The sequence below is a fragment of the Sus scrofa genome, chromosome 4 (assembly GCF_000003025.6).
Source record: "Sus scrofa isolate TJ Tabasco breed Duroc chromosome 4, Sscrofa11.1, whole genome shotgun sequence".
Lineage (NCBI taxonomy): Eukaryota > Metazoa > Chordata > Mammalia > Artiodactyla > Suidae > Sus > Sus scrofa.
Window position 1 is genome coordinate 72,992,662 of NC_010446.5, and position 288,358 is coordinate 73,281,019.

A 288,358-nucleotide genomic window follows, 5' to 3' on the forward strand; every position below is an offset into this window, starting at 1 on the left:
GAGAAGCTTTGGCTCGACCCAGGCTTCACGGACGGCAGCTGCGAGGGCTGTGGGTGTGAAGGAGGATTGCAGACAGGCCCCCAAAGATGCTCCCTGCTAAGCAAAGGAGAGTCAGCCCTTTATTCCCAGGCTCTGGGGAGCCATTGAAGAATTCTGAGCGGGGGTGTGATACCCAATCAGTCCTTTACAAAAGTGAATTTGGTGGCCGTGGGGAGGATGGTCTGGGGGAGATGGTGGAGGGTGTTACAAAGCTACTGAAGCTATTGCCTTGGCTCCAGCAGCAAGGACTGGGGAACTCAACTAGGAACAGGACCAGGGATGGAGAGACGGGCACGTAGGTGGCACACGCTGCAGATGCAGTGTCATCAGGATGAAGTAATTGGATGGCATTGGCATGTGGCAATGAGGAGGAAGAAGAAAAGGTGCAACCAAGGTTATGAGCCTGAGCAACTGCAAGAAAGGTGGATCCTGTAAACAGAGTCAGGAGCAGAGGAAGAGCCGGTCTGGGAGTTGAGCTACTTGACAGGAATGGTATAGGCACCGTAGATAGAGCTTCACAAACATTTTGGTTATTTTTATTTATTCATGTTTTGCTTTTTAGGGCCACACCTGTGGCATATGGAGGTTCCCAGGCTAGGGGTTGAATTGGAGCTGCAGCTGCAGGCCTGTGCGATGCCGGATCTGAGCCACATCTGCGACCAGATCCTAAACCCACTGAACCAGGCCAGGGATCAAATGTGCATCATCATGAATACTAGGTGGGTTCTTAACCTCTGAGCCACAACAGGAACTCCTGCTTCACAAACATTTCAGACAAGAATGATGACGATGAGGACAGCAAAAGCTGGCAAAGTTTTGAACCCGAACCTGGAAAGAGGAGAGGTTTCAAAGGTTGCAGAGAGTTGGGAAGAATGATTTAGAAGAAAATGCTCACCTTGTCACATTTGGAAGGAAGCTTGGTTTTTAAAAACCCTCTCCATCTATTTGGCTCAGGTGGGTAACCGTCTTCCTAGAAAATCTCTCAGGAAATTGTGTTTATAGCTCCTTACATAATCATTAAATATTTACTCTCTGGCAAGGATTTCCATGCCCAATAAAGAGGCTCCCTTGTGTTTACTGTCACAACGAAGTAAAAATAGATGCCAAACAAGGTAGTTCCTAATGTTTTTTTAAAAAAATTTACACCGAAGCACTCTTTACTGAGTCCTGTTGAGGAGTTTTATTGAGGAAATAGCCCTATTTCCTCCTGAGTAAGGGTTAATTATTTCTATCAGGGTAGTTTTTATGGTAAAACAGTTAATTTGCTCCCCCTCCCAGGTCTCCCAAAGGTTTTAATTATAACTCATCAAACCTGCTACAGAAAATAAATACCTTGTGTGAACTGTTTTAAGTGCATTCAGAAAAAATCATGGCAAAAAAAATTGTACAGGTTTATCAGGTAAAGTCAACAGTAGGTTTTTTTGTAATCGTCTTTCTAGACTATGTGGGAATATGCATAATATATGCCTAACACCTTAACAGAGGCTTCAAATATTTTACAAAAGCAGGGTTTTCTTCCAGCACATACTTGGTATATATGCGCTAAATGCCTGGCATGAACTACTTCATGTATCTCTACAACAGCTTGCTGAAGCAGGTACTATTATGGTCATTGATCTTTACAATTTGAAGCTTCTATATTTGCAAATTCACCTACTTGCTAAAATTTACTTGTGACCCTACCTGGATGCCTGACACACTTTGGTGGTCATTTGTGGACAGGCACCTGCACAGAGTAGGCAAAAACCTGACTTGTTTGTTGCACATGCTCCCAGACGAGGTGCAACAAGGCCATACTCTGCCTTTTTGTTTCGGCCTCAGACTGTAAACAAGTGCCTTTTGGGGGGGGTCCCTGTGGTGCTGTTTTTGCATTTTTGTGCTTTGTGTTGGTGATTTCATTGTTTAAAATGACCCCTAAGCACAGTGCTAACGAGTTTTCCTAATAGCATGGAAATTCCTTAAAAAAAAAAACAAAAACAAAACAGAGCTACCATTTGATCCAGCAATCCCATTCCTGGGCACCTATCCAAAACAGATGAAAACTCTAATTTGAAAAGATACATGCACCCCAATGTTCATAGCAACACTATTTACAATAGTCAAGTCATGGACCTCTTTAATGTTAATTCACAGATGAATGGATAAAGAGGATGTGGTATATACACAACGGAATATTACTCAGCCATAAAAAAGAATGAAATAATCCATTTGCAGCAACATGGATAGATCTAGAGATTATCATACTAAGTGAAGTAAGTCAGACAGAGAAAGACAAATATCACATGATATCAGTTATATGTGGAATCTAAAAACATGATACAAAGGAGCATATTTACAAAACAGCAACAAACAGACAGAAAACTTACGGTTACCAAAGAGGAAAGGGGTGCAGGGATAAATTAGAAGTATGTTTAACAGATACACACTATTAAATACAAAATAGGTAGACCACAGGATCTACTATAGAACACAGGGAACTGTATTTTATACTTTGTAGTAATCTACAATGGAAAGGAATCTGAAAAAGAATATATATGTGTGTGTGTATATGTGTGTATATATATTATATATGTGCTGTACATATATCACTTTGCTGTACACCTGAAACTAACACAACATTGCAAATAAACTATACTTCAATTAAAAAAACTGTTTGTTTTGGATAAAAACAAACAAAAACCCACAAACCAAACAAAGATAGTTAAGAACAAGAAGGCCATGATGTGTCCCCATGGGGAGACTGGGTGCGTCAGAGAAGTTTCGTGTAGGCACAAGTCCCAGAGTTTGTCAACAAGTCAACAATGATGTATATTAAATAAGGTGCCTTTAAGCAAAACATACATAAAACAAGGTTGGGTACTGATGGGTTGCTGAGAGTATTGTGACCAGAGACTCACAGCAAACTAATCCTGTGTTTCTTGTAGGGTTGATGGTTCCAGGCCCGCAACTTCAGTGTGGCAGCTACTTCATAGAACATAACTACCATGAATGTGAGAATCAAGCGGTATCTCCAGTTTGTGGTCGAGGAAGCTGAGGTCTGGGCCACATGTCTGAAGGTGCTCTGTATGTCAGTGGTGGGGCTGGGATTTGGTGCAAAGGCTTTGATGCTCTGCTGGCTCCAAAAACCAAGAATCAAATGGTTCTTTGGTTCTTCCCAGAGTCTCCTGCTGTTTATATGTTCTTCTCCAGCCATCTGCATTCTGAGGAACCTGTCTTTCTCTTAGAGTTTAAAATGTCTCATTTCCTGTCTGCACGGGTGTGCAGGGATTAGTGCTGGCCCTTGGAAACAGACCAGCCCTGGGTATTCTGGACGGCTCTGCTGCCATGTCACCCACTGTCCTGAGTCCACAGGGCATGAATGTCCCTGGAACCTGGTGGTGTGGGCCATGGCGTGTTGGAACAGAAGGAAAGTCAGTCCATGTCTATGGTCAAAGGAATTGTCAACCTTAGTTTTCATGCCCAGGATTTCTGAGCACAGCACCTGCAGGAAATGGTTATTGCCTGCAGATTGCTCCTTGGCTAACATTTTATTCCTTGGCTGTTTGCTTCGACCCACCAGCCACATTAAATACTCATCCAAAACATCCTGGAAAAACGTATTTGCCTTTAACCACTTCAGGAATTTGTGAACACAGACGTAGCAATGGCACGTATTTCTGTTTAATACAATACAAAGTCAACACACACCTTAATCTGCAAACTTTTGTTCTCAAAGAGCTCATAGCTTCCAACCACTGACATCTATGCTCCCCAATTTACTTTATTGTTGTGGAAATTACTTTTTCTGAGTAGGAAACTAATACCTATTTATTTCGGATTATTTGGAAAATACAGAAAAGCAGAGAAAAGACTATAGAAAACATTTCCTAGTTCCAATACTCATAAATAATTCCTTTTAGAGTCGAGTGTGTGTTCTTTCAGTTTTTTCTCCCTGATGGTTTATATGGTACAAAATGTTGCCTTCCAAGCCTTTCCACTGAATGCTACACTATATTTTCCTATTTGTTTAGAGATAGTTATTACTGTTAAATGATAGCAAAATATTCTAATGCATACACATGCACACAAATTATTTAAAGATTTTATACAGCTGTATGCTCAGGTGGTTGGCTTATTTTCTTATATTATAAAATAACTCTTGAATAAGAACCCTTGTAGCTAAATCCTTGCACAAATCTCTAGTTATTTTCTTTGGAAAAATTATTAGAAATGAAATTAGTAGATCAACAATATGCACATTTTTGAGGCCTTTGAAAGACTCGCACCCAGCTGCAGTGTAAGCATTGGTTAGCATCCAAACGTCTTTTACTTTTTAACTGAATTTCCTGCATGCCAGCAAACATATTAGTGGTATGGTGGACAGGCAGGGTGAGGCTTAGAGAAATAAACTTCAAGGGTAATGTTTTGGAGTAAAAATCATTACCTTTTAAATCTTCAAAGTATTGATGGCAGAAAGATATGGACAAGCTAGAACCAGATGGAATGTGTGTATGAGAGTCTCTGTTTAGCAGCTGTCATAAAGGGCCCATTTTTTTTTTTTTTTTTTTTTTTTTTTTTTGGTCCTCACAGCAAGTTATAGACTATCCTGACCTAGGGTGTATACTTGAACTTGCCTGGAATAGCTGTTATAATGGGGTCATGACTTTTGAACACTTTATACTCAGAACCTGCCACCTCTCCTTTCACTGGCCACATTCCCAAATAATACTCATCTAGAGCTTGGAACACTTGAAAATAAAGCAACTTTTGCAGGTGTAGTTGCTGCAGGGTAGAGCTCCACTGGGTAAGTTCTCCATGGTGATGAAATAGAGTTATTTAGTACAGAAAGTCTGTATCTACAGCTGTGCGAATCTATTTTCATCTCTTGGAAAGCCAGTCACTGTGTCATCCATGTACGATATCATTGGCTACCTCGTGGCTGTTATGTCTAGAGAAAACCACCACCACCACATCAGTCTCCTCTGCTTAGGGAGTAACTGAGGCTCCATTCTTGGGCCAGGATAGGTATTGTTTGCATCTAGCAATAAAGAAATAACCACAAATTCCCATAAGGTGAAATGAATTAGATCCATTAGACCAGAGCCCCTGGTTTATAGGTCAGGTCAAAATTTCTTTTTGGGAAAAAACAATTTCTTTTTTGGGACCTGAACCCATTAGATGGCAGAGAGTCACCGCCTTCATCCTTTTCACCAAGGAAACTTTTATTGTGCTTGGTTTCCATTGATGCATGCCCAGATTTGTCACAAAGACAAGAATTTGGTCCTTCCTTTGTCTGTGTAGCTGGTGGTGGCAATGAAAGGTAATTTTGCTGGAACTGTGCTTGCACTGAGGCTCTCTTGGGCGCTGGCGAGCAATGCAAGTGCTGGGTGTCGGGGCTGGAGAAAGTGTGTGGTGGGCTGCTTGTCTTTGAGGTTCCTCCCTCCACTTCTTGAATATCCCACTTCCTCTCTTGTAGCTTGGGTCGCAGAGAAGAAAGATCCGATAGACAAATTTTCAATATGGTGACCACTCCCCACGCATGTTACTCCTCCTAGGAGTACTGTGATGTTAAAGTAGGTTCACAAGGACCTTAATCAAAAAGTCATTAATTTCCAGCGTGCCCTTCACTGCCTTTTCCATGTGTAATGTACATGTTTATGGAGACAGAAGGTATTTATTTTGGTTGGAAGAGGATAAGGAATGCTAGAAGAAAGCATAGAAGAATATATATGCTTAGTAATGCAGTGGTTTTTATTTGGCCCAAGAATTGCTGATTAATCTGACAATTTGTTATTGTAAACAGCCATTTGGTTGGTGGACGAGTCACTCCTTTTTCATGTATCATTTCATTCACCCCATCCATCCCCCTACTATTATAGGAGCAGAATTTAGAAGCTATTAGTGATTTGATGGCTATTAAAAATCATTGACTATTTTCTTGCATTGTTAAAAAATTTTCATGGTTCAGCAAATTTCTGCTTGATTATCCTGGAAATGTTTGTATAGCTCATTATTTTCTTTTCGAACTGGGGAAAAAATGTGCTACAATTCCTAATCACTGGCGGAAGCTGTAGGGTTTTAGAAGTGATAAGATAAATGTATCTGGTCCTCTCTGTATACTTCAGTGCCTCCTGTTCTTTTTAGAATTCAAATTTCTTTTTAGATACAAATATTTACTCATAAATGGCAAAGAAAGATTGAAGAGACTGTATTCAAATAAATAGGAGCTTTCTAGTGTAATTTCATGGTACATATCTTTTAAATCATTTTACATGCTTTTATTAAGAAGAAGGTTTTACTTTATCCTTTTGGTAATAGTATACATTAGAATCTATGGGGAACATTATGATTTTTGTCTTTAATTTTGTTTAGATGAGTAAACTCAAAAAAGATAATTTCTTTGGGTCTTTTAGGAGAATTATCAACTACATATTATACAGAAAAAGCTCCATATTTATTTTTTTCATTTTGTTACCTACGTTTTATTGACTTTATTTGCTTTTCAGGGCCACACTCATGGCATATGGAAGTTCCCAGGCTAGGGGTAGAATTGGAAGAACAGCTGCCAGCTTATAACCACAGCCACAGCAACATGGGATCCAAGCTGAGTCTTTCACCTACACCACAGCTCACAGCAACACGGGATCCCTGACCCCACTGAGCAAGGCCAGGGATCAAACGTGCATCCTCATGGATACTAGCTGGATTCGTTTCCCCTGCGCCATGACAGGAACTCCTATTGACTTTATTTCAATGTACCAGGAGCTTCCCTTTGGGTGCATCAAGCGACGAGGGTTCTTCATTGATGTGGGAACATAGTTGAGTGGAACCAATAAGAATGTGCTTTGTAGATTTGTTGAATTGACCCAGCACAGTTCAGAAGCTAAAACCCAGGTAAAGCTAATAAGTATGACACGAGAAGACCAAGACTCTGGTCGGAGGGTCTTTGTTTCTTAGGCTGTCTCTGAAAAAGTCTGTTAATTTCTCAAGTTCCATCAACTGTTGCTCTGAGGTTTTGATTTCTTTGATTTGTTCTCTCCCAACACCAAGAGCGTTCACTCTAAGAAGTTCCGTTACCACGCTGACATTCTGCTGTTTCCACCACCTTTAGAAAGGACATTCACGCCACTACCAGGCCCCCGCCTCTGACATAACAACTTGATTCTGCCTTGAGTTGATATTAAAGACCAGCATCCACGGGGACCCGAACTCGCAGCACTGCAAAAATGGGTCAGGTCAAGCAAATCAATAATTAATTAGCAAAAGAAGTGCTCTGTTGAAATGGATGGGAAATTCATAGAAAATTCTTCCCAGAAAAATTTCCATTTTTTTAAAACCATAGGTAAAAAGCTGTTCTCTGTTTAGAAAAAGTCTGTAAGCGCTGATCAAATGTCAGTCCTTGAGGGATTAAGGTCTTATCTTGTAGCTCCATAAAGGGATTAAGAAGAGTATAGGATGAGATTTCTGGAGAAAGCATATACTATTCCCTTGGTGAGAAAATGAAAGGACTAAATGTTGATATATTAACTTTTTATCTCATGGAACTCAACCAATTCACAGAATTTTCACACCTTGATCCCCAGGATTCATGCACTGATCCATCCAAGAAGTGTACTGTGAGTGCCTGCCACACACTTAGCATTGGGATGACTGTTGGAGATAAAAGGTACATGAAAAAAATCTCAGAAGTTTATAGCCTTGAGGGAAGATGAGACTTCACATAAATAACTATGGAGATGAAAAGGGGCATGAAAATTACTGTGACATCCTGATGGACTAATTCTAGCCTGGGGAGAGTTAGGAAAAGCTTCACAAAAGAGGTGATACTGATGGGAGCTGCGTCTTGAAGAATGGGCAAGGGCGGGTCACAGGTGGAGAAGAAAAGAAGAAAGGCAGGCCAAGAGGCAAAGTGAACAGCTTGCTCGAAGACCTTTAGAAGCATGGGTGGGAGGTACTTTCTCAAAATGCAGATTCCTCACACAGATATATTTGGAATCAGACTCTCTGTGGGTAGGGCTTGATAATTCACATTGGGGCAAGCATTCAAGTGTATTCTCATGTATGCTGCAATGTGACAACCGATGGCAAGAAGGAGAGACAAGAGTTTCCGGAATTTCCCTTGAAAAAAAGCCAGTCTTACAATGGAATGTAGAGATTTGGTAGGAACTTAAGGAAGCAGATGAGTGGTATGGCACTGCCATATTTGTAAAAATTTTTAGGGGTCTGGTGGTCAGGACAGCACCTCAAAAGCAATGTACCTTGCCCTATCTTTCACAAAGAAAGACTCGCAGTGTGTGTTTGGCCTCTTTGGGTTGTAGAAGCAGCAAATTCCACAGCTGGGAATACTGCTCTAGTTCCAACACTAAGTGGACCAAAAGCTACTGACCAGCTCTGAATGCAACCGAGTGGGAAAGGTCCCTGCAGCCGGTGTTGGAGGTGTCAGCAGTGGGAACAGAAGCTGTGTGGAACACATGGCAAGCCCCAGCCAGAGAATCACAAAGCTGGCCCCCAGCGTTCTGGAGTCAAGCTGTTTAAGAGCAGCACAGAATTTCATGCGTTTTGGAAAGCATCTCCTGGTGTGTTATCGGGCTCTGTTACACCCAGTAGCCGTTCAGCTGGGTCTGTCCATCATAAGTAGGGCAGACCTGGTAAATCATAAAGGCTGGTCCAGCAACCATCCTGTATGAGACGAACAGTTGGTCCAGGATTGAGCCCTAGCAGCATTACTGAGCCCAAGCAGACGGCATGAACAGTGGTCCAGATGCCAACGCACTGTAACTTGTTCTGACCCCCTGGTGGTTCATATCCCTGGCTGTCTAGGGGACCCCATGAGAGGAAGAAAAAGCCCACACCTACTTGTAGAGGGTGAGCTTGTTAGGTGGGTGCAAACTGCGAATGGATGGCCACTCTACTGCACGCTCCCTGCAAGGTGGCCTTGGTAGGATGTGGTCAGAGAAAAGCCTCCCAATGGGCAATGCACCTGGTCATCCACTTTATGATGAAAGGGAAGTGGCCCAGAGTCAGAAAATCATGAGAACCATGGGAAACAGTGAATGGCTTGGCCAGCTGGTCAGGCGTCTAGAAGGAAAAAGGTTGGAAGATCGTAGATGCATATGGATGGACAGTGTGATGACCTTTGTGTCACATGTTAACAGGGGAGAGGGTATCCTCTTCCTAAACAACAGAGCACACAGAATGCCCCAGCCTCATTATCAATCACCCAGCTGCCGACTGAATGCAGTGGCTGTGGTGGTGTAAAGACGCAACCTGCCAAGACTCATGTAGCTACTGCTGCCATAGGACATCTGGACAGCCGGCTCAGAGAAGACATCTGAGAGCTTCCATCTTCTCCAGAGACCTGCCCTGGTGCACTTCTGCTCGCTGGCTTCGGTGTCCTCCAAAGGGACTCACTCTTCGAACAGCTTCTAGAAAAATCTGAGAGATTGTTCACTTTGGAAATATTACCATCTTACTTAGAACTCTTAAAACTTTTCACCTGCTGAGCTGCCCAACTGGACAGATCCAGTTTTAGGCCTAGTAGAAATATGAGTTGACTTAACATTCTTTGAGTTGTCTTTAGATAGTTAATAAATGAACATTTGTTGAAGAAATAAGTTTTTTTTAATTTTTTTATTACTCAAATGAATTTATCACATCTGTAGTTATATAATGATCATAACAATCTGATTTCACAGGATTTCCACCCCACAGCTCAAGCACATCCCCCCACCCCCCAAACTGTATCCTCCAGAGACCATAAGTTTTTCAATGTCTGTGAGTCAGCATCTGTTCTGCAAAGAAGTTCCGTCTGTCCTTTTTTCAGATTCCACATGTCAGTGAAAGCATTTGATGTTGGTGTTTCATTGTATGGCTGACTTCATTTAGCATGATAGTTTCTAGGTCCATCCATGTTGCAAAAAATGCTGGTATTTTGTTCTTTTTGATGGCTGAGTAGTGAGTTTTAAGAGCACTAAAGCAGCATCACAGAAATCTCATGCTAGGAAAGGTGGAGGGCTCATGCAAAGGCCATGAGTAAGAGGTTGATCTTCTTTAAAACTCTGCTTCCCTCATCTTTTAAATCAAGTGTATCTCTATTACTGTAGTGAAAACTCAAAAGCATTAATACTACTTTCCACCAATTCGGAGTATCTCATAATAATGGGCTAAAATCTCATAGCATGTACTTTAAAAGATCAATTGTACCTGAGAGAAAACATCAAAGTAATCTTTCACAGAAGCCATTGGTCATATAAAACACCAGTTCCATGGTGAGAAAACATAAGAAATCAAGATGGCGAATATAGGAGTTCCCGTTGTGGCACAGCGGAAACGAATCTGACCAGGAACCATGAGGTTGCGAGTTTGATCCCTGGCCTTGCTCAGTGGGTTAAGGATCTGGCATTGCTGTGAGCTGTGGTGTAGGCTGGCAGCTGTAGCTTTGATTAGACCCCTAGCCTGGGAACCTCCATATGCCACAGGTGCAGCCCTAAAAATCAAAAAAAAAAAAAAAAAAAAAAAAAAAAAAGATGGCAAATATATAAAAGCCTAGCTTTTGACAAATCCATTCTTGGCAGCAGAGCAATTTCAACTTCGAAAAGTAATCTTTGAACCAGTTAAGGGATTGTCTGGAATTTCGGCATCCATATGAAGGATGCTTATTTGGGATAAACCTGTTTTGGGGTTTCAAGATTTGTAAAACTTTGCCCTACCTTGCATTTTGAACTTTACCAAAGCGATGGGCAAGAAAACTCTCTGTTCGATTGTTCTAGAAGAACAGCATCTCACAGTGACCTCTGTGGATGTGATGTCCCTTGAGCACAGGACAAAAGCTTCCCCGGTTTTCAGGGCTAGAAAATGATCCCTTGTAATCCTGTCAGTTTATGGCAGGGGAGGCGTCTACATTCCTTCACCCCAGGCAACTAGACAGAAGAGCGGACTCTTTGAACGCCTGATAAATAATCCAATGGCAAATGGAACATGAAAGCAACAGGCGTTGCTTCAGGCATTTTCCAAAGACTAACTGTGCCTTTGGGATTCCTCTTTTAGAGATTTCGGAAGCAAAATAATCAGTTTCTCATATTGAATTGATGGAGCAAAGGCATATTAAGAATTTACATTTCTGCTTTAGGGAAGGCTCAACTTTGCATTTCCTGGGGTTCCAATACCCTTCTGAAAATCCTGTATACCCACCTCGCCAGTTCTGCCTTTCAGCCCGCTCTCAGCACTCTCACTGTGCTGCTTGCTGTGCCCTACATTCCCCCTGTGTCCAGCTGCTTCCAAGTTTTGCTCTGTTGGAGATCCTCCAGGCACCCTGGCTTGCTGGTATCCCATACATTCTTGAATGTCTAGTTCAAACATCACTGCCTTGACGCTTTCTCTGATGGCCATGACTGGGAGCAGCCTCTCCTTGCTAAGATCACTCATGGCACGCGGAATTCATCACTTCAGTTGTGTTTGCAAAATCTCTTTAGTCCTAGCGTGTCTCCTTCTCCCGTCACAAGCTGACGCCAGGACTGCCTCCCTTTTCCTCCCCTTCCCTCCCCCTCCCTGCTATGCACACAGCTTATGCAGACCTTGACTTTTTGGATGTCGACACTTAACACAGACCCTCCACTGAGGGCTTCATTGTTCTGCTCCCCACCCCACCCGATCCTTCAGCAAGACTGTAAACTTCAGGAAGGGTGGTTGTTCTAGAAGTATCTTGAGAGCTATTGTATCCAGTGTTCAAATCATTTGAGGAGCATATGACTCACAGAGGGCACTGAGCACATACATATCTGTGGTTGCTTTATCCCTCTGCACTTCCTTTTGTAGTGCGTTAAAATTAATACTATTTCTAAATACATTAATTAATAAAGCTTTCCAATCTGTCAAGTGCTTTTGGAAATGAAATAATATCATTGTTGTCTAAGCCTCGCTCAGTTCCTCTAAAGCACAATCCAGGCACTGTTATTAATGACTTAAGAAATGCTTTGGAAGATTACCAGATTGTTGAGAGTGAACTTCTGTAGGCACTTGGCCCTCTCTTAAATCAGCAAAAGCCACAATGTTGGATTAAAAAGGAAGGTACACAAATGAACCCTGGGTACATTTCCACTGTTGTAACTTTTCCTTTAACCAAAGGACCTTTGGAAGCAAATTGTAATCCAATGTGTCTTCCTATAACTTCTCCATGTGTAAAAATCAGGAACTGTAGCAAACTGGAAACTATCACATGTTAAACAAAATACATTAGAAAAAAGCACCATGTATACCTTTGGTTTTCTAATTTTGTAATTGGTAATAAAACTGTCAGGATTTGGTACAAGAGTTGGCAAAATGCTGTAGTCTAAACACTGCGACATCAACCAACTAGCTGTTCTGCAGAGGAAAAGGGAACTTGGGAAAACTTCACCTGAATGGCATGAATGTGGGGAGTTTCTTCTGGGCCACAGTGAAACTCTATTACCCAAGCTTAGAAATTGTTTGCATAAAATAACACTAAATCTTAGAACTTCTCAGATGTTCAAACCCAAGATTAAACAGCAATATACATGACACGACCTGGGGAAAAGGCTGTTGCCCTTTTCTAAAATAAGCCTTTTCATGGAAATAAAATAGGCGATTTTTTTTTTCTGAGTTAAAATTTGGTTCATTTTAATTTAGAGCTGTTGTTTGTTCACCATCTCCCAGCTACACAGTATCCTTGGAATAGTCTTGGAAACCAAAGATCTAGACTTTTTCACTCTAGTGAAAAGATACAAACGCAGAGGAGAGATTTTTGATGCCCAAGCCTATATTTTGAATTCTTTAGGGTGTGAACTTCGGTAGGCACTTGGCCTTGGACTCCTCTTTCCAATTTCTTCTTCTACTCCTTCTTGCTGTAGCTTGATGTAGGATCTCAGGTCCCAGACCAGGGATTGAACCCAAGCCACAGGAGTGAAAGCAATGAATCCTAACCACTGGACCACCAGGGAGCTCTCTCCAATTCCTTCTTTTTTTTTTTTTTTTTTGTCTTTTTGCTATTTCTTGGGCCGCTCCTGCGGAATATGGAGGTTGCCAGGCTAGGGGTCGAATCGGAGCTGTAGCCACCGGCCTATGCCAGAGCCACAGCAACTCGGGATCCGAGCCGAGTCTGCAACCTACACCACAGCTCACGGCGACCCGGATTGTTAACCCACTGAGCAAGGCCAGGGACCGAACCCGCAACCTCATGGTTCCTAGTCGGATTCGTTAACCACTGCGCCACGACGGGAACTCCTCCAATTCCTTCTTAATCACTTACTTGGAATTACATTTGGGGAAAATTCACTCCATATAATTGCCGAGAACGAGAAAACACAGAATATTATGCCTGCTTCCTTCTTTCCTAAACAGTCTCCTCATTGGCTTGCACAGGCTTTTCTAATTTTGTATCTACGTCTTGGCCCATTTCTGCAAACATTCCCATTTTCAACTTTGGAGCCATGATAACTCTTTTGACTCTGATCTTTGAATAATTTTGTTTGTTTGGTTTTTGTCTTTTTTTTTTGCTATTTCTTTGGGCCACTCCCGAGGCATATGGAGGTTCCCAGGCTAGGGGTCTCATCGGAGCTGTAGCTGCCGGCCTACGCCAGAGCCACAGCCACTCGGAATCCGAGCTGCATCTACGACCTACACCACAGCTAGATCTTTAACCCACTGAGCAAGGCCAGGGATCAAACCCGCAACCTCATGGTTTCTAGTCAGATTCATTAACCACTGTGCCACAACAGGAACTCCTAATTTTTTTTTACTCAATGAATTTTATTACATTTGTAGTTGTACAACAATCATCACAACCCAGTTTTATAGCATTTCCATCCCAAACCCCCAGCCTTTCCCCAACCCCTCCAAACTGTCTTTTTTTTTAATTAAAATTTTTTTTATTACTCAATGAATTTATTACATTTATAGTTGTCACAGCATTTCCATCCCAAACCCTCACTGCATTGCCCCACCACCCAAACTGTCTCCTTTGGAAACCATAAGTTTTTCAAAGTCTGTGAGTCAGTATCTGTTCTGCAAAGAAGTTCATTGTGTCCTTTTTTTTTAGATTCCACGTGTAAGTGATAGCACATAGAAGTTGGTATCTCACTATCTAGCTAACTTCGTTTAGCATGATAATTCCTAGATCTATCCTTGTTGTTGCAAATGCCATTATTTCTTTCCTTTCAATGGCTGAGTAATATTCCATTGTGTATATGTACTACCTCTTCTTTATCCACTCCTTTTGTGGATGGACATTTAGGTTGCTTCCATGTCTTGGCTATTGTAAATAGTGCTGCCATGAACACTGGAGTACATGTATCTTTTTGAGTCATGGTTTTCTCTGGATAGATGCCCAGGAGTGGGATTGGTGGCTCAAATGGTAATTGTATTTTTAGTTTTATAAGGCATCTCCACACTGTTTTCCACAGTGGTTGCACCAATTCACATTCCCACAAACAGTGTAAGAGGGTTCCCTTTTCTTCACACCCTCTCCAGCATTTATTGTTTGTAGACTTTTTGATGATGGCCATTCTTGCTGGTATAAGGTGGTACCTCATAGCAGTTTTGATTTGCATTTCTCTAATATTAGTGATGTTGAACATCTTTTCATGTGTTTTTCGGCCATCCATATGTCTTCTTTGGAGAATTGTCTGTTTAGATCTTCTGCCCATTTTTGATTGTTTGTATTTTGGTATTGAGCTGTAGGAGGTGTTTATAAATTTTGGAGATTAATCCCTTGTCAGTTGCTTCATTTGCAAATATTTTCTCTCATTCTGTGGGTTGTCATTTTGTTTTGTTTAGGGTTTCCTTTGCTATGGAGAAACTTTTAAGTTTAATTAGGTCTCATTTGTTTATTTTTGTTTTTATGGTCATTACTCTAGGAGGTGGATCTGAGAAGATGCTGCTGTGGTTTATGTCAGAGAGTGTTTGGCCTATGTTTTCCTCAAAGAGTTTTATAGTATCTGGTCTTATATTTAGGTCTTTAATCCATTTTGAGTTTATTTTTGTGTATGATATGAGGGAGTATTCTAATTTCATTGATTTACACGCCCCTGTCAACTAAGTGTTCTGAAGTCATTCTTTTACATGTAGCTGTCCAGTTTTCCCAGAACCACTTATTGAAGGGACTATCTTTTCTCCATTGTATATTCTTGCCTCCTTTGTCATAGATTAGTTGACTGTAGTTGAGTGGGTTTAATTCTGGGCTTTCTATCCTGTTCCACTGATCTATATTCCTGTCTGATCTTTAAATAATTTTGTGCATATTAAAAATGATCGATTAGGAGTTCCCATTGTGGCTCAGTGGTTAACGAATCCGACTAGGAACCATGAGGTTGCGGGTTCGATCTCTGGCCTTGCTCAGTGGGTTAAGGATCCGGTGTTGCCGTGAGCTGTGGTGTAGGTTGCAGATACAGCTCAGAACCTGAGCTCTAGTGTAGTCCAGTAGACAGCTCCGATTAGACCCCTAGCCTGGGAACCTCCACAGGTGCATCTGTAGAAAAGACCAAAAAAAAAAAAAAAAATGCTCGGCTACATTACAACTTGGGAGATATCTTTCTTGCTATAGTTATTGAATAGCAGTTAAGTGTGGGTTCTGGAGTCAAACTCCATAGGTTCAAGACCTGATCCCACTGTTTGCTGTCTGTGTGACCTGTGGCAAGTTACAGAACTTCTCCAAGCTTCTAGTCATGGAACTAATAATTGAATCTATCTCTTAGGGTCGTTATGAGCATAAATGAGATAATGTTTGTAAACAGCTTAGCAGTGTCTGCTAGACAGTGAGTGCTCAACAAATCAGCTATTGTTTTTATGTGGGTTACCATTACTGAGCAGTCTTCTAATTGTTAAAATTCTCTGAGGACTATCACCTTATTTGGCCTTCATTATAATCATAACTGGGTCATCCTAAGTTATCTCTGCCAAAGAGGTGCTTCAGGCCTCACCTTACAGAGTACTGATATTAATTCATTTCTTTTTAATTTATCAAGGGACTGCCATCAGTTACTAATTTAGCTGAGCCCAGCGTCTCCCAGTGTGTCCTTGAGCAAAGATGTAGGAGATCAAGTATGTGGGGAGGAAAAAAAAAAATGCAAACTGCTTAGCCTTCCAGCTGTTCATCTTTTTATTTTTCAGAATGACCCTTAGCAGCAAGAAGGAGGCAGGAAAAGGTTCTAAGCTGGAACTTCATTTAGTGTGTTCTGGACACAAAACTTTCACTACCAGCCCTGTCAAGCCCCAAATACATGAAATACCATCTGTAAGGTATTCCGGACATGAGGTCAAAGGCAATCGAGCACTAATCTGAGCTTGTTCAAAAGTGGCTCCTGCAGGCTGGCTTTAGAAGGATATGCTTGATGTGACATTTCAGTTTTGGGAGGCAGGAACGGGGAGGTTAATGGTGGCCCCTCTGGAGCAGGAAGAGAAAAGTCTTTCCAGACTCCTTTCTCCATCTCTCTCTCTCTCTTTTTAAAGTATAGTTAATTTACAGTGTTTCTCCCATTTCTGTTGTACAGCAAAGTGACCCAGTCACACATAGTTCCCTGTGCTGTACAGTAGGACTCCATAGCCCATCCACTCCAAATGCAATAGTTTGCATCTATGAACCCCAAACTCCCCGTCCATTCCACTCCCTCCCCTTCTTCTTGGCAATCACAAGCCTGTTCTCCACGTCTGTGAGTCTGTTTCTGTTCTGTAGATAGGATCATTTATGCCATACTTAAGATTCCACATATAAGTGATATCATGCGGTATTTGTCTTTCTCTTTCTGACCTACTTCATTTAGTTTGAGAGTCTTTAATTGCATCCATGTTGCTGCAAATGGCATTATATTGAAGTGGCCGTAGCTGAGGCCATAGGAGCAGTGGTTCCACTAACAGAGGGGACAACTGCAATGCAATCCAGGAACATGACACTCAGCTCAGGAGACAGAGACACCACTGCAGGATCCAGGTCCTGCTTGCTGAAATTGCAAAAAAGGTGTGTGTGTGGGGGGCTACTTTCATTTTATTTGGGGTGGAAATTGTTCCTCTGCCTTGTTTTTCTCAGTTTTGACTTGTTGACTTTTACTACAGTTAAGACTCATCAAGGGGTAAAATCTATAGACTCTGAAAAGATATTCATTACAGAAAGAATAAATTGTCTTTTTCTCCATCGTTATTCAGAAAAAAGTTACACTCAATGTGCTCACATTAAAACAAATTTTTACAGTTGAAATCATAATTCCGATACTAAAGAGTTGTTTTACTTTGGTCCCTTAATATTTCCGGATGTCTGTTTCCTCAGGTAAAAAAAAATGAAGAGTTGGGAAGAGAGGAGTTTATATATCCTGTCAGAGTCTAAAAACTTTATGGTTCTTCTAGAGTTTAATTTATAAAGAAATATATACCCCACCCCAGTCAGTCCCGGATAATGTGCTATTTTTCACAAACATTGCTGATATAGCATCTATTTTCAGTTTCCAATGAAATAGAGAACAATGTGACCCATTTAAAAGACAGCTCATGAGAGAATATTACCCACCAATTATCAGTCCTTCTAGTTAATTTCTTTGATAAGGACAATATGATAGAAACATTTCTTTGCTGCAAAACTAATAGCAGTGTATAGTTGATAATATTATACATGCATGCTGTAGAGCTCTGAAAAATGATTTCCTATTTGTTGCCAATTCAGTTTGCCTGAGTCGAGAAAAAGGAGAAAATTCACTTTTGTGTTCATCTGTCCTGAATGACTAAGCAGTTAAAAAGATATATGGCTTTTCCAGATCATTAGAAGCTATAGCTGTTAATTTCAATGTGGATTGCTTGTGTGTTTACGATCCAGAAATGATTGCTATTAAGATCATAAGACCTTCCTTTTTCAGTTTTAAGAAAATATTCTTCTGTGCACATACCTGCTTTCTTAGGATGAATTGAAGGACGTTTACTAAGAAAGGAAGGAGAATACCTGGATAATGGACAGCAGCATTATTTTAATGAATAACTCAGCTCAAGGAAGTAGTTTCTTAGATTTCATCTGTCTAACAACAATCTGGCTAATGTCTATCCATTGGTGAGAGTTAACAGAGATTGTAAAAATCTGTTTCCTTAGAGAGGGACAAGGCTTGGAGATATTGGGCAAAAGTGGTCCATGGTTCCTCATCTTTATATTCAATTTTAGTAACAAAGTTCCTATTTCTGATTAGGAGTCCATATTTTTAGTGATATGTTAACTAAATGCATAATTAAAAAAATCGCAAGGTGAAGGTTCATTAGCCAACAGACATTCTGCACACAGAGATGCTGAAGAAATGCTTTTGAAACACAAAAACCAAGGAGTTCTTATTGTGGCTCAGTGGGTTAAGAATCCTGGCCTCGGTTTGAACCCTGGCCTTGCTCAGGGTTAAGGATCAGGCGTTGCTGCAAGCTGCTGTGTAGGTTTCAGATGTGGCTAGGATCTGGTGTTGCTGTGGCTGTGATGTAGGCTGGTGGCTGTGGCTCTGATTTGACCCTTAGCCTTGGAACTTCTATATGCCACAGGTGTGGCCCTAAAAAGACAAACAAACTAACAAACAAAACCAAAAGCCAACCCATCAATATCAACATACTTCTTTTAATCCTTTCCTGTCTGGGAACACAACACACACACACACACACACACACACACACACACACACACACACACACACACACACCCTTGAGCTGTTGACGGTGGGGAAGGGGATGACCCTTCAGTGACAGCGGTGGCAGTGCTGAGCAGGGCAGGGAGCATCACGTGTGAGGCTCCCTCATCTCTGAAGGCAGCTGTAGGACCAGATACCCAGGAGAGGGGAGGGGCCACACGAGGTGCAGACCAGGGAGCATCCTCAGCAGGCTGCTCAAGGATGATGCTCTGGTGCCAGCTCACTTTAACGCAGTGATACAGAGAAGAGAGAGTGGAGAGTGAGCGATGGGAGAAGAGAACAGAAGTGAGACAGAGGGTGAAGGAGAATGAATGAGAGAGCATGGATGTGGCCTCAGAGAAGGGTGACCAGGCATCCTGGTTTGCCTGTTGTTCCCATAAAATTAGAAACAGTGCCCCTTCACTCTAGAAGTGTCAAATATGGATGACAAATTATTGCCCTAGATGCATGCCCCAAATGCCAGCAGCGTAATGGATGATAGGTCACCAGTCCCGGGACTGCAAAGGGTCAAGTGGTGCCTGCAGGGAAGGAAAACTGCTGAGGATTCACAGATGACTCGGGCAAAAAGGAAGAGGATGTCATTGCATTCTTCTTGTATATTTCTATGATCTGGCTGATGGGCTTCTTGCAGCTTAACTGTGTAAAGAGGTGCTTCTGTATCAAAAATTATAATTTTAAGGTAAGTCTTTTGATAAGACTTTTCCGTCATAGAACCTCTCCCACGTCTCTACCTTTTGCTGCAAAGACACCCCAGTGGTACACATGCCCTGTGTAATCCCCGCCCCTCCAGTGCGTGCTGGATCTGGGGACATGGGTGATGGAGTGTCTCTTCGAGGTTAAGTTATAAAAAGACCCTCTCTCTCCCAAACTGGCAGCCATGTACTGAGCTGCCCTGTGGAAAGGCCTGCATGCAAAGGAACTGGTGTCTCCAGCCAATAGGGTATCAGAGGCTGAGGCTGCCATGGGAGGGAGTGAGGAAGAAGACCCTTCCCCAGTGGAGTCTCAAGATGAGAGTAGCCCCCACCCACATCTTAACTGCAACCTTGTGAGGGACAGAGGCTGGCAAGAAGTCAAGCCCAGCGTCTTGACCCATGGAAACCATGAGATGATGTTTTTTAAGCCCCCACATTTGGGAATGATTTATTATGCAGCAATAGATAACTCAGATGAGTGCATTTTTGTCCCCTTACAGGGTTCGTGGATTAGCTGCTCTGACCTACTGACCATACTTGACTAAAGCAAATCCTACAACTGGCTGTCATCCAACAGCATTAATAAGATGCCTGCTGCTTAATAGGAGGGTGGGATTCAAGAGTTTATGAGGGAAGTAGTCACATGGAGGGGACATATATGCAGGGTGGGGGCCACCCCTGTGAATTTGCCTGCCACAGACCTTGCCTTATGCCCAAAATCTCTTTCAGTTCCCGTTGTTCCTGTGGAGGCTCCATCTAGACCTTCATATGCAGCCCCTTCCACCTCTTTTTTTTTGGCTGCCCTGAGGCCCATGGAGTTTCCAGGCCACAGATCAGATCTGAGCACCAGTCGCAACCTATGCTGCACTTGTGGCAACACAGGATCCTTAACCCACTGCGCCAGGCAGGGGATGGAACTTGCATCCTTGGCACTGCAGAGACACCACCACTCATGTTGCCACCACAGTGGGGGCTCCCCCTTCCACCTCTCATGGAGCTGCTCATCAGCAGTGGGGCCCCCATCCAAGTTCTCCTCCAGCAACCCCAAACCTTCTTGTCCCTTTCATCTGGGGCCAAGGCCATGGCCAGGGATGTGAACCTCTTGCTCTTACAGTGTTTGAAGAAAGACACCTCTCTTTCCTGCTGCTGACTAGTCAAACTTTTGGCTGACTTGTTCTACATTTAACTTTGCTGCTGTGAGAGCACAGCTGATTTCAGGGGTAAGTGAGGCCCCCATTTCTCTGTGATATCCAGTTTCATTCACTCTTGAGAGGCAACAAAACCTAGTGGTTCAGAGCTTGGCTCTGGATCTCAACTTCCTGGTTTCAGGTTTTGGTCTCATGCTTACCAGCTGTACAACGCTGGGCCATTTGCTTCACCTCTCTGTGCACCCATGTACTCAAGCAAACATCGGCTATTAATAGCTGTGACTGGGCACCAGTGACCATGTAGCTCTTATTTCTAAAGACTAGAAAGGGTCAACTGTTTTCGAGTACTAAACAGTCAGGAACACAGGAAGGGCAGTCCTGCAGGGTGCTGCTCGGGCATGAACAAGTTACCTTGTGCTCCTGGCTCCCAGGGAACGCTCTATGAACCTCAGCTATTAGCGTCCCGGTATCGTCTGGCACAGATATAAAGCAATCATTCTTAAATCAAACTGCTTTCTTGAGCTGGAACTACTTTCTCCAATTTACATTTCTGGAATCTGCCATGAATGGTAAAATAACCCCCTGAGGTTGACTGGATTCTTAGAGAGTAGGTCATGACTCGGATTCTGCAAAAGAAATAAGACCTCCTTCCGCAAAGCCTCTGGAAGTCATTTGTATTCCAAGAGTGGGGGTAAGTCCTGAATTACTTCAAAAAAAGAGAAATTGCCTACTTAATAGGGGAAATGAGAGCCACTGCAGAATCGTTTATGGAACTTTTGAGGAACTGCAGTTTGTAAAATAAATGAGGCATGGAGAGGAAGACAGTTCTGTTAGTCAAAGGAGAATGTGATTGCAGTGTCACTGTTCCTTATCCAGGAGATGAGTCTGGACCCACTGATGATGCACAGATCTTCACAAAAACCTCACGTCATACGTGCTAGTCACAGCAGCAGTTTTCAGTGGACTAAGCAGTATGTATGTATAGAATGCTTCACTTCAAAGGCCTGAAAATGGATTGCATTTTGAATTTAAAACCCAGACAGGGATTATACACACACGTACAATACACATAAACACACACACGTCACAACTTTCACAAGAGGCTTGTGTATCTGCTCCCGGACTTCTCTCTTCCTTCCTGCTTCCCTGGACCTGGCCCCAAGCTCCTGACTTCCTGCCCTCCGTTTCCAGGACCGCCCCGTCATCCCCTCAGCCAGCCCCTCCCTCCATTGAGGACGTCAGGTGCTGGAAGGCACTGAGTGGAGCTGCGAGGATTTATGGTGTGATGAGCACGTGAAGTCTGCATAGAATTTCCCCACAGGCACAGGAGTGGACATAGCGGAAAAAAATCTAGGCAGATTCTAGACTCTTGATGCTCAAGCCTATCAAAAAATGGGCAGAAGATCTAAACAGACAGTTCTCCAAAGAAGACATACAGATGGCCAAGAAGCACATGAAAAGATGTTCAACATCACTCATTATTAGAGAAATGCAAATCAAAACCACTCTGAGGTACCACCTTACACCAGCGAGAATGGCCATTATCCAAAAGTCTACAAACAATAAGTGCTGGAGAGGGTGTGGAGAAAAAGGAACCCTAGTACACTGTTGGTGGGATTGTAAATTGGTGCAACCACTGTGGAAAGCAGTATGGAGATTCCTCAGAAAACTAAACATAGAACTACCATTTGATCCAGCAATCCCACTCCTGGGCATCTACCCAGAGAAAACCATGACTTGCAAAGACACATGTACTCCAATGTTCATTGCAGCACTATTTACAATAGCCAAAACATGGAAACAACCTAAATGTCCATCGACAGAGGAGTGGATCCAGAAGATGTGGTCCATATACGCAATGGAATATTACTCAGCCATTAAAATGAACAAAATACTGGCATTTTTTACAACATGGATGGACCTAGAAACTATCATGCTAAATGAAGTCAGCCATACAATGAGACACCAACATCAAATGCTTTCACTGACATGTGGAATCTGAAAAAAGGACAGACGGAACTTCTTTGCAGAACAGATGCTGACTCACAGACATTGAAAAACTTATGGTCTCCGGAGGAGACAGTTTGGGGGGTGGGGGGATATGCTTGGGTTATGGGATGGAAATCCTGTGAAATCAGATTGTTATGATCATTATACAACTACAGATGTGATAAATTCATTTGAGTAATAAAAAAATAAAAATAAAACATTCACAGATTTTATTAAGCATTTTAAAAAAATAAAAAAGCTGTGTTACATAATCAGAAAGTTCTAGAACTTCTTTAAATAGTAAATTTATGGACTGATTACCAAGGTCTGCTTGACCAGTTTCTCCACACTCTCACTGCTACAGCGGTCCCTAAGTAATTGCAAGGGACTGGTTTCAGGACCCCTTGCAGACACCAAAGTCTCTGGATGCTCAAGTCCCTTCTAGAAATAGACAGTCAGCCCTCTGTACCCACCTGCTCTGTGCCTGTGGACACAGAGGGGTGACTCACTTCCTTACTCCCTTCTCTAGGCTGCCTCTGAGCCCTACCTTTCCATCCACCCTGTGCTCACTGCTCTGCGACCTAGCTCTTTTTTTATTGCTTTGTCTTTGCCACTAGACTCTGAGCCCTTGGAACAAGGACTGCATCCTAGTCTTTCTGGTATCCCAGCCTCCAGAGTCTGGCACAAGTAGCTAATCAACAAATGCTTTTTTTTTCATTTAAAAAAGTTTTTTTGAAATATAGTTGATTTATGAAGTTTGTGATGATTTCTGCTATACAACAAAGTGATTCAGTTATACATGTACACACATTCATTCTTTTTTCAGAGTCTTTTCCCACACAGACCATCACATAATATCGGATAGAGCTCCCTGTTCTATACAGCAGGTTCCTGTTGGCCAGTTATTCCACACACCACAGTGTGCATGTGCTTTTAAAGTGAATGAATGGATGTTTGACTGATGACCTTTTCGCCATCTCTCTTCAAGGCCCAGACGTTTGTTTTTGCCTCATGCATTTTTCTCTTCCTATCATTTTAACATCATCAATTGATATTTATGGAGAACCCATTATATGCAGCTGTATGTATTTCCTGGTTTATGAGATACATTTTTGCAGTATTTATATTATATTCAAAAGCAGTGCCTGATAGTCCTGATAATGCAAAACCCAGAAGGTTTTCTACAACATGGTTAGTCCAAGGAAGACTTTTGGCTCTAAGCAAGTTTGGCTCCTGTATCCTTCACTCATAGCAGCAGGTGACTTCATCTAGTCTCAGCCCCTTAGACACACATTACAGCGTGTATTGTGCACCTGGCTATTTAGGCTTAATTAAGGCATACAACCCTACTGTGAATACTTAACAAAATACTAGCAAACCAAATCCAGCAAATATAAAAATGATTATATACCATGAGCAATTGGGGTTTATTCCAGGAGCATGAGATTGCTTTAACATCAGAAAATCAACTAATGTGTCATATTAACAGTTATTGTATTCTATTAATAGTTATTCTAAGACAAAAACTACACATCATCTCAATAGTCTCAGAAAAAATAACTGACAAAATCTGCCCCTCTTTCATGATAAAAACCCTCACAAGGAGTTCTCCTGTGGGGCAGTGGGTTAAGGACCTGGTGTTGTCACGACAGTGGTGTGGGTCTCTGCTGTGGCATAGGTTTGATCTCTGGCCCAGGAACTTCCACATGCCGTGGGCAGGGCCAAAAAAAATCCCCACAAAACAAAACAACAACAAAAAACCCTCGCCATAACACTCACCAAATTAGGAACAGAAGGAAACTTCCTCAAACTGATAAATATGCCAAAAACTGTCAATAAGATTTATACTAAATTATGCAAGACAATGCTTTACCCTTAAGATTGGGACTCAGGCAAGGATGTCCACTCTACCACTTGTATTTAAAGTCACACTGGAGGGTTTCTGAGGCAGGGGGAATGGGAGTGATCTAATGGGTGTAAAGTTTCTTTTTGAGATGATAAGAATGTTCTCAACTTCGATGATGGTGATGGCTACACATCTAAAAACCACTGAACTGGAGTTCCCATTGTGGCTCAGCAATAACGAACCCAACTGGTATCCAAGAGGATGCGGGTTTGATTCTTGGCCTCCCTCAGTGGGTTAAGGATCCAGTGTTGCTGCGAGCCATGGTGTGGGTTGCAGATGTGGCTTGGATCCTGCATTGCTGTGACTGTGGTGTAGGCGGGCAGCTGTAGCTCCTATTTGATCCCTAGCCTTAGAACTTCCATATACCGCAGGTGCAGCTCTAAAAAGAAAAAAAAAAAATTGAACCGTACACCTTACCCAGGCAAACTTTATGTTATGTATATCATATTTCAATATAAGGGTTAAAAAGTCATTATAATACATAATGACATACATTTTCCTAAGCACTGAATGTGTCCTGGGCAGTGTAGGAAGCCATTTAAATACATTATCTCTACAATCACAAAAGAGGTCAGTGTTGCTATTATATCTTACAGAGTTTTACAGATAGGGAAAGTGAGGCTTAGAAAGTTTAAGCAATCTGCTAGGGTTGCACAGCTGCAAGTGGCAGAGCTGGGGTTTGGTTCTAAATAGTATCAGACTGTGATGTACAGGGGAAGTAAAAGGAAAGAACCTTCAAAATTTTACTGTTATGGGACACCTGCCCTGATCATTCAATATTTATGCCATTGCAATTCTGTGGACTGATAGGAACCTCTTGAAGTGGGGGACTAGCTTGGAAGAGGGGGCTCAGCTGAGCTATAAATGGTGCCAAAAGGGGCCTGAGCTGAAACTCAGACTCCGGCACAGGGGGCTCATGCATGCTTCCATTCACCCTACTGCAATGAGAACAAGAGCCTACCCCAATAATCGTCAGTACATACGTGCACAAAAGTAGGACCCCTCTCTTCCTCCATCTTGGGGGGACAGCACAGAGGTGGAGGGGTAGCATGACATCCTACCTCCCAGAAGTGACCTAGCCCCTGGAGAGTGAGCACCTGAGAAGAAGGGATGGGACTACAGCAGGTGAAAGGGACCATGGAACGAGGTTTTCCCTCAGGTTACTAAGAGACGGGAGACTCAGCGGGCACGAAATCACCCCATCCTCTGCCTTCTTCTTCCCTGAAGGCAAAGGGGACGTTTTTCACCCTCACATACACTCTCTGGCTTCCCTTTTGTGAGTTTTCAGTGTTTTCAGGGCTCTTAACATTTCTTTAAATGAGTTTAAAAATACTGAATTAGAAAGTGAAAATAGGTAGTACAGGGTGAGAAATCTGAGTCCCGCCCGCAAAGTTAAATGAGAACGAACCACCAAAGGAGCTAGGACTTAACTACTGGCCCCCAAGGGCCCTGAATCCACTTCTTTTGAAAATTCCTATTACTATATTCTAATTAAAACAGTAAGACAACTTGTTTTTTTCATAAATTTGATCCTCAGTTGTACTTACCTGTTGATTTCAGAGCCATTTCTCCATCATTTTCACTCTGGGAAAAGTTCAAATAAACTTCAGGATTTGAAAATAGCTATTTATGAGACATCTGAAAGAGAAAACAAAGTTCAGATTAACTTTTTTTTCTTTTTTTTTTGCTTTTTAGGGCCGCAGTTGTGGCACATGGAGATTCCCTACAGCTGCCAGCCTCCGCCAAGCCACAGCAACCGCAGCTCCGAGCTGCATCTGTGACCTACACCACAGCTCATGGAAACACTGGATCCTTAACCCACTGAGCGAGGCCTGGGATTGAACCCGAAACCTCATGGTTCCTAGTCAGATTCATTTCCGCTGCACCATGATGGGAACTCCCAGATTAACTTTTAAATAAATCTAAGAAATAGGTGCATGGAGTCTTGGACATATGTTTTGTAAGAGGTAGGAAGTCGCAGACACGAATGACATAAAACTGTGACTGTGCAGAAAATCAGCTCTACCAGGTACTGAGGACTGGCTCTCTATTAGGTGACGTAGAGCAGACTCACGGGGAAGCCAAGGAATCTTGAGCTCAGGGTCCCTCACTTTCATGGGGTCCCTTGCAAGGCCCCTGAAAGGGCCCTAGCAATTTTATGCTCTTTACATTCTTTTGAGGAGAGTAATTTTTTTTTTTTAAACTGAGAGCTGGTTCTTTTATTTATTTATTTTTATTTTTGTCTTTTCTAGGGCTGCTCCCACGGCATATGGAGGTTCCCAGGCTAGGGGTCTAATCGGAGCTGTTGCTGCTGGCCCACACCACAGCCACAGCAACGCCAGATCCGAGCCGCGTCTGTAACCTACACCACAGCTCATGGCAAAGCTGGATCCTTAACCCACTGAGCGAGGCCAGGGATTGAACCTGCAACCCCATGGTTCCTAGTCAGATTCGTTAACCACTGAGCCATGATGGGAATTCCATTTTTTAATTATTATTATTTTTTTTAAGCTTCTTTTAGGGCCACACCTGCGTCATATGGAAGTTCCCAGGCTACGGGTCAAATCGGAACTGTAGCTGCTGGCCTACGCCATGGCCATAGCAACACCAGATCCAAGCTGCATCTGCAGTCTACATCACAACTCATGGCAATACCAGATCCCTAAACCAATGAGCAAGGCCAGGGATTGAACCCGAGTCATCATGGATATTCCCTTTTTTAACTTTTAAATTGAAGCATAGTTGATTTACAATGTTGCATTAATTTCTGCTGTAAAGTGATTCAGTTATGCATAAGTATACATTCTTTTTTATATTCTTTTCCATTATGGTTCATCACAGGATACTGAATATAGTTCTCTGTACAATACGGTAGGACCTTGTTGTTTATCCATCCTACATATACTAGTTTATATCTGCTAATCCCAAACTCCCAATCTGTACCTCCCCCACTCCTTCTTCCTTGGCAACCACAGTCTATTCTCTATGTCTGTAAGTGTGTTTTCATTTAATATATAGGTTCATTTGTGCCATGTTTTAGATTCCACATATGCATGTTATCATGTGGTATTTGTCTTTCTCTTTCTTACTTGATTCACTTACTATTATAATCTCTAAGTGCAGGCATATTCCTGCAGATGGTATTATTCCATTCTTTTTTATGGCTGAGTAGTGTTCCATTGTATACACATCCCACATCTTCTTTATCCATTCATTTATTGATGGATATATGTGTTGCTTTCATGTCCTGGCCACTGTGAATAGTACTGTTATGGACATAGAGGAATCTTTTTGAATTACAGGTTTTTTCTGGATACATGCCCAGGAGTGGGATTGCTGGATTGTATGGCAACTTTATTTTTAGTTTTTTGAGGACTTCCATGCCATTTTCCATAGTGGTTGCACCAACTTGAGGAGAGTAATTTTACTGAAGTATAACATTACATAAGGAAGAGTGGACAATTGTGCCTCGTTCTTCCTGAAGAGCAGGCCCCACTCTCAGATTGTGTAAGTTTCAGCCTTAAGACACCTGCATCAGCCTCTGCTTGACCTTGTTTCTAGAAAGAGGTCCTTTCCCTCTTCCTCTTTCTCATCCCAATTGTGGAAGCAGGTTTTGCTACCTAAAGCCTCCCTGAGCTTTGAGTGGTTTTTGGCATCCTGTTTGCACATTGGTAAAGACATAAATGACATGACAGTGGTTTCCTCAGGCTGGGATAATGTACTCAAATTCTCAACATTAAATTTAAAAGGTGTTAATAAAATTTCTAGCATTTGAATTTTAAAATAAAAGGTACAGGAGAGAGGAAACTTGGCTGGAGTACCATTTGCATGTCATACTGTGTGCTAGGAATCCTATTTCAGGAGTGTTAAATCATAATTTTCAGAAAGATAAAATCACAAAGACAAAATACTTGTCAAATATTTTATTTAACTCAATTAAAATCCACTTAAAATGAAACTTTGACTTACAGAGATTTATGTTCTCTGCCAGACAAACTTCACTGGCATTGCCATGAACAGGAATCATTTGCATTGCTGTGGGCAAACAACCTTTGCATTGTTATCGATTTCCTCTAACTTTAATTCTGTCCCTGCAGATTTATAAAATAGCCTTGTCAATCAAAGGCAATCAAAATTGCTTGCCCCAGGAGTTCCTGCTGTGGTGCAGTGGAACTGAATTTGACTAGTAACTCTGAGGTTGACGGTTCGATCCCTGGCCTCGCTCAGTGGGTTGGGGATCTGGTGTTGCCATGAGCTGTGGTGTAGGTGGGAGATACGGCTCGGATCCCATGTTGCTGTGGCTGTGGTGTAGGCTGGCAGCTGTAGCTCCCATTTGACCCCTGGCCTGAGAATCTCCATATGCCACTGGTGGAAAAACAAGACAAAACAAAACAAAAACCCCCAAAAGTGCTCATGGAATTAGATCAGCCCAGAAGGTCTGGTCACAATGCCCTGAGCTCCACTGAAATGACACCAGAAATCACTTTGGCCCATTTCCAGTACTTGGACCATCTCTCCCACATGAGAGCTATTATCAAAGAGGAGGATGCTTAGCAGAGAGTAACCATGAAAGGAGAAGCTCTTTTTGGGGGGGTAGGAGGCGCTGCGTCTGTGGCATGAGGTAGTTCCTGGAATCAAACTCACATCACAGCAGCGACCCGAGCCACAGCAGTGAGAGAGCAGAAGCTGCTGAAATCATCCACTATGTGGACAAATGATGGCACAGGAGATATTTTCAGCCTGGCAAACAAAAAGACACATTGTCGACAGTGATTCAAGTTATGAAATACTGAAGAACTGTCATGAAGCCAAGGGTTACCCTTATTCTGTGTCATTCTGGAGGATGGAAGGAGGGTAAAGGAAAAACAAACCAAAAGGAACTTACCTCGGAGCACATCTCACTTCAGTATATGAAAGACCTGTTCAGAAATGAAAGCGCTGATTTGTGGATTCCCTGCCTTTGGCAATGTTCAAGCAGAGTTTATATAATTTTCCAAGGGAATTTTGTGGAGGGGATCATTACATTTTTAAGAAGTTTGGTCTAGGGTAGTGGTGTGCTATGGAAATATAATGCAGCTTATGTATAACTGTAAATTTTCTTACAGGTGGGTTAAAATTTTTTAAAAAACTGATTAGATTGATTTTAACAACATACTTTGTTTAACCTGGTATTTCCAAGTCATCATGACTTCACCATGTAATTAGTATACAAATATTCATGAAATCTTTTGTGGTGTTTCTTTTTTTGCACTATATCTGAAAATCATTGTGAATTTTATACTTACTGGCACATCTCATTTTGGATTAGCCATATTTCAAATGCTTAATGGCAACCTGTAATTATCTTATTTGACAGCATTAGGTCTAAAACCACTGGTTCTCAAACTTTAGCCTGGAGGACTTGTTAGAACATGATAGCTGGTTCACCCATTGAGTTTCTTTCTTTTTTTAATACCTTTTTTAAAAATTAGAGTATAGTTGATTTATAGCACTTTGGCAATTTCTGCTATACAGCAAAGTGACCCAGTTATATATATATATATATATATATATATATATATATATATATACACACACACACACACACACACATTCTTTTTCTCATATTATCCTCCATCATAGTCTATCCCCAGAGACTAGATATAGTTCCAGTTCCCTGTGCTGTATAGTAAGACTTCATTGCTTATTCATTCTAAATGTAATAGTTTGCATGATTGGGTGAGTGTGGAGTCCAGAAATGTGCATTTCTAACAATTTCTTAGGAGAAGCTGATACTGGACCACACTTTAAAAATCACTGGTTGGAGTTCCCGTCGTGGCGCAGTGGTTAACGAATCCGACTAGGAACCATGAGGTTGCGGGTTCGGTCCCTGCCCTTGCTCAGTGGGTTAATGATCCGGCGTTGCCGTGAGCTGTGGTGTAGGTTGCAGACGAGGCTCGGATCCCGCGTTGCTGTGGCTCTGGTGTAGGCCGGTGGCTACAGCTCCGATTCAACCCCTAGCCTGGGAACCTCCATATGCCGAGGGAGCGGCCCAAGAAATAGCAACAACAACAACAACAAAAGACAAAAAAAAAGACAAAGAAAAAAAAAAATCACTGGTTTAACCAAACCTAAGATCTTTACACATAAGGTGAAAAATGGTTCTCTTGACAATGGATTGGGATTTTCAGTATTTGTCATATATTTTTGTGAGCTGATGGTGTTTGTTCAGTGAAATTCATACTTTCAGGGTTGACTCTAAATGATTCTTCCTTTCCCGGGCTTTGTTAACGTTTCCTCTGTTACATCATTACCTCATTCCTGAGCACTTAGTTTTTTATTCTCATTTGTCTTTCAACAGACATTTATAGATTTCACTGAGAATATGTAAACATTAACATAAGAATAAGTGGAAAGTGGAGTTTCAGATTCTTGTATTCTTATAAAAGGAATTCAGTGATGGGACACGATTTCTCACTGTGTTAGACCCCAGAGGCATAAAGAGCCCTGTTTTTCTTTTGTAACACACCCATGGGGTTCTATAGCATTTAACTAAACCTAAGCATTTAACTAAACCTAAGCATTTAACTAAACCTAAGCATTTAACTAAACCTTTCTTGAAACTATAGATTTTTAAAACTATATCATACATTTTCAAAACATTAATTATATAACATGTGGTTCTTATAATTTTTTCCTAAAATTACATCTTTTAATCTCCAAGAGGAGTATTCTTAATTTTATTATTCCAGAAAATGGCAACCACATTTATATCTAATTCATTGATACCACATCATTTCTCAACTGGAATGTATCCAGACATCTCCTTGGGAACTTCAGCTAGAGTTTTACCCATTGGTGCTTATCCAAGGGCTTACCCATCTCTATCCATAAGGAGTTCCTTTTTCAACTTATGCTATCAAAACCCACATTTCTTGCGCAAGCTTTTTGGCTTGGCCCCTTAAAAGTTATTAGTTACTAATACCAAAGCAGTTTATGAAAAGGATAAAAAATAAAGGGAGTTGCATTTCAGTGTATGTGAAAACGACACAAGTCTGGGTACTCTTGGTAGCCAAGAAGACAAAAGTTTCTTCTCAGTAGATACAAAGAAACACAGACCTTTACAGAGAAACAAAAGTTTCTTCTCCTTTAGGACATTCTGGAACATAACAGGGCCATTTTCTCACCCTCATCACAAATACACAAGGTTTCCATCAACTCCAAATATAAATGTGCTTGGATGTGCTCGCTGGTCGGGAACACCAGGTCCCCATCAGGCTTATGTTTTAGAGGGAAACTCATCCAAGCTGGGGCAGTTCCCAAGAAGGACAAAAATCAGTGATTTTAAAAGGCAGAGTGTAGAGACGTTCTAAACATAAATTAAATTTTTATGAAGCTTTCCATAAAAGGGAACTGATTCAGATGTATAGCGGCTCAGAGACAGCATGTCAGAATGGGACTTTGACCTTCAAAGTATGTAGCATATGAAACAATACGGTTCAGTTATTTTTGCCGGGAAATGTTTCGAATCATTCTCTGTAGACCCAGGATTTTTATTTAGAGTCAAATTATGGAGTTCTAAAACATTTGTTCTCAGCTATTTTTAAAATGATTAAAATCTGGTCATGTGAATTAGTCAACAAGCATTTATTTTGACTACCTGCCTCTTACTAGGTCTTGAGAATTCCAAGAGGAATAAAGTGTAGCCACTGTCTTTTGAGAGCTTATACCCACATGCTAGAGAAAGAAATGTAAGCAATGACTATAGGGCAAATGCTTCAAAAAGAGCATCTGCGGAGTTCCCATTGTGGTTCAGTGGTAACGAACCTGGCTAGTAAACAAGAGGATTCAGGTTAGATTTTTTGCTCAGTGAGTTAAGGATCCGGCATCGCCATGAGCTGTGGTGTAGGTCACAGACACGGCTCAGATCTGGCATTGCTGTGGCTGTGATGCAGGCCGACAGCTGCCGCTCCAATTCGACCCCTAGCTTGGGAACTTCCATATGCTGTGGCTGCAGACCTAAAAAGCAAAAAGAAAAGCAAAGGAAAAAGAAGAACATCTGCTTTTGCAAACTGTGGGAGATGAAGAAGGCTACATAGGGAGAAAGCGCTTGAGCAGAGTTTTATAGATGGAGAGGGGCTATGGAGGACCAAGGAGGGGAATGGAAATATGAGCAAGAGTGTTTTCCATTTTGGGTGGAGGAAACAGCACGTTCAATATGAAATACATGGTGTATCTGGGGGCTGGGAAGCATCTGTTGTTCTAGGAGTTATGGAAGAGGTCACCTCTACCCATCTGAGACAGATTCTGTGTGGGGCACATGCATGGGAGTTATAAGAGCACAGAACAGTCAAGATAGAGAGTCTAGAGGGGGGATGGCTAATAGGCAATGCAGGAGTCAGGGACAGAAACAGCGAGGTCTAATTAGCTAACATCCTGATGCTATGTTGTACACATCAGTAGGGTTCTAATACATTTTGAAGGTCAAATACCTTCCTGAAAAACAGATTTTAGCTTGTCAGCAATTGGTCAGCAGGTATTTGCTGGTTGTCCAACGTGGTTTCTTGAGTCACAACACTCTAGAAGTGACAGAAGCCATACCATCTTTAAGCTAGCAGACACGTGCATCTTCCAATTTCACTGCTTATTGTTTCTGACATGTTGGGAAAGTTACCTAAATTCTCAGAACCTCAGTTTCCTTATCTGTGCAATAGTGATAAAACTTACATCACAGAGTTGTCATGAGGATTAAATGAGTAAATAAATCAAATAGTATTTGATTCATACTTGGTGCCCAAAACCATCACTGCCCGTGACCTGACTCCTTCCCCTGCTTTGGTGTGAAGTGTGGTTTTCTCATGTCTGCTTGTAGGCTTAACAGTGATTGGATTTATTTAAATAACATGTGGAATTTTTGGCATCTCTGGGAAAACTGGAGCTACTTGTGGGCTGGTTTAGTTGAGGCTGGCTCCAGCCCAGTCATGCTTAGCCTTGTTATATATTGATATTACTTGGTGGAGCTTCTAAAAATGATGATTCTTGGTACCTCCATACTGTTCTCCATAGTGGCTGTACCAGCTTACATTCCCACCACCAGTGCAGGAGGGTTCCCTTTTCTCCACACCCTCTCCAGCACTTGTTATTTATGGACTTATTAATGATGGCCATTCTTACTGGTGTGAGGTGATATCTCATGGTTGTTTTGATTTGCATTTCTCTAATAATCAGGGATGTTGAGCATTTTTTTCATGTGCTTGTTGGCCATCTGTATATCTTCCTTGGAGAAATGTCTATTTAGGTCTTTTGCCCATTTTTCCATTGGGTTGTTGGCTTTTTTGCTGTTGAGTTGTGTGAGTTGCTTGTATCTTCTAGAGATTAAGCCCTAGTCAGTTGCACTGAGAGCTATGTCTAGATACTTACTGTGCAGCACGACAATGGGAGAAAAAATTATGTATACATGTTTGTGTAACTGGGTCCCCATGCTGTACAGTGGAAAAAAAAATGATTCTTGGTTCTCACCCTCTCTCACAGCTTAGAACCAATGCTGTTAATTCATTTAGAAGAATTCTGGGGTCCTGGGACAAGATGGCGGAGGAGTAGGGGGACACGCTCGCCCTCTCCCACAAACACAACAAAAAAAGCACATCTACAGAAGAAATGACTTGCACAGAACAGCAACCAATCGCTGGCAGAGGAACCTAAACTCCAATAATGGCAAGAAGTTCGTGACATTATTGGGCAGAACGGGAGAAAAGAGGAGAGTGAGAGAAGGTGAATCCGAGCGGGACGGGCGCTCCCGAAAGGGAACTGCGGAGGAGAAAGAGATCCTGCACCCTGGAAAGTCTCCTACCGGGCGAAAGATCAAATGAACCGGAGGAATCCCCAGATGCAGAGAAGAGTGTAGCAGTAAGTCGGAGTACGGAAAAACGGATCAAGAACCCAACGGACCATCTGAACTACGGGCACAGTCACCAAAAATTGAGACGCCTGGGTGGGGGCTTGGCACCGAATCCTCGGCTCCAGAGGTTAGTCCCCGGAAAGGGCCGGGGGACGCCTGGGTGGGGGCTGGGCACCGAGACCTCGCCTCTGAAGGTTGGTCCCCGAGAGGGGGCCGGGGGATGCCTGGGTGGGGGCTGGGCACCGAGACCTCGGCTCCAGAGATTAGTCCCCGGGCTAGGGGGGCGGGGAAGAGCGGAAACTGCTTGGGAGGTCTCTAAACCATTTGACGGGGCAGAGACTGCCTGGGAGACTAGAAAACAAAGCTGTCGCAGAGGAAGGGAGCAATACTCTAGGGACGGGGAAGTGGAAAGCCGCCTCAGAGGGAACCTGGGAGAAGAGCCTGGTCTGCGCCCGTGCTGGGGAGCGGAGAGAAGAAGGGGTGGGTTCCCATTGAATACCCCCCACGCCACAGCAAGCTTACAGGCCCGCTAGCTAGCAGAAAGCTGTGCTTCCCAGTGCATTCCCTCCCCCCACCCCCGCCACCCCCTACGCTCTCGCGGAACCTGGGGCTGCCTGCCATCCAGGAGGGCTGGCCTCAACAATTGCCTGAAGCCTACCACCGCAGGGGCTCTCCCTGCACAGGCCTGCTTGCCCTTTGGAGGGGCTACACTTCCACAGAGCAGCACCAAACACCACCAGCCCCCTAGAAAAGGCCTGCAGCACAGAAAAGCTAGAACAAGCCTAGCCAGGCCGTGAATAGATCGACCTAATTCTCCGACGGTTTTTTCTGAGACGGGCTCCCCTGGGGAGGAGCCTCTTGGGTCTCCAAGGGCCTTGCTACCCGCCCAAGACCCCAGGGGGGTGCTAAGACCTAGTGGACCAGCTGCATAGGACTGCCAGCTCCAGGCAGGACCCCCTGCAGCCCAGAAAAGCTGCAACAAGCCTGGCCGACTTAGGAAAAGATCTCCGACGGTCTTTCTGAGTCGGGCTGCCCTGGGGAGGAGCCTCTTGAGTCTCCAAGGGCCCTGCTACCCGCCCAAGACCCCAAGGGGTGCTGAGACCTAGTGGACCAGCTGCATAGGACTGCCAGCTCCAGGCAGGACCCCCTGCAGCCCAGAAAAGCTGCAACAAGCCTGGCCGAATCGGGAAAAGATCTCAGACGGTCTTTCTGAATCGGGCTGCCCTGGGGAGGAGCCTCTTGAGTCTCCAAGGGCCCTGCTACCCGCCCAAGACCCCAAGGGGTGCTGAGACCTAGTGGACCAGCTGCATAGGACTGCCAGCTCCAGGCAGGACCCCCTGCAGCCCAGAAAAGCTGCAACAAGCCTGGCCGAGTCGGGAAAAGATCTCAGACGGTCTTTCTGAGTCGGGCTGCCCTGGGGAGGAGCCTCTTGAGTCTCCAAGGGCCCTGCTACCTGCCCAAGCCCCCAGGGAATGCTGAGACCTAGTGGACCAGCTGCATAGGACTGCCAGCTCCAGGCAGGACCCCCTGCAGCCCAGAAAAGCTGCAACAAGCCTGGCCGAATCGGGAAAAGATCTCAGACGGTCTTTCTGAATCGGGCTGCCCTGGGGAGGAGCCTCTTGAGTCTCCAAGGGCCCTGCTACCTGCCCAAGACCCCAGGGGGTGCTGAGAACCAAGTGAAATCTGCTACCATCGTGGGGTGGACCTCCCAGTCCTGTCTGCCCTCAGGAAGTCCTCCTTTGCTTCAAAGAAACACTGTTAGTTCCATCGACACTCCAGAAAAGCCACACTGCCTCAAAAAAGATTGACCAACAACGACAACCCTCAGGAAATATTCCACGGCAGTGACAAGGCAAACACTACCCGATAACGGAGAGTACAACTCCCTCAGGAGAAAGAAGACAACAAGCAAGATGAAGAAGCTGAGAAACCACCCCCAGTCAAACCAACAGGAGAACTCACCTAAAACAGTCAACAATGAAACAGATCTCTGCAGTCAGACAGACCTAGAATTCAAAAGAGAAATACTGAAAATACTGAAGGAATTAAGAGAAGATATGAACAGTAATGCAGATACCCTCAGAAAGGAGCTAGAAAATATAAGGAGGAGCCAAGAAAAACTAGAACATTCATTTGCAGAGATGCAAACTGAACTAGGGGCAGTAAAAACCAGAATGAATAATGCAGAAGAACGAATCAGTGATGTGGAAGATAGAATAATGGAAATCACTCAATCTGGTCAACAGACAGAAAACCGAATCAAAAAACTGGAAAGCAATATAAGAGACCTATGGGATAATATAAAGCGGGCCAATCTACGCATAATAGGAATTCCAGAAGGAGTAGAAAAAGATAAGGGAATGGAAAATATATTTGAAGAAATTATCGATGGAAACTTCCCAAATCTAAAGGATACTGGATTCAAGATACAAGAAGCACAGAGGGCCCCAAACAAACTGAACCCAAACAGACCCACACCAAGACACATCATAATAAAAATGGCAAAAGTTAGTGATAAAGAGAGGATCCTAAAGGCAGCAAGAGAAAAACAGAATGTTACCTACAAGGGAACCCCCATAAGAATATCAGCTGATTTCTCTACAGAAACACTACAGGCCAGGAGGGAATGGCAAGAGATATTTAAAGTGCTCAAAGGAAAAAATATGCAACCTAGAATACTTTATCCAGCAAGAATATCATTTAAAATAGAAGGGGAAATAAAAATTTTTTCCAACAAACAAAAACTTAAAGAATACAGCAACACAAAACCCAGGTTAAAGGAAATATTGAAAGGGCTTCTCTAAACCAAAAAGAAAGGAAGGAAAGGGAAGAAAAAAGAAAAGAAAAAAAAAAAAAAAAGAAGAAGAAGAAGAGGAAGAACTAGGACTGAGGAAACCGTAATCAGAGAGCAGTCACTCAAATAAGCCAGCATACAGATTTAATCATGAACATGCTTCAAACAAAATAAAATTAAAAAGAAAAAAATAAAAGAGTCATCAAAACCATAAAATGTGGGCAAGGGATGTTAGGAGGTAAATAATCCTTTTTGTTTGTATGTATGTCTCTCTTCTTAATTTTAATATAATAATGAAGTGTTTGAACTTACAGGACCATCAGGCTAAAACACACAATTATGGGAAGGGGTTAGCATACTTAAAAAACAGGGCAACCACAAGCCAAAACCAAATATTGCATTTGCAAAAAATGAAAAAAAAAATACACTCAAGCAGATAATAACAGGAGACCATCCAACCAAAAAAAAAAAAAAAAAAAAAAAAAAGAAGAAGAATGGAGAACCATAGAATCAACTGGAACACGAGGATCAAATGGCAATAAATAATCATCTATCAATTATCACCTTAAATGTCAATGGACTGAATGCCCCAATCAAAAGACACAGAGTGGCTGAGTGGATAAAAAGGCAAAAACCTTCAATATGCTGCCTACAAGAAACTCACCTTAGGACAAAAGATACATATAGATTGAAAGTGAAAGGCTGGGGAAAAGTATTTCATGCCAATAGACATGACAGAAAAGCAGGAGTTGCAACGCTCATATCAGACAAAATAGACTTTAAAACAAAAGACATAAAGAAAGACAAAGAAGGACACTATTTAATGATTAAGGGATCCATCCAAGGAGAGGATGTTACTATCATCAACATATATGCCCCAAACATAGGAGCACCCAGATACATACAACAAATATTAACAGACATAAAGGGAGATATTGATGAGAATACAATCATAGTAGGAGACCTAAATACCCCCCTCACATCAATGGACAGATCCTCCAGACAGAAAACCAATAAAGCAACAGAGATCCTAAAGGAAACAATAGAAAAGTTAGACTTAATTCATATCTTCAGGACACTACATCCAAAAAAAGCAGAATACACATTCTTCTCAAATGCTCATGGAACATTCTCAAGAATCGACCACATATTGGGACACAAAGTGAATCTCAATAAATTTAGGAGCGTAGAAATTATCTCAATGCCATGAAATTAGAAATCAACCATGGGAAAAGCAAAGAGAAAAAACCTACTCCATGGAGACTAAACAACATGCTACTAAAAAACCAATGGGTCAATGAGGAAATCAAGAAGGAAATTAAAAACTACCTTGAAACAAATGATAATGAAGACACAACCTCTCAAAATCTATGGGATGCTGCGAAAGCAGTGCTCAGAGGGAAATTTATAGCAATCCAGGCCTTTCTCAAAAAAGAAGAAAGATCCCAAATGGACAACTTAACCCTCCACCTAAACGAATTAGAAAAAGAAGAACAAAAAAGTCCTAAAGTCAGCAGAAGGAAGGAAATTATAAAGATCAAAGAAGAAATCAATAAAATAGAGACTCAAAAAACAATAGAGAAAATTAATAAAACCAAGAGCTGGTTCTTTGAAAAGGTGAACAAAATTGATAAACCCCTGGCCAGACTCACTAAAAAGAGGAGAGAAAGAACCCAAATCACCAAAATTATAAATGAAAAAGGAGAAATCACAACGGATACAGCAGAAATACAAAAAACCATAAGAGAATACTATGAACAACTATATGGCAATAAGTTTGACAATCTGGAAGAAATGGACAATTTTCTAGAATCTTACAGCCTGCCAAAACTGAATCAAGCAGAAACAGACCAACTGAACAGACCGATCACTAGAAATGAAATTGAAGAGGTCATAAAATCACTCCCTACAAATAAAAGTCCAGGACCAGATGGCTTCACAGGTGAATTCTATCAAACATATAAAGAGGAATTGGTGCCCATCCTCCTTAAACTCTTTCAAAAGGTTGAAGAAGAAGGAATACTCCCAAAGACATTCTATGAGGCCACCATCACCCTCATTCCAAAACCAGGCAGAGATACCACCAAAAAAGAAAACTATCGCCCAATATCATTGATGAATATAGATGCAAAAATTCTCAACAAAATCTTAGCCAACCGAATCCAACAACATATCAAAAAAATTATACACCATGACCAGGTTGGGTTCATCCCAGGTTCACAAGGATGGTTCAACATACGCAAATCAATCAACATCATACACCACATTAACAAAAAAAAAGTCAAAAATCATATGATCATCTCAATAGATGCAGAAAAAGCATTTGACAAAGTTCAACATCCATTCATGATCAAGACCCTCGCCAAAGTGGGTATAGAGGGAACATTCCTGAATATAATCAAAGCCATTTATGATAAACCCACAGCAAATATAATCCTCAATGGGGAAAAACTGAAAGCCTTCTCACTCAAATCTGGAACAAGACAGGGATGCCCACTCTCACCACTGCTCTTCAACATCGTTTTGGAAGTCTTAGCCACAGCAATTAGACAAACAAAAGAAATCAAAGGCAACCACATAGGAAGAGAAGAGATCAAACTGTCACTGTATGCAGATGACATGATTCTATACCTAGAAAACCCTAAGGACTCAACCCCAAAACTCCTTGAACTGATTAATAAATTCAGCAAAGTGGCAGGATATAAGATTAACATTCAGAAGTCAGTTGCATTTCTGTATACCAGCAATGAAACATTAGAAAAGGAATACAAAAATACGATACCTTTTAAAATTGTACCACACAAAATCAAATACCTCGGAATACACCTGACCAAAGAGGTAAAGGACCTATATGCCGAGAACTATAAAACCTTAATCAAAGAAATCAAAGAAGATGTAAAGAAATGGAAAGATATTCCATGTTCCTGGATTGGAAAAATCAATATTGTGAAAATGGCCATCCTACCCAAAGCAATCTACAGATTCAATGCAATCCCTATCAAATTACCCATGACATTGTTCACAGAACTAGAACAAACAATCCATTTATATGGAACAACAAAAGACCCAGAATCGCCAAAGCAATCCTGAGAAACAAAAACCAAGCAGGAGGCATAACTCTCCCAGACTTCAAGAAATACTACAAAGCCACAGTCATCAAAACAGTGTGGTACTGGTATCAAAACAGACAGACAGACCAATGGAACAGAATAGAGAATCCGGAAATTAACCCTGACACCTATGGTCAATTAATCTTTGACAAGGGAGGCAAGAACATAAAATGGGAAAAAGAAAGTCTATTCAGCAAGCATTGCTGGGAAACCTGGACAGCTGCATGCAAAGCAATGAAACTAGAACACACCCTCACACCATGCACAAAAATAAACTCCAAATGGCTGAAAGACTTAAATATACGACAGGACACCATCAAACTCCTAGAAGAAAACATAGGCAAAACACTCTCTGACATCAACATCATGAATATTTTCTCAGGTCAGTCTCCCAAAGCAATAGAAATTAGAGCAAAAATAAACCCATGGGACCTCATCAAACTGAAAAGCTTTTGCACAGCAAAGGAAACCCAAAAGAAAACAAAAAGACAACTTACAGAATGGGAGAAAATAGTTTCAAATGATGCAACTGACAAGGGCTTAATCTCTAGAATATATAAGCAACTTATACAACTCAACAGCAAAAAAGCCAATCAATCAATGGAAAAATGGGCAAAAGACCTGAATAGACATTTCTCCAAAGAAGATATACAGATGGCCAACAAACACATGAAAAAATGCTCCACATCGCTGATTATAAGAGAAATGCAAATCAAAACTACCGTGAGATACCACCTCACACCAGTCAGAATGGCCATCATTAATAAATCCACAAATAACAAGTGCTGGAGGGGCTGTGGAGAAAAGGGAACCCTCCTGCACTGCTGGTGGGAATGTAAACTGGTACAGCCACTATGGAGAACAGTTTGGAGATACCTTAGAAATCTATACATAGACCTTCCATATGACCCTGCAATCCCACTCTTGGGCATCTATCCGGACAAAGCTCTACTTAAAAGAGACACATGCACCCGCATGTTCATTGCAGCACTATTCACAATAGCCAGGACATGGAAACAATCCAAATGTCCATCGACAGAGGATTGGATTCGGAAGATGTGGTATATATACACGATGGAATACTACTCAGCCATAAAAAAGGATGACATCATGCCATTTGCAGCAACATGGATGGAACTAGAGAATCTCATACTGAGTGAAATGAGCCAGAAAGACAAAGACAAATACCATATGATATCACTTATAACTGGAATCTAATATCCAGCACAAATGAACATCTCCTCAGAAAAGAAAATCATGGACTTGGAGAAGAGACTTGTGGTTGCCTGATGGGTGGGGGAGGGAGTGGGAGGGATCGGGAGCTTGGGCTTATCAGTCACAACCTAGAATAGATTTACAAGGAGATCCCGCTGAATAGCATTGAGAACTATGTCTAGATACTCATGTTGCAACAGAAGAAATGGTGGGGGAAAAACTGTAATTGTAATGTATACATGTAAGGATAACCTGACCCCCTTGCTGTACAATGGGAAAATAAAATTTAAAAAAAAAAAAAAAAAAAGAAGAATTCTTATGAAGATCCACCAAATTTGGACCCACCGTCTTACTTTTTCATGCAGAATATAGTCACAACTCTCAGACACTCCAAATTGAGGCTCAGAAAGGTGCACCTTCACAATGCATGTTTAGTCTGCAGAATCATGTCGCTACTTTATAAGTGCATGTATGTCAGCATATGACTGTTCCCAATACCTTTCGCTTATGTCCAGGTTATTTTCTTTTCTCTATCACAAAATGAGCTGAGATTTTTTTTTTCTGGTAGAAATAATCTGCTAAGATTATTTAATTTCATTTACTTGGGACAGCTTTAAGAATTGGTCTACATTAGAAGACTTCTTTATAGTAGGACAAGACTCTGCTCTGTCAAACAAGAGGTTGTTAGAAAAACAGATGGTGAAAGTGCTAGTCATTACTGGCAGTGTTTGGATTTTTCATTGTGATCTAGGAAAAGCGGAATAATTCTACCAGTTGTGAGGGAGCTCCCACGCAGCTCCTATCAAGAGAATCCAAGAAAGTGTGTTGTCATAGAGAAACTTGGAAACCCAGAGAACATCAATTAGAAGAGAAAAGAGAACCTGGCCAGAGTCCCAGGTTGGGAATCCTGAACCGAAGGGAAATGCCCAAAGACTCTATGGAGAGTGGAAAGAATGTCAAGCATCAAAAAGAGACCCGAGACTTGGTTCTGGTCTTGTCTTTCCATCAACTAAGGACGTAAACTTGGGGGAAGCACATGACCTCTCGGAATGCTGCCTTCAAAATTAAGGGACCTTCAATACCTCTGCTGTCAGGAAAAGTAGTGAAAGCCATTTGAATTGGGCAAAATAGATTCTTGGGTGTTCTTTCGGTGGGAATCTGGGTGTTGTCCAAGGGACTCCCCCCAGGAGAGTGATTATTTGGGGCTATAAGCGTTTGATCGTCTTTGATTTTGCAACTCTGTAGAGATAGGAAGGGCACCTTAAAGGCATTAGTTTATAAATTCATTGAGCTGCCACTGTAGGCTGGGAACCTACTAGATCCTAGCAATGCAAAGATAGATGAGATAAGTTTCCAGTCAGTTTCTAGCCTAGAAGAGACACATACACTCACATCTTCTTTTCCCTAGGCCCCTACCATCTCCCCCATCCTCAAGTTCAGGAATAGAAAATGGGTCAAAGAAGGAACATTATGTAAAAAGGTATGATAGGCATGAAAAGAATCTTCAGTATTTTGTAGTTAAATATATAAATATATATATATGTGTGTATGTTTGGGTTCATTATAGAGATTGAATTTAACAGGGTAGATGTTAAGATTTGGTCGGCTTTTTAAGGGCCTTGTAGTCCACCCTAAGGGAAGTGGATTTTATATACTGTATGGGGCAGGAAGTCCGTAGGGATTTTAAAACAGGAAAAAGAGAGGATATTACCTTCTGATACGTAGTAGAGGAGAAAGAAGGGAGACACAGTTATCGAGGTGGAAGCAGACAGATTTTTGAACAATGCAGTAGCTGTGAGGCTGACAAGGAAGGCAGGGGTTGAGAGACGTGTTTTGAAATGGAGTGAATAGGACTGAATTAGAGGAATAATGGAGTTTGTGAGAAGGAAAGTACTGCAGATTGATTCTAAGCTTTCTACCTGGAATTAATGGTGGCTTCCCTGGTTGCAATAAGGAACAAAAGAAAAGTGAGGTGGTGAGAGCAGTTAGGATGAGTTGGAAATGAATTTAGTTTTAGACGTGGTTTGGGAAGCAACTTAACAATCATGACTGTGAAGCTAATTTACATTTGTGTCATTATTTACAATTTTCTAGAACCTTCACATGCATTAACTTTGGTCTTAAATTGTGAGTTGATATTGTTAGAGTATAATACTTTTGCCTTTCACTCAGAAGAGAATGCTGCTTTTGTCAACATCATTAATATATGAACGTGAATGAAGCAAGGTGTTTGTGCTTCTTTCTACACTGAACACACACAAGGTTGCCCTTATATAAAATGGTTTAGTATCTGCACATAACCTACACACATTCTACTTCAAACCTTCTCCTGCATACTTCAAACCATCTCTAAATTACTTGCAATACTTAATACAATGCAAGTGCTATCTAAATAGTTATTGGTGCATGGCAAATACTGGTTTTGCTTGTTGGAACTTTCTGGAATTTTTTTTTTGCCCTGGAGTATTTTTTGATCTGTGGTAGGTTGACTGTATTGACAGGATGCCTGAAAGAACCTTGGGATTGGGTGTTTGTTTGTGTTCTTCTTCTTCTTTTTTTTTTTTCTTTTTAGAGCCATGCCCATGGCATATGGAGGTTTCCAGGCTAGGGGTCAAATCAGAGCTGTAGCTGCCAGCCTACACCAAATTTCGTCTGCAATCTACACCACAGCTCACGGCAACGCCAGATCCTTAACCCACTGAGCAAGGCCAGGGGTTGAACTGGGTCCTCATGGATAGTAGTCAGATTCGTTTACACTGAGTCATGATGGGAACTGCTGGTGTTTCCTTGAGGGTGGTGACTTAGGCTTTCGAAAGTGCACAAGAAGGAGGAGAGAAAGAGTGCCAAAAGCACATCTCAAACGATCTTCTTGCCTTCCTCCCTCAATCTGAGCTTCTCTTGTGAACTTGTAACATCACCTGCTATCTGTGAGATCACTGGTTAAAGAGGCTCATGGATAACTAGTCCAGAAAACATGTGGGGTCTGAAACCAAACTTTCTTGAAGTCAAATACTTAGAGCCACTTGCTCTTTAGCAGAATGTTCTATTTTTAGCTGTGTCTCAAAGGGATATGGTCAAGTTCATGAGTATGCAATACATTTGAAATCCTTACATGATGGGCTGTTCCATATTGGTTCATGTACTTCGAACAATCTCACAAATGTGCAAATCATAAACACAGTTCCTGAATATGAATACAGTAATAATAATAACAGCAACATGCATAACATTCAAACTAAAGATGTCAATAATCAAATTAACTCAGAGATAAAGTGATCTTAAAAAATATCCAGGTCACATGCATCAAATGTCAGTTTCTATATTTATAACAATTACATTATTTGAGTGTTTATTCATGGCAGGTAGAGTCAGTTTTGCTATAATGTGACACATACGTTCCTAAAAAACACTGTGCAATGCAAAATTGGCAAGAACAGCACAGGGCTTCTGGGAAAAAAATGGGATTAAGGCCACAATGCCCAAACCCTTCATCAGTGACACATTTAAAGAAACCCAAAGGAACCGAATAAAACGGCAGCAGTTTTTTTACACATGTTCAAAGGTTAAGAAATGCATAAATGCTAAAATAAGTGTGGCATTTTAACACGGAAAAGACCTGATGTTTGCCTGTGGAAGTGTTTGCAGCTTGTGACTTATTGTGAAAAGGTGGAAGGAGAATCACCTGAAATCTGATGGAGAGTTGAACCGTTAGATGTAGCTGCGATGTGGGAGGTGTGTGCCCGTGTGCGCATGTGCGTTCCCTCCATGACTCAGTTCAACGGAATGCAGTTTTTTTTCTGCTTCCATCTCGTGTTTTTCACAGAAAACTGTGGCCTGAGCAAACAGGGAAGTCTTGGTGTGCTCAAAGTGTTCCTTGATATATCAATTGCATCGGAACAAATTTGCATTTTCACAACAAGCATTCTAGTAGAACTGACCGTTCTAGTTCAAATGCCTTATCTATATGAACTTAGGTAATCTCAACACTCCTTTTGGTTTGGTACTATTGTTTTCCTCATTTTTAAAAAGTTTCATTGAAGTATAGTTGATTTACAGTGTTGGGGTCATTTCAACTGTACAACAAAGTGATTCAGTTATACACAGACACACATCCATCCTCTTTCAGACTCTTTTCTGTATAGGTGGTTTGATACTATTACTGTCCTCATTTTACTGATGAGGAAATGGAGGCAAAGAAAGCTTAAATGACTTGATTAAGATCAAAACTAATTAAGCAACAAAGCCATTCCACTGTACCACCTGCCAACGTAGCATATTATGCAAGAGATAATAATCCATTTTATAAGATGAGTTTCCATCAGACATTTGAAGTGGACCACTTGTAATAATTCTTAATATCCAGTAATTATTGTGTCTCACTTAAATCTCTCATGCTGTCACTGTAGGCTATTTTTGTTACCTCCTTTGTCAAGGTCAGGAATATCAAGCTACTATGCTGTGTGTTTCTGCTCCTTAAATAATTAAGGCCCAGCTGGAACTAGTGCAGTCGGTCTTGTTTAGTGCCTAGTGTGTACCCAGCACCACGCCAGCCTCTCTCTTCCATCACTGAAAATTATGCTAAAAGTGATAGTCAGTGAAGCCTAATCAATGGGGTTCCCATCAGAGTAAGCGTGCTGTGCTCCACTGGCAGTAGGAATGATTATTGCTTTGTGTGTTTCATTAGTGTCCCTGGTTCCTCCTCATTACACAACTCTTTATAAAATAGAAATATTTAATATAAAACATCTTGAAGGCTTTCTGTTTGTGAGGAGCAGCATGTGAGATGGTTAAGGAGCACTTAATTCATAGCCCATTCAGAGCTGGTTGCAGATATAAATAGATGACTCACTAATGACACTTTGAATGGGATTTGGTACAAGTGTGGCTACAACCTTATACTCTCAGGTGAGAGGTGGAAAGAGGTACGAAAGAGGCAGTTGGCTCTGGAACTGGTTAGATCTGGTTAATTCCTGCACTTGTTAGCTGTGTGAGTATAGGGAAAAGCACTTCATTCTCTGAGTTTCAGTTTCTTCATCTTGAAAAAATACCTTTTGTCATTTCATTACGAATGAATGGGTGAAATCACATGATTCACATAGTACATAATAGGTCATGAGCCCATCGGTAGCCAATGAGAGAGGACCCTGCAGTCCATCAAGAGACATCAAACCTTGGAAATCAGTCAGAGCAGGACAAGCCTGAGGTTGAAGCAGGGGCTAAGCCCAGCAGAAGGACAGAGAGGGGAGGGGTCAGAGGAACAACAGGGATGAATGCATAGCTGCAGGACAGGGCTGATTTAGGAGCCAATCTCTTCAACATGGGATTCCAGACACAGATTCCCTTGTCTACACCTAGGCAGAGTCTTAAAGTTATACACTGAATGCACAACATAAAGAGTGAACCCTATCGGGATTGGCCTATGCACACTGAGGTGTATGGAATGACTGGCCAAGGGAACCTGCTATACAGCACAGAGAACTCTACCCGATATTCTGTGATCATCTATGTGGGAAAAGAATCTGAAAGAGAATGGATGCGTGTACATATATAACTGAATCGCTTTGTTGTACAGCAGAAACTATCACAACCTTGTAAATCACCTATACTTCAACAAAAAAAAAAAATTTTTTTTTTTGTCTTTTCATTGGCATTTCTAGGGCTGCTTCTTCAGCATATGGAGGTTCCCAGGCTAGGGGTCTAATTGGAGCTGTAGCTGCTGGCCTACACCAGAGCCACAGCAACGCGGGATCCGAGCTGCGTCTGCAACCTACACCACAGCTCACGGCAACGCCAGATCCTTAACCCACTGAGCAAGGCCAGGGATTGAACCCAAAACCTCATAGTTCCCAGTCAGATTCGTTAACCACTGAGCCACGACGGGAACTCCAACAAAAATTTTAAAAATGAAAAAAAAGAGTGAACCCTAATGTAAGCTACGGACTTTAGTTAATAATATCATATCATTATTGGCTCATCAATGGGAACAAATGTACCACACGAATGTAAGATGCTAATAACAGGGGAAACTGGGCTGAAGTAAGGGGTAGGTGGCAACTGTCTGTACTTTCTGCTTAATTGTTTTAGAAAGAAAAATCTCTCAGAAAATAAAGTCTATCAATTTAAAAAAGTTTTAGTTTAGTTTTGTACGGCTCTTTCCCCAAATTTCCTTTTTTAGCTTCCTTGACCCTTTATTTATTTATTTATTTTTTGTCTTTTGTCCTTTTAGGGCCACATCTGTGGCATATGGAGGTTCCTAGGCTAGAGGTCGAATCAGAGTTGTAGCCTCCAGCCTAGCAACATGGGATTTGAGCCACGTCTTCCTACACCATAGCTCATGGCAATACCAGATCCTTAACCCACTGAGCGAGGCCAGGGATCGAACCCGAAACCTCATGGTTCCTAGTTGGACTCATTTCTGTTGCACCACGAAGGGAATTCCAACCCTTGCATTTTTGACCCTCCTGACCCACCTGCCAAGATGGGCCAACATACCTCCCAGTTGGCCCAGAGGCTGGAGTGTGCATTTAAATTGCTGCCTGGTTCTCAGCTGTTCTATGACCCACATTCTCCTGGTTGTGGAGACAGAGTGCATTAGCTGAGCTCACCAACTCTGCAGACAGTCAGTTTGGCAGTTCTGAGCACAGATTCTAGAGAGACACACACCTCAGGTCACCACCCACCTCTGTGGTCACAGACAAGCCTGAGTGCTCCTTTTTTCATCTGAATGTGAGATGATATTACTGAAGCTCCTTTGAGACTTAAAGGAAACAATCTATGGGGAATGCTTGGCATTGTATCTGCTACACAGTAGCTGCTTGTTTCAGTTATTTATGCTGCATAATAAACCGCCCCAAAGCTTAGTGACCTAAATGACAATTTACGATTTCTCACAATTCTGTGCATCAGGAAAGAAGGCAGGACTCAGATGGACAATTTCTCTGCTCCATGTGCTGTCAGCTGGGGACACTCACCTGGGTGGCTATGCTGGGCTGGAAGGTCTCACTCACCTGTGCCTCTGGGCTCTTTAACGTGTTGTCACGAGGCTAGTTGGGCTTCCTCATAGAAATGGCGGGCTCAGCGGAATAGAATTTCTCACATGATGATGACTGGTTCCTAAGAGCAAAGGAAGAATTGGCCAGCCTTCTTAGAGGCTAACCCCAAACTGGCCCAGGGTCACTCGATCACAGTCTACTGGACAAAGCAAGTCCTCCCAGTCAGCCCTGATTCAAGGGAAGGGGGAACAGCCTTCCCTCTCATGTACCTACAGGCAGGCAGGAATTCCAGCAGCCATATTCGGAGACAAGTGCAGGCTCACATATTATTTTCCTGTGAACTGGCTTGCTGTTTTGCACAACAGGCATAGTTGCATCTCCTACAGCCAACAGCATGCTGTAAGGCAGAGTGCGGCCTCCTGGTGGCTGTGGAAACTGAAGTGTGACCAGTGGCCAACAGGCTACTCTAACTTGGCCTTGGCATTGTCCTTTAATATCAGGAGACAAAAAATAAATAAATAAATAAATAAATAAATTGGAGTTCCCGTCGTGGCGCAGTGGTTAACGAATCCGACTAGGAACCATGAGGTTGCGGGTTCGGTCCCTGCCCCTTGCTCAGTGGGTTAACGATCCGGCGTTGCCGTGAGCTGTGGTGTAGGTTGCAGACGCGGCTCGGATACTGCGTTGCTGTGGCTCTGGCGTAGGCCGGTGGCTACAGCTCCGATTCAACCCCTAGCCTGGGAACCTCCATATGCCGCGGGAGCGGCCCAAGAAATAGCAACAACAACAACAACAACAACAACAACAAAAAAGACAAAAGACAAAAAAAAAATAATAATAATAATAATATCAGGAGAGCTCAACATATCTTCAGCATTGAAATTGCGTAATTTCAGCAGAAACTGGTACAACATTGTAAATCAACTATACGTTAATAAAAAATCAACTAAACTAACAGTATGTACTCCTCTATCATTTACTTTGTATCTTATTTCATGAGATTATTTAGAGACTTTAAAAAAAATCACGAAAACAGAGACATGTTATTTAAAGGTGTCATTTTTCACCTTGACAAACACTACAGAAACCTTCTGTCAACCTCACAGTCAAAGAAAAGAAACTTGATCAGAAAGGGAACTCAAGCTGGCTTCTCTATTTGAGTTTTGGCTCTTTGTTTTTCCTTTTCACTGGAATGTCCTTCTTACCCTACTTCCTCCTTTCTTCTGTGAGCGAAAGAACACTCCTTTACCTTTTAAGATGCAGCTCACATGTCACATGTCACTCTCAACATACCTGCCACCAAGTAAACTTGAACAATTCCTGTTCATGGCCCCACTGCACCCTGAAAGTGTCCCCTTAGTGATCATAACTTTATGGCACTAATATATTGATAAAGGCGAGTCAGGCAGCAAAGGGGGGCTGATTTCCTAAGTCCTACCATGACGCGGTAGAGAGGGGAATAAGGTGAAAGTCTTGCCTTCCAGGAGCTCAGTGTCTATCAGAGGAGGTCGTGAAACACACACTTCTTTTTTTTTTTTTTGTCTTTTTGCCATTTCTTGGGCCGCTCCTGCGGCATATGGAGGTTCCCAGGCTAGGGGTCTAATTGGAGCTGAGCTGCCAGCCTACACCAGAGCCGCAGCAACGTGGGATCCGAGCCGTGTCTACGACCCACCCACACCACAGCTCACGGCAACGCCGGATTGTTAACCCACTGAGCAAGGCCAGAGATCGAACCCGCAACCTCATGGTTCCTAGTCGGATTTGTTAACCACTGCTCCATGATGGGAACTCCGAAACACACACTTCTAACACCATCTTCACTTCAGGGCTAGAGATGTGCACAGGTTCATTATGAAGGCACTGCGACCACTTGAGGAGGGAGTTTCATTTCGCAGACTATTACGATGGCTTCCTGAAGAAGGTTCTGCTTTGCTATAAAAATAGATTTTACAGTGTGGTGTAGGGCATGATTGGCCAACAGGGACCTGCTGTATAGTATAGGGAACTCTGCCAATAATCTCTGATAAACTATAAGGGAAAACAATCTGAAAAAGAATAGCTATCTATTTATATGTCTGCTGAATCACTTTGCTGTACAGCAGAAATGATCACAACATTGCAAATCAACTCTACTTCAATAAGACTTAAATAGATTTTGGAGCTATCAATGTAAGGATCTTGGACATCTCAAATTCAGCCTCTTTCATTCTGGTGTGGAAGGAGGCATAGGGACCCGGGTATAACTGGTGTGATCCCAGAGGAGTGAAGAGAGCTATGGCCAGGTCTGCTAGAGGAGATGGCGGTGTCCTACTGACAAGCGCCTTCACACTGTGTGGTGAGGTTGCAAGGATTCCAGTCAAGGCCAGGGCTTCTAAGAAGTTTGCAAGGGAGAGATGAGGGCACTGCTTTATTTATTTTTCCTTCATTTTTTAAAGCTTTATTGAAACGTAGTTGATTTGCAATGTTGTGACAATTTCTGCTGTACAACGAAGTGATTCAGTTAGACATATACACATATCCATTCTTTTTCAGATTCTTTTCCCATATAGGTCATCACAGAACATTGGGTAGAGTTCCCTGTGCTGCACAGCAGGTCCCAACTGACCACCTATTCCATATATAATAGTGTGCACATGCCAATCATAAGGGTACGGTTTTAGGCTAATTTCCTCATAGACCAGAGGGATATTTTTACTCGGAATAAAAAGTCAGATGCAAAAAAGTATTTGAGCAAATGAAGATTACCCTTGAACTAAACTTTACTTGATGGACTACTGTAACAGTCAGCTTTTGCTAGGTTATGCTGCTATAACAAACATCCCTGAAATCTCAGCATCTCATCAAACAAAGGTTTATTTCTCACTGACATTACATGTTGACTTCAAGGTGGCTGTGGCTCTGATCTGTGGACATTCTTCGTTCCAGGATCCAGACTGACTAAAGCAGTGGTGCCTTTCTTGGACTGGGTCATTTTTTGGGTGTGGAAGGACAAATACGGGGGTAGAACCACACAAATTCCTAAAGCTTCTATCAGGAAGTGGTGTGGGCATTTCTACTCATGTTTACTTGGTCAAAGCAGAGAGGTACAACCTCACAGAGAGGGGCAGCAAATGATAAGAACAATAACACAACCTACCACAGCCACACGGAACACTAGGACTAAAAGTTGATGGTTCGGAAGACAAGAGACCAAGAAGAGGTCAAGCAGAGTAGGTTGATGTACACAACTTGAAGCAGGTAAAGCATGAGATTAACCCGTTGAAGAAAGAAATATGAAAGAAAGAGCCAGAACTTCTTGCCTTAAAAATAAATCTTGAAACCTTCAGAGATCAAAATGTGTGTAATGAGGAACAATCTGATGTCTTTACTGACAAAACAAAAATCAGACCAACAAAGAAGAGAACCCCGAAGTACACATTTTTTTTTTTGAGTAACATGGGTGGGTTTGGCAGGTCACAGAAGGCACTTAGAGGAGAAAATGGATCTGCAATGGCACTTCCACAATTCAACTCCTGAGGGCAATGCTATTTCCTCACTCATTGCCTGCCAAAATTTCTACTCATCTTTTTGGGTTTGCCTCAAATGGCATCTTTTCACAGAAACCTTCCTCAATCATCCCCATGTGTATCAATCACATCTTCCTTAGAACTGTGAATTCCTTGAGGGCATTCCATTTTGGGGTCTCCCATGGAACCTAGGGTAGAGCAGTGCCCACAAATGCCCACAATTCACATTCACAATGCTGATGTTCAGAAATTGACGATCTGGTTAGAAGCCACGTGGCGTGCACACGTTAGTTCCATCCTTGAGGTGTTCCCGGCCCCTCAGGTGCACACAAGAAGGAGGTAATGATTGTCCATCACAGCTCTAGGGCCCAAACTCACCAATACAGTAAGAAAGCCTTGGGAAAGTATGCAAAGAGAGAGAAAAGCCTGGGAGGAGGGAGTTGTGTAAACATGGGGTGCTGTGAAGAAACCTTAGTATCTGGTTCCTGTGCTGTCTAGATTAGTTTGTTCCTTTTAGGTGTTTCTCTTTCTCTTTCCTTAGTGTTAAACTGTAAATAGTTATGTAGGTCTTAGTTTTCATAAATTGTTCTAGGATGTGGTTTGACTTCAGTTATGCAAACACTAAAAGTGTGCAATAGGAAGTTAATTTAAGGAATCAAATACGATCTTAGGTTGAAATGTATTAAAATTATACAGAGGGATCTGTGGAGTACTTATGTGCATAATACAGAGCGTGAATATTTTTAGATTCTCCAATATTAGATTTAGGTGGGCTTGTTCTATTTTGTAAATCAAAGAATTGGCCTGTATCTTTGATCTGTGTGTTTAGGTTTTCTGGTGACAGCTACCTGATAATAACTAGAAATAGAAATTCCATCTTTAGTGATAATACAGTACAGGGATCTGAGAAGAGAAGGTCTTAAGGTGCTGTTAATTAGCAGAAATCTGAAGCACACAGTCTCAAAGCAATTAAGGCTGTTAATTGAATATTTAGATGCACAGTAGAATGGCTCGTATGTCGCTGGGCAGGGAATCCTAGGCTTGCAGATTGCAGTTACACTACACACCGGATGTTGAAAAATTCACAAAAAAACGAATGTGGGTAAACATATGTTTGTCTAGCAGTTAACTGCATTTATTAATGGGGATACATTGTGGGCTATGGGCAAAACTGTACATTAGCTGCAAAATTCAATATTAATGATTCAACCTTTCAGCCTGTCTGTTGCAAATGCAACACAGCATTTACTCGTGGAAAACTGAGCTTTTCCATGTGATTTTGCTGTCCTCCGGTTTGGGAAACATCTCTATAATTCAGGCGATCCTCTAAATGAAATTGGTGGTCACAAAGTGCTTGCAATTTACCACCTCTGCATGTTTGCGGGCAGAGGGTCATGGGTATTGCTGATGAGCTCAGGGTCTCAAAGTGATTTTGTTATCAAGATCCCTCCTGCATTTGATTAATGGGAGAACATATTTCTAAAAAGAAACTTGATTAAATATTTCAGGACTCTCGGAATTCCCCTTGTGGCTCAGCAAAAACCAATCTGACTAGCATCCATGAGGATCCACGTTCGATCCCTTGCCTCCCTCAGTGGGTTAAAGGATCCAGCTTTGCCGTGAGCTGTGGTGCAGGTCACAGACGTGGCTCATATCTGGTATTGCTGTGGCTGTGGTGTACACAGGCGGCTACAGCTCCAATTCAGCCCTTAGCCCAGGAACCTCTGCATGCCTTGGGTGTGGCCCTAAAAAGCAAAAAAAAAAAAAAAAAAAAAAAAAAAGGTCTTTTTTAGAACTCTGGTGGAAAGTCGTTAAAATCTGGGCAGTGCTTATTTTTAAAGGCTATACCTTGAGGGGGCACCTCTGCTTCTGTCAATCCCAGGTTTACAGAGGCGCAGAGGAGGGAGGGTGTCCACTAAAGAACACCAAAGGACAGTGAGTGAAGAAGGAATTTAGTTTCCCTCAAACTGTGGCTTAGTCCTCTGAATGGTGGACTTTCTGGTCTCTGTGTTAAGGGGAAACAGAAATTACAAGGATGCCCGAAATCCTCAAAGCTAAAACTGACCAATAGTTTTGCCTATTTTGCTAAACATTCCAGAAAGTGGCAGAATTGAGTTCCCCCTTCCCCCTTCAGTCCCTATTAATTTTGGGGGAGAAATTCATAATAGCTTGTGAAGTGACTTTTGAAAAAAATGGGGGGGGGGCTGAGCAGGCAGTAAAAGCGAGGGGCTCGGAACCTAAAAACCTGCTCAGTGAGCAGCTCCATCCTTATGCGAGGAATGAAACGTTCATAAGGATGCTATCATTTAGGAACCTGCTATTCAAACTGCTAACATTCTGATGCATGTACAGAGCTCATAAAAACAAGTCTTAAGGTCCAAATCTGAGCTTATTATACACATACACCTTGTAAAAGTGTGGGTTAACCTGCCTAGGGTTATTGGCTAGAGCTTTTAAAAGACCTTGGAACAAGAGGTTAAAGTCATTAACACGGGACCGAGAAGCATAGTGAAGAGGGAACGCTTTGGATCAGCAAAGTTCCCGTTTGTGATGCAATGTGTGCGTTTCACTATTTACTCGATTTCACCAGGCGACTGGGAGCTGTGTACACAGCAAGCTGCTCCCGCAGCAGCACCCCCGATGTAAAAACCAAACACCCTTTCTTTATTGCCTTTCACTCTTGCCTTCCATTTTCTTTTAAAATGAAAACATTTTCCTAAATTACTTTTCCAGATTAAAACATTTTTTTCTTAAACGTTTTTAGGAACTATAAGTTTCCTGGAAAATATTCCATATTCCTTTCTACTGTCCTCTAGGGTTGAATGAAAAAGTAAAATGTTCAATAATGAAGATGAGGAGAGGGAAATTTTGTTATGTACGAGGTGTCCCAAACCTCTCTTTTATCCGGGGCAAAATAATTTCTCTCCTCCCCGACTCCCTCCTTACTTTGCGGTTGTTCCTGGAGTAAGGACGACAATAAATAAGGGGAGGAAACCCCTGGCCTAGGCCCTGAGCACAGGGGTCCTGAGGGCAGACCCGGGGCTTCTAGAAGGAAGGCACGGCGGGGCGAGCGTGAGAGGGTGGGGAGGCGACCTGGCGTTAAAGGCAGTGGGGGTGTGTGTGTGTGCGTGTGTGTGTGCTAAAGGCAGTGGGTGGGTGGGTGTGTGTGTCGGTGTGGTGTGGCGGGGTTCGCCCTGGCGCCCCGGGCTTTTTCCTGCCGCCCGCAGGGCCCCGGGCCGGAGCGCAGGGGGCGGTCCCTCCCGTGCCAGCCACGCCCCGGCCGGGTTTATAACTCGCCTGCTCAAGCTCCGGGCGCCGCGGCTTCTCTCCGAACTGCAGGGTCTCGGGCCGTGCTCCCAGCGCCAAGGCTCGCCGATTCCCGCCTCACGCCGCCCGCGCTTGTCCGCGCGCTCCCACCCACGCCGCCCTTGACCGCAAGCGCCCCCGCTCGTTCCCGCGCGCATACCCTCGCCCGCGCGCCCCCCACGCGCCCCTACTCGCGCTCCGGGAGCGCTCGCCCTGCAAAGGCGCGGGCACCGAGGGCGAGAGCGCCGAGGGGACCCACGGCCTCCCCATGGCTGACCTGAGCTTCATCGAAGATTCCGTCGCCTTCCCGGAGAAGGAGGAGGATGAGGAGGAGGAGGAAGAGGAGGGTGTGGAGTGGGGCTACGAGGAAGGTAACCGGCCGCGCGTCCGGAGGCTGGTCCCGCGGGATCCTGGCGGCGCTGGCGCTGGCGCGTCCCCCTTCCCACGTGGGTCCTCGAGGTTTTCCCACGGCCCTGGCCCGTTTCGGGGCAGCGGGCGCTGTGCCCGCCGCCTGCGTTCGCGCCGCGGAGCCCGGCCTTTCTGCCAGGCAGCGGTTGGCACCTGCCGCCGTCCGGAGGGCGAGCCTGAAGGCTGCGGCGGTGACATTTCTGTCCCGGGAGTAGCCGAGAAAAGCAGCATTACTTTGTGCTCAACATCTTGAGAGTACGGCGTTAGTGAAACTCTTAAGTTTTTTGCTTTGCCGACGCTTCGGTGGAAAGTATTTTGGCCACTGCTCTTTCGAGGATGCTAACACAGCTCAACTCTCTATGAACAAATACTAAGTTTCAAGCTGAATCAATGGGCCTGGCGAGAAGGGGGCTGGCCTTTTAATAAAATGTTTAGTTTCCTGAATGTATCCCTGGAGATGTAGGGCTTCTAATAGAGCTGACTGCTGGTGCTAATGTTGGCTACATATGCTGAGACAAACGTAGTTTATAACTTTAAATAGAAAAATAAGGGAAGAGTATTAGGACTATCGCATGATATATGGGTATGTGTATCTATGCATATGCCCACTTCAAAATACTGTTTGCATTTCTGATAAGAAGTGTTTATTCCCTAGCATCAGATTTATGGTTTTTGGTTCTTACCAAGTATGCTGAGAGTTACAGGAATTTCCCATACTGCACATAATTAAACTAATGAACAGAAGAAATTTTTGTGGTATAATTTTTTTCCCTAACCACTGAAAGATGATCTAAATTTCCTGGAGCCATAAATTAGCACATCTATGTGGACGAATAGAACAGTTAATCCAGGACTTTGCATGTGGTGTTTGATAACATCATATCGCTTAAAATATGAAGGCAAAAATTCACACACATTATTATTACAGCATTTAATCTGTAAAGAGACAGTAGTCATAACCTTAATAATGGGAAGGATCATAAACCTTGTTTAAATTAGTTTTTCCATGTTAAATTTTGCTGTAACTTATTTTTAAAAAATCGGTTCTAAATTTGCTTCATTTTGTCCTCAGGTGTTGAGTGGGGATTGGTGTTTCCTGATGCTAATGGGGAGTACCAGTCTCCCATTAACTTGAACTCAAGAGAAGCTAGATACGACCCTTCCCTGCTGGATGTCCGCCTCTCCCCAAATTATGTAGTCTGCCGAGACTGTGAGGTCACCAACGATGGACATACCATTCAGGTTATCCTGAAGTCAAAATCAGGTATCCTAGAGGTTTTTGCTTGCTCCTTAAACTAGAAATCATTGCTAAGCTCTTTAGCTTGTATGACCTTAAAGGTAGAACTAACCTAGCTCTGTTGTCAGGATATCTTTATATATTATAAAATGCATTTTTTTTTTTTATCTTTTTAGGGCTGCACCTTCCGCATATGGAGGTTCCCAGACTAGGGGTTGAATCAGAGCTGTAGCCGGTGGCTTATGTCACAGCCATAGCAACATGGGATCTGAGCCGTGTCTTCGACCTACACTGCAGCTCACAGCAAGGCTGGATCCTTAACCCACTGAGTGAGGCCAGGGATTGAACCTGCATCCTAATGGGTATTAGTCAGATTTGTTTCCGATGAACCACGACAGGCACTCCATACAGTGCATTTTGAAGGAATTATTTCCTGAAACATTTTTGGGGGCCACACCCTCAGCATGCGGAAGTTCCCAGGCCAAGGGTCAAACCCACACCACAGCAGAAACCCAAGCCACAGCACCGATAATGCAGGATCCTTAACCCACTAGGCCACCAGGGAACTCATTTAAAAATATTTTATTTTTCTTGAGAAATTTTTGAAAGGATGAAAGGATGGAATTAGGAAGGTGTCAGTTTCGTTGTTCCATGTAATATGATGTTAATTGGAATAACCTTAGTTGGTCAAATCCCAACTCTGTGGAATTTGAGAAAACGTGTATGTAGGTATACAGATCTGCATTTTGTCCTAAATTGATTAGCTTAAATCATTTAGATAATTATAATTCTATATTTTACTGCTTTGTAAAACAAAAGATTAGGATTTATTAACATGATCTGGCATTCAAGATAGACTTTTCAAATTAATTTACTATATTAATATGACAAGACTTTTAACTAATAGCAGTGAACAGCGTCCTCTAAACTCAGCAAGAGTTTTAAATGGCAAACAAGGCTCTCACTTCTATTTATTTTTTCGTTCACTTCCTCCCCTCTGAATCTTTTGAGATAGATCTGAAATTTTTTTAAGAAAAGCTTTTGGGGTATTGCCAAAGATATTGGTTTTTGACTTAAATGTAGAGGAGAAGAGAGCAGAATATTTTTAACAGCATTAATATCTTGCTTTCCACAGTAAATAATAACTTCGTTTCCCTCTTGGGAAGAATATAAAATTAAGGGAACGTTGAAATACTAGGAAGCATTTAAACAGAGACCAACTATACTCACCTCAATTCTGAATCAATAAATTTGATATTTCAAGCCATAAAATCTTTAGATTTATTATTAGGCCGGGCAGGTATTGATTTCCAACTATGGATTTTTTGATGACTATTCCTGGCTTTGCTTTAGAATTTCTGAAGCATTCATAGATTCACGTACACTTCCCTCCAGCTCTGAGTTTAATCAAGGGATGGACACCTCACCAAAACAGACTCTAGATGTTATATGGATGAAGCCAAAGGGACAACTTTTGATGTACATTTGAGCTTAAAATCAGAATTTTTTCTTGGGGGGATGGTTATCTATGATGGAACATTAGTATATGGTAAAATTATTTCATGCTGACTGTCCTGACATAAAAAAAATTTTAAGGTAATATTGGTGTTACAATGTAAGGTACATTAATCTGTTGACATGCCTTTGTGCTTCTGGAAGTAAAACATTTATATATCTGTGCAACTAACGGTTTCACGTCAATCCCCATGGTGATTGAGTGTTGGTTTGCATACAAATGGTTGAGATGGTTCTTGAGGATTCACTTTAGGGAGACCCTAGTCCTTTGTAGGATCCGTGTGACATGGTGAGTGTTATAAAATATCACCAGAGCTCAGAGGAATAATCAGGTCCAAATGCTGTCCATTAAGACAGTGGTTGTCCCTTCCTTCTTGAAGGTCAGATTTACATCATCACATTGAGTTTAACATTTTCTTCTGGTACCTTCTCAAACACTCACCATTTTCCTTGTCCCCCTATGGCACCCCGAACAGAGATGATCAAGCAGTGTTTCGCCTCTCTAACCACAGGCTCCACGCCTGACGGCCAAGGAAGAGAGCTTTCTGTCTTTCTGTCTGGGCCTAATTTGATGCACAGGCTCCAGACCCCTCACTCCCGCCTCCTCGGAGACCTTGCTCCTGGCGATATCTGACTCCTTTCCACCACTCTAATTATTTTGTCATTGTTTCGTCCTCTTCAATATTTCTCCAAACTTAAAAAAAAAAAAAGGAACCAAAAACAAACAAACAAACAAAAACAACAACCCATGTCTGGACCAGTTTATTTATGTATTTTCTAGCCTATGTAAGTTTTTCAAAGGATTGCTCTGCAAGCCCTGAACACCCTGTTATGCATTCATTTAGTTCAAGCTTTATCTTTATCACAATAGAATGTAACTGTAATTTAAAGAGCAGACTAGTACCATATTTCTCTCTGCCCCTGGGTATACCCACCCCTCCTCACCTCAAGTTGTTTGCCCTGGTAACGACCACTTTCAACTCTGAGTTGTTCTCCTGCTGTCACTCTCACAGGTTTTATTAGCACCTTTATACTGTCCTGCTTTGATAGTTAGGGTATCTATGAACTCCCTGCAATGGAAGAGGAGGATTGCTTAACACCCTCCCCCATCAGGGGTTCCCCCCCCCCCCCCCCGCATTGTCCCTGTATATTTAAATTACAATTGATATTTAAATTAGCTCAGAGTTTTTATTATTATGATTCTGTAACTATGCTTCCAACTGAGACTATATTCTGTTTCCTTTATTGAATAACGTGAGGTTCCCCCCTCCCCCGGAGTTAGTGTATTTTTGTTTGTTTGGTGTTTTGTTTATCTGTCATGGTTTCGTTTCCAAGCTCTCTGAAGTAGGCAGGCAGAGCTTCTCCAGGACATTCAGAAGTCCTTCCTTTCCCTCTGCAGACCCCTCTGGGCTGGGCACGCATTGCCTGCACCTGCCTGGGCCTCAGGTCTAGGAAGTCCCTCAGCTTTCTTTGTGTCTGGTTCTGTGTTTCCTGGATGCTGTGACATTCTCTTTTGAGGTTTTCCCCTCACTTCAGGGAGTTTTTGGTGTATTCCCTCCTCTTCTTCATCTTCCAGTAACTTGCTGAGAAGAAGGGCTTGTGAGAGTAAATGTTTGGCTGCCTTGTGTGTCTCTGTGTTGTGTATGTGGTGGACCCTTTCAATTGGGATAATTGTCTTTTATTTCTTAGAAATTTTCTTACATTGTTGCATTGATAACTTTTCTGTTTTATTCCATTTTTTTGCCCCCTTTTTCTATAATTCCTCTTTTTCAAGGCTTTTTCTTCCACTTTCTGGTCGATTTCCTCAATTTATCTCTTTCTATTAAACTTTTAATCTCTGTTCTTATATTTTTTAATTTCTAAAACATTGTGTTTATTCTATGAGTTAAAAATTTAAAAAAAAATGCAGCCACCCGTATTTCTTTCATGAACGTGGGATCTTTCTCCATTCTTTTCTGTATTGCTTTTTCTCTGTTCCCGATGTGCCTCTTTTATTCTGGGATCCTTCGCCTTGATTTGGTTCCTCTCTTTTGTGTTCTTCTCTAACATCCAGCCGTCTGGAGTTCCTGCTGTGGCACACTGGGTTAGGAAAGAGACTGCAGCACTGCAGAGGCAAGGGTTCGATCCCTGGCCTGGGAACTTCTATATGTCCCAGGTGTGACCCCCCCCCCAAAAAAAGTGTCCAGTGATCTTTGGCTCTTTGTTCCTATTTAGGAATGGGTCTAAAAATCAGATTAGAGGATCTATGCATGGGCAGGGATTGCGGTCTGGGGGACATCACAGCCGGGTAATTATGTAGGACCAGGCTGTGTTGCCCGAGGAGCCTTTGTAGGTTCATGGGTTTCTCTGGGGGAAGGGGTGTGTGTGATGGTCTCACCTGTTGACCGCAGGTGAGAGTGTAACCAGTGGTACATCTGTTGCAGGTGATGAACCCACAGTGACACACATCATCGCCTAAAGTCCATAGTTTACACTAGGCTTCACACTTGGTGTTTTACATTCCATGGGCTTGAACAAATGTTTAAGGACATGCGTCTGCCATTGTAATATCACGCACAATGGTTTCACACCCCTAAAAGAGCTCTCTGCTCCTTCTCTTCATCCTTCCCTCTCCCCAACCCTTGGCCATCAGTAATCGTTATGCTGTCTCCATAGTTTTGCATTTTTCAGAATGTCCTACAGTGGGAATCATACATTTTATTGTCTTTCACTTGCTTCTTTCACAGCGTAATAATGAACTTACGTTTCCTTGGATGCTCTTTCTTTAAAAAACAAAAAACAAACAAAGAAAAAACCATAGGGAGTTCCCGTTGTGGTGCAGTGGAAACAAATCCGACTAGTATCTGTGCAGATGTGGGTTTGATCCCTAGCCTCGCTCAGTGGGTTAAGGATCCAGCGTTGCCATGAGTTATGGTGTAGGTTGCAGATGTGGCTTGGATCCCACATTGCTGTGGGGTGCGCCTGTGTAGGCCGGCAGCTGTACCTCTGATTCAACTTCTAGCTTGGGAACTTCCTTATGGTGTGGGTGCGGCTCTAAAAAGCCAAAAAAATAAAACAAAACAAAAAATCATAGAATAAGCACAATTAAAATTTTTTTCTTTGTTTATATTAAAAAATAATACTGAATTTCTAAGAAGAGCTATAACAGTTGTCTAATTTAAATGCTTCCACTTATTAAATTAAAGCTTTTAACATAATCATACACAGTTCCTACACATAATAACCCCTTTGTGGGTTTTAAATTTGAGGCATTTCATGAACACAGGCCCTTCTCCCCTCGGCCCCCTGCTGGAAGTTCCCAAACCAAGGTCATGACCTTCTCAATTCATGATCAAACAGCCACTTTAAAATTCTTAAAATACTTTAACTCTGCTGTGTTGGCAGTGGAATTTTTGGACACTCTCTCTCCTGCTGGTCTCTATGACATACCACCTCTTGATGTTTCTTTTTAATTTTGACTGCCGTTTCTCTGCCAGTTCTTCATTCCCTGTTATCCTTAAGTGATGGGCTTTCTCCTCCACCCTCTTCTTTTCCTGTGATGCAGTCGCTGTAGAAGCAGTTCACTCATGCAAACTGTGTGCTATTGTGTTCAGTGTTCTGACTTCCAATAAGGCAGTAAATGGATTTAGGAAAGGGGCTGAACTATAGGTCCCCTGAGTGGGACAGGCTCCCATCTCAGATCCTCTGGCAGGTGGCTGGGCGGCCTCAACTTCAACAGCTCAGGAAGGGAAATTCATTCCTTCCTGAGGAAATCTATTCTGCTTTTGAATAATTCCCCACTTCCAGAAGTTCTGTGATTACCCTCATTGTTTGTATTTTGGGATTCTGGACCTACACAGAACAAATATAATTGTACCTTCACAGGGCATTCTTTAAAACATTGACTACCATCATCATACTGTGAAGTTGCCATTTTTCCTTGCAGACATAGTTCGTTCCTTCAACTATTCTTTATGTGATAACCTTCCATTCATTAATACATATTTATGGATCATTTACTACAGGAATTACAGATTCACTTGTCTGTGAGAGCCAGGCGAGTACTAAAAATGAGGGCAACCGGGAGACCCAAACTTGAATTTCTATATGATTATATTTATTATTAGCTAACTTTGGGAGACTCAAAATACCTGGACAGTTGCCTTCATCTGCTTCTCCCAGTTTCCCTGGCCTCCTCTCCCTCCTGTTGATGTTACTGCTACCCTCCCAACCTCATGATATTTGTTCTTTAATGCAAAAGAAAGCTGTAGGTTAAAAGCTAAGGACTGTTTGAAAAATATTGATGGTTGCTTTTAAGACTTAAAATGTGAAGAACTAATTCATACTGAATATATCTGAGATTCCTTAAAATTAAACTTTAGGTTATAAAATCTTTAAACCTATTGAGAATGAACTTTGGGGGCCTCTGATCCTTGGGGGGACGGATCAGGGACCATTGGCATTGGTGTCCCTAATACTGGAATTGTGGCTCCTGGTCTCACTGCCTTTGCCTGGCTGTGTCAGGGCTTTCTTAGCAGTTGGGCTTGCCCTCTGCTGGTCCACTATCCATGCAGACCTAGGAGTAATATTTTAAAATGCAAAAATATTAATCCCCCTCTTAAAACCTAAATGATGATTTGCCCCACGATAAACTCCAGCCCCTCGGCATGAGCTGCCATCCCTCCTAATGTTCACATCTTGAGGTCCTGCTATTGGCAACTGGGTGCCTCTGACTTTATTCTCCTGGGGCACTGTCAGGCTGTTTCACATCCCTGAGCCTTTCCCAGCCCCTTCTCTCTGCTAGGAGTGGACATTCTTGCTTCTTTTCTTGGCTTACTCTTCAAGACTCTGCTTAGCTCCCATCTTTTCTGGAAAGTCTTCCTTGCCCATCTGCCTGGCTTCCTTCCTTCCTTCCTTCATTCTTTCTTTCACTGCACCTGTGGCACATGGAGTTTCCCAGACCAGGGGTCAAATGAGAGCTGCAGCTGTCAGCCTACAACACAGCCACAGCAATGCCAGAGCTGAGCAACATTTGTGACCTACACTGCAGCTTGAAGCAACACAAGATCCTTAAACCACTGAACGAAGCCAGGAATAAACCCACATTCTCATGGATACTCGTTGGGTTCTTAACCAGCTGAGCTACAAGGGGACCTCTTTCCTTGCCTTTCTGAAGCCCCTTGGTTTGGGCTTGGCTATTACATTAAGTTCTTTGAGCACTGAGAATGGCTTGCCAGTGCCAAGCCCATAGCCTTCTTTTATATACTCAGTAGTCAGCACAGGGCTGGGTGTGAACTTTATCTCACAACGAGTGTGTTGAACACAAAGGAGATGAGGGGGAATAAGCCTTTGAACTATCTGGCAAATCTCTTTTCAGCAAAGGATCATAGAAGCTTAGATGGACTGAGGTAAGTAAATCTATGTCATATCTTGATGGGATTCTCAAATTTTGCAGAAGCTTCTGAAAGGAGCTCTCTTATGTCTATGAGCATTAAGGCCACGCTTGTTAAGACAAAAAAACAAGAAAGAAAATGGAGGTAGCAATGGCATCAGTGTACACTGTGTCCTTCTAACGAGTTCGTTATGCTAAGGAAATGCGGTATATCATCAGTGAGTTTCATGTTGTTTCACTGTTTTTTTTTTCATTTTTGAAAGTTTTATTGACCTATAGTTGATTTACAATGTTGTGATATTTCTGCTGTACTACAAAGTGATGCAGTTATACATGTGTGTTTCATCATGATTTTATTGGACACTATGATACCACAAAAAATAAACCTGCCACATAGTGACAAAATAGCACTCAGCAAGAGTTGCTATTCATAAATGGAGAAAAAAGTGTTCCCCTTTTGGTGTGACCAGTTTTCTTATAAAAAGTAAACGGTCAAAAGGGAGAATAATGCCTAGAGAGGATGTTGCCAAATGGGTAAAACAGAGCCGCTGTTTATTTGTTGTCTGTAAACACAATCATTCTTTGGGGATGAGTGGGTAATGCTGCTCCCTGGCACCTCATAAAATTCTGAATTCAGGAATTTGTCATTTTTTTATGGCTTTGCACAGCCTTGCAATTTCAGTGTGGTTTAACTTTGGATTATTCATCTGCAGCAACAGTGCAAGGTACCAGAGTCAATTCCCGGCTGAAAGCTGCCCCTTTGTCACCTCTCCTTGGGGACCAGGCCTGGGCATAGTGCTTCCCTTCTTTGTGTTCATCTTCAGCCCAGTGGAATGTAAGGCCCTGAGGATCTGGCTTCATTATAATTTTCTGGAACATAATAACCATGGAAGAACCAGAGATCACAGCAACAATCTGATCTTCATGAATGTATGAATTTACTTTCATCCCAAGAGAACATAAAATCCGGGGGGCTGGTGATAAGTCTGTTTTGTCAACATCAGTGTATCTTAAGCACTTAATATGGTACCTGCTACAATGTAGATGATCAAAAAATATTGGTCAAAATATTTTTCACAGGAACCCCTGTGGGCCTGGAACATCTCCCCAATAAGACACATGTCTGTGCACTTTGAATTTCCAGAGCATTTAAAAATATCAGCTCTAGGAGTTCCTGTTGTAGTGCAGCAGAAACAATTTTATTTTTTAAAAAATTACAGTTGATTTACAATGTTCTGTCACTTTCTGCTGTTCTTTATGAATTATAGTTTGGTCCAAATATATGCCCAGGAGTGGGATTGCTGGATCATGTGGTAGTTCTGTATTTAGTTTTCTGAGGAACCTCCATACTGTTTTCCAAAGTAGTTGTACCAATTTATATTCCCACCAACAGTGTAGGAGGGTTCCTGGGAAGGATTTTTTTAATGCTCTGTCCCAGCTCATATATGCTTCATTCCACAATACTCCCCTTTCTTTTTCCTCAGCTGTGTGGAGCTAAGCCTTGTCCAAGGCAATTTTCTGCTTTCTTTTAACATTAGCATGTTAGAGACACCCCAGCTCCCACCCTGGAAGCCTCAGGTCTGCTTGTAGATGCACAGGGTGAGGGGTCTTCTCACTCCTGATGGTGCAGGCAGGGATGCAGTGTGAGGCCTTTCCCACTGACTCTTTTTGGTTGCGGGGGCACACTGGGTGGACCCCAGGCTTCCTTCCCAGTTTTTCTTAAGACTGCCTTTTGGATGGCCAAGGGAAGGGAAAGCATTTTGAGGTTATTTAGAAGCTGTTGGCCCCCTGATTGAGAGAAAAACACTTTAGACCTTCTTCAAGGCACAGTGTGATGGTTATTGAAGAAGAAGCAGTGAGCCTGCATGGCGGTTCTGGAGACCAGTGACCCCTTTTTATCCACATATTTCATTTTTTTGAATTGTTCTAGCAAACAGAATGAGATTGTAAAACTCAGCTGAGGGAGTGCAGTTTAAAAATCTAGGTTTAGGAGTTTCTATTGTGGCTCAGCGGGTTAAGAATCTGACTAGTATCCATGAGGATGCAGGTTTGATCCCTGGCCTCGCTCAGTGGGTTAAGGATCCGGTGTTGCTGTGAGCTGTGGAGTAGGTAACAGATGTGGCTTAGATCTGGTGTTGCTGTGGCTGTGGTGTAGGCTGGCTGCCGTAGCTCCGAATAGACCTTTAGCCTGGGAATCTCCATATGCCATGGGTGTGGCCTTAAAAATGCCAAAAAAAAGAAAAAGAAAAAATTCTTCTCCATGATGGTTTATCATAGCATAGTAAACCTAGTTCCCTGTTTTTGCAAGGACCTGTCTTTGCTCTTCTTTCTGATTTATGCCATCTGGCTGCAGGATAGAAACCTTGATGGAAGCAACTTTATTTATTCATTTATTTTTTGCTTTTTAGGGCCACACCCTCGGCACATGGAAGTTCCCAGGCTAGGGGTCCAATCAAAGGTGTCTGCCGGCCTACACCACAGCCACAGCAACGCAAGATCCAAGCCATATCTTCGACCTACACCACAGCTCACGCCAGATCCCTGACCCACTGAGCGAGGCCAGGGATTGAACCTGCATCCTCATGGATACTAGTCAGATTCGTTTCCACTGTGCCACCACAGGAACTCCCAGCTTTATATTCTTTTGGGGACAAGTTATTAAGTGAAGAACCAGAGAAGGAAGGAAATACGGCTGTACCAGGTCCCCTTGTCCTCCTTGAGTTCAGAGGGAGGAGGGGAAGCAGAGCCATTCGTCACTGTGATACTCAGGTTGGCCCCTGTTGCTTCCTTTACACCAACAACCGGCATGTGAACACTGACTTCTTTCAGAAAGACCACATCTGGGGTAGGGGGTGGCTTTTCTCAGCTCCTTGACCGAAAATAACCAATAATTCTTTCCTGACACCATTTAGAATGAACCTTTTTTTTTTTTTAAATAGGAAAAGTGCCAAGAACTTTGATTTGTGTCAAAATTGGCCTTTTGTAATACATTTTATTTCAAGTTTTTCCATATGCTATCAGGGAGTGTTTAATGAATGGAAGTTTTTTCTTGTTTCAAGACAAGATGTATTTTTCATAATCCTTTATAGTGCCCTTATTTGGGACAAAGGTCTGGGTTATATCCAGAAATGAGACATAGAGACAGGGACTCATCAACAAAACGTACTCTTTTAAGTAGTGTTAATACTCCATCACAATTTCATTTCATTTGTGTTGATGTGACACAGAATGATAGATTGCTTTTTTGTTTTAAATATGTGATTTCATTGTTGAAAGATCCTGTTGGCTTAATAATCATTATCTTTGTAGATAACTTGGTTAGCTGACACCTGTTCTCTGAATTGAAAGCCTGCTCATATAAATGGATTATTTGAAAACAAGGCTTAATTTATTGATAGGTCTGCAGTGAATTATTGGCCAGTCTGAGACTCAGACCATTATTCTAGTCCCTGATCAATGCTAAACTTAAGTCTCAGAGAGTATGGTTATTGTATGTGTTTTCTCCGTCCATGCGTATGCCTAAAATACACAGGAAGTTAACAAATACTTATCATTCCTAAGTATTCCCGAGTTTTTGAACTTCTACGATATCAAGATGACAATATAAATTCATCTCAAAGTTGAGACACACTTCTCATCTTGGCTATATGAACTTAATCTATGGAGCTCATGAGATCTTTTTGGCAAAAAATGTCCTCACTGTTTATAATGCTGTGTTGATGAATGTGTTTGAGGTGTAATTAGATACATTTTATTTTCTTTTTTTCCAGTTCTTTCAGGAGGTCCACTGCCTCAGGGACATGAATTTGAACTGTACGAAGTTAGATTTCATTGGGGAAGAGAAAACCAGCGTGGTTCTGAGCACACAGTAAATTTCAAAGCTTTCCCCATGGAGGTAAGAAGAACAAATCAGCTTATAAAACTCTTGTTGTTCATGTACAAAGCATGCAGTGATTTACTGAAGATGGTTTAGTTTTTTTTTTTTGTGTGTGTGTGGTTATAAGCAATTTTTTTTATGCAGAAAATATTCTTTATGAAACTCATGGACAGAGACACAGAAACAATTTAACACTTGATTCAAAATGTATTACATTAAATATGACATTTACCCTATATTTTATGTTTATCATACAAAGAAGAAATTATGAAAGCATACATAGAATATTTGCAGAGTTATAGAAATATAAAGGTCATAAAATCACTAGTAAACTAATGTAGCCATTAATATGCTGATACACCTTTATTTATTTCAGTACTCACACATTTGTTAATAAAGTTGAAAAATTGAATTTATGTTATGTATATTAAGTTTCTATTTTCATTATCCCAAAATATTCTTCAAAGATCCCCATTTAAATAACTGCGTAAGATACTGTTACCAGGATGTGTCATAATGTATTTATCCATTCTCTTTCTTTTTGACCATATTTGTTATTTACAACTATTATAACTCAAATGACAAGAAATGAAAATGGTTCAGTTTAAAAGTAGCTCTTGAATTTTATCAATTTATGTAAAATAAAAAAGTGCTCAATGAAATGTAAGCTTGGGGCGGCAAATGAAGCTTTCCATCAGCCTCACTGGGCTTGGAGAGTGCCCTTGTGCAGTTGGTTATACAGGTAAAATATGCTAGTGTTTCTTCCTGGTGTTATTAGTGTTGTAAACGTTCTGCTGCTTCTGCAAATTCTGTAGGTCACTTTTGTAGATGCTCTGATCGTAAGCTGAAAACAAATAACTTTTGGAGAAACTTCAACAGTAATTAAAAGTCTAGTTTAGCTCTGATTTAAAATTGGTCGGTGGGGAGTTTCTGTTGTTGCGCAGCGGAAATGAATCTGACTAGTGTCCCTGAGGATGTGGGTTCGATCCGTGGCCTCACTCAGTGGGTTGGGGATACGGCATTGCCTTGAGCTGTGGTGTAGGTCACAGATGTGGCTCAGATCCTGTGTTGCTGTGGCTGTGGTGTAGGCCTGCAGCTGTAGCTCCGATTCAACCCCTAGCCTGGGAACTTCATATGCTATGGGTGTGGCCCTAAAAAGCCAAAAAAAAAAAAAAAAAATTGATAGGTTGGTTTTATTCACCCCAAGCAATTGGAGAAAGAGAAAGTTAGAAATTTTTAGAGGCAGTCTTTTGTCTGAAGAATTTCCTCACTGCTTAGTCAGCTCCTACTCTTTCTTCCATGTCTAGTTGAAAGATCATTTCTTCCATGGGACTTTTTCTGAGTTCCTTCCTAAGCAGTTCTAATTTCTCCCTCTTCTGTGCTCCCAGTGTCCTTGACAGGTTGCTGCTGTGGCGTTGAGCTCACAGCTTGTGAATCTTCATTGATTGTGGGTTCCTGTTATGAGGTGTTAATGAGCCCCCAGTTCATGTGTGGAAACCTGCATCCTGTGATATTATTAGGAGGTGGGGCCTTTGGGAGGTGATTGGGGTTAGATGAGATTATGAGGCTGCTGCCCCTGTGAATGGGATTAGTGTCCTCATAAGGGTCCCATAGAAGCAGAGCAGAGCCCGGGAGCTTGCTTCTCCCTGCTCCCTGCCGTGTGAGGACATGAGAGACCATCACATAAGAGCCAGGAAGTGGGTCTCTGTCAGACACCAGATCTTGGACTTCCCAGCCTCCAGAACTATGAGAAATACGTTCTATTATTTAAGGCCCTGGTCTATGGTCATTTGTTATAGTGGTGCCAGCTAAGAAGACATCAGCTCCTGAAGAAAAAGTATCCTTCTCACTTTCCTGTTACTCCCAACATGGAGTGTGATGTGGGTACTTCAGAGACAGCCCATGCTGGTGAAATTGATGGAATGTCTCTGTTGGTCCAGGCCTTATTCATATTTATTTCTCTAAGGACCCGCAGTTCACTCGGGAATATAGCTCATCAATGGCAGGTAACAATCTATTTGGGGGGCTGCCGAAATGCCAGTCTTCCTTCTGTCATTTCCAACTGCACATATTTAAGTATGAAATTGCTCCCGATGAGGTGCCGCATCCAGACCTGCCTCATAGACTGGAAATCACTACTGTTGAATTAATTAATTAATTTTTTAAAATAAAAGTACAGTTGATTTACAGTGTTGTGCCAATTCTGTACAGCAAAGTAGCAAAGTGACTCAGTTATACATACATATGTATAACACATTCTTTTGTACTTTTATTTTTATTTTAAAGATTTATTTTATTTTACGTTTATTCTTTTCCATCATGGTCTATCCCAGGAAATTGGATATGGTACCCTGTGCTACACAGTAGGATACTACTATTTAATTTATATAAATTTGTTATATCTACCTTAAAGAATGAAGCCAGAGAAAGTATTTCTCAATGTTACTTTAATAATAATTTAAACATTTCTTTTGAAAGCTCAAAATGTCCTTTCATTAAAAAACTCAATCTTAAAATAGAAATATTACTTTGATTTTACTTTTTTATTTTTTATTTATTTTTTCTTTTTTAGGGCCGCACCCGTGGCATATGGAGGTTCCCAGGCTAGGGGTCTAATTAGAGCTGTTGCTGCCGGCCTACACCACAGCCACAGCAACTCCAGATCCAAGTTGCATCTGTGACTTACACCACAGCTCACAGCAATGCCGCATCCTTAACCTGCTGAGCAAGGCCAGGGATCGAACCCGAAACCTCATGGTTCCTAGTCGGATTCATTTCTGATGCACCATGATGGGAACTCCTATTTTTTTATTTTAAAATTTTTATAAAAAATGGAAATATTGTTAAATGTTTTCAGGATGGAAGGGGAAGAAAACCCAGTTGCAGTATGATGACCAGTATATGTGGTGTGAGATAGGACAGTGAGAGAAGACAGCTTCTTTAAAGGCTTGATGGGCAGGGTCGAGTCTTCCAGTGTTACCTTCCCAGGTGCTTTTTTTCTCAGTGCCTACAGACACGTTCTCACTTCCAGTGCCTCCCAGCAACTCTGCCCTGTTTCTCTGTCAGCTCTGGCTGTGGCCTTGTCCTTCCCAGTGTGAGCAGGAAGAGGTCACACCAGAACAGGTCAAAGAGGAGAGAGGGCACACAATGATCCCAAATAATTAAGCCTGCTGGGAAGTAGAGAGCAGAGGAAGGACAGAAACACACTGGGCTGTCAGGGCCTCAGCTCTGCCCTCTTCCTTGGGTGTGAAAAGCTTTTTCCGTCTCAACCAACCTTCAAATGCATACTCTTGTAATCCAAAATTTATGAAGAGATGGGAGTGGTTGGTTGAGCAACAATTTCCAGATGGGGACTCGGTGGCTTTTCTTATGACATAGAATATACAGCCTGGGCAAGTTGAATCATGTCAGGTGAGTGTATGATTCACTCTGCAGTGGAGTAGAATTTCCAGGCCAAATGTTCAGACTGGTCCTGCTACTTGTTTTTTGTTGAAGTTTTAACTGCTCTGGTCCATTAAGCCCAGCCTCATGGATTATGTTGAGTGGAGATTAAATTCTGGTCATGAGACTTTGTTTCTGCAGAAATATATTTATATCTAGGATGATGGGATTACTGATGATAATTGTCCCCAAACAGGTGATGAATAACATTTAAATTCTTTGTTATCCCAGATTACCTCTGATCCAGTGCTAGAGAAACTACTTGTGTCAGTCATCAGACGTTTAGTGCTGGATCCTAGCGAGTGCATAAATGATGTGGGTTAGTGGAAGTAGGAGGTATCTGCTGGCCAGTGCGTTTTGTTTTGTTTTAACAGTGTGCTTGGTTTTTAGGGGGAGAGAGCTCATCTGGTGTGGTGAAAAAAAGGAGAGAGAAACTTCACTAGAACATTTCAGGAGGGAATAGGATGGCTAATGCGGAGATAGGTAGATAACTTGCCGCCATTCCCATGTCCTAAACTGCCATCAGCGTCCACTCGGAACACAAGGACATGGCCAGTGAGACAGTGGAGAGTGAGGGGACTGCATACTGTCATGGGTACATGATTTAATAAATAATTTTTTAGGACGCTTGCAGCAGCATAGATGGACCTAGAGATTATCAGTGTCAGTAAGTATTGCTAGTGGAGTAAGTCAGACAAAGACAAATATATGATATCACTTATATATGAAATCTTAAAAAAAAATGATACAAGTGAACTTATATACAAAACAGAATAGACCCATGGACATAGACAACAAACTCATGGTTACCAAAGAAGCCGGTGGGGGGATAAATTAGGAGTTTGAGATTAACAGATTCATACTATTGTATAGAAAATAAATAACCGGAAGTTCCCATTGTGGCTCAATGGTAACGAACCCAACTAGTATTTATGAGGATGTGGGTTCAATCCCCAGCCTCACTCAGTGGGTTAAGGATCCAATGTTGCCATGAGCTGTGGTGTAGGTCATAGACATGGCACAGATCCCCCATTACTGTGGCTGTGGTATAGGCCTGCAGCTGCAGCTCCAATTCAGCTCTAGCCTGAGAACTTCCATATGCTGCAGGTGTGGCCCTAAAAAGCAAAAAGATAACCAAAAAGGACCTATTGCATAGCACAGGAAACTATATTCAATATTTTTAATAACCTATAATAGGAAAGACTCTGAAAAAAAAATATATATAACTGAATCACTTTGCTGTCCAACTGAAATTAACATAACAATGTAAATCAACTATAGTTCAATGAAAAGATTAGCTTTAATCTTTAAGCTTTAATCTAAATGACGTATTTATACATATTTCCTTTTTTTTTGACTTCACTTAAACTTAAATAGATGGTTTATTAAACAAACACTGTAAACAAATATTTACCATGTCTGTTACATATAATGTAGAAATGACTTTTAACAGCTATTCATCAAGCTCCCCCTTCTAGAAATTATAAATACAGGTATAAAGCAATCCTGTTTTATATATATATTTAATATTATTAGTAGTCAGAACCCATATTACTTCAAAAATTAACACAGTTTCGTGACATTAAACAATTTATTTATTTATTTATTTTTTGTCTTTTTGCTATTTCTTTGGGCCGCTCCCGCGGCATATGGAGGTTCCCAGGCTAGGGGTCGAATCGGAGCTGTAGCTACTGGCCTACGCCAGAGCCACAGCAACGTGGGATCCGAGCCGCGTCTGCAACCTTCACCACAGCTCACGGCAACGCTGGATCATTAACCCACTGAGCAAGGGCAGGGACCGAACCCGCAACCTCATGGTTCCTAGTCGGATTCGTTAACCACTGCGCCATGACGGGAACTCCGACATTAAACAATTTAAACTGCAGCTCTGTGCTCAACAAGATGGCTAAAGTACGTCATTTCTGCTTTCCTTGCTTGAGATTTGTGGTTTTCAGAAACATACATGCTTGCACGGCTACCTGACATCTCTCCCCATGCTTTTCACCTTGTAAATCTGAATTCTATTATGAATACTCCCATGATCTGCTTAAATGATGGCACTTTAACAAGAGAAAAAGCAAATTGTGCTGCATTTTTCTTCCTGTTACCTGAAAGCATAATGGGTTTGTATATATTAACTATATTCCTGCAAATATCTGGGTAACGTCTACCAGCTGGAATTCTTTACTTAATGTGTGGATACTTTGCATTGCGATGTTTAATCAAGACAGCGAATATAAGCAGAAGGTTGTTGATTTAAGACAAGTATGGGATTCAGTCACATTAACTCCTCTGAGTTTGCCCTTCTGGTGGCTGCAGAAGCTTCATATTTTCTTTGGAGGGTCATTAGACCTCTTAGCTCTTGAAGTACAACTTCAGTGCTGTATGAATTTTGTGATTTTACCCACAGTGGGGTCCTTTGTGCATCTGCCGTCTCACTGGAATTAGTTATTCCATTCATATTAATTTTTTATAAATCTGATTAATGGAGCAACCTCCAGGCATGTAGGTTCAAAATCAGCTTGTGGGCTGTGTATTCTGTTTTCATCGTTTTGTTTGTGAAAACTGTCATCATCTTTGCTGCTTCAAGGTAGCCTAACTCTGTATAAGTCCTGCTAAATTATGATTAACCTTTATACATGAATCGCTGCTTTCATACTTCCATAGGACACTATGTCCCAGGCATTTAGATTTTATGCCGTAGCAGTAAAATTTATTGATTTAGTTATTATTGTTATTTTTTTTCAGTGCACTCTTGGCATATGGAGGTTCCCAGGTTAGGGGTCGAATTGGAGCTACAGCTGTTGCCCTACACCACAGCCACAGCAACTCAGGATCCGAGCCGTGTCTGTGACCTACACCACAACTCACGGCAACGCCAGATCCTTAACCCACTGAGCGAGGCCAGGGATTGAACCCACAACCTCATGGTTCCTAGTCGGATTCCTTTCCGCCGTGCCACAATGGGAATTCCAAGGAGCAGTAAAATTTAAAAGGAAACAACTAGAGGATGGGGAGACCAACAGTGTGGCCAAGTTTTACCTTTTTCAGCTAACATTACTCTCTGCTGTCTCCATCATTTTGGAAAGAGAGGATCTTTAATAGCCTGATGTGGGAAGGCCATGGTTTCAGAATAAACACAGGCCTGTACATTGAATAGAGTCAGCTTTTTAAAAAATCCCTATGTTCTTTCTGTTTTTCTCATTTCGCTTCCAGTGGATGATAGTTGTGTCAGGATGGGCACCGATTTTGCCCACAGCCCACCAGGATATCCTGGACGGCAGGTTTGACTTTCTTGCCCTTTGGGCCCGAAAGTTTACAATTTGAGAGTGAATTATCAGGACAGAGGCAGAGCATATTGTAGAGCAGACTCTTATCTTGATGTTGTATTTAAAAATCATCTCTTGCTCTGTGTACTCTGAATGGGCTCAGTGATAACTGAGCCACATACCAGCTGTTTATGGAAAGCTGATTGCATTAGGTGAAGTTCTGTCTTGTAGACAAGGAGTCTCAGATTGTGTAGAGTCCAGATCTTAGGGGCAAAGTAGGCCAACAAAACAGCATGAAGAGTGAATCTCATAATAAAGGGCCCATCCTGAATGTTATACCCTGTCCACCCACCAGTGTCCCAGGTCTCCAGATATCCTACATTCTTCTTTTCTTTCTTTCCTTTTTTTAAAAAAGTATAGTTGATTTACAGTATTGTGCCAATTTCTGTTGTACAGCAAAGTGACCCAGTCATACCTACATATACATTCTTTTTCTCATAATATCTTCCATCATGTTCTATCCCAAGAGATTGGACATAGTTCTCTGTGCTATACAGCAGGACCCCATTGCCCATCCATTCAAAATGTAATAGTTTGCATTTATTAATCCCAAGCTCCCAGTCCACTCCACTCTCTCCCCCTTCCCCTCCACTTTGGCAACCACAAGTCTGTTCTCCATGTCTGTGTGTCTGTTTCTGTTCTGTAGATAGGTTCATTTATGCCATATTTTAGATTTCACATATATATGATATCATACGGTATTTGTCTTTCTCTTTCTGACTTCACTTATTATGAGAATCTCTGGTTGCATCCATGTTGCTGTAAATGGCATTATTTCATTCTTTTTTATAGCTGATTAGTATTCCATTGTGTATATGTACCACATCTTAATCCGTTCATCTGTTGGTGGACATTTAGGTTGTTCCCATGTCTTGGCTATTGTGAATAGTGCTGCCATGAACACAAGGGTGCATGTGTCTTTCTGAATCTTCTTTTCTTTTTAGGCAGATACTAATGTCTACCATTTAAGTGTTCTTTTAGTGAAAAAGACCTGGCCTTTTGGGTGGCTGCTCCCAAGACGTTTGCATACTCATTTGACAGCAAGATGTTTATTTTTATTCATTTGTTTTACTACCCTGAAGAGACACCAGAACAAGGATGCCTGGCTAATAGTGAAATGATCTTTTCAAGTTATTTCCACGGGCATCCTAGGTTGAACTTCAAGTTTGTGACCCTCTTCCAAAATAGAGGCTTCCATTGACTTTCCAAGACTTCAGTCACTTGGAACATGAGGATCGGATACATAAGGGGGTATAATTAAATACTTTATTTTTTAAAAGGAACTTTAGAGAGCACCCAAACAAGTTATATCAAACTAACTTCCCACACTCCTGTCTAACCTAGGAGAAATCTGAAGCTCCAAAATGTTAAGGGTCACAGAGGACCTTGTAGGAAAGCATAATGTGTGGCCAGGGTGAAGGAGTAGTGCTTTGGTTAACTGAATATCCCAATTAAGAGTTATCCTTGACTGTTGGTCTTTTCTCTAGTGGTTTAGATTGAAAGAGAGAAACCCAGGCTTTGCCTTCTCTGGGACCTCTGCTGGCAGGAACTTTTCTGTCTGCTTGCACCCAACCCACTGCTAGTCCCACCCCGATCAGAGGTGGTATGTTTCAACCTCGCTTGAGGGGGAGGGGGTTGGTGCAGCTGTGCCATCATGCGTGCCCTGGCCTCGGAGGCTGTGTAGACAGAACTCAGTGGCTTTGTGATGGTGCCAGGGTGTGGGGTCTTGGAGGTGGAATTTTGCTGACCCCTGAGACCTGGGGTGGGTGTAATGGACCATCTCATTCCCCTTAATGCCCCCCCAACCCCCATGCCTCACTCTGCTGAGATGCTTACCAATATCTGGAGAGGAAGCAACTAGTTCAGGGTCCCACACCTAGGAAATGACAGAGGACACGCAAGACCAGTGAACTGGCTTCTGCTCCCAGGAATGATCTTTTTTTTCCCCGCACCTTCCAGAGTCAGTTCTTACCAGGAAAAGCAACTTGATGGTCCTAGAGATTATCATATTAAGCAAAATAAATCAGAAAGACAAATATCATATGAAATCACTTATCTGTGGAATCTAAAATATGACACAAATGAATTTATTTATTTCTCTTTTTGTTTTTTAGGGCTATACCCGTGTCATATGGAAATTTCCAGGCTAGGGGTTGAATCGGAGCTACAGCTGCCAGCCTACACAACAACAACACAGAATCCGAGCTGCATCTTCGACCTACGCCACAGCTTATGGCAATGCTGGATACTTAACTTACTGAGTGAGGCCAAGGATTGAACCCGCATCCTCATGGATCCTAGTTGGGTTCGTTAACCGCTGAGCCACGAAGGGAACTCCCACAGATGAATTTATTTATAAAACAGAAACAGACTCACAGACATAGAAAACAAACCTGTGGTTACCAAAGGGGAAAGGAGGAGGAGGGATAAATTAGGAGTTTGGGATTAACAGATACACACTACTGTATATAAGATAGATAACCAGCAAGGACCTACTATATAGCACAGGCAGCTATACTCAATATCTTACAATAACCTATATTGGGAAAGGATCTGGAAAAGAATAAATATATACATATAACTGAATCACTTTGCGGTCCACTGGAAACTAACACAACATTGTACATTAGCTATACTTCAATAAAAAAAGTAACTCGTTTGAGATTTTATTTGCAATAGTATTTATTACTGTGGATTGAGGATGCTTTATGGGAAAAAAAAGAGAATCTTGCCATGAAGAGAAGTTAAGGATGACACACTAGAGGAAACAATTTGAGTTGGTTCAGCTTCTCTGGGAAGTTCTATCATTTTGACCAGAAAAAGGACACTACTTATAATGATTCTTATCTATAATGATCCCAGAATCTTCCACTAGACTAGCAGATTGAGCCTGAGGAATAAGCAGGTTGAAGAAATGAGAGCCTGGTGTAATGGCATCTTCAGTGGTCCTAGTTTCGGGAATGCCCTCTGATACCTGGGTTAAGAAAAATAAAGACAAATTTGATGTTTCCTGAATACTAATGAACACTTGCCTTTTTATTCCATAAAAATCATGGCTTCTGCTTTGATTCAGCATGTTTTTTTTTTTTCATTTATTAAAATGTATTTAGTACAGAAACCTCTGGGTTTACTGAGTAGAAAATAAATTAGTGTTGAGCAAACAAATGTTCTTTTAGCGGGACTGCATGATGTGGCAATCTGCTGTTTCCTCTTAGAAATAGAATTGTATGAGGCTGACTTGACCTTTAAATAGTCACTTTGAACCTGCCTTCAGTTTTATCTTTGTATATATCTTATAGTAGATCATTCTTTGTCATTGTCTGAAGATGTGGGAGAGTTCTTTTTGGCAAACTGACGGAAAGAAGCGATTATGGAGTTCCCGTCGTGGCGCAGTGGTTAACGAATCCGACTAGGAACCATGAGGTTGCGGGTTCGGTCCCTGCCCTTGCTCAGTGGGTTAACGATCCAGCATTGCCGTGAGCTGTGGTGTAGGTTGCAGACGCGGCTCGGATCCCGCGGTGCTGTGGCTCTGGCGTAGGCCAGTGGCTACAGCTCCGATTCGACCCCTAGCCTGGGAACCTCCATATGCCGCGGGAGCGGCCCAAGAAATAGCAACAACAACAACAACAAAAGATAAAAAGACAAAAAAAAAAAAAAAAGAAGCGATTATAGTGTAGCTGATTTTTACTGTGTATGTAGGCAAATTTGTGCAAAATGAAAAATTAGTTTCTAAAAATGAATATGATATATAATTAATTTATGGATGGTTATAGACTTGCATGTAGAAAATATTTTAAATTGAGTTCCAACAGATCTAAATCCTACAGTAAAATATATCTTCTCTTAATAGGCCTTCCAATAAACAATAGACTCAGGTATAAATCTGTAGTTCATAACCAAGTGGTCGTCTTTAACTCATTTCTATCCATTCTTCCATTTGTCCATCTGTCTCTTCATCCATCTGTTCATCCATCTAGTCAACAAGTATTTCTTGGGAACCAAACTGTTCAGGCCCTGGACTAAGTGATGGTGCTAGCAGTGAGGGTGCTAGACTACTCATGGGGATTTTATTACATGGGGGTGGGGTGTGTTTGAATGCAGTGTATGTAATTTCTCTCCTCCCCCATTTTTTTCTAAACTGATGAGTGTTTCTCTGCCACTGAAAAGGGCCTCATCTCCGCTATTCTGTCTGTATTGTATGCAAACTCCAGCTATTAGAAGCTATTAGGGATAAATTTAGGAAACATTTATTAGAAAGCAGATATGCTCTTTGAGATGTAAATGACTGTTCCCCAGTTGAAATGCTTATCAACTGTGCCAAGTACAGCCCTGTTCCAGGTGGCCCTAGGCTAGAGGAACTAGGATCACAGCTTCCGGGTCAGGGAGAGGCAGAGGAGTGTTTTCATGGTGGGGAAGCGTTGGGAAAGGTCTGGGTTCTGGGAAGCAGCTGGGAACAGGGCACCTGTGCTGCAGCCTGGATTAATGGTGGGCTCATGTAGGAGGGAGTCAGGATGGGGTAGTAGGAGTTTGGGCTTGGAAGTCAGAAAACCAGGATTGAAACCCCAGCTCGGCAACCTTGGGCAAGCCAGTAAACCTCTGCGAACCCGGACTTCCTATCTATAAATGGGGCTAGAAACTAGGAGGCTGGCAGGCAACTGTGAGTGTGTCTGTCCTCTGTTAGGAGGAGATGGGGGAGGTCAACAGGGTGATTGTGGCTGTGATGATGCAAATCTTGGGAAAATATCCTGAGGGGGAAACCAAAAGCTTTTGCTGGTTCCTACAAATAAGAAATGCAGAGAAGAAGAACGGAGGAAAAAGTTCAAAGTCTTTTTTTCTCTTTAAAACCCCTACACTCCTTTCGTTGAATACATTATTCAATATGTTGTCTATAACATTGTCTATAAGTTTAGTCAGTATGACATTTCCTGGCCATTTTTCCTGACACGTTTCTATGATTGCTATGTGTATGCCGTAGAATTTATATTATCAGCTTATTTTGTAGTGACAGTCAAGTAAATACTCCCTGCGTCAGATAGTTGAGTAACAGTATGATTAACACTTCTAATTGAATAGAAGGATATTAAAGAGATTTTTAACTTCATAAGACCTTTTAACCAATATGAAAACTATATACAGTTTGGTTGTTTTTGCTTTTTATTTTTTGGATTTAAGGATAGGATAGGATGGCACAGTGGAGCTAGTAAGAGAGTTTTGCCCTAGCCAGTGCTTTGCTGTGCTTGAACACATTTTTTTTTCTCTTAGCTTCAACAAAAAAATCACTGTGGAATCCTAGAACAATGTGGAATTCCCATGAATCCTATGGGAAATTGGACTTTTTAGGGTTGTGGTTCCCTAGGAGGCAGCCTGATGGGTGATGCAGATTATTATGTTGCGGAAACCACAAAAACTGTGGCAACGGAAGGAGACAAACAGCACTCGGAGATATGGAAAAGCAAGGTTTATTCAGCACCGGTGCGGGCTCAGAGGAGTCACCTCCAGAGTCTGAGCACCAGGTCTTTGTTCTCAGTAACTTTTATACACTACAAGGTCTTGATTTTCCCATGTAAGCATCCCGGACCTCCCCCCCATCCCCAAGCAGACAGTGTTCCTCCCTAAGAAACTGAGCAAGCAAGGTTACAGAAGCAGAACTGATAAGCAATGCTGGGTACCTGATTAGCAGGGCTGCTGGCTTGGACAGAGAGCACACAGTTGTTACATTATTACAAGAAGGGTGGGATAGTGAGGAGCATAGCTGGAAAGGCTTGCAGCTGCCTTCTTAGCCAAGGGGGGGGGGGTTGTTTTTTAGTTAAAACTCCATTTCAATTAGACAGGGAGGGCTGACACTGACAGCACTAATGGCCTAAACCCCTAGCCAAAACCCAGGTTGGGACCTGAACTCCCGGTTTTTGAATTAGAATCACTCACCCAGTGTCTGGACTTAGTGAGGTGCAGGTTCTTTGTGCCTCCACGCAGAAGGAATTAAGCGAGAGACAAAGTGATAGGCAAGACACAGATTTAAGAGAGGATGCTTACAAGCGGGCAGGCAAGAACGCTCTGCCCTGAGGATGAGGTGGGCTGCACTTTTATCACCTTAGGGGAGTGGGGCTGGGAAACGACTGCCTCTTCCTTTTTGTGAGTAGTAGCTCCTCCTTGGTATCCGGTATTCAAATCAGCGGAAGGGTGGGCCTTAAACTCTCGCCCTGGGTCTGAACCTGAATGCAGGTCTCACCCCATCTCCACCCAATGACCTGAGGCAAATCTCCACTAGTCAGGCAAGCCTGTCTTGTTCTCAGGGCTTTTCCTGAGTGATCTCCCAAAGTTCGCTAGGTTACCGTGTCTTCTATGGTCCCTTATTAGGACTTCCTACAACTACCTGTGCTTCCTCCATCCCGAGCAGGGCTACGTTCCGATTCCGCTTCCCCGTGGTATTTGCTGTCGGACTTGGGTGTGGTTGTTTCACCTCGATTCCCTAACTGGTAAATAAGGATAATGCACTTGCTCCCACCCTTAGGAACTTACGGAGAAGCTGTAAAAATGGTATAATATTGGAAACACCATTCACTGAGAACAGTGGTAGGAAATACCCTTACAGATTACAAAATCTGGTATTCACTTAAAGTGGTTTCTAGAAGCATTTTAAGGGCATAATTAGTTGTGGTAGATGCAGATGTTTAACTTGGGACATTACAGTGTTTTTTTTTTTTTTTTTTTTTTTTTTTTTTAAGAAACCTTGAAATTAGTAGAAAAAAGAAATCTAGATTTTAAACTGTTGAATATAAACATTAAGTATAAAAGGAAGGTATTTGGAATTGTAAGACCTGACAAATGAAAGGTGGACTTAAGAAAAATCAATTAATGTTTTCACTGGAGGACCTTAGGGCAAGTACATTCTCTAAACACAGCGTAACAAGTCACTTAGAGCTCTGCATGAGAGAGTTTATTCAGTGGAGCCAATTTATTTGGCTTCAGAGTTAATGTAGCTCCTTTGACTATTCCTTGGTGGGTCTATGCCTCGGGGACATCTCCAGGGAGATCCCAGAAAGAGATGGCTTCTCCCCAGCCTGAGCTCAGAAGACAGAGGAGAGAGGCAACTTTAGAGTCATCAGATAGTGGAGAAGAAAGCATCGCCTCTGCCGTGGTTAAAAGACGTTGGCGTCACAGCTTAGTGTGAGGAAGAATGGGTCACCAGCTCAGGTACAGGCAGTGGGGAGGTGGGGGCAGGGTGAGGGGGAGAGGGATGAGGAGGTGGGGGTGGGGTGGGATGTTCCAGGTCTGGTTTATTAGCCTACTGTCTTAGGGTAGCTCAGATTTCAAAAGAGGGATAAGGAAAAAGAAGGAGTTGGTTGAAGGAGTGGAGAGGAAGGCCACGTTTGTTTGGGGGAAAATCCCTCTTTATGGGAACACGGAACAGGGAAGAGGCGTTTCCAGTTCCTAAGACTAACTCTTCAGAATTCTCCCACGTCCCCTTTGGAGCTCTGTGGCTCGGCGCGTTAGCAAGAGCCCAACGGCATCTGGGACTCAGTGAAGGAAGCCCTGTTTCCTTTCACTGCAGGTTTGTTCATTTTAACTGGCTGGGACCACATCCCCTTTTGCCTGCAGCTCCATTGACCCTGAGATAGTTGCACTGTTTCACTTTCCAGGAGGAGTTGGGGGCTTGGAGGGAGCAAGGATTCTGAAGCATGTGGAGCATTTATTTAGTTTTTTCTAATTTACTTGGGTGGTTTTGTGTCCAATTCACCATCTTTGCTTGGCCCAGTTGTTTAAACCACATGTAAAACGAAGGGCAGTTTATGGATGTTTCGCTTATCAAAACTTGTGATCCGGGTCCAGGGATTAAATCATTAATCCTGTTCCGGATTGTATGGCACTGGAAATATTTTACAACAGTTTTTAAACACACAGGTCACTTATCCACCTTGTTACGGAAGAACAAATATTACAGATTTTTATCAGTGGGCATTGTTCTTAACTTATCAGCCCTGACATGCTTTAACTGTGTTCCCAGCCTTGCTGTTTTGTAACTGATCTAGAGCTTGAGCATATTCAGGAGCTTGACTGCAGTCAGTGGCTTGGGTCATAGTGGGGTAAAGGCTCTAGTGACGTCTGGTACCTTCTCTCAGCTGAGCTGGGTGGGCTGCTTTGTCTCTTGAGAAAGTATAAAGAAAGGTATTACTAAATTTTGAGTCTGTGAGGCGAGATGGTGACGTGACGTATGGCATTCAGTCAGCAAACATTGGTTAAATGTCTGTATTTAGGGCCAAGCTCTGTCAGAAATATAAAAGGTAAGAAAACAGCATTTTTGTTTTTGTTTTTGTTTTTTTTTTTAAGGGCTGCCCTCACAGCATATGGAAGTTCCCAGGCTAGGGGTTGAATCAGAGCTGCAGCTGCCGGCCTAAACCACAGCCATAGCAACGGGGGATATGAGCTATGTCTTTGACCTACATCACAGCTCATGGCAACACCAGATTCTTAACCCACTGAGTGAGGACAGGGATCAAACCTGCAACCTCATGGATACTAGTTGGGCTCCTTACGGCTGAGCCACAACGGGAACTCCCAGCATTTGTTGTTAATGAGTCTGTCGCCTGGAAGAGGTAGAATAGATAGAAGAGTTAGATAGGTAGATAGATAAAAAGGTGGATAGATAGAAAGAGGTGAAAAGATAACAGTGAACGATTCCATGACAGTGGAAAACAATTCACGACACCTGGAAGAAGCACCTGCTTTGTGTTCATTGCTGTGGTTAGTGCTGATGTAGGATAATGAATAAGAAATAATCAAGGTCTAGAAGAAGTTCACATTCCCAACAGAATGTGGCCTATTAAAAATGACTGTTATATGTGAAAATATCTTTGAGGGGTGAAATATAAACGGGGACACACATCGTGGAATAATGGATGTTTGCTGAGCTGGGAAAAATCTTGGATGGGGTGGATGTTGGGGACTTTGATGACTGGGTAGGTGTTTGCTGGATAAAATTGACGGCAGATGGGAAGAGAAGAAGTGAATGTGGAAGATGTAGGAGAGGAGCTGGGGACAGAGCTTGAGTGATTAGAAAGACCAGTGTGATGGCAAGAAGTGGAACTTGAGTAATGGAAAGAGTGATGGACATTTAATAGGGAAAAAGGGAGTCAGAAAGTGAGGGACCATGGTGGGAGAAGCTAATTAATTTGGATTAGTAAATGATATTGGTGGAGTTCTCTGGTGGCTCAGTGGGTTAAGGATCTATCATTGTCACTGCTGTGGCTTTGGTTACTGCTGTGGCATGGGTTTGATCCCTGGCCTGAGAACTTCCACATGCCATAGGTGTGGCCAAAAAAACCCCCACAGATATTGTTTTAACAAGTACTGCTTTACCTGTTATTGTCTATAGTGCTTTTCATCCAAGCCCACTTTTTTTTCCTTTTTTTTTTTTTGGCTGCTCCTATGGCATGTGGAAGTTCCAGGGGCCAGGAATGGAACCCACACTGCAGCAGTAACCAGAGCCACAGCAGTGACAATGCTGGATCCTTAACCAACTGAGCTACCAGGGAACTCCCAGCACACTTTCAAATCAGATAAAGGATAATAATAATCGTGGTCACAGTTCTTTGCAAAGTTATAAAGATGTCTTTGCTGTAGGAGGCGGAGGAGAAAAATGTTTGAAGCTGTACTAAACCCGTAATTTGAGTCTTAATTACAGCTAATATTTCTTTCTTCAATAAGGGAAGAGTGAATTACATGAAAGATGACTGGATTTTAATTTTTATTTATTGTTAATTGGAATTGATTTGTGTTCTCAAGGGAAAAATTTTCAGCTCTGGAATGTTTCATTTCTGAGATCTCTTTAGGCTAATGGTCTGACTTTATTGATCTTCACAGGGTAATATGTATTTCTGCCTGGGTTTCCTAGGCAACACCCAGCAGAACCGCTGCATTTTGGTGGTTTTGAGGGGCTCTTTTTCTCTCAATGTCTGTGCTCCTTGGAATTGCTACACAGTTTGGTTGTCAGTGGATCTTCCTGGAGTCTTTCTCAGAGAGTCACCCTTCCCTGGTGTTATTTTTCAACACAGATGTGCATAGCTTGTCAGTGCACCTAAAGGCTCTCTTAAGTTTCTGTATTTTAAAAATTAAAGAGGAGGGGGGTTCCCATTGTGGCGCAGTGGTTAACGAATCGGACTAGGAACCATGAGATTGCGGGTTTGATCCCTGGCCTTGCTCAGTGGGTTAAAGATCCAGTGTTGCCGGGATCTGTGGTGTAGGTCGCAGACACGGCTCAGATCCTCAGTTACTGTGGCTCTGGTATAGGCCGGTGGCTATGGCTCTGATTAGACCCCTAGCCTGGAAACCTCCATATGCCTAGGGAGCGGCCCAAGAAATGTTAAAAAGACAAAAAAATAAAAAAAAAATTAAAAAAAGTAAAAATTAAAGAGGAGTTCCCCGTTGTGCTCAGCTGGTTAAGAACCCTACATAGTGTCTGTGAGGATGCGGCTTCGATCCCTGGCCTCACTCAGTAGGTTAAGGATCCAGCATCACCACAAGCTTTGGTGTAGGTTGCAGATGCAGCTTGGATCTGGAGTTCCTGTGTCTGTGGCGTGGGCCTACAGCTGCAGCTCTGATTCAACCCCTTGCCTGGGAACTTCCATATGCCGCAGGTGTTGACTGTGAAGTGATAAATAAATAGATAAATAAAATTGAAGTCGCAGAAATAAAAAAGACGTTGACTGTGAAAGTGGCAACAAATGAAGATGCATCAGATTACATGGATATTCGTATTTGCCAATATCTCAGTTCTAATGGAGACTTCATTTTGAATTTTGTGTGAAGACCGGGTTTGTGCAAAAGCAGCACAGGATTTTATTTCATATCATGAGAACGTGTCATATTGGCATTACTGACACAGGTAAGCTGAAAGCCTCTGGATAACTGGACTCTTTGTTCTTGATTCTAGTTAAATTTAAGCCCTTTTTGTAGGAAGAATTATCCTTGGTTGTTTGAGTCTGGTGTCAGAGACGTGCAGGTAGCCTCTCTTATTGAATAAATATTGAGTCCTGTGGGTTAAAGCGTTGAGAGAACGGAGTGGCTCTGCCTTTCTCTCCCTGACCTTCTTTTCTAGGGCTTGGGAAGGTAGTAGGTACAAAATTGGGCTGAGCATCCGCTACCATCTTTTTTTGGAATAATATTCAGTAAGCATGTACATAGTATGATGCTTGTCAGAAAAGAATGGAGGTTTTTACTGGGAGGCTTGGGATCTCTGGGTGTTATTAAATGACACGAGGATGCCAGGAGGAGGAGGGAATTGGAGGGGAGATGTCAAGGTCAGCAGATTGGTTGAGATTTTTATGTAATTCGACTGAACAATAAATTCTAGGGATTTTCACGTTTGGAAGTTGGGTTTGGCTTCCAATCGAATTTCAGTTCCTGGCATGTAGGGCGCCTTAAATATCAACAAGCGAGTGAAAGAGTAGGTGGGAAAGTTCAAGGCATGATACCAGGTGCTGGGGGTATAAATAGGACAGAGATATCCTTCTCCCCACTGGGGGGCTTTGACCTTGCCCCCCTCTGTGTCTGGAATGTTCTCCCCCCCATAGTCACACGGCTGCTCTTTGAGCATCTTTGGAGTCTCTATTCAGATGTTGCATAATCAGTGAGGCTAAACCTGCTTGCTGTCCATGTCCTCCTCTAATTTGTTTTTCTCTATAGCATTTGACAGTAAATAATAATAAATATATGCAGCTTCTACACCTATGCTCTGTGTACATAAACATATACATTATTTTAGCTGGAATTTAAGGGATCTGGAAATTAAGTAGCTAGAGGTGAATTCAGAAGGACAGGTTAGGGACAAAGAGCAGAGGCTCTTGACTGTGAGGTTGCCATCGAGATGCTTTTCCTTGGGCAGATGTATCACATTTATGGGGTTTATCACTCAGAGCAGTGGGGAGCACTGGTATGCACTTCACAGATATGAATTTTTCGTTCATTCACCAAATATTTACGGAGCACCTACTATGTATGTTTTAGGCAGCTTTAGGTCTTGGGAACCTACCAATGACAAAATGTGTAAAATTACTTCCCTTCTAAAACTTTCCTTCTAGTGAAATGTAATCAGAAGAGGTGATTCTCTATAGGAAATAGTTTTAAAATCCAGGTGAGATGTTCTGGTGATGTCAACTGGTTTGATGGCCTTGACAAGAAAAAGATGGGCGTGTTAGGATGTGGGGAGAGATGCTTCAGAGCTTTGTTGGGAGGTCGGGAGAGAAACGGGGGCTGTGATTTGTCTAAGATGTGAACCTCAGTCACTGGCAGGACAGTGGAGCTCTTAAAGAAAAACTCTAGAAAGGCGCTCTGTGTTGGTGGCAAACAGTGGTGTATCTGTTGCTGTGTTTTGGATTTGACAGTTGCTCTTCATTTAAGTGGAAACGCCCAGGAAGAAGCTGGAAATGCAGATCTGTAACTCAGAAGGGAGGTCACAGCCCAGGATTCATTACAGCAGTTGATATTATTTACTTATGTATCCATTTAAATCTGGCTCTAGGTAATCGAGTTAATGTAAGAATACATGGGATCTTTATCCAGTGTCATGGGAACCATCTGCAATTTTAATTTGGTGTCCTGTTACTGCCACTTATTGGTAGCACAGGAAAATGTAATATTCCTGAGGAAGCCTAATCACTTCACCACAGGGAAATTATATCCCTGATCCTAGGGAGTGGCTATTTTACACCCTTAGTTTACATATTCTGATTGTAGCTACAATAATAGCATATGTTGTCCTTATCCACATCAATAATTAATCCACTTTTGAAACTTACTCTACTACTCACCTTAATAATAAGCAAATAAAATTGACTGCTTATTAAGAAATATTAATGTGAATGTAAGAGCTTTAGGATTAGATTTCTACTTCAAAAATCACCTTAGCTGGTGATATGTTTTATGCGCGTTGATAATTGGCTTCCATTCTTTGTGTCTTTATTTTTCAAGGTGTTAAAAAATGATAAAATAGAAAATGCCTCTTAGGATATTTCTCTGAAAATCTCTATATCAGAGCAAAAAGCTCAATCCACTTCTGTCTCCTCTTCGATATAACTTACTTTCAACAGCTATTACGTTTTGTCTACCGAAGCCTACATTTGGATTGTCATGAAAATTTTCTTTTATTTATGACGTTATTTAGGCTATGCATACATAGAAAATATTTGATGTAAGTGAGGAAAGGCACTCTCAGCAGCCCACTTTCCTTTCCTAGGAGTGCCTTGGTTTCAGGCGAGCCATGGAAGACACAACTAAGAAATAATAGGATGGAGTTCCTGTCATGGCACAGTGGAAACGAATCCAACTAGGAACCATGAGGTCACGGGTTCTATCCCTGGCCTTGCTCACTGGGTTAAGGATCTGATGTTGCCGTGAGTTGTGGTGTAGGTCACAGACTCGGCTTGGATCTGGTGTTGCTGTGGCTGTGGTGTAGCTCCAATTTGACCCCTAGCCTGGGAACCTTCATATGCCGTGGGTGTGACCCTAAAAAAAAGACAAAAGACAAAAGACAAAAACAAATCAAAACAAAAAAAAAAACACCAAAAAAACAAAAAAACAAAAAACCCTCTCCCAAAACAGAGCGTTTTCCTACCACATTTCAAGAAGTCCCAAAGGGCAGGTCCAGGGCTCCAGGGTTGGTCCAGCTGCTCAACCATGTTTCCAAAGACCAGTTTCTTTCTGCTTTTATACTAAGCCATTTGGGCATTTTGACTTTTTCCCTGTGATTTTTTTTCATGATTGCAAAACACCTCAAAACATCAGAGCCTCACAAATTAATGCCTAAAGGTTGTTAGAGGAGAAAAAACTTTATTCGCTTGCATGTGATGGGCTAGAACTTCGAGAAGTTACCCATTTAAAGTGTACAAGCCAATGGCTTTCGTTGATTTATAGCATTTTGCAACCATCATCATATTCTAATTTTAGGACGCTTGTGTCGCCTCAAAGAAACAATCACTCCTCATCTCCTCTCCCCTAGGCAACCCCTCATCTGCTTTCTGTCTCTATAGATTTTCCTGTTTTGGACATTTCATATCAGTGGAATCATGCAATATGTGCTCTGTTGTGACTGCCTTCTTTCCCTGAACATAGTTTTTAAAGTTCATTTATCCATGTCGTAGCCTGTATAAGTACTTCATTACTTCCCTTTATTTCTGGAGAGTTTTCCATTGTATGGATGTACCACGTTTGTTTATCTGTTTGTCAGTTGATGGATATTTGATTTATTTCCACTCTTTGGCTATTATGAAAATGTGGCTATGAACATTTGTATGTAAGTTTTTGTGTGGACATAGATTTTCATTTCTCTTGGGGTATATATATGTAGGTGTGGAATTGCTGGGTCATATGGAACCCTTTGTTTACCATTTTGGGAATTGCTAATTTGTTTTCCAGTGTGGCTGCACCATTTTTCAATCCTACTGGCAGTGTATGAGGTTTCCAGTTTTCCATATCCTGGCCAACGCTTGTTTGCCTTTTTGATCGTAGCCATTCTAGTGGGTTTGAAGTGGTCTCTCATTGTGGTTTTGATTTGCGTTTCCCTGATGATTAATCATGTTGCACATCTTTTTATGTGCTCATTAGCCATATACATAGCCTTTGTTCATTTAAAAAATTAGGGTTATGTGTCTTATTATCGAATTGTATGAACCCATCATAGAAAAGGAGTTCACACGATTCAGTAATAAGACACTTTCTTGATATTGTTGGTTGATGTTCCAAAGTTTTTGATTTGGATGAAGTCTAATTTATCAGTTTTCTTCTCTTATTGGCTGTGCTTTCCCTACCATTTCTATTACAGTAAAATTCTTTCCTTTCTCTTCTTCTTCTTCTTTTTTTTTTTTTTTTTTTTTTTTTTTAGGGCTGCACCCACAGCATATGGAAGTTCCCAGGCTGGGGGTCGAATCAGAGCTGCAGCTGCTGGCCTGCACCACAGCCACAGCACCTCGGGATCCGAGCTGTGTCTGCAACCCACACCACAGCTCATGGCAATGCTGGATCCTTAAGCCACTGAGTGAGGGGGGATTGAATCCATGTCCTCATGGATACTAGTTGGGTTTGTTACCGCTGAGCCATGAGGGGAACTCCCAAAATAATTTTTATAGCCAAATAATATATCTGCAGAAAAGTAACCAAATCACAGTTGTACAGTTTGTTGCATTTTCACAAAATGAACAAACCTTTGAAGCCAGCATGCAGATTAATAAATAGAACGTAACCACTATCCTTTCTGGCTCCTCCAAGGTTAACTGTGATCTTGACTTCTAACACCATGGATAAATTTTACCTGTTTTGGGATTTTACATGAATTGAGTCGTACAGTGTATGTTATTTTGTGTCCAACTCTTTTTTTCTTGAGCATTGTGTTTAGAGATTCATCTACATGGTGCTGTGTACTTTACATTTGGTTATTTTCCTATTTAGCATTTTCCATAATGTGCTTTCCTAATGTTGATAGACATTTGCGTAGCATTCAGATCTGATCTGTTAGAAATGTAAAAAAAAAAAAAAAAAGAAAAAAGATCTGATATGTTAGACCAGAGCTTCTCTGAATATCCTAGCGTTTTGGTGAACATATACTTAGGAGCATAGCCTGGGTTATAGGATGGGTCTAGTTCAGTTCTAGCAGATACTGTCAGGTAGTTATTAACCCTAGTGGTTGCAGTAATCCATGCTCTTACTCTTTTTTGAGCCTCTTTTTAGGAACTAGCAAACCTCCCGGAAGTCTTCCTCACCCCCGCCTCCAGCAGAAGTCCCCTCAAGGGTCATTGGCCAGAATGTCTGTGGTTAGCAGGTTCCTGAAACATCATTTCAAGGCAAAGGAGGAGGCTGTAATGTCTTAGCTTAGGCAGGATCCTCCCCTTGGGGCTGAGGAGGGGTCCAGCCTTCCCACAAGTGCCTGGCCTCCTGCTGTGTAAATGCACTTGGGTTTCTGCTTGCCTGGAGGAAAGGGGAGGGGAGTGGATGAGATGCTGATGTCAGCTGGGTCTTCTGAGAGAAGGAACACCAGTTGAACCTGTTAGTTGCCTATCTGAAAAAGTGGCCTTTTGCTCCACAAGACATCACTTCTGGAATTATTCTGAAAAATAATCTACCAGGCCTTTTAGTTTCAGGGTAGCTAGATAGAGTAAGTGCTAATTATTTTCTACAGTGATTATATTTTTCTCCCTTTAATTTGCGTTTTTATACTATTATGTTTTCAGTAGGCTGCCCTTATCCACTGAATGTCCGCCTTTGTACATTCCTGCTGGTCCTTCTGTGTAGACTCGTCACAACGCCTGACTGAAAATGGGCTGTGAAGTGCTCACGTAAAAAGTTTTCCCATTTTCCTGGAGAAACATGGTTTTATTGAGCATTTTATTGCTGTTAAAGGCTTAATAGCAAGTTAATTAAGATATCTAATACTGTATTATATGAAAGCAAAGATAATAAAATAACTGTATACCTCTAGAATAATTTTATTTCAATTATTTTTTTTTCTTTTTTTCAAGTTTTATTGGAGTATAGTTGACTTAGAATATTGTATTAGTTTCAGATGTACAGCAAATTATATTAACTCTAACTTTGAAAATTGGTTTTGAAATGTCTTTTTTTTTTTTTTTTTCTTCTTAGGGCTACTCCTGTGGCATATGGAAGTTCCCAGGCTAGGGGTCGAATCGAAGCTAGGGCCTACACCACAGCTGTGGCAACGCGAGGTCTGAGCCAGATCTGTGATCCTTGCTGCAGCTTGCAGCAGTGCTGGATCCTTAACCCACTGGGTTAGGCCAGGGATTGAACCTGCCTCCTCATGGAGACTGTATCAGGTTCTTAACCTGCTGAGCCACAATGGGAACTCCCTCTGTAATAATTTTATTTGTTTATTTATTTATTTATTTATTATTATTTAGTCTTTTTGCCTTTTCTAGGGCCGCACCCGCAGCATATGGAGGTTCCCAGGCTAGGGGTTGAGTCGGAGCTCTAGCCGCCAGCCTACACCAGAGCCACACCAACTCGGGATCCGAGCTGTGTCTGTGACCTACACCACAGCTCGTGGCAATGCCGGATCCTTAACCCACTGAGCAAGGCCAGGGATCGAACCCGAAACCTCATGGTTCCTAGTCGGATTCATTAATCACTGAGCCACGACGGAAACTCCCTATAATAATTTTAGAAAGCAAATTATCTTCGTGTTATGATGGTGTAGAGCAAGAAAGGCTCATAGTTTTCTAAGGGGTCTATCTCAACGAGTGCATATGCACGTTAAGAATAGGGTTTTGTTCATTCATATATTTCATTTCTCTAAAACACATGCTATCTGTAATAAAAGCTGTTGGAAAACAACAATTTTGCTTCTGTTGTTTGACTTTACATGGGATTTTGGAGAGCAGTTAGGATGGCCAAGATGATAAAGGCTTTGAGTAGTGGAGTGTATGTCCTGGTGACACAATGGTAATTCTCAGACCAGGGAATCAGGACTCTGTAAATCAGAGACTTGGGCTGGTCCTGGAGAGGCGGACCCAGGGGCAGGCAGGGGCAGAAGTCCTCATTTCCTAATTGGTCTTCCCTTACCTGCCCTCGGAAGGTTGAAAGCACTTCAGCATTGATGATTATACAGTTTCGATTATGTTCAATATGTAATTATCGTGCTATAGAAATGCTTTTTCATCTGTGTCAGTAGGAGCTGTACAGAATTGCAGTGCCTCGCCATATAAACGGAGGTGAAGTTTCCGATCCGAATTGTACTTTTTCTGGTTCACACCCATTGATGTCTTTCCTGTTCCTAGTTGACTTTTTTTTTTTTTTTTTTTACCCGTTCTGTTTTTGTACGAGTTCCACCTCAATGGAAATTGCTACTTTCCTTTATCACGGCATTGCAAAGAAACTTGGATTCCGTGTTTTAAGTCATTAGTAAGCTGAAATCCAGTTTTCTAGAATGTCCTTGAAAAAGATTTGATTCAGATTTGGTTCCCCGTAGTGCTGCTCCCGAGTCTGACACAGGAAAGTCTAACACAGAGCTCTGGGAAGCACGGTCCCCTTCAATGAGCATTGAGAAGTGATGTGGCTTATGGTGAGTTGGCTAAAGAATGGTTCTTTGTACAACTGTCTTGAGCAACAAGTGAGTTGGATTAATTTGTTATGATTTTAAAGTAAATAATAAAACTTAGGTAAATAAGGAAGCACCTGGGGGGAAGAGCATGGATGTCGATCGTTACAGAGCTTTTGGCCTGTAAGGTTAAGGCAGGCTTCCTCTGTCCTCATCTAGTTGTAAGTGGGACAATGTAGGAGAAAATATCCCAATAAAATGTAGAAAGGAGAGACCCCAGCCATGATGACTAAGCAGTCCTCCCCCATGCATCTGCTTCCGTATCTACTACCTTGCCTGACGTCACTCCAGTCCAACTAGTCAAGCTTGGACCCGGAAGACGTAGCCCATAAAAGCCTTGTGAAACCCTTCTTCCGGGCTCAGACTCTGGAGAGCGATCTCCTCTGAGCCCACCGGCGTAATAAAACTGAGTTCTCCAACTCTCCGAGTGCTCGCTTGGTTTCTCGCCGGGTGAAAGAGCTGATCCACTGCAGCCGCAAAGCTGCCGGAGCTGGTATGCTACAGCCACGGGGCTGTCGCCAGAGCTGATACGCTGCAGTGCAGGGCTGCTGGGTATCTGCCGTAACACTACTCCATTCCATGGGGAATGGTATTAGGGAAATTCTGTTACATATGTCTCCATGCGTATGTTGAGTTTAAAAACAAAATGCACAGCGTGAAAGTTGAGAGTTAAGTTTTACTTGGGGCAAAATTAGGATGTAAGCCTGGAACCCAGACAGCGTCTCAGATAACCCTGAGAAACTGCTCTGAGGAGGCGAGGGGGAAAGCTAGGATATATGTGTTTTTGCAGCAGTGGGAAGGTAGTAGAAACAAAAGATTTACAGAGAACCAGTTTTACAGATAAAGATTTATAGAAAACCCATTTTTCTGGGAAGATGTAAAGGTCTGGGCTTATTGGAATCCCTCTTTGATATGCATCTCAGCCCTGGGCCAGTCTTCTCTGTTTCTTTCCTGAGTTCCCACAGGGCTCAGTGGCCCACCCTTGGGTGTGGCTGTTTTCACAGATGACCGTGACATCTATGGTTTTGGCCACTTAACTGCAGCCCAGGAGGCAGTATTTCAGAGCGACCTGAAATACAGCCCCAAAGAGGAAAGGGGGACCGTCAAGATACAAGTCCTGAAGGGGAAGACAGAGGGGCCTGCAGTCAGGCACACATTTTACAAAGTTTGCTGCTGGTCTCATGAAGGTTGCTGCTAATCACAGACATCAGTCATCCTTGATTTTAGTGTTTTTTTCCTAGATATGAGGAGATGCAAGAGTTGGGCTCATAAAATCTTCTCCTAAAAATATCTATCTGAAGACCTGTTCTTCCAGTTTTCCCAGTGCATGGAGTGCCTCACTCCTGGTCTCCACCCTGAGCTCTGCTCCGGGGTGCCTTGGGTCAGCAGTTGCAGTGGCTCATGCTTTATTCCATGGAGAGGCTGATGGCAAGGGCCAGACTTCAGTTCACCTATACATTTATTTGGGTAGCCTGTCAGAGTTCGCTCTTCTCACAATAATTCGAAGATACAGGGTGTTTATATTGCTGGAAAATTTTATGTCCCTCACATTATCTCATAGCCATGGAGTGAATGCAGGATTCCTTTTATGCAATCCTCAGGGAATTGTGGGGACAGCGTTAATGCATATGAAAAAGCCATCTAGGTGCCAGGCATATGCCATGTCTTATTTAATCATTAAAACCTCCCTTAGAGGTAGATGTTATGTCTGTTTTTCAGCTGAATAATCAGGTCAAGAGGCATTAAATAAGATGCCCAAGGTTACATTGGTAGTGGCTGAGACCGGGACCAACTACCATTGTTTTCCCCCTGTAGTGTGTGCCTCTCATATTTCTAATAAAGTGGTCTTGAGTTTTGCTTTAGATCATTGCCATTCAAAAAGTGAAAGCTTCTGAGTGTGTTGTGTTCACAGACAAATACCTTTTCAGGTACCTTGAGGATTAAAATGGGTTTTCTTGGACATTTGCAGATAAATGCACTTTATTATACATTGTAATATTTTGAATAGTGTAATTGGAGTCAAAAAATATTATTCCTGAAAATTAGGTTACTAGGCAGTGTCCTAGGTCTATAAAGTTGGAGGATGAAAACTGACAGTGCTATTTCACAGAGAAATGAAATAGTGTTGAATTTTAAATCCAATTAAAATTGCTTTATATGCTTTCTTACCACTAAAAGGAACTTATTACTATAGTTTTTATTACCAGCTTACCAGAAACAGTTAATACATAATAAACCAAAATTTCCACACTTTTAAGGATTATAGAAAGACATTTTCTTTTAGTGCATATTGTGTGTTAAGGAGTTTGGACTGTACTCTGTGGACAGTAAGACGCCTTGGAGGAAGTTTCTCAGGAGGACGACAAGATATAACTGTAAGATGGATTTTTCAATGAATTTGAGAAGCCAGCTTTGGAGGCATGGACCTAGTTCAGAGCCTTGGGCCATAATTCCAGTGGATGATGGATAGCTAAACTAAGGAATTGCTCATGGGAATAAGCCAAGTGAAGGGACTGGGAAGAGAGTAAGGAGGTTGCAAACATCAGGATGTAGTTCTTGGTTATTTGTAAGGGAAGAGGAGGATGGAAGAGGCTTCTGGATGGAGTCCATTAACAGAGCTAGGAGCAAAGAGAGACAGAGTCTGAGGGTAGTGGAGGGACTTCGGTTGTGAAATGCTAGCTAGGAAGTAATTCCGGAAAGAGCTTAGTAAAAAGATCTAGACTCAGGACAGGGATTTTGGTTCAAGATGCTGACTCTGGAACCATGGACATCTAGGAGACCACTGCAGACAATGGAGTGGATACAGTCACCCAGCAAGAATATGCTCAGTGAGACTAGAAGAGGAGAGCGGATGGAGCCCCAAGAGAAGCAGCACTCGGGGTGTCAGGGGAGGAGGCCCATGGAGGAGCCTGGGATGAAATGGGTATCAAAGGAGAGGGAGCCTGCAGAGTGTGATGCTCAGAACCCATGGGAGGGGGCAATTTGAGAAGAAAAGGTGGGAGGGTGTCCCCAGATGCTGAGAGCAGTCACGTCAGCCCAAGCCAGAGGTAAGTTAGAGGAAGGTTCTGGTGACCTTGGGGAGAGCAGTTTCACCAAAGTGATCTGATGAGCATTGCATTTCAGTGGATTGTGGAGGAAAGGGGCAGGGAGGAGGTGGTGATGGGGGCTATAGAGACTTTTTTTTTTTTTTAATTAGGTCTTGTCTGTTCTTCTCTCTCGAGCTGCTTTAGATGTAAAGTTAGCTTGTTTATTTGGGCTTTTTCTTGTTTCCTGAGGTGGGTTTGTCTTGCTATAAACTTTCCTCTTAGAATGGCTTTTGCTGCATCCCATAGGTTTTGGAGTGTTGTATCTTTGTTGTCATTTGCTGCTAGGTATTTTTTAATTTCCTCTTTGATTTCTTCAGTGATCCATTGGTTGTTTAGTAGCATGTTGTTGAGTCTCCACGTGTTTGTGTTTTTTGTAGTTTTTTTCTTGTTGTTGATTTCCAGTCGTATAGCATTGTGGTCAGAAAAGACGCTTGATATGATTTCAATTTTCTTAAAGTTACTGAGGTTGGATTTGTAGCCCAGGATATGATCAATTTTAGAGAATGTTCCATGTGCACTTGAGAAGAATGTATGTTCTGTTGCTTTTGGATGAAATGTCCAATAAATATCTATTAAGTCCATCTGGTTTAATGCTTCATTCAGGGCCTGTGTTTTCTTATTGATTTTCTGTCTGGTTGATCTGTCCATTGCTGTAAGTGGGGTGTTAAAGTCCCCCACTATGATTGTGTTATTGTCGTTTTCTCCTTTTAAGGTTGTTAGCAGTTGCCTTATATATGGTGGTGAACCTGTGTTGGGTGCGTAGATATTTAAAATTGTTATATCATCTTCTTGGATTGATCCTTTGATCATTATATAATGTCCTTCTTTGTCCCTTAAAATATTCTTCATTTTAAAGTCTATTTTGTCTGATATGAGTATTGCTACTCCAGCTTTCTTTTGATCCCCATTTGCATGAAATATTTTCTTCCATCCTCTCACTTTCAATTTGTATGTGTCCCTAGAAGTGAAGTGGGTCTCTTGAAGACAGCATATATATGGGTCTTGTTTTTGTACACATTTAGCCAGTCTTTGTCTTTTGGCTGGGGCATTTAGTCCATTCACATTTAAGGTAATTATTGATATGTATGTTCTTATTGTCATTTTATTAATTACTTTGGATTTGTTTTTGCTGCTCTTTTTTCCTTTCCTTCTTCTGTTCTTTCCTGCTTATAGAAGTTCCTTTAGTATTTGTTGTAAGGCTGGTTTAGCATTGCTGAATTCTCTTAGCTTTTGCGTATCTGTGAAGGTTTTGATTTCTCCTTCAAATCTGAACGAGAGCCTTGCTGGGTAGAGTAATCTTGGTTGGAGGTTTTTTCCTTTCATCACGTTGAGTATATCATGCCACTCCCTTCTGGCCTGCAGAGTTTCTGTTGAAAAATCTGCCCATAACCTTATTGGGGTTCCTTTGTATGTTACTTGTTTCTTTTCCCTAGCTGCTTTCAAGATTTTCTCTTTGTCTTTAATTTTGGTCAGTTTGATTAGTATGTGTCTCGGGGTGTTCCTCCTTGGGTTTATTTTATATGGTACTCGTTGTGCTTCCTGGATTTTAGTGAGTGATTCCTTCCCCATGTTAGGGAATTTTTCGGCTATTATCTCTTGGAATATTTTTTCTGTCTCCTTCTCTCTCTCTTCTCCTTCTGGCACCCCTATAATACGGATGTTGGTGCGTTTCACGTTGTCCCAGAGTTCTCTTCATTTGTTTTCAATCTTTTTTCTCTTTTCTGTTCTGCATCCGTAATTTCTACTAATCTGTTCTCCACCTCGCTTATTCGTTCTTCTGCCTCCTGTATTCTGCTGTTAGCTGCTTCTAGTGAGTTTTTTATTTCAGTTATTGTATTTTGCATCTCTTCTTGTTTAAGTTTTATATCTTGTATCTCTTTGGTCAGTGTTTCCTGTGAGTTATCCATCTTTGCCTCCAGTTTATTTCCAGTGTCTTGCATCATCTTCAGCATCAACAGTCTAAAGTCTTTTTCCTGGAGGCTGAGAATCTCCTCATGGCTTAGCTGTTTTTCTGGGGTGTTTCTTTTCTCCCTCATCTGAGTTATAGTCCTCTGTCTTTTAATTTTTATAGGTTTTTGGTGTGGTGACATTCTTACAGATAATAGAGTTGTAGCCTCTCTTACTTCTGATGTCTGCCCCCCTGTGGCTGAAGTCAGTATCTATAGAGACATTTTTGAAGAAGTCAGCTGTGAAGAGAAAGTACTAGGAAGGGATGTGAGGTCAAGGAAGTTTTTTTTTTTTTTTTTTTTTTTTTTTAAGATGAGAAAAATCTGCACTTATTTAAATGATGACAAGAAGGAGCTAATAGAGAGGGAGGCATCCGGCCAAAGCACATCCCACGTTCTCTTGGAGAGATGAGAAGAAGGGAGCAGAGGCAGATGTTGACCCAACCATCACTTTGGGAGGAAGGAGGGGAGGGAGGAGAGAGGGCGGCCGGATGTCCTGGTGGGAAGCAGAGACAGTTCCTTTCTGATGGTTTTATTTGCATTTCCAGGTGGAGACTTTGGTGTTTGAATATTAACGAAGTTCATGAGGGGCTGCCAACTGGTGGCCTTTGTGGCAGGATTTAGGGCTGGATCTCACCAGCACCATATTTTTTAAATTGGAGAATTTAAGCACATTTTGGCAGGGCTCTGATTTCCCGTTGTCACAGCTCCTCCCTCCCCACTTTGTCCCATCTTTCCCTCATTTATCAGCCTCCTTCCTGGAGGTGTTTGAACTAGTGACTGACTTTGGTGATCTGGCTTTCTGTAACGGAAAGCATTTATTAATGATAACTATTATTTATAGTTACTGTTAAACCTTAAGAAAATAAATAGCCAAGTTCAGGAAGCATAATGAGAAAGTAGCCAAATGGAAGGTAGATGAGCACACCTTCGTTTTCAAAGACCGAGCTGTTTAAATACAACCCTGCCAACCTTTCCCTTGGCACCTGCTTCTTTCCTCTGAGGGCTCCACCCAGCCCTTACCTGGTACTGACCAGCAGCTTTCCAGATAAGATCTCTTGTCCTTATGGTGGCTTTACACGTAGGTGGTCTGATCTCTCTTTTCCAGCTGAGACTCTGAGGGTAATTTTCCCAGGAGCTCGTGGCAAGAGAGAGAGCGTTCAAGTTCATTCACACTTGGGTGTGTACTTGGCACTGAGTACTGTTGGTGTTTGGCACGTCCTGGCTGGATTCTAGCCATTTCTTGGGCAGTAAATTCTCCGTTCCTCTTCTCCAGTTTTTCTTGTCTCCACAGAGAATGTTGTTTGCCCCTCCTCCACACGTCTGTGAACAGTCATGCTGTGAGTTCTGCCCTGATCAGTCTTTTACCTTCCCTCTTTGCAGGAGAGAGCTGACATTGAGATGATGGAGCCAGACCACCTGGACCAGGTACTGGCTCTGTCACTTGTCAGCAGTGCAACCCTGGGTAGTCTAGTTCCCTCTCTGTGCCTCTGTTCCCTTCTCATGAAGATGCAATGTTGGAGGCAGTTATAGCATCTACCGTCATAAAGATGCTAGGGAGGGCTGGGCGAGGTGACGTTTGTAAGGAAGAGTGCCTGGCAGGGCAGGTAACACCAGCATTCATTATATACATACACATACCCAAAGCATCCTCTGTCACTTGGGCAATGTGAACCCTTTCCTCTCATCTTTTTCTTGTGTTGAACTATCCACTTTATGTTTTTATTTCTTTACACTCTGGATTCTTTTATAAAACTGCTTGAGGTCTTTGTATTTCCAGTGTTGAAAGCAGTGCCTGCTAAAACCTTAGACATTATCGGTGCTCAGTCAATGTTTTGATACATGTCGTAATTATTTCGGAACTCTCTTGTCAAATGTGGTTCTCATTTAGGGGCAGAGGGGATGGAATAACAGATGCAATCTCTAGATGACTTACACTGTCTAAAACCAAAGCCCTTGGGCAGTCTCGTTACTGTCATTATTTTATAAAATGACAAATGAAATGTAGAGAATTTAAGTTACAGTAACTTAATTGCAGCCGTAAACCGTAATTCAGATTTTCTTTTTCAGAAAACAAGACAGAAGCTATTTCTTGGAAAACCAAGAAGCCAGTGTTGATGAATCAGTTATAATTGTTTATGAACCTTCATTAAATTAAAGTATTTCACAACGGTATATTTTTTTCCTGTGAGTCCTATGAGTGCTCCAGTGAGATTGTCCATCCTTCCATTGTGAGTTTCTTAAAGGAAGCATCATTTTTTTGGGAAAAGAGTCCTAATTGCATGATGATGCACCTTTCCTAAGAGGGCAGTGAAATCACAGTATGGAAATCAGCATTCAAAGAGAAAATCATTCTGCTTTGTGTAAATCTTTTCATAAATTACATAGGACTAGTGACTTTTTTTTTTTTTTTGGTTTTTTTTTTTGTCTTTTATTGGTATTTCTTGGGCCTCTCCCACGGCATATGGAGGCTCCCAGGCTAGGGGTCAATTGGAGCTGTAGCTGCCAGCCTAAGCCAGAGCTACAGCAACTCGGGACCCGAGCCGCATCTGCAACCTACACCACAGCTCATGGCAACGCCGGATCGTTAACCCACTGAGCAAGGGCAGGGACCGAACCCACAACCTCATGATTCCTAGTCGGATTCGTTAACCACTGCGCCACGACGGGAACTCCCATTAGTGATTTTTTGAATTGAGGGTTTTGAACCCTAAGAATATATACACACCTTTTGATATTAATGTAGTCAGAGATAAAGTTGCTCTGAAATGATCCAACACTGCCTCCTGTTTCTCTTTTCCACTGTAAGAAAGTGCGTAATGAAGTTTAGGCACATGTAACAAGTAGGTGACAGTTAGAGATAGAATTTCAAATAATTTATTTTCCTTTCCATGCTTTACAGCCCTTTGTCACTATTATATCTGTCTACACCTTGAATGTCCTTCTCTGAAGAATAGCGGCATAATGTATTGACAGTGACACCGCACAGTGCAGCAGCACCTGGAAATCATATACACTAAATCTCAATTTATCTGCAGATGGATGGCTGCTCCATATAATTAGGCGCGGATCTCGAGCGAAAGGGTGCTTTCTTTATTTTCTAGTTCTTCAAAGCTTCCATTTTGTTACCCAGACTTTTCCCTTCCAGTCTCCTTTTTGTTGTAAAAATTCCAATACTTAACATCTTCCTTTCAGCTCTCAGTCTCATAAGCATGGTTGAGACATTAAAATTTCTCCCCTCTTCTCATTTCTTGGCCTGCGTGCTGAACGAGAATGGATATTTTGGGTGTGGTAGGGCACGGGTGAGGTGAGCATCTCAGCCTCTGAAACTCAAAACCTAGTGGGAAACCTGCTACACCTCGCCACGCTTGAGTTCCTTTGGGACCCAGGAAAGCAATGAAGCGAAGTCAGCACACAGAAACCAGGACCCGCTCTTGGCGACTCCTCCCATGTGACCTCTCGCTGTATGGTGGCTGAGCTCAGAGGAAGGGTTTTGAGGACTAGAGTTGGCAGAAGAATGGTCTTCAGGTTCCATTACATCTGATGTCATAGGTATATTGGATATTTATAATGTTTCAAAGTTTATGGCAGCCCGTGATTTTTTTTTCAGGTTTTAATTTTGCTCATTAAAATAGTAGATTAAAAGAACACTACATGTGAAGGGTGAATTTGGCTTAAACTCAGGAATACTGATTTTTCTTATTAAAAATAATCTCTTAGCACTCCCTTCAGCGACTTTTGATTTCTGTTTGCTGCGTCTCGCTGCCCAGCATTTTGGATGAGCTGGCCCTGCCCTGCTCCGCTTGTTCATCCTGATGCCTTCCATTCTGCCCTGGTCCTTTCATTGCACTGCACCTGCCTCCTCAGTCATCTTAAAGAAATCAATCCGGAGTCTCTTTCTGGCCTTGTTTTCTTTCTTTTTCTTTTGATAGCGATTGGAGCTTTGTCGGGGTAGAGCCTTGACATCATTGACTACATGTCCTTCTAGAAAGTCTTTTCTCTTTTGTCCTAACAGGACTTTGGGGTTTTCTGGGTTCCTCCTGCATGTCTGATAGCCCCTGTTCCTCATCTCACCCTTTACCAAAGTGCAGTCCTCGCCCTTCCTTTGATCTCTTTCGTGACTTGTTCCCCAGGTCAGCTGACCTTATAAAGCCTTTGCTCTGGGTATCTGGGGATGTCTGCGATCTGCTTCTCAAGGCAGTTCTGGTTCTGCATCTCTTCCTGATGGGAACCAGTTGGACCGTAACGATGTAACCTTCCCTGGACCCATGCTGCTCTTGGTTGGTGGTTTAGGGTGGAAACCCCAGTGATCCCTTCCCTTCACGTCTGTTGGTTCAAGTTATCTGTGTCTCCATCACCAACCTGTCTGCCTTTCAGATGCCTGTCAAGGCCTAGGAGAGTCAGTAGAATCTGAGTTAAGTGGCAGGACCGTGGGGAACAGCATTCCCAGTAAGGGCAACAGAGACAGAATGGGGAGGGTTTGTGAGGGGTCAGGGGTCAAACTTGATTTGAGTGTTTGGGGGATAGTTAGGATGGGGAAAGATGGGGTTGGAGAAATTTAATAATCTGTAATGGAAGTTAGAGATTTTAAACGGAAAAATGGGAGTGGTGTTAGGGCTTGGTTGAGGTTATTTTTTTTTTTTTTGTCTTTTTGCCTAGAAAATAGGGCCGCTCCCTCGGCATATGGAGATTCCCAGGCCAGGGATCCAATTGGAGCTGTAGCTGCCGGCCTACACCAGAGCCACAGCAATGCAGGATCTGAGCTGCATCTGCAACCTACACCACAGCTCACGGCAACATGGGATCCTTAAACCACTGAGCAAGACCAGGGATCGAACCTGCAACCACATGGTTCCTAGTCGGATTCGTTAACCATTGCGCCACGATAGGAACTCCAAGATTTGTGGGTTTTTTTTTTGTCTTTTTGTCTTTTTTCTAGGGCCGCTCCTGCGGCACATGGAGGTTCCCAGGCTAGGGGTTGAATTGGAGCTGTAGCCACCGGCCTAGGCCAGAGCCACAGCAACTCAGGATCTGAGCTGTGTCTGTGACCTACACCACAGCTCACGGCAACGCAGGACCCTTAACCCACCGATCAAGGCTAGGGATTGAACCCCAAACCTCTTGGTTGCTAGTCGGATTCGTTAACCACTGAGCCATGATGGGAACTCCTGGTTGAGCTTTGATATGAAAATGATTAGGGTGAGGAAAGCCTTGGCGAGTTAGAGATAAAGGGGTGGGGGTGGGGCCAGGCCTTCAAGCCTGGGGGCTCGAGGGCCCCACGGAGAAAACAGTGAGAGGGTGCCTTGAAAGGGAGTGGATGTCAGTTTTGGGAATACTCAGCTTGAGGTGACATGAAGCCATTTCAAAGGAAATGTCCATTAAGCATTTGAAGATAGGGGCACAGACAGTGTGAGTGCAGGGCTGGGGAGAGAAATGTGTGAGCCATAATTGCCTTTTCAGTTTTTACTGCTTTTTCCATTCCTCGTGATTCATTCTTTTGTGCTTTAATGCTGTCGGGTTATTTATGTTAATAATAAACCTCATTTATCTTGAAGATAGCTTTCAGTTGGCCTGCCACCAAATCTTCAAACTTATTTTTCTCAGTGACAAATAAATGATTATAAGGCTATGGCTTGTCACAGTTTTATAACTTTGGACAAATTTATCTATTGCTGTGAGTTAAGTACATTAAGATAAACGTGTCACAGGTACTAATGGCATTGCGCCATAATCAATGGCAGGTCATGTGACTTTGTGAGCCCTTTAGCAAAAGCTCAAAGATTTTCGGTACAACTGTAAAAGGATGCTTTACAGTTGTTTATCCTAGGGTCAGTTTTTTTTTTTGTTGTTGTTGTTGTTGTTTTTTAAGTAAGGAGTGAGGGGTGAGGGTCATGATGCTGATTGAGTAGTAATGGAACTTGGCTTTTTTATTCCTTTGTATGTTATGTGCATTGTTCACACATGAGGCCAGGAGCCGGGAGGCCTTGGTGGTTGGGGAGGGTGGGGTGGGGGAGGCACAGTAAGAGGTGAGGAAAAGCTCAGCTTTAGCTGTGATAGAAAGCCACAGTTTCTACTCTGACATCCTACGTTGCGAGGAGGACACGACCTTTTGCTTCTTTTTCGTCTTCTTTGTTTTTCTTCTCTTTCTTGGCTGCCCTGTGGCCCATGTTGTTCCTGGGCCAGGGATCAGATCCAAGCTGCAGTTGTGACCTAAGCTGAAGCTACTGCTACGCTGGGTCTTTAACCCACTGTACTGGGCCGGGGATGGAACCTGCGTCCCAGGGCTGCAGAGACACCGCTGATCCCGTTGCACCACAGCAGGAACTCCACCTTTTGCTTCTTGAGGATGAGTCACTGAAGGGCGTGGGGCAGATGCCCCTCATTTGGGTTGAGGAAGAGTCCTTGTCCCCCTGTTTTTCAGCTGCTGTTATTGGCAGGCTTGGTGGCAGTCTGGGTTCCAGTTGCCAAGAGGCAGCCCTCTGCCACCTGCTGTCCTGTGTGTTTACAGCAAAGAAGGTCCAGGCCCCAGAAGGCCTTCATGAGGCCGAGTCCTGCCTGTGGTCAGCAGAGGAGTGAGGTGACTGAGTGGAGAGGGACCCTCTGAGTCTAGGCAGCAGACCGTCTAACCATGACTCCATCTAACCTGTATCTTCCTTAGAAACGAGCGGCGTTGATGATCTTGGGCTTCCCTGTCCGTGGCCAGCACCCTGCTTCTCTGCCTCTGTAGGTTACGTATAGCCGATGCTAGGGATGGGAAATGTGATAGGAACAGAGCAGTCAAGAGCACAGGGGGGGACAGAGAAAGGCATGAAAAAGCCGAGCTTTAAGATGGAGCTCTCCGTGTGTTACAGGGAGATGGATGTTCTGAGAGGCAGTGGCTTGTGAAGTTCGCAGCGCTGAGGAGTTGAAACAAACATCTAGGGCTTGTGCCTCCCAGCTCAGAGGTCTTTTATGAGAGCAGTGGCTCTAAGAAGTTAGCACTAGAGCTGCAGAAAGGCAGTGGTCCTGCCTCTCCATTTTGCCCTCCGTTGCTGACCAGAGCCACCCCAGGGCGCGTCTACACTCTCTTTAAAAGGAGTCTTCCAAGGTCGTCTCAATGGATAACCATCTGCCTGGACCTTTCCTAAGCTTCCTTTGGACCCATGGGCTGCGTCATCATTTTCTAAACCATATTCTCAGTATCACATGCCTTTCCATTCACATCCATCTGACCCCAAATTATGGAGCACATGTCCTCAGTATGTGCATATTTATTCATAAATTAACTCATGCGCTCATGTTATCCTATATAATTTATTTTGTAGAAAATAAATATGGCGCCTCCCATGCCACACACAGGAAACTTGAAATAAAAAGGCATTGGGTAAAAGTAAATATAAGCAGAAGTTCTAATATCTTCTTTCTGTGGATTATTTTGTCCCCCTTCCCCTTTGCCAGAGGAGCCACATTTAGTCTTGGAGGAATAAATTTCAGGCATTGTCCTGTAGTTTTTAGAGCGCTTTGTCTTCGTTTCTGTTGCTTCTAGTCTTGTCCAGATTTAAAGCTCCATTCATCGCCACTCTTTCTTTCTTGTCACACACGTTCTGCTTGTTTGTATAACCTGGTGGTAACCAGGATTCTCTGGAGAAACAGAGTATATACATTCTGGGAGAGAGAGGAGTTAAGATTTATTTTAAGGACCTGGCTTATGTGATTGTAGGAACTGGAAAAGGTGAAGTCTGCAGGGTAAGTCAAAGGCTGGAAATGCAGGTAGAATTTTTCTGTTTTGTTCTGGAAGTAGAATTCCCTCTCCTTCAACTGTTTGGACGAGGCCCACCCACCTTATGGAGGGTAGTCTGTTCTGCTCAGTTGACTGATTTAAATGCTGTCACAGCTAAAAAAAATAACTTCATGGCAACATCTTGACTGGTGGTTGGCCCACAGCTGGGCGCTATTGCCTAGTCATGTTGACACGCAGAATTAACCACCCTACATCCTTACCATAATTTTCCATTGGAGCTTTCGTGGTAGCCACCTAGCTCATCTTCCTACCTCCCATGCCACACACTTCCATCCATCCCCTACTGCTGAAAGGACCTTTGAAGGAAAGGCGTCGGTGTGGGGGAGTTTGATTGATTGTAAGCACTGTAAGTGATAAATATATTCACTGCAATAATATGTTGCTTTAGCATGTCCCCAGGCACAGTTATGGTAAAATTTAACCTCTGTGCTATTTGAACCCCTCTCAATTTCCAGCCCCATGTCTCCCGTCACTGCTAGTCTTAGGTACCCATAGTTACTCCCAACGTACCCTCAGTTCTTCATGGCCACCGAGGATTTTCCTATCTCTGTGGCTTTGCTTCATGAAACAGGACCAATGCTCATATAAGGCAGAATGTTCAATGAGAGGAATAAAGAAGAGGTTGTGGGAGATGGTAAGTGGATGTGAATCCTTCAAGCTTTTCACATCTGGAAAAACATCATTAAGCTGGGGAGAGAGAACGGAGGGTAGATGGTGTGACGGGCTGAGCTGTGTCTCCCTCACCCCCCAATTCATATGTTGAAGTCTTAGCTCCTAATACAGCAGAATGTGCTTGGGTTTGGGGATAGGATTTTTACCAAGGGGATTTGGGCTAAAATGACGTGACTAGGGCAGGCCCTTGTCCCATAGGACTGGCGTCCTTTATAGGAAGAGGAAATTAGAATGCAGACATGTGCAGGGGGACAACCACGTGAGGACACGGGGAAGGGGGGCATCTACAAGCCAAGGAGAGGGGCTTTGGAAGAAACCACCCCCCGACCCTGTGATTTCAGACTTCACATCTCCAGAGCTTTGAGAAAATCAGTTTCTGTGGTTGAAACCCCCTTGTCTGCAGCACTTGGTTACGGCGGCAGGTGAATACCGGGGAAGTGAGGCAGGGCTCAGGAAACACAGGGTGATTTAAAGCCAGGAGGGAACAAAACATAGAGTGTGTTACAGGCTGCGGATTGAGCATCAGAGTCTGTACTACTGGGTTACAGCTGGTTTCCAGAACGTGTTGGAAATTTGCCTGGTACTTGAATTAACCATCCTTGAGAAGTGTGGAAAGGGGATCCCTGATGATGTTTTGTTTGGTCTTAGCAGAGAAAGCACCTCCAAGAGAGGGGGATTTCTCAGTGGGTACTGGGCCAGGGCTTTGCTTTTAAAGTTTCGGGTCCTTGCACACCGTGAGGGGAAAATCTCTTTTGTTCCTGTACTGCCACCAAGTCTCACGTGGTTATTTAAGACCCAGATGATAGAACGAACAACAGGTGGTAGAGATGCTCTTGCTACTTTCGTTTTGTGTGGTTATGCTAGTCACGCAAGGGTCACGGTGATCCTCTGTTACCCTTTGTAGCCTGGGTTGGTGGAAGTGCCAGCATTTCCCTTAATTGTCTTTTCTTTTAAAAAAATAGTTTGTAGGAGTTCCCTTGTGGCTCAGTAGATTAAGGATCTGGCATTGCCACTGCTGTGGCTTGAGAACTTCCACATGCCACGAGTGTGGCGAAAAACAAAACAAAACAAAAGGTTGTATTTTTGAGAACAGTTTTAGCTTTACAGGAAAATTACATAAGTAAGACAGAAAATTTGCATCTAACCCACACCGAATTTCCCGTTATTAACACCTTATGTTAGTAGGGTACATTTGTTCTAATTAGTGGACTCATCTCAATATGCCAAATCCCTACTTTTTTCAGTTTCCTTAGTTTTCGTCTAACATCCTTTTTCTGTTCCAAGATCTCACCTATGACACCATGTTAAGTTTTCATGTTTCCCAGACCCCCCCTTGGCTGTGACATTTTCTCAGGCTTTCTTTGTTTTTGATGACCTTGAGAGTTTTGAGAAGTATCGGTCAGGAATTTTGTAGACTCTTCCTCTATTGAGATTTGTCTGATGTTTTCTTCATGGTTAGATGGGATTAGGATGAGGAAGACAACATGGGTAAAAGGTCATTTTCATCACATCTTGTCCAGGGTGCTTACATCGACTTGTCTTGATGACTGTCAACTTTGGACTTGATCACCTGGCTCAGGCTGTGTTGCCCATATTTTTCCACAGGGAGGTTCTCTTCTATACTGTACTTTTTGGAACAAAATCACCATGTGTGGCACACTCTTAGGCGTGGGGACCCTCAAGTTTTTAAACAAAAAAACATGTTAAGTAGTTTTTAGAGAGTAGGTGTGAGTGATGGTGTTGCTGAAGTATGGGAAGTGGCAAAAACAAAACCCCCCAAAAGAAAACCATAATTTGAAAAGATACATGCACCCCAATGTTAATAGCTGCACTGTTTACAATAGCCAAGACATGGAAGAAGCCTAAATACCCATCAACAGAGAAATGTATAAAGAAGGTGTGGTCTGTATATGCAATGGAATATTACTCAGCCACAAAGAAGAAAGAAATAATGCCATTTGCAGTAACATGGATGGACCTAGAAACTCTCATACTGAGAGAAGTTAGTTGGAAAGTGAAAGCCAAATATATGATATCACCTATATGTGGAATCTTAAAAAAAAAAAAAGGATGAAAAGGATACAAATGAACGTATTTGCAGAATAAAAACAGACACAGACTTTGAAAATCGTATGGTTACCAAAGGGTGGGGAGGTGGGGAGGATGGACTGTGGGTTTGGGATTGGCATAGGCACACTGGGGTATATGGAATGATGGACCAACAGGGACTTGCTGTATAGTGCAGAGAACTCTACCCAGTGTACTGTGATCATCTGTAGGGGAAAAGAATCTGAGAGAGAATGGATGTGTGTACATGTATAACTGAATCACTTTGTCGTACAGCAGAAATGATCACAACATTTTAAATTAACTGTAATTCAATAAAACTTAAAAAGGAATCTAGATAACAAATAGACATACAGATAATGTAATAAAAATAAGCATCATAAGAGGGGAAAAAAAAAAAACCACCCAATACCCAGCCCCTAAACATGCTTATTTGTTTTGTTTCAGAAAAAAATACTCCATACTGTCACAAGAGAAGTAAGAAAAATGTTGATTTGAACTTTGTAATTTGTCAAATAAAAATAGTTTTCAACCTTGGGCTTTTTTTGTTGATTTAATTAAGACAGTCAGTTCTTATCTGTACCACGGTAGGCTTATCTGTACCACTGGGACGCCAAAGCTATTGTTGCAGCCAGAAAAGGAAAGATTAAATTGGTGTGTCTTTCATTATTAATTGAAGGTTATAGAACATTGCTTTCTTAAAAGGCACTCCCTTGACAGGTACACTTACTGGGCAATCAGAGTCCCTGTGGGCTTTTCATAGCTTGACCTGTCCTGAGCTACTGTTTCTAGTATGGGCAGACTGCCTCATTACTTCCCTCTAGTGGTCAGCTTTAAAATCTTGAATCCTAGTGGGACAAATTCAGCAGTAGAAACTTGCAATTCAGGGCAATCCTCATGCTAACTTTCCTTAATATTTTAATACGGATGCTAAAGTGACATGGTGATTTGAATTTTAGTGTGTCTTTTTTTTTGGAGTAGAACTAATTTTTAAATGAGACAGTGTTTTAAGGCAGTAAGTAATAACTTGATTAAAAGCAAAAGTGATGAAGATCAGGATTCCAGGTAGAAGGTTTACCTAGCTACTGAAATACAAAAAACCTCCATGGCTATTTGATTTTAACCAGGGAACTGAATTTGGCTTCTTGCAAGTGTTTTATCAGCACTATAGGAGCAGGTGCATATTCTAGATAAACTTGAAAACTACAGAGCTTTATGGGGCTAAGAGTGAGAGAGTCCTTTAGAGCATTGCTTGTCACCCCTTCGCAAATATAAATTTTATCTCTGGTGCAGGAAATGGCCTTCTTTCAGAGGTCTACATCAGCATTCATTATTTTACCATGCTTTAAAAAGATGCAGTGCTTTTCATGTATGCTATCTCTGCATAGTCTGAGAGAGTTGCAGTAATTTACAGAACTTGAGAGTTTTTGTATTAGTCTTGATGGAAATACTGGGTGGCACAGTCCTTGAGTGTGAGGGTACTAATCCTTTGAATGAGTTTCTTGTGTTGGTGTCCAGACCGGAGTTTTGTTTCATTGAGAACCAGAGGGGATGGCTTTAAAGGAAAGGCAACTAAAGCAATGTGGAATCTGCGAGTCCTCTTAGAGACCCCTGACTAGGACTAAAGCAGAAGCTGAGGGGCAGCAATCCACTAAGCCTTGCTTCTGTACAGAAATAAGAAGGAAGGAATTTGTACAGAGAATGGGTATTCAATCAGTCATCTGCTTGTGTCCATTTGTGATATTCTTGTTGCTTATGCTACCGTGTATAGACATGGTCAAGGAGAAGTTGATACATCTTTGTTTTCCTGGAGAGAAGTACCTTAAGTAATGAGGTGACCTGTCTACTGTTGTTCTCCCAGCTCCACCTGATCCACTGGAACTCCACCTTGTTTGGCAGTATTGATGAGGCTGTGGGGAAGCCCCATGGAATCGCCATCATTGCTTTGTTCGTTCAGGTAAATGGTCTCCTGCTGTGACTGTTAGATTGTTAAGTATTTCTAATTCATTTTGAAGAGATGCTTATTTATAATTCATTTTGCAGAAAATTTTTTTTTTGGTTCTTTCTCCCTTTTACTACTGAGAGGTGACACTAAACACATTTACAGAGAACACTGATAATTTAAAAATAGAAGACTTGATCTCTGCGGGCCCAGTGTTAAGCAGTCATATTCATGGGTAGAAAATGGTTTATTGGCTTATTAGAAATTTTCTTCAGTGTAGCATTCAGGGTCTTTGGAGAAATGAGTTAGAAAATGTCTCCTGAAGGCAGAGTTCATTTTATTAATGAAAAAGAATTTCAGAAAATGTATTTGGACCCTGCCTTACTACAAAAATCTCAGAAAAATCAATACTATAATCATGTTGTAGATTCTTCTAGCTATTTGTTATTAATAATTTTCACCCTAAGATGATTTGAAGTGTCATATAGAGAACACTGAGAAAATAAGACTGGCAAAGATAAAGTCTGTATAAAGTTTGGATTTGAGCTCTTTGGTGGGCAAAGAATATTTATAAATTTAGTGAACCATACAAAAGGGGACCATATGCTTTCAAAGGTCAACTTTTAACTTAGTTCCTAAGGTGAATCTTTTAAGTTTTGTCTTAGCAGCTACTTGATGCTTGTTCTGAGACAGAAACCCTGGACATTTTAGGCTTCCCTCTCCCGCCTCTTACAGAAGAGAAACCATGGGCCAGAGAGTCCAAGTCATTGTTTACAGTTACACAGGGATGTAATGTCACCAGTCAGGACCAGAAGCCATGGTCCACTTTGTGGTTCCAGCCTGCCTTTGGATAGCCTGGTGGCCCTTAAACATTTAATTTTCCAGAGAGAGTTGAGGAAGAGGCGCTTCAAATCCTGTTTTTTGGGTGGCATGTATTTCAGTAGTATTAACTACAACAATTTCCCATTATAAATACATCTAAGGTATTTCTGTGTTGATATTTAAAAGCAGACTTCCAGTTTTAGCCTTTTAATATTTTGAAATCCATGTCTTTAAAGGATGACACATGTCATAGAACTTGAAAACAAACCATTGCATTTTAAAACAAATCTTCTCAGTGTTTATTTCATGGCTTTTTTCACAGGCAGGGCCCTATATTCTTTCTATATATATATATTTTTAGCCTCACCCACAGCATATGGAAATTCCAGGGCCAGGGATTGAACTTGAACCACAGCAGTGACGATACCAATTCTTAACCTACTCAGCCACCACAGATCTCCTCCTTCTGTTTCACAAGTGCACTGTATAATAGAGTGGAATCACAAAATATTGATGAAAAAAGGTTTGAGTTATACTGTAAATACATTTTTATAATCGTTAGTATGCTAAAATAATAACCATCAAAGTCCACTTTTTGTAACCTTAAAAAGTTAACAGGGCATCCAAATTTGACACACAAGGCAGTAGAAGTAGAAGGCAATGTCTCGTTATTTTAAAAAAAGAATAAAAATAAGAATACAATACAAGGTAGAATATAAATAACCAAATAGTTATGTGTTGAAGAGAAGGGAACATGTTAGTTTCATCTTTGGAACTGACACTCAATAAATACTTGTGAAAAGAGTGATATACGGTAACCTGATGTTTTCACAGACTGCTTCTTAGCCTCTAACAGGTGACTTGCAGTGAGGGAGCCCTGGGTTGGAAGCCAGGCCTCCTGGGTCAACATCACTGTTTCCTGGAACGAGCTCATTACTGGAGGCCAGCAAAGCTTGAGAGCTTGCAGACTGATTCTGACTTTCCAGTAGAGGGAAGGTCCAGGTTACTGATGTGAGAATGCCTTTCTCAGGAGAGAGTAGAGTTACAGAAACTATGAGAACAGAGTTCATAGAGGAGGGAAGGCTGATCAGGAATGCCGGGCAGGGCAGAGGGTCTTGCACTTGGGCGAGAGGGCCGGGCACATTGGAGGGAGGGAGTCTGAGAGGTGAGGATGGACTTCCCTTTCGAGAAGCTTGACTGAAAGACAGGTGGGGTAAGAGCTAGTGGAGGTATACACAGCGAGCTTCAGCGTGTTTCATTCTGGGATCTAGATGGCGCTGTATTTTCATCCTGAACAAAAAGAGCTAGTGCAGATGTTGCTTAAAAATATCGACAAGATTTGCAGCAACATGGATGGAACTAGAGATTCTCACACTAAATGAAGTAAATCAGAAAGAAAGACAGATACCGTATGATATCACTTATATGGGGAATCTAAAATATGGCACAGATGAACCTATCTACAGACTGAAAAAACCTAACAGACGTGGACAACAGACTTGTGGTTGCCAAGGAGGAGAGAGACAGGGGAGGGGGCAGGATGGACTGGGAGTTTGGGGTTAATAGATGCAAACTGTTGCATTAAGAATGGATACACGATGAGGTCCTGCTGTATAACACAGGGAACTATGTCCAATCACTTGTGATGAAACATGATTGAAAGATAATATGAGAAGGAGAGTGTGTATAAATGTAAAAAAGAAGAAATATTGGCAAGAAAGGGGATAAATGATCTAGAAAGGTCCCAAAAGAGGAGGATGGGTGCAGATGAGAGCTTGTGTGGATGGACTAACCTTAGACAGGAGAGGTCCCACCCTTTCTCTGAAATGGGGACCCAGGAGGAAAGGGTGGGCACAAATGGCACGAATTTGTAGGTGAAGAAAGCCAGGAAATTCGGAGAGTTCAGGCCTGATGACCTTTATTATCTCTGAGACATGCAGAGCAAAATTATTTATAGAGCAAAGGAAACGTGGGTGTGGGGCTGGGTTTGAAATAGCACCGGAGGGAAGGACCGTGGACCTGGCCGTCAGTGCGGGGACCCGCTGGACATTGGCCATCACGGATGGTACAACAGATCGTGGGCTGTTCTCTGTCCGGCGAGAGGCGTAGAGAGTTCTAGCAACTTGTGGCATGACTCCGTGGCAGAGCAGGTGATTTAGGAGAACAAAGGGGTCAAAGAATGGAGAGGCATTGACGAGATGTCATTTGGGGCAGGCAGGAAGGGAAAGAGACAAGCCAGGAGCACCCGGAGAGGCTGGGTTTCTGGTGATCAGCAAGTGGGAAGACGGAAAAGAGGAGTGAGCTGGGTGGAAGGGCAGTTATGGGCAGGGCAGGGGGTGGCCTTTGGACATGCAGTTTTCAGAGTGAGAGTAAATCCAGGGTGTGTTCTCAGGATGGGGTTGCTGAGGTGGGGCGGAGCTGAGGGGCAAGGACAGGCCAGGGAGACCGAGGAGTGAGAGCTAGGCAGGGGGAGCAGGTCACTCACGTGGATCTTGAAGTCCTTCGGCGTGACAGTAGCAGGACTTGAACATTGGGAATGACTGGAAGGTCAGAGAGTGACAAGTAGAGCAGGAGAGCACCAGGGGAGGGCGTCCACTCAGAGGAGGGTGGCCTTGTGCTGGGGCGCAGATTGCCCCTCAAGGTGGCCTTGAGCAGACCCAAGGGGTTCACAGAGACCAGGAGGCGGTGGGAGAGCTTCTCAGAGCTGTGGAGTCGTCCTCTTCCCAAGGGCATGGTGCGAAATGAGGGAAGATTGGAGTTAGGAGTGGGGAGATGCAGGACTGTGCAGCCCTGAGCTTCCAGGAGAGGTGGCTGACTATGTGGCTGGCATTTGGGGCAGTGGTAAAAGATGGCCAGGGAGAGACGGAAGAGGTTACCTGGCTCCTGGCTGACTCTTGGCCCCAGGTTTCATTGTCACCAGGATGGCTGTAGGCTTTTAGGGGCTGGGGTATGCAGAGTATCATTTCTTGTTGGTGGCTGTAACCTCTTCATACACAAATTTGACCAAGAAGAAAAGGAAAGAAACTGAGCGATAAATAGCTGGAGTGGGTTGCAAACTATAAAGTTCTTCCCATATTGCACCTTTATAGCTAGAAGGAGCCAGTGATAGTTATTGAGTGATAGTTTATGTAAAACCTGTAGTTGAAGCCGTGTAGCATTTTGACTAAGAGGGATACAGGCGCTATTCGCTGGATTATGATGCACCATGCTTTGTTCCAAGGTTTTTCTTCAATCAAGTCTTTTTCTTCAACTTTGTCACTTTTATCCACCCCACTGTGAATGTGAGGAAGCTGAAGAACATGGAGGTTAGGTAAACCGGCTTAAGGCTAAAAAGTGAGTCAGGGTCAGAACCCAACATCCAAGGCGAGCGACTTTGCTCCTGGACCACTGCATCCTTTGGCCTTTGACTGCGTCCAGATGTGGAGTTATGCTCTGACCAGAGATGCCTTAGGTGTGAACAGACCCCTCCTGTGGGTGGAGGCATCCAGGTGCTACAACATGGTCAAACCAATACAACAGAGGGGTCCGTTTCCCCTGATGATCCGGTGAAAACGTCGGCCTGCAGGTCCAGGCTTTTGCACTCAGGAGTGTGTTTCCCTAAGATATATATGTTTTTAAACTTCAGGTAATTCATTTTCTGTTCTTTGAGCCTGTCTCAGGAATGGCAGACACTTGGCAAATAAAGTCTTGATTACTTTGAACCGATTGGCTTGTCTTAGGTTATGTAAGTTTCTTGCCACACCTCTTCCCTCTGATGCCCTTTCACATCTGCCTTTTCACCTTGCACAATTCCCAGTTGGCTCACGTGGAAAGAAACAGGGAACGTGAACACAGGGACAGCTTTTCTAGCTCCTTGTAGGTCATGCTCCAAAAATTTATGTGGGAGAGAAAAAAAATACAGTGATGGTTCATCTGAGGTTATAAATTGTCTCTGCTGTGACTGCTCTGCCTGCCATGATCACGGCCTAATTGCTGAAACTTGGCTGCAAGATGGAACTCTGATTGTACTTAGAATTTTTAAAATTAGAGTCAATATTCTTTTTAAAGTCTCGAATTCCTTGGAACGTTTTATACACTAAAAATATGTAATGATAGATAATGCTTTAAAATAGGGAAAGTTACAAATGGCATATTCTTATTTATTTAAGAATAAAAAGGTGGTTATAGAACTATGTCCAGTGGTAATCAAGAACATGTCCTGGGTGGAGTTCCTGTTGTGGCTCAGTGGTTAATGAACCCGACTAGTACCCATGAGGACATGGGTTCGATCCCTGACCTTGCCCAATGGGTTAAGGATCTGGCGTTGCCTTGAGCTGTGGTGTAGGCCCCCAAAATGGCTCGGATCCCCTGTTGCTGTGGCTGTGGCATAGACTGGCAGCTGTAGCTCTGATTCGAACCCTAGCTTGGGTACCTCTGTATGCTATGGGTGTGGCCCTAAAAAGCAAAAAAAAAAAAAAAAAAGGGGGGGGGGTCCTGAGTTTGATGACTTTAACTATGAAATCACATGCTCATTTTTCTGAGTTAAATTTTTTCAGTGTGGTATTTCCAGATCATCTTTATGGCGATGACCTAGAAATACCAAAGGCAGAAATGGAAGGCTTTTGGCATGTGATCAGTAAATTTAATTCAGAAATAGCCTCAAAATGTTTATATGGCAGTATTATATGAGTTGATATGTATATAGCACAGTGCTTGAAATCTCTGCTTGGCCAGGTGAATTTAGAATGGATTCTTGGAAATGTCCAGGAACATAGCTAGTACTTCCTTGTGCTGACTTCGGTTACAACTTTAGATTGTCTCTAATAGATGTTGACCTGGCTGTTAATAAAAAGGTCATTTACTCAGCAAGAGGACATTCAGGTGAACTTGAACTTCACTTCTGTTGGTTATTTTAAGCAAGAGCTACATATTTAAAAGCTTTATGGCTATGATTTATGCTTTATACCTTTCAGATAGGAAAAGAACACGTAGGCCTGAAGGCTGTGACTGAAATCCTCCAAGATATTCAATATAAGGTAAGTCATTATTTAAAAGAAAGTAAAAATGCTGGTTGTGTAAGAGGTTTCCAAGGTTTCTAGTCTGTCCTCAGGCCGGAAGATTCTGTAAAAGGACTCACAGACCAGCCATTATTCTTCTACTTATGGATACAGATCAAAAGTCAACATAGTAAGAGTTCCCACTGGGGCACCATGGGTTAAGAATCCAATTGCAGTGGTGCAGGTTGCTGTATAGGCCTGGCACAGTGGATTAAAGTATCTGGTGTTTCTGTAGCTGCAGCTCAGGTTCAGTCCCTGGCCTGAGAACTTCCATGTGCCACAGACGCAGCCATAAAAAAAAAAAAACACACACACACACACACACCTCAGCACAGTGGAAAGGTGGAGGGGGACGCTTCCAGAGAAACTGGGCACAAGCTTCCAGGCCCTGTTCCCTGTGAGTTGCGTGGGGACCCAGCTGATTCTCCCAGTAGTGATGTCACAGCCCACATGCAGCGTTGCCAACTAGGGAAGCTCACCTGAGCCTCGGTGTCCACGGATTTTACTAGGGGTCAGTCATGCCAGCTGCCAGCAGGTAGTGCCTGAGTGACCAACCTCGGCTACTCTGTCTCTAGCCCTCCCAGCCTCATCCTCAACAAAACCAGGCTTTCACCACAAATCACATCATGGGGACAAATTTCTCTGGTCCAAGTGGTACAGTCTGGCCCAAGGCCTCAGGCCTGCAGAACCACCCTAATCAGGCAGCATAGCCCAAGGGCTCAGAGATTACCTCACAGGAGGCAGCCTGGGGCCAGGCTTTAAGACAGGCCTTCTTTGGGTGGTTGTGCAAGGTTTGAGCCCAGGCCTGCTGAGTTAACCCTTTCTGCCCATTGGTTAAAGGAAAGAAGTGTAAATGAAACAAAAATCGGGGTGACCGCCCTTCAAATTTTTTTATGTAGAAAGAAAGACAGGTACACATAAACCATAAGATAATATGTCCCAGGGAAGGTGCCCTAGATTGATTTGACGCCATGGTGACTGGGCGTAGCATTGCTGGGGAACCACCGCTGGTACTGTGTACACAGTGCAGTGCCCAGCACCAGGCCTGCTCGTCCTGAGCCAGCAGCATCTGAGTGGCCTTGCGGGGGAAGCTCACTGTGAGGCTGCTGGAGAATCCAGCACAGGAACACAAAGAGCCCAGGCCTGTCCTAACATCCGTTGGGGAACCGCGTCCTACCAGCTCTGCACTCTCTGGTTCAAGCTCACTCTCTAGAACCAGGCAAGCCCCTCTACAGAAGATGTCCTGAGCGGGCTCCGAGTGGATCTGGCTCCCCAGGGAAAGCACAGACTGAGCGAAGACTGGTCAAAAGGGGACAAATCTTTGTTGACATTTGTCTAATAGAAATGGGTGGAGAAATTTTCCCTTATTGCTTCAGCTAATGGGACAGGTGTCTTTATGGAATATGGGAGGATGAGGGAGGCGGGTAAGCTGGGTTCTTTAATGTGTCCAGCAGTGCCTAGGAGTTGGAAGAGACTAAGAGGTTAGGCATTAACCCTCCCATTATGTCTGCGTTAATAGAGTCATGAGAGGCATCCAGCTGCCTGTTAGGCCTGACTCTTTAAATGGGACTGTTTAAAATAGTGATCAGTAGGAGTTCCCATTGTGGCTCAACAGGTTAAGAACCCAACTAGTATCCATGAGGATGCAGGTTCGATCCCTGGCCCCTCTCATGGGTTAAAGATCTGGCATTGCTGCAAGCTGTCACAAATGAGGCTTGGATCTAGAGTGGCTGTGGCTGTGGCTGTGGCTGATTCAGCCCCTAGCTTGCGAACTTCCATATGCTGCAGGTGGTGCCCTAAAAAGAAAGAAAAAAAAAATTAGTGATCAGAAAGGTGAATTGGTGAATGATGGCACAAATATTTTTTGAAATTTAAATCTCGTTCTGATAAATGTGTATGGAAATTCGACCTTTTCATTTGACTGGCAGTTCTTCCCTGGAGCAGGAGAGCATCTAGGATGGATTTTAGAGCTGAGTTACCACATCCAAATGGGGCACAATGAGAACTCGGAGGCAGCTTGTCATACAAGCAGGTTGGGAACAGAGATCACAGAACCAGGAGGAAAGTCATCTCAAAAGACTTCCTGAACGAGGGCCGGCGTCTCTGGTCTGGAGGTGCCAGGAGCAGGAAAGGTAGCTGACTTGGGACAGACAAACACTGGACAGTTTGCAGTTTCACACTGGGGATTCTAGGGAAAATTGAGAGGTGGTCATAAAGACAGTGCTACAGACTGAGAGCAGGAGTATCTTACTGGAACCAGCGGCCCCTGTTGCTCCAGTGAGACGACACATGGACACATTCTCAAATCTATGGGGTCTGCTGGTGCCAGTCAGGAAAGACTGCAACCTGGATTTTTAGTGCTAATGACTTTTTTTGTTCTAAAACTTAGAGATTTTATGTTAATGTGGGGGTACATTGTTTTCTTTTTCAGGGGAAGTCCAAAACAATACCCTGCTTTAATCCTAACACTTTATTACCAGGTAAGCGTTCATCTGGCTGCGTAAGATGAATTTGAACTGTGAAGATGACTGCTTTGTTACCCTCAGGATATATACAGCTATATCTTATTAGCTAATAAAGTGTCTCTACTATTGATATTCTCTGTATCTGGCACCAATTTCAGATTTCTCTAAACCTGGCAGTAAACCTTTTGATATAATAAATACTTTGCCACTAGCTCCATTGTGTTGTGTTTGTATTTTCAAAAGTGTTTCCTTTGTATTTTCATTTGTGCAAGTGATGACCTCTGTGTAAAGCACGAGTATAATAACTTAACCTTGTTGTGCATCTAAGATTGGCCAGCGAAGTTCTTACTAATCTCTGGCATGAAATAAACTTTATATCTAATTTTAAAAGATAACCTCTTTGCAGTCATGCTCTTTAGCTCTTATTCTAAATACTTAGGTATGTCCGAACAGGTAAGAGGTATGTACAAAATACTCAGAGTATACTTTTTAGATAGAGGTTGTTTTGGATAAAATTATGATCTTCACACTTCTCTGCTTAAATTATGTGAAAATTGTTAGGGTTCCAAACGAAACCGAATGCATTATATCTTCTCCTTTTTACATTTAATTGCTCTACAATGAACCAGTTTTTGCCATATGTTGAATATTTGCCCATCATGTTTAATCACAAATTCCTCTCACGGAGAGCTAAAAGGTTTCATAAGAATGATTTCTTTTATTCTATTATAATATGATTTTAATGTTTCTCTGTTGAGGAAGAATATAGAGGTAGTTAGACCAGAATGGTTATACACGTAGATTCTTTTTTTTTTTTGTCTCTTGTTTTTATTTAAAAAATTAGACATAGGATTTAGCATTCTTAAAAGACCCAAAGGCTCTAATTATCACACCCAGGAAGAATTCACACAATCTCTTACTTTAAATTCCAGAAGTTACAGATTATTGAGTTGTTGTTCTTGTTGCATTTTACAGGGATATTTATTTTAACTCAACTTTTTCAAAGGTCATTTAAATACACAGACTCTGAAACCAGACTGCTTTGGTTAGCCCAGAGGTCTTGGGCATATAACATAATCCTCTGTGAGTCAGTTTCCCCATCAGAGAAATGGGGCTAATAAAAGGACCGATCTCACTAATTAATGTAAAATGTTTAGAAGAGCATTTCACATGTAGTAAACATTCAGTAAATATTAGGTACAATCAGTCAGGTAAATCCTCCAATAAGGTAAAAAACCCCCCAAACTGTGGATATACTTCTCCTCAAGTGAGCAAACTTGATATATAAAATATACATCAAGTGTGTATATATATCACATAGTATATCAAGTTTATGTATATTCCGTTTGTATAGTCATAGTTAAGCGTGTATATAATTAATTGATAGAAATCACTGTAAATAATAGAAAGAGCATTCACCATGTTTTCTACTGATTATTTTCTCCTTATGATCAGTTTAAAAATACATATGCGAGGTTCTAGTTTAAAAATGGCATCAGCCTGTTATTTGGACAGTTTGTAATTTTGAGAATGGTTGGAATCTTCAAAATTTTTTTCAATTACCTTGCCTTCCCATGACATACCCTGTGGTTGGTTTGCACAGATCCTCTGCTGCGGGATTACTGGGTTTACGAAGGCTCCCTCACTATCCCGCCTTGCAGTGAAGGTGTGACCTGGATATTATTCCGATACCCTTTGACGATATCCCAGCTACAGGTGAGTGCAGTGCGTTCTTCCAGAAGGAAGGTCAAATGTCGTTTCTGGGAAGGGGCAGCATCTGCTTATGCTCAGGCTCCCTTTGGGTCAGTTAGAGCAGTCACACCTTTTCAGATGAAAGTCCAGTGCCTTGAACCAGTGAAAGCAATTTGAAAGGTCAAGGATGAACAAAACCCAGTAAATAGCCAATAATACCCAATCTGTGGTGTTAGAAGTCAGTTTTTATAGAGTAAATAGAAGTCACTGAAACAGTCAGACTTCTGATTCGTCTAGTTTTTCCTTTATATGGATTTTCCCAGGCATTGGAGAGGAGAAATGGAGGTAAAGTGAGAATGCCAGTTATTTCTGCAAGCCACACTCGAGCTTTGTAATAGTTCTTCCTTGGCTTACACAGGAAGGTTCTGTATGCAGAGGGTGAGGGAGAACTTCTGGAATGCCCTGGAAAGTTCTGGATTTGCCTTACATGTGGGCCTGTAGCCAGCCGGAAGGGGTGTGAAAGAACTCAAGGGGGATTTTTTTTTCTTTTCTCTTATGGTTTATTACTAGATATTGAACATAGTTCCTTGTGCTATGCAGTAGGACCTTGTTTATCCTTCTATATATAATAGTTTGTATCTGCTAGTTCCAAACTTCCAGTCCAATGCTCTCGTGCCCTCCCCACTCCAAAAAAAAAGGTCCCACAAGTCTATTCTCTATGTCTGTGAGTCTGCAGGTGGTGTACAATCTTAGATGACTAAGCATTCCCAAAGCACTGAGTTTTAATGTACAATATGTTTTATGATGCTGGAGATACATTTCCTGGCCTTTAAATGTCATTGACTCTGTTAATACACAGTATTTACTGGATATAATAACAATCTATGTCGTAGTCCTATTTTTTTTTTTTTTTAATCCTTGACGTGGGCTAATGTTAACATGTGATATTACTCCTTTGAGACTGAGCTGGTAATTTATTATTTCATGCATTGATTCATTTGGTGATTACTTGACATTTAGTATGTATAAGATACCATAGTAGGCATTGATGGTGGAGAACAAATAAGACGTACCCCTGACCTCCTAGAATTCACCGTGGGGGGGGGAAGGCAATAGGTTCACATTTAAAACCCAATAATTTCATGAGGACAGTGCCTTGGTATGGCATGCGCAGCCTGGGATCACATAGGAAAGGCACCTGGATGAGATTCAGCCATTTGGTAGACCTTTCCCAACCAGGCAAAGGGATGTGGCATGGGCGTTTGTGGGCATTGCCAGCAAGGGGAGAAATGTCTGCAGAGGCAGGAGGCAAGAGAAAGCACAGTGCCTTTGGGGATGCCCACTGCCAGTGTAAACAGCCAGTGACATGAAACGAAGCTGGAGAAGGGGGGCACGGGTTTGACCTGCAGCAAAGGGCTTTGGTGCTGTGCTGGGGAGGGTGACAGCAAGGAGCCACTGGAATGTAGTGAGAAAGAAAAAGCGTGACCAAAACGGTGCAGAGATGTGCTAAGATTGTGGCAGAGGCATGAGAGGAAGGTAATGGCTTTGGAAATAACAAAGAAGTAGAATCAGTAGAATTTGGTGACTGATGACCTAGGGGGGAACCTCGGGGAGGGAGGACCCACACATTGCCCCTGGGATTTTGGCTTGGGTCACTGGTGAATGTAAGATGCTGCTCTTCATCATAACACGGAATAAAGAAGGAAGAACAGGCTTTATGGAGAAGGCTGTGAGTTGATGGTTATAAATGTTGAGAGTTTGAGATGCCTTAGAGACATTCAAGAAAGGGGTCTAAGATACAGGTGGTAGCTGAAGAGCAGGTCCTTCAGGAAGAGATAAGAAGTCATGTAGAGAACCGGGCCGGGGCAGCTGGGAACAGGTGTGAGTAGGAAGAGATGTCCCCAGGGAGTGGCTTGGGGAGAGGGGGAGGGGGAGGAGTCAGGAGGTCCGTGTGATGTCTGGAAGCGAAGGGAGTTGTGGGCTTCAAGGAGGGAGCAGAGTGAAGAGTACCGGATTCTGCACACACGGAGGCAAGGACTGAAAGCTGTTGGTTGGCATCAGCCACAAGGAGACGTGTCACCCTGGCAGACGAAGTGGACACAGCACACAGGGCCTATAGTCACCTTTCTTCAGCTGTTTAGGGGTAATTTTTAAAAACGGATCAGATCTTTTAGCGAGAAATAAAATTTTTCTCTATAACCACAATAAATGTATATTTATTGCAAGTCAGTTAGAATTAACCTTGGTGAGCCACCAGAGAGAAAATTCTCAATTACACTTAGAAGTCCACTAAAGATCCCCTTGCTAGCACAGTATTGGGAGTATTAACGTTGGACTCTATTGTGGATGTTAGCGGATAGCCTGTAAATGTGAGCTAGGAGGTTTTACTTCCAAGTTGACCAGTATGTTATGTTCAAATCGAGAGACAAATCTTCATGCCTTTCAATCCTGTGTGCTTCAAGGGGAACCTTGCTTTGCATTGTCCCCCCAAGTAAGGCCAGTGACAAAGTCTAACCCTGACTCACTCAGTCATGCTCCTCAATGATTGGGAAGGAAGCCATGTCTTCCTCAAGGGGAGCCAGAGGAATGTGTACTGGAAGGAGGAATCCCAACTTCTCTTGAAAACAGATGACTTTCCAGTTAGCTGTTACTTTTCAAGGAAAAAGATGTAGGTGCTGTTGGTCCAGAGGGCAGGAATATGAAATGGACACACATACACACACATTAAAATGCAACTTAGAGTGATTTAGAAAACAATTCTAATTTTAGGAGGATATAAATCAGTCTGTCCTGACTGGAATGTTTTGGTGTTGCTGCTCATCTAATTTCAGAGAAAGCAGAGCAAAACATAGGTCCAGAGAAGGCAGTAAAAACAAGAGGGACCAAAAGCAGAGGATGTACTACTAGAATCAAAAACCAAGAAAAAGTGAGGAACCTTATTTTGTTGTGCTTTTAAAGGAGCAGAGAAACATAGAGACAGAGGCAGAAAGAGAGAGAGGATTGATACAGAAACATAGAGACAGAGGCAGAAAGAGAGGATTGATACAGAAACATAGAGACAGAGGCAGAAAGAGAGAGAGGATTGATACAGAACATAAGGGACGAGTAAGTGGCAGGTGGAGTCGCTACAAAACTGATCATGGTGAGAAATGGCAAACGGAGAAAGTATCCTCTTCTAGGGGCAACATACGTAATTAAGCTGCCCGGTATTATTATGGAAACAATTGGTATTGTGAAATGCATCATCTGTCACAGGATAATAACGTCTGCACTTACAGCTTAATTAAGGAGAAAGTGTCCATCATAATGCTTTCCTACCAAATGCACAGCAGCGCCGGTCAAGGAGGAATCTTCGGCTGAAGCCTGGTGTTGACAGCCAAGCCTCTCGTGGGGCATTTGCATCTCCCCGAACGCTAGGAATTCTGGCGTCTGGGAGGAGAAGCCCCTGATAGGTTGACTTTTTCATGTTGTTCCCGGTACCACAGTATGTGCTATAGGGGAAAAAGCCCACACACCATGGGATGGATTTGGATAAGTGTTGTTCAAAACATTTTACAAAGAGAGCTGTAACCATTAAATTGGTGCAATACAAAACAATGGTCTAAGCATTAGGAAGCCAAAGTAAAAAGCATTTTTTTACACACACGCATAATATGCACACACAGAGAAATGATTGATCGGTAAGCCTTACTCTCCTTTTCCTGCTTTTTTTTTCCTCTCCCCCTCTTTTTTTTTTTTTTTTTTTTTTGCAGTTTCCTCTTACGCATCTGTTTCTAGTTCTTAACTTACCTACTTCTCAAATTAGATGTGTCTATCTTTGTTGATTCCTTTCTCTTTCAAGTAACACCAGTGAAATGAAGGAATATGGATGTTTGTCTTGGTTTTCGCCATGTGGATACACGCCTGTTAGAACTTGGAAAACCCAGTTTTAGTTTGGTCTCCATCCAGTCTGGCCTCCACTGCATCCTTCCCCATATTCCGGACTTCCTCTGGACTGGGAAGTGGACTCTTCCTGCCCCGGCAGCCCAGTTCCAGGCATGGCGTGTGTGTGGCCGGTGGGGCTGGGAGCCCATCTGGTCCCGGGCAGCTGAGGAGGCCTGACCACATCCAGGACTGGACAGCAGGCTTTCTTTCTGCTCCACGTGGGCTCTGAGTGGCCGTCAACTCTGAAGACCACGATGCTGCAGGACCCCAGCATGGTCATGTCTGAAAATGAGTCCAAGGGATTTGTAGCATGTGTTGTGCATTTTCTTCTGTCTCCATGCAAGTTTGAGTGTGCCACAGCACCCTCCCCTGGAGGGCGTGTTAACACATGGACTGCGGGGCCCCACCCTAGAGTCTCGGATTCCGTGGGTCTGGGTCCTTGTTCCAGGAAACTCACTTTGAGAACCGCTGTTGCCCATCCACCTGCATTTACCTCCCTGTCCAATTGGGGTGAGGACTCTCACACCAGAATGCTGACCTTCTTAAGGCTGGTGGGATGGGCGGCACTAGACCAGCCCTGTCTAATGGATACACGATGTGAGCCTTCTTTGTGAGATGGAACTGTCTAGTAGCCACAGTAGAAAAGCCAAAATAAGCAGGTGAAATTCCTTCAGCAGTCTATTTTAACCCAGTGAATTGAAAATATCATTTTAACATGTAATCAATATAAAAGTTCATGAGTGAGACTCCTCACATTCTGTTCTCCTACGAAGTCTGACTTTCAGTGGTGAATTAATTCAGTATTTCCACACATCTCAGTTCAGACCAGCCTCATTTCAAAATGCCTGTGGCCACACGGGGCTGGCTGGTGGCTACTATATTGGGCAGTGTAACTCTAGGGTTTTTCTCTCTCTCCTGGAAGACACTCTCTATTCCTTTCTTAACAGTGTGTTCTTTGGGAGTTCCCTGGTAGCTCAGCAGGTTCAGGATCTGGCATTGTCACAGCTGTGGCTCGAATCACTGCTCTGCCACGTGAACTTTTGCATGCTGGCCTGGGAACTTCTGCATGCTGTAGGTGGTGCAGCCAAAAAAAAAAAAAAAAAAAAAAAGGAAGGAAGGAAGAAAGAAAATGCATTGTTCTTAAGGGTCTCGTAAAAAGATTTTTGTGTATTTCTTCTGTGTCTTGCATGATATCAAGCACTTGCCATGAGGTCACAGGCTCCATTGTCTCTTGTTCTGGAGTTAGTTTCCTTCTGTGTGGCTCCTGAGTAACCATCCTAATGATGGGAAGACAGCGACAGAGACCAGGGCTGGGAATTGGGGAAAGAGGAAAGTTTACATCACTCTTCTTGGGGAAAGAATGTTCTTTTCTCTAAGACCTTGCTCCAAAAAAAAAAAAAAAAAATTTAGATCTAATTAAGGAGTGATCATTGACAGAATGAGGCTTTGGTTTAGGGATGGGAGGTCAGGAAGAGAGAGCAATGCTGTTAGAAAGAAAGATAATGCGATAGGAGAAAATGAAACAAAAATAGCAAGGCTGCAGTCCATGAAAAGTGGAGAGATGTACGCATGTACATACAATCCCCTTAATATATATACATATATAGACTGTTTTAAGTGCAGTTTGCCTTCTTCCTTCATTGCTACCATGAGGAATTATATTCCTTTAATTCATGTACAATCATTGGCTGGTGATAAAAGAAAAGAAGATGAGGACTCCAAACTTTCATGTGTTATTTTGCTCTTTCAACATGAGAACACATGAGATGGGTCTATAAGTAGATGTGTATGGGACCTCAGGAACTGCTAAAAAAAAATGAGTGCTGAACCTCAGACCCTGGTACTTAGCCCTTTAAAGGCAGTCATGAAGAAAGCCATTTGAATGCTGAACTTTGGACAGTCTGGTTCTTGTATCAGTGAGAGCTGGAATCAACGTCTTAGAGCAGCTGGAGCGCCGTCCGGGTTCGGGGAACAGTGGCTGCTTAGTTCTGCTACCTTCACAAGAGGAGGATTTGTCTCGGAAGAGTCGGGTCTCTGTCCTCCCATCACTCTTTTAAATTGGCTGAAAACAAATACCGTGTGTAAGTAGAGTAGCATTAAAAGTCGATGAAACCATACGTCCTCCCGTCTGTGATAACGATAGTCTCTATGGCCCTGACATTTGAATTTGGCTGAGGACTTTTATCCTAGAATATTATTCTGTTCATTTCTCATCATCTCTCATTTCAGCGTGGGCCAGCGAGGGGCACGCTTGAAACCATTTGAAGTGACTAAAGGGTTCAGGGGGGGTGACTTCAGAAAAATTGGCATTTCTGAGAGATGTGTTTTTCCCTCAATCTCTGTTGATGTTTGAAGTCTTCAAAGCATTGCTCTGATCAGAGAAAAACATTTCTTGTGAAATAGTTCTCTCCAAGAAGGCAGTGATTTGAGACTGGCTGGCTGTTGATTCAGATCTTCTCTTTGAGAAGCAGTTGTTTTCACAGAATGTGCTTTAGGGTGAGTCCTGGGGCTTGAAAGATTTATCTTCAGTTCAGAATACGTAAATATAAAGTTAACCTAGCTTTAAAATAAGCTTCAAAGTCAATAAAAAAAAGTAGAAGTGTTTCTTGAACTATGTTGAGGCTGTGAAGTTTCTAGTCCCCAGTGCTGATCAGCGACCCTGTCTGTGATTTATAGATCCTGGCTGTAAACTGCAGCTCTTACATGATTTCATGTTACGGGAACAGGAGGAGAGGGGACCTTTTGTTTTCTCAGTCAACTGTTTTATTATTTTCAGTCTACTTTTTGCATATAAAATTGTAGCTGGATAATTATCTCAAAGTGCTGAAGGTTTGAGTTCAAAAGAAGTTGTATGATTATTTATTTATTTATTTATTTATTTTGTCTTTTTTGCCATTTCTTGGGCTGCTGCTGCGGCATATGGAGGTTCCCAGGCTAGGGGTCTAATAGGAGCTGTACACCACCAGCCTACGCCAGAGTCACAGCAACACGGGATCCAAGCTGAGTCTGCAACCTACACCACAGCTCACGGCAATGCCAGATCGTTAACCCACTGAGTAAGGCCAGGGATCGAACCTGCAACCTCATGGTTCCTAGTCGGATTCGTTAACCACTGCTCCACGACGGGAACTCCTGTATGATTATTTATTGAGCATCTCCCAAGTACTTGGCATGAGGCGGAGTGATTTTCATGAATGATCTCATTTGCTTCTTACACCAGCTCTGAGAAGACTCTCATCCTCATCTCCATTATACACAGGTGGAAACTGAGCTGAAAAAGGTGGAGTGGTTTGGTGGTTTGGGTCTTAGGACAAGAATCAGCCTCTGGATGCAGTCTTACTGCCTTTACTTTCATCGTCTTCTTTTTGAAAAAGCATAGACTCCTCTAACAAAGCAGCCTCCTTCCAGTCCTGTCTGAGGGAAGATCAAGAAAAATGCATCCCACGGATAATCACAGGGAATTCTCCTGGAGTCTTGACTCCAGATGTTTTCCTGATGCAACAAACAAATGGCCTCGCTCAGTGGGTTAAGGATCCGGTGTTGCCGCAAGCTGTGGCATAGGTCACAGATGAGGTTTGGGTCTGGCATTGCTATGGCTGTGGCATAGGCTGGCAGCTGTAGCTCTGATTCGATCCCTAGCATGGGAATTTCCATATGCTGTAGGTGTGGCCCTAAAAGAAAAAAAAATTCTTGTTATGTGTGCATATTTTAAGTCACTTGGGAAAGCCCAATCTTGTTCATGCCTTACTAATAAATGATTAATTTATTTTGTTTGCTTGCATTTTCAGATTGAAGAATTTCGAAGGCTGAGAACACACGTGAAGGGGGCAGAGCTTGTGGAAGGCTGTGATGGGATTTTGGGAGACAACTTTAGACCCACTCAGCCACTCAGCGACAGAGTCATTAGAGCTGCATTTCAATAGCCAACGACAGTGGACCCGGTGTGTCTCCATCCGGGTATGTGTGGATTAAGTAAGGAAAATGAGGCACACGGCTAAGCTTGTCACACCAAAGCCACACTGATGATCCTAATAACTTAGCAATATGAGGACCACACTTCATTATTTTATTTTATTTATTTTATTTTATTTTATTCTTGTTTGAAGGCTTCACACGAGACATATGGAGGTTCCCAGGCGAGGGGTCAAATTGGAGCTGTAGCTGCCAGCCTTTGCCACAGCTACAGCAACGAGGGATCCGAGCCCAGTCTGCAACCTGCACCACAGCTCACGGCAATGCCAGATCCTTAACCCACCCAGTGAGGCCAGGGGTCGAACCTGCATCCTCATGGATCCAAGTTGGGTTCATTAACCGCTGAGCCACGAAGGGAGCTCCCACACTTCATTTTGATTTTGGGCACACTCTCAAGCCCCATGGATTATAAGTCAGGTGGTTTGTAAAAAGTCCATGCCAGGTTGAAAAAAAAAAATCTGCAATCCTTATGTTTTCCCAGCAGAGTGGCCTTTCATTCCAAGTTTTGCTTTAATACCAGCTTTCATAAGGGAAGGTGCCCCAGGCAGGGAAACAGTAACAGTCGGGTCCCTCTTTGGTACTGTATATGTTGTCGCCTCCTTGAAACTGCAGCTGTTGCTTCCTGAGGACTGGGGAGGAGGAAGGAAGGGGCTTCAAAGCCGCAGTGCCATATCTGTCCTTTTTTTTTTTTTTTTTAAGTTTTGTTGAAGTATTGTTGATTTCCAAGCTTGTGATAATTTCTGCTGTGCGATGAAGTGATTTGGTCATGCACGTACACGCATCGATTCTCTTGCAGACTCTTTTCCTGCACAGATTATCACAGAGTGTTGGGCAGTTCCCTGTGCTGTCCTGTAGGACAGAGCTTTGGCTGGTTAGTGGACCAAAGGACATAGGAGCTCTCATCCCTGCATAGGTGCTGCAGAGGAAGGAGGAGTCACAGAGGAAAAGGAACGTCTGGCCTCAAGGAGCTCACGGTCTCCTGAGCCGGACAGCTGACGTGGGCATTTTAAAGCGTGGTCACTTTGCCCACATGTTTCCCTATCGGTTTTCCTTGCCCCTCGGTTATTCCTGCACTCATGCACCCAGGACTTCAGCCGATCTGTCTCCCTCCTTCTGGGAATGCACTCTGCTCCCCGAGCCCCTCACCCTTTCTTTTGCCTGTTGACATCTTAACTGCCCTACAGGCCCAACTCACCCACTGCCCCCAGCGTGAATTCTGTGCTTGTCCCTTAAACTGTACCTTTCATTTCACGTTTTTCTTCCCTTTAGCTGTTTGTGTATTTCTTATTTTCTCTGTTGGATTTAAAGCTTCTGAAGGGTTGAGACATGTTGCTGATTCCATCATGACACCTAACACTTGGAGTCTTGGATGTCTTCAGCAAAATTAGAAATTCCTTAGAACTTAAGGCATGTCCCCATCAGCCAGCCATCCTCCAATCGTTCATTCATTCTCAGTTTCTGCATTAGCTGGTACAGTTCCTCTCTCCCTTCTTCTCACTTTGGAGATGATAAGGGCCAGGCAAAGTCACCTTTGGTAGGAACGAGAAGGAGCTTTGAATCACTCATATAAGGTAACAATGGAGAAAATCCCAGCATGCTTTTAAGCTGAGCCTTAAAAAGGATAAGCTAAAGAATTAAAGTAATGGGAGTTCCCGTCGTGGCGCAGTGGTTAACGAATCCGACTAGGAACCATGAGGTTGCGGGTTCGGTCCCTGCCCTTGCTCAGTGGATTAACGATCCGGCGTTGCCGTGAGCTGTGGTGTAGGTTGCAGACGCGGCTCGGATCCTGCGTTGCGGTGCCTCTGGCGTAGGCCGGTGGCTACAGCTCCGATTCAACCCCTAGCCTGGGAACCTCCATATGCTGTGGGAGCGGCCCAAGAAATAGCAACAACAACAACAACAAAAGACAAAAAAAAAAAAAATAGGACTTCCAGAAGAAGAAAAAGGAATACATGAAAGAAAGAATAAACATAATAGGAAAACATTAAAAAAAAAAAAGAATTAAAGTAATGTGCAGTCAGAAGTAATTACTGTGCACCTGCTGTGTGTTTAGTTCTGCAGATACAGACATGGGGCGACCAGAGGTGGGCTCTGCCCTCCTAAAAGCCAGAGCCTTACAATGAAAAACAGCACTTCAAAAATAAACACAAACTGTAATAAAATCCCTGAGTGAAAAGAAAAAAAAAAATGGAGTGAAGGAGATTTTAGATAGAAAGAATGGCTTTTTTTTTTTTTTTTTTGGTGTTTTGTCTTTTTAGGGCCACACCCACAGCATATGGAGGTTCCTAGGCTAGGAGTCCAGTCGGAGCTGTAGCCTTGCCTACACCACAGCCACAGCAATGCCGGATCTGAGCCTCGTCTGCGATCTACACCACACCTCATGGCAACGCTGGATCCTTAATCCACTGAGCGAGGCCAGGGGTCGAACCCATGTCCTCATGGATACTTGCTGGGTTCGTTAACTATTGAGCCACGACGGGAACTCCAGAGAGAATATCTTTTGCACAGACCCCAAGGGGCCTGTGGAGGTGGTAAGAATTTGATGCATTGAGGTACCTGCAAGAAGCCCTGTGAGTCTGGGGTATGGAGATGAAAGGGGAAAGCTGGGCAGGGCCCATGTCTTAGGGGGAACTTGTCAGCCACACTGAGACATCTTTGTTTCATTGTCAATGTGTTGAGACCCTCAGGGTTCTCAGTGGGGGTGGCCTGACCCATGTATCTTCTCAGTAGATTGTAGTGGCTGGAGAATGAATGGATTGGATTATTATGGGCCAGGCTAGGAGCAGAAAATAATTCACAAGTCCTCTGGGTAGCCAAGGTGGAAACTGGGATGTGAGCAGGTCAAATGGAGAGAAGTTAGCATATGTGAAAGAGTCCATGGACGTGATAGCTAGTGATAAACTGGATGAAGGTGGAGGGAGGTGGAAATATCACAGAAACCTTCTGGGGTTTGGGGCTTTGGAAATGGCGTGGCTAGAGCGCCACTGAGTGACCCAGGAAAGGAGGGGGCGGGCGGCTCTGTCTGAGATGGAGAGAGAGAGGGGCATGAGAGAGGCTTGTCATTTGCCGTAGGGAGCTGTGATGAAGGAAGCTGGAGTGTGGAGATGAGAAAAGAGCTCTGAACAGAATGTGTGGGTCGTGGGCATAGATAATGTAATGTTCTAATGCTGCGTAGGGATACCTTGAGTCTCCGTAATGTCTTATGTGATGCTTGATGACAAATTAGCCAAAGCACCAAGAAGTGAGGTCATTTGCTCAATGGAATTTAATCCTTGAATAGCAGAACTGGAGGTGGGACCCAGACAGTCTGCCTGGCAGAGCCCTTTGTCATAGGCACAGTGGGACAGAAGTCGGGAGCATCCCCTTGCTGGCGATCAGAAAGGTAGGACAATGAGGGACGCGGCCGCAGCAGGTGGAAGCCGGTGTGAAGGCAGGAGGTGGGGCTACCTTGTGATAGCTGCTCTCGCCAGGCAGGGTGGGGAGGGGAGCACGGGGCTGTGGCAACAGAGGGGATGGGATTGAAGGTTTTCTTTTTTCAGTTGAGATGTAATTGACATATAATATTGTGTAAGTTTAAAGGTGTATGTGTGTTGATTTGAGCCACTGTTACATTACAGTATGGTTCCCATGCTAGCATTGACTAACACTTCCACCATGACACATATATATCATTTCATTTTTGTGGGTTTTTTTGGTATGTGTTGAGAATGAGAATTTCTTTTAAAACGCAAGAAGTACTAGAACATTTCAGTCTGTCAGGGTGAATGAGCTAGTGGATGGCAGGGGCTGAAGACGCTGTTTCTCAGAGGGACTGATCCTGGCATCTAAGCTTCTGAAAAGCTGCACAGCGATGGGATCCTAAGCCCACGTGGAGACTGACTTCTGTCACAAGATTCAACACTTTCTGTGCTACAGTAGGAAGGAAGGAGGTGGTGGTTTATAGACTGCGCTCCATGACTCCCTTTACTCTTTAAGGAAGAGTGGGGTAGAGGCTGAAAGAGGTGAGGGCAGAGGGGAAGGTGGGTGTTGAGGCCCTGAGGGTGGAGCGTCAGATGGCAGCAGGACCCGGGAGGAGGGCAGGCAGTGAGGTGCAGTGAGGTTTGGTGAACACGGATGCATGGATTTCATGTGGGTTTGGTCTACTCTCTATAACACCAGTAACTATAATTGATAGTTTTTGTAAAACAAGATTATTGGCTTGAAGTTTTGATCCATGTCTGACCCTGCACCAGAGTTGCCTTTCTCTAAATATCTAGATAACCACACACACTCACACTTAGATGTTTATGAGAAAGTTATGTATATTTCAGGTACTTCGTATTCATTATATGATAGGAACATAAAGTGTAATTTTCGAAGTTTTCAATTAATTACAGTTTAGGCATTTTAAGAAAGAGGATGGATTTATGTCCTTGTCTTGGTAGCTGAGATTACTTAAAGGGGGTCATTTCCCCCCAAATTCCTAAGAATGGTGCAGAAATTCTTTCAAAAGCGACTTCAATTCTGACTTTATCCTTTTATGAATACATTTTTGATCCTTTTATCTTGAAATGTGTAATACAAATCTAGTCATACTTCTACATAAAAATTATATTGGGAAATCAGACTTATGGATGTGTGCTTTTTATTTGATATTTAATAATGCCCTAAGGCAGGTAATTCAAATTTTTATTAAAGTGAAATGATTTGACAGTCAGACTTTGAATTTAATGCATGAATGTTTCATTTAAGCTCTTGGAACTGAAAAGAAAAAAAAAAACTTTTTTCTGATAGTTCTCTAAAAAATGTTCAAAATAATTCAGATTTATTTTAGCTATGTTTTACTAAAATAACTTTAGTTTTTGGACTTAAAATGACATTTTTTTTGCATGACATGGCTAGACATCTGGAGGGCTTTGATAACCAAGACTTATTATTCCCATGAATAATCTGTGACTTTTAATATTACCATTTAAGAAGTATGAGCTGTGCTTTTGTACTTGTTTAAAGAGTTAGCATATACCTCACTCAGGTGCAGGGCTGGCTCAGATTTCTGGGAGCCCATTTACCTCTTGAACTTTCTGTATGATGTAGGAGAACCAATCTTAGGAACAGCAAAGCAAAACTAAGACCAGGCGTTACATCCAGTTTCCTCGCTGCCCTTGGTATCATGACATTGGTACTAGTCTTCCAATGGAACGATTATTTGCCCGTTTGTTTCATTAAATATTATCCAATTAAAAAACTATTCTGATTATTCAGAGACTTGCCTGTTTTCCCTGTGACTCAAATACTATTAAACTGCTCACGTGTGTACAATGACTATAATTCATTATAGTTATTTATTTTCTATAAAAACCAATGCCATAGAGCTCTTTGAATAATCCCCTTTTGACCTCTTAAAAGGGGAAGATATAAGTGTACCCCAAGTAGACTAGAAAAAAAAAAGAAAAAAGAAGGGTTATTAAACGAGTGTCTCTGAATGTCAAGATTGCCCTCAGTTTTGGGCAAAGACCCTTTCTGGGTCTTTGAAGTCATAGACTGTAATGGGCTCCTTCTTGTGTATACTTTTGCAATTAATAATGTTGCCTTAGCTTTAATAATGCATAGCTAGCCTCAGATTCGTACCAGTTTTCTTTTATAACCTAACAGAGTTGTAGGTGAGGAAAGGCTCAGGCATTAGAGAAAAGGAGGGGCTGTGCAGGAAAGGGGTAATGTCAGCTGTGAATGACCAAGTAGGTAAAAGCTATAATCCTCCCAGGATAAATGGAAAGCTCAGAGCCACATTTTTCAGTCAATAGAGCTTGGACTCTCCTCAGTCTAATAATTTAATATGATGCACAGCATTAGGGTGGGAAATGAAAGCTCGATGGATATAGCTGTTTTCTATTTACTGTATCATATAGAATTTCCTGAAAGTGGAATGGATTTCTTAAAGGATTTCAAAATGATTTAAGGAAAAGGGCAAAGTACCAAGGGTGCTCAACCCATCTCTTATGTTGTGGTTGTGTGATATAAAAATTATTATTAACCTAAGAATGAAAACTATCAAAGCTGTATAGACATTTCTTCAATTACTAAAGAAGGAAGAAAAATCCCTGCTTCCATATCTTTTTTCTTTTTTATGTATTAGAAATCTTAATCATTTAATGAATAAAAAGTCCTGAATGATCCCCCCTTCGTGAATTCAAACAAAATTATGTTTGGGAGGAAGAGAACATTTTCCAGTCATGGGCCAGCTTGTATGTTGAACATTAATATATTATGATATCTTAAATAGAATAGATTTCAGGATTTTGAACTTCACATATTTTACAAAAGAATATCACTGAGACCAGGTTATGTCATCTAAACATGTTGTATTATGTCTTTTTCCTCATGGATGCCCATTTTTGACAATTTCCTCAAATTAATTTTTGAATTTTATTTTTCCACCTTGGGATTTATTAAGAAAATAGTATTCATAAAGAAGGATCCCTTTCAGTCCCTCTTCATTTACTGCTGGTGCTTTTTAGGTTCTCTTTTCCATGATGAGGTTCACAGTCTTAGGGAAACACGGATCGCAGAACTAAGGAGCTGTGACAGCCCAGTGCCAAGGGACCTTCCTGGAGGCGATTTGCTGTTGGAGTCATCATGGCTCCGCCTGGGGGGTCTGCTCCCTTTTGTAGGTGAATCATCTGCACCCACAGCCTCCCTTACCACCCAGTGCAGGAGACCCTCTCATTTAAATGCCCACATCAGGTCCCTCTATGAAGTTGTAGCATTGGGTGCCTGTTTGTATGACTTTGCTTTTGGGTGTGTCCAAGTCATCTCAGACTCTGTGTAGAAAAGACTGAATTTATGATCTTCCTTCACAGACTTGACTGTGACTCCCAGTTTTCTTAGAAATTCAAGTCATATTGGACACTCCTCCTCCTCCTCTCCCCTCGCATTTCCAGTTTAACATCCAGGTCTGCAGATGGGCCTGCAGAGAGCTCCCATATCCATCTCTGCATCTCCAGCTCGGCCATCCCAGCCCATAAAGTCAGCATCAGCTCTCACCTGGGTAGTTGCAGGAACATCCCCTCTCTTCTACTTAGGATTGTAGAAGAAAGATTCATAAAAGTAAAAGACATGGATGACACAGAGCCCTCAAACGTATGTGACAACTCTGATTGCTTGGTGTGAGCTGTGAGAGTGTTGAGAAGGATTCTGCATCCACAGCTGAGTCCAGTGGCAGGAGTGACATGACTCATTGGGGAACCTCTGTCACTGGGGGCTGGGGGTGGTATTTAGTCTCTTATTCCCATCTACCGTGGAGGGTTGGATTATTGGTATCTGATTTAAAATGTCTCCACCATGAAGGTGCTGAGTCTTTTGCAAATGGGCTTTGGAAAATGTACCTGCATTAGATCTACTAGTAGGTAGCTGGATGATAGCAGTTATTAAGGAAATATGGAAACCTGGTGAAAAGACCAGATTCTCCAGTCTACTTTGTTTTTAATATTTTCATTTGTTATAGTTAAGGTCCTGATGATTATATAGCAAATAACTTTCATAGGGCAAAACCTAGGAACTCTGAAATCTCAGCATAGGAATGAAATGGCATGAGTGTGACAGAAGGATTATGGCATGATAGTGTGGAGGAACTTAGCTGCTCCAGACCCTCTGTCAGGGATGGAAGCCATCTCTCGAAGAAGGGACAGGGGTTCGTTAAAGAAGCAACCATGTAAAGGAAAGGTAGATACTGACATCTCCCCTCCCACCCCCCCCAGACAAAGATGAGAAACAATGTATTTTAAAATATTTTAAAAATATGCCATACTGAAAAATTGTCCCTTTAACCGTATACACTTTGGAGATATATTTTTTTGTCTTTTTAGGACTGCACCGGCAGCATTTGAAAGTTTTCAGGCTAGGGGTCGAATCGGAGCTTCAGCCGCCAGCCTACACCACAGCAATAGCAGCGTGGGATCTGAGCCGCATCTGTGACCTACACCATAGCTCATGGCAACACCAGAGCATTAACTCACTGAGCCGGGTCAAGGCTCAAACCCGCGCCCTCATGGATACTAGTTGAGTTCATTTCCACTGAGCTGCAATGGAAACTCCATGTCCTGGAGGTATTTTTATGTTAGCATCTAAAGCTAAAACCGTCTAGATGGTGCCCAATATCTTGGACAGAATCCGAAATACTTGTTAATATGAAGATTTCTCTGATAAAAAAATTTGCCACCATGTAACACCATTCTTAAGGTAAATTCATTGTTAAAACAATAAAACAGCACTGGTTTTGGAGGGGTCTGTTTTCTACAGTGCTTCCTTAAACTCCTGCAGAATTTCTGAATTTGAGTGATCAGTAGCTCACAGGGGTCTTGAGGGCTTGTATGCAAAGACCTCTTAGAAGCACAGAGTTGAAGTGGATCTCAAAATTCTAGTTAATTGAGTCTTCTACTGAAAAGGTCTCAACTGAAATATTACAGATGGTTGCTCCTCCTATCTAGAAACAAACAAGCCAAGAAACAAGTTTTAGGAGATAACTACTTCAGAGGTTTTTTTTTTTTACTCTTGCATAATGCAAAAGGAAAAAAAAAAATCTTGTGAAATACTCTCCCAGTAAAATATTAGCTAAATTGAAACACCATTTTGGTGGTGATATTTTTTATGGTTTGCTATAAATGAATATTTTTGATTAATGGAATCGGTTGTATTCCAAGTATTTCAAGATTTATGGCTTTCTTGTGTTTGCAGCATGTGAGAGTTCCCATAACCTTGATGGTACAAACTCATGTAATTTCTCACAGAAATGAATGTTCATGTTGATTTTAGTATGGGTACAACCAACGATTCTCTAACGGCATCTTTTCTTTAAAGAATGATTATATTTAGTGGGTCCCAGCAATGAAATCACTGTAATGAGGAATAAAAGATTGTAAATAAGAATAACAATGTTATTAATCATCTAAATTAGTCATTTATGGCACATTTCTGTACCTGAAATATTTCCATAGGAAATAGTGCTAAAATTCACATTTACTTATAATTAGACATAATACAAACCTTCTCTCATTATAACAGTTGCCCAAATCCCAATTCAACTTCATTTCATTGACTTTGATTTCTGGACTGAAAGCATTAAGCTTGAAACCAGTGAAAAATGTGCATTCAATTAAGAAGTAATTAGATTCTCAATCACCCTTACCACACACTAGGGATGAGGGAAGAAGGGAGAAAAATGTGACTCATTGTAGTGTGTAAAACAGTTTTGTTAATTAGTTTAGTGCTAATTGAGATTGAGAAAGTGTCAAAGTATCATAACATAGGTTTGCTTCTGAATTATTTTATTTTATTTTGTCTTTTTAGGGCCACACCCTCAGCACATGGAGGTTCCCAGCCTAGGGGTCGAATCAGAGCTGTAGCCACCAGCCTACACCACAGCCACAGCAACGTGGGATCCGAGCTGCGTCCGTGACCTACACCACAGCTCATGGCCACTGAGCAAGGCCAGGAATCGAACCTTCGTCCTCATGGACACTGGTCGGATTCATTTCCGCGGAGCCACAATGGGAACTCCTGCTTCTGAATACTTCGAAAGCTAAGTGTGATGTTTGCTGGTACTTTGATGCAGAGCCATGTAGGAAACACCAAGCACTATCATGTGTCCTAGAGTTTTGGTTAAAGTTTCTGTGTTTATTCTAGCGACACATCCTAGAGAGTGATGAAGGGGAAAGAACTAATGCTTTTTAAAGCATCAGGCACTGTGCTCTATTTTAGCTCATTTAATCCTCACAATAATCCTGTGAGGCATGTGTTTTTATTTTCATTTTAGAGATAAAGCAACTGAGGCCGAGAGGGTTTGAGTTTCTTGCTCAAGGTCGCAGCCAATGCAATGCAAAGCAAGGATTCAAACCCAGATAGGTTTAATTGCAAACCCTGAGCTCTTTTCACTATATCACATTTCAGATAACAAAGAGCAGACAATTCTGAAGTCTTTGTATATCTTTGCCTCCTTATCTCTTTAGATAAGATCCTGGCAATGAGATACCTTGGGAAAAGGCCATGTGTGTTTTCACTTTTGGTAACACATTGCTAATATCCCCCGAAGGGTTATGCTAATTTATGCTTGTGCAGTGGATCGAAGGTATTTTTGCCCTTTTGAAAATTAATCACTCTGTATACTTTCCACCTCTTTCTCATCTCCTTTTAACTTCTCACATGCCTCACATTCTTGAAATGTGTTCATCTCCATTTACCTACTGAAATTGCTATGGAAAGAGTCACCTTTGATTTCTTTTCATTCTTTGTTCCTCTGTCTTTAAATATAATACATGTTCATGGCAGAAAAGTCAAACAATACAGAACGAAATGAATAAGCAGTGGGGTTTCCCTGGTGGCTCAGTGGATAAGGATCTGATGTCACTTCTGTGGCTTGGATTCGATCCCTGGCCTGGGAACTTCTGCATGCCTCAGACAGAACATAAGGCAGCAAGCATCTCAAACCCTCATCTCAGTGACAGCATCACCAGCACTGGGGTGAAAATGGAGCCCCCCTCACCCCATAGCACAGTGAGGGATGGCTCACCACTAATTAGCTGTGTGACCCGACAAAGTTACTGGTATCTCTGAGTCTCTGTTTTCATCACTTAAAAGAAAACAGTAATAGTACCTACCTCATGGGGTGATTGTGAAGATACAATGAGATAGTGCAATTAAAGTTCTTAACATATTTTGGTCTATAGTGTAAGTATTTAGTAAATTTTTGTTCTTTGGATCTCTTTATGCATGTATCTCATGAGCATATGCACACAAAATAGATATTTTTCTATCTGCTTATCTGATATATCTTTTCATGTCTTTCAGGAGATATATGTCAGACTTTTTCATGATTGTACATAAGTTGCTTCTAATTATGTACCAAAATTTATTGAGCTGTTCTTCTCTTATTGTCCGTTTTAGATCATTTGCAGTACTTTGCTATAATCAACAGTACTGCGGTTAACATATGCATCTCTTTCTTTAAAGACATCTCAGTAATGAGATTACTGGGTCAGACAGTTTTAATTATAAACTGTGTGTATGCAAATTGTTCTCCCTAAGAGCTGTATTACTTTACATTCCCACTGACCATATGTCCAACCACACATTCTTCTTCACCTTCACCGATATTATTTTCAAACTTTTATCCTCACCAGTCTGATTAAAAATGACTCTGTTATTGTATTAAGTCTTTCTGTGAATGTTTGGTTTTATCCCTGAATTTCCAGTTCTGTTCCACTAGTCCCTCTATTCATGAGCACTGGCCGCCACGCTTGTGGCATTGGTGTATGTTTCATTGTTTGGTAGGACAAGATCCCTCACTAATCTCTTATGCAGAATTTCCTGTTTTCACATGTTTAATTCTTCCAGCTTGAATAAGCTAAGTTATAGGATTGTTTTATCAGAAGGACTGAAATAAAGAATGAAAGAGAAGGTGGAAAAAAAAAAGAATGAGAGAAAGAGAAAAAGAAAAAGAATCCTGCTAGAATTTTTCGTGTGGATTGCATTGAATATGTAGAATAATTTAAGGAGAATTGATAGTATTACAATATTGAATCTTTTTATCAAGGAACAATGCATGGATCTGTGTTTATTGTTAAAGTTTTAAAAAACATATTTCTTAGATGTTGTGTCATTCTTTCCTCTGACTAAATTTGCTACTGAATGTACATTTGGGCTCTGGAGTCAGCCTGGGGTGTGGCTTCTACCTGCTACTGCACGGTTTGGGCAAATTTTTGATATTCTTTCAGCATCAATTTCCTCGTCTGTGAAATGGGAATACTTAGACATACCTCCTAGATATGTGAGCATTAAGTGAAATATGGTAAAATGCATAGCACGGTGCTGAGCAGGGGGTTAGCATTCAATAAATGGAAGCTGTTATTACTAGAATTGGTTTTGTTATCATCAATTTTGATTAGTGTCATTTTTATTATTTTTTTATTGGTTACTGCTTTTTTATGGAAAAAAATAATTGCTTGAGTTTATCTTGGCTTTCTTAACTATCCTTCTAAGGTAGTTTCCGATAACATTTTAGTTGATTGGGTTTTTTCTAAGTAGACCCTGAACACATCAGTAAATAGTGACAATTTTATCTTCTCCCTTCTAATTTTAATACTTCGTATTTTCTTGGGCCTTCTAGAATTCCCAGAATAATGTTATATAATTAGCAGTGATATCTGGTATCCCTTTCTTATTTCTGATACGCCCGGCTTTTGATTTCCAAATCCTGCAGCATCTTTCCCACCTTCTGTCCTTTAAATATCAAAAGCACTTGACACTCTCGACCTCTTCCTTTTCCTTTCTCCCATTTCTCTTGATTTTCCTTCCTTCTGAACTGATCCTGGTATTAGTGGGCATGTTGAAAAAGAAGGTGCCTATTTGTGCCTTGGTTGCGATAGAAGGACATTTATTTTTAACCTTCTTTTCTGTGTATGGCGGTATTCTAGGGCCTGCGTGCAAATATAAACAGTATCAGGGTAGAGCCCCCTGAAGGAGCTTACAGCCTAGTGTGGAGAGTGAATCAGGTAACACAGGTAACTGCAGGTGCAAGCGGTATGGGGACACTGGCCCAGAGTGTTGTCCCAGCAGACCAGAGGAAGAGAGCATTCTGATGTCTAGCATCATGCTATTTCTTTAAAGACTCTCCTTTTGGAGATTTTACATGGAATTATCTTACTTAAAAGGGGACATGAGCAGTGGGTTATCAATTTGCTGAGCCAAACTCCCTGGAGCTGAGGGCAGCCTGGTGATCTGCAGAGGCCTCTGAGCAGGACACGAGTGCACGTGTGCTGCTTTATTTTTGATAGCTTTTCAGAAAATTCTCCAGTGGTGATTTGACTTGCACTCATTCCCCAGGGTCTCTTCATAGAAGATAATTTAAGGTTCAGAAACAGTCACATGAAAGATAGCATCTGTTATAATTATATTGAAATAGCTGATGATTTAGAAGACTTCTCAGGATTATGGCCATACTTCAGGGTCTCATTAGGAACAGTGATCATTGTATAATGGAAAATTTCCTTTTATAGTTAAGCTTTCTTATTATTTATATATAGATAAGTGGGTATTTGGAGGAAGTCCCAAAGGGGAGAGAGTCAACCTGATTACTTTTTTATGGTCAAAGTGTCATTTCTTTAGATGGTTTTACCAGGTAAATTTGTACTCTGGTTACCAAGGAGTAGAGTTATTGTAAAAAGTTTAGAAAATATACGAATGTATGAAAAGGGACTTTTGTGTCAAATCATGGTAATCCATTAAGCAAAAAAGGCATTTAATTTTGTGTCCACCACGAAGTGCATTAAAATAACAGGAAAGAGGATTTTTTCTGAAGTGTGAAAACCTACAAGAATAGAGAAAACCAGACGGCAACAACAGTATTTTGGAAGCTGAAAGCAGATGGTTGTGGTGATGGGCTTAGCAGATATGAGGAGCAAGGCTGTTTACGTGACAGAATCTCTCAAAGCCCCAGGAGTTGGTGGCAACAGACACCTCTGGATATTGGAGGAAAAGGAGACTAACTGTGTCTGTTGTTAAGAGCTGTTTCCGAAGCAGTTACATCTCCAGATCCCTTCCCAATTTGTGGTGGATCCCTGGATGTCCCTGTCTTAGGGGACATAGGCAAGACTGAGGATCAGGATACCTCACTGAAAACAGGGTGGTTAAGTAACTTCTTTCCCCACTCGGCCGTCAGTACACGCGCAGAAAGACCTCTACCCAGTGGAAGCTGCTGCAAGCTGTCCTTCACCAAAATGGAGTAAGCCAGAAAACAGATGTGGGATCCAGGAAGCAGGAGACCCGACAATGGCAAAAGGCAAAGGAGATCCCCAGAATGACGGTGAAGTGAGGCTGCTGCTGTAGAGGGTGTGAGTCCTGGGGAGAGCAGATGAGAAGGTTCTAGAAGAGCTTCCTCCAGGAGGATGAAATCTATAGCCTGAGTTGATAGACTGAGGAGAGTCAGGCAATTCTAGGCTTTTCTCAAGATGCTGGAAGCATCTTTCTGGAGAAACTGAATAAGCCAAGGAACACTCCAATGAATCAGCCCAGACAGCTCATCCTATAGAGGGCAGGACAGATAAGCCTCCCTGTGTGCTCGGAGCTTGCACTCTGGTTTTCTTGTAATGGTTCTTCTATTTCAGATACGAGCAAGTTAAAGATATTTGAAGAAGCCCTATAACATGTCAGAGCCCAAAACAAAGAGAAGAAGGTAAGTGATAAGACATAAATACTTAGGAAAAGAAAAACTTCCAAAAAGTAATCATTCATATCTTCAGAGAGGTAAGAAAAGAACTTACAACCATTGAATAGGAATCAGATGCTATTAGGAAAAGGAATATTTTTTAAAAAAACGAACAAGAGCTTTTGGAAATTAGAGACATGATAGCAGAAATGAAAAAGCTTACAGCATAATCAGAAGTCAGAATTGAAGAAATGCCCTAGAGCAAAACACAGGAGAGAAGAAAATTGGAGGATCCATCTAGTAGGTCCATTATCCAAATAATAGGAAACCTGGAGAGAGAGCAGAGAAAATTTAGCAGAGGAGCAGCAACAAAATCATTGAAAATGTTTCTCAGAACTCATGGACATACATTTACACGTTGGAAGGACCCACTGAGTTTCCAGTGCAGTAGATCAAAATGCATCCACACTAAGGCACTATTGTTGTGAAATTTCTGAGCCATGAGGCAGAAGATACAGGGAGGAAAAAAAAAAAAACAAATCAGAATCTAAGAGCTTGGAGTTTAATTGTCAGACTTCTCAACAGCAATACTGGAAACTAAAAGTCGGGGAAGCATGACCTTCAGAATTCTGAGGGAAACTCACAGTCCGCCTACAATTCGTAACCCAGTCAGACTTTGAGTAGTCATGTTCAGATATCCAGGTCATTGAAGGTGTATTTCCCAGGAAACTACTGGAAGATGGAGTTCGCCACAATGGAGCAAGCCAAGAAAACAGGTACGAGATCAGGAGACAGGAGGTTGGACAAAGGTGAAAGGCAGAGGAGATCCTCAGAATGATGGTGCAGTGAGGCTGCTGCCACAGAGGGTATGAGCCCAGTGAGAAAGTTCTAGGGGAGCTTCCTCCAGGAAGACGAAGTCGATAGACTGCCTGATGTGCCTTACGTTCACAAGAGGAGAGTCAGACAATTGTAGGTAGTTTTGGATTGAGTACATAGAGGACTAGGGTGGACAAAAACTCAATTATTCACTGCAGAGGAAACAAAAAGTTGTATGGGGAAGGAAATTTAATGATATATTCATACACATAGTTCAGTTCTGAATACTATTTGTATCATCACAATGGGAGAACCTGAATATTGATCCAACCCAAATGGGGAAGATGGAGTGAAGGGAAGGGTTTCCAGTGTATGGGTGGGGTGTGTGTGTGTGTGTATGTGTGTGTGTGTGTGTGTGTAGGGCAGTGGGGGCTGACTGGAGGAAAGACAGTCAAATCGTCCTTCCCTATAGGGAAAGACTACAGACAGTGCTGAAAAAGAAAACAAAAGGAGTAAAAACAATCACACCAACTAGCTCCATGGTATTAATAAGATAATTAGCCAAGAAAATTGAGGAGGAGAAAATTGTTGGCATATGGGACTGACAGCTTTCCTAACAAACCCAATATTATACACTATGGGCATGTATAATATTGATACAAATAGAAAAGTTAAAAATAGAGCAATTGCTCCTGTCCTTTTGTTACACTTTTAAATGTATGTATACACACAAGTGTGTGCACACGTGTACTACATGTGCATACATACATGCATCTTCTTGGGGTGTTTGCTTTGGACCAGATGTTGTGCTGGGCCTTGAGAACACAGTGCAGATGAGATCCAGTTTGATTCCGTCCCAAGAAAGCTTTCTCTGAAATACTGAAAAGTAAATGCCAAACACATGCTATAAAAAATAATAGATCGTACCATAGTTCAATTTTTAGCTAGTGAGATGTCTGTAAAATCAACTGAAATTGTCACTAGTAGCTCAGCTAAGTGCCCGGGAGGGCCCGTTATCACATTATATCTGTTGTCATATTTCACTTCACCCAATCCCTGCAAAGTATGTATTGTCTTCTGAGGCTCAGAAGGATCGAGTGGATTGCCTAAAACCTTACTGTGCTGGTGGCAGGGCTGAGATTTGAACTTGAGTCTTGCTTATTCCACATCCACACCCCATACTGTGATCAACTGAAACATTTTCCCAGGTAGACTGGTATCTCGCAGTGAACAAGATCCTACATCCATCTCTGGTGGGGTCTAATAGATACCCTCAGAGTGCCTTGGCTTTGAGAGGGTGACATTTTCTTTGCTTGAAAAAGAGGAGGAAAACTCAATAAGCATAGGGCATTCTCTTCAGTTTTTCTCATGAGGGAGATCTTGTAGAGTGAGTACCTAAATTCACCAGCAGAGTCCACACTCAGGTAAAGTAGAATTCATCCCAAGTTTCTTGAGAACCATCTAAATCAAGCCCTTAGAGCTTCGGAAATGAATGAGACACCGATGGGCATGCACTCACATTGTGCTGTGGATGTGTGTTCAGTGTTAAAATGCTTGGGTAAGCCCTCATCTTGTGTCATCACAGTGTCTGCATTTTTCCTTACTTATCTTGTCTAATTGATGTTTTGGCCCATAGTAGATTAATTTTTAGAGTAGTGGATACATTCTTAAAACGAAACTGTATAACTTTGATGAGCTTGGAATCTCTGCTCTCTAGACCAGCCTTTCCCAAATGTCTCTGTAGAGCCTTCGTCCATCAAGATGTTTGTTAAATCAAGAGGTTACCCTTGAGTTCCCTGGTGGCTCAGTGGGTTAAGGATCTGACATTGTTATTGCTGTGGCTCTGGTTACTGCTGTGGTATGGGTTCTGTCCCTGGCCTGGGAACTTCCACATGCCGCAGGTCTCGCCAAAAAAAAAAAAAAAAAAGACTTTCCCCATAAATTTGGAGAATCCTGAAATATTACTCTCCTTTTGGAGATTTACACTGTATATTCACATATTAGAAACTCTGAGATGGTTTTGTATGAAAGAAGCATATTTTACTCAATAGAGTAAAACCAGAGTTTCTACAACCTTTTTGAATATAGATTCATTTTTTTCCACCCAACTTCTAGTGTTGTTGGAACACATTTTAGGAAATGAGGGACTCCAGGTTATTTTCCTTTTGCAAAAAATTCATACATGCTGACTTTTAGGCTCCTTTATAAAGCTCTAAAATGCTGAGTCTTTTTTGATCATCAGTCAGTTTCATGTCAGTCATTTTGACTTATAATTTGTTGAGTTTTAGCTATTAAATAAAAATACATAAGCAGTGTCCTATTTTACCTTTTTTCCTTTTTGTTTTGTGTAATCTTTATTTTATTTTTTAAAATTTTATTTTATATTGGAGTATAATTGATTCACAATGTTGAGTTAATTTCAGGTGCACAGCAGAGTGATTCGGATATACATATAAATGCATCCATTTTTTTTCAGATGCTTTTCCATATAGATTATTACAGAATATCGAATAGAGTTCCCTGTGCTATTCAGTAGCTTCTTGTTGATTATTTATTTTAGATAAAGTAGTGTGTACTGTTTTACCCTTGAAATCATATCTGTGAGGCGTAATCTTAAAGATTTGGTCATGACTCACTATCTTATTCGAAATTTAATTTAGAAATATATGCCACCAGATTGCTAAAGTTTTCTAATAAATTGTTTCAGAAATTATATATATATTTATATGAATATATGGGTGTACATATGTGGACACATATAGCCCATTACATAAGCGTATCTGTACACACACCGTGTATTAACAATTTTAAAGTATTCCATTGTATCATAGTTTATTAAAGGAAAATTTTTTTTTTTTTTGTCTTTTTGCTATTTCTTTGGGCTGCTCCTGTGGCATATGGAGGTTCCCAGGCTAGGGGTCACATCGGAGCTGTAGCTGCCGGCCTACACCACAGCCATAGCAACGCAGGATCCGAACTGTGTCTGCAACCTACACCACAGCTCACGGCAACGCCGGATCCTTAACCCACTGAGCAAGGCCAGTGATCGAACCCGCAACCTCATGGTTCCTAGTCGGATTCGTTAACCGCTGCGCCACGACGGGAACTCCAGGAAGGAGACTATTTACTTTTTTCCACTTTCTTGCTGCAGTGGATATCCTTGCACATAAAATCTTTGTGTGATTAGGTGATTATATCTCTATTATAAGTTTTGAAAAGTTTAATTCTGGGTCAAAGGTATATGCATTGTGAATTTTAATGGATTTTATTTTTTGCCCAAAAGATTGGACTAGTTTACATTTAGCAGCTGTGTGAAAGTGTCAGTTTCCCCCCTCCCATCTCTGGCAATGTGAGTAAATATATGAACTAAAATCTTAGCTAATGTCATTTTCCTAAAGGGGAAGACTGTTTATTCGTTACCTCAAAAAGTACAATTGTTTTTATGTGTTATTCTATATTTATTTTTATATATTTATTTAATAGAATTGCTTGGGGACAAGGAAGAAGTGGTGTTTGTGCCATTACTACACAGAAAATTAATGACAATAGCTAAAAGCTCTATTTTTATTTATTATTATGCATGACATGTACATTTTTTTGTTTAGATAATAGGTCCAGCATTCATTTATTTATTTTGGTTGAAAATATGTATTTCTGTGAAATTTTGCATTAATAGATTCTGCATAGAAATAGTTATTGTAGACATCATGGAAAAATGGTAGCGATGACAACCTTGAGCATGAAGATATTTTTGCAATTTCCGCCTTTTCTCAGGAAATGTCTAGTTTTTGCTGTCTCCTGTTAGACTGTATAAGACTTTTCAGTTGGCTGTGGAGGAATGTCAGGAACATAATTGATTCATTCTTTTTGCCTAAAGGAGGAAGACAATGGTCCTCTAGTGCCCTTGGATGAGAAACGGAGACTTTGACCTGCAGCTTCAGTTTATCCTCAAAGCCTGCATTGTTTGTCTTCATCTAATCCAACTTTGATGGACATCTGTGACAGCTGCCTGTACACATGCTCTAATGAAATATTAGAAATGGCTGTACCTTCAAAAGAAACCCCGTATTATATATCCACATCACCGCTGCTAGTCTTCATATTTTTGCACATACTGTTTATTGCTTATGTGTAGAAGAAATGAAACTAGTTTTCGGAGTTATTATTAATATGAATATATATCATGTATTAATACTGAGACAGGAAAAATACATTGCCAGCCTTAGCAGTCCTTCATTTCCTGTCTCCAACAGAAAATTCACTCATTCGGAGAATAATGCAATTCTTGATAATAAAATGCAAGTTCTGATCAAGAACAGCATACAGCTTCAAAATGGAATGTGAAGGATTAGTAAAAATCCTCTCCCATGTTACTTTTCAGCCCTCACCATGATTAATGTCCGGGTGATTTGTTATGATTTGTGAGTTAATGCGCAAACCTGATAATCACTTTATATATTAATTTCTTAGCTAAAGGGTTTAATTGAATCTAGGATTCTAATCATATTTATTTGACGTATTAGAAGCCGTGGTTTCTAGGACTTTGAGAAAGGTATAATAAATAAATAGAGTAAAAAAGTGGACACTTTATTTTTATTTTATAGCTTTATTTTCCACGATAGAAGCATATATTTAATAGTACTCCATAATAATTTAGTGTTGTACATTTTGTAAGACTTTAAAGTATTTTATTCTATAGGTTTCACTTCAATGTATTGAATGTTTCTTTCTAAGGTGACTAGCAATATCCTTATTTTAATTTTAAGTGCTGCTGGCAAATTAAGCATAGGCTTAGATGCCGTTAGATGTGACCAAATGAGATAATTTACATAAAGCAGTAGAGTGCCTGGCAGAAAACAAGTACTTAATAAAGATTATTTATGGTTATAATTATTGGCATAAAACTAATGACTTCAATGACGTAGACTTATTTTGGAGGGATTTTGTGATGCCAAGTATCTAAGTTAGACATAGCGATTATACAGATGGAATAAGTGTATTCGTTGAAAGGTTTAGATGGGGTGAGTAGATGTTGTAATAATGAAAGCATTAAATACAAATAAAAATCACACAAAGCATTTCTGCAAATGGAAGCAAGGAAAGTTCATGGTGGAACCTTTGGCAGGGAGCGAGAGGACCAGAGCCGCCCCAGGAGGGAAGCAGGGGCCGATGAAGGGTCTGGATCCCACGTCGCCATGGACCACATTAGGGCAGATCAAGCAGTGCCTCTGAGCCACAGAGGCAGCCCTGGATTCTTTGTTTTGTAGTTTCTTGCACACAGAAATGAAGAAATGGTAAAGCAGGGCTGCAAAAAACTTGGCGTATTTGAACACGTGTTGTATAGACTAAAACAGATACCACATGCTTTCCAAACATTGGCTGTGGGTGTATCTTCTTTTGTAGTTCACATCAAAAGGCAAAATCTGAAGCCTTTCTTGAGTGAGAGGCCAGCTGGGCTGCGGGCACTCCTCTGGTAGAACCTGCTTTGAGGCCCTGGGACTAAACAGTATACAGGCCCCCAGCTTCTCAGCTCCTCAGCTGGGGACTGTTCTTGGACTTGACTTTAGATGCTTCTTACAGACTCCCATCATTGTCCTTGAGAAATACAAAATAAACATAACAACAAAAGCTAATTCAAATGACTTCCAGGGTAATATCTAATATTTCCCCTCCAAAAAATATTTTTTTAAGTGAAGCAATCAAACTTAACTGTATATTTTCCAGTCAAAAGACCGAAAAGAATTACTTGATTTGGCTTGTGGTGTCCATCAGTGAGATTGCCTGGAAGCTTCTATTCTTTAATGTGGGAAGTCCCTTCATTCCACTGCTAGGTGCCTCAGACTCAGACTATTAATGCTGGTTATAGTGATGCTTTCATAGGAATGAGTTGAAAGAGTTAGTCAGTCAACAAAAGTGCACATGACTGATCTTAGATCTATTTTGATGGTGGCATGGCAAGGAAAAGTAGAAGGATCTGGAAATTGGGGAAGGCACCTCCCAAAGCAAAGTGTAGTTAACTGGGGATAAGGGACAAATTGCACAGAGCTTGAAATTTAATGTAGGGTGGATTTTGTTTACCTAATAGGAAAAAAGGCAAAACCAAGGTTCTTTTTTTTTTTTTTTTTTTTTTCCCCCCACATAGTTTATACATACATAAGCACCTCTGATTCTTGGTAATTAATGTAGTTGATGGTATGTAAAGTGACATTGATCTCACAGGCTTGTTAGTTAATTTGAGTCATTTTGTTGGTCAGTCTAACTAAAAGACTCTGATTTTGTTGATCCTTTTAATGAACCAACATATGATTTTGTTAGTTTTCTCTACTACTTTCGGATAATCTTTATTATCTCCTTCTGCTTGCTGTGCGTTTATTTAGTGCATTTTTCCAGTATTGTATCTTAAGGTGGGAATTTAGGTTATTGGTTTGAGATCTTTTTAAATAAAGGCATTTATAGTTATACATTTTCCTCTAAGCATTGCATCCTGTAAGTTTTGTTTGTTATGTTTTTGCTTTCTTTCATCTCAAAATATTTTCTAGTTTGCCTTGTGATTTCATCTTTGACCCAGTGGTGTCTTAGGAGAGTTTCCACATATTTATAAATTCCAGAATTTCTGTTGCTTTATAATTTTCATTGTAACATACTTAGTGTGATTTGAATTCTTTTAACTTTATTGAGGCATGTTTTATAGCCTAGCATATGGTTTATTCTGGGGAATGTTTTTCATGTGTATGTAAGAAGAATGTGTATTCTGCTGTTGTTAGTAAATATTCTATAGATATCTGTTAGGTCTAGTTGCTCATCTGCCTATTTTTATCTATTATTGAAAGCAGGATTTTGGAGTCTCTAGCTATTGTTGTTGAATTATCTATTTCTTGCTTCTGTTTTGTCATTTTTTTTCTTGATGTATCTTAGGGCTCTGTTGTTAGGTATATATATGTTTATAATTTTTATACTTTTCTGATGGGGCTATCCTTTTATCATTGTAAAATGTCTTTTTCTCTAGAAGCATTTTTGATTTATAAAACACTTTGTGAGGTATTAGTATAGCACTCTAGCTTTCTTATGGTTGCTGTTTGCGTGATGTTATCTTTTTTCCATCCTTTTACTTTCAGCCTATTTGAGCTTTAAAGCTGAAGTAGACAGCTTACAGTTGGATCTTGTTTTTCCATTCAGTCTGACAGTCTCTCTACCTTTCAACTGAATTGTTCAACCCATTTATATTTAATGTTATTGTTGATAATAGCTGAGTTTCTGTTTGCCTTTCTACTTTTTGTTTTCTATCTGTGTCATATTTTTTCTGTGTCCTTTCTTCATTGTCTTCTTTTGCACTAACTGGATGTTTTCCAGTACACTGTTTCTCTTTTTTTCTTTTATTATTCTCCAGTGTTCTATTTCAGTTGCTTTAATGATTTTTTTAAAAACTTTCTTTGGAGTTTATTTTCTTAGTGATTGCTTGTGGCTTACATATACATGTTCACTTTTTAGAATCTACTTCAAATTTATATTAACTTGATTACAGTGAGATATTAGACATGGTGCCCCTCTATTTCTCTATTCCTCTTTTCTCTTTTTGTGCTATTACTATTCTACATATTGCACCTATATACACTTCAAATTCAACAATATATTAGTATAATTATTATTTTATTTAATGGTGTATCTATTAAAGAAGCCAAGCAAAGAAAGAGAATATATATACTTATTTATTTTTATTTTATTTAGTTAATTTTTTTTTCTTTTTGTGTTTTCTTGAGCTACTCCCGTGGCATATGGAGGTTCCCAGGCTAGGGGTCTAATCAGAGCTGTAGCCACCGGCCTATGCCAGAGCCACAGCAATGTGGGATCTGAGCCGCATCTGCAACCCACACCACAGCTGATGGCAACGCCGGATCTTTAACCCACTGAGCAAGGCCAGGGATTGAATCTGGAACCTCATGGTTCCCAGTCAGATTCATTAACCACTGCACCATGACGGGAACTCCCAGATATGCTTATTTATTTTTATAGAATTTTTTATACTAATCTCATTCCCATTTCTGTTTCTTTTAATTTGGTCCTTTGGATTCAAATTACCATCTTGTGTCTCTTTCTTGCTCTAATATTGCTTTTTTCTCACCTACTTCCTTCACGTTGTTATTGTCAAAGATATTTCATTTTTATATGTTCTAAGTCAAGTAGTACAATTATATAATATTGTTTTATATAATTACTTTTTTAAATAAGGAAGGAATGTACATTTTTATTATCCTTTATAATTACATAATTACTGTTATCAGTGTTCTTTGTTTTTTGGTGTGGATTCAAATTATTCAGGTCACTTGTCTGAAGAATTTCTTGTAAGGGAAATCTGCTGGCAACAAATTCTTTTAGTTTTTATTATGTAAGAATGTCTCCATTTTTTTTTAATAATTTTTTTTTATTTTCCCACTGTACAGCAAGGGGGTCAGGTTATCCTTACATGTATACATTACAATTACATTTTTTCCCCCACCCTTTCTTCTGTTGCAACATGAGTATCTAGACAAAGTTCTCAATGCTATTCAGCAGGATCTCCTTATAAATCTATTCTAAGTTGTGTCTGATAAGCCCAAGCTCCCGATCCCTCCCACTCCCTCCCCCACCCATCAGGCAACCACAAGTCTCTCCTCCAAGTCCATGATTTTCTTTTCTGAGGAGATGTTCATTTGTGCTGGATATTAGATTCCAGTTATAAGTGATATCATATGGTATTTGCCTTTGTCTTTCTGGCTCATTTCACTCAGTATGAGATTCTCTAGTTCCATCCATGTTGCTGCAAATGGCATTATGTCATTCTTTTTTATGGCTGAGTAGTATTCCATTGTGTATATATACCACATCTTCCGAATCCAATCATCTGTCGATGGACATTTGGGTTGTTTCCATGTCCTGGCTATTGTGAATAGGGCTGCAATGAACATGCGGGTGCATGTGTCTCTTTTAAGTAGAGTTTTGTCCGGATAGATGCCCAAGAGTGGGATTGCGGGGTCATATGGAAGTTCTATGTATAGATTTCAAAGGTATCTCCAAACTGTTCTCCATAGTGGCTGTACCAGTTTACATTCCCACCACCAGTGCAGGAGGGTTCCCTTTTCTCCACAGCCCCTCCAGCACTTGTTATTTGTGGATTTATTAATGATGGCCATTCTGACTGGTGTGAGGTGATATCTCATGGTAGTTTTGATTTGCATTTCTCTTATAATCAGCGATGTTGAGCATTTTTTCATGTGTTTGTTGGCCATCTGTATATCTTCTTTGGAGAAATGTCTGTTCAGGTCTTTTGCCCATTTTTCCATTGATTGATTGGCTTTTTTGCTGTTGGGTTGTCTAAGGTGTTTATATATTCTAGAGATTAAGCATTTGTCAGTTGCATCATTTGAAACTGTTTTCTCCCATTCTGTAAGTTGTCTTTTTGTTTTCTTTTGGGTTTCCTTTGCTGTGCAAAAGCTTTTCAGTTTGATGAGGTCCCATGGGTTTATTTTTGCTATAATTTCTATTGCTTTGGGAGACGGACCTGAGAAAATATTCATGATGTTGATGTCAGAGAGTGTTTTGCCTATGTTTTCTTCTAGGAGTTTGATGGTGTCCTGTCGTATATTTAAGTCTTTCAGCCATTTGGAGTTGATTTTTGTGCATGGTGTGAGGGTGTGTTCTAGTTTCATTGCTTTGCATGCAGCTGTCCAGGTTTCCCAGCAATGCTTGCTGAGTAGACTTTCTTTTTCCCATTTTATGTTCTTGCCTCCCTTGTCAAAGATTAATTGACCATAGGTGTCAGGGTTTATTTCCGGATTCTCTATTCTGTTCCATTGGTCTGTCTGTCTGTTTTGATACCAGTACCACACTGTTTTGATGACTGTGGCTTTGTAGTATTTCTTGAAGTCTGGGAGAGTTATGCCTCCTGAATGTCTCCATTTTACCTTTACTTGTGAAAGATAATTTTACCGAATGTAAGACTCTTGGGTGACATTTAAAATTTTTTTCTTTTAGCACTCTGAATATGATACTGCTTTCTGGCTGCCACTGTTTCTTGTGAGATGCCAGCTATTCAATGTAATGGGATTCCCTTCAATGTGACACATCATTTTTCTGTTGCTGCTTTCAAAATTTTATCTCCCCTCCTCCCATTCCCCCATTTCCCCACCCCCACCCAGTATTCTTACTGTGATGTGTCTGGGTGTGGATCTCTTTGTGTAATCCTGCTTAGATTTATTGTGCTTCTTAGATACGTAGATTAATATTTTTCATCAAATTTGGGATTTGATGGTCATTATTTTAACAAATATTTTCTACCTTTGTCTTTTTCTTCTCTTTATTTGACACTCACAGTATATGAACATTGTCCCCTATTTCTCTGAACCTTTGTTCACCCCCTCCCCACCGCTTCGTCCCCTGTGGGCTTGTTTTTGCTGTTGTTTGCTTGTTTATTTGTTTTGTGACTTGGCTGGACTGTTCTTATCACATATGTTGCTCCATGCAGTGTGGAGCCCGTGATGCAGCTCCTCAGAGAACTGCAGCTCTGGACATGTGCACAGTCGTCCTGGGATGACAGTGATTTAGTAGGACTCTCTTTGAATGTCTCTGTCCTTGATCTCTCTGCTTGGCTGTTTGCCTCCATTGCTATCACACCTAGCTCTTAGGTTCACTAATTCCTAGCTGAGTATTCTCTTTGACAATGCCCTGGGGCATAAATGGCCCTACATCTGGTTCAATTAAGTTTGGAGCCCTTTTTCAGCAGTAGTTTTGAGGCCAGATTTGAGGTTTATTCTGATCCTAGGAGGGTTCTTTTTGGTTGTCTCCCTAGTTCTCTCTGATAAACTAGCTGGTGGTTTAACTTGTTACCCTCACACAGCTAACAATCTCCTCCTAATTCGTTGCCAACAAAATCTCCATTGTTTCCAATAACATCCTTAAGCTTGAACTTCCCCACACCCAGTTATGAATAAAGTCCGTTCTTTTGGAGAGAGCTTTGGTGTTCTTTGTTCTTGTCCACTGCTTCTCGCCATAGGCAACATCTTTGAGTCACAGCTCTGGAGCTTATGAGTGGGGCAGTAACTAGTGGAGTGACATTCTTTCTGGTGGAGTGACAGTCCTGCTTTGCAAACGGGGTTCTAGGTAGGAGCCTCTGGTCTTTGTGGTTTGCCTCTCCCAGCATGAATCTTCCACTCTATAAATAAGCCAAGGCCCTGATATTGTCAGCCCGCTGAACCTAGTGTGTTGAACTTCTGTTCTGAGTGAGGCTGGGTGGAAGAAGGGGGCTTATGAGCTCTTAGAATGTAGCCTCTGCCAACCTTTTAAGTATCTCTTGATGAGGAATTGAGGGAAAAGAGAGCCCATCTTCCAGGCCCTACCTGCTTAGAGAAAATATGTAATTATGCTTAGCTGGAGTGAATGGGTTCATGGCTCAAATTCCAAATAATCTTACAGAGACTTAGGAGATTTTTCTTGACTACATTTTTCTCCACTTGCTGTATGTCCTTGGGAAAATTTCTTGACACTTTAATTTTTTTTCTTCTTTTTTATTCTATCCGGTAGGGTTGTTTTGCTGGGAAGCCAGTCTGTGGAGCCCCTCATGTGGGCATTCTGGGTGTAGTTCTCTGTCGTCTAAGATGACACATTACTCAAAATGTCAGGCTATCAGTTTCCTTTTGCAATTTTCACTTGGGTGAGCATATTTTTCAAAACTGTGTGTCAAATACCATCATTGTGATTGAGGGTAGACTCATGCTTTTGGTTAAAACTCATAGTTTCTTAAAATGAAAATGAAGTTCATGTAACAATGACAGATACTAACTTACTGAGTTCATTGCTCTGAAATTTTCTCCATTTTATTTTCCTATTTAATTAGTTAAAAGGCATTAATTAGTATGTGCTGGTTAATGGAAAAGGCATTAATTAGTTTGTGAGGTCAAGTCTGACCTCTACAAACTGAACCTCAAGATGGCATGTGCATGAATAGATGCCCAATAAACCCCATTTTCCTTAGAATCTGCCCACCTCTACTGAAACATATTAACATAGCAAATACTGTTATGATAAAAGCAAGCTATATTTCATTTAACACAATATTATCTTAGGTGTAAGGTACTATGTAAGAGATGAGGCATTGTACACTGATGATACCGTGCGGCTCCTAAGGAAATGCTCACAGAAACATTTGCTCCTTTTTTTTTTTTCTATATTCTTTTCCTTTGTTTAGAGTTGTTTCCTGGGCTGCTTCTGTATGAAATTCCCAGCTGGCACTCACCGAGGTAGTGAGGTAGTGGCATATGACCCTTCAGATGTAATTTTTTTTTTTTAAAGGAAGATGAAAACAACACAGGAGGAAGAATTTGTATTGGAAATTTTGTGTTGTATCAGATTTGGGTTACATTTTAATAAAGTATGCTAGAAGTTTTATACCTCAGGTTGTACAGGAATGCCCATTTGGAAGTGACTCTATTGAGTTTTACAAAACTTTTCAATTTCTGGAGTTGCTGTTGTGGTGCAGCGGAAAAGAATCTGACAAAGAACCATGAGGTGGCAGGTTTGATCCCCGGCCTCGCTCAGTGGGTGAAGGATCCTGCGTTGCCATGAGCTCTGATGTAGGTCAAAGATGGGGCTTGGATCCCACGTTGCTGTGGCTGTGGTGTTGGCCACCAGCTGTAGGCTCAGATTTGACCCCTAGCCTGGGAACCTCCATATGCTGCAGGTGAGGCCCTAAAAAGCAAAAAAAAAAAGAAAAGAAACTTTTCAATTTCTGAAACTGCAATGAATTTGCATAAACTACTGACTTGTAGTGCTTTTACAGCCCCATCACCCAATGGAACACTGTAGTTTTAGTGAGTCAGTAAGAAACTTTAGAAATTTCTTAGAGCTACTCCAAAGACCTAAATGATGCATGTTTTACTCCCTTTGGGACCTGATTCATTTCCAGAATAACTCCGCTGCACAATTCCCTTGATAAACTTTAATTGCTTTCAAATTACTTTGGAATTCAGTCAACCTCAATAGGAATTTTCCTGTGAAATTGTATTAGTATCTGGCCCAAATGTATTTTTTAAAAATTGCATACTAAAGTCTATACGTTGTGTGAAAAACGTTTTATCTTTTGTAAAGATGCCTCTTTATGGCATAAAGGAAATCTACAGTGTTGTTATAGCACAAGACTGGGATGAAAATTAACTCCTTGAAATTTCAGTCATATTACATAAATTTCCTAAAAAATGCTGTTTTGAGCAAATCTCACTTGATTGGAATAATCTTGATACCACAAAACCTTTGTAACATACAGGATTTCTTTGCCTTTTTTCCCCCTACTTATCTTTAGAACTTATCTTCATGTGACATAGTTCCAAATATTCCATAAATCTGTTGGGGATCCTATTAAAAAACAATTCACATGCAGGTCTAGTGAAGTCTCTTGTGAAGATTTTGCAGAAAGGGTACAGCCTCTGCTCTTGGGCTCAGTAGTTACAATGGCCAAGATCAGCCTTCATACCTAACCAGAAACAGTGAAGCAGTTTGGGAAAAACAGGGAGCAGGTTAAGGAAAACCTGTAATTCTACAGATTTTTATTTTCTAAGTCCACAGAAAAGAAATACGACTGCCGTTCTTCTGGTGGGTAAATTGATCTTCCCAGGAAGAGGAATTAATGCTTCTAGAGCACCAGGGAGGTGATTTTCTTATTTATGTAAGTGTGAGATGGGTCCTAAGTGGTAGTCTGTTGTACAAGATAAGTAACGGGTGAGCAGTTCACTGCAAGGAGCGGTGCCTCTCACACAGTCCCCAGGGCCATTATTACACTTAGTCCTTGCCCGAAACTCTGTGTTTGAAAACATTCCATGGACGATGATTACACCTGTTATGTCTTGATACAGTTCTGACGCTTGGGCTCCCGCCTTGCATTTCTCGGTTCTCAAAACTCCCCTGAGAAGATCTGAGTGTCCACTGTTGTTAACTTCTACGTCTTTGGCGAGAGAACATATATTTTCAATACTATCCTTGGAGACCTTTTCTTCCTGCTGAATTACTGAAAGTTGGTCTGTACAGTGTTTTATCATCTGTGTTAACTGTACTTTAATCATCATAACCACTATATTGTGGGAATTTTGCCCTGCAGTGCATGCTCTACTTTCCTACATGCAACCCAGTGTCAGTTTGGCTGCACAGCAGGTGAGCAGACCCAAGCTCAGTTTGGCAGCACACTCATCCCCATTCTGGTCGGAGAGAGTCACTTTCTGCTTGGAATCTGAGTGGAATAATCTTCCACATTCCCTCATAACACACCAGACATCCGAGGCACTAATGTGAAATCTGGGTTTCATGGGGATTTATTTTTTAATCAAGTCATCAAACTCAGTTTGTATGTGCTAGATTATGATTAGGCTAAGAATTCCCAGCTTTTCTTAACTTGAATAGAATATTTACTTTTCACGAGCCACTTAGATAAGACAGAGTTGAAAACGCAATGAAAGTTAAGTGGAATTGCTGGAGCCTGGAGAAGTTCCTGTGTCCACTAACAATCAACACCCATTGCTCCTGCTTCCTGTAGAGTCAGCTTTTGGACCTGATCTTGGGTCCGTTCACTGCCCACATTAATGGGGCATCTTTGAGGGCCAGATGGACAAGTGAAAGTAAGCCCCTCAATTGCCTGTCTACATTGATAGATCCAACTTCGTCCTAATGGCAGAACATCCAAGGCAGACAGATGCAATGCATGGACCCTTTGCTCCATCTTGGTGTCTGCAAAGACCTCTTAAACCTGCACAGAGGTTGATTTTCACTTGCTCCTCAGTTACCAACCAAATAGATGACACTAGCAGAACTTTGCAAAGTTTCTGCCTGAAAACATTCTAGCAAGAGAATCTGAAGTCGGTAAAATAGGTGGTCATTAGATTTGTATGAAGCATAAGTGATGGAATTTGATCTAGGTCTAGTACAAAGTACAAAATTATAAATGTTTTAACTGGATTTTAGCCGAGGCTCTAAAAAATGAGCAACTACTGAATTATTGAATCACAGAGGTAGGAAATGGGCAGGGCTTTTCTCAGAAGCACCCTCACTATGGAATTAAGGGACAAGGAGACCTGAGGATCCCTGGGACTGAAACTGTCATTAATTACACACAGGACATCAGTTTGTGGGAGGTAATCCAGAATATAAGTGTGACTTAATAGTAGGCCCTTTAATTCTGTTCCCCTATGTTCCTAATTAATCCCATCCTATTGGACCGCTACTTTATTTCGTTCCTTTATAAATTTATATCACGAAGCCCCAATTTATGGTAACATCGTTGATATTTTCTCAGTATACACAGTCCATTTATTTTCATGCTCACTCTTTAGTCAGAGCCAGTGAAATTTATGTAGCAATATATTATATGCCTTTCAACTTCCATCCATCAGATGTATTTAAGAAATGTCCCCATCCATTATTATAAAACAATTCCTGAAGCAAAGTATTTTCATAGATGCATCTAATTGACGCATTGTCTTTTTTGTGTGTGATGTAGAGATTTCTAGAGAACAGTCCCACTGACAGGGGTCTCTATGATGGGGGGATGTTACTGCTCACTGAGATGCCTTCTGGAATGATGGCCTGGGTTACTTTGAAGCAGACAATAGAATAAAATGAGGCTTATGAGCTGTTAGGGTCGGAAAAGCCCATTATGATGATTTTGCTTAATGCTTGTCATACAGTCTGTAGTTGTCTTTAAAACAGTGCCTTCCTGATGCAGATTCCATGCTTGGAGAGTGGGTATCCGTAACCATAAATGTAAGGGCTCGTGGACAGTAGGAAGGGTACAGGGAGGATGGCTATGGATGGCACCGGAAAAGTCGGCAAAGTCAAGGGCAGTGATTGAGCTCCTCCCTCTGACTTACCTCTTTCTTTTCCTATTGCTATAAATTAAACATGGTTGCTAATGTCTGCCATTTCTCCCTTGGCAGCGAGGAGGACAGGGTACAAGTCTGTCATTTGTTTATTCAACAAATACTTATTGAGTTCTGACTGTGTGTCAGTTACCATGCTGGTGCTAAGAAAACTCAATTCTGGGCCAGAATACACTTAATTATAATTCAGAGCATCTTCTAAAAGCCATAGGAATAGCACAGGTTCTACAAAGAAAAAAAGGGCATCCTGAGGTGGACAGGGCGTGTTCGTGGAGAAAGTGATGTGGGGGTGAAAGTTGGGGAAGCAATTGAGAAGCACTTCCGATGTGTTTGCCAGCAGGAGAAAAGGTATGAGGAGTGAAGCAGGTGACCTGATACAGAGTTGGTGCACGAAGCATTTTAGCTGCAGCAAAGTCTATGCAAGAAGGGAGTTCCTATTGTGGCTCAGTGGGTTACGTACCTGACTAGTATCCATGAAGACACAGGTTCAATCCCTGGCCTCGCTCAGTGGGTTAAGGATCCGGCGTTGCCGTGAGTTGTGGTGTAGGTCACAGATGCAGCTCGGATCCTGAGTTGCTGTGATTGTGGTGTGGGCTGGTGGCTGCAGGTTTGGTTTGACCCCTAGCCTGGGAACCTCCACATGGTCCATGTGCTGCAGGTGCAGCCCTAAAAAGCAAAAAAAAAAAAAAAAAAAAAGAAAAAGAAAAATTCTATACAAGACAGTGGAGAGAGGTCATGATAACAGGTAGGATAAAGGAACCAGACTGACTCCTGGGAGAGCTGGATGATGAGATTTGGCCTTTATTTATAGGCGATAACAGATCCATGATGCAAGTTAATTACTGGGCACTTGAGTAGCAGCTGCTGGAATGGACCCTGGAGATATTGGAGGATAAATAATGCACAACTGCTTCCCTCAACTAGAGGCAGAAACAAGGCCCAGGAGAGTTTGGAACATGAGACTGAAGTCTTCTGTAGACGAGCCCCAGGTATTATTCAGGGTAGACCTGTATGAGAGACCCTGGCAGTTGGCAAGCCTGTCACCCAGAGGTCTGGGCAGGTGGGGAGAACTCAGGGCCAAGAAGCAGAATGGGGATGCAGTTGAGATGGGAGAGGTGCCTGTTTTACCTGCTGGCTTGAGAGCCGATGTCTAATGCTGCCTCCTTCCCTGCATCACAGGCTCTTCTGTTCACCTAGCAAACAGGTGCATCCAGATGTGCCTCTCCTTTCTGGGGAGAGGCATTTGCCAGTTTTTTACATTACTCCTCAGACTCCCGGAAATATCAATATAGCTCCCCCTCCCCCATCTCTCTCAATGTCTCTCTGGGAAGTTGTCCTTAAATGAACTGTGTTGTGCTCATGTCTGATGCTCCCAGGTAGTGGTGAAGCATCTCAAAGGTAAGGATGGTGTTTTCAACCTCTTTGACAGGTCCCCCCAGCATATCTTGTCCCCAGACACCCTTGTTGCTTGACAGATTTCCCAGTGAGACAGGAGATTCTGAACTTACTCCCAGACACACACAAACCTCAGTAACAACTAAATACAAATTTACTCACCTCTTCAGGAATGTAAAATAGACCTGTGTGTGTGTGTGTGTGTGAGACTTTTTCCCCTATCTTTTCTCAGCTCTCATTGTTGTATCCATGATTTCATGGTAAAAATATCTGCAACCTGGAAAACAACCAGTAACTTCTTGCTTTTCAATGTTATCCTAAGGTCATAGCATCTTTTTCTTTAGAACTTGCTGACAACACAGTTGTTGGGGGTCATACACTCAGGATGGGAGTGTCCCCTTGATAAAAACTAACAGACGTGTGGTTGTCCTAGCAGCTTCTGACCCTGTTTCTATTTTGTGAGTGTTTTCTAAGAGGGTGCATGGGTCAACTGTGACACACCCAGGGCTGTCATCTCCTCTCAGCATCCTGGACCCCCGCCCATCTCCATTTTCTCCAGGCCCTGCAGCCTTGTCTATGAGGCCTAAGACACATCTATAAGGACTTTGGAGCTGGGCATCTACAAGGCAGTGTTGGGCATCTGAAGGCTGGGCAGTCCTTTGCCTGTGCCTGGAGAGTTGGGGGAATGGCTGGAAGGGACGTCCCCAGGCTGAAGGGTGTTCCAGCTCAGAAGACTCAGAGCAGACCCAGGGGAAGGGTAAACCCACCTTGGGCTCTGGCCAGGCCCTTTCTTTACCTTTTCACTGTCACTATATTCTAACATTCTTTTATTTGTTTTCCAGCAGCCCTCCTTTTGAATAGTTGTATTCCTTTAATAAGTTGATTTATTCTATCCACTTTATGTCAATGAATAATATTTCATTTAATTTAAGATAGCGCACTTTCATTTTAACGAGGATTTGTCTTCAGAATTAATTTCTAGTCTTTTCTTTTTGAAAATTAATTAATTTTAATTTTTAAAATTATTATTGGGGTATTGATTTACAATGTTGGGTTATCTTCAGGTGTATGGCAAAATGATTCAGTTATACATGTACATATATCCATTCTTTTTTCAGATTCTTTTCCCATATAGGTTATTATGGAATATTGAGTAGATTTCCCTGTACTATACAGTACGTCCTTGTTGGTTATCTTTTTTTTCTTTCAGTTTTGCAAGTTTTATTGAACTGTAGTTGATTTACAGTGTTGTGATAATTTCTGCTGTACAACAAAGTCATTCTTCTCCTCTTCATATCTTTAACAGCTCACAAACGTTACTTGAAAAGAGTAGTTTACACGATTTATTAGCTCTTTCAAAAACATCAATATCTCTTTCTCTTGCATACTTATTTTACCTAAAAGGTTAGAAAGTTATACTTTTTCTTATTCAGACATATACACACGAAAAACCTGTGTCCTTCTGTTCACATGGTACCTACAGGATAAAAAATACCAGGATTAGTGTGTTGTTTTGAAGCCCACATATTTCAGTGCATTTTTCTTCAGCCTTTGCAACTACAAAAGCAATACGATTATTTCTCTTTTACCTTAAACCTACCAGAGAAAAGGAGAGCCCTAAGAAGTTTTTCAATTAGCTGAGTCTTTCTTTCTCCAGTGGTAACAAGCGTGTGGCCTGGAAGCTTCTTCCTTAGTGCTGGACTGATGAAGCATGCCTGGCACATTGCATTGCTTGCAGTGACATATTTTTCTGCACCAGTGTTCTGCAATGACTGTGGATGGATAAACCTGTCTTAAAAGGACAGCCTACTGTGATTCGTAATCCCGCTCCTGCAACAGTAGGCAGAGCTGCATAAGACAAAAAGGCTTTGCCCAGCTTGTTGTGAATCACCACTCAAGCATTTAAAAACAGAGTCTGCTCCTTCAGCGCAAAGCACTCCCGTTAATGTTAATGAAAGTCACACATTTTAACTCAAAGCCAGAAAGGATGCCTCAATTTTTCCCCAGGAATCCTAGACTATAAAGAACGGAGTTATCTGTAACTTCTTTTCTTTTCGTAGTGGTGCAGAATGGAATAATGGCGCATAGGCAGAAGCTAGCAACATTTAATGTGAAGCTCTTCATTTGTTGACACTAGAAAAATACCTTGGTGTCGGAGCATAAATGCAAATGCCTCCCTCTGTGCATGGTACTTTCGGGTTTCTCTCTCTCTTTTTCACTTTGAAGGGAAAATAAAAATCATTTTGATTTTTAAAAGATAAAACGGATTTTTAAAAACACTTAACAGACACCAACCACTCATTTTCCCATTAATTCAAATCAAGTGTTCTTATTGATAGAAGCTGAGAAAAAGAGGAGATAAAACACAATAGATGAAAGACACAGATAGAAACAGCAGCAGCATAAAGGTCCTATTCTTCAGCTCTTAAGGGAGAGTATTCTGTCCTTCTTATTAAGCTGAACTACCTCTGATGTTGGAGGGCTGAGTGCATCGAATATGCTTCATTATCAAAGTATTATCGAGATCAATTAGCGAAGCCTTACAACCCAGAGTAGTAAAAAGCACTCGTCAGAAGAGCAGTATCATGTAGCATTGTCCCTCTAAGAATTACCATTTTATGTTTCAGCTTTCTATGTCAGCCACATGGTGAATCTCTTTACTTGGAGAATTTTGGAGATGTTCAGTAATTTGCTCAAAAACTAGGAGGTTGCCAGAGTAGTGGAAAGAGGCTTAGAACACAGACTCAAGTTTATTTAGTTGGTAAATACTTAGCATACTACATGCCTTCATGCGCTCAGCCTTATGGAGGCTTTGGGGTTTTGTGTACAAGCCTTAGTTTTTCTAAGCTTGTGGCCGTCCGCTACATTTGGTCTGCTCAGCCATTTTCTTCAGGAATGGCCACTCTCCCACCTAACAAGGTTGCCACGATCTTTATCATGTGACTCAGACCAGGCAGTCCAAACCCTCAACCCTAAGCACCACCGTGATTAGTGTGGGTGGACCCATGGCCCGAACCGAGTCAATCGGTGTAGTTAGTGTGTAGCTTTCCAGTTCATCTCAATGCCTGTGTATCAACTACATAATACTGCTTTTGCATGTTTTATTCATTCATTTATTCGCATACGTATCTTTTTGTCTTGCTTTTTTCTCACCCAACATTCTGTTGTTACTGTCTCCCCATGTAGAGTATCCTCTTTTACGGCTGCATTTTATTTATTCATTCCCAACTAGGTGGCCATTGGCATTGCTTCCACCCAAAGATGTCATAAATATTCCTCTCTGTATCCATATGAGAACTTGTCTAACATACAGCATTTAAACATTTGGTAGTATAGGGAAGATTATGATACAGTGTGAAAATCTTCGAATTCTTCCGGTGGTAGTTTCATAGATGCTAACATTCGCTTTGCGTTTTCCACATTGATAGTATCTTTTTTTGCCAAGTTTTCAAAATTCCTTTCTCCATCTTTCCCCTTGATGACCCCCACCCTTTCACACATCCTGTGCCCTTCCTGAAAGTCCTACTGGCAAGCCAGCATCCCAATCTAATTAATGCTTTACCTGGTGTAGTTGCTCAGAGGATGTACATACACATTGCTTTCCTATGGCACTTGCCTCAGAAATAGCAAAAAAAAAAAAAAAAAAAAAAAAAATCTGATGGAAGAAATCACAGAGAAAAATCTATTCTTTATAATGCCAGCTATCAGGCTGATATGAATGACTCAGATTCAGGAAGTGACAAGTAATGTATTGTCATTTTTAAAACAGAAATTGCTAATCTTTAACCCTTGACCACCCAGGTCATTGCAGATAAGATTTTCTTGGTTCTCCCTAAATGAGGGCAGCAGGCATCCTCCTCAATACAATGTATTCTCATCACAGAATATTTTTTAATGGGAGCCAGGTATTTAAGCAAATATTTGAAGGAGTGAAAGAGGATAATAGAGTCAGTGACAGGTGATGAAGAGAGAAAAAAACCTTAGAGGCCAGCAGTTTTTGTCCTAGGATTTGATGGGATTAAAAAGTCGCAGACACAAATAGCAAAATATTGTGTTTTTGCATAGGAAGAACATTTACATTTCGCTACTCTGTTTAGATGTGTTTGGGGAGGAGAAAAGAGGCTTGGAGGGAGGCCACTCGACTCTTACCAGTTTCAAGATGGTATCTGAGCGCGTGTCAGCTGTTCCACGCTCAGTGCTTTCTTCCTTGTATGATTATGAGGATCAGAGCTCAGACAATGAAGCCGTGGTCTCAGAAAATAGTTCACTTCTGGGATCAGTCCTTGAGGTCACTGCAATGTTGCAATGAACAGGGGCACTCTGTGTAGACAGTGTAATGGTTTGTAAGGAGTTTGAACTTGTAGCCAGACTTGCAGTGGCCTCTTATTAGCTTTATGACCATGAGCAAGTGTCTTTCCATCCTGCCAGTAAAATAAGCTGGTGTTATACACATTTTCAACCCTTCTGTTTCACCATTGTTAAATATCAGTTTCCTTTCTTCCCCTCTCTCTTCCCCTTGGACCTCCAACAAGTAGCAAATAGGCTCGTTTCAGAGTTTCAGACATTAGAAAAGCAAATGTTGAGAGTTCCCATTGTGATGCAGTGGAAATGAATCCGACTAGGAACCATGAGGTCGCAGGTTCGATCCCTGGCCTCGATCAGTGGATTAAGGATCCAGCATTGCCGTGAGCAGTGGTGTAGGTTGCTGATGTGGCTTGGATCTCACGTTGCTGTGGTTGTGCCGTAGGCTGGCAGCTGTATCTCTGATTCTACCCCTGGCTTGGGAACCTCCATTGCCATGGGTACAGCCCTGAAAAAAATAAAGAAAAGCAAATGTTGGATGAATGAATGAAAAGCCTCGGGAGAGTTCAAAAGAAATTCAGATGTAACCGTTCCAAAGAATACATTAACACAATAACAGAGTACTGCTAATATCTCTTTTAGAGATGCTTTGCTAGATGGAAAAATAACTTGTGATTATTATGATAATCCTTCAAATACACACCTGTTGGTGTATGCTGTTTGATAAGGTCTAAATGTAGATTTCATTAGTACTATTAATTACTAAGAAAGCATGAAGTAGTAACTATTGCAGGACTTCCACTTCTTCCCATGAAGAATTAAATACTTTGGAAGCTGCTCTTCCATAAAGCCTAAAAAAAACCTGGACTTTAACCCCAAGGGAAGGAACACAATGGACTGAGCCCTACAACGGCCCCAGTTTACTGCTTAGAGGCAATTTCCAGGCTGGCGCACAAGGCTGGAGGATACACGTGGAGCAGGTGGCTTGCTGACTTGAGGCAGAGATTGTAGTTTGCGGAGGCTGCAGCAGTCACACTTTGCATGCGAGCACTAGACAGAGGGGGCAGTGCAAACAGAGAGCTCTGGAGACCTGCAGGGGGTTCCCTCTGAGTCTTTAACCAAATACTGATGTGCAAATGCAGGTGGTGAATCTTCATAAGCCAAGAAAAGAGCCACCAGAAAGCAGTAGATCAAAGGATTCCCAGAGCTCACACAGGACTAGGGAGAGTTCAAGTTTCATGAAGAGATCTGGTATGACGTGGGGTATAAGTGAAATTCTCAAAGGGGTCACCCTGTCATCTCAGGACTAAATTAGCCCTAGGGTTGTCTGCTCTGGGATCACTCTAATAAAGATTACTTCAAGCCTTGAAGAGGTCAAAATGTTGTGCAAGTAAAAGTGCAAGAGGGACCAAATACTTAAAAGAAGACAGCAAAATCCAACACTCTGATGTAAATCACACGGTGGCTAACCTATAGAAGAATTTTATAAAAGATCTAAAAAAAAATCATTCTGCTTGAGAATAAGCAGGAAACTGTGCCCGGTACCTGGGGGAAATCTTCAGTATGAAAACCAAAGATGACAGAGATGAAGGAATTAGGAGGCAAGAATCTTAACATTTATAAATCTTAAATATGCTCAAGGATATAGAAGAAAACATGAAAAAGATGAGGAAAGAAATGGTCGACATGATAAAGAACCAGATGTAACTTTGAGAGGTGAAACAATACAATTTGCACACATACGAACAGGCTGAATGAGATTAACATCAAATTGGACATGGCAGAATATCAGTGAACTTGAAGACAAAGCAAAAGTGATCCGACATGGAGTGAGAGAGAAAACAACTGAAAAAAGCAAACACAATCTCTGTGACCTATGACCCAATATTAAGCAGTTTAATATATGTTTAATTAGAGTCTGTGCAGAAGAGGAGAGAGGGTGGGTGAGACAGAAAGAATATTTCAGGGTCTAGGAAAATCAACAAACCCTAAGAGGAATAAAAATAAAGCCACAGTCAGTTAAGGCCCAATTAGAAGAGAGAAACTTCAGGGGTCATTTGGATGGGCTAAGTTGAAGCTTTATCAACTGTAATGGGATGGGGGTAATGGATGTTTGGCTAGTAAGTAAAGAGAACTGGAAAGAACCCAGGAATAACAGCTATAGTTCACAGTTGGAACCCCTAGGGCTGAGGCGGAGCCTTCAAGGCTCAGACCCTGTGGGGCTGAGATCCAGAGTTCATTGCAGAAGGCCCAGCTTTGGCTCACTGATGGCAGAGAAATCACCATGGTGTCATGCTGTGGAACTTGCTGTAAATACACCCTCTGGAATTGCTGAAGTTCCCCACTCTAGGGTGCTGGGGAAAGCTGTTGGCAGGGGAGGTGTTTCACTGAAGGCACTTTGCTACAAAACCACCTGAGGGGGGTACCAGGTGAACCTGCTGGCCATGAAGTGCTGCTGGCTACACATGCTGCAGGATCTTGCCAAGCCAGAACCAGTTACGATCTCAGCTGCTCTAGGTTCTTTGGGGGGAGAGACCCAAATGTTGTTTCCTGAATGATCCGAACTCTCAATCATTCTGCCTATTGTTAAGTGTCTAAAGCACTTGTACTATTGGGCATGGAAGTGCCAAGAAGCATCCCTGAGGATCCCCTGGCTCTCACGCAGTCTTCCTTGCCTCAGTTGCATAGCAGCAACCCAATTTCCCTTTGCTGATTGGGAGCAATCACTCCAGTTGGTAGACTAACACCACTTTAACCTACTGGTTCAGTGGCATAAGGCACCACAGATGACCAGGTAGAAGTTTTAGTGGCTCAATTGCTGTGTCCCTTTGGAAGCATCTGCCTCTTGGGAATCATTGCCAGAATTCTATACCCAGAAAAATATTTGTCAAAAATGGAGGCAAAATAAAGACTTTTTCAGACCAAGAAAAGCTGAGAGTATTCTGTTTCTTTGTATGTGTCATTTAAAGACATCTACCCTTTATTTATTCACTGGCATCTTTTAAAAATTGCATATTTGGTCTCTTTTTTAAAATTATTAAAGTATAGTTGATTTACAATGTTATGCCAATTTCTGCTGTACAGCAAAGTGATTCAGTCATGTGTATTTATTTCTTATTTCTTGTAGTCGTACCATGGTAAATTACTATGTGATTTTCCTGCTTGATATTTGTTAGGTTTCACAAATAGGTGGATTTTTTCATTTCTGAAAAATCATCATCTCTTCATCATTTCTGGAAAATATTTAGTCATTATTTCTTCAAATATTGCTTCTTTTTTTTTTCCAGCTGTGCCTGCAGCCTGTGGAATTTCCCAGGCCAGGTATTTGACCAGAGCCACAGCAGTGACAATGCTGGATCCTTAACACATTGTGTAATAGGAAAACTCCCAAATATTGCTTCTGCTTCATTCTTTTTGATCCTTCATTCTGGGTCTCCAATTAGGCATATGCTAGACCTTCTTACTATATGTGCTATGTCTCCTACACTTAAAATATTTTAAATCTTTTTGTTACTCCCTATTTCATTCAGCTAATTCCTTCTAATCCATCCTCTGTTTCACTAACCCTTCACCTGAGTATAGTCTGATAAACTCTTCCGTTGAGTTCTCAGTTTCTATTGCTGCATTTTCCAATTATAAACTTTGTACTTGGTTTTTCTCCAAACCATCTGTGTCAAATAGTTGCTGTTTTGCTGCTGATAATTTTGTTTGACTTATAATAATAATCATTGTTTCATAGTCTGCTGTCTGATAATTCTACTATCTAGAGTTCCTGTAGGTCTGTTTCAGTTTTATGTTTTTTCTGTTGATTCCTGTTCATAAGGTCTTGTTTTTTCAGATGTGTAATTTTCTTTGCCATTCTTGGACACCTGAAATTATAGGAATGATTCGAATTTCCAGATGATATGAACTTCTCTTGAATATCTTTAGGGTCTCTATAAATCATTAAATTTTGTGGTATCTATCTACAAAATTTGTGAGCTACAAATTAATGAGATTCCATTGTGTTGTTGACAAATATATGTGTATCTCTACCTTAATTTATCCATTCATATCATTAAATTTGGGGAATCTCACTTGATCTAATAGCTAATTCTGGACCAGGTGTTTATATTCCTTATTTTTGCATATTTCATTAGGACTGATTTGATTGATGTTCTACTTTCCCTTTTAAGCTTCTTCTTATATCCTGTGAATATTAAAAAATTCCATATATAACATTCTGAGTCATATGGCTTTTAGAGTCTTAACTGATGAATAAATGTATTCATATTGCTTGAATTTAAAAATCATGCTTTTTAAAAAAATAAATTTCTATACATAGTTTCTTTTTGTTCCTACTACATTAAGATATGAGATACAAATAATGGTACAGTCACATTACTTTTGCACATGAACAGCCATACGAATAGTACCCTGTAATTTGTCCTGATTAAAATGATGACTTCTTACAGAATCTATGAGATTTTGATCACAGTAGTAGTCTCCTGGAGACTATATCCAGTAGCTACCTGCCTGATATTACAGAATGCTGTAGATAGAAGAAAGAAGTTTTAAAAGTTACTTTGACATAATTTAAGTTTATTAATTATTGAGCATGGAACTCATTCTTCTGTAGGAGCTGCCAGTAATTGTGCCTCCTTGAATTCAATATTCATTCCAACAAAAAGCTAAAACCAAATTGTAGCAAGTTATAAAAATTCTTTTTCCCTTCTCAATCTCATTTCTTTCCAGACTATTATCTTATTTTATTTTAACTCTTTCTTCAGCTTTATTGCATCTAACCATATCTTATGGTTATCTCTCTGACTATAACATTGTTCCTTTGGGGAAAATGAGACTTTGCATTATACTATTTTTTCAAATGCTTCTAGGATTAGAAATACGAATAAGTAGTGCATATATCAGTTTACCTAAAATTTATTTCTTTCGTAACACAAAAATAAAATATTGGTCTATTTATAACTGGGTCACAGGATATATATTCCTTTTTCCACAGGGGACAAAATCACACCCAGACTTTAGATATAAGAGCAGAATATGTAGACATGAGGGAATGAACATTATTTGAATCTATTTATTACTTTCTTTCCTGCCCATAGCTCTTTTTTTTTCATCACATTACCCTCTCCTCATAGAGATTCTATATTGAAACAAAACAAAACAAAAATGAGATAAGATGCATTCATATATAAGAAACCTCTGCATTTTGGTCTACTCTGGGAAGAAAGTAATTTAGCTTTTCTTTGACTTGTATTTTCCTCTTTGTTGAATAGAATAGTAATTTCTCAGTTCAAATATTTTTTTCAGCCTTTTTTGGTAGGGGAGGTGGGGAAGCAGAGATAACTATATCCTTTTTCAGTATCATTCTCAAAAATTCAAATACCTTTTCATCTTCTGCAGCGTTTGCTCTTAAGATCACTTTAATATTTTTGTTATTTCAAAACAAGGATCTCTGCCAAGTTCAGAGGGTACAAAAAGGAAGGCAGAGCAAAAGAGCAAGGTAGCTATCCAAACCATCTTGGGCTGATCGTGTATATTTCCTTGGTCTTCTTAAGCCTTTAACTGCAGAAAGTTCCCTGAATGTTGAGATGGAGCCAGACTGTAGCCTTGGTTCAGGAGACCACATGCCAGGCTGGGTCCCTAAGCCTCAGCTGCACAGGAGACTCAGCTCCTGGGCTTTGTGATTCACATGATGGATTTAACAACTAAAAAACTTGAAATGCTTTGACCACTTTAACCAAACAATTTTAAAATGAAATTAGATACAAAATACTTTTCAAAAGGCCTGATTTTATTATGGTGTCTGTATCCATTAACAGAAAATACAAAATAGTATTTTTTAAAGAACCAAATTCCTTTTCTCTGTGGAAAGAATAAAATTAGTCTTTTTTCTTCTCACCTGATTAACGTCCCTGCTTTCTACCTATTGTCTATACAAGTCAGTGTGTATCCATCATACTTGTACTGAATATGCATCTTCAAATGTTCAGTTCCATCCTGTTCCCTTAGTTCTTTCGTAAATACAACATTGATTTCACATTTAGTGTTAAGACTTTTGTTTTTAATTTTTACCTTTATAGAGTCCATTGTTAATATCATCATAATGCTTTTGGTACTTAAATCTGGACAAAATGTCCCTCCTTTCCGTTGTGTTAAAGAATGATTAACAGGCAGGGGGTATGCAGGCTTCAACTCTTCCTTAGCTTAAGAACTCCATTAACCAATCTTGGTCCAAGTCACCACAGCATACGTGCAGAAATCCATCCATAGTCCATTCACTGCCCTGGCATATTTGCCACCTTTTCCTCTTTGCCAACCTGATCTTAGAACTAGCGAGGGAACACTGCTGTTTGAATTGTGAGCTGTAGGTGAGAACAGAAGTGCTAGCTAGGTCAATCCAGCATTTGGAAGTTCCTGGGCCAGGAATCAAACCCACACTGATACAGAGACAATGACAGATCCTTAACCCACTGTGCCATGGTACAAGTCCTGCTGACACAGAAAATTTAAATGACATCAAGAGCATTTGGTGGCTTCTAGAGGTTTTAATGCAATTCGGGATATTTCTGTTTCTAGGTTACTTCTGAATATTACCGATAGAGTACTTTAATTTTTTATTTTAAAATAATTTTTAACCACACAAGTCAAAAAAAAAAAAAAAAAAAAGAAGCAGGGCTAGAGTCAGTAATGTGTTGGAGCTGCATTGTATGGGCTTAGTTGTTAAAATATTAGGGTTTTGCAAGTCGTGAACTTGTCCTTGGTGAATGTATTCACTCAGGAGTCAGCAGATACAGCAATGGGAGAGCTGGTTGCTGAATCAGTAGCAGCACAGCCCTGGCTAGAGTGCTCTTGGGCAAGCATCCTTAACACAAGTTGCATTTCCGCACTACCGAGATGTACCCACTGCTGTCAACTGAGTATGCAACTTCCAGATTACTTTCTATGTGTTTACATATTTTGGGGTTCCTAGATAAAACACAGTTTTGTTAGCCTTTTTCCTATTTATTTATTATTATTATTTTTTCTTTTTAGGGCCACACCCATGGCACATGGAAGTTCCCGGGGTAGGGGTCAAATCGGAGCTGCAGTTGCCAGCCTCTGCCACAGCCACAGCAACACCAGATCTGAGCTGTGTCTGTGACCTACACTGCAGCCCATGGCAAGGCCACATCCTTAACCCACTGAGCAAAGCCAGGGACCAAACCTGCGTCCTCATGAATACTAGTTGGGTTCTTAACCCACTGAGCCACAACGGGAGCTCCTCCTATTTATTTTTTAAAGTATCACGATCAATTTAACTCTTGTATAGCTTGCCTTTTTCCCCTCAGCAAAGTCTTGGTCTCCATTTTTTGATACTATATCATGTATCATATATGTAGTACATGTCCTACTATATGTAGAAAGTGTCCTAGCTCATGGGTATGCTATCATCTTGTGTAATGCATTTAACAATTGCTCTATTTATTTATTTATTTATTTTATTTTATTTTTCTTGTTTTTTTGCCATTTCTGGGCCGCTCCTGTGACATATGGAGGTTCCCAGGCTAGGGGTTGAATCAGAGCTGCAGCCACTGGCCTACGCCAGAGCCACAGCAACGCGGGATCCGAGCCGTGTCTGCAACCTACACCACAGCTCACGGCAATGCTGGAGCGTCAACACACTGAGCAAGGGCAGGGACCGAACCCGCAATCTCATGGTTCCTAGTTGGATTCGTTAACCACTGCGCCACGACGGGAACTCCCACAATTGCTCTATTTATGAGTATGTGTTTAGTTTTAAATTTTTTACCACCACACTGTGACAACAGATGTCCTTCTACCGTGTCTAGGATAAATAATGACATCTGGAATTTCTAGGTTTAAGGGTCTAAGCGCTTGTAATTTTAATATAAACTGTCAATTTTTTCCCCAAAGAGGCTGTAATAATTCACAGCTTGGCCAGCTGTGCATGGCCGTGCAGTTTCTCTAATTTTGACGTAGATTTAGTCAATTTATATTTCCCAATCTACTGGATAAAAAAGGGTCATTTTAATCTGTGTTTCCTTAATCTCTATTTATGTTTAGCATAATTTCATATTTACTGGATATTTGTCTTTGTTTCCAGGGAAATTACCTGTTCTGGTGCTTTCTTTCCTTTTCTATTTTTTTTTTTTGTCTTTTTTTCTAATCAGTTTGTAGACCACGTTCTGGATACTAGTAATTTTTCTGTGATTATGTTACAATTATTTTCTCCTATTGTCCTTTAGTACTATCGTCTTTTTCAACTTTGATTTTAAAATTTAATTTAATTTAAAAAAATTTAAAAATTTTTATTTATTAAAAAATTTTGTTATATTTAATTTACAATGTTCTGCCAATTTCTGCTGCACAGCAAAGTGACCCAGTTAATCTTTTCATTTTAAATTAGTGTTCAATTTACAGAAATGTTCCCAGGGTTGTACAGAGTGTATCCCCTCTTGTTAACCCTTCAAGTTAGTGTAGTACATTTGTCACAACTATGAACAAACTAGTGTTGATACATTATTATTAACTAAAGTCTCCACTTAGTTCACATTTCATGAATTTTTCCCAATGCCCTTTTTCTGCTCCACCTTTCCGTTCAGGATACCAGGTCACATTTGTTGTCAAGTATCCTCTGGATTATGACGTGTTCTCAGACTTCCTTTTTTTGTTTTTTTGTTTTAAAATGGCCTTGACAGTTTTAAGGAGCACTGGTCATGTATTTTGTAGAATGTCTCTCCATTTTACAAAATAGAGTTTTGTCTGATGTTTTTTCATGGTTTGGCTGGAATTGTGGTTTGGGACAGACCACAGAGGGGAAGTGTCATCTCCCCATGTCATGCAAGGGTCCAGGCTCTCCTTCTCATTTACCCCTGATGGTGCTGACCTTCATCTCCTGGAGAGGGGAGGGTCTGAAGGAGGAAGTACTGGTGAATCACAGACATGCAATCGTACACCTGCTTTCTACTTTTTTTTGTTTCCTGTAGAAATTGAATATTGCCTTAATAAGAGCTAATTGGCACAAAAAGAGAATTCAGAATATAGATAATTGAGTTTATTGAATAATCCCAAGTAACTGCATGTTAAATATTTATAAAGTTTGTTGTTTTTATGAGGTCATGTGTGAAAGAGAGATTTTGCCAAGGAGATGACACTGGTTAACTCTCCTCTAAAGCTATTTGGTTAAAAGGGATGGTGTCCTATATTTTGTTTTTTTAATAGTAAACAATATGACAGGAAGTAAACAGAATAAAGAATAGCACAGCACAGATTGCATTTATAATAGTATAAATTTGCAATTACATCTAATGACCAACATTAAGTACAGTGTATTAAATTATTCAAATTGCTCTTCAGTATAAATTATGCCATTGATTAGATTTACGGTGGTAGCTGTGAGATGTAAACTAAATATTGTGACATTCTTTAATTGAAATAAATGCTTGTACTTCAATTAATGGCAATTTTTTAGGTCATTAACTCTAGAAATTTGCTTTTATAGTCTATTCAGAATTCTATCAGCAAATGAATTGAGACATAGGCAGCATGGATTTATTAAGAACAAATCAATGTCCTATTAACTGGATAACAGGTTTTTTTGGAGATAATGATAAGGTAGCACCTAAAAGTTGCAAGGTGAAGAAGTAAGAATGTCTGTGTCTGGCTCTTCTAAATCTTCTTTCCAAATAATGGTCTGTGGCCAAAATGTATCTAGACTTTATGCTGTGTGAGTTTTGCTCTCCTAGTGCTGAACTTATCTGAGAACTCTTCATTAGTCCTATAAGATGCACCCACATGTTCAGAGCAGGCAAAGTTAGCTTGGTTGTGTGAAAGTGTCATGGGTGTTGTTAGGAGGGTGGGGTCTTTATAAGCACCCTACAAAACTTGACCTACCCCTTGTCATTTCACTTCAGCAGTGTTAAAGGAGTAAAGTATTTGAAGGACCTTAAACAAAGTATCAATGTCTAAATGATATTTCTCTAAGTGGGGGCCGAGGACCCATATCAAAATCACCTTGAGGATGAATTAAAATGCAGACCTGTGGAATCAGATGCTTGGGGGTTGGAGAGGCATCTGCATGTTTACTATCTCTTTAGGTAGCTTTATGCAAGCTGAAGCCCGTGGTCCACTGCTATGAAGGGTATTGTTTTATTTATAAAATGTGCTGTAGAATAAGAATGAATCCATAAAGTTCTCAAGTAGAAAGTGTTCCTACCAAATAAAATGTCCGCGACAAGCAGTTGTGTGTTTCTGAGGATATCACATTTCATGTCGCTTGTCTGCTCCTTATTCTTTTAACCCTTTGTGTAACTGACTGTGTCACATTCCATCTTGCTGTTACCATTTCTCTATAGCACTGGGTTGTCACCTCCTTGAGGACAGGAGGCAAGTATCTCATCTCTCCATCCTTAGAGCACCTATTCAATGGAAGCCGTTAGAATATCTGATGATCTGAATTGGGAAACAATTAGCTAATTCGATTGAGATAAAGTATTTCTCTGGCTGAACATTTGCATCACTCTCAGACCCATTGATACATTATGATAAATGATGCTGAAAATAGCAGCCACAGTTTCTGCCCATGAGAAAGTAATACAATCCTGATTATTGTATTCCTTCTCCTGATTATTTCCTAACATTTTCCAAGCTTATTCCAGGGCAAACCTCTTCCATCACTTTGCTTTACATGTATATGACAGTTTCTCCCCAGCCTTGAGGGACGTTTCCAGGCACACACAGTAATGTTTTTTGGGCATATGGAAACCAATGTTTGGATAAAATATATAGTGACTCATAAACATATGTATGGTTTTTTTAGGTAATAATAATAATAAATCAGGAAAACATATTAAAGATGCTTAATGCATTACCTTGTAGTAATAGGTCTCTAGGTGGTGATTTCTATTTTCCATCTCTTGCATGTGAGAAAATGATGAGATCTCCTTTCCTATATCCCTTCAGTGAACTCAAAATGCTTTTCCCAGAGCTCCTGTTGTGGCCCGGTGGAAACGAATCTGACTATTATCCATGAGGATGTGGGTTCTATCCTTGCCTTCACTCAGTGGGTTGGGGATCTCGAGTTGCTGTAAGCTGTGGTGAAGGCTGGCAGCTGTAGCTCCAATTTGACCCCTAGTCTGGGAACTTCTGTATGCCCCTTTTCCTGCTCCTTGGTTTTGGGGACAGAGCCGGGGCTGGGGTTGGGGAAGCAAGACTGAAGAGATACTTGGTTGTCTTTTTTTCTGACTTCATCAACCCAGGCCACACATCTGTGTACTGAATGGCAAGATTAGGTAGCACCCTTTGATAAGTCCCCTGCCTTCTGGAGATGTCATCACACAGGGAATTATTACTTTGTAAATTTAGTACGCTTTAGCCATTGGCATTGAAGCAAAGCTTTCCACAAATGCAGCTTTGTGCAATCCTGTATGGCCAGGGCAGGTCATGGTAGGAAGTGTGTTCAAACCCGATCCTTCCTACACAGATGTTGCCTAGCTTTAGAGTCCTGTTCTTGGTCTCAGCATCTGGTACGTCAGGTGCGTCCTTCCTCTCTGGATCGCTGTATGTGGTCAGCTCTAGGCTTCACTTTGGCGTGGACCCTGACTCTGGTGAACTGGGAGCCCTTCCAAGAACCCCACCTTTCTTGGTCTCTTGGCTGAGACCACACGTCTTCTTACTTGAATTATGCATCACCCTGGTGATTCAGCCAGGACACCACCATGAGCGGCTGTAAACTTGACTGCAGTCTTTGTCAATCAAGAGTGATGGCATCTCTGTCCTTTTGCCTGACACCCCGAATTGTGAAGCAAGCCTTGGTTAGAAATTTTATTCACTTCCTTCTTAGAGGACTTTTGCCGTGTTAGGATCAAAGACAAAATTGAAAAATTTTGCAACTACTACAAACAGGCAAAACATTTCAAGTGTACACCCAAAGGATTTGAAGTGGAGTTAATAGCCCACAGTGATCCAAATCCAAAACCACTTGAAGGGGAAGGTCATGGGCTAAGTCTGGTGACCATGATTGGTGTGGGGGGCAGTTGCTGTCATTTCTGGTCACCCAGCACACATTACCACTCTCTCTGCTGGATTTCTCCTTGGAAATGCTTCTCCCTTTCCATGGCTAGTCTGGGTAGGATGGTAAATTCAGGTGTTTGCCCTTTTATAAGCAAAGTTGGGGACGGGGATCTCTGTATCTCCCTCCTCCCATCCTGTTATCACCATCCTGTACTGGCAGAGGTGAAACCATGGAAACTACAGAGCTACCTTTTCTTTGCTTTTCCAAGCTGCGTCCTTCGGTCTGCCCTCTAGACATGGGAGCTCTCCTGGATTTTTCTGATAAACTACCTCTTGCTCCATCTAGCTGAGTTTGGCTTGGCTTTCATTGTTTGAAACTGAAGAATCCCCCTCCTCCCCCCATCCCATGACAAGGGTAAGTGTTAGGAGTGTGTTGTCCAGGAAGTTCTGTTGGGTGTCTCTTTCACTCCAAATAGGACAAAGGCTACATCCATCTTGGAGTTGCCACTGTGGTGCAGTGGGTTAAGAATTTGAGTGGAGTGGCTCAGGTTGCTGCTGAGGTGAAGGTGTGATCCCTCACCAGCGCAGTGGGTTAAAGGATTTGGTGTTGTCGCAGCTGCAGTTTGCATTCACTCCCTAGCACAGGAACTTCCATATGCTGTGGATGTGGCCCTTAAAAGGAAAAAAAAAAGAAGGATATACCCATCTTTGATATTTCGATATTCTTATTTTCGATGTATGATTGCCTTAAGTTTAATGCTCTGGTCCGTGAATCAAGAAAACATGTTCCGTTCACCTTTTGCCATCCTAGAGAATTTAAAAGGGAACATTTACAAAGCAGTTCTTGTGCATGTGGACCTCTCTGGGAGCCAGGGGGTCTATGAAATGTCAGCACCGTGACATTCAACAGACAGCCGTGTGCCACATTCTTTAAACTTTACATTAATCAAAATCATTAAGGAAATTAGCCACACCAGCCAGTCTCATTAGTTTTAATCCATTCTCTGATGTGTGATAAAACACGGAGAACACGTGCCTGTGTCAGGAGGCATGATGTTCTCGGTCACTTTCATCATTGGTTGAGATGAATGCTGATTCTCACCTAGTTCACAGGTTTTGATTGCCAATAAGCTTAATTAATTCATAATTGACGCCTTAGCCCTTCCTTTCCCAGAAAGACTGTCACTGTTTACTGATTTCTATAATTTGCTCTTGGAAAAGAAAAAAAACCCAGCCCAGTCTCTGCTTTGAAGCAAAGCAGTGAAGACCACAACCATCAGGTGAGGAAATGTCCCTTCGAAACTTCTGAATCTCAAACTGTCCTGTTGGTCAGCTTAGAGTTTAGTTTTCATGATCAAGAAACCCAAACAGGAGTTCCCATTGTGGCTCAGTGGAAACGAATCCGACTAGCATCCATGAGGATGCAGGTTTGATCCCTGGCCTCGATCAGTGGGTTAAGAATCTGGCGTTGCCCTGAGATGCCATGTAGGTCGCAGACTCAGCTTGGATCTGGCATTGCTGTGGCTGTGGCGTAGGCTGGCAGCTATAGCTCTGATTGGACCCCTAGCCTGGGAACCTCCATATGCTGTGGGTACGGTCCTAAAAAGAAAAAAAAAAAAATAAAACAAAACCAAAATCCAAAAACCAAGCAATGCATTTTGTTTCTCTTTATGAAACAGGTTTTCATCTTTACTTATACAGGTGTATTTTTTTCCCAGCTTCCTTAAGGTGTAATTGACAACTAAAATGGCTTCTATATTTAAAATGTGCAACGTGATGATTTGATATGTGTATCCATCGTGAAATGATTACCACAATGAAGTTAATCTTAGTACCATCTTGTTCATGTGTCTGCGTGGGGAGGACCCATAAGACCTACTCGTTAGGAAATTTCAAGTAGACAATACCGTGTTATTAACTACGGTCACTGTGCTGTTACGTTAGATTCCCAGAACATATTCATTTTTTAAAAAATTTTATTTTTAGGGCCACACTCATGACAAATGGAAGTTCCTGGGCTAGGGGTCCCATCCAAGCTGCATCTGTGACCTACACTGCAGCCACGGCAATGCCGGATCCTTAACCCACTGAGCGAGGCCAGGGATTGAACGCGTATCCTCATGGATACTAGTCAGGTCCGTAGCTCTCTGAGCCACAATGGGAACTCCCGAACTTATTCATCCTATAACTGAAAATTTCTGCCCTTTGACCAATGTCTGCCCATTTCCCCTCCCTCAGGCCCTGGCAACCACCATTCTATACTCTGCTTCCATGGTTTTGACTGTTTTTTTTGGTGTGTATGTGGGGAAGAATTTTTAATATTCATTCTTGTGGAAGGATAGTTCTTTTATCTTTGTGGAAATGTGCACCTGAGACTTTCTAAAAACAGGCTTGTGAGATCTCATTGCTTTTCACTTTCAGATTTACACCTGTGATAGAAAAAGTGGAAACAAGTCCTGTGACGAGATGAGGCCACCCCATGTAAGAGCTCCCACAGCTGAGTGACTGACATCAGGGGCCAAGTAGCCAAGCTGTCGGGGTGGCAGCAGATTTCTCTGTCGTTAAGTACATGTCCAGGGATTTGTTGATGCCGTGGGATGAGGCTGGACTGTGACGCTTTCCTTGTGTTGAAGCTGATGATTCCCGCTCTCACCACCAGAGGATGTTCTAGGCACGTTTTTGTCAGAGCAACTCTGTTGACTCAAATAGCCTGTCCTTCCCACAGAGGTAGCCTGTCTCTGAGGCGATGGAAGATCTCAATGTCAACAGTGGCTCGTAAAATGGAAAAGAACATGGTATTGGCTCAGTGTTTAGAGAAGTCTGAGGCATCTAGCCTAACTGTTCTTGAATCATTACTATGATAGTGACAAGCAAAGATAGTTCTGAAAAACCTGTCAGGTTGAGTCCTTTGCTGCGTGGTTAATAGGGAAAACAGCCAGGCTACCCATGTTACAGTTCTTTTTGAGTTTTGGCCAATCAGCCATTGTAGTTATTATAGATTAAAAACAATTCTTATAGTGAGACTAGGACAGGGAGAGACAGGGCAGAGAATAGAGATAGTTTTAGGGGAATTTTTTTTTTTAATTAAAAAACTTTTTTTTTTTTTGGCTACACCCATGGTATGTGAAAGTTCCTGGGCCAGGGATTGAACCTGCATTACAGCAGTGACCTGAGTCACAGTAGTGGCTGTGATAATGTCAAGTCCTTAACCACTAGACCACCCGGGAAATCCTTTAGGGGAGTTTTAGTGCAGTGTTCTTTAGATAGGGAAGAGGAAGGATGGGGAAATATGCCTGGAGTCATCCCCCCAAATAAGCTACAGAATACTATCAAAAAAAAAATAGCAAGAGCACCTGTTGTAGATAAGAGCTTTAAAAACTGATACAGCGAAGCCTGCTATCAAATGTCAGATGTCAAAAACCGCTTAGAGGTTGAATCTCGTGTCAGCTCAGAAGGAGACCCAGTTGAACTGGAAAGCAACCTGTCTCCCATCAGTTTACCTCATTATGTAAATTATATCCTTTTTTGCATGCTGCAAGAACTCTTGAGAATATGCGATTTGTATTAAAATGGGTAAATGTAATATGTTATTAGAGATAAATCATTTGTGCGCGTGTGTGTGCGTGTGTGCGTGTGCGCGCGTGTGCGTGTGTGTGTGTCTCTGTGTGTGTGTGTGCTCGCATACACCGAAGAGTACAAAACATGTTTTTCAAGTTTAAGGACATGAGTTTTAATATAATACATATTTTAAAGGAAATTCTCTGCTTTTAATGAAAAAAGGTGTTTGTATGTATGTAAGTAAGTAAGAATGCTTGACATAAGAGCCACCATCTTGACAGATTTTTTTTTTTTTTTGTCTTTTTTGCCATTTCTTGGGCTGCTCCAGCGACATATAGAGGTTCCCAGGTTAGGGGTCCAATCGGAGCTGTAGCCCCCGGCCTACACCAGAGCCACAGCAACATGGGATCTGAGCTGCCTCTGTAACCTACACCACAGCTCATGGCAACGCCGGGTCCTTAATCCACTGAGCAAGACCAGGGATCGAGCCCCCAACCTTATGGCTCCTAGTCAGATTTGTTAACCACTGAGCCACGACGGGAACTCCTTGACAGATTTTTAAGTACACAATACAGTGTTGCCTGCAGGCTCAGAGCTGTACCTCAGACCTTTAGAACTTATTATTGAAAAACAAACTTATCAATGAAAAACAAACTTATCTTGAAAAACAGTGTTTATGCCTACTGATCACATCGATCAGCAGCTTCCCAGATCTCATCTCCTCAGACCCTGGCAACCATCATTCTTCTCTCTGCTCCTCTGATTTTGACCACTTTAGGTCCCTCTGATACATAGAATTATATGGAATTTGTCCTTCTGTGTTTACTCACTTTTTTCACTTAGCCTCATGTCCTTAGGATTCATCCATGTTGTCACCCACAGCAAGATTTCCTTCTTTTTTAAGGCTGAAGAGTATTCCATTGTATGTATGCCCCACATTTTCTTTGTCCCTTCATCCAAGGATGAACCTTTAGGTTATTTACACATCTTGGCTATTGTGAACAGAGCTGTGATGTGTTTATTACTACACGGCTTTGATTTATTTTTATAAGACTCTCATAGTGAAATAATGAAATGATTTGTATAAATTTTCCTGATGGCTGTAATTCTTATAGCAGAGAGATTGGGCACCTGGACCTCTCTAGGCATGGAATCTGGCAGGCAGGTGGACTTGAGTGTGAGTCAAGGTCAGGGCTGCAGTCCCTTGGGACTTGAAGGGAATCACAGACAGCTTCTTCCTGGAAACACTGGGGGCAGTGTCTCCATGTAGTGTCAGGAGTTCCACCGACACACTTGTTAACTCCTCCTCATCTGTTTATTTATTTTTTAATTTAATTTTATTTTTATTAGAATATAGTTGATTTACAGTATTGTGTCAGTTTCTGCTGTACAGCATTGTGATGCAGTAATATATATATATTCTTTTTCTCATATGCTCTTCCAACATGTTCTATCCCAAGAGACTAGTTAAGAGTCCCCTGTGCTGTACAGCAGGACCTCATGGCTTATTCATTCTAAATGTAATTATTTGTATCTACCAGCCCAAACTCTCTGTCCCACTTCATCCCCCCCCACCGCCTTGGCAACCCCAAGTCTGTTCTCTATGTCTGTGAGTCTGCTTCTGTTCTGTGGGTAAGTTCGCTTGTGCCATATTTTAGATTCCACATATAAGTGACATCATATGGTATCTGTCCTTCTCTTTATGACTTACTTCACTCAGTATGAGAATCTCTAGATGCATCCCTGTTGCTACAAATGGCATTATTTTGTTCTGTTCTATGGCTGAGTAGTGAACACAGGCCATCTAGACAACGTGGGGTCGTGCAAATAAAAGGAATTAACAAATGTAACGGGAGTAGCCAATGCCTGGCCCATGACAGGCATTGTGTAAATACCAACTATTATTACTTCATTATTTCTGTCTCTTGCCAGCCACAGCTGTACTGCAAAAAGCCCTCATTCAGTGCTAAACTCCACTGAGTTTGAAAGGAAAGCAGAAACGCTTCTCTTCAGAAAGTTTGAAGGATCTCCTGAATTAATTGGAAAGAAAGTTCCAGGAGAGGCCCTTCTGGGCTCCACTCTAGAGCACATCTCACCTGAGTTGCTGATGGTATCATTTAATTGTTACTACCATGCTGATTCGGGGTCGGCCGATTTTTATCAAAGGAATATTAACACCCCTTTATCAAAGGTGACATTAACGGCAGTACATCTGGGCTCATGGGGCTAGTGAGGGCACCCAAGGCAATAAAATAGGCTGGCCTGGCATAGCCTAGATGGTACTGGTTTCAGGAAAACTTGTACCAAATGACAGAGCTCTTGACAGGAACGAAAGAAGGGGTCCAATGGAAAAGAGAGATGGAAAAAAACCCTTTCCCTCTGCCCAGTATGAGTCCGTCAACCAACCATTGCTGAGGCAGTGCCAATATTTACTATTATTGAACAACTCAGTTTTCTAAAGAAAAGCTTTAAAAGTCATCCGGGGAAAATATCTGAGCTTTGTCACCACTTATCAGAATCAAATGCATTTATCAAGGCTTTCACTTCACATTCCTCTTCAATTCGTTTCCTAAAATTATGCCAGTTATATAAAAGTCACTATCGACAAGAGCTGCTAGGTTTTACCAGAACTCTATGTGAAGGTCAAGTTTCCAATAAAAATACTACGATAAAAAGAATTTGGGTCTCAAATTAAGGACAGACCTTCCTTTGCTCAAGTGTATTTTGGTAGGAAGTCAAATTTAAAACCTAATTTCTTTTCTTTTCTTTTTTTTTTTTGCATTATCTTGAGCCACTCCCGCGGCATATGGAGGTTCCCAGGCTAGGGGTCTAATCAGAGCTACAGCCGCCAGCCTACGCCAGAGCCACAGCAACTCGGGATCCAAGCCGTGTCTGCGACCTACACCACAGCTCGCGGCAACGCTGGATCGCTAACCCACTGAGCAAGGCGAGGGATTGAACCCGAAACCTCATGGTTCCTAGTTGGATTCGTTAACCACTGTGCCATGAAGGGAACTCCCTAAAACTTAATTTCTTAACATAAACACATAAAACTTGAAAGGAATTTGGTACCCGACTTCTTGATTGATGAGTGAATTGATACAACAAGGAACTTCAGTTTGCCTTCTCCTTACTTCAGCATTTCTCTGAAACTTACTCTATTGTCTCTTCATTGGCATTTCCAAGCCAAGGTATTCTTTGACCAGACTCACGTTCTTATTTCTACTGCCTTCTCTTTTCTTGAATGGGTTATTCTCTCTCTTCTGTGTCCATGGTTTTTCACACTCCACTGGCTTCTTTCCCTCAGCCATCAATTATTTTCAGCCTTGCCATCCTAATGTCCCAGAATGCCTTCCATTGATGCTACGACATCCTACTTTTCTCCTTGTGGTCAGCCTCCAACATGTGGGAAAAGTAATCAACATGAACCTACGCTTTAGAACGGCAGAGCCCAAGGTCCTGAAACTGGTGAGACAGTCTCAACCTCAAGAAGCCTACCGTCCAGCGGGGTGAGCCAGACCTGTAAGTGCACCAGGACACTGAGACCTGTCAGAGTGCGCTCTCTGAAAGGACTCATTGTATTCCTGGAGTCTGGAAAGCTTACTCAGGAGAGGTGAGATTTGAATGTCTGCTGAAAGATGATGAGCTGGTTTTAGCCAGTCGAATAGTGGTGGTGCCAAGGAGGACCTTCCACACAAAAGTACAAGGGAGGTGTAAGTTGGAAAGCGCATGAAGCAACAAGTGTGTAGAGAAAACCACGTGTGATTCTGTGTCACTGGAGTGTCATATCCAAGGGATGGTGCTTGGCAAGAAATAAGGTTGAGAGACATGACTGACAGAACCTTTTTTCCAAGCATCTCATGGATCTTCAAGAGGTTTCCGATCTCAGCAATTACCTTTACATTTTCCCATCTGGGGACATATTGCCTAGGCAGATTTTATATAAGATGGGCTTTTTGCTAAATCCCTTTTACCCGCACATGCTGTACCTTTGGATACTGGACTCTTTATGTGACAATCTGCTAATCAGGAAGTGTTCATGTGTGAATAGTTTCCAGATCGGGTTGTCTGATGCTCACTAGCATCATTCTTTCTGACTTGGTAATGGGACTGCAGGGTACATGGCAATCCATGAGAGACCCGTGTCCCAGTCTGTTTTGCAGTCTGGCGTGTGCTGTGGGACTAAGTTCTGCGCTGTGGGTATAAGCAGGAGTGATGTCACCACATCTCCTGTTCATCTCTCTGAAAACGGATGTGTGTGCACAGCTCTGGCCCTTCCCACTGGTTGGACAGGAAGACCTGGAGCAGCTGTCTGCACCAGAGATCGAAGCTGCTTATTAAATGTGGCAGGGACACCCCATCAGCTCTGAAACACTCCTCCCTGGTCTGTTACATGAGAGGGAAATGAACTTCAGCTTATGCCAGGGTTGGATCTGTTTTATAGCTGGATAGCCTATTTCATAACTAATATCATCATAAAATGCGATACTGAGTTTTGAAGCACTGACAATATAAATGACTTAGGAATGTTCGGGAAAGAGTATCTCAATTGAGAGCAATTGTCCCCATGTTGGGCCTCCCAGATACTTGGGCATGTTGACAGGACAGGTCTACTCGGGCAAATGGGGTCCTGTAACATGTCTCAAATTACATCTCAAAAATAGCAAACCCAATCTGAGAGGCTTCTTACAGAATAATGCATGTATACTTCAAAAACATCGCAGGCAAGAAACACAAAACAAGGCTCAGGAACTATTTCAGATGAAAGGAAATGAGACAAGTAAGTGCAATGTGTGGTCATGGACCAGGAAATAAGACATGTAGGGGCCACTATTGGAGCAATTGCTAAAATTTGAGCATGGTTGGCCCATTGAATAATCAGTTCAAAAAATATTGATCTTGATAACTGTGTTGTAGTTATATAGGAAAATATCCTTGTTCTTAGAAAACAAAGACTGAAGATTTAAGTTTAAAGCTTTGTGATACCTGCAGCTTATTCAAATGGTTCAGAAACCCTCCCCCCCATATATATGTATACAAACACATGTGAATATTACAGGAAAGGAGAAAGAGAGACACTCATAGACTAAATACCTCAGTAATTTCTTCTCAGTTCATCCATTAAGTCCTGAAAGATTGTTCTATTTCTTAGTGGATACTGGGTCACACCTTATCTAATTTTTTCCGAACCCTGGTTAGAAATTCATTCATTCATTCAACAAGCATTTTAAGCAAGTGTCAGCCACTGAGTTAAGTACTGAAATGACACAAATTTCCCTTCAAGTCCCTGTAGTCAAGAGGAGGAAAGAGGGAGGCAGGGTTAGTTGAGAACCTCGGTCAGACAGGAATTCATTCATGTTGTGTCTTGCCATCTCCTTTTCATTTTCTCACATTTCCTCATAAAATATGTAAGCTAAGGAAAGACATCTATAAATATTGTTTACAAAAGTAGTGTATGGAAATCACATCCCCAACTACAATTAAAATAAGTATTCAGTGCACATGGGGGAGATGTGGGTTAAAGGGTAAAAACTTCCAGTTAGAAGATAAATAAATTCTAGGGATCTAACACATAGCATAGTGAATATAGTTAACAGTGCTTTATTCTATTCTTAATTGTTGCTAAGAAAATAGATCTTAAATGTTCTCACCGTAAGAGGAATGGTAAGTATGTGATGTGATGGAGATGTTGGTTAAGGCTACAGAGGTAGTCATATTGCAACAGATAAGTGTATGAAATCAGCACTTGGTACGTCTTAAAAGTACACAATGTTATATGTCTATTATATCTCAATAAAGCTGGGGGAAGTTAAATGCATATAGTAACTTTATGATAACACAAATAAATGCAAACTTGCTTTTACATTCAAATACCATGTTAGCAGCTCAGAGTGGGATCTTGGTAAACTCATTTTGGTAAACTCATCCCTCTTTCCTCTATAGCTTCATGGAAAAGAGGTTAATATAAAACAATTCTTAATAAAGTACTAATGTGCTAATAGCTGATAATCATCCCATTTCTTCTAGCACAGTTCTCCTGGGTAATAATATCTGTGCAGGAGAACATGGCTCAGGCTTGAAACCTCTCTTCTGAATCCAGGGTAACTGGGTCTGAGAAATTGGCTGACATCAGTGAGGCAGGAATGAAAGGTGGGCTGAGAGCATGGGCTTCTCCTCCTGGGAAACAGAACCCAGTAAAAAGCCCAAGTTTTGGCCAATAACAACTTCTTTTCATTTGTGGGCAGGAGGGCCAGAAAAGGATATTGGGATGAGGGCAAAAGTTCTCTTTTTAACATTCCACATTGTCTTTATTAAAGATTTGTTGGGTGGGTATAAGATTTTTGTAAGTGGAAACCACATCTTAGCATGTGTTTGTATTGTCTTTATGTATAGAGTATAGTACTGTCTGCTGATTGATTGACTTAATTGCTTCATGCTTTAGTGACATGTTTTAAAAGCCTTTTGAGATCTCCAGGTGCCTTCAGGACATTATTAAAAACATCAATTTCCATTGTACTGTACATGTACACAAGTCTTGGTTAATAGATATTTCCAAATAAGTAGCTTCTACAGGACTACAGCATGGACTATTAATAGTTTTACAGTATTTGTGTCATTATGGAACAATAGTACTCAATAGCAGAAAGCTATTGAATTAATTACCCCCAATAAAGTACAGAGCTAGCTGCTTTTGAACAATTTAAATGGGAGGTTTATACTTCAGGACTGAGCAAAAAGAAAATTATACCCGTGGGAGGACAACTTTCTGGAGATTGTGTATAATACAATTAATTATTTTCTCTCTGGAGAAATCTCATCAACCATTAACTTTATAATTACATACTTACCTGTTTCAAAGATCACACATTTACCAAGAGGCATCCAGAAGATATTTTGAAGGTACTATGTCCATCTGTTAGCCTAAAATTCTACCTATTCATGATTACTAAGTAAGTTTTTATGGATATAAATAGAAATACTCAACAAACACTTATTGAATGGATTCATTGTCCTACCTTGAAGAACTGGCTTAAAAAGCAAGTTTCCACAAATATCTGAGCCTATTAATTCTCTCAACAGCTTTCTAGTTGACCTCAGGGTCAGTCCATTAATCTCGGTGATGAAAATTGTTGAGAATCAGATTGGACCACACGGACCTAGAATTTCCAATAAATTCTACTCTTGGTCAAAACATTTTCTAGTAGAGTAACATTGTCTTCTGTCCCCCAGTTAACAAAAGGACATCCTGGACATATTGATAAGTTAGAAAACCCAGTGAGCACATCCAGGTTCAGTGCTAAGAACAGAGTGACGATTACAGTATGGTGGCCTTGCAAAGCTGGTGAATGATGGACAGACCGACAATGGGTTTATTCCTAACTCTAGTTAGAAATTAATTTCCTCCTTAATTTATTGGTTTACATAGACAAATTTGTTGCTATTTACTTAACATTTACCATGATAACTAAGAAGGATAGAACAGTGATGAGTCTATTTTCTAGAAATACATCTAAAGTAAGGCAAATTTTCATTAAATTGTAATTGACTAACTATAGTTTCTGGAGTGGTGTTTCTTGAGTTGTCAGTGCTCTTTCCTAAGGTCTATTTCTCTTCTAAGAACATTTTTATATTGTGTTTGTAATATGAAGATCCTTAAAATAGAACCAAAAATACTGTAAGGATGCTTTGGATCCTGGAGGTGACCACTTTATGATCAAGCATTGCCCTGTACTTTCAAGGTCTATGATTACATTTACATTTGAGACAACACCAACATTTTCACACTGGTATCCTTGACCCTCTGGGCATCCAAAGATATATACTCCTAGAGCCAAGATATCTGAATTTGAAAAGCGTTACTCTAGGATAGGACACCTGCAAAGAACTCCATGATCCTCTTAGATCAGAGAAACACTACACTCCCTACTCTGGCAGGGAAAGGATTAATTAAAAGAAACTTAAATTGTTGATACCATCAATGTTGTGATATGCCTCTATTGAGATTAGCTGGATGAAAATGGCTGTAAATATTGTGGAATGAGGTAATCATATCTGCCACAGAAATCTTGGAACACTGTGTCATCAGTTCAGTCACTAGGGATTCTATACATGCCCCCAAATAACTTTGCCAATGGGTCTATCACCTGAGTCCTAAAGAAGCTTTTCATTTTAGATCCTGCACTAGGTAAATTTTGAAAAATAAATATTTAAAAAATGGCTTGGATGATCTCAAATGAATTTTTTCTCTAGCATATTTCTTTTAGATTTTTTATTTTTACCCTCATAGATATTTAATCTGTATGGTTCTGATTTATTTACTCCTGACTCATCAAAATCTGTTTTTTTTAAGTGTTCTTTGATGTCTAAGGAACTTCTAAAAAACATGTGTAAACAATATTTAAGCCTGGAAGTCATGTTCCCAACACAAAAAACTATGTGAATGAGCCTGTTTGAATGGCCATAAACATTGCTCTGATAATCTGCTGCAAGTTCCTTGTAATAATCACCTTTGTGACTGACTTGCTCCTTGGATAGAGGCAAACTTGAGTAGAAAAGCAAAAAGCCTGGGTCTTACATCAGTTAAATGACGTGCACAAGATTAAATGGAAGGCAGCAGAACCCAGACCCTCTTATCCCGGAACAATGCCTTAATCAGAGGGTAGTCTCTCTTTCTCCTCTCTGTGTACATTTCAAATTTAATTTCCTCAATGGAGTTCTACATCTCCATGAATCCCTGGTACTCAAGCCTTACTTTGGATGAATAATAATAATAATTATGATGATGATGATGATCTACAATATTTGTAAAACCCTCTACAGTTTATGTAGTGGATCCACGTGTTTTCTCTCTTTTTGGATCCTCTGAGCTGAGCAGAGAAGATGTTATTATCAGCAAGATCACCCAGTGGAGAAGAGTTTCAGCATAAAGGAAGAAATCATTATTTTTGCATGTGAGAAAAACAATGTCACCCTGATTTTAAATGTCACCCCAATTTTGAAAATAGCCTCTGGCTTCTCCGTGAAATCCCTGGACCGAATGGTAGAAGACAAGTAGCACTACTCTGCATGAATAAACCATGAAATATATTTGACAATAAAATTTTCAATTAATGTGGAAATATTTGCTCTGAATCTTGGCTCTTGAGGATTTAAGCCTCGGCCAAATATTAAAAATATGTTTTATTTCATTGCACAAAGTACACCGCAGATGCTTAGACGCCTGAGAAGCTGATAACTGCCATTTCTGAACACTCTGGATAGGATTAGGCTGATGGATGGACTGTGTTGGGAGAGTTGGATTTGCTGGGACACTTCCTTGCCTTTACACTCATGGCTGTGGCTCTCTTAGGGACCTGGGGCTTTTACCGGGACTGACTTTGAGATGGTGGTTTTCCTGGGTCTCTTGACCCTTTGCAGAATCCTTTTCAATTCATGTGTCTTTCTTCAAAACCAGACTCTGGGCCTCAAGCCCGGCTCCTCTGCTCTCAGACCAGAATGCCCTGTGGGGATGGTTTGCAGTGTGTCCTCGCTCAGCAAGCCAAGTGGACTCCCTCCCCCCAGCCTGTTTATGCTGAGAGCCAGCCAGAGAGATAGGTATTCATCCCACCATCCATAACCTGTGTCCCTGTATCATGTGCTTGGTGGCATGTGATAAAAACATGGCACAGAGTAGCCAGAGTAGAAAACAAAACAGAAGTCTTTAATTCTTATTATTTTAATATGCCTCTGCACGAGATTTTTCCCTCTCTCTTTTTTGGCCTCAAGCGTGTGGCATGTGGAAGTTCCCTGGCCAGGGATCAAACTAGTGCCCGCGGTTGGCTTGCACCAGATCCTTAACCTGTTGCACCACAAGGGAGCCTCCTCTTATGTCTTGTACTTATTGTTTCTAGGTTCGTGCAGCTTTCAAATTCCCACACCAGGGAGTTCTCACTGTGGCACTATGGGTTAGGAATCGGACTGCAGTGGCTTGGGTCGTGGGTTTGATTCCTGGCCTGGTGCCGTGGGTTAAGGGATCCAGGATTGCTGCAGATGTGATGTAGGGTGGATTCAATCCCTAACCTGGGAACTTCCATATACTGTGGGTGCAGCCCTCAAAAATTTTTTTCCACATCGGGAGTTGTTGCTAGGAATTGGTATCTCTGGCGCCTCATCGTTTTGACTCAGGAGGTAGAATCCTTGTTGGCCATTCATGGCATGTTCCATCTTCCCATGGACAGTCTGCAGCCTTTCTTCACCCTGAGGTGCTCTCGCTGCTTGCCCTTGCTTTTTGGTGTTATGGTAGGTTCCTGTTTCCTGTGTGTCTGCTGTCTTGGATGCTAAAAAGAAGTGTGAGGCATTTGGGGGAGGGTGTTAATTAGTCTGCATTCTAATCTGGGAGTTCCATAGTGGCAGAAGCGATGCTGTGCAGTCCTGGACCCAGCTCTTCGAAGATCTAGAAACTCCTGCTTTTGTGTTTCGGGACCCCCTTCCTGCCACGCTGCAAGGAAGCTCAGACTCTCCTGCTGGAGAGAGAGATCACTGGAAGAGGGTCTGGAGGAGCCCCCCACCTTCTTGGGCCTTCTAGGCCATAACTAACTCCTGCCTCCATCACATGGAGCAGAAGAAACACAGGCTGCCCGCAGAATCTTGTTTAATTATCATTCCTCTTTTTAAGACATTACGTTTTGGGGAGTTTTGTGACTCAGCAATTGATGGCTGAAACACGCAGGTAGTCTGCATGTTCTTCATTGAGAGACCATAAAATGCTAAGAAACTGTAGAATTTTCTCATATCCCTAATGTTATCTTCATCCCATTGTATGTCTATCAGATTTAATTTTATTCTGTTTCTGACAGTCTTCTTCCCATATCTGTGCTTATTTTCGAACATATAAATCCCCAACTTTTTCAGTCCAGAATGATTTTGTTTCATGTCTGCTTGAGTTAGTGTGACCTCTGGGGGGAAATTTCTACTCTGAGAGCATGAGGACAATTACATTGCTTATGGATTCCAGCCATGCAGTGTTTCTAGAGGTATATTCAAAACAATGCATCAGAGCATTTATTGGGAATAAAATTGGTAGGATCTAATGATGGTCTCTTTAAAACATTTATTTGGTAAAATTTGGGGGCAATATGATGGCAGAATAATTGCTAAGTCACTATAAAGTCACTGCTCTATTTAATGTGTTCAATTTTGCACAAGCCAAGCAGAACTAATCAAAATATTGAAGGTAGGTTCTTGCTGCTAATACTTCCCCAACACTTACCAGGAGAATGGTTTATAAGGCCAGAAGAACAACTTTACATGTCATGAGTGAAGTGCATTTTTTAAAATAATAAACTGTGGTTGAAATTCAGCAATAATTCTTTCTAAACAGAACTATTAGTGATATTTTCAGCTATTGAGTTCTTACTGCACCTGCTGCTTGGTCCATCTGGGTTAACAGAGGCATAGGCTTAAGCAACCCCATTATTTTCTAACCCGCTTTGGGTACATTTAGCTGTTTTCCACAGCAGCATCTCTCTAGGTGTATTTCAGAGGCTCTGTGTGAGGGGTGGTCTCACTTCCTCGGACACCCCCTCCCTGTATGCCTCTCCCCTGCACGGTGCAGGGGAGGCTGGGAGAGGTGACCTCCAGGATTCTTCATTGTCTGTGACCCTACTGTTGGCCTTCCTCCCAGATGCTCAGTGGTTGCCAGCCTCACCCTTGATCTCTAAAGGTGTTCAATCAGATTCTCCCTCTCAGGTTGCCCTTTCTTCCAGAATATCGTTGGCCTTTCCACCAGGATTCAGGGCTTGTCTTCTCTCCTTCAGAACATGCTTCCTGGATGGTGGGTTGTCCTTCAAACTAGTGACCTGATAGAGATCACATGTTAACACAAATGAGGATCCCTAAGGATGGGATTTTTAGGCCACTGGAAACAGTATTTTTAGACAAAAGTCTACTTTTAGTCTCCTAAATTAACACCAAACTCTTGGTGGTTTTGTACAGTAGAGCTTCCATAGTTTACAGACGGACTGATCCGGAGCAGTGGGAATGTCATTAGCTCTGAGTCTGTGGAACACAGCAGTGAGCCCAGAAGTTAGAGAAAAAGTTGAACAACAATGAGAAAATCTGTCAAAATCACCTTGTTCTTTTTTCGGTACCAAAGAATCGCCTTCAGAACCAGGGATGTGGGTTCAGGTACAATAATTATGGAGTAGGGTAGTGCCTCTCAGGCCAAAATAAAAGCAGAGGCCAGCAGACCAGAGACCGGGTGCACTCGAGGTTGCAGGCTCAATGACTACAAGGTTATTTTAATTTTGCAGGGAGGGCGTAGCCATATTCAGAGCAATGACCCCACCTTCTCAAAAGAGATGAGGTTGTATTCCAGTGCGCTTTATTTATGAAGGTAACACATGTAATAAAATTTTTAAAAAGCTTAATTGTGATGGGGTTAACACACAAAAATTTTGCTGCTAAAAAAAGGTAAAACTTGAGTTATTTGGGAAAGTTACTTCTTTAGAACAGATCTCTTGGTAAGAATGCTGGGTGTGCACGTGCACCGGACATGCGCATATCAGTCTATATTCAAACACGGAGACGCAATGGCAGGATCTTGGGTGTTTCATTTGGATCAGATCCATTTATCTTTCTGTTAATGGATCTTGGGGATTATACTACCTTGACTTCCAATTCACAAAGTTGCTCCTCATTCTGTCACTTCTTGCTGCCACCTGTTTGTGCTGTGGGAGTTCCTTTACCCTGGCCTTCCTGCCCCAGTCCCACATGAAGGCCACCTGGCTACGTCTTCAGCCGCTGTCTCCCTGGAGGTGAAAGGCACCATCAGTCCGTGTCAAGATGGTTTGATTCTATGGGATGCGATGGGCATTAGGACCGAGGAGTCGCCAGCAAGCCTGCCTGGGTGAGGGAGGCGGAGGGGCCAGTATCAGGAAGATGTGGTGGAGAAAGCCAGCCAGTGAGAGTCAGAGATGAAGAAACTGGGTTAAGGCTTCAAGTAGTTTAACTAAACATTGGTATTTTTATTTTATGGCTTTATTTCCCTTTTCAGAAATAATTAACCTTCAGCATCATTAATATTGTATAAGTTAAAGGTTGGATCAAGAGGTTAGAGGGTAGGTGAGGAATATTATGTTCATGTTCTTACAGTTTTTTCCAACTACTGATATGGGTATGCACATTTAATAATGAACTCTAGGGAAAATCGCTATGATAATCTTAAATAAGAGAGTCATTATACAGAAATTATTGTGTATTTTTCTACAAATAATCATCCTGATTTGAAATAGGCTAATCAGCAGAATTTAGTGATATATTTGTTCTTTGTATTATAGCTCTGAGACACACTTAGAGAAGAAAAATTACATATTTTAATAGAGCCTGAATTTTTGGAAAATGTTGCCCTTCACATACCAGGAGAATGGGGGAGGGAGTTGGACCAGCTGTGCTGTGAGCCCTGTGCCCTCAGATTTATTCACTGGTCCTTTCTGAACACTGCCAGCTTAAGCTCGGTTTAGAATCCATCCATTTCTTAATCCCAAGAAAAGGCAATTTTGTTCAAAACCTTGAGGTCTATTGACTTCAATGTTGAAAGGAAACTCATACCAAAAGCTGCACTTTACTGAAACATTTCCTTAAACCCCAGATTGCAAAACAAACTAAGGCTGAGAAAAAGACTGTACAACCTGGGACCTTTAAAAAAATTGTGCTATTTTGTTTCCAAATAAAGAACAAATTGGATTTTGAGTTTCTTAGGTTAACAGGTATTATGTTATGCTAAAACATTATAGTTACCAACATTAGCGTCCATGAAGAATATGTAATAATTTCCAGTGTATTCCTAGACATTCTTCTTTAATCCTTGCCCCATGGCTGCTGGTTAGACATGTGAAATTTTTATACTCATATATTGGATGGAACAGTTGTTTTCATGACCACACCCCCCTACCTCTTAGATAGTGAATAAAACTAAACCCAGTCAACAGTTGCATAAAGTTATGTGATAAGCCTCTGCTTTCAGGTTATCTGTGGGAACCTCAATTAACAGAGATCCTTTTAAAAGAAACTTGGTGGGAGAAACACGATACTTGCTGGATATCTAGGTTGGTTTCAATTTTGTTTATGCAACATGTTTGTCTGAAACGAAAGCCTTTTGTTAAATTACATTCATTTTGTCTTTAACATTTTTCTTCACTTTGAACCATTTTCAGACACTATAATCTGTTCCGTCTTTATATTATTTTCTGCATCTTAATGGCTCTTAATCTTTATCATGATAGTACATATGGTTTTTTTGTGTATATGTGCTTTTTAAGGTCTCACCCAAGGCATATGGAGGTTTTCAGGCTAGGGGTCGAATTGGAGCCACAGCAAGGCTAGATCTGAGCTGCGTCTTTGATCTACATCACAGCTCACGGCAACGCCAGATCTATAACCCACTGAGTGAGGCCAGGGATCGAACTCACAACCTCATCGTTCCTAGTTGGATTCGTTTTCCCTGCACCACGATGGGAACTCCCATATGGTTTTTTTTTTTTTTTTTGTCTTTTTGCCATTTCTTGGGCCTCTCCCGCGGCATATGGAGTTTCCCAGGCTAGGGGTCTAATCGGAGCTGCAGCCGCCAGCCTACACCAGAGCCACAGAAATGCGGGATCCAAGCCGCGTCTGCGACCTACACCACAGCTCATGGCAACGTGGGATCCTTAACCCACTGAGCAAGGGCAGGGATTGAACCCGCAACCTCATGATTCCTAGTCGGATTCATCAACCACTGCGCCACGACGGGAACTCCCCATATGGTTGTTTTAATAGTTTTAGATGTTTGTTCATGTTCAACTTTAATTTTTACATTACATACGGTCTCTCTGGACTTTCTACCTATTTCAGATAGGATTCTATGTTCGAGGAAACAAAATAGGAAGTCTCACATAGCTGGCTGAAAGAAGACAGAAGCTGACCTGACCTCTCCCTTTTCATAAAAGATATTCTCAGGCAGGCAGCTCTTGAAGGCTGGCAGAGTAACCCACTGCCTTCTAGGCCCAGGGTCCAGTCTTTCTGATGCATGTCCTAAAATCTGCTCTCCACCTTCCCCGTCAACTCGTGATCCAAGATGGCTGCTGCAGCTCCAGCTGGAAAAAAAATAAAATTAGGGAGTTCAACATCCTCTTATGCTGAAAACTAACCTGAATGACCGAGGACACCTTCCAGATGAAAGCTCCACACCAACATCTCTCATGATAACTATAATTTTGTTTTGTTTTTTTGGGGGGGTCTTTTCTGGGGCTGCACCTTTGGCACATGGAGGTTCCCAGGCTAGGGGTCTAATCGGAGCTGTAGCCACCGGCCTACATTACAGCTCATGGAAATGCCAGATCTGAGCTGCATCTGTGACCTACATCACAGCTCACGGCAATGCCAGATCCTTAACCCAGTGAGCAAGGCCAGGGCCTGAACCTGCAACCTCATGGTTCCCAGTTGGATTCGTTAACCACAGAGCCACAATGGGAACTCCTATAATTTTGTTTTTATTAGTAACATCTTTGAGCCGTTGTTGCAGCAAAATTTTCTCTCTTTTTTCCTTTTTTTGGGGGGGCTACATCTGTGGCCTGTGGAAGTTCCCAGGCTAGGGGCTGAATTGGAGCTGCAACTGCTGGCCTATGCCACAGCCACAGCAATGCCAGGTCTGAGCTGCATCTGCGACCTATACCACAGCTCATAGCAACGTCAGATCCTTAACCATTGATTGAGGCCAGGGATCAAACCCGCATCTTCATGGATACTAGTTGGGTTCTTAACCCCCTGAGCCACAATAGGAACTTTCTTTTAGACCCATCTAAAATCCATACATTTTGGAAAAATAAATAACTCTCTCTGGAGTGGGCTAACATTTTTTGCTGATAAGGTTATCAAATGAAATCAAATACCATTAGAAAATAGACCCATAAAGTAGAATTTTATGTTGTGTTACATGATGTGTTTTATATTTAATATTAATAGGCTATGAGAGCATACTTGCAATATATTTTTAAAAATTTTTATTAAGGAGTTCCTATGTGGCTCAGCGAGTTAGGAACCTGACATTGTCTCTGAGAGGATGTGGGTTTAATCCCTGGTCTCGCTCAGTGGGTTAAGGATCTGGTGTTGCCACAAACTGTAGGGTGGGTCACAGATGTGGCTCCAATCCAGTGTTGCCGTGGTTGTGGCGTAGGCCCCAGCTGTGGCTCCAATTTGACCCCCTGGCCCAGGAACTTCCATATGCCGCAGGTGCAGCCATAATTTTTTTTTCTTATTAAAAGCTCTTTATATAGCATTGAAACATTACCTTGAACTACTATGTGGAAAACAAGATATCCTACGAGCCCTAAAGTGGCTAAAATTACACTTGGAAATAAATTCAAGTCCACAATATTTGAGGAGTGATGAAACAAATGTATGTATAACATGGTGTGGAGGCAGCTAAAAGTGGCCTTGGGTTGTCTAAGAAGCTTCCCTGAAGGAAGGGGCATTTCATAAGAAACCTAGAATTTCATAAGAAATTCCATAGCTGGATGAAAAAGTGGGGCGGCAGTGAAGCTGAAATGAATAACAGATAGATGGTGAGAAAAGCTAGTGTATTAGGATGGGGGAAGGGGATGAATGATGACCAAACTGAACAGTAAGAGGAGAGCATTGAGACATCGGGCTGGACAGCATCCTGATAGAAGAGCCTTTCTGGCATTTCTGTGAGGGGTTAAAATGTTACCCTGAAAGAACACCCCTGAAGAGAGAAACAAGGTTACCGTCATGGCGGTTATTCATAGGAGACTGTTGTTCCATCATCCACAAATAGTTCTTACATTTCTGTTAAATCCCTGGAGTTTTCCTTGGTCCTGGATGTGCAGCAGAGACAGATGTTGACCTTGTCCCTTCTCACGGGGTTACTGGCAACCCCAGGAAACTGACATGAAACCCTGAATCACACAATGCTTTGACCTGTAAGTCGGCACCCTGGAAAACAGTGGGGTTTTGTGTGTCTGTGGAGCATAGAAAGAACAGTATGGCTGAGATGGGGCTAAGAGAAGTGATATGGAACTGAGAGTGTGGGATCAAATGGACTCAGGAAGAAATGGCCAAGCCTTGGGGCATAACCTGCAGGCTGTGTGGGCTGAGGACTGTGGTGCATCATCTGAAGAGCAAAGGGACATGTCTCTGAGGGTTAAAGCAGAGCTTGATTAGATTTACCTTATGAAAAGTCCCCTTGGGGGCTGAGGGATGGATGGGAAGAGAGTATGCCAAGGTTGAGCTGTCCTTCACATGCTGGATGATGTCGTGGTTCTCAGTCACTTTGGGCCATTTTGTCATTAGTTGAGGGAGTCATTATCTATACTCTTTAGCCAGTCTAGGTTATGACCAAAAGCGTGACTTCAGGACATGGCTGTAGTATGTGGCAAGAACAAAGCAAGGCTAAATGGCTTAAGAAGAATAGATTTGGCCACATGGCTCTTATTAGTAGCATGTTCTGTTCAACTGAGCTAACCACCTATAATGACATATACATATAATGGCATATACCTATAATGACATATTCCATATATATAATATAATTATACACATATAATCAGCCAACAGGAGTGTGCAATCATAACTTAAGAAATTAAAGCAGACTCTGTAGGCATTCCTTTGTGGCAGAGTAGGTTAAGGATCCAGCATTGTCACTGCAGCAGCTCAGGTCGCTGCTGTGGCACCAGGAACTTCTACATCCCGTGGGTGGAGTCAAAAAAAAAAAAATAGACTACATAATTAGATGTGGCTAGGGTATGAGTGCCTCCTGCACAGGCCCTCTAGATACCACATACAAAAAGAAATTCGGGGAGTTTCCACAGCGGTGCAGTGGGTTAAGAATTTAGCTGTGGTGGGCTCAATCCTGGCCTGGTGCCATGGGTTAAAGGATCTCTGTGGTGTAGGTCGCACCTGTGGCTCGGATTTGGTCCGTGGCCTGGGAACTTCCATGTGCCATGGGTGTGGCCATAAAATTACAAAAAAAGAAAAAAGAAAAGAAAGAAATTTGGCTAATTTTACCATTTTTGAGTTCCTTTCAAAGCAAGAGGATCTCATTTTTAACTTTATTTTCCTTTAGGTACAGATATGCGAGTATAAAATCTTAAATTATACCTCTCTTGCCTTGTACATTAGAGAAGATTCCCCACAGGTAAGACCAAATTCTATCCTAAAGAATGGTGTGCAATTCATCCTGACATTCTTGTTTAGCGCCGCTGTCTTTCTTCTTGCTTTTATCTGTTAAGAGCGTATGTGTCATAATATCTTAAACCCCAGTTGGATCCCTGTCAACAGAAGTAACTCTTTTGAACTAACCAGAATTTCTCAGAATTGCAAACAGATTTAGAAATATGAGCTTTATCCTCCATGTGCTGTGGCTGGGTTTATGCTCATCAAATACCTCAGACTTCGCAGTGTGATCAGGCTGAATAAATACATCCCAAACTGAGTATGTGCAAAATTATTCAAATATATGAATATGTATATATGTAGATCTATAAATTCAGCAGGGTTAAACTGTGAACACAACTCTAGGAATCTTCACAAATGAACACATGTCAAAGAGATGTGTCTTATTTTCTTGAATGTGCTATATTTTCGAGTTATGTATTTTATATGAACTTTCTATTCTATAATTAATTTAATGACTTTTTGCAATTAAAAAAATCCAGCTGGCTCTTTCATTCACTCAAGCAAACTTTTATCAAGGGTCTGTTATGGACAGGAGCTATGCTATTATTCTAGTGAAAGCATAATTATTCAAATATTACTTATCTAATTTTAAGATTAAACAGGCCTTTTATTCCTCCTCTTTGCCTCTCTGCTTGCTTTTTGAACATGTAATTGTTCATTGTTCTTTAGCATCTCTGCCAGTTGATGGACAGGAGAAATAAAATGAAACAGAAATCAGATCAAGTAATTCTGCTACTTGTCTGCAAATGTCGCAGGAAAGGGCATTGTGGCTGGCTTTTTGTTTTGTTTTGTTCTCTCCGCGAGAGTTTTTTGATAAGTTTGCTCTCCGAGTCCCTAAATGCTTGAGCAGCATTTGGATTTCAACCCTCCTTTCCCTCCATTGTCTACTAGTTTGACTATAATTGAGACTTGCCTAAAAGTCAGTCGAAGAAAGAATGGCCTGAAAACCCACGACCATGTTCCTGCACAAACGAGCAAAGACAATAATGTCACGACAGGTTCTGTTCTGTTTTTTCACTGGAACCCATCCTCTCAAAACTGTTGTTCCATGATTTTCTCCTTATACACCCCCTTTCATTCCTCATGATTAAAACAACGTAGCAATTTTCATGCCGCAGCTTCATGCGATCTAATGGATGCCAGCCACCTTGTTATTTGGTTGTCTGGAAGTTGGGTTGTCTGCAAACAGGAAGACTTCCCTCTGAAATCTTCTGAGTGATTTATAAAATTGCTAAATAAGATTATTCTTTTTTTTTTAATTTTTTTTGTCTTTTTGTCTTTTTGTTGTTGTTGTTGTTGCTATTTCTTGGGCCGCTCCCACGGCATATGGAGGTTCCCAGGCTAGGGGTTGAATCGGAGCTGTAGCCACCGGCCTACGCCAGAGCCACAGCAACGCGGGATCCGAGCCGCGTCTGCAACCTACACCACAGCTCACGGCAATGCCGGATCGTTAACCCACTGAGCAAGGGCAGGGACCGAACCCGCAACCTCATGGTTCCTAGTCTTGGATTTGTTAACCACTGTGCCACGACGGGAACTCCTAAATAAGATTATTCTAATCAAGGTTTCTCTGTACCAAAAAAGTTATTCTTTTTACCTGTTTCTCACTTAAGCAAAGCATTCCCCCATAATCCTATGTGAACTGATTTGAATCTGAAAAATTGACTTTCTGCAGAGTCTTTTCTAGCTACTTGAAAATCTAAATAAGTTATGAGAATAAATGATCCCTTTTCTATACTTAATGGACAGACATGATTTTCCTTTATTTAAAGGTACTATGTTGCCTTTTCCCCAATAGGCCATGATTGCATCACCATCATCATCAACTGTGTCATTTCTTTGGCATTTTATACTTTTCAAAGGATTTTAACATATATTATCTCATTATGTGCTCCATCGTCCTACTTTTCAGTTCCCACTAGCCAGACATGAGAATGCAGTAAAGGTATGCTGTCGAATGAATGAATGGGTGAGCACATGAATGATTATCACAGTGTTACATCCACAATAATCCAGAGTCTCTCTTGGTTTGTGTCATCTTCCATGGGATCTGTCTAGGACTGGCTTACTTTCTAGAACTTCATCACACTTGGGATTTTAATCTGATGCTAAGGAAGTTGTGAAAGAGTCATGAGGGAGGCATATATGTCTTCTGGAGTTTTGTTTTAAAAGCAAGACTTAGACAGCTAGAACAGTAGTAACACGCGAGTGAGAGTTGAAAAACTGTCCTGCTCATGTCGACCTTCAATTATGCCTTTCATCTTGCTATGGAGAGAGTTAACAACATTTGCTAATTATCTACTAGCTTCCAAGTGACTATAATAAATGCTTTCATACGCTATTGTATTTGATCTGGCTACATATTATTTTTCTCTTGCTGCTACTGTGAGTAATATTGCTTTCAGTTATCTTCTGTTCATTTATAGAAAGAATTTCTTTGCTGCTTCTCCCAAAGGTGTGCATTCTCCCATGGGTGCTTATCAGTCTATCACAAAGGAGACCTGAATATGTGTTGTTTTCCTTGTTGGTTAGCATATTGGTTGGGTGAGTTGCTTCCCATCTGGGTTGGCTCTTGCTCCAGCATCCCTTTAGTGATGGGCTAGGGTTCACTATTCCAGCCTTGAGGTCCCCCTTCAGACTCTATAAAGTTGCTCTCATTTGTTGCTCCCTGCTCTGTGAAACTCAAACAAAAAGCCTGAGAAGGCACCGTCTGGGCTGAAGCGGCACTTGCTATGAGCCGTACAACTCATCAGCTGTTTCCTGGTTCCCAGGAAGCTATTTCCAGAGGCAGAAAAAAACAAACAAACAAACAATGGTCCATTTACCTAATGGACCTTCACCCTAGTGGATGGGAATGAGAACAGCAATTGCAAGTTTTCTCTGAGTGTATCTTTTTCCTTCTGATTGGTTGCTTTCACAGCAATAGTTGTGCAGATGGCTCTATAGTAATACCCTGCTTCCATCAAGTAGCAGAGTGTGGCTCTTGGTTTCCCGGTGCCAACTTTGCTGTTCTTGCTGTTAAGATTTATGCTTTGCAACCTAATAGAAAGAATACCAAAGAATAAGTAACCCCCCCCCTAAAAAAAAAAAAAACCTTGCAATTAAAAAAGAGAAGGTCCCTTAATCTCAGGGTAAAGGAACCACTTAGTACCTCTTAGTTGCTGACATTTCTAAGGGCAAGGTATGTCAAAGACTTTCTGGAGTATTTAGTGCTTTGAAAAATTTGACTCAATTGTCATAAATTGCACATGGTGACATCTGTGACATCAGGCGAGCTCCTGGAGACTTAACACTACAGTTTCTCAAGTGTTGTCATCGAAAATGTTGGTTTCAATATTGTTAGCCAGTATATTCTGATATACTGTGGATTATAAAAAGTGTTAAAGAGGAGCTGTATTTGGAATGCTGACCTGCTAACATTGTCAATAAGTTTTTTTCCTTAGAAATTTCTCTTCAATATGGGAGGAAAAAAAAACAGCTTGAGAATAAGTTAGAAATAAAGCTGTGAAAAAGTAAAGCCAATTCCATCTCCTGATACAGAGATTTTTAAGTATTCCTGGATAAATAAAGCCCTAGGGTTAGGAAACTGCACTTAAAACTGGTATCCATTTCTTTTCTTCCCAAGTGCCTAAAATTGGGACTAGTCAACAAATATTAAATATTTTTAATTGAAAATAAGATCACCAACATTTATCAAGGATCTGACTTTAGGTATTTCTACTTGAAGTTTCTTCTGCTTCTCCTTGAATTTATGGCTGCCAATTTAGGACAGAACATTTTCTTAACAGTAGAATTCAATTTTATCACCATGTAATTTGTTTACCTAAAGCTATTTTTTGGTATGGCTTTATTGTATGTATTTATATGCTATATTTTTATTCCTATCCTCATTTGTTCTTGATGTTTGTACATTTAGCTTGCTAGGAAATAATCCTATGCCTGTCCCCTTCATTTTTCTATGTGTACAATTTAGAAAGCAATTCACAAGGTTTCACTTATACTGTCTATATAAGACACCATTTTACTTTCTACAGATATAATTTTCAGAATGAATTCTTTATGTTCAATTACCAAGAAAATAGTTTCTCTTGGCATATTTTGATTTCATATAAATGTATATCTGTATGAATGTGTATATAGGTGTATATATATTATATTCTTCCACCTGGTTTAATTTTAAAAACTTTCCAAAGATATGGTAATTTTAAATAATTCTTACTTTGCTCTCAAAAGAGTTAGAAATGTATCTAATATAGGCATCCTTACAACTTGATACTACAGATTTCTTTTTCTACAACCCATTCTTATGATTCTTATGTTGAGTACCTGTGTTACGGTGATATCCTGAGACAGACCAGGGCTCTCAGGTGTGTTTATAGAGATGCCTGAGATCTCTATTTGACTACCATTGTGTTCTCTGCTGTTAGCCGGTGATGCCTTGGACCTTCAAACCATTTCTAGGGAAGCCTAGTAAAATGGCACATTTTAAAAAACCCCTGTGAAGATTCTCCCCTCTAAGTAACAATGATAGAGTTCTTGCAAATTGCTTTCTCCAGAAGGACTGCAAAGCTTGGCCATTGTCTGAGGACATAATGGTAGTGTCATCAGTTTGCCTTTTTCACAAATTTGTCTGGATAGAAAAGTCTGGGTAGAAAGGTACTTTTTCCTTGCACTAGATAGAACCTGACCACAGTCAATTAAACACCTAGAAAAGCTCTGGAGCATGTTCTCTGCTGGGGGTTTGAGGAGCAAATGCGGTAATCATCTTGGAGAAGAGAGATGGCTGCTGGAGCCTGGGAGGCGCTTATAGCCCAAGACTTAAATACAATGCTCAGATTTTTAACCACTGTGGCTGAGAACAACTACAAGCTGAGATAACTGCTCTTATTTTCAACGTTCCTGTTTCTTTTCTTTTCTTTTCTTTTCTTTTTTCTTTTTTGTCTTTTCTAGGGCTGCACCTGCAGCATATGGAGGTTCCCAGTCTAGGGGTCTAATCAGAGCTATAGCTTCTGGCCTACGCCAGAGCCACAGCAAGGTGGCATCTGAGCTGCGTCTGAGACCTACACCACAACGCGCGGCAACACCGGATCCTTAACTCACCGAGTAAGGCCAGGGATCGAACTGGCAACCTCATGGTTCCTAGTCGGATTCATTAACCACTGAGCTATGATGGGAACTCCCAATGTTCCTGTTTCTACAGTTGACTCTTTGGCTGGCGTTACATAGATTAGATGCTCTCAGATGTCCTCCCAAAGCTGTAAAGTGAATACATTTATGCAGTGAGCCTCATGGATGTAATTATGGGCCCACGAGAAGGAGAGAGTAAGGTGCTGGCAAATAATAGGGCTATATTTTGCCGGGTGGATTTTGGCATTTCTTTGGATCAGATCACATGGATGGCAGCAATTCTGCTACTACAGAGCTGGCCCCAGACAAAACGAATTCCATGGGGAGAAAATGATTGTAGTTTCTTTCAAATAGCCCAGTGTGTGAAGTGAATTAACACTCTCAGGTCCCTTGAAATTTTCCTTGACTTAATTTTTAAAACACTTTATTCCGATTGGTAATTACATGTTCACATTGCTCTTTAAGCCTAATCAACACTTGATCTGCCATGAAAAACATGTTTTGCCTATCTAGGGAATATCTCTTTCCAGTAAATTGATATTTTTATTCTACTAAACAGTCTTTAAAACTTTTTTATATAAAAAAGTTTCTTTGATATTGACCCAAACATAGTCTCTTCATGTTTCATTACAGCAATGACTTTGAATTCCACTTCCTCTGGGGAAAAGTTTGGCTCCTTAGTTTCTATAATGTTTTTCTGGTTCTTGGTGTCTACACTATTTCAAATCCAATTTGTTTCAATTTTGATAACTTTATTGTCATGATAAAGTAGGTGAGTTTTGCCAAAGTCAATTCCATGAGTCTATGTCTAACCTTCTGGTTTTCTCAATGGTAATAGACCTTGATTTTCCTATAGTCCCTATTCTCAACTGATTTCTTTTCTTTTCTTTTTCTTTTTTTTTTTTTTTTTTTTGTCTTTTTGCCATTTCTTGGGCCGTTCCTGCGGCATATGGAGGTTCCCAGGCTAGGGGTCTTATTGGAGCTGTAGCCACAGGCCTATGCCAGAGCCACAGCAGCGCAGGATCCAAGCCGCGTCTGCGACCTACACCACAGCTCATGGCAACGTGGGATCCTTAACCCACTGAGCAAGGCCAGGGATTGAACCCGCAACCTCATGGTTCCTAGTCGGATTCATCAACCACTGCGCCATGACGGAAATTCCTCAACTGCTTTCTGATTCAGATTTGGTGATAGGCTCCACACAGTGTAAAACTACGTTATTGCTTTTTCTTCCCTCTCCACAGTTAGACAGGATATTTTTGTTCTTGTTCAATTTGTGTGTAAATGTGTGTGTGTGTGTGTGTGTGTGTGTGAGAGAGAGAGAGAGAGAGAGAGAGAGAGAGAGAGAGAGAGAAGTTATGCCATTTCAATGATCAAGTAACTGGCTTCCTTATACTTTTCTTGACATTGTTTTTGTCATTCAGAATGGAATGTCTTTTTTTCTTTTCACACTTTTCATTAACTTGGTCATTTTATATTTCTTTCTTTTCTCTTTTCTTTCCTTTTTGCTTTTTAGGGCTTAACCCATGGCATATGGAGGTTCCCAGGCTAGGGGTAGAATCACTGATACAGCTGCCAGTTTGCACCACAGTCACAGCAACACAGGATCTGAGCCATATCTGCATCTTACACCACAGCTCATGGCAACACTGGATCCTTGGCCCACTGAGCGAGGCCAGGGATCGAATCCACATAGTCATGGATACTATTCAGGTTCATTTCCACTGCACCACAATGGAAACTCCAAGTTGGTCATTTTATATTTCTAAGCATCTCATGTTTCAGTTGGTAATCATGGCTTTTGTATTTGATCTGCCATGTATTTCCCACATTTAAAGCAATAAGAAAACTTTACTTGGAAATAAGAGGATTCTGTTGTAGCTCAATCAGCATTTGAAAGGAGATGGACCTTTCCACAGAAAAGAAAATCATGGATATGGAGAACAGACTTGTAGTTGCCAAGGGGGAGGGAGAGGGGGAGAGGGAGGGGGAGGGAGTGGGATGGACTGGGAATTTGGGGTTCATAGATATAAACTATTGCCTTTGGAAATGGATAAGCAATGAGATCCTGCTGTAGAACATCTAGTCACTTACGATGGAGCATGATAATGTGAGAAAAAGGAATGTATATGTGTATGTGTGACTGGGTCACCTTGCTGTACAGTAGAAAATTGACAGAACACTGTAAACCAGCTCTAAAAATCATTAGGTAAAAAAAGAAAGGAGATGGAGCTGGTATATAGTTTTTCATCTTTTTTCTTTTTTTTGTCTTTTTAGCATATTGAGGTCCCAAGGCTAGGGGTTATTTCGGAGCTGTAGCCACTGGCCTACACCACAGCCACAGCAACACAGGATCTGAGCCGCATCTGTGACCTACACCACAGCTCACTGCAACCTTGGATCCTTAACCCACTGAGTGAGGCCAGGAATCGAACCTGCGTCCCCATGGATGGTAGCCAGATTAGTTTCCACTGAGCCGTAATAGGAACTTCACAACCGATACATTTAAAAACCAGCAGTTGAAGATCTTCACAGGAACTCTATTGATGGCATCGGGCTATGCCTCAGCCTCTGATGAAACTTTTCCTGGTACTTCAATGGGAACATAATTTAGAGGATTGCAGGAAATTTGCAGCGAAAGTTTAACAAGAGAGAATATATAGTACATGATGGGACTCTGAAAGGTAGCCTGTGTGGGTGACATGAATTGTTTTGTTCTAAGGTCTGAGGCAACAGCATCATCCTGTCTTCTAGGAAATGCTCCTTTACACATCCCAGTTGTGGTGCCTGAGTGGTGTGGTCACTTTATTATTGACTCCAGTTTGGCCGCAGATGATGGAGATCCGGGAGTGGGTTTTCAAACCACCCCAATCAGAATCCTCCCCTGGAAATTTTGCACATGTGAACAGGAAAAAGATAGAGTCCCTAGATGGTGGCAAAGCTGGAAGATAGATAAAGAAGATACAGAAGCAGCTGGTGGCCGTATTTCCAATATATGGAAGAACAGGCCATAAAGAATAACATTCCCAGATGGAGAGACACACAGACATGAGATGGAGAGCCTTGGAGGGTACCCAGCCCTCTTTCCAGTGGTACCTAAGGTCTGCCTACACTTTGACTTTTTAAATGTTACATGTCTGCCAATAAATTCCTCTTTTACTCAAGCTGGTTTCATTGGGTTTCTGCCACTTGCAAGCAACAATCTTGACTCATTAATCCTGAAAAATGTAAGCCAGTGAGAAGTGCTATTTAGGGAACACAAAAAAGCAAGTTGGTTCTGTTAAACCAAAGCTCACTTTACTTAAAAAAAAAAAATTGGTCCACCTGTTTGAGTGGAGTGCTTCTCTGTGAAGATTAAATACACAGTAAGAGTGTATTAAATCCTGATCAGTGTCTGCATGAATCTGCTGTGTAGGCTCTAGAAAACAATATTGCCTTTAAAAATCTGCCACATATGTGAGATAAATATTTTATTCATTTCAGCTTTCTCTCTTCCCCCTCCTGCCACATGGAACTTTTCAATTGGTATGAAACTCGAAGAAGAGTTATGTGCCAGGCAATCTCAAGAATTCCTGTGCCACCAGTATGTTCCCCTAATAAGCATTCACATTATACCCTCGTGGAATTTGTGCTACACAAGGCAGAGGAGAGGCAGGCTGTGTCTTTTCTGTGGGGGCACTCCTAGAGTGTACGTAGCTCTTTACTAATCAGAGAAGGGTATATTTATAACTTAAGAATCTTTTAAATTAAATTTAAAGATAACCACCTGAAACATTTTTTCAGCCACTTGCCAGTAAGCACTGGATCTGAGTCCAAGTGTGTGGGCTTCATTCATCCATCTTTCATATGACATGTGTACCCAGGGGCCCGCCTACTCCTAGGACAAGGATACTCCTCCCAAGGTTCAACATCCGATGCTTAAGAAACACCTTCAAAGGTGGAGTCCTTGCAAGAAGTGGTGGTTAATTTAGAATGTTGTTCGGTCCAGTTATCCTACCCCACCTTGACTTTGGGCTGTATTTCCCAGGTAGCTGTGCCAGAGAAGAATGAGTCCTGGCCTAGATATCTGGAGAGAACCAGGGCTTTTCCATTTATGGATTCTGGAACCTTACCTAGATTAATTAATCTCTGAGCTCTTTGATTCATTGGTATGAAGAAATAATACCAACCTCACAAAAATGTATTAATTAGTTGGTTCAGTTCACAAATATTTATTGAGTGACTATTATCTGCAAGGCACTCTTTTGGGAGCCAGCAGTGAACAAAACAAACCAAAATCTTCAGTTGCCTCAAGCTTATTGTCTGATGATAGAGACAGATCGTAATGGGTAGAATATATACTATGTAAGAGATTGATAAGTGCTAAGAAAATACAGTAGAGGAAAGGACTAGGAAGTACATAGGAGTGCTTTAAATTTGCAGGGAAGACCTCGCTGACGTTATATTTGGGCAAAGACCCAGGAAAAAGAGAAGGGCTGAACCATGCAGAAATCTGGGGTAAGAGCTTTCCAAGTAGAGGGAACCATATGTGCCAAGATTCTAAGATGGAATCATGCAAGGTGTGTGGGATAAATAAGAAGGACATCACTGTAGTTGGAGTGGAGTGAGGTGGGGGAAAGATTCTGGGGACTCTTCTAGGTCTACGAGGGCTGTAAGGACTTTGGCTTTCACTTTGAATGAGATGGGAGATTGCTGGTGGGTTTTGCAAAAGTTTCCTTGAAAGCACCTAGATCAGTTCTGGCACATGGCAGATGTTCAAGCAATGTTGCTGATTGACTCAAGATTTGGTCTGATCTTATCCATCTGCTTCCCCTTTCAGCAGGAGCACAGAGGGTTGGGGGACCTTCGCCGCCTTGTGTTGTGCCCTTTACACATGCAAGAAATGCCCCTGGACTTCTCAGGCATTCTTGTGGCAGCTTGCTGCTCCTCCTTCACTGTCTTTTCTTTACAAGGCTGGAGGGGATGGTCAGAACGGGCTTTGTCTCTGCAATGCAGTAGATTAATGTTCTTACCAATAACCCGTTAGTAATGGTACATTTCGTAGGTGCAGATCTGATAGTCATATTTCCTCTCTTATCAACATGGATAGGAGTTCATTAAACGTATTTACCTCTTAGTTTTAGAAGCATTAGGGAAGTTAATTATACAGGGTTTAAGACAGCATAAAAATAGAAAAACAAAGTGAGTTGATCATAGTGGCAGAGTCACACCTGCTGGGTTTCCCACATGACCTTCATCCTGAGATACGACTGCAGTGGGAGGGAAGTTGGCCCTTAATGTTGAAAGAGAGGTTTCCACTCCCTCTGTGTTCACAGATGTTCCTAACTAGCTCTGCACATCTCTGAGAAAATCAGAAAATCAGAAGATTAAGGTTAAAGATATATGCAAATGGCACTTGGTATTCAAAACAATAATTAAAAAAAAAAAAAAAAACTCCCTTGATACGGTGAGCAAACAAAAAAGCCGGCTGCAAAATAAAATGTGACTTTTGTGTTCTTCCTTGTATTTGTTTTATGAGGGCATTTAACCAATACTTGCTAGTTCTGGGTCTTGCTGGTTGAGGACTGTTGAAGCTTCTAAACAGGAACTGAATTTAGTCTTTTCCTTAGCAACCTGTCCATCAACACAATATTTCTTTTTCTTTTTTTTTTTAAAGCATACTTATTTTTATCTCACTATCTTCCTCACCTGCAAAATAATAAGACCTATTGACTTTTTGGTCATAACTGCATTGCTAAATTTTTCAAAGTATAGAGTATATTTAAAATGAAGAATCTCCAATTCAGCTGAAGAGGATAAATTTCACAGCTATAACCAATCATTTTATGATATGACTTATAGTCATGGTGACAATTATATTCATCAAATGTGTTTGCAACAAATGGGAGTAAACATCCCTGAAAACATAGCTTACTTTTTTCAAAAGAGACACATTGATTAGTAATGTCTATGAAACATCGTATCGAATAGCTAATGCATCTATGATTTTTACATTTTCAAGGTAACTTTGAGAATGAGATTTGTTGAAATAGATTGATAAAGGAGAAAATTGAAGTAAATAAGATTAAGGAGCAGGGCAGAGATGAGCTTTATATTTTTCTAGACCAGATAATTATGATCTGACTCAGTTTAAATTGGACTCCAGGAGAACTGGTCCTGTAAGAGTTGCCTGGGCAAGGCTAATTTGTGTTCAATGAATTTTAGATATTTTCCAATTTCCTTACTTTCTTAAAACCCAGACTAATTGGAAGGAAATATAATTCAGCATATTGTATGAACATTTCTTTTGATGAGTTGAAGTTGGCAGGAATGTATTTGTCTACTGAAATATGTTATTGTGTTTGCCAGCACCCCTCCCTGCCTCTGAGCAAAGCACTCACCCTCTCCTTAGGAAAACATCCTCCCCAAATTCTTTACCATGAGATTTACAGGACCTTCAGCACAGTGACTGGGTGAAGAGTAGGTAGGTTGGGACAGCGGTGGTACTTAATCCCACAGCTTCAGGCACTGGTTTGGGAATGGGCATATATGACCCATATCAGTCTTTCCCCATTAACAAAAATTTGGTGCTTATAAAAGAACAGCAATCCTTCTTGGAGGCCAGGAGTTGTAGGAAGCCATGAGCCCATGTGGAAGAGGTAGGCCTGCATAGGAGATAATGAATTACCAGAAGGGAGGAAAAGCAGAGTGAGTTCTGAACTTGAACTAGCTCCTGGTTCCAGTTGGCTTGGCCATTCAACTTTGGAGTTAGAGCTGGCACTATTTTTTCTTTCTTTCTTTCTTTTTTGGCTGAGATTAGGAAAGACCAAAACCAAGAATCTGGATCTTTGACAAAAGATGCATTGTATCTCTGAATTGCACAGAGGCCAGCCAGTATTTTTCATCCTCATTTAGAATTCTTGGCATACCCAAAGATAAATTTATCTCTTGGTTTGAGTTCTATACTTAAATTGCTTACTTGTGTTTATTAAAGATGCTTTGTACTACCTTATCTATGTTTGTCTTTCATTCAGAGGCAACTAATATGCTGCATATATAGCAGACATTTTAGGCAGAAGCTGAAATCACCAACAGGCTGTGTGGAAGAAAGCCAAAAATACGACCTTTAAATTTTTTAGTGTGCATTTTTACATTGTTAGTTCTCATTCTTTTTTTGTTTTTTGGGTTTTTTTTTTTTTTTTGGTCTTTTTAGGGCCACACCTGTTGCATGTGGATGTTCCCAGGCCTAGGGATGGAATCAGCTGCCGGCCTACAACACAGCCACAGCAATGTGGGATCCGAGCCATGTCTGCGATCTACACCACAGCTCATGGCAACACCGGATCCTTAACCCACTGAGCAAGGCCAGGGCTCGAACCTGAGTCCTCATGAATACCAGTTAGGTTCGTTACCACTGAGCCACAACAGGAAGTCCCTCTAGTTCTTGTTCCATGTAGTTCTCTTTTTATAAAGAGAATACCTGCTGTGATAACCATAAGGATTTAGTCTTATATCTGATACTTTTATTGTGTTCATATATCTGTTGCCATGTAGAAACATAAAATATGTATTATATACACATAAACACACCTGCACTAAAACCCATAATGATGCAATTTACCATTACTGAAACTAAGTAATTCTCAACTTATCATGAGCTCTTTGCAAAATACTCTAATGGTAAATGCAAGCTCACTGGCACATTTTTAAAAGTCAGTTTAGATGATTTTTACAGCAAAAAGTCCATCTTGTGCTGGTTTTTATGCTGCCCATTTATGAAAACAATTACTATCTGTGGGCTGCCCAGAGTCTGCTGAAGCATCTCGCAATCATCAATGTTCATATGTAGACAGACATATTGCTGTCTTTGCCATCAGCAGATACAGCATTTTCATACCATACAGAAAGTAATGGTGCCTGACATTTCTGGGTTGAAAGCCATTCTTTGTTTCTTGCACTAATGGAAATAGATTTTGTGGCCTTCTTGTTTACTTCAAGATTATATGTAAATGTGTCTACACACATAGGCAGGTTTCTTTTTATTATCTCGCGGAAGTTGGGAAATAACAGTGAAGGGAGGAAATTGCCAGACAAAGCAAAGATGATTTTAAAAATAGTTTAAATTCTTTGTATCAAAGATAGAATTGAGATACCAGCAGTATGATTGGCTTTTTCTTTTTCTTTTTTTTTTTTGGTAGATGGTGAATTTGTATGTCATTTCCATAAAAACTAAAGAATAGAATACTCCTGAATAGAGATGTTCAAACAGCTGAAATCCACCTCTCCCCTGGTATCATTTCATATTTAGGTGTCATTTTGTCCTTGAGGACAGAATGAAAAATCCCATTACCTCGATTCTGAAGAAAAGGGTCCTCAGAATGTCAGATGGGGCAGGACTAACGTCCAGAAATTTCACAAAGGCCCCTCGTATCACCTGTATTTTGGCCAGTTCCTATTTTCTTTTTTTCTTTTCTAGGGCTGCTTCCCATGGCATATGGAGGTTTCCAGGCTAGGGGTCCAATCGAAGCTGTAGCTGTCTGCCTGCACCACAGCCACAGCCACAGCAATGCGGGATCCAAGCTGTGTCTGCGACCTACACCACAGCTCACAGCAACGTGGGATCCTTAACCCACTGCGTGAGGCCAGGGATCGAACCCGCAACCTCATGGTTCTTAGTTGGATTCGTTAACCACTGGGCCACGACAGGAACTCCTGACCAGCTCCTATTTTCCAGTGAAGTGCTGGAGTGTTACACAAGGTGACTTACCATTTTTGTTTCCTGAAGTTTTTGACAGGGTGGGGAATCGGTTGCTACAGAAAGAATTAGCAGCTGAATATCGTACGACTGTGGATTGAGGTAGGTGGTGCTTATATCCTGGAAGAGAAAAGTGCCTTTTTGTTCTTAGCTATAATGGGGACTATCTTCCCCAATACTGTAAACTCAGAAGGCTGACTGGCTGTGCTGGAGACACATAGTACGGCAGCTGCTGAAAGGCGGTGGGAGCAAGTGGGTGAAGGAACCAGTGAGACTCTTTGTCTTTTTAGGGCCACACCTGCGGCACATTGAAGTGCCCAGGCTAGGGGTCAAATCAGGGTGACAGCTGCCGGCCTACGCCACAGTGACAGCAATGTCAGATCCAAGCCGCATCTGCCACCTACACCACAGCTCACGACAACGCCAGATCCTTAACCCACTGAGCGAGGCCAGGGATTGAACTTGCATCCTCACAGATACTAGTCGGATTTATTTCCTCTTCGCCACAACAGGAACTCCCCCAATGAGACTTTTCAAAAAGAACTTTTATTGAAACTTTCTTTATCAAAAGCCTTAGTTTGTATTTGTAGAAGAGATTTTTATATTTATTGTCAAGGCCACTTCATAACAATACAAATATTTTAGTTTTCTTAAATGAACATATGTTTGTGTAGAAAACTTAGACTATGTATAAAAGTAAATTTAAGAAAAAATTGCTACATATTATCTCATCATCCAGAAATAATGACTACAATAAAATAGTGACTATATTTACTTTCTGTCATTTTTCTATGCAAAGGCATCTTAAAAAAATCTTGATAGTGTAAATTATGGTGTTCTTTCCTTTTTTTTTGATTTTTAAATAGGAAGTTATGTAATAAACATTTCTCCTAATTAACTGTTATTGAAAAAGATTTTTTTTTTAAATAGCCACATCCAGGCATATGGAAGTTCCAAGCCAGGGACTGAATCAAAGCTGCAACTGTTACCTACACTGTAGCTGCAGCAACGTTGGCTCTTGAACGCACTGTGTGGTTGTGGGGGTTGAACCTGTACCCCCCACAGAGATCTGACCTGCTGCAGTCAGATTCTTAAGCCATTGTGCCACAGCAGGAACTCTGACAAAGATTTTTAATTGTTACATGATATTTTATCCTATGAACGGACAGAACTTAACTTTGTTGTTTTGGGACACTTACATAGTTTATAATTATTTGATGTATACAATGATGCTTCAGTTTATATTTTAGTAGCATTTTGGCAATACCTAATGGAGTTGTAGCATGTACTGCAGTCCTGCAATGTAATTTTACGTATGTGCTTGAGAGAAATGCTTGCCGGTGTGTTGTAGAAGGGGGCTTGTACATCACTGTGTTGCTTGTAATGGCTAAGTGTTCTGTCCATAGGGTGTTCTGTAATTCATTGGGGTGTATTTATGCCTAGATGGCACACTGGGTTCAGCATACAGTAGCAGAGTACCGTGAGTGTAAGTTGAACAAACTAGATGTGCAGGGAGTCAGAGTGCATGTGTCCCCCAAGCTTCTGGTTAGGATTAAAAAAAAAAAAAAAAGGTAACACGGGGTCATACTATATCATTTATGAAAAATCGAAAACACAAGTTTATTACATATTGCTTATGGATAACCCAGCAGCATACTTACCCACATTTCAGAACTCATGCTAGAGATGAAATATCCATATTTTATTTTAAGCCAGTCCTCCCATTAGTATATAAGATCTTAGTCCTTTCCCTCCTCCAGTAATTCTCCCCTCTCTCCAATGTAGCATCATTTTTTTCCTGCTCTTCTGGACCACTTCCATCATTAAAAATAAAAAAATCTCTTTATCCTACTCCCCTACTGCTAGCTAACTTTTGTTTTTCTATAGATTTTTCTGCGCACTTGCTTATGATACAATTTTTAAAAGGTGTTCTTGGCATCCTCACGAATGTTTTATTTAATAATTTTCACTGATATTTATAAGTGAGATTGTTCTCTAGTTTTGTATGTATATACTATCTTTATCAGGTTTAGGTTTATGAGTTATTCTTATTTCTTATGCAGCATTTAGAAATTTTCCTTCTTTTTTTTATTCCTTGGACAATTTAGGAAGCACTGGGGTCATCTGATCTTTGAAGGATTAAATGGTAGAATTCCATTTGACCACCTTGGCCTGACAACGTTTTGTAGGGGAGTGAGAGGACTCCTTTGATGATGTTATTTTTTTCTGGGAAAAAAATTTTCTGATCATGCCGTCCCTCTACTGATGTAATTTTTCCGGAATTTCTTTTAATGAGAAAAAGGGCCTTTCATTCTACTGGCAGAGGTGGAAGGTTGGGATGAGCTTACATACTGAAAATCGTTCACACCGAAGATAATTGTTAAATCAATGAAGAATGATAATTGACTGCCATCCAAAGCTTTCTAATATGATTGAGAGAAGCACTCTTGGGGCAAAGTGGTTAGTTAGTAAATAAGAGATCGAACACGGGATGGCAAAATTTGATCTTTTTAGGGCAAGTGAAAGAAGGGGAAATCACCAGCGAGTAAAAGAGTGAAGAAAGGGGAAACTGAAGAAAAGAAATGGACTAATGGAGAATGTCATCATTTTTTAAAAAATTATTTTTTAGGGCCATACCTGCAGCGTATACCTGGGAGGTTCCCAGGCTAGGGGTTGAAAGGAGCTGTAGCCTCCAGCCTATGCCAGAGCCACAGCAACGCCAGATATGAGCTGCATCTTCTACCTACAACACAGCTCACAGCAGTGCTGGATCCTCAACCCGCTGAGCGAGGCCAGGGATCGAACCTGCATCCTCACTGATGCTAGTCAGATTCATTTCTGCTGAGCCACGATGGGAACTCTGTCACCATTTTTTTAGGTTGACTCAAATCCACATAACCCCAAAGACAAACAGAAGCTAAAAAAGGAGTTCCTGCACCTCAGGAAGTGCAAGAGTTTGGCCTAATGGAACTTATAGAGATAGGTGTCATCTTAACTTGAATTTACTTGAGAAACTGTGCAATTAACTCTCAGTGAATTGTTGGTGGATGATTTTGTGCATTCTTCCTTTGCCATCAAATAGCACTTTAATCGTCTTATTTCATGCACACACACACAGACACTACATGATGCATGGAAATGTAGGTCACTTGAGTACTAATTGGAGGATTGAGTAAGAGTAACAAAAACCAGTTAATCTTTGTTATGCCTTATTGGTCCATGTTCTAAGCTCTTTGCATGCACCAACTCATTGACTCCTCACACTAACCCTATTAGATAGATGCTGTTATATAATACTAATATAATGATGATGATGATTTTACAGACAAGGAAACCCCCAAGGCACAGAGCTACTCGGGACCCACCTAGAGTGACATAAAAGGAAGTAGAGCAGAGTCTGGTTCAAATGGGTGACTACTTTAGCCATGTGCTGCTAAGTGATAGAGAGTTAATATTAGGTGCTTTCTGCCTTCAAGGAACTTGAACATGGCGATGAAGACAGCACTGTCTGCACGTGGCGGTGCCACAAAGCGGTGGAATGGTGCCGTGGGGTGGGGGGATGGCTCTTAATCATTGGCTTAGCATCGACCGCAACAAGCAGAGAGAACGTGGGCCAAGTTCTCAGCCCTTTGGAACTTCAGTTATCCATTTGAAAAATGAGATAATGATGAAAGTACCTTCGTAGATTTATAAAGACCATCAAGTAAGATAAACCATCTCAAATCCCAAACAGTAGGTCCGTCCCGCTGGAACCACCTCATAAATGTCAGCTACGGTGTCTCTTCCAGAGCTTAGTGAGCTGGACAGCCTGTGCTCTGAAAACTCACATCTAGGGATCAGCAAAATCAGCAAAAAACTCGGCAGAAGCTAACTTGGGGCCATGACTCGCACAGAGGGTGATGGGGGCTCTCGGGAGAGAGTCTGGTCGTGGGGACTACACCATCTCTATGGGGAATGGTATTTAAGAGACGTTTGCTGGTGCTCCCCAGGTCCAGGTACTAATCTTTTTGGAACGTGAAAATAGGATGAGCCACTGTACAGAGGCCATGGTTATTTTCCCTCTGACAAAGAAAGAGGCAAAGATGCATTACTAATAAAAATGTGACTGTTTTACTTTTTTTGGGGAAAAGTTTGTGATTCCATGCCTTAGGCTTGGTGCATGCTGGCTGACTGCACAGTGGCAGCTGAGCAAGTGTCAAGACCTGGATTGCTCCACTATTGAGGAGAGATGGATTGAAAGCATGGAGGCTTTGAGGGGCACCCACTCCACCCTCCCGGGACTCTCAGATAATGAGCTGGTGGTAATGACCTTCTGGCCTTCCCTGGTCTTGTGGCGAGGAGATGAAAAGCCTATTGCATTGAGTTTGTCCCAAGAATCTCAGTTCACAAAGATGGGAGACTGGTTACATGATTGTGGACTTTGGGCCCAGATGGTCTGGGTTTAATTTCCAGTGTGGATGTTTATAGTAGTGGAATCAAGAAGTTAAAACCTATAGACCTGGTTTCCTCCTCTGTGAAGTAAGAATAGTAATAAAACTTACAAGTAACATGTTGTATTTAATAAGTTAATACATATAAAGCACTTACTGTGTCTGGCATAGAGTATGAGCTATGCAAATGTTAGTACTGAATATTAAAGTCAGCAGCTAAGGGTTTAGCTTTCATCATGATCAAGAAGATGAAGAAATATTGAGTTCCTGTTGTGGCTCCGTGGGTTAAGATCCCTATTTGTATCCATGAGGATGCAGGTTTGATCTGTGGCCTCGCTCAGTGGGTTGAAGATCTGGCATTGCGGTGAGCTGTGGTGTAGGCAGGCAGCTGTAGCTCTGATTTGACACCGGGCCTGGGAACTTCCATATGCCATAAAAAGAAAAAAAAAAAAAAAGATAAAGGAAGGTGCTTGTGGGACTAACCCTGAGTGTTGCTGTAATGGGACAGGTATGATTGGGGTAAGTACTGAGAGGACTTGGTGTCTGGGTTTCTCTCTAGTGTCCTGCATCCCACCAGCCTTGCCTGGGACACCTCAGTAGAGGCTGGTTCCTGGTGTGTAGGGTGGTGAGGATGTCAGGAGAAATGCTTGGATGGATGTAAAGAGGCAGCTCAGCCTTTCAAAACCAAGAGGGACCTTCCTAGCCTTGGTGATGGTTCTCCTTGGGCGTAAAAGGCCAGCACATCCCTGTTTTGACTGGCTCTACAGGAGGGATGTCCTCTTTGGTGCCAATTCCCCCAGAAGCCAAGAGAGAAGCTCTTGCTTCTTGGTTTCCATCCCTTGGAAGAAACTTATCTATGTGGTTAATCACCCAGGAGTGGGTGTTGAGGAATGTGAGCAGCGGGGTATTTAGAAGAGCTGAATGGCTGCGTGGCTTCTCTTTATGGGAAAGACCCATGGGGATGAGTTCCCAGGGGACCCAGCATCTCTCCACCTGCCAGCACGCCTGACCTTGGGCTCTATTCATGGTCATGGAAGTTACCATTTTCTTGGACCACTTCTAATCCTTGAGCCATGAGTATTACAAATCTGGACTTCACTTCAAGGGTGATAGATACTACCGAGATTTGGAAGTAACTGTTTTGAAGACAACCAGTTAGGACAAGATGGAGTGGATTTGGACGGCATCTCCCACTTGTGAGATACAGGGAGGCAATAGTGAAAAAGGCCCTTTCAATGTTAAAGCCAAATGCAATATGGCATCATCTTTGTCTGGTCCATGTCAAATATATTTTCTATTTTGGTTTGAGTTTGCTTCCTGGCATATTTGCCTGTTGTACAAGGAGGTCCAAGGTTTCGGTATCTTTGCAGTCTTGATGTCTTGATTTTCCTTACCTGCCCCAAAGCACGGAAGGATCCACACATCTCGGGGTGTGGGCTGCTCTCTCGAGTCCAGTGAGATTTGACATTAAAATTATGTTAAAAGGTATTGACCACATGTTCCAGATCCTCTACTGTCTCTTTTCCCTTTTCTGCTGCTGAGATCCAGTGGAGGACGCCAAGGCCAAAGGGCAGGAGTCTGCATTCTACATCCTATTTCTTTAAATAAAGTTTTATTACCACACAGCTCAAATAAATAAATAAATAAATAAACAGCATCCCATGTTTAACAAAAAACTTTTATGTTACAAATATTTACAACATTTACTGAATTTGTGGTTGAGCTCTAATAGTTTTGTGGAAGCATCTTTAGTATTTTCCATTTCATTTTAAGAAAAGAAGAGTTGAAGGGCCTGTGTTATTTAAACAAGGAGACAGGGCTGTAGCTCCCCTGGATTCCTGCGAGGAGCCCAGAACTTTCATCCAAGACATTCGCTATTTACACCATTTTGCAAATGAGAGAACTCACAGTGGTGAAGACTCTTGTCTGCCCATCAAAAGCTAAGTCACCACCCAGAGCCTTGATCATGTGACCTGTGTCCTGGGAAGGCTTCCCTGAGCCCAACCCCTGACCCCCTGGTCACCATCGCCCTCTTCTGTGCACCTGTGTTTGCCCAGCTCTAAAAAACCACTGACAAACTGTCTGATTCTCCATCCAGCTCTGGGTTCTTGGTGAGCATCTCCTGAAGGAGTGAATTCAGTTTCATTTTGGTTTGAGCAAGGAGGAAATTCAAGGAGTGAACCTGTGGCTTCATAAGGTCCCTTCTGGCATAACCCGGAAGACAGGGGAAAGAAGGCACCTGGCAGTGGAGGCCTTCCTGTTTTCACTAGAGGAAGAGATAGAATGGGATGGCAGGGGAGAAAAAGGTGTTTCCAGAAAAGTTTTAAAAATTCCTCTTGTTCTTTGTATCACAGTGGCTTTCATAGACCTAAATCTTCACCCACCACAGGCCAGGACTGTGGAAGGTGCTGGAAGTACATTGAGGAACAAGATGGTCAAGACCCCTGACCATACACAGTGGTCCTTTGTCCCACCTTGTTCTCTTATAATCTGGTCTCATTTAAGGCATATTTCTCCAGATTTAAGTAAAGCAAAGTGGGACATGACGGAGCCTTTCACTGCGTTCTTGGAACCTGCAGCTGTCTTGGTGGCATCCGGCTGATGGGTCAACTATTGTGAATGTATCATGTCATCAGGTATGGGAATTGCTGTGGTTTGTTAGATGTTAATTCATCCACATGCTTCTCCTCTACACTAGAAGCAGAATAAAAAATAATTACTTCGTCTCTGGAAACCATCAGAGCTTTAGGATGAACGGGAATGTTGCCGTAATTGCAGAATGCGCGCTTCCATTATCCAGCAGCTATTTGTTTGTGGCGTGGCATCCTGAGCTTGCGTTCTTTGGAGATTCAGGGTGTTCTTGAGCAATTAGGACTCATTGTGTTTATGATACCTCTTCACTCACTTTTTTTTCAAAACGGATGTGTGCATGAATGAGGCTGGATTTAGTTTCCTTCTCTTCCCAGGTGAGCTTAAAAATCTGAAGGTGGGGAGAGGTTGGGGGACCCCAACATCCCATAGCTCGTCCCACCTCCCTGTCTTTGTTTCTAACTAAATGCTTTTTCTGTAGAGAGTACATGACTACAGCAGTGCAGGCGCTGCTCGTTGGGAACCCCAGAGAAAGAATCATGCTGGAGATTTCAGTGCATTTGGACCATCATGTGCTGCTTTCTTGATAATGGCCCCTTGGCATTGAAATGAAAAGCAAACATATCATTAAGAAGGCACTCCATAAAAACTGCCTGACATATATCTTCAGCTTCATTAGTTTAGATTAATGACTGGCTTGATATACATGACAATAGGTGAAGCAAAGCTTTGTTTATTTATTGACAATTAAATGTGGTGGTGACATGCATAAACAGGCTTCCCTCTGATTAGTTCCATGTTTTAAAGTAACTTTGTGTTATAAAACTTGTTAACTACAGTATCATTTTATTGAGCTTTGCTGGGTGAGTGATGTGGACTTTATTGAAAGGCATCAATATTGCAGCCATTCCTGGCAGTCACTGGAGCATTGTGCTCGAAGATTGGAGTTGATATTTCATTGTACAAATTCAGGGACCCAGAAAATGTCCAGTCATTGAGCCTCTGCCCCGTGAGGACAATGTTCTATTCATGGAAGCTGGGTGCAAGGTCACAGACTGAAACTTGAAGGAAGGATAAGATTCAAATTCGTTGCAGGGTTTTTGCCAAGGACCTCCCTGAAATTCAGTGTTTGGAAGGCATGGAGCTCTTTCCAGGTATCCTCCTACGATAATACTTCATAACGAGACGCAAAGAAGTCTATAAATAAATCTAGCCTCTTCTGATTAGGAAGCTGCTCTAGGACTAAGTAAGCTTATCTTTTAAGAAGATGCTGATATGACATCTGAAATGACATTGCTTCCAATGACATACGTGAGCTTCCCCAAAACACTTCTGTAGTAGATGTACTGTTTGGGGGAGAGAAATGAGAAAAGGGGGAGAAGGGCAATGTGGCATACAATTTGTCTGCATGCTACTGTCACTGAAACATTTGTTTGGTGGTTTGCCTTTCCATGAAGTCCAGAGTTGGAGGCTGTCAGGATAATCAGTCCTTCCCATCACGGACACCCCGTGGTTCTCCTTAATAGCTCCCTTTTATGTGCCATCAGTCCTCAAAAATATATTTAGAAAAGACTTACTTAGAAGGAGGCATAAAATAAAATCCATGTTACGGTTGAGTATTACAAATGATTTCTGGACTCCATTCTGTGCCATCGGGCTCTCTGTAGAATTTTCATATAAAGTAAAAAATAAACTCTCAGTCAGCTTGAAAGAGAACTCATCTGACCAAAGAAACCAGCTTATTCTACAGAGCCACTCACAACATGGCATGAAGGCAGCTTTCCCTGAATGTTACAGTCCAGGAAAGCATCTTTGCATTCCTTAGGAAATACTGGGCAAAGATGACACACCTAGTTCTTTCCTATGGAACTGAGGAAAGTTTGAATGCAAAGGAAAGGGTGAGGTTAAACCAAGCATTGTCTGATTTTACCTGCAGCCCCCGAGAAGCTCACACCTAGACCTTGTCCTTAAGATGACTTTGCAACTGTTTTGTTCATAAGTTGTGTTAATATTTCATTGTGTGATATGCATAACTCAATTCCGAGAGAAAGAGGAGTAACTAAACTCTGGTTCTTTCCTTTTTTTTCTTTTTGTTCCTTGTCTTTTTAGGGTCACACCCGAGGCATATGGAGTTTCCCAGGCTAGGGGTCGAGTTGGAGCTGTAGCTGCCTGCTTACATCACAACCATAGCAATGCTGGATCCTTAACCCACTGAGTGAGGCCAGAGATTGAACCTGCAACCTCATGGTTCTCAGTCAGGTTCGTTTCTGCTGCACCACGACGGGAACTCCCTAAACTCTCGTTCTTGAATTACCCTTTTCCTTTGTATTTAATAATCCATTCCTTCCTTCCTCACTGAGCATCCTCTCCCACAGCCCCTGCAATCTGTATTACAACCTCATCAACAGTCGCTTTAGCCTGGGAAGTGACAGCTGGGGTGTCCTGCCCTGCAAATAAGATCTTCAGATAGATATCGAATTACTTACTATGTTTACACCTGAAACTAATATAACACTGGAAGTCAACTACAGTTCAAAACAAAAACAAACAAAACTTGCCTTGCCTTGCATTTCGTTTCCTTTTCCTTCTCTTCTCTTTTCCTTTTTTTTTCTTTTTTCTTTTTTTCTTTTTAGGGCCTCATCTGCAACATATGGAAGACCCTAGGGGTCGAATCAGAGCTGCAACTGCTGGCCTACACCACAGCCACAGCAACACCAGATTTGAGCTCATGGCAATGCTGGATCCTTAACCCACTGATCGGGGCCAGAGATCTAACTCACATCCTCATGGATACTAGCTGGGTTCTTGTCTGCTGAGCCACAATGGGAGCTCCCTTGCACTCATTTTCTATCCATTTTCTACGGCAAGTTGCCCTTGTGGATCATGCTACCCATCCCCTCCAACCCGCCAGAGGAGCAAGAAAACTTTGAGGTCTTGGCGTGGGTAATTCTTGCAGGGGCCGTGGATGAACACGAGCCCCAGGGTTAAAAAGTAACCTTTTCCTGGAGTTCCCGTCGTGGCGCAGTGGTTAACGAATCCGACCAGGAACCATGAGGTTGTGGGTTCGGTCCCTGCCCTTGCTCGGTGGGTTAAGGATCCGGCGTTGCCGTGAGCTGTGGTGTAGGTTGCAGATGCGGCTCGGATCCTGCGTTGCTGTGGCTCTGGCGTAGGCTGGTGGCTACAGCTCCGATTCGACCCCTAGCCTGGGAACCTCCATATGCCGCGGGAGCGGCCCAAGAAATAGCAACAACAACAACAAAAGACCAAAAAAAAAAAAAAAAAAAAAAAAAAAAAAGTAACCTTTTCCTGTACACTGGCTGCTGACTCCCTCCCTTCTTCTTCTTGGATGTAAAGACTTGAAAGACCTGCTAACTGCAGCGATGTGGTGAGTTTGGGGTTTTCCCAGGCACCTCACTGCCGATCATTTCCATGTTCAGTCTCCCATAAAAAGTTGAAATTCTCACATAATAATCACCATCATCAGCTGGCAATGAAGAGCACCTGGGCAACTAGCCACCTGTTCTTTCCCATGGTAGGTCCCGTATTTATTCTTCAAATGACCCTTTTACAGTAAAAAAAAAAGTCCGTTTGTATTTGGAATGAGAAAATGTTGAGTTTTCATAACCTAGGAAGATGAGCACCATTGCTGTAACATTTTTGTGGGTTCATTTATGTACCTACACCTTGAAACTTTTTCATTTTTGTGATTTTGGGAACACGTTTGGAAGTTCTGTTTTGATATCATATCGCTATCTTTTATGAAGAAATAGCCATCATTGTAGACTTATCTATGGTTTATGTTTATGAACCAGGTTTTGATAATTGTGATCTGTTAGACTGCAATATGTATCTGAAATAATATAAGGAAATTGGTTGCATGTTTATCAGAGAATGGTGCAATTGTGTAAAAAAGATTAGTTGATAAGATTTTGTATTAGACCAATAATATCAGGAGAGCTTTCATAAACCAAGGTCCTTACCAAACCACAAAATTAAATGCAAAAACATTGCAACTTCGAGATAATAGGCAATTTTTTTTTTCCAAAACAAGCACATGAACATTTAGACTTTCCTAATGCCAGATTAAACTGAAGCTTTTTTTTTTTTTTCCCCCAGTGGGGACCTTTGTTTATCTGTCCATGTTTCACAAACTGTGTTTGTAGGCTTGATTTACCTATTAGAAGGAGATATCCACACTTTAAATAGGGGCTCCTAAAGCACTAATTTTTGTCCCTAAAACACTTTGCTTATTTTATTTTGCTCTCCTTTTTTTTTGTTCCCAAGACTCAGCTTTCCTCTCAAAATTGCACCCTCTCTTCTCTGTGATGGTGTCTGAGGATTAGATCCCAATGATCATTTACAAATGGAAGAGATTAACACAGAAATGCATTGTACCTGTGGTTTGATGAGTAAAAACAAATCACAAACTAAGAAAAAATAGCAGTATTATCCCACGGGAAAGAGTCTTGTGTATCGATCTATTATTTCCCAGCTTGAAATGTGCCACCATTGTAGCTCCACTAGATTACGAGTCTTTTTATCCCTTCCCCTGGTTGATTCAACTTGAGTGCTTCTGACATTTGCAAAGTTCCTCACATATTCTGCTGAGCAGCAGGGGAAGCCTTGCTAATGAAGAAATAACAAGCTGCAGATTTGAATAAATATTTAGCCCAATGAAAGGAGTATACAGTTAAATTTTTTTTTTTTTAATGCTGACAACTGAGGAAACTCACTAACATGCTTTACTTGTGTTAGCTAAAAATGGGTTCTTGTGGAGTTTTTTTCACTGAACCACAGGGCACTTTCATTTCCTGATTCTATTATAAACTAAGTGGCCACCTGAACCTGCCAATGAACTTGTTCTATTGTGTTTTTCTATTTTTAATCCTGAAAGACTAAACACATTTCTCATCAGATGTGTTACAGAATCCTGTACATTGGAGAGATTTATGAGGGTGCCATGGGGTTATTACAGGACCATTCATTTATAAATAAGTGTCCCTTCTGAAAGGAAACAATAAATGATAGCAGCATTTTCATCATTCCACAAATCTATATTATAAAAGGGTGCGGCTATTTTTTTTTTAAATATTTGCTACAGTGGCATGGAAACAATTTGGATTTTATGCCTGTTTAGGCTGTGTTTTCAGTCACAATATATGATTAAGTTCTGGCCGCATAACCAAGGTGATGTTTTATGTGACTCGCAGCACCGGCTGTGAGAAAAAGCAGAATGTTCCTTCCAAATTCAAGGGTTAATTATAAGAGCTCTGTGGGCTTTTGGTTTAGCTCTTCAAGGAAATGTTGCTGGTGGACCTGAGCACCCAGTGGAAACTTCTAAATTTCTCCACAGTGTCCTGATCTGTTCAGTGGCCCCTGGGAGAGAGATTCTCATTTTTTTCTTTTTAAAGAGATGAATCTATGTATGCTTTTAGAGAACTCTAAGCCCACATGATTTAATGTCCCGAGCTGAGAACATTTGAAGCTCTCTTCCAAAAAACACTTCAAATACCAAAATCTTTAAGACCCATCTTTAAACACAAATATTAAGGGTGAAAATGAGGATGAATCAAGTGCGTTTGCGCATAAAATGCCCAATTAAATGTCTTATTATGTTACTTATTAAATGTATGTTTTCAGAGTTCCCATTTGGCTCAGCGGGTTAAGAATCCAGATAGTATCCATGAGGATGTGGGTTTCGATCCCTGGCCTTGCTCAGTGGGCTAAGGATCCAGCATTGCCAGGAGCTGTGGTATAGGTCACAGATGCAGCTGGGATCTTGCATTGCTATGGCTATAGGCTAGCACCTGCAGCCCTAACTGGACCCCTAGCCTGGGAACTTCCATATGCCACAGGTTTGGTCCTAAAAAAGCAAAAACAAAATAAAACAAAAAGCAAAAAAATAAGTTTAAATGTCTGTTTCCATGTGTGTATAATGTCCAAAATCATAACAGCTAAGTTTGGAGGTAAACTTAGAATTCATGTAGTCTAGGAATCCCAAAAGATACCTAAACATCCTCTAAAATATCCCAGAAAAGAAATAACCCCGGGCACAAGGGACAGACTTCTCTTCTCAGAGAAGTCTACACAGTCTTTGCACAGCCATTGTTGGAAAGTTCCTCTTTATACTGAGCTGAAATTTACCTCTTCTTACTTACACCAAGGTCTCCGTTCTGTCGTGGATGAAACAGGTAACCTTTGCACACAACTCCTACTCATACTGGACAGTAACAGTGATGTTCCTCTTTTATTTACCAAGTATCCTTTAGTCCCTCTAGATCAGGGTTTCTCACTAACTTTACTTGTGTGAGATTTATGGGGGGAGAGTAAAATGGAGGTAGTTCCTCCAGAATATTAGTTTCAGTAGATCCGTGTTAGAGTCCAGAAATCTACCTACTCAGCAAATGTAAGTACTGTTATTATTCATGATTTACAAATGAGGAAACTGAGGCAGAGAGAGTGGGCAGTTTGATCAGGGGCTCATTGTTCATAAGTGGCAGAGCTAGGACTTGAACTTGAGAACTTAACCACTGGCTTTCACTGTCATCAGTGTAAGAGGAGGTGTAAGAGAGCAGCACATAGTCTAGGATCCTAGATTATAGAATAAGAACTGTAGACTTAATCAGCCAGATAGTTCTGAATAGTGATACTATAGTAGTAATTATTCTTCAACAGTCTGAGTATTTGTGTCTACCACGGTGCTTCCTAAGGCAGTGTTTACCAAGCTTTCTTAGAACACAAATTCTACAGGATTTTAGTGATTTTGCTAAAGATAAGAATAAAAACAAACCAAAAAGGAGAGATTTAATCCTTAAAAAAATTAGTGGAATACTAAGTTAAAAAAATTAAGCTGGTTTCTTAACTGTAGCACTTAGAGGCTTTAATTTGTTAATATCTATTTTTACACTCAAAGCATGATATATTCTATGGAGTTTTCAAACTTATTTGACAAATGGAGGTTTCTTTCTTTCTTTCTTTTCTTCTCTCTCTTTTTACAGTTGCACCTGCTGTAACCCCAGCTGAGGGGTTGAATTGGAACTGCAGTTAAGGCATATGCCACAGCTATAGCAATGCCAGATCTGAGCTGTGTATGCAACCTACACCACAGTTTGTGGCAACGCCAGATCCTTAACCCACTGAGTGAGGTCGGGGATTCAACCTCCATTCTCATGGAGACCACGTTGAGTTCTTTAACCCACTGGGCCACAGTGGGAACTCTTCTTCCTTTCTTTTTATTGCTTTATTGCTTTTTTTTTTTTTTTTTGTCTTTTCTAGGGCCACATCCACAGCATATGGAGGTTCCCAGGCTAGGGGTCCAATGGGAGCTGTAGCTGCCAGCCTATACCATAGCCACAGCAATGCAAGATCCGAGCCGCGTCTATGACCCACACCACAGCCCAGAGCAACGCCAGATCCTTAACCCACTGAGCATGGCCAGGGATCGAACCTGCAACCTCATGGTTTCTAGTTGGATTTGCTAACCACTGAGCCATGACGGGAACTCCTTCCTTTCTTTTTAAAAGGAAGAGCTCCTGAGGGGAGTGTCTTAGAAAATTCTTTAAGGAATCCCTACTAAGGTATATGTTGGACATTTGAACATAGATCAACTAGACCATCTAGTCACCTAGGTATTCAGCCCTCCATCTCCTATAAGAGTTAATTTCCCAGGAGCATGGAAGTAGGCATTGCTTTCGATTTTTTGAAAAGTTACTTTACGTGAAAGAGAACATAGACAGCCTTAGAAGCCTTTGCAGTAGTGTAGTCTGGAAGTATCTTGGAGCAGGAGAACTGTAGAAGCTGGTGGTGTTATCCAAATGTAAACAAGATCAAGGGCAGTCAATTCAGATCTCAAGGCATTGCAGGCCTTCCAGCACATGGATATTAGGCCGTGATAGTAGAGGGAATAGCGCATTCGAGACATATGTGAGATTACCATGGGAAAGAGTCAAGATTGGCTATTGGGAGTGAAGGAAAGAAGACCTTAGGAGGAATTTAGGTTCTCAAGGCTGTAGGAAAAAAAAAAGTATACACACACACACACATATTGCTTTCCAGGGCTGCACCTGTGGCATATGGAAGTTCCCAGGCTAGGGGTCAAATCAGAGCTACAGTTGCTGGCCTATGCCACAGCCACAGCAATGCTGGACCCTTAACCCACTGATCGAGGCCTGGGATCAAACCCGAATCCTCATGGATACTAGTTGGATTAGTTTCTGCTGAGCCGCAATGCGAACTCCTGGGAAAAAATATTAATGTTGATAGAAATAGGATAGTTTGGCAAGTTATACCAGTTCACGGGGTGGGGTGAAGAAGAAAGGGAACAAAGAATAAAAGTTTAAGTACTTGCCATGTGCTCAACATTACTCCCCTTTATCAAAATTGATAAGGTTTAGGGGGAAATCATTATATAAACCACATTTCATTGCTTGAAAGAAGTTGGCAGAGTCTTGAGTTCTACACGGCTCGCTCTTGATTCCACGGCTTCTTGGCTGGCTCTCAGAGCCCCCTGGCATTTCTCAGAGCACATCAGGAACATTAACCATTAATTCCGACCCAGTATGTTGAGTTTCAGGTGACGGCAGACTCTTCAACTGTGAGATGTTTTGCTGTAAGTTGTGAGTTCAAGAATTGGGTGCCCACAGTAGTTAATGTGATTCCAACTGTAGAGCCGCTGACTGCAGTAAACAGAAACATTCAGTAAATTCTCATATAAACACATTCTTGAAAGAGCCTTGTATAGCAGTGCTTTGAGAACTGTCATTTTAATATTGACGCATGGGATGTTTAATATTTAAAGAGACAAATCTCTTCTATAAATGATATGATTAATGGTTGAATATTTCTTCATCCTCATCTAATGAATCACTTAATTCCAGGCTTAATGTAATGAAGAATATTTTGCCATGGGAAGAAGAACACTCATCAGAGAAAAACTGCCCTCCCCTCATGAAAACTGAATTTTGAGTGTTCAGTCTATAGGAGTCATATAAAAAAAAATGCCATCTATAAAATTCACATATTCTGTTTCTCACACTTTGTATAGGTCATCTAAGTGCCCCAAAGAAAACATAAACTCTTAAAAAAGAGTTTCAGTAAGTGCCTCTTCTGCATTTTCTTTTTTAAAAAATTTTTAAATGATTTTTATTTTTTCCTTTCCGCAGTTTATTTCGAATTCACTGAAAAGTCAGGAAGAATGGCAGTGTATATCAGTTATATTTGTGGAGTGTATAAGCTTTATATCTATATGAATTTAATAGACTGTCTTAGAAGATGCAAGGCCTTGCTGTTTAATTTAATTGTGATGCTGGGGAGCAAACTGAGAATTGATGATGCAGAGCATCCTTAGGTTCAGTCATTGGCAGATGTTAACTAAACTATAAAAGCATCATTTGGCTATGGCAACCTGTTAGCTAGGGGGATTATCAGATTAAAAATGGAAGTGTACTCATTACCGAATCAACATTATGTGTCAACAGTGCTTTCTGGGTCATGCATAATAAATATGAATACTATCAAGGATGAAAAAATTGTTGGCTTTATGCAACACGGAATGTTGAGAAAAAGTTTTGACTTTCATACTTAATCCTGTTCATAATCCTTGCTAGTGAAAATAATGTTATATCAGTGCTTTTCCACTCTTATTTAAGAGGCAATGTTGCTGTAATTCAACGGAACTGAGTCAGATCTTAAAATAGAGATGTTTGTAGAACAGAGAGAAATAATTTATCAGCCTTAATGGAAATATCCCATGAGACTCTCCAGCTCCCCTTGTTTCAGATTTGTGTCCATAAAACAACATCTGCTTTTATAATTTTTTTTTCTTGGTGGTGGTGGGGAATTTACCTACAAGGATTGGGCTTGCAAATAGCCTCCATTGGAAAGCCAGATAGGTCTGTTTGTAAACTATTGAATTTATATCTGGTTGATGATGTTGTCTTTTGCAAGTTTACTTAGCCCTAGTGTTCTCTTTCAGCTTATCAAAAATGGGTGTCCTCGAAGGTTGAGTGTGGGGCTCTGCAATCCTAAGGCCAGAGCCTGGAATTACACCTTTCGATCAAGGAGTAAAGCATGGTGGGAAGCAGCCAGATGGTCTATCTTTCTGACATTTTAAAAATCTCATCAGCACCATTTGTCATATCTATGATTTACTGAAAAATGAAGAGATGGATTTGTGACATTTCTCATGCAAATCAGAATTGGGGAGTTTTTTGATTCTTTGTGCTGGCTGAGCTCTGAGTCCTTTTCTGGATCTATGGCCAACTGTCTCATTGCTGGCCTTGTCCAATGGTTTGCATCCATACATAGTCCACCTCACGGTGACCATGGGCTTGGCCCTCTGACTTGTTTTGGCCAGTAGAACATTAGCAAGGAAATATACACAGAGCCTTTACAAACAATTGAACCATGAGTCTTTCCCACTTGAAAAGCTCTCTTTTGGAAGCCAGTTGCCATGCGTAGGGAAGCTTGTGCTAGAATCACGTAGTGACAAATCAGCCAAGTTTATAGAGGCCCTGGAGGTGGAGAAGTGATCTTGAAAATTCCAGCCCCAGGAGTTCCCATCATGGAGCAGAGGAAACGAATCCGACTAGGAATCATGAGGTTGCAGGTTCCATCCCTGGCCCCGCTCAGTGGGTTAAGGAGCCGGCAGTGCCGTGAGCTGTGGTGTAGGTTGCAGACACGGCTCAGATCTGGTGTTGCTGTGGCTCTGGTGTAGGCTCCAACTCGACCGCTAGCCTGGGAACCTATATATGTTGCGGGTGTGGCTTTAAAAAGCAAAAAAAAAAAAAAAAAAAAAAAAAAGAAAGAAAAGAAGAAAAAAAGAAAAATAAAATTCCAGCCCCAGCCAAGGCCCCGGCTCAAGTGTTCGGTGAGTGACCTTGGCTCCATCCCCTGAAGCAGAAGATAAAGCCAGTTGAGTTCAGTTAATTCCAAGACTCATCATAAATAATAAACCAGTATCCCTTTAAGCCAGTAAATTTTGTTGAGTTGGTTTGTTGAACAGCAGTAGACAAACACAACAGGGTTCTATTACCATAGCTATAAATCCCTTTATCAAGTGTATCAGTACTGAGTATTTGAAGGAAATGCTGTCCAATTTCAGAGAATGTCTCAGGGAGTGGTACTTATCCAAAGTCCCTTCAGCCCATTTTCCACCCCCCCAACCCCACTTTCCATACATGAATGGTATTAAGCTGCCACCTGGTGGCAGAGACTAATTGTTCTGGCCGTTTCCCGTGAAATTGTTAACATATGAAATGTGCACATAAGCCCAGAGAACTCCAGGGAACCAAAGCTAAGAAGGAAACAAGCTTTGTGAGGTGAAAGTGGTGATGCTGACCCATGCGCGTGCAGAGGATAGGGTTCTAGAGGCCAGCTACTCTTGGCTCTTTGTCACCCTTGAGTTGTTGGGGACTCTGGGCAGATGGGAAGCTGGTTACCTGTCATCTCATCCTTTTTACCCGACCAGGCAGGAGAGCACGTGATACTCAGAGGTGATACTTTAACTCGTGCTTCTTCCTTCATCTTAGGGGCGTGAGTTTGTGAAATGTTTCTCCGTTGTCTCAGAGATTTGCTAAAGCCTTTTGATGTGGGCAGAGGCAGCTGTGAGTGGGGTGGAGCGTGGGTGGGCAGCGGAAAAATGAGAGTTTTCAGGTGCTGATTTCATTTGATGCTACGGTGCCTGCTTTGCCGTCATCAGCGGGAACCTGCACTTTCAGGAAGCAAAGCAGGAAGGCTGTTGCTAATGACTCAGCAGGCAAAGCCACCTGGCCTCGCCTTTTCACTGTCCTGGTCTCTACACCCTTGTAGCTGAGGTTGTTCAGATTTGGGCCTAGGGTTTTGCCATGGGGAAGAACTTTTCTCTTCCAAGACAGATTAAAGGGCCAACTCAGATACTTCGGGGGCTCGGAGGTATATATTGCATAAAAGCCACAGATTTTTTTCTAGAATTAATTTTCCATCAAGGAAAAATAAATAATTGTATTTCCATTTTCTATTTACCATGAAGATACATCAACACAACACCTCCTGTAATAAGTAGTGGGTGTTTATTTGTGCTCATGCTAAGTCTAGAAAGGAAGAAAAACTTCCAAGTAAAATGATTTTTTTTTTTTCTGAAGTTAGGATGTTGAAGAAGATAGTGCTTATCTTTTCAAGTTGAAGTAAATTTCTCTTAATATAATATATATTACAATAATAGCATCTAGTTAAGATTTCATTATGACATTTCCATTCACTATAATACACAATCCTTGCCATGTTTTTATAAAACATTCCTTGGTATATGAGATATTCACATTAACTACAATTGCTGAAATGACTGATGTTTAAGTCTAGCGACAGTTTCTATCATTATTAAACTTCATTATAAAATAAAGTACGTGGGTGGAATTGCGGCTTGATGCTTTTGTAATGTGCTCTCTACCTTTTCAATGTACTTTTCAGTTCCATCAATTGAATCATTTCGTCTTATAGATGCAAAGATGAAGGAAAAGAACAAAAACATGGCCATTAACGCAAGCAGTGCAAATGTGCATAGTTAATGGAAATCATTTTGACATTTTGTGTTTGATTCCATGGTGTACCTACTCAAACAATTTCAATGGCATATTAGAACAAAATGCTACATTGTGCTCTTCTCTAAGAATGCAAGTAATAGACTTCAAAAATTACCTTTTCACCGAAAGTATTATCTGCTGGAAATGAAGAAATGTTTTACATTACAAGAGGCTAATAGCAGCAAGAGGGGACGATGGGCTGGCCTGATAACCCAGGCGGGGTTGTTGGGGGGGGACTTGACTCTTTACTCTCCAAAATGCATTTTTTTTTTCCATTTTATAAAAGCACAACCACCCTATTCCTCTTCAAATTCCCAGGTTCTAATTTGTTTACATTCTGTTCGCGTTGTCGTTACTAATCCAAGGGAAGGCTTAGGCTAGTTAGGATGGAGTCCAGATCTGTGTTTATGACAGGACCAAAATGTAAGGCATAATGACTGCTGTTGAATAGGTTCATTTTAGTTCTGGGAGAGAGGCTCGCTTTATAAAAATAAGTAGAGGGTTTAAAAAATTCTGAACACAGGAAAAATAGCTACTTGGTCCCCATTGTCTGCACTAAAAGGCATGGCATTTGTTGGGGAATAAACATAGGTCCCCATGGATTCTACTAAAGATGTGGTCTATTAGGGGTATTTTGACGTCGGACCAGAAAGAGGATGCTTACTCATTTGAGGAAGTAGCCCCGGTCGTGGGGGGTGTACACACAGTCTGTATCCTTCATGAAAGTACTTTCACATAGAAATAGCTTATGTGGTTCCCATCACAGCTCTGTGAAGCAACCATTGTTTCCTTCATTTTTCTCACCTGCAAACTGAAACCCAGAGGGGGGAAGTGATTTGCCCAAGTTCACAAGCTAATAAGAGACATAACTGGGAAATGAACCTGCCTCTTGAATCTGAGAAAAACGTGGAGGTGGGGAGGAAAAAAAAAAGAAAAAAGAAATCACTGCTCCAAGGCCACTGAAAGAAGACTTTTTGTTGGGGCTGGGTGTGTTTTTACTCTGTGTGTCGACACTGATTTGAGGGTGGAAGTAAAGCTGGTCGAAGAAACATCAGTGATAACCCCTGAAGATGGTTTTGTTTCAGCAGCATGAATAGTGTAAACTCATAGGTGGTATGTGATTTGATATCTGATGGTAGGTTCTGGCAGAAAGGAATCTCAAGCTCTGGTTTCCTGTACCTGGTTCCTCTGTGTTAACTGCACGGATGTGATAACACACACCACCCCCCAAGGGCAAAAGCTCCGTGAATCTCTGCCCTTTGGTCATTTGATGGGAAAGGGGCGGGCAGAAATCATGTCAGAGGTACAGGGAAACCCAAAGACTTTCTTCTGTGAAAGAGAAAAGGACAATATGCTTTGAAGAGAAAAGGCAAAGGGGAGAACGCCCAATGCAACATCGTCTCCACTACCTTCTATTCGATTTTTTTTTCTTTCTTTCTTGCAGCACACCTTGCAATCCAAATTTCTAGCTCTTGGTCCACTGCACTTACCAAATGGACACCAACAATTCAGAGTGTCTCACTGTCCTATTGCTTGAGATGAGACCCTCTATGGAAATTCACTCTCCTGCTTGTCTAGGAGCTATAGGCCAGTTGGAAGTTACGAAGAGGAAAATAAGAGGCCTGAATACTAAAAAAAATAAAAAATAAAAATCCATTTCTGTGTTATCTGAGAGAAGAAAAATGATAAATGTCTATAAACACACAAGATATCCAAAAATTTGTATATGAAAATAAATAGTAGTCAATTCATTAGTTGTACTTTTTTTTTTTTTGGCCGGGTTTTGGCCAAATCGGAGCTGTAGCTGCCAGCCTACGCCACAGTCACAGCCACGCTAGATCAGAGCCTCATCTGTGACCTATACCACAGGCTGGGACAATGCCGGATCCTCAACTGAGCAAGGCTGGGGATCGAACCCACATCCTCATGGATACTAATTGGGTTCTTAACCCACTGAGCCACGGTGGCAACTCTGGTTGTACTGGTTTTAAATGTAAAGCAATGAGGTTAGAGTGTTAGCTTACTCGAAATTCAAAATCTTATTGCCCTGGCCAATTCCTAGAAGAACTTAAACAATTGTGTGTATGAGTATGTTGACGAAAGGGAGGTATAGCATGAGTCTTTTTCCTTTGCAGGGAAAACTTGCTTTTAGAGCAATCATCAAGCCACTTCATGTCGGAAGAGATGACGCAATAAGAAGCATTACTGTATTCATGATACACCAACAGCAAGAGCTCTTTCTTAAAATCTCCATCTTGGATTAAATATATCAACAACAAGTGTATTTCTCCTGGTTTAGAAGGTACAGTGATATTTCCCGAGTTGTAACTTGTCCCTGCAGATCTTGTTTTTAACTCGGATATTCTTGCAATCTTGAAGTAAAGTTCATAGCTCTGGAGAGGGCAGGCTCTGGTTTCTCCGTGAAGAAGAGATTGCCACCTTCTCTGGTTGAAGAATTTCTTGTTTCCATGTGAAAGCATTTGCCATAAGCTGAAGAGCTGGTGCTCTTGGGCACATGGGGGACTCCCCATCGGTCAATTGTATAAGTGGATTGTTGCAGAAGGAAAGTGTTGTGTGGTCTAGGCACTAAGCCAAGGCGGTGCAGCGATGCTGCTTGGGGATGGCAAATATGGCAACTTACACATCATCAGGAAAGTTGTGAAGCTGCATACTTCACATTAGCGTGGCTACATCGTGGAAGAGGTGGAGGATCTGTGCTTCTGGTGGCCTTGAGTACGTTAATAGCAGGCTAGGAGGCACAGACCAACTTTGGACACTCATATTTCATTAACATTGGGGTTGGGGGCTTTCAGGACACACAGAGGCTTTCCTCTATTGGCTTCTGGTCAGAAAAATGCTAAGATGGACTGATGACTCTGGGTGGAGAACATCATTGATCCTTTTATAAAGTGTGAACTGTAGAAACATAGAAGGCTGATCTGCTCTTCCATTTATACACTGATGGTAGGGGATTGTTGGCAACAGGTCTTTGGCATGATTTTGACTTGATGGGCACTTCCCACCTGGATAAATACAAGGTTTACAGAAGCTCTCTTTATGAGTAATTCAGGTGCTGAAGCTGCAAAAGGCATGCCTGGACATCAGGTGCTCCAGGTGTAGGGAACAAATTTTGCCGATTACCTGGGGGCCGCATATTACCTGTCTCATGCAGGTAGACAGGTGGATAAGCAGACACAAGTGCCCTATTTAAGTGCATGCTTCTTTGTGACAATAATAATTCTTGTAATAATTGTTATTCAATAAAACTATGCACATATTTTTGTTTTTACATAAAGATATGTCTACAAATAATGCGAACTATGATGTACTTACAACTTACATTTGTACCTTTACCTATTAAGGAGCTGAAGTGTCACTTAAAATGAGAAACAATGAGTTCCCATGATGGTGTAATGGGATCGGCAGTGTCTTGGGAGTGCTGGGATGCAGATTCCATCCCAGGCCTGGCACAGTAGGTTAAGTATCCCACAGCTACAGCTTAGATCTTGACTGTGGCCAGAATCTGATCCTGGCCTGGGAACTCCACATGCCTTGGGGGAGGAGGTGCAAAAAAAAAAAAAGAGAGAGAGAGAGAAACACAATTTTTCTTGGGAAACTTGAATAAATATACTCTAGAAAAAACTGCCATCGAATTTCTGAGATGATTTCTATCTAAAACCACATAGTTTTCATCTAATGATACTTTAAAATATGAGCTATGTTACTGAGACCACTAAGCCATGTCTTAACTTCTAGGCACATGCGTTGGCAACTGCATACAATGAAGAGAAAACCTGTAAAAAGAATGATCACCTGATATGCGAGTGGAGAGACAATGGTGCCAGGTGGTGCGTTGGTGCATAGTAATGAGAAGAGTGTGTACAAGCACGGCAATCAATACCAAAGAAAAATCAACACATATTCAACATCATCCTTACAGTGTTAAGCTGATTATCCACTTCAAGTAATTGAGGCTGTAAGATGAATGTGTTCAGTAGTTTTTATTTTTTCTCCTTTAGAAGGCAGAACTAGGTACAAAGGTTAACTGGTATCTTGTGTAGCTCATTATTCCCTCTCTTAGTCATAGATTTCCAAGGAGAGAGGAACCTTCTCCAATGACTAATGCCTACGCACTTTCTGTCATCATTAAATACGCTATCCATGTAAAAGAATGTGAAGAGTAATTTATGCTTTTTCAATTGCACACACACACACATGAATGCATATATATGAGCCTGAAACATTGACATGCTTATATTTATATGCACAAAACCACACCATTTACATCACTTGAAGACTGCAGGTGCATGATACTTCAAACAGCCTTTTAGAACAGACTCATGTTTACATCTCCGCCTTTAAAGAGGACACAGGTCTTGATGGACAGAAGGAGACGCGCAGACCACTTGCTGAGCTTAAACACTGGGCTTGGATAAGCCCACGATGAGCTTCTCCAGGTCTCTGTGAGGATTAGAGAACACAGGCTCCCCTTCAACCCTTGAAAAGAACACAGTCATTTTTCTCAGTAAATCATTTTGTGACTTTATCACTCTAGCTCATCATCGTGAAAGTTCGAAATCTCTAATCTGTTAGTTTACAGATTTCATTGTTTCTCACTCTGGGGAAGGGCACTTCATGAGAAAATACCATTATAATATGATTGTTATTGTCTCAGCTTCCTGTTCACAAAACCTGAAGTTCTCAGTTCCTTTAACGACCTTTAGAAAATCCTTTGGAATCACTTCTTTGAGATTTTAATGGGAACCTTCTCTAAGCCGACATACCTATCTTAAGTCTCCATACCTTAGGACTCAGCCCCCTTTTAAGGACCATTTTAAGTTGTACCTCCTTAAAAGACCATTACCCGAACAAATACCAATTTCTGATGCTTTTGAACTTCTCATAATACGTCTTCTTTAACACAAGTTAAGCAAAACATGCCAGTTAAAAGTGTAGCTCTGTAGTCAACAGACCCGAGTCTGAATCCTGGTTTTGCCGTTCTCTTCGGATAAGTTGTATAATAGGTCTTAGCTTCATTTCTTCCCTTAGTAGATCAGAAAAACCATGTCATGTCTTGCATGTAGGGAAGTTGTATTAAATGATCAAATGCAAGTGATGAATTCCAGCCATTTTTATACATGTGTTCCGTAAAAATTTCCTTTCGTTATTCCTACACACACATTGCACTTCTGTATTGCATAGGTTTCCTTATGTTTATATGCTTCATACTGTGGGTGTCCTGGAGCAGGACCCCAAATGTGAATGCTATCGGGTCAGATATAACCAGGCTTATTTAGAGGAAAATGGGACCAGCACCTCAAGCATCCTTTTTTCTTTCTTTTTTTTTTTTTTTTTTTTTTGCTTTGTAGATCTGCACCCTGGCATGTGGAGTTTCCCAGCTAGGGATCAAACTGGAGCTACAGCTGCTGACCACAACCACAGGCACAGCAGCTTGGGATCTGAGCCACGTCTGTGACCCACCCCAGCTCACGGCAACAGTGGATCCTTAACCCACTGAGCGAGGCTAGGGATCCAACCACATCCTCATGGTGACTAATTGGATTCGTTTCCACTGTACCACAACGGGAACTCCGCAAGCGTCTATTTTTATGATCATTCTAGGAGATTCAAGGGAAGGAACGTACCTATGGGTGGATGAAAGTCCAGGAGGCAAACTTGGTCAAAGAGGCGATTTTAAGGATAGCTTTTCTCAAAGGATACTTCGGTCCAGATCCCCAAGAATTTTACTTTGGCTCTGGGAAGATCACTTTTAAAAGTTATAGGGGGGTGTCAAGAAAATCTCTGAAATATACGCTAAGCTGGTTTTGTGCCTTCGGCTGCAGTCTGTAATGTTAAACTGGGCTGAGAATATTTTTCTATTTAGGGCAATGAAGATTGAAGCATTCATGGCACACATGACGCGAAGAGGACTTTGTATGACACTGAGTGAGCCATGGACCACAGCCAGCTCTGAGACCCTGGGCTCCTGGTGCTGGACTTCACTTCCCATGCTGAGGTACCAGCAAACGCTAGAGAAGTGAAAGGAACGCACAAGGCTACCACTGCACAAGAGTGAGAAGCATACTACATGCTATTCAGAAGAACTGGATTTTTTGGAACTTTTTTTTTTCCCCCTTTTTGGCTGCACCTGCACGTGGAAGTTCCTAGGCCAGGGATCAAATCTGCTCCACAGCTGCAGCCCGAGCTACAGCAGTGAAATTGCTGGGTTCTTAACCCACTGCATCACGAGAGAACTCCTTCTGGCACATTTTTATACCATTGCAGAATCTGAAGACTTCCTTAATTGGTTAGATGAGTTTAAGGCCGGATGGGATTGCCAAGTTCTGCCAAAGAAAGTTCATCTGGAAAAGGACTGTCGTTGTGATGCAATTGTATGGCCTGAGTTTATGAGGCTCGAAGCAAAATAGATTAAACATTTTCCTCCCATCCAGATTGCAAATCCCCTGAGGGCAGAGGCTTACCCATCTGTATTAGTCTGCTCAGCCTGCCAAATGGAATGACACAGATTGAGTGGCTTAAAAATGGAGAATCACTTTCTCGCTTTGGAAGTCCAAGTTCAATGTCCTGGCAGGGTTTGTTTCTGGTGAGTGAGTTCTCCTTGGTTTGCAGGTGCCCGTCTTCTCGCTGGTGCCTTTCTGCTGGGTGGATGCAGGCACTCCTGCTGCCTTTTCCTCTTCTTATAAGGTCACCGGTCTTAGTGGATTAGGGCCCCACCTTCAGGACCTTATTTAACATTATTACCTCCTTAAGGAGCCTATATCCAGATACAAACGGGTTAGGGTCAGAGTTTCAACATGTGAATTTTTGAGGGGACGCATTTAGTCCACAATATCGTTGTTATTTTTTTAAGCACAGGTTCACTGCTTGGGATACGTTTTCATTAAGAAACCTGGGTCGTGATATCAGACCATCTGGGGAAAAGAATTGGGGGCTGAACTTTGAAAATATGAAGATTAGGCGTTCCCATCGTGGCTCAGTGGAAAGGAATCTGTCTAGCATTCATGAGGACACAGGTTCGATCCCTGACCTTGCTCAGTGAGTTAAGGATCTGGCTTTGCCATAAGTTGTGGTGTAGGTCACAGACGCGGCTTAGATCCTGAGTGGCTGTGGCTGTGGTATAGAACGGCAGCTGTAGTTCCATTTAGACCCCTAGCCTGGCAACTTCCATATGCCGTGGGTGTGGCCCTAAAGAGGAAAAAGATAAAAAAAAAAAAAAGTATGAAGATTAAATTGATGGAAAATAATACAGGACCTAGCATAGTCCAAATCCGTTAGTTCTTACCTAAAAAGCTACCCTTATTCAGCCATGCTTGAAGGAACTTTCACAAGAAGTTTATGAAGCCCCTGGAAGATGAAATACTGGGATTATTGTAGTCTTTAAGTGAGCGATTGAGAAAAGTGTAGGAAGGAACAAAATTAAGATCTATGTGACTGATGACAAAGATTACGAGGAGCTGCAGACCTCAGAAGATCCAGAAGGATTTTGTTGGGCCTGTGGTTCTGATACTCAGTAAATCATACATCAGCTATAGGACAACAAAAACAAAAAATTCCAAAAAAGTCTCATAAATAGCTAGTGTGAAATATAAATAGGTGCCCATTCCTTTTTTTTTTTTTTGGCTTTTTTTAGGCCAAACCTGTAGCATATGAAGGTTCCAGGCTAGGGATCAAATCAGAGCTAAAGCTGAGGCCTATGCTGCAGCCACAGCAACACCAGATCGAAGCCACATCCATGACCTACGTTGGAGTTTGTGGCAATGCCTGTGAGTGAAGCCTGGGATGGAACTCGCATCACTGTGGAGACTATGTTGGTCCCTAACCTGCTGAGTGGCAGTGAGAACTCCAGTACCCATTTTTTTTGAGACAGTTTGTTACATACCAGAAATATTAATTCTACTTGGTGAATATATTTTAAGGAAATAATTCTAAAATGGAAACACTAGTAGATACCATTTCTTTAATATTTATCATCTGGTTTATTGAAGTCAGGGTATAACTATATTAAGAATGATCATGCAATCTTTAAAAATGATGATCATACAATATTTGCACTAATGTACAAAGTGTTTATGCCATCATACCAAGGTAGGTGGTCCAGAATTAGATATGTATATCTTGTATTTTATTATATATGTAATATTTATATAAATATATTTGAATATATATTAATTTATATGAAAAATAAATAAATATATATGAATATATATTATTTATATGTAAACTTATAAATAAATATATATTAATTTATATGTAAACTTATAAATATATATTTTTACAGAGCTGTTACATGTATACCTATAAATAGCATATATAAACAGCTATATTATATAGGTGAGAAAAGCTGGAGGAATATATGCTAAAATTTAATAATGAGTATCTTTAGGTAGTAAGACAATGAGAATTTTTTTTTCATTTTTTTAAGGTTTTATTGAAGTATAGTCGATTTATAATTTGTGCTGTTCAAAGTGGTTCAGTGGATGTGCACACATCCATTCTCTTTCAGATTCTTTTCCCTCATGGATGATCACAGAATATTGGGTGGAGTTCTCTGTGCTACACAGCAAGTCCCCATTGGCCAAGAGAATTTTTTAAAAATTTATTTTCGGGAGTTCCCGTCGTGGCGCAGTGGTTAACGAATCCGACTAGGAACCATGAGGTTGCGGGTTCGGTCCCTGGCCTTGCTCAGTGGGTTAAGGATCCGGCGTTGCCGTGAGCTGTGGTGTAGGTCGCAGACGCGGCTCGGATTCCGCATTGCTGCGGCTCTGGCCTAGGCCGGTGGCTACAGCTCCGATTCGACCCCTAGCCTGGGAACCTCCATATACCACGGGAGCGGCCCAAGAAATAGCAACAACAACAACAAAAGACAAAAAAAAAAAAAAAAAAAAAAAATTTATTTTCGTTCTTTCTCTATATTGTGAATAATGAGTGTGCATTAAATGTATAATAAAATGAAATGCCATTATTTATACTTCAAAAAACACATACTGCTAAATTACCCTATCAAATAGTTGTATGAATTTTATTCCTGCCAACCACATGTGAAAGAGCCTGTTTCCTGCACTTGCAGCTTTGGGATCCTATTTACCCATTTTAGCCTTCCTTCTCCAATAGCAAACTGGGCAGTACCTACCGTGTTATTGCATGAATGAGTGAATGCTCCAAGATATTTTCTGCTGTCACCATCTTCCTCTCCATTCCTATTGTCCCTACTTCTACTCCTGGCCCAGATTTTTGCAATGGCCCCTGGCGAATACCTTCACAATTTGTTTCCTTTCCTCCTCCTCCTCTTGGGATTTGCATTGTTTCTTGATTAAGAAACTGAAACCAGTCAAATCTCAGTTTCTTAATTAAAAGCAATTAAAAATTGAAAAAGTTGCATTGTGCTTGAAAGACATTAAGCAGCAGCAAGAAGAGTGAAAAGATGTGACTTACTTCCCTCTAGACAAAGCCCCCCAGCACCAGGTGGATACACCTCTGCAGAAGCTGTTAAAGATGGCAAATAAAAGGGAAAGAAAGAAAACGATTTCCATGCCTATGGAACAGGAAAGAAGTTGAAGATAAAGAAGAGATAATCTCCCAAAAAAGAAATAAAGTAAATCAAGATTAAAAATGGTGCTTTCTCCCCTTCCTCATAGAATACACTCTTGGTTCTTTATCCTGCTACAGTGTGGCACAGATGCCATGGTATTGGGACACTGTGACACAGGAGACAAGAACATGAACAGTGAGCTGAATTTTGTCCTGTTTCATCTAAAATTGGTCTTTATCAAAGTGATAAGGAGGGTGTGATTGCTACAGGTGAGTGTCTTTCCAGAATTCAAACCAAGACAACTTCTCTCTAACAAAACTGCTATAAACTAAATCACTGCTACAGAAAATAATGTTGCTTCTCCTGCTTTTAAATAATTTTACAATCCATTTCACTGAAATCGGAAGCATGCTAGATTAAGCATTGATTATAAACAGTTAACAAATATTAGAAACTTAAATTTTCTAAAAATTTAGCCCCTCCACCCCCACCCCACCCCATGTTCCATAGCATCTGAGACTAGGAATGACTTCAGAGTTTGCTTTGGAGACGCTGGTGTGGTTGCCATGACAACAAAACTTTAGGGCATTGTTGCTTCCATGGAACCACAAAGTGACAGATGGCCCATTATGAAACTGCACATATTTGGAGATGAAAAGAAAATACATCACTCTGAAGCCCTTCATTATGCTGTTGCAAAAGTGTTGGGATCTGATAACGGGGTGGGGTGAGATTAGGCAACCAGAAGAAAGGGTTAAAATAAATCTTTATCCCTCCTGAAACCAGGTCAACTGACTTGAAGCTTGCTTCCAGATCATTGCCTCTCCCCACCCATAGAGAGAATTCTATCCCATCACCTGTTTCTCTGGCACCTTGCAGTTTACGTTTGAAACTTCTTCTGCTATGGCTACAGTTAGAAGGCTAAAGACAAGAGGGTAAAACTCTTACATATATACAAATGGATTTCCTCACCTGTCTCTTTGGATGGTTTTGATAGTGTGCTGGATGATGCAGATGAGTGACAGTCTAAAAAGACAGGATATTTTTCCTTGTAGGTCTGTCCAAGATGTAACATATCAAAATTATAGGTCAAATTGAATAATATCAAACTTCAAACACATGATGCAAAGTTCTGGGGTAAGTTTTGCAAACAAGCATTGCAAATTCAGGAGATAAGTTTGGGAGAAACAGTTGTGAAAGGTTTAGTAATTTTGGCTAAGCTGGTAAGCTCAGTGTGGATTAACGCTGTGACGTTTCTGCTGTTTGTTCTACTGTTTGTTCCCCAAATCTTGATATCCAGAGAAGGAAAGTGTGATCATCTTTTGTGATGTGGTAATCATTTTCCAGGACGTCTGCAGAAGTATACCTATCTATCTACCTATTACCTATCTGTCTATTTATCCATAGATCCCTGCTATGTATGTATAAATAACTGAAAACCCCTGCGAATGAGTGAACTTTAAGTCATGCCACAGGCCATGTGTGACTCAACTAGACAAATTTTGTCTGGTTTCAAACATACGAAGGATAATAACTTAGAAGAGAAATCTCTGTGATCCAAGGGGAACTTCCAGAAGAAATGTACCAGTTCAATATTTTGAAAACTTTCTGAAAGCCAAGCTTTCTCAAAATAGCATGCTGCCTTTGAAGGTAATTCATTCCTTTTTATTAGAAGTTATCAAGAGTCTTTGGGCGTTCTTGTCATGGCTCAGTGGTTAATGAACCCGATTATCCATGAGGACATGGGTTCATCCCTGGCCTTGCTCAGTGGGTTAAGAATCTGGCGTTGCCATGAGCTGTGGTGTAGGTTGCAGATGTGGCTCATATCCGGTGTTGCTGTGGCTGTGGTGTAGGCTGACGGCTATAGCTCTGTTTCGACCCCTAGCCTGGGAACCTCCATATGCCTTGGATGCAGCCATAACAAAAAAAAAAAAAAAAAAAGAATCTGTGTTTGGCCTCAGAGCAGATGTATTGTCAGGAGGACTTAATTATCAATTATCAGATGGGAACCTTGGCTGGATGACTACAAGGCCTCTTCCAGCTTTGAGATCCACTACTCTATGGCTGGATTCCTGAGCTGGTCCTATAATGCTCATCAAACGCCTAGGCCATGAAAGTCCTGGATTCTTCAGGCCCAGACACTTCATGCAGGGTGCACATATCATTCACAAAATTGGATATTGCGGTTGAGAATGAGTGAATTTAAGAACAAGGCCCCACCATGACTAGATTTCTTCTTTTTGATGGCGACTTGGTATATCTTTAACCTTGGCCTCTAAGGATATAAAGTCAATACATTAACTCCAATGACACTGCCTCTTTTCCAAGATTTCTATTTAATTAATAGAAACATAAGGCTTGTCCAAATGAGGAAATGGGGCCATTCCACCTTTCTAAAGAATTCCTGCAGTCAATCAAAACATACTATGTTGAAGAACACTTTCTCATATTTTCACAGCGTTAACATTTATTGAGAAATAGTTTTGCTGGTTAGAATTTTTGTTGAATGCCATAAAATATTATTAAAAAATCTTTAATCTTGGGAGATAGCTGTATGTGGTATTGCTAACGCACACACACAAATGTGTAAGTCCTATTCATTTTTCACGTGTTGGCATGTTGTAAAATTCTGTTTTCTTTTCATTCCTAGATGTTGTAAATAAACTGGATCTGTACAGTAGGTTTTTGTCAGACTCCCAGAAAGACAATTTTATTTTATAGCACATCCTAGAGTGACAGCCAGAAACTGTTCTGCACCACCTCAGTACAAACAAAATTAGCTTTTCACAATATTTTTGCAGATGTTAAAGGTCATTAATAGAATGAAACCAGATGACTAAAGCAATACATTTGGAATGATTGGGTTTTATTTTTCTCCCTAGCTTAAAGACACAGAGTCCTATTTTCTTTCCTCCTTGGCTGCATTTCAATCTTTTTTTCTGTTACTTAACAGTTTCCAAAATCATAAAAGTGAAAGTGGTAGGATATGTATTTCTTGGCTTATGCCACCTTCCTTGTTTGACAGAGTTGGAATTTTATGAGGATGAAAATAGTATTAACTGTTCAAAAAACCCACACTGTTTAACAATTGCCCAAGGTTTCTATTTTTACTGAGGTCACCTTTTTGTTATGAATTATCTGAAATCCTCTTTCCAATTAAAACGAGCAGAAGAGAGATCATTAACTGGAAGGAATGCTACCAGTTTTCTCTTTCAGAAAAGAAAGGAGAAAAAGCTCTTTTTTAAAGCACAGTCGCGTGTTGATGGAAGGATGCTGTGCTTTGTCGGGACAGAGTGGGATGCTGCCCACACCCTTTTACTTGAAGCACCTGGTCCACGAGTGAAGAAGCTGAAGTTAATACCTGTGAGCGGATGTGTTTATGTTTGGAATATTTACTCTGAAAGTACAGTTTGAAATTAGTATACTTTCCAGAATGATTCTGCCTTTATTATTCAGTAGGGGATGATTTGGAAAATCATTTTCATCATGTAAGTTAAAAAAAAAAAAAGCTTCACTCCATTTTCCCATGAAAAAGAAGTAGCAACAAAATCTGGTCGTGGTTCTGCAGATTTACTTGTGACTATGTGGCGCATGTTGAAGGAGTTGGTATGTTGTCCTCCTATCAGTGACAGAACAGCCATTCCTGCCCTCAAAACAGCAAAACACAGGTGTTCCCATCGTGGCGCAGTGGTTAACGAATCTGACTAGGAACCGTGAGGTTGCGGGTTCGATCCTTGGCCTTGCTCGGTGGGTTAAGGATCCGGCGCTGCTGTGAGCTGTGGGGTTGCAGACGAGGCTTGGATCCCATGTTGCTGTGGCTGTGGTGTAGGCCGTCGGCTACAGCTCTGATTAGACCCCTAGCCTGGGAGTTCCATATGCCGCGGAAGTGGCCTTAGAAAAAGCAGAAAGACAAAAAACAAACAAACAAAAAAACAGCAAACCACATAGGAGGCTTAACTTTTCCGCAGAAGAAAGTACCTGAGAAAAAGAGCGGAACTAGGATTCAAACACGGGTGGATGGATTGGATCATTTTGGGCAGCAACACTTCTTCCATTCGACCAGAGAGAAAGCAGAAAAAGGTGTGGTGAGGTGGGAATATGAGGGCAGATGCTCAGAGTCCCAGCACTGGACCTATTTTCTCTTGACTCTCTCCCAGGACAAAGGGTTCTTCGACAGTAAAAAAATTAGTTATGATGCAGATAGTTAAAAAAGTAACACTGGGGAGTTCCTCTTGTGGCACAGTGGAAACAAATCCGACGAGTATCCATGAGGATGCGGGTTTGATCCTTGGCCTCACTCAGTGGGCCGGGATCTGGGGTTTCCGTGAGCTGTGGGGTGGGTTGCAGACACGGCTCAGATCCTGTGTTGCTGTGGCTGTGGTGTAGGTTGGCGGCTGTAGCTCCCATTTGACCCCTAGCCTGGGAACCTCCACATGACCCGGGTGTGGCCCCCTGCCCCTCCACCCCCCAAAAGTGGTATTGTTTGTGTCAAAGAAAAATAACATTCTCCCTCCTCCCCACTAGGGCTTTCAGGGTGGTGATTGAAGTAAACCTTGAAGGAAAATACATTTCTAGGGAATAGAGCTGGGCTGCCTATCTCTCCTTTTCTATCTGATGTTTGTCTGGCAGATTCTAAGCATCGGAGAGTCTGGTGTTGAATTTTGTGAACATTTAAAAATATATTTGGATTCCCACTCTTTTTCTGATGGTAATATTAAAAAATGCATTAAATATAAAGCTAAATTTTGCTTTATCTGCTACTTCTCTATCTTTTTGAGGGAACCTATAATTATGAATGTGATGTGTGCTTTTAATATCCATTTTAATATATTTATATACAAATATATAAAATAGAAAGTAGTAGTTTGGTATATGTGTTTCAAAAATATGCATTCATTTTATTTTCTTAATATTTATCTACAAATAGATGAACTCATCCAAAATACCTTTGACCTTTACCATGATAATATGTAAAGAAATTTCTTTTTAATTATTTGAACATTTTCATCATTAATTCGTTCTTGAGGTTTTAAATGTGTTTGGCATGAAATAAAGATCTACTTTTGTAATGTTTCATAGGAAAACCAATTGTCCCATTTATTGGAAAAATGATCCTTACTTATCTTAATGCTATGCTATGCCAAGTTCACATACACACCGGGGAACTGTCTTTGAGCTCCACAGTTCATTGTCTTCACCAGTACCTATTCTTTTTATTATTACTCTAGCTCTGTAATAGACTTTAATTCCTAGTACCCTTCTTTATACATTTCAAAACCGTATTGGATTTTTCTCATGCCTTTATTCTTCCTTACAAGTTTTAGATTTCATATTTCAAGGGCCATAAAGTCTTGGCATTTTGATTGGAAATGAAGTGAATTAATAGACTAAAATGGGGGAAATTCAACGTTTTCCAGATAAGTGGCCATGTCTACCCAAATATTTTTCTATTTGGTTAATTCCTTTTATGTTCGTGAATAACATTTTATAATTTTTCCATATAGGTTTTGCCTATATATGTGTTCCAAATGTTGCTTCTTGGAAATCAGGGAAGGCTTCCCCACGGAAGTAATGACTGAGATGTCATCCAACAAAAGAGAAGTAGTTAAAGGGGCGAAGGAAGGAATACAAGAAGTGCTTCTGGAAGAGATTAAAGGATGTGCAACATCTCTGCGGAGAGAAAGTGTCACGAGCTGAGAAACTTCTGGAAGGCAGGGCGGCTTCCTGTGAGGCAACCAGGGAGAGAAAGAGCGCCTTGTTGAGCACATGTAAAAGTCTGGTCTCTATCTTACCTGCAACATGTAGGACCTGCATTGTTTTAGTCATGGACACGAGTGAAGGATATGTAACATAACCTTTTGGAAAGATTCCTTGGGCTACGATATAGAAGAATGTCTCTGTGTGTGGTGGGGAAGATTAGATGACAAACCGGCTACTGCAGTGGTGGAGACACACATCCTGGTGAGATGGACCAGGTTGGTGGTGGAAATGTGCAAAGAATGCGTATCTGTGCTTGGAGGTGGAATGGAGGATGGAGAAATGTGAAAAGAATAGGTATCCATGCGTTGGCCAGGGGTCGACTGACTTCCACCTGGTCAATGGCAGTGGTATCTGATAGACTGTTAAATGGGGTTGAGAGATGGGGATTCTAGTGTCGGGTGTACTGCTATCTCACTAAGAAAGATGTGGATGCTACCCTCTGAGCTTCAGAGTTCTCAGAGGTGATGATGTATGTAAGCTCTTGGAGGGGAGGGCCCACATCTGCCTTGCACACTGATGCATTCTTGTGCCCTCTATGGAATCAGGAATCGATTGGAGGTGGACTATGTTAAAACTGCATGCAATTTTACATCTGAAAGATGTGGCATGGACCAATACAGATAAGTTTTACTACTTCAGCATCAGCAATAATACTAAATGTATCAATTGTTTGTCAGTTATATCTATCTCTGCTATATAACAAGTAATGTCCAACACAAAGTGACATTTTTGGTGTTATTGAACATTGATTTTATATGAGTTCTCTTTACACTGACCTCTCGGTATGTGAGGACAAATCACAGTTCTACAAACTGTGGTTTCTGCATGGCTGTGTTTAACTCTGAACATCACATGATCCAATGAAGTGAATTTGGATGTCTTGAATAGCTAGGCACAATACAAGTTAAATAGATACCCCACCGCAAACTGTGTACTAATTAGCACTTCTTTATCCAGGTGTAAGTTGATGCCAGATGCAGTTTGTTCAAAAATTGTGTTACCCAGTAAAAGGTACTTTTTTTTTTCTTTCTTTTTCTTTCTTCTTTTTTTTTTTTTTTTTTTTTTTTTTTTTTTTTTTTAAGGAGCGCAGCCATGGCATATGGAGGTTCCCAGGCTAGGGGTCTAATTGGAGCTATAGCCGCCGGCCTACGCCAGAGCCACAGCAACTCGGGATCCGAGCCACGTCTGTGACCTACACCACAGCTTATGGCAACGCCAGATCCTTAACCCACTGAGCAAGGCAAGGGATCGAACCCACAACCTCATGGTTCCTAGTCAGATTCCTTTCCACTGTGCCACAATGGGAACACCTATAGGGTACTTTTAAAGTAAATTAAAAAAAAAAGACTTTAGATATGTGTTTGGAATGTGTCAAGTGCAGAATTTTTGACATGATGTGTCTAATGACACATACAGAATTACTGAAATATTAAATGTCAGAGTTCCTGTTTTGGCTCAGTGGGTTAAGAACCTGACATAGTGTCTATGAGGATTCGGGTTCAATCCCTGGCCTTGCTCAGTGGGTCAAGGATCCAGCACTGCTGCAAGCTGTGGTATAGTTGCAGATACAGCTCAGTTCTGGTGATGGCTGTGGTGCAGGCTTACAGCTGCAGCTCCAATTTGACCCCTAGTCTGGGAACTTCCATAGGTCACAGGTGTGGCTGTAAAAGAAAAAAGAAAAAAAGAGAAAAAAAGAAATGTTAAATGTCAAATAGTGAATAAACTTGTGCATAACTCATTTCCCCCTCACTTTGTAATTGGAACTATCACTATTCTTCCTCATTTTAGGATTAGATGAATGGCTTCCATTTCCCCAAATACCTCAGAAAAGCATGATGAAATCACCCAGGATATAATGCTCTAGAAAATGAGGCTGACAAACAGGGGAATCATGTCCTCATCTGACAGAGCCCTCTTCCCAATTATCCCAGGTTTTTTTCCTGAGGTTCAGTAAATTTTCAACTTGCCCGGCTATTAACATGGAATTGACATTTTACGTTTGCTTCTTCCTTCATCCAGGTTGGACAATGTCACCTTCAAATCACCTCTGAGATGTGACTTCTGCTCAGTCCCATCACCACCTTGCTCAAGCGACAGTATATACTTCTAAAACCACAACAAAAGCTGTTAATTACTGCCACAGGCTTCGCCCCTCCTCTTCCTTTGGCTCCTTGTCACAGAGAAGAAATTGCAGCATAGAAGGCATTCTTGTAGTAATTGGCTGACTAGGATTCAAGCCTGCACTGTCTGCCCAGACTGATACCCTTACCAAATGCCTCTCTTCCCTTCTCAGCCATCTTGCATCCTACTCTTTTTCACCCCGATCCTTCATGATACCTTGTAATGCTGCCTGTCCCATTCAATCCAAACTCCTAGCTATATTCATGTAGAGCCCTGTTCCACATGATCAATATTTATCTCCTCCATGTTCCCAGTGTGCAGCCTCTATTCCACCGAGTCTAAACTGCCTGGAGCCTGTCTACCCCATTCTTCCATAACGTGCATCTGACAGATCTCTGCCTCTTTGTCCTGCAAACATCCTTCTGCTCATCTAAGTTTTGTTTCATGTGAGTGCTGTTCAAATGACATAGATTTGCTTGCCTATTTAAAAAAATACCTTCTACTTCTTTCATCAGCTCATTGATCTGTTGAGTTTCCAGCGATGCTTCACTGTTTGGGTCTTACCTCACCTATTAAAGGTTCACAGAATACTAAACTTAGCTTTTTACTTTTTATACATAAAGAAACTAAGTCCCAGAGTTCCCTGGTAGCCTAGCAGTTAAGGATTTGGCACTGTCACTGCTGTGGCAGGGTTCCAATTCCTGGCCCGGGAACTTCTGCATGCTGTGGGCATGGACCAAAAATAAATAAATAAATAAATAAATAAATAAAGGTGATACTTGATTTTTTTTTTTTTTTTGCCTTTTGTCTTTTTAGGGCCACACCTGCAGCAGATGGAGGTTCCCAGGCTAGGGTCCAGTTGGAGCTGTAGCTGCTGGCCTTTGCCCCAGCCACAGCAACTTGGGATCTGAGTTCCATCTGCCACCTACACCACAGCTCAAGGCAACGCGGGATCCTTAACCCACTGATCAGGGCCAGGGATGTGAACCTGAGTCGTCCTCATGGATACTAGTTGGGTTCATTAGCCACTGAGCCGTGATGAACTCACACGGAACTCCAAAGATGATACTTGAAAAAAAAAGAAAAAGAAACTAAGTAGCGAGGAATCCAGCGTGATTAGCAAGATGGGACACATGGTGCCAATACGGGACTTCAAAGGAAAGACACTGCTTGTTTTGGATGGATGGAGCTTGGTTCGCTTGTGGGCTACCTAAAGAGTGACCTCCAGTGGTCCCTGGCTGTACAGATCTGAAACTCACGACGGATGTGCAGGTAAGACACAACGTTTTGGCGTCCACCACTATAGAACTGGCTGTCGAAGCCAGGAGAATGGTTATACAGGCCCAGGGAATACTTAGAGGTAGAGAAGGGATAAGAATTGGCCCCTAGGGATCACTGACAGGCTTCTGGGGAAGTTAGAGGCCAGAGGAGGGGACTGAGAAGGCAGGTAGTCAGGGAGGTAGAAGCAGGAGAGAGAGTTGCTGTACTATAGCCAGGAGCCCATGGAGTGCATTCTCAGAGATCTCTGGAGGTCAGATAGAAGGTTGCTCAGTGCCCATATGCCATCCCATACCCCTGGCCTTGATTTCATGCACATTCCCTTGAATACATATATTCAAGAATGTGTATTCATTCCCATTGCTATTCAGCCATGGTAGCCAAGCCTGCATGGTTTTAATAAGCCTTGGCTGTATTTTTTCAGTTGTGGAGGTACAGATGAAATCCATGTCAATGTCTTGTTCCATCTCCAAAGGGTAAATTGTCTAACAATGTGAAATTCGCTTTAAACATTACAAGTGAAAGGAGTATGTGATTTAAAATGCCATGCTTTCGAGGTATCATATAAGCAAAATTCCTATAGTCAATCATCCAAAGCAAACTGTTATTTAGGAACTATTTGAAAAGAGGTAAGGTAAGAATATATTATTTTAGGAATAAGAGAAAAATGATGGTATATCAAAAATTACTTTTTCCTATCATACTAGATTTGGGGATATATTTAGTGTTATTTACTTTAAAGAATCATAAGTTAGAACCTAAGAATATCTCAGGAAGGCAATGACTATTGTTGAAAACATATCTCATTTAAATTTTTCTGAAACTACTTCAATTTCTTTCAAACTTATTGCAGAATCGGCTTAAAACCAAACCAAAATATTTGTAATATTCCAAAAGTTTAAATTGTTGCTTTAGAAAGTTGCAAAAAATAAGTTTATAATTGACTGAAATTTTTGTTACATACCACACACATACATACAAATATACCCATAATATTATCATGTAAATATAAAAACAGTGGAAGAAACATAAGGGAATTAAAATTTGTATATAATGCTAGGTTACCTTGAAATGGATGAATATTGAGAGGCTTAAAATCTTAGACGTTATTATCTGGAAAGGATATCAAAGGTTACACTCATTATGTGAAAATGAAAAACAGGCCCGAGGGAAGCCCAAATTTAGAAAATAGCAATAATAACAATAATATAACGATGAAAATAAATATTTCCTTTGAGTGATTACTGTGTGCCAGATAGTGAGCTAAGTGTGTTAAAGGCTGCTCTTAATCTGTCCTTACAGGTAAGATTGTTCTTCCTGGTATTCAGTATACAGATGAAAAAAACAGGCACAGAGAGATGAGATACTTTCCAAGCCCCAGTTTAATAAGGCAAGTATACATTTCATGACTTCCTTTTTCGATATTTGAAATTCAGAATAAATAATTACTATGATTCAAAACAATTCAAGAAAGTAGGAAAATGCATCTTTGCTTTCAGTCTGTGCTGCCTTATCCCCCAACACTGCCCCTCACCAGCCCTTGGACCATCCCCACATGGTGGTAACATATGGACCATTTACAGTTTATGTGACCTGTTCTTAGGGCATCCACCTTGGGAAACTCAGTCTTTCAATCCATCATGTACTGAGCACGCAGGCATCACAGTAGACGCCATCAAGGAAGAGCACCGTCTTAAAGATCAGAGGAGCACAAGTCAAAGCCCAGGGTGTGGGGAGGATGTAAGGGCGGAGAAAGCTCTTGAACAAAGGCTCTAAGATGGGAGAACCAGGGGTAGGTGTGGGCATGAGGTTTCTTAAGCAACTGGGGTACAGAGAACTTCTTTGTAAGGTAGCAATTCAAATTCTCCACCTTCCACCGAGGAAAAGGCAAATTTTGCTTTCCCTTTCCCTGCCCACACATCTTGTTGTGGCATCACGACAAATTCGTGATATCAAGAAGCCAATATTTTGGTTTACCTGCAATCATAAGATACTCTTATCCAGTTAATATTAATTTATTAAATTTATTTGATTTCATGAAATCATTTGAAAAGAACAAAACCTTTTTACTTTTTATTTTTCTTGGAATGCAGCAGAGCCTCATAGCATGAAAGGAAAGCGACCATAGCATCACATGGGTCTGGGTTTAAATACTGACCGTGTGACCGTGTCACCTGCTGGTAGTTATTTATGTGGACAAGTTCCTTAAGGTCTTTGAACTTTAGTAATTTCATTTAGCAAATGAATTTGTAATGTGTCGTGGTGAGAATTGAGTGAAGTAATACGTGTAAATGTCTTTGGCAAATAGTGTCTAAATGTTTGTTGAATCAGTGAATTAAAGGAGTTGAACTGAAACAAGATTAGAGGCCATGCCAAGTAAAATGGAGACTTAGGTAGAGGGACAGTGGTAAGGCAGACCACAACCAGGCATGATTAGTAACATGCTTAGAGCTTCACAGAAGAGAAGTCCCGGCTCTGGCAAATGCCCAATGTCTTGTAGTTGCAAAAGTCCCAGCTGTCCCATCACGCTTAATTTAGTCACAGATCAGGTGCCATCACGTTTTCGCCTCTTCCCAGCTGCTTTTGCTGTGGACTGGGACAAGTGATAGCTGGTGTGTGCAGATCTCCGGCAGACAAGCTCTGAAGCATGGAGGGTGCTTCATGAGTTACTTGATCTAAGCTTAAGCTAATGAGGATGTTTAGCACAGTCCTTAGCAATTTGTCAACACCTTGGCGTTCTAGAGCCATTTCCTAGGGCACTGAGTAAATATTTACACGTTAGAGACAAAACAGGCTTCTCATTAAGGATACTGTGATATGTTTTCTGTGTGCATTATCCTGCTATTTTAGAAATGAAGGCGCTTTTCTTCTCAGTTGGCGACTTAGTAGATAGTCATAGGATATTTTTACAAGAGTTTTCAAGGCTTTCCTATCAGAGATTTTCATGGGTCTTCTGGATGTCTCTGGTGGGAAAGTCTTTTGCAAATCTACCAACCCAAGCCCTTAAATATGCATGTTAATTGCACAGAAAGGATTTCCAAGATGACAAAATATGAAAGAAAACAGAGAGGAAGTGAAATGAAAATAGGACATTCTGTTCTTGTCACTGTCTATTCTGAGTTAATGACGTGACTACATAACCATGACCCCATAGATGGATTGGTGTTTTATAACAATTCATTTGTTTAAAAGAGTATGGGTTGAACCCTGCTTTCTTAGTTTTGACAAATGTACTCTGGTTATGTAAGATGTTATCATTAGGGGAAGCTGGGTGAAGGGTATACGGGAACTTTCTGTACTCTCTTTGTAACTTCTCAGTGAATCTAAATTTATTCCAGAAGCTTTAAAAAGCTTAAGAGAACATTAAAAATCATTACAGATACAGCAGTTAAAATGAGAGATCTAGTGTTAACTTTGTCTGCTACAGCTTTATATAAACTTATAAAATGCAAAATAAGAGAAAGTATTCACTGAAACCCTATTCTAGGCCCTTGAATTGCATCAATAAACCAGACAAATAATCCTGCCCTCATAGTACTCATATTAGTGTTGATTACTGTGTTCTGACCCTAAAGAGTAAGCAGAGAAAAGAAGGAAAGAAGGAAGTAAAAGAAGAAAGAAAGAAAAGAGAAGTCAGAGTGTGGTTAAGTGGTACGAGATGGAAAAAAAAGACAGAGGTAGGTCATAGTGATCAAGCGTGTGTGGTGGGGAGGAGCAGGGCGTGGGTTACAGCTTCACACAGGGTGGACCTCATTGAGATGGTGATGTTCTAGCCAAGGCCTGCAGGAGGTGCTGTGTCTGCGGTGCCTGGGGGACATGCATTCCTGGAAGAGGAAGAGCCAGCGGAAAGCTAAGGGAGAGATCAGCAAGGCGGCTGAAACTGGGGGAGGCAAAGGTGGAATGGGAACGGATGGGGTTTTCAGTCCATTGTGATTATGTTCTTTTCAGTGCATTTTAGCTCACCGTAAATACTTTAGGCTCTCGTGGAAGGAAGGTGAAAGAACATTTACCAGACGCCTACTGTGTCCCTCTTAACCCATAAAGTGGGACCAACTACTCTCCGTTTATAAGTGAAGAAGTTGATGCTCAGAGAGGTTAAGTAGCTTCCCCCAGGTCACAGAGCCAACAAACAGCAGAGCCAAGGTTCAGACCTTACCTCTTAGCATAGAGGACATGATCCATCCACGTGGACTTCTTTGCCGTGTCGCCACCCCTGAGTCATGCAGATTAAACATGAAGCATTTTGTTTCTTCAGTTTCTTAGTTATTGCCACTGATTATGGAATATTGAGGAATACTAGCATACAATTGTATTAACTTTTCTTTATTTTCAAGAATTTACTGAATTTGAGGTGTCCGTATGGATAAATGTGAAATTCGGTTTCCCAATTGTTAGCTGATTCTAGACAGCAGAATCATTTTATTGACTAGTGTGTTAAAACTTTGGGCTTTATTCTATCCTCTTTACTGTACCTTGCAACATAAGACAGAATCAAGAGTAAATTCTGTGAAATTGGATCGTGATGATTATTATACAACTACAGATGTGATAAATTCATTTGAGTAATAAAAAAAAGAGTAACTGCTATTTCTTAAATTATCTTCAGTTTTATGTAAGAATGAGTCTGTGTTTATCCTCTAAAGGAAAAACACTGCTCAAGCCTCAATACAACCCAAGAGTGTTCTGGATATAAGACAAATCTTCTAGGTTAGATCTGATTTTACTTTATAGGGGAATACTTTGTCTGAGAGGGAGATTTAGTCTTATATGAAGAGAATCCACAGGACCTCATACCACACTTATTCCAAAAAATTGAACATTTTAGTTGCAGAATAGGAAAACATAGTTAAATTTGGCAATGACTGTGCGGGACAAAGTAGTCTGACCATATAAAGAGAAAATAACAGTATCAACAGTAAAACCAATACATAAAAAATGAATTAATCATTAAGCCATTGGGAGACTATAAGACAATAATATTGTCCTTTGCATAAGATCAAAAAGAAAAGGTTTCAGAGAACTTTAGACATGACCCAAATTAAATTAATAACGTGAAAATTTCAGAAGGGCCAAGGATTGGCTTAGGTAAGATTAAAAAAAAAAATCATCTTTGCAGATGGTTTCACTTTTTTATATAAGCAGTTTTTTTTTTTTCTGGTAAAGTTGTGTCTACCTTCACAAAAGATTACTGTTGGAAATACCCAGAATAAATATTATTAGCTCAGCAATTTTAATGACAGTTTCAGATTTGTGGTTTGATAAGGTGGAAGATTCTGTGCTTCTGTCTTGCAGGTATCATTATTAGTGGCAGCAAGTGGAGACCTTGTTCTGCAAAATGCTAGCATATCACGTGGAATCTGTCTTGTTGACTGGAGAAAATCATTCTGGGGTTGAGTTGCCTTCTCCCCCTTTCCTTCACCCCCATTTTTTTTTGCGGAATTGTCACTTCACTTTGCTGATTTGGACACAGTCCTGTTGTTCTGCCTACTCAGTTGGTCCAACCATGAGTCTGCTCTGCGAGCTTCTGGTCCTTTGCTGTTGTTTGTCTTCCTATCTCTCAGTACATGATGATAACATGACAAAAGGAGGCCCAGTTCCAGTCTTCTTTCCAAGCGCTACTGCTTAGAGTGATGGAATGAGCTCATTCCAGGCATCACACTTTTACAACAGGACCAAAAGTTTTAGAAGATATGCACATGACACTGCAAAAAAGTTAAAGACTCCAAACTGAAAGGAGCTGTTTATACATAGACGGTTTAATCCACACCCCCCACCCCATCCTTCCAGCGCCTGGGGGACAAGAAAGGGCTGGAGCCTTGTCTCCAGGAACATTAAGTCCTTGAGCTTCTCCAGGACTGAGGGTTGTCTTTCTGTCCTCCTATGTGGGAAAAGAGCCTTAGTTCTGATGAAGCAGCATTACGAGACAGTTGATCCAAAGGTTAGACTATTTTAGCATTTCTCGGCAGGATTGACCAAACTTGATGAGTCAGCTGGCCTTCAGCTGGGCTGTTGCTGGTTTAGCATTATTTAGAAATATCTTTAGCCACGTGTCATCTGTTTCAGATAACTTGAGCCAAGGTGGCTTACTGAAACTCACACGGGAACGTGGACTCTGCTAAGGACCGCGATTCTGAACATGTGCACGGAAATGCAGTACAACTGCAAATTCCCAGCAGGCTCAGAGGCTCTCCTTCCACAGCTCACTTCAGAGTAGACGTTACTGAGGAGAGTGGAGGTATACTTAACATTTTATTTTGGTGAAAGCAATGCCATCAATGGTCTTATGTGTTATTTCTAAGTAAATATCATCAAGGCTCACATTTTACTTCTTGCGCTAACTCTCCTATTCCCAGCTTCTGAAGTTCTGCCCGTCATTATAATATTTTCTGAATCCAGTTCAGAAAGTGGTTATTGTTGATTGTTTTTGGAAAAGTCTACCTACATTAGCAAAATGATGGCTACATTAGCAAAAATACTCCAGTATTTAAAGATAGATGATTGTCATGTCATAATTGTTCCTCTGAAAGTCACAATTGATGACTCTGAATTCAAGCACATGTATTTTGAAAAAGAAGAACTTTTTCTTCTTAACTATATCATGATTCACTGTTTAAAAAAATGTTTGTATTAAAGTATAGTTGATTTACCATATTTCTTCAATTTCTGTTGTACAGCAAAGGACCCAATCACACACAGTTATGATTCTGTTTTGTTGTGTAAGAGAAAAATGTTAGAAAAACACGGTACTTCTTGGAGTTCCTGTCGTGGTGCAGTGGTTAACGAATCCGTGTCAGAACCATGAGGTTGCAGGTTCAATCCCTGGCCTTGCTCAGTGGGTTAACGATCCGGTGTTGCCGTGAGCTGTGGTGTAGGTTGCAGACGCGGCTCCGATCCCACGTTGCTGTGGCTCTGGTGTAGGCCGGTGGCTACAGCTCCAATTTGACCTCTGGCCTGGGAATCTCCATATGCCAAGGGAGCAGCCCAAGAAATGGCCAAAAGACAAAAAAAAAAGAAAAATATGGTACTTCTTTCTTTTTTATACACAGCAATAGATATTTGTAGTCTAGGTTAGAGAACTTTCTCAATGATTCTCTAAAGTTTCCCCTTCTTTGTAGAACATAAATCATGTAGTCACAGACTTTCCAAGTAAATGCATCTCTAGATCCGTAGTGTGATGCAAGTGAGGACCGGAAATTAATCATTCACCCTCGAATTTGAGAGTGGACTCACTTTTTACAGGATAACCCATTCCCAATTTCTTCAGGAAAAGAGGGCTATAAATAAGCCAAATGGGAGACAATATACTTTGCTGAAAGAACTCAGGCTTTGTAGCCAGATTGACCAGGTTTCGAGTCCCTGTTCTGCCATTTGTCAGTAGTTTTGAGAACATTGTTTCACCCCTTCAAGCTGCCATTTCCTTCCCTGTGAAACAATGATAATAACAATTAAGACTGTGGGCAGCAAGAGGTGGTGTATACAGAGTGCCTGGTATCGAGCTTGGTAGATGCTAAACATGCACGAATGGTAACTGGCTTGAAAGGAGGAATGACGCAGGTGGAATCCTAACTTCGTCATCCACCAGCCGGGTAATCGTGGGAAAGTGAATTCATTCTTCTGAGCCTCAGTTTGCTGATCCACTAATTTTATAATGCTATCTATGTGTCTGGATTGCTGCCTATATAATGCCTAGAATATGATTAATTCATGCTAACATATGGCAATTTTTACCAAAATGATGATCATTATTCACCTTTTCTGACACTCCTCTTGTCTCTGCCTCCTGACCGAGGCACCTCTGAAACACAGACAGACACCTAGGTGTTCCATGTTTCTGCTTCAGGTGTGGTCTGGCTCCCAGGCAGATCATCAGGGAAGAGCTCTTAGCTTTTCTCTCATGTGCTCAGGGAGTCTGTTTGTTTCCTGAATTGTGGAGGCCAATTGCATTCTGCAAGATTTTGGCAGCATCCTTCTGTAATTTTACGTTGCGTTGCTTCAACAGGGATTGCTTTGTTGACACACTTTGGCCATATGGGGACGATTTCAGATGGGGCTGTTGACAGTCATGTTTACATTGCTGTTTGTGTCTTTTCCCCCTAGTTCTGAAACAATTCAGGCCTGGGAGAGTCTGTCCACACTGCAATAAGCATCTTTTTCTTTGTATCTCTGCCCACCCCTCCCCCAACTCTTTCTTCTTCACACCCAGCTTGCTCCTTACATGTACATGTAGGCAAATTGCTGAGGTGTGTATCAGAACGGGTGATGATGAGTGCATTTCAGAATCTTCTGTCTTAAGGGAAACACTTTACTAAGTTTCCACTGGTGTAACAGAAAAACACAAAAAGCCAAGAGAGAAAAATAGGCTAATAAGATGAGTCAAAAGGGGGAAATTTTCTCAAGTTATAAAGGAGTATTGTAAATACGAAGACAGGGGAATGGTATGAGTGTTTTCATGGGTTTTGGGGTAAGTCAGACTAAAAAAACTTAATAAAATTATAATAAACACAGAACTATTACATGTTTAGACAGATTGCAAATCCTTACTATAACTATCTCTTCTGGTTGAGAACTGGAAATTTTGATCAAATTTTGCAAAGGGAGGGAGAGAAAAAAATTCTCTGGGTGATTTTTAACCTGTGAAGAAATTTTGGCAACATGCTAAATTTGGTGGACAATGTTTGGATGTCCTCTTAGTAAGGAATTTGCAGAAAATGGACTAGATTCTTAGGAAAAAAGAAAACAAAAAGGAAAGAATGATCAAATTTGGCTATATTTAACAGCTTCCATGCCATGAAATATTCTTATTCTAATCACAGAAGTGGGAGGCGGGAGTGAAATAAATTTAAAGGATGATTCCATTAATGTGAAGTACCAGGAGTTCCCACTGTGGCACAGTGGGTTAAGGATCTAGTGTTGTTGCAGCTGTAGTATGGGTCACAGCTGCAGCTCCGAATGGATCTCTGGCCTGGCATCTTCCATATGCCATGGGTGCAGCTGAAAAAGAAAAAAAATGAAGTACTAAACCCGGTAAAACTAAGAGTTATTACAATCAGATCCTTGATTGCCTGGGGCAGAAGGTAGGGGAGATTAACTGGAAAGTGCATGAGAGAATTTTCTGGAGTGATGGATACCTATACACATTGACTGGATTGGTGGCTGTACGGAAGAGTACATTTGTCAAAACTCATGGAACTCTACCTTTAAGGTATGAGTTTTTTATTACATATTAATTATACCTCAATAAAGTTGACTGAAAAATTGAATTTGTACTCAGACATAGAAAAGAACATAAATATTAATTAGGAAACCTACTGAGAGAGACAATTATCACAAATATAAAATATGAGTTTGAATAGATACTAAACTCTCAGAAATTAGAACACATGATCCCATGATACATCATCTTTTGTCAGGGGTTGGTTAAAATGAGCTTTATATGAAAGAAAACTGTATACTTATTTCTTGCAGTTATCATTCAATTGACTATTGGGTCTGAGTCAAAATATTTGGAGTCCAGATTCCTAAGGATTTCTTTACTGGCTTTGGCCACCCGATGACAGAGTATCTGAGTAAAGAGAAAAAGAATCCAGACTTCATTTAGATGTGAACAAACATCCAAAGACTCTTGGTCTTATACTTCTTTTCCTCAGTAAAATATTTATCTTGGTATGAAATTATAAACAGGTGAAGGCTGCAATTTTTTATGCAGTCTGATTTTTCTCTTTAAGTAGAGAGGTTCTGTGCAGGAACAGGTTAAAGCAAACAGACCTTTATGAACTTGGGGCTTTGTATTTGGTGATAGTACTGCCCCATTGAAACAAGGGCTGCCATTGAACTATGTAGCTGCCATCCATCAAGGTGGAAGCGAGGCACAGTTGGGAACCAGCTTCTGGGGAAAACAGAAATTCACCTGGAGTAAGCTACTGCATTAGCAGGGGCTGTCATGCATGGGAGGTACTTACTCCAAAATATTTAAAATTTAGAAGATATTCATTGCCTTCAACAGTCTATTTTTTTTCATTTCTATCATATTCTAACCCAAGAGACCAGACACTGTTCCCTGTGCTGTACAGAAGGAAAATGAAAAAAAAAAAAAAAAAAAAGAACGTGGGTGGTTCTGTACAGCAGAAATTGAAGGAATGTTGTAAGTCAACTATACTCTGATAAAAGAACTTTAAAAAATGGTCTATTTTATTTCCCATTTGAAACACCATAAGGATGTGGCAACGAGCTGAGGTTCCTAATGCCCTGAATTTCTTTGAGTCAGAACTTTATTAGACACATTATTATAGTGTACAAGGCTAATTTATTTCCCTACATAAGTGACAATAAAATGGGAGTTCCTCACAAGCATTTCTTATCCTGATGAATCGTTTACTTATCAAAAGGTTGCCATGAATTCCTTGGTGATCATGGGATTCTACACAGGGAATTTATTAAAATTTATCCACGTTAGAAAAAGCTTTACACATTAATCTAAGCCAGCCATAATATTCAATATAATTTGGGGATCTAATTTGGCTTCATTTGTTCTGCTTCAGGTAATGCCAACTTAATGATCCGTTGATGTAATTGCAGAATAATAGTAAAAAACGCCTAACAATTTTAAGATTCAGGGTATTCCAAAACATTTCGCATGGAAATCTAATATATCACAGGGTGATCTGAGGGGGAAAAATTTATGTCAAAAAAAGTTTGGGAAACATTTTACAGTGTTACCCTTTTATTGGGTCCGTTTAGCAAATGAAAGCCTGACTTAATTAATTCAGGTTTCTGTAATAGAATACCATAGACTGAATGGCTTCTCAGCAACACACATTTATTTCTCATGGTTCTGGAGGCTGAGACATCTAAGATCAAGGTGCTGGCAGGTTCTGTATCTGGTGAGAACCCATCTCCTAACTCATGGAAGGCAGTTTTCTCACTGTGTCCCCACATGGCAGAAGGGTAGGAAACTCTCTGGGGTCTTTTTTATTTTTTTATTTTTGCTTTTTTGTCTTTTTGCCATTTCTTGGGCGCTGCCGTGGCATATGGAGGTTCCAAGGCTAGGGGTCGAATCGGAGCTGTAGCCGCCAGCCTGCGCCAGAGCCACAGCAATGCCATCTGAGCTGAGTCTGCTACCTACACCACAGCTCATGGCAACACTGGATCCTTAACCCACTGATCAAGGCCAGGGATCGAACCTGCAACCTCACGGTTTCTAGTTGGATTTGTTAACCACTAAGCCATGAGGGGAACTCCTCTGGGGTCTTTTTAAGTAAGGGCACTAATTTCACTCATGAGGGCTCTACCTTCATGGCTTAATCACTTTCTCAAAGGCCCTACTTCCTAACACCCACACTGGGGATTAGGGTTCAACATGTTAATCTTTCGAGGGACACAGGTATTTGATCGACAGTGTATCACTCCTGGTACTGCCAATTCACATCCTTCTCATGTGCAGAATCCTTCATCCCATCCCAATATCTCCCAAAGTCTTAGCTCATTCTTGCATCAGTTTTCAAGTCCAAAATCCCATGTAAATATCATCTATATCAGATATGAGTGAGACTCGAGGTACAATTCATCCTGAGGCAAATTTCTCTCCAGCTGTGCACTTGTGAAATCAAAGATATCCTGTGCTTCCAGAATACAGTGGGACAGCATGCTGATTCCAAAAAGAAGAAATAGGAAGAAGTAAGGATTAACAGGTTCCAAGAAGACCTGATGGGGCAAATTCCACTAGGTCTTAAGGCTGGAGAAAAACCCTCTTTGATTCAGTGTTCTGCCTTCTAGGCCCACAGGGGTGGTGACATCACCCCTGTGGTTCAGCAGAACTGCCCTGCTGTGCTTTCTGCCTCGGTTAGGTTTCAGCATATGAATTTTGTGGGGGACACAAACATTTGTCAGCCAATAACAAAGTCTAGGGAAACAGTACAATGAAGAACTGTAATGAATTTCATTTACCCCAGCATTTCTCAATTATCTGTGACACCTTCTGGTGTCTCAAGGAGCAGTAGTCTTGAGAAAAACACAGTTTGAGACATGCTGATTTTTTTTAAAATTAAGTATCTCCTTCATTTCTCAAAGCAACCCAGTGAAGTACTCACAGAGCCTAAATTTCTTTCCAAAGCAAAACTAATAAGTAATGGAAGAAAGATCAAATACTCAATGAAAGATCCAAGCAACTCAAGCTGTTGTCCTCTAATGCCATCAATCTATTTATTCACCCATCCTTCCATCTTCCTCTCAACAAAATATGTACCTGTTCTAAGCTTGTTGGCTATTACACTCAACCAAGCAGAGGTGGTTCCTTCGTGGGAAGGGGAGGCATCTGATAAATAAATTGTCTTCATGCAGTGATGTCTAACACTGGAACTCCAGTGGTGGGTGTGACAGGGAAGGGACCCTGGCAAGGGACTGGATGGGGCTATTTCAAATGGGATAATAATAATGGTCCTCTCAGTGAATGTAAAACCCTCTTTGAGACCTAAAGATGAAGAAGAAGTTCTTTCCACTGAGCCGTATATATTCTGTTTTTGTCTCTTTGTCTTTTTAGGGCTGCACTCGCAGTATGTGAAGGTTCCCAGGCTAGAGGTCCAATTGGAGCTGTAGCCACCGGCCTACGCCACAGCCACAGCAACACCAAATCTGAGCCACGTCTGCAGCCTTCGCCCCAGCCACAGCAACTCGGGATCTGAGCTCCATCTGCCACCTACACCACAGCTCATGGCAATGCCGGATCCTTAACCCACTGAGCAAGGCCAGGGATTGAACCAGCAACCTCATGGTTCCTAGTCATTCATCTCTGCTGCACCATGACAGGAACTCCCTGAGCCATATTTTTAATTTATCTGAGGACCCTGAGATGATACAGCAGATGATTAAGAGCATAAGTCTAGAGGGAAATGTGTTGCCTTGGTGTAGATCGTAGTTCTTACTGATTGGGTAGCCTTGTGTGGGAACTTAACAATGCTGTGCCTAGGTTTCTGATCTGTAAGATGGTATTATTAATACTACCTATCTCAGAAGACATTGTTAGGCGTTAGATGAGTTAGCCCATGTTAAGAACTTAATACACTACTTGACACATAGTATACACCCAACAAATGCTAGTTGTGTCCTTACTGTTATTTCCTTGTGAATTTTGGTATTTGCATCCTCCTAGACACCTGGGGTGAGCCTGGCTGGTGCGCTGGCTATTGGGACTGCATGGGGTATTAAGGTCTATGGAGTCTGGGAAAATCAAGCAAGGCGTAGTTCTCCCTTTATAACTATGAAGGTTATAATCCTGAGAAATCCCAAGACACGATCATATGGGAGCCCTTACTGGCTTTTGAGCCCAACGCGAGCATCAGTGTGCTGTGCAGACTCCTTAAGCTGATGTGTGAGTAGCATTGGCCAGCCAGCTCATGGTTGGGCTAAGCAGGTTGGGCGTGGGGTTCCTAGTCACACTGGTTGTGATTGGTACCTCCAGGACTGAAGAAGGCCAGCCATCAAAAGAAGACATGAGCTCCTGTAGCCTCCCCAAGGACCTAGGGCCCCATGATTTAGGGATGCTCATAACCCCTTTGTGGCATAGGCTGGAAATCTCTGCTCAATTCTCTGGAGCTAATTAGTATCCTGGGATATTGTGGATGAAGCTTCCTCTTGTGGGACCCAAAAGACTTGGCAGGAAGGACCTTGAAGCCCAGGAATGTCATGACATTGGTGCTCAAGTTCAGCAAGCGAACCTGTCTCCCCCAAAATAGTCTCTTATGGCCATAGACTGACTCTGGAAAGATTCTTTAAGAAGGGAGATGAGCAAACTCAGCTCAAATCAGCTCCAAACCAAGTGTGCCTCCTCCCTGCCCCCTTACCAGTTATCGTCCCCTTTCCTGCTGCCCCCATTTGAACCTGTTCCCCTCAATGCTCCACATTTTGCCACTTAAAAGTAGTAAAGCCCACCATCTGACTTGATGGTTTCTGAAGAAAGACTTGATGGGCCAGGGAAAGGGTCCCATCAGTTATCAGTACAAATCCTGTTCCTCCACAGCTTGCTGTGCTGAGCAAGAAAGTTGAGACTTAGCAACAAGATCTTTTATTTTTTCCTGCAGACAGAAATGTAAAACTCAACATGTCTATAGATTTTTCAGAATATTATTCTCCTGAATTCAGGTGGTTAACTAAATTTAATCATCTAGTGAAAATAAAGGAATCGCTACACTGCAGATTATAACGTTTGTAAGATGCTGACCAGTGAATTTGCCATATGTTTCTTCATTCAGTCCTGCCACCCAAATATTGCTCAGCTTTTCTGTTTGTTTGTTTGTTTTTTTCACTTAGAGCCGCACCCAAGGCATATGGAAGTTCCCAGGCTAGGGGTCAAATAGGAGCTGCAGCTGCTGGCCTGCACCACAGCCACAGCAATGTTGGATCCTTAACCCACTGAGCAAGGCCAGGGATCAGACCTGAGTCCTCTTGGATGCTAGTCAGGTTCATTACCGCTGAGCCACAACAGGAACTCACATTGATCAGCTTTGGATTTATATACTGGAGCCATATGATAATTCATATATTCAAATATTTGTTTATTCATTCATTCAACAAATATGAACTGAAAGCCAATTATGTCCCCCACACTGGTAGATGATGGATGATAAAAGGATGAGCAATTTATCTTTCTCTCCCTTTGAAGAATTTCTACTTGGTGATACAAATACATAAACTTATCAGTTAGGACACATTACAAAAGTCACAAAGGTAAAGAGACAAGCAGAGGTCTGTTGGGGATACAGAAGGTGAGTGGCCGAGTCTGCCTGGGAGACTGAGAAGCTATTTGAATAGGCAGATTCAAAGGTTTCTGAGACAGAGATGAAGGGATTAGAAATGGAAAGAGGACCTTCTATGCAGGAGGAACTAAGTCAGAGCTGTAGGTATTGGGAAGGTGGTGGCACATTTAGTGTATGTAGAGCTAGGACGTGTTTTGGAGGGCAGGAGATGAGCTCCAGGGTACAGAACAGGGCAAGGCTGGAATGAGTCTGTGATGTCAGGGAAGAAAATTTACCTTCTGCTCATTGGCAGCGGAATGTGCCAGAGTCCTGCTTTGTTTTCTCTAGGACTTTGTTGAGAGGAATTATGGCAATGAGTCCAGATAGACTTATTTCAAGATTCTCATTAAGAAATAATGAGCTCCCCCAAGGGTTGACTGGAGAAGGAGTGGATGGACCTGAGAGACATGGAGGAAGCAGAATACATAGAATTTGGAAAGCAAGAAAGAGAAGAGTTGAAGATGTCAAAGTTTTTAGTGTGAAAGTTTATTTATTAAGAAAGTAATCATGGGAGTTCCTGTCGTGGCTCAGTGGAAATGAATCCAACTAGGAACCATGAGATTGTGGGTTCGATCCTTGGCCTCGCTCAGTGGGTTAAGGATCCAGCGTTGCTGTGAGCTGTGGGTAGGTCATAGATGTTGCTCAGATCTGCTGTTGCTGTGGTTGTGGCATAGGCCAGCAGCTGTAGCTCCAATTAGACGCCTAGCCTGAAAACCTCCATATGCCACGAGTGAGCCCTAAAAAGCGAAAAAACAAAAGAAAATAATCATGACGGAGGATTTGTTCTAAGTCAGGTAGAGGGCTAGATTCAGTGGATCCTGGAGTTTCCAGTCCTGGGCCATGGGTTTTCTTACACAGGAAATGACAGTCTGGCATGCTGTGTGCTCTGTGCTGTGTTAGGGGTTAATACAGATTGCCAGGGACACTTCGGCTGTTGCTATTGTGTAACAAGCCACCCCAAATGTACTGGTGTGAAAATAACCATTTTCCTGTGCTCACTGACTCTTTGAGTCAGGGATTCAGAAAGGTAACATGGTGGATGTTTGGTCTCTTCTCTGAGCTATTGGGAGCCTCAGCTGGGAAGATGTGATGTTGTAAAGGAAGATGCCCCATGGCTATGGACTGGATTTATATGAAGGCTCATTCATGCACATGCCTGGGCTCTTGGGCTGGAGGACTCAGAGGCTACATGTGGGTGTCAACTCTGTGGGTCTTGACCTACTTCAGAGGGGTTGGACTTCTTCCCAGGATGTTCAAGGCCTCAAGCACAAGACTTTAGATGAGCATGTGACATTGACGTTTCTGGCCTGGACTTGAAAGTCATCCATCATCATGCTGCCACTCTATATTTGTTACCAAAGAGTCCTAAGCCCATCTAGATTCTAGGGCAGGAGACATAGACTCCAACTCTCATTGAGAAAATGGTCCAAATTGCATTGTAGAAAAGCAGATGGCATGGAAGCTATTGTGGCCATCCTTGGAAAATGAGATCTGCCAGAGACATCCAACTGAATTTCAGGATTAGGCTTTATGGAGGAAATTATTTTTAAGTGTGCAGGCAGAGGTGGCAGTGCACACAAAGATCTTCAAGGAAGAAGGGGAACACTCTGCATCCCATAAATCTGAGCATACAGTTGAACTATAGTGGGCAAGAGAACACAGCCTGGACAAACTGGGAGCTTGACCCTTCTAACCTCTGGAGAAAAACCTTAGACCTTGTCCAAAGGGTGGAGGGAATTTTTGGAGAGTTTTAAGCAGACGTGTGTTGGGGGACATTTCACACTTGGGATTTAGATAGATACTTCTTTCTGTTGGGTCTGGCATGATGAGGCAGAGTTTGCTAAAGAAAGTGGGATGACAGAATAAGATGGACAGTCCAGAGCTGAGAATGGATGGGAATGTGGTAAGATTAGAGGCAGAGTTCTCAGGGACCAGGTGTTTACGGTGATTTGTCTAAGACAGAATGTTGCCTAAACTAGAAATATGGCAGAGAGTTGGAAAAGAAATTGACAGATTTAAGAAGTATTCAGAGGCTACAATAGATTGGACCTAACGATTGCTTATATGTGTGGGATGAAGGAGAAATAGGAACTGGGAATTCATTTTTTTTTTAAGATCGAAAATACAGGAGGGGAAGCAGGTTGGAATAGAAAGAAAGAACTCCTTTTCATCATAATATTTTAAATCATTACTTTAGTGCCCTATTGTGTGTAACACTATGTGAATTTTATGTCCTGAGATATGATGGTATTTACTTTTTTTAAAAAAAGTCCACCTCTATTGCAGAAATAGGTGTACAGTAAGTATTTACTCTCTACAGTACTAGTAAATAAGTAAGAAAATCATCTTTTGAAATAACACACATTTCCACATGCAATTAGTAGAATATATGTGGAGTCATTTACTTCTGATTTGTCCGTCTTTGCCCATTTAAGCAAGATGTAACTTCAGAAATAACTTTACAGAATCTGAAAAGCATATTTGGTCTCCCAAGTATGTTAGTGTTGGGCTTGAGCTACCTGGAGAAAATTGCACTGAAAAACATATTATAGTAGAGGGACAGCTGGAGGTCACAATGAAAGCCTTGGCTTGTGGTTTTAAAAATCAGAAATTTCATCCAACTACACGTAAGGTTCTAGAGACTTCAAATTGTAATTCCTACAAACTCAAATCCACTACAATCTAATTTATTTGCACTTGCACTTCCAAAAGGAAATACAGTTCTTGGTTATGAAAATACAATTTCTTCCCTAATGGGCTGCCCTTTCTTTGTGAGCATGCTTGCTTTTATTATTCCGAAAGGACAAATGCAGTCAAGCTATAGAGCGACAGCGGCACACTGATTTCAGCAGAGTAAAGAGAGGCTTGTTTCCTCATTACCTGTAGTTTATAGGCAAGGGACTCACTTTCAAACAAAATAAGGAAATACTTTAAATGAGAACATTGCATAAATTTTATCTAAATGGAAAGAAAGCCTGTACATATATAAAAGTAATTTCTATGATTTTCATATGAGTATGTATTGTATTATATATATGCTCACAAACACATAGCCTCATCAAGCTATTCATTAAATAAGTGCTTATTAAGTATCTACTGGTTGTAAAGTAACATTTTAGTGGCTGAGTTTATAGCAGTTAACACAGAAGATGTAAATCCCTACACTGGAGCATTATGCATTTCATTGTTTGGAAGATATAGTTCAGGCACAAGATGTGTCTCAATGAAAACAAATGAACTTGTCTAAGCAATTGCCATCTTGAATGTTCTCTTTTCTGTCTTCCATGGGTTGCTGAAACTTAAAGGCGTATCAGAACCACCTGAGTTGTATATCAAAGGGTAGATTCATAGCCCTCACATCCAGAATTCCTAAATCACTGTATCTCAGTTGAGGTCAAGATCTCTGAGTTTTAAAAATGCACAGATTAGGATGCAAATGGTCTTCAAACCATACTTTGGGAAATTCTGCTCTATGAGAATACTTCCATTTGTTGTGTCTTCCACAAATTCTTTATCTTATGGTCATTGCTAATACCCTGTCACACCAGTGAAATCCTTCATGTCCTAACATTTGAGTGATTGCAAGTATATGGTGTTCTTAAGAACAATCCGATTTTATTTATAGAAATGAGAAATTTTAATTGGAATATTTCCAACTACAGTTTGTTGTTACCAACCATGTGATTAACGTGATTTTGTAATTTGTTAATAGCTTATACATATACGTGTACATTTGATTATGCTTATTTTCCCTTGTTAAAAAAATCACTGTTTATATTTGCAAATATCTGTCATGTATGCCCAAGGGAGGATTTTTAATAAATGTAAATAGTCATACATGTGATTTATGATTTATGTGCACCTTTTTCTAGAAGTGCATATTTTTAAAAATCTGAGTTTTATGTTATGCACTAAGTCCCACTTTTATTCTGGTTCCAGTTAACTAAGAATTGGCCATATGCTAAAACTCTTTCATTTCTGTCTTACTGGACTCTTCGCCTCTTGGGTCCTCCTTAAAACTGCTGCTGGATTTTTATTCCCATGCAGATACTCATAACACTGTCTTCTTAATGATGTGTGGTGTCTCTATGTTGCTCAGACTTTCATCAGCTTAACAGTGGAGCCAATAGTGTGTCTCTTCCTTCTTCTAGTCTGTCCCCATGTATCTTATTTTTCAGCCAGGAGGAATTTTTTTTTTCTGAATGTTTTATGCTCAAGGTTTGAGCATAGACTTTTGCTTTCATTTAAAATATACTTTCTTATCTCTTTTGAAGAATACCAGTCTTATGAAAATATAATTTACATACCTTATATTTACCTGTTTAAAGTACAAAGGCCACCACAAGCTAATTTGAGAATAATATCATCCCCTTGTCAAGAAACTCGTATCTACTCACAGTCACCAATCCTAGATGACCGCAGGTCTATTTTCTGTTTCTATAGATCTGCCTATTCTGGACAACTCATATAAGTGGTATCAATAAATATGTGGTCTTTTGTGACTGGCTTCTCCAATTTAGCATACGATTTTTGTGATTCATCCAAGTTGTATCACGCACTTCATTCCTTTTTGTGTTGGAATGACATTCCATTGTATGTATATAATACAATTTCATTTATCCATGGGTTATCTAATGAACATTTGGGTTGTTTCCGATTTCTGGCTATTTTGAATAATGCTCTTATAAATATTCATGTATCCCTTGCCTTTCTTATCTGGTTATATCACAGACATCTTTCAAGATGGACCTCAAACTACAGCTCCTTTCTGAACTCCTTCCTGAACTCCTTCCTGCTCTTTCATAAAGCCATGGTACCTTCCCTCATTTTCCTTCCCATTATGCTCTTTCTTGTTTGCACTTCCCTGGGTTTTTAACATTCCTGTCCCCCTTTCACCTGGGAACATTGCAAGGGCATGGGCAACATCTCACCAGTTTTCATCTCTGCTTTATTTTTTAATTAATTAATTATTATTATTATTATTTTTGCTTTTTAGGGCCTCACCTGCAGCATATGGAGGAGATTCCCAGGCTAGGGATGGAATCAGAGCTACAGCTGCTGGCCTACACCACAGCCACAGCAATGCCAGATCTTTAACCCACTGAGCCAGGCCAGAGATCAAACCTGCAACCTCATGGTTCCTAGTCGGGTTCATTTCTGCTGAGCCACTATGGGAACTCCCATATCTGCCTTAGTGACTAGTATAGTCAATCTCTGTCAACAGTCAGACAAGTAAGGAAGAAAGGAAGGAAAGAAGAGTCTTAAAATAATAACCTTTTGTTTATAACTGAATCACAGTGCAGTATTTTCTGGGATTCTTGATGTCAACAGGCAAGCGAATTGTTGGGAGAGTGAGAAAAGGGGCTTTTTAAGTCAGAAATAAGCTCGTTATATTGGTAGTACAAAGGTAAGAGACTCTAATAGTTTGATCATATTTTCAAATTTTATCAGGATTAAAGCTGCAAAACCAATGACACCAGTGAGTCAGAAAATTAAATATACACAGGCAGTAAATACACAACTTCTTTTTCAGTGATAATAACAGCACCACTAAATTTGTGTTTTGAAAAAGACACATTTTCTTCATTAAATATTTCTTCATCTTATAGTATTTATAAAACAGTTGGGAAATTACTTGTAATATTTGAAATATGTAGCATATACATAAGATAACATGTAGAATATAGAAAAGGTTTGGCAATAATATGTAGAAGGGAAAGTTTTTTCTTTTATCCTAAGAAGAGAAAATATACATTAAAATGGAGAAACATATGAGTGTCTTTCAAAGTGAACAATCTCAGGTCCATAAACGTGAGCTGTAGAGAAGAGTGGATCTGAGATGTTGGAATCTGTGCTGTTAGGTTGGAAAAGCTCAGTGGGGCCCTTGCTCAGTGGGGTTAGGGGGCTGGAAGGAAGCCCTATCTTGTTCTTGGTCACCCCTTATTGAGCTATTAATTAGCTTTTAAGGTTGCCAAGGGAGAGCCCTGTTGGAAGTGAAATGGAAATGACTGACAGTTTTCAGGATGGATCTGAATTTTTCACTCTTTATGCCCCCAAGAGTAATAGTAGCGATAATTTCAAACAAGAAAGACACAACAAAAACAAAGTTGACTTGCTCTTTCATTTTCCCTTGGGCAAATCCTGACTGCTCCATTCTCTCTGCTCTTGCTTTTGCTCAAGTGCCCGGGTTACAGCCTTGGGCTTAGTGAATAATTAAGTAGAGTACTCTTGGCAATAATTAATGCCAATGGGTGGAAAGATAGCAGGTGGCATCAATACCAATAATAAGATCTACCAATTATTAGAACCTATCTTGGGGCTAGATACTCTGCTAAAGGATTTGTATCTGAAACCCTGTGTAATAATTATTACATTGTTCTAATGAGATACAAATTTGTACCCCTATATTTTAGATAGAGATTCTGAAAGATTAAGCTCATTGTCTTTCATTCTTTTATTCATTCCATCTACTGTTTCAATGACTATTGATCTCCATTCCATAAGAGGTACTTGCTTAAGCATTCAGTTTGTTCATTCCCAAAGCTACCACTTCCTTGTATGCTCCGGATCTATCTCTGTACCTTCTTGGAAGCTTTGCTCCATCATTTATTTTGTCTACATGCGGCATCAAGCCTTTTTTTAAATCTGCTTTTCCCCATCATGTTAAAAATCCCAAACCATCACAAAACTGTTTTTTAAAATTGCATTTGTCCCTCTACCTACTTGATCTTTCTCCTTCTATTTTAAGGCAAACTTCTTAAAATAATGTACAGTGATTTCCAACTCATGACAGATTCACGCATCCATCCAATGCATTCCTTTCCCACTAATCAACAGAAACTCTTCTAAGAAAAATCATTATTAAATTTCCAATTGTGAAGTAACGCACATCTTGTCCTATGCCTATCTTACATGAGTGCTCTGCGATATTTGACTGCGTGGACTATTCTCTTTGAGTTTCCCCTCCTCTGACTTCCATGCTTCTCTTATCCTCTAGCATCTCATTCTAATCTCCTTAGATGATTTATCTTCTTGACCTGATCCTGAAATACTATAAAATTATTCTTTTCCTTGTTTTATCAGTGATACTATGACATCTAGTCCCCTAAAAAGGAAAACTGGAATCAGTCAAAGCCCCTCCATTCTTCAGTCTTCTCCCCGACTTTACTTGCTCACCTGATCCTCTTACCATTTGGAACATAGCTTCTTGTCTTCATCCCTACTCGTTACTGCTTTAGTTTACTCATCTCTCCTTGTTCCTGATTACTGCAATAAACTCCTGAGTGTTCTTCCTGCTTTCATTCTTTTTTCCTCTGTAGTTTATCTTTTACAGAGCATTAACAGAGGTATATCAAATGTAAATCAATGCGTGGCATTGCAATATTAAATTCTGTTGATGGGTTTCCATAGGCTAGGTCCATAGCATGTTGAGCTTGCCAAACAAGGCATTCATAATCTGATCCATGTCTTTCTTTCTAGTTTTATCTATTATTCATTCCCATATGCCAGCCTCACCCAAGAAAACTGGATGTGCATGCTATTTGCCATTAAATGTCCTTAATATGTAAGGATATGCATTTTTTTTCTTAGCATATGCATTTTTTCTTTTTTTCCCTTGAGTCTATTGTTCTTTTCATCTCTTACAAGTTCTTTTGGATTTGTGACAGATGGACCTGATTTCTCTTCTAATCTGAGCTAGATTATTTCTCTCTTCTTTGATCCCATGGTTCATGGATTATTCTTTTTAAAAATCTTTAAAGTGATACTTATAACACTTCACTTTCAGAAATAGTGTTAATTTGTTGAGAAGCTTTTATCTTTGTCCCTGGCTTACAGTAGAGATTCAATCAATGTATATGGTGTTATCAAATGAATGAATGAATGCCTCTGAGTCTGTTTTTTAATACTCCAGTGGAATCACCTTAGGTTTCCTGTAAATATTATAGCAGAAGGCTCTTTTCTTCCCCCTAAATATCCAGGAGGAATTAGAACATTTCATATACTTTATACCTTATATTGTTTTCATAGAGGGCATCGATTTCTCCTTGATTTTATCAATAATAATGTTACCTATACCACTCTATTTCTGATCAAATAGACCCTCCGTGACAGAAGGCTTAGGTAAAGATTTTGAGAAAATCAGCCCCAGGAAAATTCTCATTATATGGTAGATTAAAGATTGTAGTAAAGTAAGTCCAGTTTTTGAGATGCCCTCAGCCTGCCTGAGGTCTAAGACTTCTGAGGCTGTAGGATTCTTGTTTGTTTCTTGTCATTTATATCCAAATATCTAGGGAATGGGAGAAAATGTTTTTATAAAATAGCTTGTCTTTATGTGTGAATGTTAGTGATCATGTAGGTAAACACTTTAGACTTAGAGTCTTGATAAAATCTAACATTCTGTAGGTAAGAGAAATGATGCTTACAAACGTGCTAAGCATGCATCATACTGGCATAATCAGTGAGAACATCACGGATGAAGCTGGCACATTACATTAGAATCAGAGGCTTTCCTTTCTTCATACAGAGAAGAATGATTGATATTTTCTCTGTACTCATCATCTAATTTTTTTATTCTCACTTATTTAATAGTCCACGGAGTATGTGGTGTTCTACTATTTTTTTCCCTTTTCTCCCTCCAATTTTCAACTCGATAGTCTCTACCTCTTACCCTTGATAATCTGGAGCAATATTTTCTGGGGAAAATAAAAAGATCTCTTCTCCATGCTCAAAAAATGGGTCTTTTTATTTCTCTGAACATGTTCATACTTCATTCATTCCAATCTCTTAAAAATCAATATCAGTTTTATTTTTCTCATTTTTGGCTTTGAAAAAAAATACTTACTTCCTCATAATCTTCCAGTGGATTTTGTCATCCTTGGATTTATTCACAAAGCATGAAAAAGAGCTTTAAGTTTTCATATTTATTAATCCATCTAACAAGTATTTATTGAGGACCTATACTGTATCCAACACTTGGAATGCACTGACAAACAAAATGAACATGGTGAATTGCTGCCCTGTGACTTTACATTTTAATAAGGGAGGCATATAATATTAATATTTAGCAAACATGACAAACAAACGTGAATCGTTTGGTATTGAGAAGATAATAAGTTATATATAAGTAAAAGAAAATTAAGGGAATCAGGAATGTGAGGTGGAAAGAAGCAGTTTACAATCTGAAATCGAAGGCTTAGAGTAAGTGTCATTGAGAGGATTAAATATGGGCGAAGACTGAAGCAGGTGAGGGAAATAATCTCGATCTGAAAATGTGCATTCCTGAAGGAGAGAAGAAGTTCAATGGTTCCGGAATGCTGATGTGTTGGCAGGTATGAGCAACAGCAAGGAGCCACTGCAGATAAGGAAAAGCCGGGGAGGGAGAGCATCCGGAGCAGAAGACAGAGAAGTAGCAGGAAGCAGATCATGAGGATCCAGGACTTTGGCTTTTATTCTGAGTGAGAGGGAAAGTCACTGAAAGGCTTTAGACAAGCCCATAGTAAAATCTCTTATACAGCTTAAATTATCACCCCAGAGGCCATTTTTGAGTAGTTTGAGGAGGATTAAGTAGTGTCAGGGAGAACTTTGAGTCCACTGAAGTAGTCCAGGTGGAAAATGATGGCAGCTCAGAACAGGAGGGCAGACGTGGATGGAGTGAGAATTTATTAGGCTCTAGATGATCTTTTAAAGGTGAGCCTGATTGCATTTCCTGATGGATTGAATGCAGAGTTTCAGAGAAAGAGAGGAACCAAAGATGACTCTAAGATTTTGTTCTGAGTATCTGGAGGGATAGAGTTCCACTGAGATTGGAAAGATTCAGTGGAGGAGGATGGGAGAAAAATAAAAATGTGTCAAATGTTCAGGTTTGGAAATGTTGAATTTAAGATGTCAAAATCCAAGTGCTGACAACAAGTAGGTGGTTTGATTGATGAACTGAGTTCAGAAGACAGATTTGGGCTGGAGATTTCAATTTTAGAGTGGCTGTCAACATATAAAGGGTATTTGAAGCCATGAGACTGGCTGAGGTCCTAGAGAGAGTGTGGACATACAGGCTAGAGAACTAAGACTCAGTCCGAATAATAAGTGATCTAGAAAAAGAGGAAGACATAGAAAAAGAAACTAAAAAGGGAACCCCAGTGTGAGGGGGGAAGAAAACCAGAGTGGAGCTCCCTGGAAACCAACAGAAGAGAGAAGGTAAGTTGCATGTAAATCAATGAAACTGGAACACACCCTCACACCATGAGCAAAATGAACTCAAAATAGCTTAAAGACAAACATAAGACACTGTAGAACTCCTAGAAGAGAACATAGGCAAAACATCCTCTGACATCAACCATACAAATGTTTTCTTAGGTCAGTCTCTCAAGACAACAGAAATAAAAGTAAAAATAAACCAGTGGGACCTAATCACACGGGCAAGCTTTTTCACAGCAAAGGAAACCATAAAAAAAAAAAAAAAAAAAGACAACCTATGGAATGGGAGAAAATAGTTTAAAACAATTCAACTGACAATGGCTTAATCTCTAAAATACATAAACAACTTATACGACTCAATAGCAAAAATCCAACAACCCAATTGAAAAATGGGTAAAAGACCTGAATAGACATTTCTCCAAAGAATATATACAGATGGCCAATAAGCACATGAAAAAATGCTCAGCGTGACTGATTACTAGAGAAATGCAAATCAAAACTACTCTGAGATACCACTTCAGAATGGCCATCATTAATAAGTCCACAAGTAACAAATGCTGGAGAGGGTGTGGAGAAAAAGGAAACACTCCTACACTGTTGGAGGGGACATAAATTGGTACAACCACTATGGAAAAACAGTATGGAGGTACTTCAGAAAATTAAATATAGAACTACCATATGACCCAGCAATCCCACTCTTGGGCATATATCTGGACAAAACTTTCTTTGTAAAAGACATATGCACCCATATGTTCATTGTAGTACTATTCATAATAGTCAAGACATAGAAACAATCTAATGTACATCAACAGATGAATGCATTAAGAAGATATGGTATATATACACAATGGAATACTACTCAGCTATAAAAATGTACAAAATAATGCCATTTGCAACAACACAGATGGAACTATAGGCTCATACTAAGTGAAGTGAGAAAGACAAATACCATATGATATCACTTATATCTGAAATCTAATATATTGCACAAATGAAGCTTTCCACAAAAAAGAAACTCATGGACTTGGAGAACAGATTTGTGGTTGCCATAGGGGAGGGGGAGGGAGAGAGATGGTCTGGGAGTCTGGGGTGAATAGATGCAAACTATTGCATTTGGAATGGATAAGCAATGAGATCCTGCTGTATAGCACTCGGAACTATATCTAGTCACTTGTGATGGAGCATGATGGAGGATAATGTAAGAAAAATAATGTGTATATATATATATATGTATGCATGTATATTTATGACTGGGTCACTTTGCTGTATAGTAGAAAATTGACAGAACACTGTAAACCAACTATAATTGAAAAAATAAAAATCACTAAAAAAAAAAACCAAGAGAGAATGTCAAAGAGAGAGGAATCAGTTCCATCCAGTCTTGCAGGTGGGCCAAAAAAGATAAGGATGAAGGTCATTGGAAGGTCAATAAGGAGGTCATTAGTGACCTTGACAAGAGAAAATTTTCATGGAATGGTGAGGGAAAAGTCTGATTGGAAGAGTTTTTCAGAACATGAAAGGGAAGGAATTAGATGTAACAAGTATAGACAGCTTACCTCCAGCATTGTTCTGCAAAGAGTAGTTGTAAAAATAGTATGTTAGCTGGTGCATGAAAAAGTGTGCACAATGTATTCTTTTTTGGCTGTACCAGTGTCATATGGAAGTTCCTGGACCAGGGATCAAATCTGAACCACAGCTGCAGCAATTCGGATTTTTAACCCACTGTTCCAGGGACAGGGATTGAATCTGCACTTCCACAGAGACACCCCCAGATCCTTAACCCACTGTGCCCAAGAGGGAACTCCAGCAATGCATTTTTGATAAAGAAACAAAGGACTTCTATTTGAATGCTGTTGATGAAAATGATTCATTAAAGAAGAAAACATTAATGTTTTGGGAGAGACAGGAGAGAAAGCTTTTTTTTTTTTTTTTAAATTTTTATTTTCCCACTGTACAGCAAGGGGGTCAGGTTATCCTTATATGTATACATTGCAATTACAGTTTTTCCCCCACCCTTTCTTCTGTTGCAACATGAGTATCTAGACATAGTTCTCAATGCTATTCAGTGGGATCTCCTTGTAAATCTATTCTAGGTTGTGTGATTTGTTTTTTGATTTTTTTTTTTTTTTGTCTTTTTTTGCTATTTCTTGGGCCGCTCCTATGGCATATGGAGGTTCCCAGGCTAGGGGTCCAATTGGAGCTGTAGCTGACGGCCTACACCACAGCCACAGCGACGCCAGATCTAAGCCGCGTCTGCAACCTACACCACAGCTCACAGCAACACCGGATCCTTAACCCACTGAGCAAGGGCAGGTATCGAACCCGAAATCTCATGGTTCCTAGTCGGATTCGTTAACCACTGCGCCACGACGGGAACTCCTAGGAGAGAAAGCTTAAATTGATGTTTTAGAGTAGGGATGAGATCTGGGGCACAGGCAGGGGGCTGGCCTGATCAATAGCATTAGGGGAGCAGACAGCATATAAGCATAGTTGTTAATTAGTGGATTGTTGTGGTGAGGAGTCAGGAAATTCTCTTCTAATTGCTTTACATTTTTAAAAAGGGTTCTTCAGAATAATCCACATAAGCATATACTAAGTATCAATGTACAGCTCAATGAGTTATCACTATAAGAAGACTGTGTGGCCATCATCTTGGTCAAATAATAAAAAATTGTATACACCCCCAACCCCTCTTACATGTTCCTTCATAATCCTTATGCACTTCCTCCGTGAGAGTAACCCCTATCCTGAATTATAGCACTACGGTTTAGTTCTGAACTTTAAAAGCTAGTATGCAATGTTTTGCATTCACGTCAACACTATGTCAAATTCATCTACTTTGATGCACGTTACTGTAGTACATTTATTTTTATTTCTATAGAATATTTCGTTAGGTGATTTGATTTTCCATTCTACTGTTAATAATTCTGAGCTTTTAGCTTGCTGCGGACACTATGGTACATATGGGGGAGGTATTTTTGTTAAATATACATCAAGGGGTGCACATGTTTGTTTCAAGAGATAACGCCAATCATGATCATTTCTTTGTATCCTTCCCACTTCCCCTGCAGCGTATGAGTGCTCCCATTGTCCCAAATTCTCTCCAACACTTGCAATTGTTTTCGGTTAAATTTCAGCATTTCTAGTTGGTGTGGATTTTATTTCACATTTCCCTAGAAACTACTAAAGTGGAAGACATTTTCATGTGTCTTTTGGCTATTTGGTTACATTTTTCTGTAAAGTATCTATTTAAGCTTCTTGCCCATTTTATTTCCTATATCCATAAGGGATCTTCATATATTCTAGATATGTCTCCTTAGCTGGTTATATATATTGCAACTATATTTTCACATTCTGTTTGCCTCTTTATTAATGGTACTTTTGAGAAGCTGAGGTTCTTATTTTAAATAAATCCCATTTGTCAAATTTGCCTTTATGCTTAGTGCTTTCTCTATACTATAAGAAAACATTCTCTATGGTTGATTAAAAGATATTATCTTCTAGAAGTTGTATTGATGGTTTCTCACACTGAGATTTATGACTGACCTGGAATTTAGTATGGTGTGAGATCAGGTCAAAATTAATGCATTTTTTTTCCATAAGGAAATCTAATTTTCTCAGCACTATTTACTAAAAAGACTATTCCTTTTCCACATCAATAAAGTGCCACATTAATCTTAAAATGAGTATCTATATATGATGGAGTAGGTCTCTTGATCTATATTCCCTTTTATTAGTCTATGCGTTTCCTTTTTCATCAATACTGTATTGTCTGATTAATGTTGCACACACGTGTATTTTCTTAACACACATATGTTAAATACAGCTATACTTTTATTATGTTTTAGAGGCAATATCCATTCACATCTTTACACATGTTTATCATTTTTATTGCTTGTCATTCCTTCATGGATTTCTGAGCTCCCATCTGGTTTCATTTCCCTTCTGTCTGAAAAACATTCTTTAGGATTTCTTTTACTGCAAGTCTGCCAGAGCTAAATTTTCTCAATTTGCCTTTGTCAGAAAATATCTTTGTTATAACTTCACTTTTGAGGAATGTGTTCTTTGGGTGTAGCATTCTGTGTTGGCAGTTATTTCCTATCTGTCCTTTGAAGATAGAAACCCTGCATCTTCTGTTGTTTCTGTTCAAAAAATCTCCTGCAGTCTATTCTGGTTCCGTTAGATTAATCTCTTCTTTCCCATGCTGCAGGTTTAAGATTTTATTTTAGTTTTCAGTTTTCAACCTTTTAGAATGATGTTCCTTTTTAAAAAAATGTACACTGCTTGTGGTTCACAGTGCTTCTTAAATCTGTGTTTTATAATGTCCATCTGTTTTTGAAAGTTTTCAACCACTATTTTGTCAAATATTACTTCTGCCCTATTTTGCCTTCCTTCTGGGACTTTAATTACATGTACATTAGGTAGCTTCTTTCTTTTTTCTTTTTTTTCCTCTCTATTTTTGTTTTCCATGCATATATTTCCTACTCGTTTTGCTCAGAATATTTTCTTCTTCCTGAACTCTAGTTCAATGCTATTCTTTTGAGGTTTGTTTAATCTGCTGGTAAAGTCATCTTTGGATTCTTTTTAAAAAATGGTTGACTTACAATGTTGTGTTAGTTTCAGGTGTATAGCAAAGTGATTCAGTTTTATATATATATATGTAACTTTATGTTTGTATATATATTATATATGCGCATATATATATTTTTTTCAGATTCTTTTCTGTTATAGATATTAAATATAGTTCCCTGTGCTATCCAGTAGGTCCTTGTTCTTTATCTATTATATATATATATAATAGTGTGTATCTGTTAATCCCAAACTCCTAGTATAACCCTCCTCTGTCTCTACTGGGTTCTTAATTTTCATCCTTAGATTTTTCAGGTCTAAAATTACCTTGTTTTATTTTACAGTTTTCAGTATTCTTTTGAAATTTTCAATCTTATCTTTTATCTTATTAAGTAGATATATTTTTATTTTTGTATTTAATGATTTTTATTTTTTTCCATTAGAGCTGGTTTACAGTGTTCTGTTAATTTTCTACTGTACAGCAAGGTGACCCAGTCACACATACACATATACATTCCTTTTTCTCACATTATCATGCTCCAGCATAAGTGACTAGATATAGTTCCCAGTGCTATACAGCAGGATCTCATTGCTTATCCACAATTATTTTAATGCCTCAAGCCTGATAACATTGTTCTGTGGGTATTTTGTGTATCTATTTTCTTTTGTGTTTTTCTTTCTTTCTTTTTCTTTGCAGGTATTGTATCTTTCATGAACACGTTTTGATTAAATGCTGGACAGTGTACGTAAAATATTTTTTTAAATATTGCGGAGAATATTGTCCTTCAGGGAGGATGTATTCTTATGTCTGGCAGATATCTGGAGGTGCTAGCAGTCTGAACCAGTCTCAGGGACTGAAATAATTTAAACCTTATCCATTTCAGGGTTTGCTTTATTCTTATGATATGCCTGGTTTTATTAACCCAGACAAAGTATGTGTAGTTTACCAGGGTCCCTCCTTCTGGACTGGACACTTCCCAATGTCTGTCCTCCTAGCCCAGAAAGGATGTTGAAGGTGCTGTTCATTTTCTCGGCCCCTCACATGCCTCGTCCTGAGTTGGTGGATGTCCTTGGGGTAAATGGGAGGCTCAGGTATCTGTGTTTCCTCCTTCTCCTGGATCATATGCCACAATACTCCATTATCCTATCAGTTTTATCTTTCCTTCAAAAACCTTTCAGGCACATTTTTTTTTTAGGTTCCATGGTTTGTTTTTAATGGGAGAATTGTCAAGACCCCTTTAACTTGAAATGAAATTACTTATTCCTTGATTTTTTTTTTTTCAGTTAGGTAGGAAGGGCACGGATTATTTTATCTAGCTTGGTGGTTTTGTGACACACATCCAACAAACACTGTGATGAACAAGGGAATTGAATATCTATGCCAGGGAGTGATTAAGATGATTGACTAGGGAATTTACTTCAAGGATGGAGGGAACAACGACGATCATGGAGGTGAGAGACCTTGAATAGTGATGGGATCAGTGGGTTGCAGTCCCAATGGGATAGAAAAATCCTGGTGTGGGAGTAATAAAATAAATGAGCTGGAAAGAGGTGTAGGTCAGGGATTCACAGAATTCAGGCTGCAGAGAGGTTGCCGGTATTGATGATGACGAGGTCTGAGGCAGTCCTTAAGAGGAAGCCTTGGATGAGGTGGAGGTCAAATTGAAGAAGTAGAGTTCAAAGACAGAGAGCTAGAATTTTCAAAGGATTAGGTTTGTGCATACTGAACTGGTCAAAAATTAAGATAGAGGTCAATCTGGAGTGTCAGTGGGCCATGGAAGTGAGAAGAAGAAATGAGAAGAGAAATGAGAAGAAGGAACCTGGGTGTGGGTAGGTAACAGAAACAACACGTAGTGGGCGATATAATCTTGTGGGACTTTAATCAGGCAGAATGATCTGGGAGCATCAGTGAGGTCGAGCTGGACAGCTGCTGAAGGCGGGCATCAGAATGCAGGAGAAAGAAGGACTCTTCGGAGAAGAGTGTGAGGATTTGCAGTATTTTTGTGATGAGCCATAAATGCCAGAAGACAATACAAGTTTACCTATGACTACAATTGAATAGTCCTTGTTAGGAACAAGTGGGAAAATGTACAGGAGAGTACCAAGCATGGAGTCTTGCCTACATTATGGATAAATGTTAGAGTATCTTTTTTTTTTTTTTTTTCCTTAAGGCTGCACATGTGTGGCATATGGAAGTTCCAGGCTAGGGGTCAAATTGGAGCTATAGCTGCAGGCCTAACACTGCAATGCTGGATCTGAGCTGCAGCTTGTGGTAACACCAGATCTTTAATCCACTGAGTGAGGGCAGGGATCACATCCTCATCCTCATGGACACTATATTGTGTTCTTAGCTGGCTGATCCTCAATGCGAACTCCTAAGCGGACCTTCACTCTAGTAAAATATAGTTTAGGACAGGTCTGAAATGTGTCTAGGGAGGAGAGTTTTGGCAACTTATTTAGACTTCTTAGTAATAAGCACTAATTAAATATGCCCTCTTTCTCCACACGCATACACTGTGTATAAAACTGCACAAAAGCATAAATTAAAATGCCTTTGGCAGCAAATAACAAAAATACAGCTAAATGGCTTAATTTATTATTTATTAACTCAAACAACAAAAGGTCTTATGGTAGAATGACTTCATGTTTTATTAATGAAGGGGTCAATGATATCATCAAGGTCACAGCTTCATGTTTGCTACTTTTTTTCTCTTTTGCCATCTTCGGCATTTGGGATTGTTTTCTGATGCTGGCTCTCTTCACTAACCCGGGATAGCTGATCAATGGCAGCCACCATAGTCAGGCAATCTAGAGACACATGAAGGAATGTTTCCTTCTGTGTGTGATTTTTGACAGTGAAGAGAACTTTTCACAATACCTCCTTCTCAATGCTCACTGTTCAGAATGTCACCCTGTGTCCACACTTACACCAATTACTGCCAAGGTGATGAGGGCATCATGACTGGCTCAGACCGACTTGGATCCATCCTCTGAGGCTGCTGCCTCCTTTGCTGAAGGACACAGACACATGTTGAATGAAATCAGGACTTCGTTAGCAAAGAAAAATGGTCAAGGGCTCCTGAAGTGAAAAAGGGTGTATTTCACTTTTCTCCCTTTCCTCTTTCAAATAGCTGTTTCTAATATTACTTGTCACAATTATAATTACCTCTTGACCCCAGACTTGCTGTCATCTGTTACCCTTATGTGCAAATATATGCAGAGATAATAGAAAAACAGGCATGGAAAGTATTAATTCTCTACTGCTGCATATCAAATTACCATAAATGTAACTTCTTAAAATAACGCATATTTATTATCTCATGGTTTCCATGGGCCATGAGTCCAGGCAAGCTAGATCTTGCCCGGGGTCCAGCTCAGGGTCTCACAGGGCGGTGATGAGAGGTTGGCCGCATTGAGGTTCACATCTAGAACTCAGGGTCCTCTTTAAAGTCGATTCAGTTTGTTGGCAGAATTCAGTTCCTGTGGGCATAGCAATGAGGTGCCTGCTCTCTTGCTGGCTGTCAGCTAGGGTTAGCTCCCAGATCTTAGAGGCTGCTGCAGTTCCTTGCCAGTGACCCCAGGGAGTTCACTATGGAGGTTTGCTTTTTTCCAGGTCATCACGAAGGCTTCTGACCTCTCTCTGCAGGCTTGACAAGGGTGTCTTATGTACTTTAATGTAATCAATGGCATGACCATCCCTTCACCGTTTACCTTACAACATAACTAATCTAGAGAGGAACTATCCTAATATATACATGGCTTCCCACCCCACTCAAGGGGAGGCGATTATATGAAAAGTGTTCCCAGGAAGTGGGAATCTTGGTGGCCATTTTGGAATTCTGCCTGCCAAGAGACAGGTGTGTTTTGTGATTATAATTCTATTAGTCTTCAAGCCCACGATGGTTTACTCATTCAAAAGGGGAGTCTTGCTGTACAGTAGAAATTGACAGAACATTGCAAACCAACTGTAATAGAAAAAATAAAAATCATTAAAAAAAAGAAAAAAAGGGGAGTCTTTCTCGCTTCTGCATTCAGTACATAAACTTCTACGTGTCCTAATATAATAAATACCATTCCAAGAGCAGAGAAACAAAGGGATTTCCTATATCAGATTTCCAGTAATAGCTAATAGTCCAAGTTGAACTGGGACTGCAGAAAAGAAAAAGCCTTTGGATGTGCAATTCAATGCAGTTGTTAGTATTGCATTTTGCCTACTTGCTTTTTAAAAATTCTAACTCTTCCCCTCAAAGTACATTTCTGTTTGTACATATCCCTTCTCTTCTCCTGTCCTGCTGTGACCTGTCTCTCCTCCTTTTGCCAGGCATTTGAGATTTTCTCAGTTGGACAACTTGAGGGCTTGACTTGAAGGCGGTTTTTCTGGAGCATGGATCTGGAACAAGGTCAAGATGGTTCTGGGTGGAGAGGTTTTCTAAGCAGGATAAATAAGGAAAAGTGCCATGCAAACCTCAGGAGCTCATTGTTTAATACCTTTAATTCAGTGTTTAAAACATGTTATGAATGTAACAGGTCACTATGACGTGAGGACCTGATTTGGATCCTGATTCAAACAAAACAACCATCAACACAATTAGAGACAAACTGGGCTATTTGAATATATCCCAGGTATTAGATGCTATTAGGAATTATGATTGCTCTGTCAGGCTTGATAACAACAGTGAGGACTGTAAGAAAATGTTTATAATTTTTAGAGGTATATAGAGGTAAAATAATGGCATCACTCTAATAATTCCGAGAGAAAGAAGGAAAAGGGGAGGAAGGGAAGGAGGAAGGGGGAGGAAGGGAAAGATGGAGAGGGGAAAGCGAGACAGAGAGCAGTAGATGAAGTAAAGGTGGCAAATTCTTGGTAATTATTGAATCTCATGATAAGTATATATGAAAATTCATCAACTTGTTCTGTTTTTCATAGGTTTTAAATGGTTCAAAATGACATTTAAAAACAAGATTTACCGAGTTGCTGTTAAAATTTAATGTGTTTAGGCACTGACTTCTCCGTCTGAGTGCCTTTGCAAAAACCGAAGGAATAATGTAGTAGGATGCTTATTTTTCTTCCATATTTTTAATAAGAAGATACCTCAACAATGGAATGTTCAGTGTACTTAAAATAGACACCTTCCAGATTAATTTTAAAGTTACCTTCTCCTAACATTTTAAAAGTCAAATTTGAATTGTTATTATATCCACAGTCTTGGCATTAGACTTGAATCAAAATTTATTTTCCTTCCCTTCAGTCCTTTCAGAATATTTTTTTGATTTCATTTGGCAAGGTATCTGAAGGTTTGCCTTTATTTATTCATAAATCCCTGGGTTCTGCCTGCACATTTGGCAGTAAGATCATTATGACAGTAGTTTCTGAGTAGACCCTGTCCTTCCATATCTTGGAATCATTCCGAAAGACCCAGACATAAAGGGCATTGTAGAGGCAATCCAAGTAAACAGACTGAGGTGGGTAGATGAACTAAAACATAATAGAAAAATGCATCTGTGTTGCCTCCTGCTCTGGTATGAACAGGCTCACAAATTGTCTTTACAGTAACTCCACCCTTTCAGTTCATCAATGGGTTACCACAGCCCCATTTCTCTGTTTTGTTTTGCCAACATCTCTGCTCTCTATGGTGGACTGTTACTTCACCCTGATCAGTGTATGACTGCGTGACTTCCTGTCCTAAAAGTTATTAGTAAGGCTGTTCTACTTGTTTTTATGCAGTAGAGTTGATGGACTTTTGTTAGCAGTTGAAATGGTGTCTTCTCCACATCCATATGTTGAAGTCCTGCCCTAATGCTTTAGAATGGGACTTTATTTGGCAGTAGGGTCATTGCAGATATCACTAGTTAAAATAAGGGTCATTAGGGTGGGCTCTTATGCAATATGTCTGGTGTCCTTATTGAAAGAACATCATCTGAAGAGAAAGAGACAAAGTGATCCATAAGCCAAGGAGAGAGACTTCAGAAGGACCTACCCCCAGGACACTTTGATCTTGGACTTCTGGCTTCTTGAGCTGTGAGACACTAAATCTCTGCTGTTTAAGCCGCTCAGTCTGTGATGTTTTGTTATGGCAACCTTTCAAAACTAATACAAACTCCAGACAAAGATTAGATTGTTTTTCACTTGTATTGCCATGTTAAGTCTTTATTCTTTGTCTCCATGCTTTAAGCACTCTTAAAATCTACATCAGTACAATATCTGTTGTGGAGTCCCCTGGTGGTCTAGAGGTTAAAGGATCCAGCATTGTCACTGCTGTGGCTTGGGTCACTGTTTTAGAACATGTTCGATCCCTGGCCTGGGACCTTCTTCATACCACAGGCATGGCCAAAAAAAAGAAAAAAAAATCTGCTGGGGGGTATGTCTACAAAGCACTAAGAGAAATGAAATATCCATTGCTTTTGACTGATACATAATAATTTCCAACCCAGGACACAGGAATTCCCAGTAGCTCCATGCACTGGCTCTCCTTATCGGCCATCTCTGCTTTGGCAGTTTCTACCCTTTGTGATCCCGCTTGGTTTCCTTTCTTTCTTTTTTCCTTCCTTCCTTCCTTCCTTCCTTTCTTCCTTCCTCCCTCCCTCCTTCCCCCCCCCTCCTTCCCTCCCTTCCTTCCTTTATTTCTTCTTCTTCTTCTTTTTTTTTTTTAATGTGGGGAGAAGAGGGTATATTGAGGAGTACATAATATTTTTATTTGAACTAGTATTTTTATGTTATACAATTACTTTTTGGAATTACACTGTATCCCTAAAGTCTAGTGGGAGAGAATAAAAATAGGAAAGACTTCACTAGATGATAAAGAAATCATGGGAAGTTTCCTGTTACTCGAGTCTTGTTTCCATTACACATTACATGAATGACCCTGGGCAAGTCCCCAAATGCTTCCGAATTTCAGTTTACTCATATGCAAAATAGATACAACCAATCATAAGAATCTTTAAGGGATAAAGTAAGATAGTCAATAAGCATTAAATTTTGAACATATAAAGCACTATGGGAATGTAAGACATTAAAAAATAAAATTTTTAGGTCTATGAAGGCAGAGTCTCTATCTTAGTATAAAAACTTCCTAGCATATTGCCTTGTATATGGAGAAAATTCATGACTGTGAAACTAAAATAATTGCTAAAAATTGTTACAGGTTAAAAGAATCTAATAATTCATCCTTCCTCCAGAATTCAACTGAAATCAAACACACAATAGTGTTCCATTGCAGGTGGCGACAGATTGTGTTTTTTAAAGTCCTTCCAGTACATCTATCTCATCCCATATGCTCTTATAATGTGGGCTGACCTTCCTTCCAAATGGATGATGGATCTGCGTTCCCTTCCCTTGTGACTGTCTGTTCAACAGTGGATAGTGGAAGTGATGCTGTGTGTCTGTTGAGCCTAGGTAATAAAAGGATACAACTTCTTCCCTCCTCTCCGTGTGTGTGTGTGTGTGTGTGTGTGTGTGTGTGTGTGTGTATCTCTATCTCAGGACACATGCCTTTTGAAGGCAACCACCATGTTACAAAAAGCCCAGGTCACGAGGACAGACATGTGAAGATGCTCCAGGCAACAGCCCTGCTAAAATCTCCTCTTGCATCAACCACAGGATGCACAAGTGAAGGAGCGTTGACTTGATTGGAGCCACGCTCTTCAAGTTCCAACCGAACTTGGCAGAATTCGTTGTGCCCTGGCAAGCTTTCTGATTCACAGAAACTGTGAAAGATTACAAATGACAATTTTTTAGGAGGGAGGAGGTAGGCAATTTGTTATGCAGCAATAGATACCCAATACATTGGTAAAACTAGGTGAGACAATGGAGAACCTCTTTATTGCACCCTGAACTAAGAAAGTTACCCTCTGAGTTCAGGGTGAAGAAGCTACAGAAGGGCTGTGAATCACTTGACCTTCACTATGAAGAAGAAAGGAATCGGGGGTTATGCTTTGTTAGAAGGGAACAAGAGAGGGGAAATATCCTTGTTTCCATGGGGTGACATTGCTCCACTTATTCTACCCCAGAGAGGAGTGAGTGTAGAAGCAAAAAGAAAGGCAGGAAGCGCTGATTTCTAGGCATGTGAATTGCTATAGAAATATCAAAATGGGATCAATAGGAAACGGGTATCATTAAAAAACTGGAAAAGGTGAAATGGACAGTTATTTTGAACTCTTACTTAGTAGCCATTTTTAAAAATAGAAAGGTCAACGTGTGTGTGTTTAATATTTCTAGCACACACTAACCCACTCCTCAGTTATAACTTTTACTTCTCTTGCTTGACCTACTTCGTGTTCAACATCACTATGGTTATGAAAATGAGGGACATGATTAGCATCAGTAGTGGTCACTGGACCACTGAGAATACATGCAGTGGTTTCAAAGGAAGAAATTGGGGACAGAACTAATAATACTGAAATACTGAAAGGTGGAATCTGGTTCTGA

At 41.2% G+C, this 288,358-nt stretch overlaps 1 protein-coding gene across 3 annotated transcripts; it reads left to right on the plus strand.

Annotated features, from left to right (window-relative positions):
* Nucleotides 55,206–179,554, plus strand: CA8 (carbonic anhydrase 8). Of its 3 annotated transcripts, XM_021089341.1 has the most exons (10): nt 55,212–55,282; nt 55,316–55,574; nt 56,684–56,875; nt 67,505–67,629; nt 109,891–109,986; nt 115,746–115,808; nt 118,261–118,309; nt 119,898–120,010; nt 127,699–127,867; nt 146,749–147,949. In XM_021089341.1, exons 2-9 carry the CDS (start codon nt 55,472–55,474, stop codon nt 127,831–127,833), a joined length of 876 nt encoding a protein of 291 aa, XP_020945000.1. In that variant the 5' UTR covers nt 55,212–55,282; nt 55,316–55,471; the 3' UTR covers nt 127,834–127,867; nt 146,749–147,949. The 3 variants fall into 3 exon arrangements, with proteins under 3 accessions (XP_020944999.1, XP_020944998.1, XP_020945000.1); XM_021089340.1 differs by lacking the exon at nt 146,749–147,949 and adding an exon at nt 178,895–179,554 and having other exon boundaries at nt 55,206–55,574; XM_021089339.1 differs by having other exon boundaries at nt 55,207–55,574.

Bases quoted from the DNA above. Each gene is read 5' to 3' on its own strand.
- CA8 (XM_021089340.1), top strand. From the start codon at position 55,472: ATGGCTGACCTGAGCTTCATCGAAGATTCCGTCGCCTTCCCGGAGAAG. The intron at 55,575-56,683 runs GTAACCGGCCGC...TTTTGTCCTCAG, and splicing joins GGAGTGGGGCTACGAGGAAG to GTGTTGAGTGGGGATTGGTG. The intron at 67,630-109,890 runs GTAAGAAGAACA...TTGTTCTCCCAG, and splicing joins TCAAAGCTTTCCCCATGGAG to CTCCACCTGATCCACTGGAA.